The sequence below is a fragment of the Lygodium microphyllum genome, chromosome 21 (genome assembly GCF_053477565.2).
Source record: "Lygodium microphyllum isolate KBCC chromosome 21, Lygodium_microphyllum_v1.1.10, whole genome shotgun sequence".
NCBI classification, from domain to species: Eukaryota; Viridiplantae; Streptophyta; class Polypodiopsida; order Schizaeales; family Lygodiaceae; genus Lygodium; species Lygodium microphyllum.
The window spans coordinates 58,002,968-58,291,325 of record NC_141155.1 but is presented as its reverse complement, the minus strand read 5'-3'; the positions used below and the strand labels follow the sequence as shown (position 1 = coordinate 58,291,325).

The window sequence follows — 288,358 nt, the reverse complement described above, 5'->3', positions numbered from 1 at the left end:
GATTTCTGAAGGCTTTTGGAGGTTGCTCTTGGTCAGACCAAAGACCATCGATTCTCCACCAATGATGGTGCCTCCTTTGCTCTCTTCATAGTAGAGGGAAATACTACAGTACCGCTGCTTCCTTACTCTATGCATACTACAGGGAAATAGTAATCACCGTCAGCGTCGTGAAGCACAAAATCCTAGTAAAAATAGGGGTAACTTATGAACTATAACAGCTCACTAGATTAGAGCCAAGGGGTGGACAAGGAGAATGGTTCTCAGTTGCCATACTCAGAATAATTGCACAAGTTTACGAGGAGCTATGCTCGAATCTCCAACGTCATGCAAACATCGGTACACGTACCTACTACCAGATCGACGATAAAATAAGCCAGAGTGGTAGAGACGGAATTATTTTAGGATCTCCTGCACATCCGGTAGTTGAGGAACCAGTTTCAAACAGAGATTTTTGAGACGCATTATCACGGATTCGCCTTTTTCAGTGCGACCAAATTACCCTCATAAGTTCTGACTGGGCTTCGGGTGGTGGAATCAAGATCGCTTAAAATTGACCCAAATGGTATCATATGAGCAGATTAAGAAATCTGAATAAATGATACAACGGCAAAATGAAGGAAATTTTCACATAGCACCAAATTCATGGAGACAGCATGTTCCCAGGGAAATAATAAATTGATGAACAAATCAGAATAAATTCCCCCAAAATAATGAAACAAGAGAGCCTCACAAACTGTTGAGGCGTTCTGAGGTTCCAGCTCGTTAAAGAATCCTAAGCTTATTACAAAATTGGATATCTACACAAATCGAGCTGGAGAATTAAATCAACTATTCGATGAGTCTGACAATTTATCTGATAGGGCGCTCGGCCAGGCACAATATTCACCCTGTACCTGAAATTTGGATGCAGCAACAGGCATGTGGAATTGTCACCTGAGAATACCGTCATACGCCTGCTTCTGGTATGGCTGATGATGCAGAAGACCAGACTGCACACCTCATTCTTCCGCAGCTTTGGTGAACAGGAACAGGCTGTAGCATCGTGATTGCATCCTCTGGACCATGAAGAGGATTCGTCAGTAGAATGAGTGCACATACAGATCATACGGAGCCCATAAGCTGTCAAGAGGGCAAGCCTGACGGGAGTCCAGCCGCCTCCATGGCTTCCCCTCCCCACTCCAATGAAGAAGACTGACTGGTCCCGGGTGCAGATGACGACAGCTACCTCTCACATTGTCCCCTCCTAGACCATGCTGATTCCATCTATGCTCTACGGGCTCCACTGAGCCCGCAAAGACCAACAAAAACGGCGGCAGCGAGCCCAGCTCGTAAATTCTTCTTTCTTTTTGGACTTCCATCCACTGCTCAATTTTCCGCGTAAAGTTATTCTGACGCCACTGGTTTAGATCAATAATCATAACACCTGTATTGAAATAGCAGGGCGTCCTTCCATCAAAGGTGCTAGAGAGGCTTGCATTCTGCCAAAAGGACGAAGAAAAATACTTGGTAAAATTAGCATGGCAATACTCAGGTGCGCCAACTGTATGTGGCCCTAAACTGATTGCCCATAGCTTTGCAATGTCATCGACCACAACCAGATCAGAGTCGAGGTAGATCACCCTGCCAACACAGGATTCCAATAAATCTGCCATGTAGTTGCGTGCATAATTTAACGGCTGCTCAAGGTCCTGCCGCACAGAAGAAGAGATGCGATCCCTGACAAGCTTCTCGTCGAAATGATAGATTTTGAACTTCAGAAATGGGAATGTAGATCGCATCAATATGCGAAACTCATTGTCATTCTCAGTGACGAAGAAATGGAAAACGACATTTTCGGGGCAGGAAGCATGTTGAAGAATGGAAAAGACAGCAGCCATGGATCCTCTCAGATAAGCTCCGTCCAATGTCATGGCGATGTGCACAGACGCAGGATCGCAGACGAACTCATCTTCAGGAGCATTCCCCGAATAAGTAGGACAGTTCTTTCCGTTGCGGACCTGAGGGGCTTCTTGAAAAGACTGCGGCCCGAAAACACCGTGCGATGATATAGATGAAGCAGGCTTGTATTCCAGACTCAACATGCCCCTTTCAGACCGTAACTGGCCGTTTAAAGGTCTCATTGCTTCTGCTGGTGCCCAGGAGGGGAAAGAAGGGAAGAGGAAGATGAGGACCAAAGCTGCAGAAACAACCCCCCATGCTCTCACTGACCATAGCATTTTCTCTGTTCCACCTTTGCACAGCTGGTTAAATTTCTTGACTCTGATTTCCTTTGAGCCAGAGATGTTGAAAAAGCGAGAGCTGAAAAGAATACATAGCAGAAAAAGAATCTCCCTCACATCGGCCAGGACTTCAGGCCTTTTCCTTGTGCAGTCCGCCACCAGAGAGTCGCTGCCGCCTTCCATGCGACACTCCTCCTCGGACTGAAGCCACAATGTGAACTGGCCTGCCCTCTGCACATCACACAGGTCTGTATCCGGTATGAATGATGCATAATGCGAAAATCTGGCTTCGGCATCGCTCGCACCTTTTCCCATCAGCAGTGCAGCCTGCCTTCGGCATTCGAGGCAACGTCCCCCGTGACGGCAAGAAGACGAATACGACGACTTATCTGCGTGTGACAAAGTCGTGGCGCACTGGAAGCCTGGAGGGACGAGGTTTATTGCTGGCCCGTATCGTAGGAAGAGACCATTGACCAAAAAAATGTACGCAGGGCGAAGTGGCGCAGTTCCCGCAGGGAGATGGAGTAAAGGGAAAGAAGAGGAAAGAATGCAGCTGTCAAGAAAGAAGGCACCGGGTGCGAGTTTGTTGCGGCTTGCAGGGAATGAAGGAGTCCGTGAGTGTAGGGAGGCGGCAGAGGCTGCTGTATAACGTGAGAAAAGGGGGACTAAGAGATGGACAAGGCTTGTGCGAAGCAATGTGAGAGGGGAACTTACGTAGGTGGGCAAGGGGGACGGTTACAGGGAAGAAAGCAAGGTGAAATTACGATGAAACGGAACCCGAAAAGGCATTTGGCAAAATGATCAACGGAAGGCACAATGTAGAGAGAGAGAGAGAGAGAGAGAGAGAGAGGGCTTACTCGAAACGGCTGTTTCGGCAAGGTTGCCGGAAAACTCCAATGGCGACGGCGTGTGCTAAATGGGAGGCTTCGAAGGCCTGGAGAACCGTCAGCAAGGCGCCATTATCTGTTGTGGAAGTACCGAGAGCGGGAACAGGATGTTGAAAAGCTAGTCGAGCAATGGCTATGGCGGGGGGCACGGGAGCCCGATCCGCTCTCGGCGGGGGAGAAAGACGATGGAGGCGCAAGCTAGCGTCGTTTCTCGGCCCAGTCGTGGTCTTCCTCCTCCTCTCTTCCTCGGAGGGGACGGCGATGGCGGAGACAGCAGGAGGCGGGGAGGGGGGAGAGAGAGAGAGAGCACTTGGCTTGCCCTCCTCCTGGCAAAAGCCAGGGAATGATGGGAAAGTAAGGCTGAAGGAAAAGGAGGGAGGTGCTTGATGAGAGAAGGCCCGTTTCTTTGTTCCTTCTTCTTCCAATCTCTTCTTTTGCTTCGATGTCCGTGCCGTGCCCTTGAAGGCCTGTGAGAGGGAGCGAGGGAGAGATTGCTTTGCTGCTTTGTGTCCGAGACTCGAGTGATGGGGAGAAATGTGGACACGGCCAGCGGGGCCTCTTCCGAGTCCACGCGTGTCTATGGTGCGAAAAGAGCTTCCTACCCGCCTGTATGGTCCCCACCCGGTGTCTTGCTCCAGCCTGTCTTCCATCCTGGCATCCTACATGTACACTCGTTAGCGTCTATTCCCACTGCTTGGGGGCCGTAGATTGCATCCGGTATCCACAATATGTTTTGGCTAAATTCCCACTATAATTCCCACATCCAGCATTAGGCCTGGTCATGCCCGCACCTGCAGAATTTCTTCCAATCTCAAACACTAAGAGTAACTCTGCAATCATGCCAAGTAGGAGATTAGGCAACATGCCACATCATGACTAAAAAGTAAATGAGATTATTGGACCTCTTGAGAGGCCACCATCAATGATTGAAAAAACTCATAAAAATGATTGGGCTTGTCATTAGCATGTTCATCCATGCCAATCAAACAAGTTAGCGACATGCACCACTAACACATGCCTAGCATGCTCTTTTGAGGGGATGCTAGCACGGTCACCCAAGGCTTTAGGTAACCCTTGTTGCGGGTTGGAGCTATACCATGGCATTGGAGCAAGAAACACCTATGTAGGGAGTAGTAGTGACTCTGAGCTCTGCTTAGTTTCCACTCTATATGTGATTCCCTATACTAATTGGTGAACCCTTGCATGTGCAGCATCACGAGGGTGTAGTCCTAAGATGTGCCTCAATGTTGTATATTCGATATCATGAATACAATGATCCCTTATTGATATATCTTGTGTGCCATTCCGCTGTGCCTTTTTGTGCCTTGTGACAGGTTATGACTTGAAGTCCCATGAAGGTCCGTAACACTTGGTATCAAAGCAACTCTAACGCGGAGCATCCTAGCTCGAGAGGGAAGCAAGCTCAAAGACACGGAGGACATCCTACCATCACATGTTGCACAATGCGACACAGTGACCCCCCAACACACGACATGACACGATGCGACACAAGATGGAATGACGATCCTTGGGCGTGTTACCTCTACTGAAAATTGGAAGAAAACCTGATGTGCCAACAAAGTTGAGAGGGAGCCGTGGCATGATAGGGACGCACGGCATACCATTCAAAAATATATTGGAGAGAGTTGAGATTGTGGGAGGATACTTTCTTTGAAGAGGAAGATGAGCTATGTCATTGGCTCAAAATCACATACAAGAAGAAAGAGCTACGGCTCGAACTAATTGAGGAGATGAAAAAGACCATCAAGATGCTAAGGAAGACCCAATAAGGAATAGATGTGACGCATAATCTTGAAGAGAGGGCTAAAGACCTGGAGGAGGTTGATTATCAATTGATCATGGTGCGAGAGAAAGCCAAATTGTGGCAAGTGAAGACGGCCAGAGACCTTGACATGGAATTACAAGAGAAAATCATACCGAGGTGGGACTAGGAGACTACCTCTAGAGCTGCAAGAGCCAAAGAGAGGGTTGAACCATACTTGAAGCAGATGTGGGCTGAAAGAGTCCAAGAGCTTGAAGAATGGAGTGAAGCCAACCAAAGAATGACCAAGGAGCCAAGAAAATGAGAAACATGTAAAAGAAAAAGAAGAAATGTGGAAGATGAAGATAAAGATGAAGACCAGGGAGAGGATGAGATCAACCCAGATCTTGAAACACCTCGTCCCCAACAAGGAGCCCACGGCTACTACCCCAACTAGTACCTAGAAGACTACTACCAAGAAGGCTACCCTGAAGACCAATACCTCTACAACGAATTTCCTCCTAAAGGAGATGGATACTACTACCCTGAAGATGTTCCCATCGACTACCACCCAGAAGAAGAATACCTCTACACTGACTACCCCTATCCCAAAGGATGCTAACCTGAAGGAGTTCAAGGAGAAGAAGAAATGATGAAATATTATGTGAAGGGAGAAGGATGGAAAGTGGATGTGAGTTCAAAGGTAGAAAATATTATGATGGAGTTAGGATACAAAAAAGAATATGAAGCAAGGTGGACATGTTAGAAGGATGAACCATTGCACCCCCACAGGTTGTGGACCGGTTGAAAGAAGAACTAGTGTTAGAAGAAGAGAAGGGGGAGGATGAGTTGAATCCTGATCTTGGAACACCTCCACCCATTGATATTGAGGGTGAGGCTAGGTTTGGCGCCCTCTTGTGAGGCACGAGATGTCTTTGATGAGGAAGAAACAAGACAATGTTGTCGAGAGGCAGTGTTTGCTTGGGTGTGACGGGACACTGCCTTCAACAACCTTGGGGTATGGCATCCCTTTAAGGGAATCCGTCAGGACTGGCGATTTTAGCTGGTGAGAGTCCAACACTACCTGGACCCCTGAACCAATGTGCTACCTGGCGATCTTAGCTGGTGAGAGTCCAACACTACCTGGCAATTTTAGCTGGTGAGAGTCCAACACTACATGGACCCCTGAACCAAGGTGCTAGGTGCCTACCCACGCTCCGTCATTTGGGTGGTAAGTGGAGTCTTCCAAGGATCTTGACCTTGAAGGAAGTAGCGAAATCATAAGCTAGTGGCACAGGGTTCTGCCTTTGAGCCTAATTAGGCACTCGACTCAAAAAACAAAAACAAAAATAAATGAGGAAGAAGATGAAGAGATAGAGTTAGAAGGTAAGAATGAAAGGGCAAAAGCACTTGGGGCACAGCATTCACTACATGGAGCCAACACTTCTACTTTAGATGATGATATAGGTGTAGAAAAAGAAAGAAGAGAATAAGGAAGAAAAGGGGAAGGATGTGAGCTCATCCCAAATCTTGGAACACCTCGACCCCAACAACCCCAACCCCAACAATCAACCAAACCCTCATAGTTCAATGATGATAGTCTAGGAAAAGAGTTGAAGGAGAGAATCATGCAAATATGGAATGAGATAGAAGAAGATGATATGAAAGAAGAAGAAAAATATTTATTAGATGGAGCCGTAGAGAAGGTCAAGGAAAAGATGAGACAAGAAAAGAGATAGAAGAGCAAGTAGAGTTAGCTAAGAAGAAACTAGATGAGAAAGAAAAGCCAGATCAAGATATAAGGAAACAAGTAGAAGAAAACATGAAAAAGAAAGTTTGAGCAAGTAGAAAGAGATGGAGATAACAAGTTGAAAGATCAAGTAGGGAGAGCTAGGAAGCCAAAGGAAGAAGATGGGCTCACAAGGAGAGCAAGAAAAGATAGACCTAGGCAAAATAGGCCAAAAAGAAGAAGAAAAGATAGAGAATGAGGAGAATGAGAAGTAGACGAAGAAGAATGCGAAACCAAACACCAAGAAATGGAGGCAGGCCACTAGAGCCAAGATGAGAGATGAGAATGAAGATGCCTCCAAAGCTCCCCAAACTCAACTTGTGGCTAAGGACAAAGCAAACCAAGCTTTTAATCCAAGCCCACATCCCATCCCAACCAACTCAGATCAAAGTAAGAACCAATTGCACTTCAACAATGGAGTCATTGGCTGTGCCTTTAAGCCCAAAGAGGCAAACCCATATGAGCTTGGACAGAATGAGTTAGAGGACAAAGCCTCAAAGAAGGGAGAGCATAAGGGAGTGCTTGCAATATGGTCCAATCAAGGTTACTTAGTGCCATGGAAGGGAACCCTGCTAGTTGAGCCTTGGACAACTCTCCAACTCACTCTTAAGGTGAATGTCTTTGGAATATGGAACCCATTTTTGTTGAGACCATACTCAATGCTGGCAAAGATTGAGATCTCGGCATTCGAGCCGCAAGCAACAATGCAAGGAGTTGTCATCCCGATCCCATGGATCCATGACACACCAAAAAGCACCGCATATGGGCTTCACCCCGAGAACTTTAAGGATACCTCTACCTCCCCAAACCAAAATCCTGTCTAAGTGTGACGACTTAGTCCATTCCCCTCCAAGAACCTCAACTCCAAATGAGGCTAAGAAGAGTCAAAGATGTGCCATACACCAAGAGTGCACCTTCCCTGCAAGAAGACAAGCTAAACCAACCAGTTTGTCTAAGCTCAAAGAAAGCAAGAAAGATCTGACAAGGAGGCCAAGGAAAGTAGCCCAAGTTTTTGACTTGGCGATGAGGGCAAATAGTATTGGCAAACAAACAAAGAGACCCAAGTCCCCAAGGCCCAAGGAGACAACACAAAGAAAGGGAGGAACGGCGCAAGGAGCAACACAATGGACTACCTCCCTTAAGGCGTGGCACAACATGGCTACCATCACGCCACCACGCCTTAACCCCAATAGTGTGACAACTTGGGATCGCAATTACAAAGCTTGGCATGCAAAGCCATAAGTGCCAAGCCACATCAAGTTGGGAATATGAAGCCTCCACTCCTCAAATGTAATTGAGTCAAGGGTGGACTAGAATACGAATGAATAAAAAGAACTAAGTCTAGATGGGTAGACCCTGGCCAGCTTGATAGGATAAGCTATGTTAAGACCCCCAAGTCATAGTGTCGCAGACACTGACCAGCTTAATAGAAAAGGCTACATTAAGACCCCACTAATCAGTGAGTCCTAGACCGGCAGACACTGACTAGCTTGATAACATAAGCTGTGTTAAGGCCCCGGAATGAATCAAGAAACTACCCTTAAATTGTTGAGGACAACAATTCATTAAGTGGGGGTGAGTATAAGGGTATGGGCTTTGTAGCTATACCATGGCATTGGAGCCAAAAACACCTATATAGGGAGTAGTAGTGACTTTGAGCTCTGGTTGGTTTCCACTCTACATGTGATTCCCTATACTCAGCGGTGAACCCTCACATGTGCAGTATCACGAGGGTGTAGTCCTAAGATGTGCCTCAATGTTGTATCTTTGGAATACCCACGGTGCCTTTCCTTGATGTGTCTTACATTAAGGTGAAAAGGATATGATAAAGGCCAACCATTTGATAAAATACTTTATTAAAAAAAGAAAACAATGAGTCGATGGTTTCTCTTAGTAAAGGCAAAGTCATATATTCTTTAAATGAAGAGGATAGCTTGAATATTGGTTTAGGTATTATGCACTTGACATGCACAACAAATTGACTTGTGTGAGCAAGAGCTATAGTGATTCACAATGCTACTTAACTTATCTATTGCCAAACTACTCATATTGGCTCCACTTCGTCAAATTTATGTAGATATGTACATAAATGCATGGATATGCTTTTAAATTGTGAATGAAAATTGCGATTTCAGTTGTCAAAAGTTCTCATTTAAAGCTGGTCCACAAGGCACTCTCAGAACCTTAAGGTTATTATGTAGAGTTGGGGTCTATAAGAGTACTCTCACAGTCCCAAAGATTAATGAAAGTAAATATGTGAAAACATACTTGCAACAAGAAATTTGGCATTGGATCGGTGATCCCCAATAGTGAGAGACCAAGAAGACTATATTGCTAACAAGTAGTAGCCCAATTAGTTGGGAGAGTGTGTGAGGAGTCATAGGTCTATGGCTTAAAACCCACAATTGGGTAGTTCCACATCATCTTATCCTTCACAATGTTCTACCTTTAGGTGAATAAGGTTGGGTGTCTACATATTTTCGCATAAATTTCTAATGCTTAAGCTCATTTATCCTTTGAAATTGATATTTACTCCTTGCAAGCTTGTTTTTCTCTAAATGTTGTTTTTTCTTTTATGGCTACTAGATACACCCTTGTATAATATACCTTATCACTCCATTTATTTACTCTAAGATCACCAAAGTTGATGTGTGGTGGGTTGATACTTAAGCTTGACTCTTAGGTGCACATAGAGACCTAAGTAAAGCAAATGCCAACTTCTTTTTCTATTATGACAAGTGTCCTACACTTGAAAGGTGATCACCATTTGGAGATTAACTAGGTCTCTTCTCCACAATTATTAAGGTACACACTAGTAAGCCAACAAATTAATAGTCTAGTGTCCATTCTTATATTTTGCTAACTAAATATGGACCTATGATCGTTGCATCTAGAAGAAAAAATCGTCCATAGTATTTCATGTCAAGTTATGTACATGTTAAATCTACCTTCTTGGATAGGAAAGCATGCTAATAGTAAGCTTTGCAAAGTGAAAGCCACAAAAATGGTGGGCTATAACCTTCAATAAATTTGGCATAGTAATTTACTTGGAGAGATAGCTTGATTATGTTTATTTATGTTTTCACAATGCTTCTAATGTATGGTCATGATGGTCATTTTCAAAGCTTTAGCAACTCTTTCCTCTCAAGCCACCATTATTGCTTAGTTTTCACCTCCCCCTCATTGAAACAATCATTCTCATCCATGCAAGCCCCTTATTTGAGATTCACATTAACACAAAGGCCTCTAATTCCTTGCCTACTAGAATCCTCCACAACATGTAGACTACCATATCTTCATCTTTTAGGTCCACACCTAGGTGATCATAAGGTAATAAGATAAGGTGCATTTGAGTTTATGGTTCGAATGTAGGTGAAAGTCTAGGGTTAGTTTACCACTTTGAGAATCCAACTTCCACATGGACCTTGCCTAGCTTGAGCATCACTCCAAGGTTAAAAATCTAGCAAAGGACACCTTTCTAAGCTAAAGGCATGAATGTCAATGGTATATACATCCTCCCATGCAAAGGTAAAAGAAAGCCCTAAGTCATCTAGAGTAGGAACATGTAGCCTCCACATGCCTCACCAAGAGACACAACATTGTGCTCAATTCACCAAATGAAGAAAGCCATAGGGAAATGTAGCAATGAGAAAAGCTCTAATGCATAGGCTTTGTGTTGAACAAGGTGATGGTGGTGATGGAAGCTAAAAAAGTATACTTAATACCAAGTTGGAAAAATCCTCAACATAGCCTTTGGGAGTGGGATCAACATCTCTTTTGTAGATAAAACTTGACCAATTCCTTAGATGACACACTCATTTTTGCTACCTCATATTATATTTGGCTCTATCCTCACTCCTCCTTTTAATCTAAGAAATCTTTTTAAGTTTTCACCCCTAATATATACACTAATCTACCTCCTCCAAAAAACCATAAGTGTGTATGCTTACTTATCTCCTCAAATAAATGCCCTCTCTCATGATAGTGTTTAGAGTCATGATGTATATGCTTTTGTACATTCTCCAAACAATTCCACTCTTTACACTCATCATATAGAAGCAACACGAATCCCCTAAAGAAATGAAACCCCTATATATAACAATTCACTCTAGTATAAAGGATGCCATTGATTAATATACCCAATAGGATATATTTATGAAAAGTGGTTGGTGGCTAGATGATTGATGGTCCATTGCCTTAAAGTGCAAGAAACGGATTACTAGTTGTTCAAGCAAAGCTTTGATGTATTGTAGTCAAGAGAGATTTGGCAAGTCAATGCTCTTGCTCCCAAGCTTAGAAAATGTGAAAGAATATAATTAAAGATTGAATAGATTGTTCCATATCAACAAGCTATTCCTTCTATGTAGTCAACCACTTTTTTATGGAAGGGTTTCCCAATCATCTAAATTTCCACCTTAGAAGCTATTCTCCTTAATTACTCTGGAGAAACCTATTCCCCCTCTACTTACCAAAGAGACTAAGGATGTTAAATACATCATCCCTTTTCCTTAATGGAACTTAAGTGTTTTTATCGCAAGCATAAAATTTTTTTGGACTTAAGTGAACTTTCAAATGATTTCATCGTCTAGTTACAAGGATGAGTCACTAGAGGCCTAACTCACTTAGGGACTCCCTCTATAAGTTGCTAACTAGAATTATTACTTCAAGTTTGGGTGATATTCTTGCTCTAGGGCTTGATAAGATGAAGTTTGGCTTTATCAAGAGAACATCAATAGTTGTTGCAAATGTTGAATGTCATTATGATAACCACTAATTATTAGATATCTATAAAGCATCATTCTCATTTAGTGTGGCTTGGAAGAGTCAACTAATGCAATCTATTAGGATGATCTAAGATTAGTTTTGAATCACCTAGAATTGGATCCAAATTTGTGCTAAGTTTGTGGGCTCATGCTCAAACCTCCTATTCAATTGATGGTGAACTTCAATATGGCACTGCATTACATACATTCATATTGAAGCACTTATGTTTTGTTCCAAAATATTGCTAAGTTGGAGAGCACATCCTCAATTTCCTTATTCAATTAATGTTGAACTTCAATATGGCATTGTCTTATGTGCATTTATGGGTGAATGGTGCATCCTAAGTTACTACTTGTACTAGACACATTCCCATCCTTGTTTTTTCTCCAAAAACCTCCTTAGAGAGGAAATCTTTATGCATTCAAGGTAGGAAGATAATTACTAGGAAGAAGATAGAGTAAATGACACTCTCTCCAATGTTTCAAGCCTTTAAGGAAAATCTTAGTGCTATTATGGAAATTGTTTTGAGCCATTTCCTTGTTTTTAAAGTATAAATGAGGTAGAAGAACATTCATGTCAAGTTGTGAGACTCAAAGTGTTTGAGTGGGCTCAAGAGACATTTGGAGACTTTCACACCCTTAATTGTTTGAGTGGTCTCTTAACCCACTCGATCCTCTGAACCTAACTTGAATGTCTTCTTCACCTCTATCTATAAGCCATCATAAGCGACTTGGTTTCTACATAGTCATACTAAGATGGTCTTAAATTTCATCTGCCAAAATTGTCTACGCAATTTCAAAGAGTGACATTATGGCTACACATCCATAATACTAGGTATGGTGCAAATTATGCATGGCCACATGATGGGGCTAAGAAGAACAAAATATTTGTTATCAAGGGATTCACAACCAAAATATCATGTTGTGTTAAAAGGTATTTAAATAACTCCGGATTTGATAGATGCCTCATAAGAGGATATTCCACATACTTGCCAATACAAGAGAATCGCTAGTGGGTCCATAATCTTCAAGGTATGCATAGTCGGTTACACTAGTTAATAAAATCGTGCTTGAATCTATATTACTCTCACCATTACCTTCAAGATACGCATAATTATCTACATAAGTGAGTACAATCTTGCTTGAATCTATATCATACATATGATAAAAATGCAATAGAAGTTACTTTCCTTTATGATAAGAAGGCATTTTATCACTTTTTATAAATACATTGTTCAACATGAAGATGGAGACAAGTCCAACAACTTCCACTCCACTTCTACATATTCACATATTTACAACATACGAAAAATGTTCTCCTTTATTCTTTTATAGGTAGCCCAGGTATAGGCATGTCTTCCATGTAGTGTTCCTTACCCTGGCTAGAATGCCCCCATCTATAATTTTTCCATCTTATGATGTTTGAGCTCATAGACATTGTTTTTTTCCAAAATCTACTCCTAATTTTCATTGAATCTAGATATTGTTCATCTTAAAAGTCAAAAGGAAATTTCTTTTATAATGTATTTGAAGTACATGCATTCTCTTTAGGGTATTATTGGTAGTTAGTCACTCCTTTTTGGCAATTGACTATCTAAGTTGGCAACTTGTGAGATCCTACGTTTGGCAAAAATGGGTAAAACCATCTCTCCAAGAAATATCATTCTAAGAATCATGATCAATATTATTTGACACTATTAAAGACCTCAACAACTCAAGCCTTCCTATGAAGCTCTCATAAAAGTCACCTATGCTTGAGCCTTTTAGACTTCTCATTAGTATGAATCAACCAAGACCCAAGATCCCCATCTTTCTTACAAGCATGTAGTTTCTGCATTGAAATCGAGTGCTAGACAACTCGATGATTGAATGATAGTATAAATTTTGTTCCAAGAAATTCTTAGGAATGAATATGCAATAACAATAGATTGTGGTTGTCTATGTTTAGTAACAACCAATTTGCATGAAAATAATGAATGGACTTTTGCATTTTCTTATCATCTTGTTTGTGACTCTCTCAAATCACCATTCAAATACTTGTACATAGGTAACTCCAATGCCTATAGGAAAGCCTAGATCATTGAGTATTTTCCAAAGTTTACTATGTTTTGAGAATGACATCTTTCATACTCTACATGAGTCTTGAAGCCTTTGTTTTTTAATATGGATATGATTACTATCAAAACTTCAATAGTGTCTTCAAGTAGAGTTTTGGTGTTCTCTCTCTTCACTTCCAAAGTGCTCTAGTTGTCATTAGAAAATAAATTGGCCATTTTCAAAAGTAGTAAACTATTCTGAGTATTTTACACCAACCATTTGACCTTGCTAATTAAAGGGTTCATAATTAAGCTATTACCAATGGAGTTAAAGGTGAGGCCCATATCCTTGCTAACTAAAGGGTTCGTAATTAAGCTATTACCAATGGAGTTAAAGGTGAGGCCCATATTCATATGGAGTTTCAACATTCTCTTTATTCTATTTCAAAGTACTCAATTTGTCAATTGAAAATGGATTTTCCATTTTCAAAAAAAAGGAAACTATTTTGAGTCATTTATACAATCAACTTGCGTAACTAAAGAGTTTGCAATTCTAGCTATTAACAATGGTATACTAGGGGAGCCCCACCTTGTGTATCTTTTAAGTTGAAAGGAAAATACACTTATACCCTTAATAAAGCATTGTCAACACTTTGTCACATGTCTCATCTATATAGGGTAACTAATACATAATTTTAGTAAAGGCTCCATACTAGTATACAAATGTCATTGGACAAAAAGAGAAAATATGAAAGCTTTGTTGTAAAGGCCTTTATTTTGCAAGAACTTAAATATGCACTTTAGAATATGACGAATGTAAAGGTTCATGGCATTTATTATAACCTAAGGAGCTCTCTAATCTACTTTGCACATAGAGCATAAAGAAAGAAGCATAGTTGAATCCACTCAACTACCTAGAGGTGCAAGGGGAAACACATCATAACATGAAGTAATACATACCTTGCCCTTGATGGTCCATACCACCAAAAGATGTAGCTCCACATTTGAACACATCAAGTTCTACCAAGAAGATGACATGCCCATGCTAATCTTGAAACTTATCATATGTGTCTTAAGAGTGAACCACATCTTACTTATATAGTATGGGCAAGGGAGGAGTCCTTCCACCATGCTTATGAGATTGACATCCTTGCTTCCTAGATGGTGTCAACACCTTGGTATTCTTATATTGTATCCAAATGGGGGTTAAGGCTTCCAAGGATGTAATATACTAGGGAAGTTGATGATTTGACTTGGGGTTGCATTGTAAAAATGTGACCCAAACTCTCCTTGTTTCATTACAAGTGTGCATTGTTTTAAGAAATGCCCAAGTCAAATCTTCACTCTCCCTAATTTATTACATCTCAAGAGGCCTAAACTCCCTTCGGGTTTAAGGTAGGTGAACTAAGAGCCATAACATCTAAGAAGCAAAGATGAAAATGCCATAAGCAAGGTGGAAGTGCTCGTCTCTTCCTTATATTATATAGCTAGGTAGTAGCATTTTTACATGAGCTTCATATTGACCCACTTGTGTCATCTTTCTTCTAGGTCTTAATGTTGCTACCATGATGCTTCATCTCTTAGTGATATGGGACTTCAAAGGCAAGGTACCTATTACTTTATAGTACATTATGTCCCCTCTTGGATAGTGGGTGGTCAAGTGTATTGAGATATACATGTTGGACCTCTCTAATACAAATGACCATGCAAAGCATAAATAAGTATGCACAAATCAATCGATCTAACCATCACTAAGCCCACTTATGTATGCCAATGGCAAAGAAGAAAATGCTCAAATATGATCAAATTAACATTGCATCTCAGCTTAGGATTGCCAACATAATAGATATCCATTTGGTCACTTACAATTGACCTTAATTAGATGCTTAAATTTGGTTAACCATACATAATCATACAATACAGGGACAAATCTAAACCTAAGGTGCGTGGATGAAACACTTTAAGTTTAAAACCTCTTCTATGTTAACATCCCATTGCATTATCCACAAAAGCACTCATGACTATGTGCAAAGCCACATTTTCTAATATTTGACTTTAAGGATACAACTTGTTCAATAACATAGGTAATTTCCTTGTAAATGAAGTTGAAACTTTGTAAGAAAATTGACTCTTATAATTGGAAACTTCTATTAGATTTAACATCTTAGACAATTGACCTTTTAATGAGTTGGACTATTTAATGTTTTGGTTTTGAAGAGACAAGATAAGTTGTCTTAAGTAAGTTACATATTCTCTCTATTGGGAAATAGTAAATCAATGCTTAAAATTCTAAGTCATGCTATACCATGAGTTTTTTTGCTAACAAAAAGCACAATTAGTAAGCAGATTTGGGAAATGGCAAGCAAGTCATTCATATAAGGAGAGGTGGTTGAAGATGGAGTGGCAATGAAGGAGGTGGTGGGAGGCTAGCAATGGTGGATTGAGATTACCAAGAGAGGGGTGATTATGGATAGAGATGATGGGAGGTTGGTTGTGTGGAGGGAGGCTAATGGTGTGGAGGGAAGTTGGTGGGAGAGAGGTAGCAATACTAGGAAAGGGGAGAGGGAATAAGATGGTGGGCTAGGGAGATAATGGTTGTGGAAAAGGGGTTGAGGGTTAAGAAAAGATAGATTGGGAAATTGAGGGAGAAAAATAGAGAAGTAGGGGTGGAGTTTTGGGGAGCGAGGAAATGAGGAGACCAAGGGGAAAAGGAGAGAGCTAGGGGTTGGTGTGTGTAGGGGATAAAAAAGACTACAAGTGGAGGCAAAGAGGTTGAGTTAGACTAGACAAGGCTGAGATATTGGAAGGGGCTAGTGAAGGGGTTGGGGCATGTATGAAAGAGGGTTCTTGTTCAATAGGAAAAGGGGATGGAGATATTACTATTGGATAAGGGCATGGACATGGAGGCAGAGGAAAAAAGGTCAAAAAAGGAATAATGATAAAGGCAAGGACATGGAGGCCTTAGGAGGGGTGGATAGAGGAACGAGGAATGGAGGCAAGAGCGATGGGGTATTACTAGGAGGGGATGGGGGGAGAGAGTTGATAAAGGAATGGGTAATTTTTATTTGCATAGGAAGGAAAGGAAGGGGTGGGGGATGTTGAGAAGACTCATTTTAAGGGAGGGTTGCACACTTGTATTTCTCCACAAACTTCATAGTTGATGTGCATGCTCTTGAGGATAAGGGATTTAATTCCCTAGTTTCACTTTTATGTATGTTTGTAGGTGCTTGTGCCCATTTGAGTTACTCGATGTGTGTGCAAGAGAGAGAGAGAGAGAGAGAGAGAGAGAGAGAGAGAGAGAGAGAGAGAGAGAGAGAGAGAGAGAGAGAGAGAGAGAGAGAGAGAGAGAGAGAGGTGGAAGGCACACACTCTTCCTCCAAGTAGCACACTATGACTATGGTGCTTTGGGTTTAATTCTCCCCTCTCTTTCATTAGCCCCCTTTACTCTTTCTTGTTCTCATAATTGAGTGCTTACACTAAGTGCAAACCATGGAGTTATCAACATACAAAACCTGCCAACACGCGCGCGTGCGCACACACACACACACACTCTCTCTCTCTCTCTCTCTCTCTCTCTCTCTCTCTCTCTCTCTCTCTCTCTCTCTCTCTCTCTCTCTCTCTCTCTCTCTCTCTCTCTCTCTCTCTCTCTCTCTTGTGATGCCACATCATAGGAAAATTGATACCACTATTTGAGTGTAGAATTTGACCTTTAAAATCCCAAAAAATGATTTCACAAGGCCCACAAACCCTAGGATTGACTATAAATGTGACCCAATGTCAAATAGCCCAAAAACTCCCCCTCTATCCCTTCACTTGCTCACATATACCCTCTTGTACTTTCTTTAGCCCTTCTAATCCACTTACCCAACCCATCCTCCTTGTTTGCACCCACCCTAACCACCACCCTCCAATTCCTACCCTCCACTAACCACCCTCCATCCTCTCACCATGATCCAACCACCATTGCCGCCCACACCATTGTCACCAACACCCTCTACCCCCCACCTCTCTCTAAGTAGCTAAGTTGCTCGACATTTCTTAAATCTGCTCCTCATAACTACTTGCTCCCTAGATAACTAATCTCCTTCTCATAACTACTTGCCATAAAATTATATTCGATGTTATGGTAGTAGAGTATTTAATTATAATCATGATATCAACTACTTCATCATTTTCTTGCTTATTAGCCTTAAATTCAACCTTGGCCTCCTTTTTGATGGATTGGTTAATTTCGCAAAATCTCCATCATCCTGCATAACAATTGAGCTCTCAATCCAAGAACCACATCAGAACTCTTATCTTGAAAGACTCCATCATTTTGTTTATTCTAAATGCCCTAAAGATAGTTAAGAAGTCTAGAGACAAGAGGGTAGTAGAGTGAGATAGTGATGCTTGGAGTGGAGAGAGATAGAAGTGCACGAATTTGCAAAGAGCACACTCATATTAGCACAAACTGATTGCTTGATACATTGGTCGCCTCCCTTCTTTTTTTAATAGTTGAATAGTGAAGGAGAGCAAAATATCTTTATACGATATTTGGAGACCTTAGAGTGGTGGAGGGGGTTTTCCCTTGACATGTCGCCCAAAAGTCTTTGGGTTGGGCAGCCTTGCAAGTTGGGTTTAGTCCACCTTTCAGAAAGTCTCCAAAAATTTTTGGGGGAAAAATCTTTAGTATGGCAGTTCTTGAGGCATGTCCATTAGGTCTTTAGACAAAGCCTAGTTTGGAGAAAAGTAAAAAAATCTATTTGGAGAAAAATCATGTCACTCAAGTACATTAGTAAAAAGTAACCTACTAAACTACCTTGTACATGATAAAAGATTGTTCCTATGCTATATACAAAGTGAGTATAAATCAAACACTTGTTGCTTTTTTATTCTATACAAAAGAGCTCATGCATGGTGCTCCCATGCAATGTACACTCAGTTTGGTCAAGAGTGTGTGGCTAGCACACATTTGCTTCAACCTTAGACTTTGTGGACCTGACTCTAATTAATCACAAGTACTCCATGAGGTGATTGAAGTTGACATGACATTGTAGCATTTGGGAAATATTTGTAATAAATTGTACATGAATCCTTCTCATCATACATTGAGGAGGCTTTGGACAATTTGAACCAATTTTGCCTCCATTTCCTACAAAGGGCTTCTCTGCGCTTCATTATCTGTGCCCAAGGTTGGACTTCTTGCAAAAAAGGTCCAAATTTTATATAGTGTACTTTTTTCTCTAATATTACTTCACGTGCACCCCCAAAAAAAAGAGTGACTCCACTATGAAGCAAATTTGTTCTTTCCCAAAGTGCGTGACATGGCTACTATAGATTGGTCTTTTGCATAGAGAAGTAGAACTCCACATTCTACATATTAAATGCCACAAAAACTTTTTGTTTGCTTGATAAATGAAGCTAAGTTTTTGCAATTTTCTTCTCTACTAGGTGTTGTTTAGAAATAGAGGCAGCATCAGGGCCATGCCACATGCAAATTTGCTTTGTTTTCTCAAAGTATAGCAAGTAAAGTAAAGTGCACGTGGCACCTTTTTTCAATCCTCATATTACTATAAAAGGGGATTATTTTACTTACAACACATAACACATTAGAAGAGTCTAGTCATTACTTGCATGTGGCAGGACCCTTAGGAGATTCATGGCAAACAACTAGCTTAGCCATGTGTGAAGCTCCTCTTTCAAATTCTATGTGCTCATCCCCCCTGATTTGACTATACATCCACATATTCTTTAGAGTGGGGTCACCCGTAGACTTGCGAGACCTTTTGAATGTCAAATAAGTCACGTTTATGTGATGTGACATGGTTTTTGCTTCCTACTTACTAAATTTATAGTGACCTTTACTTCAAAATGCAAGTAGAGGCTATACGTGTGGCAGCACTCTTACGGGCACGTGGGCAACCAAACTCACGAGTCCACGGGATGAAATGCAAGTGGAGAGAGACTATACGTGTGGCAGCACTCTTACGGGGCACGGGGCAACCGACTCACGAGTCCACGGGATGAAAGTCGAGGAACTTGCGTGTGTCACGGTTCTTAGAGTCTCGTCCACGTGCCAGGTAAGCGGCCCTCGCAAGGTGCCAGGTCACGCTGTTGTCGACCGCCAAGGCGTGGACGAGGACACCTAAAAGAGTCACTGCTCATCAGCGGGGAGTGTGTAAACCGACACGTGTCACGAGCAGAGAATCAAGATTTCGTTTTAATCAAAAGTCACACAGCCTTCTGCCGGACTGTGACTAAACCGGGGATTCTGCATTTTCTGTCAATTTTATTAACGCCGGCGGTGAAAGGCAGTAATTTCTGTAATTTACTGGTTCCCTAAAAATTTGTCCACTCTGGGAGGCTGGAGCCAGAGGCCAGCCTGTCATCTTACATTACCTGCGGGCCCGGGTTTGGGTCCCACGGCGTATAAAGAGACTGGCTGCCCAGATAAAGGCCTCTCCATGATGAGCCTCTGGATCCCTTCTCTTTACACCTGTCACTCCCTTACATTGCTTAATAATTTGAATCATTTGAGCTCGCAGCTGGCCAGTGGCCCTCTCTCTTATTAGCGCTGTGACCACTGATGACCTGTCTTGTCACGTTGAGCGCCTTAAGAGTGGTGGCACACGCTTCGCCCATATAGCCTCAAGCCGCTACTGCGGTTCGCCTCGAGACACCACGCGCAACTAAGAGCCACGCGTAGTCAAGCTTCAAAGTTGTCTTGATGACACTGAGGAGACAGAATGGAACCCCGCATTGCCACAGAGAGAGTTGCCAAATCCAATCACTTGAAGCCACATACGCATTGCTTCAAGAAGTCGACGCAGTACTATACGTCAACTCGGCGAGGTCGCGTCACGCGTGAAGGCAGCCGTGACCAGTGGGCCCAGAGGCTTCATTTTCAAATTTCATGTGTTTCTTGGACTCGCCTAGGTACGCGTGTCCCGGCTCTAAGAGCCCCGCCATGCGCAAGTCAATTGCTTGCATGCCAGGATGGCAAAGAAACAAGGTCACACACAAAGTATAGAGCAATTAGTGGATTCCACATTTAGCTCAACCAACATCATTGAGGAGGAGAGAAAAACCTAGGAGGAGGAGAGGGAGAGCATGGTCATGCCTGAGCAGGTGAGAGAAATATCAAAGGCAAGGTGAGGGACAGGACGAGCATGCCAATAAACTAGTATCCACATGGATTTGCTATGCTCAATCAATGGAGTATGAGGGTGTAGCGGTACTCCATCAACTTAGCAAAGTCCCCCTTTTCAAGGAGTACAAGTCCATAATCATGGAACATGTGCAAGAAAAACCTCACTTTGTGGATCTGTGCATGCAAATTTACTTGCACGCTACCTAAGTCTAAACTTTACTCGTGTGAGTCATCTTTTCCAAGTCAAGGAATGGGTAATGTTCATGAAATACATTTTTGGTAGTGGATGCAGAAGCCTTTGACTCAAAACTTTAGATGCCTAAAGATATTTGTGCATTCGACAAAGTGCAACCTAGGGTTTAAACTCACGTACTTGTAGATCGAAAATCTCACTCAAATCAACTAGGCTATAACCCTAATACTTTGAAGGGATTTTTGAATCAAATTACATGCACTTACCATTTTTATAACTGAAGTGTTTGTAAAGTTTAGGGCTTTGACCGCCTCCTTCGAATTTTGAAGTTTTTAAAGAAATTTTAGCAATTCATTTTACATTGAACCTTGATTTTTTATGCAAGTCATTTTATAATCAAGTTGATGGAAAAATGAAGGTCCAAGGACAACTCTTACAATGCACAAGCACATTACTATTCCTTTTTGTTTGTATACACTCTCACACATTCACAAGGACTTGCACTAACCTAATCTGTAGAAGGGAATGTGGGTAGCCTCCATTTTAATGCAAATTCTAGGTAGTAGAAAAAGAGGCAATAAATTTAGAATGCAAGGGTCAAGCATAGCAAAGGAACAAAAGATAATGGTTAAGTATAAATTTTCAACAAGTGCTTCAAAAAGGGAATCAATGTAGAAAGGTGACAATGCCTTCCATTCACTTTAACCTTGAGTATAAAAAAATTATAAGCATGTAGACCAAAACTTTAGCTTGTGAGATAGAAATAATACTGTGGCTAAATAGGAGCAAATAAGGGACAGTCCTTCAAAACAAAGGATTGTAAGTTGAGAGTTGTTCTTCACTATTTATTTTTCTTTCATTTTGAGCTTGGGACAAAAAGCTTATAGATACACAAAGGAAACCTTAACTATGTCAAGAAAATAACAATACGACTTAATGAAAATTCATCATTGAGAACTATCCTTAAGAGAAACTATCATAAGCCAAAAATACGTTCTTCATTCTCTATTACTCATTGATGCAACATGTACATAGTGGTATGATAAATTGAGGCAACCTACCTCTATAATAGAAGAATAAAGTTTATTAGATAATTGTGTAACCAACAAGGGTGCATAAGAGTGAACTTGAGCATTGCCTCGATGGAACAACTATACATGCACGCATGCATACGTGCATAAAATTGTGAATAATTATTTACACACCTCATGATAATCCTACAAAAATTCACTAACATGAACCAAGTGTGCAACATGAAAGAATACAAGAGATCAAACTAGAAATGTACAAGTGACTAATGTAAGCATATCAATAAATCAAGTGAACAAAATGCACGTAATCAAAATACTCACAAGATTGTGAAGAGTGCCACTATGGGTGCTAGGAATAGTTGAAGGGCTTTCCCCATGCGTACTTGTTACAACTTTGCATGCATTTGTTTAGTGAATGCATGGACAATTTGTTAAAGGCTTATCCCAATCCTCAACATTAGTGAGACATTGATGGATTCAGTGTCCCTTTAAGCCTCATCCACTCAATGGTTTCTTACCTATCCCTCAAGTGCCCCTCATCCCCTCTCCCCTTCCTAGGCTATCAAGCCATGTACTTCCTTTTCCTACACAAAGTATGAAGAAGTCATACTGTCATGAGAGAGTTCACGAACTTTTCAAATTCATGGCTTATAACATTGTAGTCAAGATGATGGGTAGATTTGGTGGGTTTTTGATCCAAGTGTAGCCTCCCTTCAATCTCCAAAGCATTGGATGTTGCTTCCTTGCTTAGAATCCTTCAAAGGCCTCCAAGCTCTCCAATCCCCAAGTTATGGATCCAAGCTTCAATCTCCTATGAGAAAGCAAAGAGAAGAAGAGACAACTTTTCCTCCCTCACCCTTACCCAAGCTCCCTCCTTCATTCCCTCTTGTTCTCTCTCATGCTATGGAAGCAACAAAGAGAGAAGACGAAAATAGAAAATAGTGAAAACCATAAGTTTCACACACACACACAAGAACAAGTCTTCTATACCATTTAATACTTTATATACATTTAGGTTAGCTTAGGTTTTTACATTTAACCCTAAATTTTGTCTTTGATCATTTACAATGCTTGGCATTTAGTCCAGAGACTTTTGCAGCTTGCCACAAGTTTTCTCATTCTTATTATTGATACAAATTGCATGGAAGAGAGTTTGGCACTTGATTTTATAATTGCCTCCATTTTGTAGTGGTGCCTTCTTCGTATATCTAGCTCTTCTTCCATGGGCTTCTTCCTTCCCTTTTATTTTCTAAATATTTTTAAGTGCTTGAGCTCACTTTTGGTTATCTCCTTAGCCATGATGGCACTTGATAGTTTAGTTAATTTCTTTGTGATGTGCCATGGGTTTCTCAACATTTACGAGAGCACTTGTATATTGTAGGTGGTGTGTGTCCATCATTGTCACTTCATTCTTTATTCTTTTAGTGACATTTGAATAAGGGAAGGTTGGTCACATATTGTGTTAGTTGGAGTTCCCACATCTTGTGTCTCTTGCTCCTTCCACCGTAGCTCTTGCTTTCGCTTGCAGGCTTCCACTATCAGCTCACTCCCTTCAATTGATATCAGAGCCATTACATTGGCATTGAGGAGCTCAACTCGTAGCTTGCATTCAAATACCTATAGTAGTAGTTCATAGTTGGTAGCCATAGCTTCAACTTCAAGGAATGAGTTGATCTCCCATTGCTCCACATCACTTACTATGGCCTATCGAGGCTTCTTCAGGGCATCATTGGGCTTGCCTTGAGCCCACTTCAGTGAGCATTTAGCTCAGTAACAGTAGTAGCTACCATCAACAAATCAGCATGATTTGTGCATGTTTATAGGCCCTCCTTCTAGATTAGTCTCGTGCATTTCCTACCTCTCATGTGGTACTTGACACCCCAAGAACTTGGGCAATCTCTTGGACACTTCCCGACATTGGCCACTTGCATATTGGACCTCCCAACCTCCATTACTTGTTGAAATATATAGCAAATCTGCCCGTATGCACATGTATTGATGCCAGATACTTGGGAGATGATATGACATTGATGTGAGATGCTATTGAGATGATCTAAGCTCACTTTTAGCTCATTTTATCAAAGATTTTCATTGTTAGAATATTTCAGGATAGCAAGCATTTAACAGTCAAAGCTTATGCCTATTGCTACTTGATGCTACCAGGGTTATCTATTGGATATACCGATATCTATGATGGAAGCTACATGCTTGGTTGTGCTCATGATATATTAGTGAGATGATTTTGAAGATGGAATATATTGACATTGGTTATCATTGGCTGTTATGGATGCTACTTGGATGCTTCATTGAGTGTTCCTACTCTGAAGATTGCTTGGGTCAGATACTTTCGAATGTGTGCTATATGGATCTTGGATGTGTAGATGCCATTCCCATGATGTTTTGAGCTTTGCTTGCTCATTTGACATTTGACTTCTATTTCAGTGAGATCTATTCGGCTTTATGTATTGAGCCACGTTTAACACTTGGATGTATTAGAGAGCATTTGATTTATGCAGTTGAGCTTGAGCTTGTTATGGTGAGATAGTGGAACTCAATGTGACATGTACATGCTCTCTTTATACTATATGTACATAGTTGATGCGCCTAGTGGGCTGATCTAACTTTTGTTTTGTGCCAGCACCTATCTCTGTCACATTGTTGTCAGTGATGTATTCATCTTACATGGCTATGTATTGAGATTTTGTTGTCATTGCTCAGTCAAATGTGCTCTTACATTATCTGTGAGACCTACTATATGCATGATGGCTATGCCTATGGGATGTATCTTAGTTTGAGATGTTGACCTTTGATAGTTCTTGGTGTTGGTTGCATATTCATTCACTGCTAGTTGCAATTCTTCCTTGGCAATTGCAGTTTACATTTTATCAGTGATATCTCATACTTGGCTTTGATTTCTTACTGTTGTACTCTATTTTCAGCATGCTATAATTGTAGTTTAGTGTATCATTTCTGAGAGCAATCACCTCCTCTTGACAGTCTTTTGCTTACAGTTTGTGGATAACTCATTACTTGGCAATATCTCTCGTCTCTCACTTGATTTGATAATGTTTTTTGGGCTGCTTTGCAAGAAATTAGAGCAGCCTATTTTGCCCTTTTGTGCTTTTGCTTGGTTTCATTCTGGCCAATGGTTCTCATGACAGTGTTATGTTCAATATTGAAAAAGTGGATGGGACCAACTATAGCTATTGGAAAATACGTATATGGTAGGATTTAGTGCAAAAAATGTAGGTTAGACCACTCAAAAATGAGGGTGCCAAACTTGAAAACACTGAGGTCGAGGATTAGGCTAAACTAAATGAGCTATACAAGTCCACAATCATCATATTACTCTCTAAGCAGGTTCACTAAGCTTTGGACACAGATTAAGAATCTTTATGACAAGCATAGTCTTGCATCTCAAATGTATTAGCTGAAACAGTTGATGGACCTTTGCATGAAGGAAGGGACTTTTATGTCTACACATTTGAATGAGTTTTACTCTATCATCAACCATGTAGCTTTGCAAGAGGTTGAGTTCAAGGATCCTTTGCATCCTTTATTTATGCTTGGTACTCTATCTAAGTCATGGGACACTTTCCGTATGGCTCTATGTGTTAAGGATAGGCTAAAATTGGAGGATGTTGAGAGTGCTCTCTTGACAGAAGAGGTGAATAGAAAGAATGCAGATGCTTCTTGTGCATCATATGCATTAATCCTGAGAGGCTGATGGGATGAAAATGACCATGGTAGAGACTCTCAAAGGTCTCAGTCTAGGACACATGGATAGTCTTGCAATAAGTCTTATGGCTGTAAGTCTTGTCTTACTTATCATTATTGTGGGAAAGTAGGTCATATTCAGCCATAGTGCCATAAAATGCATAAAGACAAGCATAAAGAAAAGGGAAAGGGTAAAGTGCAAGACAAGAATAATGATTGCAATATTGTTCTTAGCAAGTCTAGCGTCAAGATTGAGGAGATTAATGTGGTGTAGCTTTATGTGTCTAATGATCTCATATTGGCAGCCTCTCTCTTGGATGTTTCACAGCCAGCTGACTGATACTTTTTCAGGATATACTCAATGTTGGTTGATAGAAAGAATGTAGATGCTTCTTATACATCATATGCATTGATCCTGAGAGGTGGACGGGATGAAAATGGCCATGGTAGAGACTCTCAAAGTTCTCAATCTAGGACACGTGGATAGTCTCGCAATAAGCCTTATGGCCATAAGTTTGGTTTTACTTATCATTATTGTGGGAAAGTAGGTCATATTCACTCTCAAGGTGCCATAACATGCATAAAGACAAACATAAAGAAAAGGGAAAGGGCAAAGTGTAGGACAAGAATAACGATTGCAATATTGTTCCTAGCAAGTCTAGCATCAAGATTGAGGAGATTAATGTGGTGTAGCCTTATGTGTTTGATGATCTTATATTGGTAGCCTCTCTCTTGGATGTTTCACAATTGACTCATACTTTGTCATGATATACTCAATGTTGGTTGATAGAAAGAATGTAGATGCTTCTTCTACATCATATGCATTGATCCTGAGAGGTCGATGGGATGAAAATGGCTGTGGTAGAGACCCTCAAAGGTCTCAGTCTAGGACACATGGATAGTCTCGCAATAAGTCTTATGGCCGTAAGTTTGGTCTTACTTATCATTATTGTGGGAAAGTAGGTCATATTCAGCCACAGTGCCATAAAATGCATAAAGATTAGCATAAAGAAAAGGGAAAGGGTAAAGTGCATGACAAGAATAATGATTGCAATATTGTTCCTAGCAAGCCTAGCATCAAGATTGAGGAGATTAATGTGGTGTAGCCTTATGTGTCTGATGATCTCATATTGGTAGCCTCTCTCTTGGATGTTTCACAGCTGATTGATACTTTGTCAGGATATACTCAATGTTGGTTGATAGAAAGATGCTTCTTGTACATCATATGCATTGATCCTGAGAGGTCGATGGGATGAAAACGGCCATGGTAGAGACCCTCAAAGGTCTTAATCTAGGACATGTGGATAGTCTCACAATAAGTCTTATGGTCGTAAGTTTGGTCTTACTTATCATTATTGTGGGAAAGTAGGTCATATTCAGCCACAGTGTAAAATGCATAAAGACAAGCATAAAGAAAAGGGAAAGGGTAAAGTGCATGACAAGAATAATGATTGCAATATTGTTCCTAGCAAGCCTAGCATCAAGATTGAGGAGATTAATGTGGTGTAGCCTTATGTGTATGATGATCTCATATTGGCAGCCTCTCTCTTAGATGTTTCATAGTTGACTGATACTTTTTCAGGATATACTCAATGTTACTTGATAGATTTAGGGTCTTCCTTTCACGTGACCTCTCATAGAGAGTGGTTTTACTTCTATCATAGTATAATTGGATCCGTCCGTTTGGGTAATGACCTAGCATTGGAGATTGTTGGTATTTGTGATGTCTAGTTACAGTTGGTTCAGGTAGTATGTTCACTCTTCATGATGTATGTCATGTATTGACTCTCACAAAGAGCCTTATCTCTTCTGGCACCTTGGATGATGTAGGTCATATTGTCTCTTTTGGTGATTCCTCATGGAAAATTATCCTTGGGAATCTTGTTATTGCATGTGCTGTGAGTCTAGTAGCCTCTATCCCTTGCTTTTATGTGGGTTAATCGACCATGTTTTGACTGTGCTTGCAGTTCCACATGTATCTATTTGACATTGTTGCCTTGGGTACATGTGAAAATGCTTATAAGGTTGCAGTATCTTTTGCCCCTAGACTATAAGTGTTTTAAGTCTTGTGATCATTGTCTATATGGCAGGTAAACACATAGTACGGATCAAAAGTCTAGCATGAAGTGCATGAGTGGGCATTTAGCTCTTGTTTATTTAGATGTCTATGGTCCCATTCCCTATCAGTCTGCTAGGTGGTGTGAAGTACTTTGTCACCTTCACTGATGATTACTCACATAAGGTCTGGGCTTACCCTATTAAGTAGAAATCAGATGTCATGTATACCTTTTAGTGTTAGCTTACTCTTGTTGAGAACCAGTTTGGTTATAGAATGAAATTCCTAAGGTCAAATAATGGGGATAAGTATGTCTCAAAAGCTTTCGATCAGCTTTGCATTGAGCAGGGTATTAAGAATTAGTTGATCGCCCCCTACACACCTCACAAGAATGGTATTGCCGAATACATGAATAGGATGATTCAGAAGCGAGTCCTCAGTATGCTTAGCTAACCATGCTTACCACATCACTTTTGGGCTAAGGTAGTTACTACTACATTACACTTCTAATAGGTCCCCTTGCAGTGCTATTGATTACTAGGTTGCAAAGGAGGTATGGAAACCTCTATCATATGCTCATTTGCGTGTCTTTGGTTGTGAGGCATTCTACCATGTTCCCAATGACATATGCAATAAGCTAGATCCCAAGTTTGTGAAATGCATCTTTCTTGGTTATGGGGATGTAAGTAAGATGGGCTATTGCCTATGGGATCCATAGGCTCACCGAGTTATCCATAGCCATGATGTAGTTTTCCATGATGAAAAGATGCATAAGCAACCTGAGTAGATAGTTGAGGTATGTAGGGTGACCTTTCAAGAGAAGCCTCTTGCTTCCATATAACCAGCTAGATAGCATGTAGCTATCGATGCTCCCATGGCCCAAGGTCCACTTGTTGTGCACGATCAACCTATTTTGAGATGCTCTACTAGAGCTAGAACTAAGCGCTTTATGCCCTCCATGGATTATGTTATGGTGAGAGATGCAGGTAAGCCTCTCTCTTATGATGAGACCATGCACACAGATGATAGTCACTCATAGGATAGGGCTATATAGTCAAATTTCGACTCCTTATAGACTAACCATACATGGGATTCGGTTCCTTTACCTAGTGGCAACAAGGCATTGCTATGCAAGTGGGTATACAAGTTAAATAGTATCCATGGACACCCCAAGCCCACTTATAAGGCTAGATTGGTAGCTAAGGTTTTGAAGTAGGAACATGATGTTGACTTTGATGAAGTCTTTTCTCTTGTGGACAAAATGATAACCCTATGAATGATACTAGCATTGGTTGCTTAGCTAGATTTGGATCTTTATTAGATGGAAGTCAAAATGACTTTTCTACATGGGGACTCACACAATGAGATTTATATGCAACAGGCTAAGGGCTTTGAGAAAAAAGGCAAGGAACACCTAGTGTACAAGTTGAGAAAGAGCCTTTATGGCCTTAAGTAGACACGTAGAGAATGGTACTATAAGTTTGATGCTTTTATGCATTCATAGGGATATAGCTGTAGTGCTATGGATCCATATTTATTCACGAAGAAGGCTTGTGATGATATCCTTATAATTTTGGTGCTCTATGTGTACGATATGCTTATTGTTAGGAGTGCTCATGATAAGTTGGATGCCTTGAAAACTTAGCTCAAGAAGAGATTTGAGATGAAGGACATGGAACATGCGTCACATATTCTTAGGATGCACATAATGTGTGATTGCTCTAAGGGGCTCCTTTATCTGTCACAAAAGAAGTACATCTAGAAAGTCCTTGAGTGGTTTCATATGAAGGATGGTAAGCCTATTAGCTGCCCTTTTCCTTCTCATGTGAAGGTTAGTCAGGCTATTTGTCTGCATTTTGACAATTAGAAAGCCAAGATGGCCAAGATCCCTTATGTATCTACAGTGGGAAATTTGATGTATGCTATGATAGCCACTAGTCTTGACATCCCATTTGTAGTGGGAGTTGTGGCTCACTATATGGCTACACTTGGTAGCCGACATTGGGATATAATGTAAAGGGGATCATGAGATACTTGAAGGGAACAATATCTATGTGCATATATTATGGTGGCCCCAGGATACAAGAGTTGTGGGGTACACTGACTTTGATTATGTAGGACATGTAGACAGTAGGAAGTATACATCTGGCTATGTATTTACTTTTGTTAGGGGGTGCTATTTCTTGGATGTCCAAGAGGGTACTTAAATGTGTGGCCCACTCTATTGAGGGTAAGTATGTTGCAGTCATTGAGGCTTGCAAGGAGGCTCTTTGGTTAGGTTGTCTCTGGTGAGATAGGCCTTGGTATGATTGATGTGGTCCCTAGACTACATTCAGATTCTGTGAGTGCTATCAAGTTAACCAAGAATCCGGTCTTTCATGTGATGACAAAACACATCGAGGTGAGCTACCAAATCATTAGAGAGGTTGCTGAGGACAAGTCCATTGAGTTTGTCATGATCTCAATTGACCAAAAATCTTGTAGATCTGCTCATGAAAGTCTCTCAGCGGAGTGTTTTGCCTTCCTTAGGAAGTTGATAGGCATTGGATGAGATGACGTCTTTCCCCATCCTGTTGTACTTATATACATTTATACTTTGTCACTTTTTTTTCTCGTTCTCTCCTCACTAGGGCCATATTACCCTTTAAGTGGGAGGTTGTTGGGGGTAAAGGCGGTTGTGCCTAGCCACCTAGGTATTAGTTACATCGATACTACTTGCATACTTGTACATTACAAGTGGTGGGTGCCCATCACTGTCACTTCATTCTTTATTCTTTCAGTGACATTTGAATAAGGGAAGACTAGTCACACATTGTGACTGTTGGAGTTCCCATGTATTGTATCTCTTGCTCTTTTCACCATAGCTCTTGCTTCCACTCCGGGCTCACTTCCTTTAGTTGTCTCTTGATCATTTACGAGTAGAGTGGGTATGGGAGAGGTTGCTTCTTGATTCTGGGTGGGGTGTTGCCAAATTAGTGATACTGAGCTTTTGGGTAGTGACAATCATTGAGGCTAGAATTTAATTACTTATTGGGCCATGGTAGTAGCTTGATCTAGTATTACACAATTGGTGGAGGTAGGGTATATTCTTGCAATCCCTTACCTCTTTCCTTGCTTGGTTGGATTCTATCTAGACAATAGGGTATTTAAGGCTATTTGAGTCATTCTTCATAATCTCTTTACATGTGCTCCTCAATCAAGGCTCTTCTAGCCTTTTCTAGCATCTCTTATTCAAGGTTTTTAAATCTCTTTCTTTGTCAACTATCTTCTTGGACTCTTCTCTTTCCATGTCTTCTCTCTTTAAGGGATTCTTTAGAGGGCTAGAAAATATGTCCTACTATTCTTGAGGGTTCTTTTCAGCCTATACCCTTGCTTGATAATTATTTTCTTGTGTAGGCTCCTTTTGCTTTTGACCAAGCTTTTGACTCTTCTTTTTCTTGTTTCTCCACTTTCATTTGTTACTATGGTCTTCTTGATCTTTGTTCTCCTCTCTTTAGTCGGTGATCTTTATTATTTTATTTAAGGATCTTGGAGTAGCCATTTATATGGTTGTGAGTGATGAGAGTGATGCTAGCCCTACAATTAATGGTTTCTTTTCCTATTAGGTATTTGGTTCTATCATGGACTATCAATAAGGAGTTTTTCCATGAAATTTCCTAAAAGCCTCGTGATCTAGGTGGTTGGCTTCAGTGAAAAGAGTGTGGTATGGAGGAATTGGCTCTTAACTTTCAAATCTTGCTCATAGATGTCATCAAACAAGGCTTCATCTTGGTTTTCCATTGAGAACTCCACAATGGTTTTGAGGCATTACTTGTGTGCTTGGAAGGCATGTGTTAGGGCAGGTAGATGCAAGACTTTCTCTACAATTGCTAGGTTTAGAGCTACTTCAACTTGCTTGTCCCCTTTGTTTCTTTTCAATAGTGACTATGATAATCATGTTATGACATTACTATGTTTTTAGAAATTTGTTGTAGCTCCTAGAGTCCATCAAGGTATTCAATTGTCAACGTAATGCAACAAGGTATTCAATTGTTGTAGCTCCTATATTCCATCAAGATATTCAATTTTCAATGTAATGCAACAAGTTGCATTGGTTGGCAAGGTCTCTAGTGGCTGGATTGTTGGTGAGCATGTTGGATGAGCATCACACAACTTTGTATTTGTGCTACTTGTACATCTTTATTTGTGTTGAGAAATATAGTTGACATTGTTTAGCCTTGTAAAGGCAATTTTCACATTCCCTCAATTACTAATGAATGATATCTAGTAAGCAACATAATTATGATCCTCAATATATTTATATGAACTTAAAAAATGTCAAAATTAATCAAAATTAATTCAACTTTTTTCCGTTTGATGGTTAATGTGATGTCGTAGCATTTAACAATGTGGATAAATAAGGTGTTTTCCAAGATTTTTTGACAACTCCTCTAGTTATTCCAGGTTCCTTCATTTACATTATTAGTGTCAAATGTATGGTTTCAACAAAAGTCGGGGTTATAGCATTCAATTTAGGTACAATCACAAAAGATCTCGTGAAATGCATGTGTTCATAATACTTGATATTCTTAGGGGTGAGTTTGCCTTTGGGTAGCTTGAAGCTCTCCCCCAAGCCACATGCCTAATAGTGTATGTAAGGTGCATGTAATGCCCATCGTGGAGTTCCCATGGTGTTGTTATCCCTCAAGAAAACAATCAATGAATAATGGAAAGGAAAATAAAAGTAGAAAATTTGATTCTAGAGTTCTTTATGTGAGCTAGATTGGTGTTGGCGAGCTCCAAAAACTAAACACAATTGGTTGTAGAAGTCACGCACATGCACACACAATCTATCTACCTACCTACCTACCTACCTACCTACCTACCTACCTACCTATCTATCTCTTTGTAATGTTGTAGGGAGCTCACACTCAACCACTAAGACCCACATATTGCTTATTGTTCAAGTGTTTCAAGTCGAGCACTAATGGCTACCTCTCACATAGCCGACATGCTATCTCTCTCTACGAGTGTAGTGAGCTTACCTCCATGCCCGATTGAGTTGCCTCCTCTTCCGTGCACTTCGGTAGCTCCATGATCTAAGTGCAAGCTTCAAGCAAGCTCGATCCTCAAGCTCCACGCTCCAAGCTCCATTTCTGCAAGTAAGAGAAGAGAAGAGAAGAAGAGAGGAGAAGATGGAGAGCTTCTCCACCACGGTCCCTCACCCTCACACCCTCACACTCCCTCTCTCAAGCACAAGCTCAAGTAAGCAAGCAAGAAGAAGAAGAAGAGGAGACCTACTTTTGGCTATACATAAGAATGAGCTTCTCATTCACTTTTCAACTTTATATACAAAACCCTAAATTCCTTTTGGGCGGTCATCCCCTTATCCCCTTTTTTACATGGCCAATCGTGGCCTAGGCCCTTTTTCCCATTGTCCTCCTATCTTTCTAGCTTCCTTCCTACCGCCCATCTACTTTTACAATTTGCACGGGCTCTTAAAATAAATCATGGTGTGCCTTGTGCTCTTTTACAAAAGTATTGACTTGCGCTTTTTCTTGTGTGCCTTTCTCCTTGATTTAGGACTTTTCTACACTTCTTGTGTTTCCATATTTTTATTGGCGTGTCTTTATCTTTTGTTTCACTTTTGCCTTGGCCTTATCTTCTGCTTTAGATTTTTCGGATTTTCCACCTTATTCATTAGAGGGTTAATATTACCCCCCTCCTAGACAAGTGCCAAAGTCCCATGGCACTCACCATTGTAGGTAGCAAGCTTTGGCATGCACCGAAGAGGTGGGTGGAAGGGACTGCTGTGGTTTGCCTTGGAGGAGTTTTGGTGGTGGTGCGAATGAAGGTGGTTGGTGGCACTTTGTTGGCTTGATTGGTTGGTGATAGGGTTGTTGAAGTTGGTGATAGGGCTGGTTTTTGTTGGGAGTTGCACTCACAGGTTTGCACAGATGTTGATGTTCTGGGGATTCTGTAAGCGACGATTCTTTGGTGGGCTTGCATGATGATAAAGGATAAGAATTCAGAGTTGAGTGTTGATGAAGAGCTGATGGTACTTTCGTTGGAGTCTTTAGTACTTGCAATTGAAAAACCTCTCATATGTGGTCTCTTCCTGGGGGTAGTGCTAGTCTTCTTATTGTGCACAAGACGTAGTTTGATTAGTTTTGGAGACAGGTTGAACTCTAGGTGAGGCGAGCCAAGAGTAATGTCCTGCACTTGAGGACCCTATTTATACATAGTCACAAAACACATTGTTTATTTATATATACGTTTATAAATCCATGTCACTTCATGAGGATAAAAACCAATTGTAGAACTCTGGCACATGCATCGAGTAATCGTGGTAGCCTACTCAATAACAACATATATTTTGCAACATTGAGTAGCATGGTGCCTTGCCCGAGTCCACTGGCAACATGTAGCTCCTCCTCAGTGAGAATTTTATCAACTAGAGAGTTCTCTTGGCTAGTTCTGACTAATTCCATACCCCGAACGACAATCAATACTCAAAAGGAAGTTGGCGCCACATAGGTTGAGTCTCTTTGAGACCACCAATAGGCAGTCACTCCTCTGAGACAGGGCTCTAAGTTCGGCTATTGTAGTGCGGATGTTCAAACCAACATTTTTCAAATTGACTTTGACCCTCTGATTGTCGCTTTAGGTGCTCTATCTCAAAGAGATTTGGTTGGAAAATCACTTCGTTGAATGTCACAGTTAAACATAGTTCGGTCGGCTTCCTGTCAGAGATTAATTGCATGTGTTCATGTAGGAGCTTGTCATAGTGCTCATTAAGATATTATTGCTCTTCCTAGGATAGCGAATATGACAAATATTCCTCAAGCTACTCCCTAGGGAATGTGCCCATGTTTGCAAGGACGTAAGCACATGTGAATAATTTGAGTTTAGTCTCCAACTTAGTCAAGCACTCGGTGACACTTCTATGTTCGATGAGGGCTTTCTCCGTTGCTATATCATGCAAGGTTTTGGGAGTTTCCCTAGGCTTTAGCATAGATGGGGACTCAAGCCTAAGTGAGCAAGATTGGTCACTGCTAGGATTGCTCCTATTTCCAGGTTTTTCATGTTTCTCATGAGGCTTTGTTGCTATTGTGTCATGGTTCTCCTCAGATGTGAAGGGGTATAGGTTTATCAACCTGTTGTGATAGTGTTGTATCCACTCTTGATTGATCAATGTAAGTTCTGTTGTTGTCAGTGGATTGAGTGTTGCAAGAAACCATTGATGGTAATGGTTGCTTTGATTTTTCAAGACACATGGATGTGCATGAGGTTTCACCGCTGTTAGGAGAGATGGAAATGGGTTCATTGGTGGATGGACCCGATGCTTTATTCCTTAGCTCTTCAGTGCTCTTGGTATCAATCTTTTGGGCATCTACAGCCACTTGCGACCACCATTGTTTTCGTTGTTTTCTCCTCTTTTTCTTGGCAATTGAGATGTATCTTTTAAAGACTCATGACCCTAAACTAGGTCAGCCCGCCACCATTGATGTGCTTGGTTAGGCCTCAACCTTCCCTTTCTCTGGTGTGTCCTCATGGGACATAGTTGTAGCCTGTTTAATGGCCTCGCAAGGTTGTGAGGGTACAACTGCCTCTCTTCTTGGAGAGTCTAGCTCTTCAGCTAATTCCCTTGCGTTTAGCCCCTCATCCAATTGCATTGGCGATTTCTCCTAGTCGGGGGTGTTTGCTCTAGACTCTTATCCTTACCCATTGTAACATGCTTCCATTGCTTCTTATTAGTGCGGGTGTTGTGCTTAGAGCTATTTTTCTCTTGCTCAGGAGGTTTGGGTGACTCTAGTGTAGAACCAAGAGACAGTTTAGGATTCTTGTCATGTAAGCTTGAACGAAACTAGTTGAAGAAGTCAGGGTTGTATTGATGGGAAGCATAGAGATCTAGGATTGTAGGGTCTTAAGTGAGGCAGAAGACATATGCGCTAACATCAAGTACCATGCTCCCCACTCCAAGCTTGCTAGCCACATCTAGATCTTCTTCTAGAAGCAATTTATCGTACAAGGGATGTTTTTGGACAGTGTGGCAGAAAGCTGGACCTGATGGACTATTGCTAACACTCTTAATGAGGTTGGGGCAACGTATGTGGGATCATGTATTCCAAAGGGCTTTCCTTTGCTTTGCGAGTGTCATTAGTTGGTGGCCAATTTTGGCTGCCACACTCTAGTTGGAGTGCCATTTCTGCACAAACTTACCTTGTCCTTTCCCTTTTTGTTTGATTGCTTCGAGATTTTCCTTATTTGTCTCACATTGAGCAATATAGAGTGAGGCTATCAAGCACAATTCTCTAGCTATGGCTTTGGGATGTCCTTTATGACTTCCTCAACAACATCTACATAGCGGGAGCAAACATGTTGTTGCTCATCCCAAGTCAGGGGTTCGTCTATGAGCTTTGTGTGCTCTGATGTTGGCTTTCCAATGTCCACATGGACGTATGCACATGTGATGGTTGTTAGCTTGTGATCAAGCTTCATTAGGCACTTCATCTCTGGTTCATTGGTCAAATGCGCTATCTCTTTGGCCAAATATTCGAGAGCTTTCTCCTCAAGCCTAGGCTTTAGGTGCTTTGGAAGTGCTAGAGGTGTCAAGGATGTTGGTTGTGACACCTCTTCCGCATGTGAATTGCTAAGAACACATTCCACAAGGAGCATCGTCATGGTGGCCAATGGCTGTGACTATTGTGATTCTTGATTAGAAGTGGTAGCAGCTAGTTAAGTGGATTGGCTACTGTTGGTAGATTGTGGTGTCAAGTCCTTAAATAGATCAGAAGTGGTCGTGTCTTTTGTTGCCCTTTGTGCATTCACTTGTGCAGATCGAGCATTAGTGAGCTAACGACAGTGGATTGTAGAGGGATATCCTTAGCCTGAGAATTAGGGGTGGCGTCATGTCCCACACCTTGGATATGTGGAATCTCAGATGGAGATAGAGATTGGGATTGAGCAGCTGCACTTGACGACTACTATGGTGCTTCCTGTGTCCATTTAGGTAAAGAGAGTGTAGGAGACTTGGGACTCCTAGTGGACTTGGCACTAGTTGGAAGATTTGCTTGTGGTTGTTAGATGATTCTGCAATTTGCTTTGTTGATCAATTAGCCTTATCATGAGCAACATTGCGCATGTGGTGCTCATTATCCTCTTGGAAAGTCAAAGGCTCCTTAGGCATTAGTGGTCCTTGTGCACACTCGACGGTTACATCTGATATCCGCTGGTTAAGCATGAGGATCTACCTCTCGAATAGTCCTGTTTGGTTTCTTGATTTCAATCATGAGGGGCTCAGTTACTCCAATATTGTTGACTCGAAACTTGGACTTTCTTTTGGATTTCCTGTTTCTCTTCTTCGCTTTTGATACAGTTTGGCCTTCAACTGACAAAGATGGTTTAGCAAGGGGCTTTGGTATCCAAATCCATTGGTTACCTACATAATACCCTTGAGCACATAGCAATGCTTTGGCTATCCATCACGGCATTGTGCTGGCTCTCCATCGATACCTTCGTCTATAAGGCTTGGGCTTCTTTTGTGGTCTTCTATGATATTTGTAAGTCCAAAGCCTATCCTTGGCATTGTCTCCTGACCTTCTTGTTTCAAGCATGGTCTTGCTCACTAGTTCTCTCTGTTCAACATGCGCTTGTATCAACTCTTTCAACAAGTCCTTACCAAGCTTGCCTGGCATGTCAAAATGTTCCTTATCTTTTCCTCGAGGTTTGATGAGGTCACCCTTACTAAAGGTTGTGATTACCCTCACACTCGGTAGTGTCAAGTGTATCCTCTGTGCTACATAATCAGCCTCACACTTTATTGCCCTTTTGAAGGGTCTTCCTAGGAGGGTTTCCTTTCCACAATTAGTACTATTTGAAGGAATGTGGAATAGGATAGGCAAGCTTTTTGTTTCAATAGTTACAAGGATTTTCACTTCTTTATAAGAGCTTGTGGGTGTCCCTCATAAGGACTAAGAGTTGCATTAGTTGGTGTGAGCTCTAGTTGGCCTAGTAGGGTCCATGCTTCATAGGTCAAGATATTAAATTCTTCTCCTTCATCGATGAGAGCATCGAGACTATGCTCTCTTTTTTAGGCGAGTTTGACCCTAAGATAAGCATGCGATACTATGTCTTTATCTTTCGGGTCTTGGCTTATAAATTCAAGCCTTCTGATACATGCCTTTGAGTCCCCAACTACACAACTAGATGTGGATTCTCCACTGATGACTTGGGTCATCTATGCAATGTCGTTCAAGGTACATCTATCATAAGGACTGTCATGTCTAGTCATCCTCGTAGTTGTAGCTGAATGTTCTTGCATTTTGCTTTGACTAGATGTTGTTTTGCAAGTGAGAATCTATGCTTGTGTAGAGCCATTACTACACTAGGATCTAATTTGGAGGACCTGTCATGGCGCACATTTTCTCTCCAATCTACTTGGGGGAGGTGCGGAAGGGGTAGAGCCCCCTCTGCGGGGGTCGGGGGAGGGGGGGGGCAGTCCCCCCTGCTCAGGGCTATTACGATAAACACCATGTGCGATTTGAAGGACCATTCGTAGCTAAGTTTTGAACTACTTGCTCTAGATTTCAGTCTAGTGATAGATCTATGATGTGCTTTTGGCTCTATATGGTCTCTGGGTCGGTTTAGGGTCTATAAGTTAAAATTTTGAAAAAAACCAAATTTGGCCCAATAGGTTTGAGTTGTAGGGGCCGAATGTTCCATTCGACCCATCCAAATGGTCGAGGACCAAATGAGGAAAGGGTTGAATGCAACCGGTTTGAATGTCAAATTCGGCCAATTTGAATGTGGTTGTTTGAGGGCCAAATGGCTAAACAGTAGTGAGCCGAATTGAGTGGGTCGAGGGCCAAGTGGTTTGTCTGAATGGGTTTGGGCCGAACGACTGAGGGCCAAGTCAAGTGGACTGAATGCAAAGTTTGTCCAAATGGTGAATTCAGCTGGGCCAAATATCAGCATGTTCGAGTGGGGTCCGAGGGTTGAATTTTTACGTGTTCGAGTAAGATGGACCGAATGGTTGATTCAGTTAGGTCGAGTCCTAAGCGTCCGAATGGTGGTGGACTAAATGGCTAAACACAAGAGGGCCAAGGGCAGATTTTGGGACTCGACCAATAATCGTCGTCACTTGGACGGCCTGAACGTAGCGCGATCTTGGCCGACACAACAATAAATCGCTCGAATAACACGATTTAGGTCACGACATATCGCACGTACCTCTAGATTAAAGCTATGGATAGAGGGAAAGAGTTGTATATACCTGGAATTGCAAATAAACTCCAAAATGCAAATAGGCAAACAAATCAAACCCTCTTGCCCTATTATGATAGCAAAAACCTTAATGCTTGTTTTTCTTTTTTTTCTTTGTTTTTTCCTACCCTAATGCATCCAAATCACAAAGCAAATACCTACACTACTTCAACATGCTTTTCTAAATTAAAAAACAAAAAACTTACTTGTTAAGGAGATCGAATACCTCTTCAAACTCCCTCGCTTCCCACCTATCTACCTCAAGTACCGGTTCGAGGAAAACCCTACTTCAATGCTCGATTCGAAGTGCGCAAGCACTCAAGGCTTGAATCCATTGGTCCCGGCAATGGAACCAAAATGTAGGGAGATCATGCTCAATTTCCAAGACCCACAGGCCGCTTATTGTTCAAGCGTTTCAAGCTGAGCACTAATGGCTACCTCTCACATAGCCAACACGCTATCTCTCTCTATGAGTGTAGTGAGCTTACCTCCATGCCCGATCGAGTTACCTTCTCTCTTGACGAGCACTCTAGAAGCTCCATGTTCCAAGTGCAAGCTTCAAGAAATCTCGATCCTCAAGCTCCACGTTGCAAGCTCCATTGTCACAAGGAAGAGAAGAGAAGAAGAGAGCAGAAGATGGAGAGTTTCTCTACCACGGTCCCTCACCCTCACACTCTCACACTCCCTCTCTCAAGCACAAGCTCAAGCAAGCAAGAAGAAGAAGAATAAGAAGAAGAAGAAGAGGAGGAGGAGAGCTACTTTTGGCTACACACAAGAATGAGTTTCTCATTCACTTTTCAACTTTATATATAAAACCCTAAATCCCTTTTGGGAACTCATCCCCTTAACCCCTTTTTTACATGGCCTAGGCCCTTTTTCCCATTGTCCTACTATCTTCCTAGCTTCCTTTCTACCGCCCAACTACTTTACGATTTGCACGGGCTCTTCAAATAAATCATAGTGCGTCTTGCACTCTTTTACAAAAGTATTGACTTGCACTTTTTCTTGTGCGCCTTTCTCCTTGATTTAGGACTTTTTGGCACTTCTTGTGTTTCCATATTTTGCTTGGTGCACCTTCATCTTCCATTTCACGTTTACCTTGGCCTTATCTTCTGCTTTAGATTTTCCAGATTTTCCACCTTGTTCATCTGAGGATTAACAAATGTGCCTACCTAAATTGAATGTAGATAGCACGTAATTTTAGTAGCCCATCAAGAGTAATAAAGACTATTACTGTCCCAAAACTTGTTAGAATAACTGGACATTTGTAATCACAAACTACTTGAGTCTACCCTGCAAGGGAAGCTTCACCTCAACCCCACAAGGATTGACATGAAACATAAACCTAACGTTTAACACTAAAAGCCTTGTATTGGCCATCTACCATCGGCTCTAAGGTGGAGCTTCATTATCATCCCCTAGATCGAAGCGAACCATTAATGCACTTGGTTCAAAGAGAGTGAGAAATGAGGGGGAAGGATGCACATCATCCCCTCTACCCGCAGGATAAAGTCTTAGCTCTGGCCCGCTAAAATGAAACTGGTTGGATTCTATAGACAACATGCTAGGACAATTAGCATTTAGCTCTTCCTAATATTGCTGCCTAGATGAATATTTAAATTGTGATGGAAGCCTCTCGGTAAACTGAGACCACCCTACCATTGGCAAGACTCATCAAGAATCTAGCAACTCGCTTCCATGTGGGGTTTTCTTTAGTTTGCTAATTATTCCTAGAATGATTTGGTTTGATACATGATGGCAACCAGCTTCCTTAATTAGCCCATTAAAATGATATTCCTTCACGTAAATTAGGCACTAACACAAATACAATTTCAAATAGTCTTTTGCAAATAGTTGCAAGCAATATATTTATCCGCACCGTGCAATGCCCAACCAACACTTTGTCCCTTACATTGAGACTCATATCCAAGATACCTACATACCCATGCTTATGCACAATCTACCAATCTTCCCTTATCTAGCATTTGGGCCTTTCGAGAAGTCCATCTCAGGCTCACAAGGGTTAGGTCGTTAGTGTGCCCAAGGAATTTATAGACAGAGTCCCCCTAACATCCTTGTTGCCTCCTAGACTAACATCCTCCCTATGGAGAGACCTCTCGCATTCGGGGATGGTCTTACCACCCATTGTGGACAAATCTAACCCCTTGGTAAAGGGCTCTATTACTAGACTTGGGGGAGACTTAGGGTGCATCCAAGAATCCACCCAAGTGGGCACAATATCACTTTTCAAAATCCACAAGCAAAGCAACCGGCTTATTCTCAATTAGGAAACCGTCTCTTTTCAAAGCAATAAGCATATCAAGATTTCATCGAAAATCAAAATAATTTCCTTTGAATATCCCATAAGAGAAGATATAATTCGTGACTTATCTCTTCTAAGGTGCAATTGTAAAAAACAATACATAATAGTCTCTCCAAGTGTTTAGGGTGTGATACTTCTCAACTTCTTTCATAGTTTTCCAAAGTTCATAAGCTTTTCTCCTATAGGATATAATGTGTTAGTGTGCAACACTTTCACTTGCATGAGTAGGCACATATCTTTACTCCTAGTAGTTCTATCATTTAAGGGATAATCATGATTAGTTTCTAATGGTCAATTTACTTTCATATTCTAAGACGTTATAAATTCTAACTCCCTCCTATATGTGTGAAAATTCAGGGATAGTCAAGGACAGTAACTATTCTTTACCCTTCATTATCACAAGTACTAACAATAGCCAACTAGGTAAAACTAATCAGTCAATCATTTTATTACTTTGAATCTATCGGATGGCACTTGAGTAGAAGCTGGTGAGGATGGGACCTCACTCACATACACAACCTCTTGTCCCACTCTAGTCTCCACCATTTTGGGGCCATCATTTTTGTTAGCACTTCCTTGATTCCTTCTTCTTCCCAAACTTGAGCTTCAAACTAGGGGTTCGTGGAAGTAGGGAAACACTTGCAAGGGAAGTGTGAGCAAGGTTTAACATATCATAAAATTTTATTTAGAAGGGGTAGATTGAGTGATGAGGCTACTACGATGTAATCTTTGAAGGATTTCATGAATATTAGATACAATAAGAGCAAGTTGGTGTGATGACATAAGATGGAAAGAATGATAGAGTTAGCCAAATATTACTTTGGAGTGAGTGAAGAAAGTGGTAAGTATTATGTTTAATGAGAGATCTTCTTTGGATTATGGCCTTGTCTATTTGCATGGATCTAGTTCCTCATAAGCTCTTTTTGTATATTCATCATAAAGTTCATCTCCATTCTAAGCTTTGAGGACAAAGCTTCTTTAGGTAGGGTAGGCTTGTAATGAAGTATAGAACTTAGTAGAGAAAGGGGGGTATAAAACTTGTATGAAACACATGTCCATTATCTTTTTGCAATTAATCAAATATTACTCTTGAGGCTTCCTTGTGTGGACCTCCCACCATAGCTAAGGGGTGAGTACCTTGCTCCACCATTGCAAGGGGCGAGTTTTTAACTACCATTATCAATTTCCTTGGTGTATTGCTTTAGATTAATAATCCAATCATAGGCTATGATAGTCTTGATCATGGCTTTCATAATTTATTGAGTCTATTTTACTTAGCTCCTATCTATCACCTGTCATACCCTCCTCTCTCTCTCTCTCTCTCTCTCTCTCTCTCTCTCTCTCTCTCTCTCTCTCTCTCTCTCTCTCTCTCTCTCTCTCTCTCTCTTTGTGACCAACATGATTGCCCTCCTCGTGCACCTTAAACCCGAGGCTTATATAGCCTTTGGATTGGCTGAGCCATCAAGCAAGCTTTATTGCTTCCATGCAAGCTTTACTACTTTGAGGATGATCTCGGTGATGGTGGCGACCTTTGCTGATAGCATGAGGATCAAGTAACTGCATGCTTTGAGGATGATGAGTATGATCTGGATGATGACATTGGGTTAGGGCATATCTGATGTGTGTGTGTGTGTGTGTGTGTGTGTGTGTGTGTGTGTGTGTGTGTGTGTGTGTGTGTGTGCATGCGTGTGTATGCGTGCGTGCATGTATGTGTGCATGCATGCGTGCGTGCGTGCGTGTGTGTGTGTGTGTGTGTGTGTGAGCTGTAGGATAGTACAATTTTCTTTGGGGATTGATTAAGTGAGGAAACAAAAAAATCTCATGGAATGTGCAACTTGGAAAAAGAGTGGACAATGTTATGATTGTGTTTTATGTTTGAGACAATGCATCTTTGGGGCCAAACCCCAGGGTGTAGGAGAGTTACAAGAGCCACAACGGTCAACTGACTACTAGGGATGCTTTGTATGTATGTACAACGAATTGTTGATCACATGTACGTGTGGGATACTCTCTCTGTTGGAGTTGGGATGGGAAAAAAAAAACACGTGATTTATTTAAAGCGATGTGTAGCCTCTAGATGCTCCTAGCCGCCGTGAGGCCATGAGTGAGGATGGCTTGGTGAGCATATGAGCTCGATTAGATCCCTAAAGCCATTGTTGGGCCCATTTTAGGTCTTGACACAAGGTATTTTGAAGCCAATATGGGCAACACATATTCTATTTGCCATGGTAGATGGTGTATCACTAGGCTTTTCATTGAAGCTATTGACCATGTTTTTGGTTCACTAACATTGACACATTTTTTTGTTAAAGGATTCTAGCTAGGGGTTGGTTGGTAGCGTCATAAGTGATTTAAATTCTTAGCAATACTTATTTGGTACATGGTTAGCAATAATCTATCCATAAGATATAGATACCTTCTATATAATCTTTGCTCATCGATACACTCTATGTTGATTGTTATGTTTGCTTATCATTTTTCAAGGAGAGACTATAAGTGCTTGCATGAGGGATAATATTTTATGTCAAAAATAGGGAATGATAAGAGACAAAGAAGGCTTCGATAATGAGTTTAGAGATGCTAAATCCTTTGTGAAATCCTCTTGTCAATACCTAAATATTGTTGAGATATCGAGCTCCACTCGTGATATGCCAGGGTGACCGTTGTGTATTTATGTCACCGACTTGTCAGTTGCAGATGCGGTTGGTACACCGCCCATGAATAATAGCTACATGATAGCTATCCTTATCTACTCTAGTTCGTGGCTCAGTTAGTATGCCACCTTAGTTAGTTGAGTTTGGTTTGAGACCCATATATAGGGTTCTTCTATTTCTTTGTATGAGAGTTCTTTTGGCTTACACAACTAAGAAGAGGAAAACTGTTTTCAGCCTCCACCTCTGTGTGTATTCCCCCATTGTGCAAGCAAGAAAGCTACAAGTGAGACTCCTTCCTTCTCTCCCACAATCATGACATGGTATCAGAGCCTTGTTCGTGGTAAGGAGCTCAAGAAAGCAAGCCAAGCTCGCGGTGTTCTGGTTGAGACGCCCTTCGCGGTGAAGCAAGAGTGCAGTATATGCTGCGGGAGGGGGCTTTAGCCCTTGGCGGCCCTGTTTTTTTGATTTGAGGCCATTTCGGGGCCTGTTTTGGAGGCGGAAGTTTTCTGCACGCACTCAAGAAAACACCCTATTTTATGTTGTGCGACCACTGTTCTACAGGTTAGTAAAAAGTTACTGTAGAAATTGCATCGTATGCTTGTGCGCAGAGACATTGGGAGTTTCAGAATCATCCTTGGTTCCTGTTTATGCAAAATCGTCACTAGGAAGTGACTGTGTGGTCAAATACCACTTTCACCAGTTTTGCAGATTTGCCCTTGTGAGGGTGAAGCTATGTTTTTTGCAATGACATAATTTTTTGCAGTATTCTGTAATGGCATCTGACTCTCTTTCACAGATTGTCACTGAAAAGCTTGACAAGAACAACTTCCAGGCATGGAAGTTTAGAATGACGAATTTCCTTATGGGAAAAGGATATTGGGAATTTGTTGCAGGAAATGAAGAAGAACCAGTTCTTCCTGATGTTCCCAATCAACAGCAAATGCAAGCATTCAAAGCATGGCATGAGAGAGCCAGGAAAGTTATGTACTGGCTGTCTATCAGTATTTCAGACTCTATGATTGTGCATATTCAGGATGCAAGTACGCCAAAGGAGGCATGGGATACTTTGTCAAAAATGTATAGCACAAATACGCAAGCCAGGAAAATGCAGCTCAAGTAAGAGTTGCACAATGTGCAAAGAGAAAGTATGAGCATCAATGACTACCACATGAAGGTGAAGAAGATTGCAGATGCACTTGCTTCCATTGGGTCGCCAGTGGAAGATGATGATTTAGTTTCTGTGACCTTGAATGGTCTAGGAAAGGATTATGCACAGTTTCGGACATCCATTTCAGTTCGTGAAAGATTTCCTAATTTTGAGGAGTTGATTGCTCTTCTAATTTCTGAGGAGCAGAGAAATGGTGGTGCATCTTCTTCAGAGAATATGTAGCAAACTCAAGAAAACTAGTCCTATGGAGGAGGACATGGTAACTCTAGAGGCAGGGGGAGCCAAAGAGGTCGTGGTGGATGGCAAAGAGGCCAAAATGCAAACAGCAATATTGAATGCTACTACTGTGGTAAAATGGGTCATATGGCTAAGGACTGCTATAAAAAGCAGAATGACATCATGAATGGTAAATTGCAACAAGGGAATTATGCATCTTCTAGTAGACAGGGTGATGACAGAAATGAGCATTTGTTTATGGTGCAGCACATGAATAATTCTGTGACAAGTGCAGAAGAAAGCAACGATGTATGGTATGTTGACTCAGGTGCATCAAACCACATGACAGGTCATGCATAATGGATGGAGGATGCAAGGAAAATGGAAAAACCAGGATTTGTGGAGACTGGTGATGATACTGCACATCCTATTGTGCAGATTGGAAAAATTCCCTTGTCTATGCAGGATGGGAAAAAGAAATACCTGTTCGATGTATTTCATGTACCGAATATCACCAAGAATCTGGTTTCTGTTGGTCAAATGGTTGAGCAGGGCTTGCAGGTCAGATTTAATCCTCATGGATGCTTTGTTGAGGATATGAAAAATAAAGGTCGCTTGATAGCAAAAGGAAAGAAGAAGGGCAGAATGTTTACATTGGATGCAGACATGTCTGAATTGAGTGCAGCAATGTTTGCACATGGGACCGGTGTAGTTGCAGATATTGATATCTGGCATAAACGCATTGGTCATGTTAATGTACAGCGACTTAAATCAATATAGGCCCAAAATATTGTTGCAGGATTGCCTAAATTCAAGGTTGCAGAAATGCATAAGGTATGTGAAGCCTGTCAGTTTGGAAAACAGGCAAGGAAACCATTTCCTAGACATGTTCAAGAGAGTAAGAAGCCATTGGAATTAATCCACTCTGATGTGTGGACTACTAAAGCTGCATCTCTTGGAGGCTGTCATTATTTTGTCAGTTTTATTGATGACTATAGCAGAAAAGTTTGGGTGTATTTTATAAAAAAGAAAAGTGAAGTTTTTGGGCATTTCAAAACTCTTAAAGCTATGGTTGAAAAAGAAACAGGCCTGCAGATAAAATGCCTAAGGTCAGATGGAGGGGGAGAGTACCTCTCAAATGAGTTTGCAAGGTTCTTGCAGGAGCATGGCATAAAGCAGCAATATTCATGCAGTCATACCCCACAACAAAATGGAATTGCAGAAAGGAAAAACAGGCATATTGGAGAGATATCTCGTGCCATGCTCAATGAAAAAGACCTGCCAGATTTTTATTGGGCTGAAGCAGTTGCTACAGCAGTCTATATAATGAACAGGACTCCCACTGCAGCAATACATGGGATGACTCCAGAGGAGAGGTATACTGGTAGGAAACCAGATATTTCTCATTTGAAAATTTTTGGTTGCATTGCCTATGTACATGTGCCAGATGAGTTGAGATCCAAGTTGGATCCAAAAGCTGAGAAGTGCATCTTTATTGGTTACTCTCTGCAGCAAAAAGGGTATAGATGCTATAACCCTTCTACTCGTAAGTTTACAGTGAGCAGAGATGTTGTTTTTGATGAGATGAGTAGCTGGTATAAACCAGTAAATGTGATTGATGATGTAGATGCACAAAATGGTAATGCTGCACAGAAATCACAGCAACAGTCACAAAATATTAGTGGACCTGGAGCGTCCTCTAGCAGTGGTTTACATTCTTCGCCATGGACAGGCAGATTGAGATCAAGAGAATCTTCTCAAAGCAATGCAGATAGTGGTATGCAGGTATCACGAAAAGGAAAAGAGAAGGTTGATCAGCCCATGTTTGATGTGAATGCAGGTCACTCTTATGTGGATGGTGAATCCAGTGGCTCAAAACAGAGCATTAATGATGAGTTGGGTATTCCTTCTATTGTTACACCTGGAGTAAGGAAGACCAGGGATGTTTTGAGAGCACCTGGGAGTGAACCTATTTTGCGTAGGTCTATGAGAGCTAGGTATCCTGTGGATAGGCTGAAATATGATGGATTTACAGCCATTCACTATGCATATATGGTCAAAGTGATACAGGAACCAGAACCCACTTCTTTTGAGCAAGCCATGGGAAAAGAAAAATGGGAGAAAGCCATGGATGAAGAAATGGATGCCTTGGAAGCAAATGCTACATGGGAATTGGTACCTTTGCCTAAAGGTAAGAATGCAATTGGCTGTAAGTGGGTTTATAAGGTGAAGCACAATGCAGATGGTTCTGTGAACAGATACAAGGCAAGATTAGTAGTCAAGGGTTATGCACAAACATATGGCATTGACTATGAAGAAACATTCAGTCCGGTTGCAAGGATGGCAACCGTAAGAGCAGTCATTGCTATGGCTGTATCAAAGGGATGGTCTTTACATCAGATGGATGTAAAGAATGCCTTCTTGCATGGTGATTTGCAAGAAGAGGTCTATATGGAGCAGCCACCAGGTTATGTGCATGTTGTTCATCCTGAGTTTGTTTGCAGGTTGAAGAAAGCCTTGTATGGCTTGAAGCAAGCACTTAGAGCATGGTCTGACAAGATAGGACAGTATCTTGTCACTATTGGCTTTCAGATTTCCAAGGCAGATTTCTCACTTTATGTGAGAAAAACAGAGAAAGGTATTATGCTACTTGTCATTTATGTTGATGATTTGATTATGACAGGTGACAGTGATGAAGATATCCTTCATGTGAAAATGCTATTGAAGCAAAAGTTTGAGATGAAGGATTTGGGAGAGCTGCGTTATTTCTTGGGCATTGAGGTGATTAGATCACCAAGTGGGATACAGCTCTTGTAGAGGCAGTATGGATTGGACATGCTGTCCAAATATGGGATGACAAGCTGTAAGCCTATTTCAGTTCCTTTGGAGCAGAACGTGAAGCTGAGCACAGATGCAGGTGAGCTTCTGGAAGACCCTACTATGTACAGATGCATAGTAGGAAGCTTGATTTATATGACTATTACCAGGCCAGATTTGAGCTATGCTGTTGGATTGGTAAGTCAGTTTATGCAGGCTCCAAGGAAACCACATTTGGATGCGGCTAGACGCATACTCAGGTATGTGAAGTCCACATTGCAGTATGGACTATTTTATGAGACAAGGGTTCAAATACAGTTGCATGGATACACTGATGCTGATTGGGCTGGTAGCATTTCTGATAGACGATCTACCAGTGGATATGTGTTCTCTTTTGGGAGTGCTGCAGTCACTTGGAGCAGCAAGAAACAGCCTACAGTTGCCTTGTCGAGCACAGAGGCTGAGTACAGGGATGCAGCAATGGCTGCATGTGAGGTAGCTTGGTTGCATAAGCTACTTTATGATATGCATCAGCCTACAGATGGGCCAGTTGTCATTTATTGTGACAACATGAGCAGTATACACTTGGCAAATAACCCAGTCTATCATGCTAGAACAAAGCACATTGAGGTGCATTATCACTATGTGCGAGAGAGGGTTTTACTAGGTCTTATTGATCTAGTTTATGTCAGCACAGAGGATCAGGTAGCTGACATATTCACGAAGGCATTGGGCGCAGAGAAGCTGCGCAAGTTCAGAGACCTGCTTGGTGTGCAGGAATTGGGATTGAGCTCGAGGGGGAGTGTTGAGATATCGAGCTCCACTCGTGATACGCCAGGGTGACCGTTGTGTATTTATGTCACCAACTTGTCAGTTGCAGACGCGGTTGGTACACCGCCCATGAATAATAGCTACATGATAGCTATCCTTATCTACTCTAGTTCGTGGCTCAGTTAGTATGCCACCTTAGTTAGTTGAGTTTGGTTTGAGACCCATATATAGGGTTCTTCTATTTCTTTGTATGAGAGTTCTTTTGGCTTACACAACTAAGAAGAGGAAAACTGTTTTCAGCCTCCACCTCTGTGTGTATTCCCCCATTGTGCAAGCAAGAAAGCTACAAGTGAGACTCCTTCCTTCTCTCCCACAATCTTGACAAATATTGCCCAATTTGAGTTTGTAACATCAGGGGCCAATTACAATCATAAATAAACACATGGGCACTATACTCTTTTGCAATCTCAATGCACATGGTATGCCTATGTCTTCACAAATGGGTGAATACACTATTAATTGTGGAAAATTTTCCTTATTCCCATAGAGAGGGCCCTAAATGTTAGTGTGCTATTTCAAGTTCCACCAATGACCATTGTTCAATTTCTTGTTGGTGATCCATATTCCACAACAAAAAGTACATACTACAAAGCCTCAAATGCTATAAGTGAATATTAGCACTTATGTGCACTCTGAAGCTTGCCTCCATCTTTAATGTTTTACCCTCAAATTTGAAGGAATTTTCCATTCACCTAATAGTAGGCATTTCCTTAATGCCTATACTCTTCATTGACTTGTGAGATTGCACCTCCCTTAATTCATGCATTTATGGCAAGGGAAGTAGCTACACTATTGCATCATTGCTTCCTTTTGCTTGTTGCAGAAAAGGATACATGATGCACTTTGTGTGCAACAAACAACATGCTTTGCATATAATGATGTGCAAGGCCCTGAGAATACCAAGAGGGAAACATCTATGCTTTTAAAAATCTCACAAAAAAATTGTTTGTCAATAGTGAAAAACCACACCCTCTAAGAAATTGTGATGCCCTTGAAAAAGATGTGTAAGTTGTAATAATTCAAAGTTGAATACTACTATTTTCTATAAGCTAAATGCAAGTTTATTTTTCCTACATTTACATTCAATGAGATATGAGATAAAAGTACATGTGCATAGAAAAAGAAACTACTCTTAAATTTTAGGATGCCAATGCATATACTTGCATTACAGACTTTAGGAAATCAACATTCATAATAGATGGTTCAAGAGACAATGAAGTCAATTTTAGTTATCACATAAGAGGCATGCTAACCACACTTTATGAAGCATTGCAAGGCATTTCCTTATTTGCTTCACAGTTTTTGTGATCAAAGGAAAGCAATTGTGCTTTTGCAAGACCGCATCTCTTTTGATTACACAAAATAAAGGGGGTGTGCTTTCACATGACATGACAATTAATTCTGGTGTGCACCAAAGCTACACCCTTTCATATTCAATGTTTAAACGTAGCAATGAAACTAATTTCAAGTAAAGTATTGATCATATTGTATTCTCTCTCTCTCTCTCTCTCTCTCTCTCTCTCTCTCTCTCTCTCTCTCTCTCTCTCAGCTAAGTCAAGGTGCATAAAAGAGCACTAAAGAGCATTTGTTGCATTCTAATAAGTGTGCTTTGAACCCCTTGCATGCATGGGTCCAAAGTGAAGCTATAGATGTATGAAGATGGACTTCGATTATGCCGAGGTGGTTTTAGCTAGCATCAATGTTGCAAAGGTGGAGAAGCGTCTACACAAAGATTAGGAGGGTTATAACTAGAAGAAAAGAGCTTTTGGTGTGGCTAGAAAGAATGTGTATTGTGCATTTGTCTCCTTTGCTCTAGACTGTGTGCGCCACAGGTATGCTAATACTCCTTGTGTGGAGTGTACCTATTATTCATGGCTAAGCCACACATGGAGAACGAGCTTGCTAGGTGGTTCTAGGCAACTTTTGGCTCTAGGGTGTCACTTAAGCAAAAGGCTTTTTCCTTGCCATTGTTTCTTCAAAGGTTGAGAGGGATTTTGTATTGGAATCTATAGTTGAGTTTAAGGGAAATTTGGTATTTTCTCTGCTATGGAGGGTAGAATTCAACCTAGAGGAGGTCCTCCATACCGAGTGGTTGAAGTTGAAGGTTGTCAATTCTGAGAGCCAAAGAGGTCATGCTACTGAATCCTCAACGAAGGTCACATGTGGTGGCAAGGATAGCCATGATAAAGAGAATTTTACTCTTGATGGGGTGAAAGGAGCTAAGCATAAGAAAAATAGAGACTCTCTCAAGAAATTGGCTTGCAAGCCTCTCTTGGACAAACATGTTAATGCTGTTTTGCATGGTGAGGGAGAAGTGGGTGATGCAATCAAATGTCGTTGATATGGGCTAACACAAACTTACACTTGTGATGTGGAATATTGGGGGATTAGGTGGATTTATCAAGAAATATGCATGTGGTGCTCTACTAAGGAAGTGGAGACATGATGTTCTTGCATTGCAGGAGATAAAGCTGGGTAGTGAAGAGGCTATAGAGTTTGTTTGCATAGGTTATGTCTTGATTGGGGGCTTTTGTAGGCAAGGTAAAAGAGGCACTCTTTTGATTGTGAAAGAATCTTTGAACCCTTCTGCATGCTTTAGAAGGGGTGATGGTAGCTTGGTTGGGGTGTTTATAGAGATGGGTAAGGGAAAATGCTTCATTTTTCTGGTATATGGACCAAATGCTTCTGTTGAAAGGGCATCACTTTGGACCGAGGTTCAAAGCTTTAATTTGGATAACAATGTTATATTCCTAGGGGATTGGAATATGACATTGTAGGAGGGAATAGATCACATGGGACCAACACAATGCTATACTTAGAAAGAGAAAAGTGGCATGATCTTGAAGTGTTGCAGGAACTAGTTGATTTGGCAATTGCTTTTGGTGGTGGTAAGCTCCCTCCTAGATAGGAGAATACTAGAGGGTGGCACACCTTGATAGGATCTATCTAAACACGGGTGCTTGGTGGATCTATGAGCTTTTGGATTGCAAAGTAGTGCTATTTGGAGATCAACACACGCTTGATGAGTAAATGTTGGCCCTTTGGAGGAATATCCTCAGAGCTATTACCATGTAAGATATTTGGAAATTAAGGAATGAATATTTGGAAATTAAGGAATGATAAGTTGTTTGGGAGGTTGAACTGTCCTTTGCTACCTAGAGATAGGTGGTTCAAGTTGAAAGCCAAAATCTTGTTAGTCTTGAGGGGTCTTAAGAGATCTAGGAAGTCTTTGAATGTTTTTTGGAAAGCTTTGTCCAAGAGCTAAGCTTATTGCTTGCCAACTACCTCATTTACTTGTGAGGGCCTTGTAAATACTCCTTTGTTCATAGTATACATTTCATCTCGCGTTTTTAAAAAAAACTAATTTCAAGTAAGCTTATGTGTGAGTTTAATCAACCATATGTTAGGTGATCCTTAAATCATCAATATAGATTATCCTTAAAAATAGGAAGAGCGTGGGGAACATTATAACTTTCTCTATGTAAAGAACTTATCTTTGCTATACTCTCTCTTTCCTCATGGTTACATTAGAGAACCAAAAAAAAATTGCTACCTAGGATTGAGATGAAGTTGCCACTCTAACACCACTAGAGCCACAACAAAAAGCCATATCTTCTTCATCATAATAATATTGAGAGACTTTGAATATATTGTGAATGCGATATAAAAACATGCAATTGTTTTGGGCAATTAAAGATTTTAGGTTTCTAACTTCAAGGTCACTCTTGTTTTTTTCCTCAACAACTAATCATTTATAAGTTTTATAAGGATGTAATAATCTATGTATATTTGTGTGTGCATGTGCACTTATGTGTAAAACTATGTGCAATAGCATATAAGTTCCAACAAATAGATGTCATGGGAAACATGTAGTGGGTGCAAATATAAAGATATGATAGTTTTAGTGGGAGCTATGAGTACATTACTATGATCCATGTTTAAATTATAGTAATAGATTGTATTATCCTCTTGTGCATGCATCCATAGGTACATGCAGTTCTACACACACTTAAAGGGGTATCCATCAAGCTACTAAGGTGGAGATGGTGTAGAATGGAAGCTCTTCTTTACTCTTATTTAAAAAAGCACACAAAAAAGTGATTTGTGCTATATAAGGTTTGGTGGAGGTAGATTGAGAGTTTTGCATGTGTTCACTTTTCCTTGGTAATAAATAATAATAATTTGTCTGACATATATTGTAACATCTATTGTCACTATATGCTTAGATGGGTGTACATAAGTTTTCCCCCATGTGCATGCAACAACACATACATTATTAGGTAGGGGGACTTAGATTAGTCTACATAGGTTGTCCCCATGTGCATGCAACATGACTGACAAAATTCCTTCCCTTGATGTGCAATGTCACACTTTCTTGGACATTGGTTTCTTAAGTGATGCATGCTAAATGTTCCTATATACTTCACACACACACACACACACACACGCACGCACGCACGCACGCACACACACACATACACTCATTCACAAAATTCTTGGCTCTCATATAAGAATTCTCATGATTCCTTGTACGATATTAACGTGTAATGCATAAGAAATTAAGAGAAAATAATCACCATCATATTGACCTATTGATAGAAATGGAGATATGTTCTTGATCAACATGCAATGATGTTAGCTCCAAAGCACATCAAATATTTAAAGAAGATCATCCCTATAAAATTATAAATAGACAATAAGAACCTTTTAAGGTATGTGGAATAGTCACAATAACTTTACATTGGAACAGCTTAACTAAAATAAATTACAACTGGCGTTCCACATGTGCTTCACCCGCACGGAATGCTAGGCCACTTTGCAAGCTCAACAATCCATTTCTTATCTTTCTCTCTCCTCTTTTCCCTCTCTGTTTCTAGTTTTTTTTGTTTACTCTCTCTCTCTCTCTCTCACTCAAATTCCCTATGTCTAATTTTCTCTTTCTCTGTCTTTCTTTACCGTCTATTTTAGTTTATTTTTTCTCCTCTCTTGGTTCTCTCTGTCTCCTTTTTTTTCTCCTCGCTTTTCTTCTCTCTCTCTCTCTCTCCTTTTATTCTCCCCCCTCTCTCCTCTCTTTTCCTTCTCTCTCCCTCTCCTCTTTTTTCCTTTTTTTTTCTTCTTCTCTCTCTCTCTCAAATTCCCTATGTCTAATTTTCTCTCTCTCTGTCTTTGTCTACCGTCAATTTTAGTTTATTTTTTTCTCCTCTCTTAGTTCTCTCTCTCTCTCTCTCTCCTTTTATTCTCCCCCCTCTCTCCTCTCTTTTCCTTCTCTCTCCCTCTCCTCTTTTTTCCTTTTTTCTTCTTCTTCTTCTCTCTCTCTCTCTCTTCATTCTCTTTTTAATTTTTTTTCTCTCTCTCTCCTCTCTTTTCATTCTCTCTTTCTCCTCTATTTTTTATTCTCTCTTTCTCTTTTTAAATTTTATCTTTCCTCTCTCTGCATGTTCCCTCTCTCTCTCTCTCTCTCTCTCTCTCTCTCTCTCTCTCTCTTCTTCTTCTTCTTTCACTTTCTTTCTCACCCCCCCTCAGTCTCTCCTAAAGTATGTAAATTTTATCTTTTTCCTATATATAATTCTCTCTCTTTATGTTTATATTCTTTCTCTTCTTCTTCTCCTCTCTCTCTCTCTCTCTCTCTCTCTCTCTCTCTCTCTCTGTGCCCCCTTTCTTCTCCTCCCCTTTCTCTTAATTTTCATTTTTTCTTCTCTCCCTCTCCCTCTCTCTCTTTTAAATTTTATCGTTTCTCTCTCTCTCTCTCTTCCCCCTCCCTTTCTTTCTCTTTCTCTCTCTCAAAAAAATAAAAATAAAAAAGACTTTTTTCTTTTTCTCTTTTTCCTTATCTCTTCCTCTTTTCCTCTTTCTTCTTATTCTTATTCTTCTCTCTCTCTCTCTCTCTCTTTTGCTTCTCTCTCCTCTTTTTTCCTTTTTCTCTCTTTAAATTTTTTTCTCTTTGTTTTAAATTTTATCTTTCCTCTCTCTATAATTATCTCTCTATGTTCAAACTCTCTCTCTTCGTCTTCTTATTTTCTTCTCTCTATCTCTCTCGCCCATCTCTCCTCTCTTTTCCTTTTTTCTTTTCCTCTCTCTCTCTCTCTCTAATTTTATATTTCTCATCTCTATAATTCTCTTTCTCTTTGTTCCCCCCCCCTCTCTCTCTCTCTCCCTCTCTTCTTTCTTTTTTGCTCTTCATATATTGCTATTGGTTTCTCTCTCTCTCTCTCTCTCTCTCTCTCTCTTCTTATTTTTCTTTTCCTCTCTCTTTCTCTTTCAAGTTTTTTTCTCTTGCTTTCTTTTCAGTCTATATATTTTTTCTTCTCTCTCTATTTTTCTCTTTTCTCTTTTTTTCTTTCTCTCCCCCTATTTTATATTTCTTTCAAATTATATATTTCCTATGTGTCTTTCTCTCTAAGTAAAAAACTATATAAAAAATGGTTTAATGTAAAGATTCTCTTTTCTCTTTCCCTCCTCTCTCTGTCTTTTTCTATTTCTTCTTCTTTTTTCTTTTATCCTTATCCTTCTTCTTTTTTTTCTATCTCCCTCTCAAAGTGTGTGAAAAACTATGTCCAAAAAACTTAAAATTAAAAAACTTTTAAAAATATTGAATTAAAAAGTGTAATCTAAGAGAGAGAGAGAGAGAGAGAGAGAGAGAGTGCCTAGGCCTTACACATGAGAGAGAGGGGGAAAGGGGGAGAAGAAAAATGTTTAATTTAAAAAGGACTATTCTCTTTTCTCTTTTCCCCCCTTCTCTCTCTATCTTCTTCTTCTTCTTCTCTCTCTCTCTCTCTCTCTCTCTCTCTTTTAAAAATGTTTGATTTTAAAAAATTGATTTAATTAACAGAGATAGAGAGAGAGAGAGAGAGAGAACCTAGGCCCTACACATGAGAGAGTGGGGAGAGGGGAGGGAGAAGGAATTTAATTAAAAAGGGGAGGGGAAAAGAAAGAGAGAGATTATAAGCGCGAGAGAGAGGAGGGGGTTTTAATTTAAAAAAGGGAGGTGAGGGAGGCCTTTAATGAAAAAAGAAAGGAGAAAGAGAAAATGAAAGATCGCACATAAGAAAGAGGGGAGGGGAAGGGAGAGGGTGTTGATTGAAAAAGGGAGGTTTGGAAAAAGGGGTAGGTTCGGGGCTTTTTGAATCTACAACGAAAATAATATACATTTTTCTTATATATAATTCTCTCTCTTTATGTTTATATTCTTTCTCTTCTTCTTCTCTTTCTCTCTCTCTCTCTCTCTCTCTCTCTCTCTCTCTCTCTCTGTGCCCCCTTTTCTTCTCCTCCCCTTTCTCCTAATTTTTCTTTTTTCTTCTCTCCCTCTCTCTCTTTTAATTTTCTCTCTCTCTCTCTCTCTCTTTCTCTTCCCCCTTCTCCCTTTCTCTCTCTCTCAAAAAATATTTAAAATTAAAAATAATTTTTCTCTTTTTCTATTTTTTCTTATCTCTCTTCCTCTCTCCCTGCTTTTCTTCTCTCCCCCCTTCTCTCTTTTACTTTTTTTTTCTTCTTCTCTCTTTAAATTTTTTTATTTTCTCTTTAAAAAAATTTATATTTCCTCTCTCTATAATTCTCTCTCTATGTTCAAATTCTCTCTCTTCTTCTTCCCCTTTTCTTCTCTTTGTCTCTCTCCTCTCTTTTCCTTTTTTTTTTCTTCTCTCTCTCATTTTATATTTCCCATCTCTATAATTCTCTTTCTCTCTGTTCCCCCTCTCTCTCTCCCTTCCTCTCCTCTTTTTTTTGCTCTATGTATATTTCTATTGGTTTCTCTCTCTCTCTCTCTCTCTCTCTCTCTCTCTCTCCTTATTTTTCTTTTCCTTTCTCTTTCTCTTTTAAGTTTTTTTCTCTTGCTTTCTTTTTTGTCTATATATTTTTTCTTCTCTCTATTTTTCTCTTTTCTCTCTTTTTCTTTCTCTCCCCTATTTTATCTTTCTTTCAAATGATATATTTTCTATGTGTCTTTCTCTCTAAGTTAAAAACTATTTAAAAAAGTATTTAATTTAAAGATTCTATTTTCTCTTTTCCCCCCTCTCTCTGTCTTTTTCTATTTTTTCTTCTTCTTTCTTTTATTCTTCTCCTTCTCCTTCTTCTTTTATCTCCCTCTCAAAGTATGTGAAAAATTGTCTAAAAATTTAAAATAAAAAAATAAATATTTAATTAAAAAGTTTAATCTAACAGAGAGAGAAAACTTTTTTTACTAAAAAACTTAAAATTAAAAAACTTTTACGAATATTTAATTAAAAAGTTTAATCTGAGAGAGAGAGAGAGAGAGAGAGAGAGAGAGAGAGAGAGAGAGAGAGAGAAAACCTAAGCCCTACACATGAGAAAGAGGGGGGAAGGGGAGAAGAAAAATGTTTAATTTAAAAAGATTTATTCTCTTTTCTCTTTCCCCCTCTCTCTGTCTTCTTCTTCTCTCGCTCGCTTTTAAAAATGTTTGATTTAAAAAAAGTTTGATTTAATTAAAGGGGAGAGAGAGAGAGAAAGAGAGAGAGAGAAAGAGAGGAGGGGGGAGAAATTTAATTAAAAAGCAGAGGGGAAAAGAAAGAGAGAGATTATAAGTGAGAGAGAGGGATGAAGCAGTTACTACAGTAGTCTACATAATGAACAGGACTCCCACTACAGCAATACATGGGATGACTCCAGAGGAGAGGTATACTGGTAGGAAACCAGATATTTCTTATTTGAAAAATTTTGGTTGCATTGCCTATGTTCATGTGCCAGATGAGTTAAGATCCAAGTTGGATTCAAAAGCTGAGAAGTGCATATCTTTATTAGTTACTCTCTGCACAACAGAAAGGGTATAGATGCTATAACCCTTCTACTCGTAAGCCCTCTAGAGGTTCGGGGCTTTCTAAACCTACAGTGAAAATAATATAGTAGTAAGATAAGATTAAAAGCCTCTCCAAATGTAATGTGTATATGGATGGAAGACCTCTTGCTTTGCAATTGACATGCAATGACTTTGCCTCCAAAGCACATCAAATATTTATCTCTATAAATTTATAAGCAGATAATAAATACCTTTTTAGATACGTGGAATACTCACAATAACTTTACATTGGATTTGCTAAACTCAAATAAATTACAAATAAAGGCCCCCTAAATATAATGTGTCTATGGATGGAGGGCCTCTCTCTCTCTCTCTCTCCGTAATGTCCCATGCCTTACATGTGCATTGGGGCTTTGGGATATGTAAAAGAATTCAAAGGAAATCCTTCTAATAAAACCTTAGAATAAAAGCAAAGAAAAATGTTTAATCTAAACGTTGGGACAAGTTATCTTCAGCATTCCCGTCTTCAACCTTGCTCGCTCCGCCTTATCGGGCCATTTTGTGGTCGTTGCATCCTCACACCAATCGTCAACTGCCGTCATGACTAGCCGCCATGTTCTCCTTACAATGTTAAGTTTAGCCTCGACTGCATCTCCCAACGGGTCGGCTTAGAGAGAGAGAGAGATGGAAGTGAGAGAGAAGGAGAAGTCAATCACGAGGAGAGGGAGAAGGGGCAGTTAGCCGTAACCAAACAATCAAGATTAGAGGAGAAAAATAGGCTATATAATACCCTCTCCAACGTCACAATGGGGTTGATCAAACAATTGTTCTTGCAGCACTTGAGAAAGAGAGAGAGAGCGCTCAGATTCCTCCTATCATTCCAATACCCTTTTCAAAGGACTACACTTTGCATAACCCTTTTATCTAGCAAAATTCTACATCCTTGCCTTGTCCTTTTGCCCTACCAATCCTTGGATTCATGAATGCTCGAGTTTTTCAAGACCGATGAAGGCTCAAGGAAGAGCTAGACAAGGGACACGTTAGGAGAGTTTGTACACTTGTGATGGCTCCAAAGTGAAGGAACTAAGAGTCAGGTAAGAAGTGGTGCATGCAAACAATATCCTAGTTGAAGCTGCATGATAGATAAGATACTAAATTATCCTTCTCTAAAGTATACTACATGTTAACTCGGGTTTTCCTGAAGGAAGTTACACTCAAAGAAACACTAGGTTTAATACTCAACCCTTGTTGAGAGGAGAAATGATAAAATAGGAGATAACTAGCTATTCTACATAAGTACGAAAAGGATAGCTAATCTTGGTAAGATTCAACAACCTTGATGTTGTTTTAAAAACCGATCTCATCAAGGCCTCGTCCATAATTGGCTAAGGAAAATAAGTATGTTTAAACTAAGGAGCATCATTCCTTAGAACTAGTAAGCCATCACCCTCACTATGAAGCTTAAAGACAAAGATAAGTTAAGGTAGGTTAGTTTGGAGAGAGCTTAGGATCCTATATACTTAAGAGCGTTTCCTTCTAAGACCCTTTTCCTCACAACTTTTGAACAAGTTGTGTAACAAAAACTCCTATAACATATGAAAGAGGTTATGGTTCAAGAAAACCATATGATCCCTATAAGTCATATGCTTGAAAGTTACAAGGAAATCAATGTGTTAAGGAGAGAGGTTATGGTTCAAGAAAACTCTTATAATGTATAAAAGGTTATGGCTTTACAAAACAATAGGATCCTTGTAAGCCATATTCTTGAAAATTAGGAAGAAATTAAAGTGTCAAGGAGGGAGTTAGAGGCCAAAATAGCTAAGGTTGAGCTTTGGATGATTGTGTATTCCAATTTAAGGTTATACTAACACATGTTAAACTTTTGAAGATCTGTGCTAGACCTCCCCCAAGGTTAACCACGGAGTTCACCAAGGACTTGTTTATCTACTTAGATGCTAAGACTAACATCGGATATGAGAGGTCCCTTAGTAGGGACTAGGTCTTAGCTAAAAGATACCAAGGAGCTAAGGGAGCTCTAGTCGTAATTCTTTGGATGTGCTAGGATTAGTCTAACCCCCTACGAGCCTAGGATAGACCTCTTGGAAGGTCCTAATGCTACTAGTTAAGGGTAGATTTGTGGCTATTGCCTTTGGGTGGGGTCCTTTATATGGACTCGAAATCAATGTAATAAGACAATGATTATCGAACATTGGGACAAATATCATGTTTTTTTTTTTGCTTTTGTGTTTTTGACTAAATTATTTGAGGGAAGCTTGTTTAACAAACTAATTAAGAAAGCTATTTTTACGTGCTAAACTAATGTGATAGGTAATTTGAAAATTTAAAAATTCTTGTTATGAATGGGAAGTGGGGGGAAAATTTCCCAATAGATCCATACTATGGTAGTGTGGTATTAGGTAGTCAAGAGGTTTCCCACAAGGAATACATTAGATTACAAAATTTATAGGAAGAGTTGAATGCTAACTATCTTAGAGAGTTGTCTTAGATCATGATGTAATATCATTTTAGGGGATTAGAGTGAGACTTTACACTACAAGTAGAGGGTTTGACACATTTAGCCCCCCCTTGTTTCTCACTCTCTTTGAATTTAGTGCAACATGGGTTCACTTTAGTTCAAGTTGTCGCGCGTAAGTAGTTGCCTATAATTGATGCTAAAAACTTGTTAGGAGACCTTAGAGTTAATTAGGAACCTTTGTTGTAGATTGATCTCATTGTGAGAATGGGACAAAGCTTCCCCTACAAAAAGACTCAAACAACCCTATGCTACAAAGTTTGGATATTTTGTAGGAGTTTTCAATGGAGTCACCTAAGTATATCTCTTAAAGGACTATTGAAATAGTGCCGTTAAGATTTTGTTAGATAGGTACATCACACCCCTCTTTATAATAACAAAGTATTTATAATCATCATTTGAGTACATTATACACCTTGTTGATAGAACTCTTAATGCTTATAAACCTACATATTCATATGACCTTCATTTCTTGTTTATGTATACCACACATTTCAAAATGCTCCTTTTGATTCCTTATTTTGCTAGTGTGTTGAAAGAGACTGGTTGGAAAGGAAGGGTGGATGGGATGGGAATGTAAAGATGTGCATAACTTGATGAAAACTTAAGAGCGAGATACACATGATGCCTCTCTTGACTCTCTAAAGAGCTATATCGTCTTTTTATCTAGTCTATATACCATATTGTTTCCTAAAGAAGAATGGGTAGATACTTATAAGATGTGCTACCATGGACTAGGCACTCTTCATCATCACCTCTAGCATTTTCTTGCACCTCTCATCACAACAATCACACATGGCAATAATCAAACATAGTCCTATTCGAAATCATTGAATCTCTTGAAAGACATTGCATAGCTTTGAGAGACTTTTCTATTAGCTTTGTGATGATCTAAAATAAAAGGCTTCATAACATATGAAGCTTTCAAATCATGCACTCCTTTGGAGAAGTTTCTTTTGCAAATCAATGAAGTAAAGCATTCTATAACTTATCTTCTTCATGTATAGGTGTAAATGATAAAATGAGGCAAAAACAAAGAGAATTCCACCTTTATCCACTAAAATAAACCCAAAACAAAGAACCAACAACAAATTCCTTGAATTTTTTAAAGAATGTTGATTCTCTATGCTAAGAACTAGATCTCTTTCTTTTTTTTAAAGCTTAATGTATAGTTATATTTGGCAAGAAGTGTTGCAACAATATAAAAAATAGATGGCAACCTAAAGATCAATAGTTTCAAGAACCCAAAGATAGACCTGAAAGCCAACATACATGTTTTGTTGGTTTGGATCAACGATGTCAAGAAAGACTTTGCATATGACATGATACAAATTGAAGTAATGGAAGACTTTGATGTCGATGTAGATGTAGCTATGTATTGTTTTCTTTTACAAAATTTATTGGATTATCTTACATATTTTTTTGGTGATATTCGAGGTCTAAGTCCAATTTGTGTGGTACATTACCATACATTTTTTATGATATAGATGTTGGAGCATCATCAACATGTTCTTGATCGATGCAACTACTCTTTGCCATTGGAGTAGTGATCCACTTATTTAGTCATGGTTCCATGTGTTCATTTTGTATGATATAGTATGGATGTTATTGTACACGATGGGTTCCAAGCCTTGGCATGCTATCTTTGAAATGGTTGGATTAAATTTCTCTTCGGATTAAGAGATATCTAGGTTCATGTCATGGCTACCATGCAGCCATCCATTGAGCTATGCCAGGTATTGAGGTTCAAATTACTATTGTAGGACCTTAGTTTTTATGCTTATCTAGGCTTTAACTAATGTAAAGCAACCCATAAGCTTCAGTAGAAAGGTAGTTATCTTGATGTACTAGTCGTGATGTATTTTTTGGAGATTTTCGATAATGATAATATTTAAGACAATGCTACTCTTGAAATACTTTTTTAATTATTATTTTTCAAGAAATATGTAGATTGCAATGTGGATCTTTTTGTATATTCAAGCAACATTTTGTATTGGTTTATTCTTGTTTATGTTATTATAGAATAGCCAATACAATTGCAAGAAAGTATAACCCCATTTTGTTAAAACTAAGTTGAACTAAATGAAATAATGGCTACCTTGAGATCAATGAGCCACTAGGAAGCCACTTTCTCTACAATCATCAACACCTTGAAATTGTCACACCTTGGGTTGGTTATCATGTATATTGGAAAGCCCTCATGAGCCAAAACTACTATACAATTGAACCTTGCTCCACCTCCCCTCTCCCCCTCCCATTCATGCAATATGTACAAGGGAGAGGAGTGGGGCAGATCCCTTATAAAGAGGGAGAGGAGGCAGATTGATATGTTGCCACTACCCTCCTCATCACCACTATTATTATTACCCTCAAGTTCATTATTATTCTTATCTTTGAGAGAGAGAGAGAGAGAGAGAGAGAGAGAGAGAGAGAGAGAGAGAGAGAGAGAGAGAGAGAGAGATGTGTCTTTTAACAACACCACTACCACCACCATCTTGGTTGCTACCATCATCTCTACCTCATCACCCTCTTGGTTGTCTCTACCCTCTACATTTGAGACTACCATTGTCTTCCAACTCCCATCACCCTCTTGAATAGGCTCGATGTTGCTCACCACCTTCTTAATGCATAGGTTCATTCATACAACTTATCCATCTATGTGGAGATCAAGGAGTTTATAGGATCATGACCTTGGATCTCAAGTGTGTTAAAATTTGATCTCAAGACTCTCTACACTTTTTGGAGATAATCATGGCCACCTTAGACACTCAAAAGTTACAAGATCATTCTCAATCAACAACAACAAGACTTTAATGGGCCTACACCTTACCCAAGAATACTTCTACAAGTTATCATGATTTTAAGGATTGGTAGGATGCAAACAAGTTTTTATAGTGATGCTAAAGAAATAGAAATTATAGAATGCCTTTGAGCTAGAATAGCATGCTTGGCAAGACAAATAGAATACACCATTGAAACCAACTAGAGATTAAAATCTTAGAAACAAGTATTGTAGTCACTCTAAGGCTTTTTTACATAAGTTGATGATTAAACCCAACAACTAGCTACAAACATAGTAGTAATAAACTCGTAGTATTGCATTGCTTGTGCTAATAATAAATGCAAGTAGAAACCAAAGGCTTAGTTAAGGAGGAAGCACGTGACGTGATGAGAGACAACATAGCCATATGTAGTTGCCATTATCTTAGTTGAGAGCCATTTTTGGTTTCAATAACAAAATGTGTGCTTGGGGCACCTATCACCTCTTTTCCTTCTCTTTACAACTAACTCCCCTAGATTGGGTCTAATCACCTTCAATGCCATTGCCTCCATGCTTGTGGATATAAGTATTCCATCGAAGTTAATGGAGGCTGCATTTGCATTAACTTCAATGGTATGCTTTTTATTGTTGGCTAATGCAAGGAGTTTAGGCTAGCCTCCTCATTGAAAATGTAGAAGTCAATTATGGGGAGGTCCATACAATCTTACTCATATTCATGTTGAAGACATTGGACATAGAAAGAAGAAGAAGAAGAAGAAGAAGAAGAAGAAAGCCGGCTTGGATGGAAGCATGATTCCATTTATTGGGTAGTTTCATGCACCACTAGAGTGACATGCTATTAATTATCGTTAGTGAAAACACAAAGAGAGAGAGAGAGAGAGAGAGAGAGAGAGAGAGAGAGAGAGAGAGAGAGAGAGAGAGAGAGAGAGAGAGAGAGAGAGAGAGAGAGAGAGAGAGAGAGAGAGAGAGAGAGAGAGAGAGAGAGAGAGAGAGAGAGAGAGAGAGATCAACTCTTATTAAGAAGTGGGCGCACGCACACGCACACACACACACACACATGCTACTCATTGATACAAATAATTGTTTTTGTGAAAATTTTCAAGCATTAGACTTTTCTTAAGGCATAATATCTAGGAAATGCTATATATATGCCATGTAAGTTTGTGTGTAGATTTGATATTTCTCTAAATTATAACATAGTGTAGATTGCTTGCCCATATGAAAATTGGCATTTAGACAATGCTTTTAACTTTTAACTTCTATGTATCCATTAACTCCATCATAACTACTTTGAGAGAATATCTAATTAGATGTGAAATTAGACTCTAGAGTGAACTCATCACTTTTAAAACATGTACACGTGCATTCCAAGCCAAGGCTCCATCAATGATACTCTCTAGAAGGTTTCAATACAACTCTCATTTCAAAGAACACGTGTCATTCCCTTTTTGTAAACAAACTAGAGATAATGTCTCTCTTTTACTTCAAGGTACCAAAGAATGCTTGCAAAAAAGATGTAGTTATAGTGTAAAGATGCCCATCACTCGCCATGCATGTCATGTTTGAGAAGGACTCCCTACCATCTCTTGTGTGTTACACCCCGCAAGAGCTTGATGTTGAGGAGACTGAAATGACAAAACGAAATGCAAATCGCCTTGATTACTTTGCGCTTAGAATAATTACATTCCTTGATTCAAGCCATAGTTTATTGGCGTACTAGAAACATCACAAACAACCACATATCAATCTCATTAGAGCCACATGCATTACTAAAATGATACACCCTTCACGTGTTGATCCTATACCTTCATGATATTTAATATATGTACAATTATGAAAGATTCTTCATGTTATCTATTCGCTCATGATACTAAGTTTCAACAAATTTGTATTATGTAATTTAGTAACAAAAAAATGCATTAAGTCAACAATTCATTTTATGTAATTTAGTAATAAAAAAATGCATTTGACCTTCCAATTTGTGGGCTACACTTGAACGAACACATTTTACTAGCTCTAGGAATTTAAGAAGATCTTAACACTTATTAGTTCCTTCCTTAATCAATTATTGAACAAGCCTATTATTCTAGAAGGATGATGTTTGATAGGAGCTATATATTAACATGATACAAAGCATTAAATGACTAGGCCAAAGAGGCTTGTTCTTTTTGGCAATTTGATAGAAGCAATACCTTATTACTAGGCCAAATATACATTTTCTATTTTGATCCAGCATTATTATGGCTATTTGATCTACTTGAAATACATTTGACCTATATGATATTCAAGTTCTTGAAAATATTTTGAATGTGTTGTTCACTACCATATAATAGTGCTAGAAAGCTAAGTATAATAAGGGTGCAAAGGGTCCATACATGCCATCCTTTGGGATAAAGGGGAAATGTTAATGACGGCAAAAAGAAGTCACAAACATCCATGTATTCCTATACTTAATTTGATGGTGATGCTTTTACGTTTGTACTTTCATGATTTAAGAAAGTAGTACGTAGAAGAACACAAAGGCTGGCATTCAATGCAACTTCAAGGTGAAACATTTAGAGATGAAGGTAAATGACTTAGTGGAACTTGTTGCTTTTATCATTTTGGTACAATAGCATAAAGGAGGTACTTGAAAGTGTACTTCATTAGAGTAGTTTTGCTTGAGAAGATACTCTAAGAAGTGGAAAACTTAGACAAAGGTGCTCCAGCTAAGCATTTAAGGTGAAAGCTGCTTAGATAGAAGAAACATCTAAAATGGGAAGATAAGTTTAGAAAGCATTATGAAAGAATTCTAGAATGGAAAGTTTGCCAAATTTATGATGCACTTTTAAAACGTGACACCAAATAAATATTATAACCACGACTTTTGCCCACTTATCGTTGGACAACAATGGGAAATCATATTTATTTTAGACCACTTGAATGATTTCCTCACTTTGCTAATACAAATTAAGAAGCACCTCGGGTGATTGGCTAAGGGAGGCTAAATACTTCAATAAACCGTGAAGCTCTCAAGTTGTCATATAATTTTGTTCCCATGCTTTTGATGTAATGTGTGATTATATAAAGCAATAATTTGATGTCTTTCTTGCTTAAGAAACAACATTGCATAGATCTTATTTGTTTTATTTGTAATCAATATTTTATCTATCACGAATCATGCTTATATTATAAGGACATAAACATCATAGCCTAATGACTTAAGGACATGCTAATAATACATATTTCTTCTTTCAAAGTTTGTGACTCTTTAATTTTTAGCAAGCATTTTAAATTCACAAGTGGCATAGAATCTCAAAAGTAGAGGGAAATAGGCAAGACAAATTTTCAAGTGACAAACTAATTGCGAGGTCATATCATCACAACTAAGCACCATGGTAGGGAGAATTGTGTTTTCCTTATTTGTTTTTTTTTTTGGGGGGGGGGGGGGGGCATGTTTCTTTTGCCAAGTGGAGTGTAGGACCTCTTGAAACAATAATAGGTTTGTTGAGCTTGGATACGTCAATATTTTGGTTGCATTTTGGGACGTTTCCTCATCCCAAAACTTATCATGCCTAGTTTAGGAGTACTTAGTGCTTTGATAGATTATAAGAGGATTTGAACGATTTAGAGAAGAAAGAAATTGGGAAAATGAATAACTTTACACATCTAGTGAGTAAGAATTAGGGTCACTATGCCTTTCTTTGTTGTCATTATGTGTAGGATTGAAAGGTTGCATGTGTTGGATGCTGAAGCTTGAAAAATTCATTTACTGGTTTAACTCGAGGTACAAACTAGTTTTCTTGAGGGTTCACTTGGCATTTGGGGAGGGTTGGCTTCAAAAACTTGCACTCAATGGCTTAGATCAACTTGGGGCTCATCCCACATAGACTCGACTACTTGATACTCTCAAAAACCACAAATTAGGCATATGCAAATTGCAAATTGATAACTTGGACTCAATTTATTTTTGCAAATGATTCTAGATTAATCATTTCTATGATCATGATTACTAAAAGAGTGGCTTGTATGTATCATGCATAGTATCAATAACTTGTTTTTCCATTGTTTGAATTTTCTTGGCATAGACTACTTGTAGGTTGACCATCAAGGCAAAACTCTTGGTTTTTACCTTGAGGCATCTTGAGAAACTTTGTTGGGCTCTTTTGGAGTCTTGAACTCAAGGCATTTCCCATTTGGGTTTAGTTCATATGCCACCCTCCCCCTGAGGAAAGTGATAGGGGTGTCACCCAAACCTATCGCCATAAATTACACATCACAACACCCACCTTATCACCAATTGGATCCTCAAGTACAATACATATATCGAGAAGCTATTGCAACTTGCTGACAAACCCATCTCATTGTTGCATTGCACATGTAGTTCACCACTTTACCATTAGGTAGACACACCCTAGGGAGAGGACTTGTGTGGAGGTGAATCAAAGGCAGGGTGTGGGTAGCATCAACACTAGTAGCCATCAATTCTTGATTGGCAATAACCACTCTATATATTTCCCTTCCATCTATCAAGTTCCATGCACTCTCTCTAGTTTAAGACTATTAGACCAAACAAAAGGAGCATGCCATAGGATTGGCACTTGTCTGGTAAAGGGGAAGGTTGTTGATGAAAAGGTGAGCAGAAGCAAGGAAGATGAAGAAGACTAAATGGTATTAATTCATATTTTTTTCAAATTGTGATGAAATTCAAAAGATCTTGATGTGTTAATCTAGGCATCACTCATCCATAAGTGCTGTTGTAATTCCCTAAATTTACTTATAGGTGAAGATATAATTCATCATTGTAAAAATTGAGTGACAACTGGTTGGTTGGGGCTCCAGTCCCATGCAAATTGTAATTACTCATGGAGTTGCATTTAGAAGACCCACAATTGTGAGAAGGTTTAATAAATCTCTATTCATATGTACCCAAAATAGTGTTCACAAAAGCCAAAGTGCATGAAAATTGGACAACTACATGCCACAAGCCTAGTGGAAAAGAGGGTTAAAAAGGGTGGGCTACCCAACTTTAAAAAGGAACCCTTAACCTAACCCTAATGTATATAATGTATAAAATGGAACAGAGAGCTCATTCTTGTGTGTGAAAAACTTTAGAGCATTCACTTTTTTACCTTTTTGTCTACATTTCTTGTGCACCATTTCTTGAGAGTGTGAAAGGGTGAGTGTGAGCTTGTTTGAGGGAGAGATTGTGAGGGAGATGAGGAACTAGTTGGGGAGAAGCTCTTCTCCTTCCTCTTCTTCTCCTTCTCATTCTCTATCTTCTTCTCTTGGCAAGGAGTTACTCGATGCATATGTGAATGATTTGGACATCAACTTAAGGAGCACACTACTTGAATCTTGAGACCACCCATGAGCTTTCAAGCATTGGAACTACATTGCGAGAATGTAAATAGGTAAGTCTACTACAAGAATAACTTTGTTTCTATAGCTTTACTATCTTTTTGTTGACCTTTTTTTATAAACTTTTGTTTTGAATAAAACATATTTTTTACAATTCAAGTATATATTGCAACATTCAGGACATGTAGTCTTTGCTCAAGATGTACACTTTCAATGAATGTCGTAGTGTAATATGTCATTTTGGAAAGAACACGTGTCTATAACAAGCAAGTGTACTATCAACCATATCCTCTAGTCAACCATCACATTAAGACAAAAGTAGTAGCAGTTGGAGATGAAGTTAGGCCATGAGCCATTCTAAAAGAAGAGCAAAGGTAAGCCATCTTTGTGTATGGTGGACTTTTGCTTTAGCAATCTTGCTAATATCTGTAACTAATTATGAGTAATGATGAATGCTAGGTCTAAGAGAGAGTGATAGAATGTAAATCATGCTTGTCCATTTGCCTTCATGATGGTGTAATGCCATTCAAGTTGCATCTTCCAAGCCTCTCAAGGTGTCTTGTTGAGATAAGAGCTTTAATCACCTTGGTGCTTACATGGCTCCTTAATGATAGTGGTATCTTGTTGTTGCTATAGACTTCTGCCTTTGTTGCGGCAGCTAGGATACTAGACTCGTATGTTAAATAGACTCATGTTATGCAAGATATGTAGATAGTAGAAAGTCCATATTTGGCTATGTCTTCACCTTTGTTGGAGGTGTTATTTCTTGGATGTCAAGGGTGCAAAAATGAATTGCCTCGTCTACTATTGAGGTTGGGTGTATTGTACCCCATTGAGGCTTGCAAGGAGGCACTATGGTTAGGTAGCTTGATTGCAGACCTTGTTATCAATGGTATGACTTCTACATTGCATTTAAACTCTATTAAGTGCTATCTAGTTGGGCATATAATCTAGTCTTTCATGCAAAGAGCAAGCATATTGAGTTTCGTTACCACTTTATTAGAGAGATGGTTGAGGACAAGCAAATAGAGCTTGTCAAGGTCTCTATAGATGAGAATCCTATTGATTTGCTCACTAAAAGTCTCCCAATGGAATGTTATGATATACCCAGTGCCAACATGCCTATGCATTGCAGGTGATAGCCACCCATCACTATCATTTTATTATTTATTATCTTTTATGACAATAGAATAGGGGAAGGCAGGGTACACATTGCGATTGTTGGAGTTCCTACATATAGTCTTGCTCTCTCTTATTGCTTCAACCTCTATAGCTCTTGCTTCTTGCTTATGCTTATACTCTCATTCTTGCTCATCCTTTTCACCTTTCAAAAACATATGTACATGTAATAACTAAGTATGAATGTGGTAAGGATAGATGATGTAGCTCAATGAATGTGCCATAACCAAGAGTGAATTACGTGGATATAGTCTATTGTAGAATCACTAGCATATTCTCCATATCAATCACATATGCTAGTGAGTAAAGTCCTACCTTATCACCAATGCATCTAGTGGATGCCAACTCATATGGACTCGACATCTCAACACTTTCCCTTAAGCTCAACATGAGCTCATGTACTCTAAGTATAGCCTTGAAGTAATGGAGCTTCTTAGCTCCCAAAGTCTTGTTAAAAATAGATGTATCCCGATCATTTGTATTGACATAAACTAAGTCACTTTGCTAGAATCTGCTCTCGAATGAAATGATGGTAATGGAGCTTTATGTGTTTGGTCCACATAGAATATACTAGGTTCTTAGCTAGCTTAATGCTACTAAGGTTATCACAATAGATGATAACCTGCTTGTCCATCTATAACCCTAAATCATCAAGTAGCTTGCAAAACCAAGCTACCTCACATGCTACAAGTATAACATCCCTATATTGTGTGTAGACTTGACATAGCACAATGTGTACTACACTACATCCCAATGTGGCTTTCATGGAAGCTATGTAAATTGACTCTCCAATCCAATTGTGTAGCTTAGGTTTGGCCTAGTGATCATTGAATAAATAAGGCTCCCTACAACCTTTCTATACATATAATGCATAGTGACATCGTCAATCACATCACCCTCATGTAGACCAAGTTTATAATTGATATCTAGAGATATTGAGATTGGCTTATAATTAGCCATAGCATATCAAAACATATTGTCTTTGTGACAACCATATACCTTCTAGAGTCTTGATTATCTCTATGCCAAGAAAATAGAATAGCTCTCCCAAATCATTCATTCCAAACCTAGCCTTGAAAAGACTCTTAGGATGGTCAAACTCTATCTCACTATCACCACAATAATCAAGTCATCTACACAAAATGCTTGCATAACTTTCACATACATAAAATTAGTGACCCAACCTATGCTTTGCGGAATCCAATGCTAATAAGGTATTCCATAATCCTATGATGCCATGCCGTGGTTGCTTCCTTTAATCCATACAAGGCCTCATGAAGATTGCATACACAATTAGGATGACTATCATTCACATAAGTAGGTGGTGGTTGCTCGATGTAAACTTCTTCTTGCAACCCATGCAAGAATGTATTCATGAGAAGAAGGATCTTACCTAGTAAAATGTCCCAAATATCTATATACTTTCAAAGTCTATGTTTATGTACTACTCTCATACATAAAATAAATGAAATACTCATAATTGATACATGTTTATTGAATTGTTGCCTTTGAAATTGTATATCTCTAAATATTCTTCATTGCACTATCTTTCACATTTGGGAGCTACTAGTTTTGGAAGTAAGAGTTGTTTCTTCATCAACCTTGAGAAGACTACATTGCGTCATTCCTTAGACACAACTAGTCTAAGGTATAAATTCATTATTGCATATGACTAGAGGTTGCTGAATTGTTGCCCTTGAAGTTGTGTATCTCTAAAGATTCTCTCTTGCACTATCTTTCACATTTGGGAGCCACGAGTTTTGGAAGCAAGAGTTGTTTCTTCATCAACCTTAAGAAGAATACATTGTGTCATTCCTTAGACACAACTAGTTTGAGGTATAAACTCAATTATCCATCCTTCTTGTAGTTTGATAATTCCTTGTATCCTTGTAAGAACTTATATGCTCTTCCTTAGTTTAGATCCATATGGCACTTGAGAAATATTGTGTAGCAAATGTTCTACAAGGAAACCTTAATTTTGGATATAGATTTCCTATATTATACTATGATCAAACCCTTTCTTCTTATGAATGAATAAAGCCTACATGGTTTACGTACAGACTTGCATAAAGCACCCTTAAGGCCTTTACACTCTTGGCACTCTTGTGGCAAAATATGTAGACATCCCCACTTTCTCCACATGCAATTCATAAAATTTTCTTCTCTTGATGCTTACTCTTGGCTAGACTCTTGTCTTGTTGCTTGCCAAATTTTGTCAAAAATTTGGTTGACTTTTATATCTTTAGATCCATAGTGAACTTCCATTATCGTTGTCCACATCCCTTTTGTTTATACTTTTAATTGTCTCAATACTAATATTGTGATAGGATATTTTAATTATCTTTTCTTTGCATTAAAGTTAACACAATTTAATTAATGCTTTACAAAAATGTTAGTTTCCTTTATCATGTGATTCATGCCTTACATAAGTGAGAGGGTTTCATTGCACAAAGTGGATGTTGACTCAAGGAGATGGAGGTCTACCTACAATCAATCTCTCTAAGTGTAGACATGTTTCTATGTAGGCAACTCTTAGATATGCTTAGCAAGTTATCTTGTACTTTGCTCATGTTGTGGACCTTGCTATGTTAATCTTTAGAGCATTCATTCTAAATCTTACTTAATGGAAAGACATGAGGGATCTTGACGAGGTCTTAGATATGTACATAATAGGTTTGTGACAAAGGATGATGGAGCGATGGTTAGAAAGCATTTGACATCGATAGTGTTGGAGAATCAAGAAGAAATGTGGATGCAAACATTATGCTAGACACAAATAATTGCTACCATAACTATGAGAATATCACTCTTCATCTTCCAAGGTCAAGGGAAGGACAAACATATAGATGAATTCCAAAAGAGATTGATGTGGATGTGAAGGAATGAAGTATTTGTTAGATGCCAATATGCCAGTCTACTTGTTGGGGATTGTTGGAGGGGAAAGCAAAGTGATGCAGGGCCTTTGTTCACAATGGCCAAGATGGAAGGGTTAAGGGTGTACCTGCATCACTCTTCAAAGGCCAAAGACAATACAAGGATAAGGAGAGCTAGAAGGTGTTCTAGTTTTTTCCCCTAAGTAACTTCACTTGAAATGATTGATAGGAAGATTTAGAGCTTCTATGGACCATCACCACTTGTGTGGAAAGTAATTAAAGTGACATGTTTAATTGTGGAGTAGACATCCAAACTAGTTTCCTCTTGATTCTTTTTAGAGGATATGGAGCATAAGTGCTGATTGTTTAGACAACTCCTTGCAATGTGCACCCAATAACTAGAGGAGATGGTCATGCTATCAAGTGGAGAGAGAAAATAAGTGAGGCAAAAAATTAGTGCATTGATTGTACTTGTCGTTTGCAATGGAAGTTGTTTGTAAGATTGAAGCCATCTAGGGTGAAAAGGCTACATTACACTATTTTGAGCTTCTTTTATACACGGGAATGAAAAAATGTTTACATGGTTTTGGATAGTGTTTGGATGTAAATTTTTGTCTTTTAAGTGAAAACGCCATATTGTTTTGAGCTTCTCTTATATGTGGGAATGAAAACATTTTCCTTATTTTGAAGGTGGCAATTTTTTTAAAGATATGAATTTTGGCTTGGGCATCTAGCATGATATCCACCTAATTTTGGCCAAAATTTTCATTGGTTAGTATAGTTTTGGTAGGTATACAAGAGTAAATGTACTCTTTTTTATAAAATATGTAGTGTGAAATTAGTCAAACTCCATGTATATGTGCCATCCATTCATTCTGAGTTTGTTGCATCACTTGTTAATCCTTTTTCACCCAAATTTTGATGGAATTCCCCTCTGGTTCTTCAATAGTATCACTTTTCTTCAACTCCTTTTCCAATTTTTGAAAACGAAGCCTCCTTTTTGCATATCCACAAACTCCTCTTTAGTAGGAATTTTGTTTGAGTATTATTGAGCTTTCTAAAGCAAAGCCCAAGAACTCCACTAGCATCCAAGAAATCTATGGTATTGGTGTCTAGAAAGGAAGATTTTTTCATTGGAATCATCCACAATGTCCTTCTCCCCCTTACAACACTCTATAATGGTTTTCATGAAAAAATATTCCTTGAGCCTTATAAATTTCTAAAAATCATTAAACAAAAGGAATCCCTTTCCAAAAATGGGAAAGGAGGGAAGATTTTCTAGAGTGAGGGACTCAAGATCCACTAGCATGCCTTTTTGCTCCTCCTCTTCCATAAGATTTTCCTCTTTGAAGTTTACTATGTCAAGTTCCCTTGAGCCCCCTCCTAAATGGGAAATACCTCATTCATACCCATGTTAGCCTCCTCAACATCTTAGATTCTCTTATAAGTGGCAATTGGTGAAGCTTAGTTAGTCTAGTGGCTCTTTTTGTTAGGCCAAGAACCATGAAAACTCAAGTTAGAATTCATAAAGATCACACTTCTCTTTATGAAATGGATACTTCAATGCTAATTTTGCAATCTTCAAGAAGTTGATGGAGCTTTTTCTTTACAATAACCTTTTAATTGTTTTTCCTTCCTTGAAATGGGTTGTATATAAGTCTTGGGATCTAATGATTTTTTAAATCTCCACCATCTCCTTGGAGCTCCGGGACTCATCATATGAGTACAACATATTGGACAATATGACCTACTTTGTGTTGAATGGTGCATTACTCATTTTCCTAGCATTGCCAAAGTATCAACTCCTCCCAGTTTTGTAAAGGAAGAAAAACAACATCTCTACTAGGGATTCATCCTACATTGATAACTTCTCCTCCAACACAAATGTCCTCTACAATCTCTTGATCTTTTGGACCAACTCATATCTCTTCTCCAATGTCTAGATCTTTTAAGGATTCTACATTAGCAAGATCTTTGGTTTTGTTCTCTTATATGACCTCCATTTACAGTAAAATGAGGGAAACAGTACAAGAATTAGGGGAATGATAAGAAATAGAATCACAAAAATAACTTGATCCTACAATGCAAAGGAGGAAATTTTCCAACATTAGATTTCCTCCCTATGCATCATAGGGTTTGGGTCAAAAGAAGGTTGTTTTGAATAGCTTCATTGAGGCCAATCAACTGTCACAAGTCCTTGTACTTACATTTCTAAGTCTTGCTTGAGAGCCTTTATGCCCACTGCTTGCTTGGAAAAAGGCACCATATTTATGAAATACCCTCTCTATATACATCTTCCCGAAAGAAAAAATTAAGAACTTGGAAAACAAACTCTAAGAACTTTTGAAGCACCACTAGACTAATCTTCATGGGCTTCCTATGGATCAGGATAGGAGCACTTATTTTAAAGGCCATTGATATTGAGAATTATTTCTAATCCATTGCAACCATATATCATATACAACCATCAAGGTATTATATGTTGGAATACCTTGAGGGTAGGCAAGGCACACCCCAATGCCCTATTTTTTAGTGCTAAATTGGAGTTTAACCCCTATGCTTGTTCTTAGTAGTGATGAGTTACTATTGAGAATCAACTGCCTTAGACAAGCATGAAATAAGCACCCCATACACTTCATATTACCCTCCCAAGTTTTTTTTGTAAGGATACATCAAGAGCACACCTTTGAGTTCTTGGACCCTTTTTAATCTAGTAGAGCTTGGAGTTTTTGACAATGCTTATGTCGGGGGCTTTTGAATAGAGAGTATTACCTACTTGTTGGGATGAATAGAGAGTGTTACCTAACTATTGGGATGAATAGGGTACATGCACCTTCCTTAATCCAGTCTAACCACTTCATGTTAGGTTAGACATAAGTTGCACAAAATGATTTTTTTTTGACTCGGACCTGATGGTGTTCCTTTGCATTTTCTTAGCTATTTTAACAAATTCATCATGGAGATGTTAAATTGTAAGTGTGAATTTGGTTTTGCTATCGAAAGTGTTTGCAATATTCTAGAATGGTCTTATTAAATTTACCAATAGGTATTCTAAAAGGGAGTTGCACTAAAGGAGAAGCATTTTCCAACTTAAAAATGATAAATAAATATATCTTTTTATCCTTCAAGTCCATAACTATCTAGACACCTCCTCCTATGGATGGAGAATCAATGCAAATTCCTAGAGGTCCTTGGAGGAAAAATACATGCTTGAAAACAAGAGAATGTAAGTGATCCACCTTCTTGCTTTCACATAAGGAAATTTTCTTTGTCATTTCTAACAATATCCATGCTCTCATTTTTGTAGTTCATAGAAGATAGCTACATGGATGAGTATGCCTAGCTTGTAATAACAAAGGTAATAATGCTTCTTATTCAAAGGCATGCAATCCTACATGCATACTTGAATTTTCTAAAAGTTAAGAAACAAACTGTAGCCAAGAAACCAAATGGGGATAAGAACCAATTGTACTAAGAGATCTAAGATAGAAAACTCCCCCAATAAAGGTAGAGGCAAGAGGACCAAGGGAGAAAGGGAGGTGCAAATGTGAATACAAGTAAAAAGAAGAGAAGAGCTCTAAGGATAGAAGATAAGGGTTAAGAGAGGAAAAAGCAAGTAGAAAACTCTAAAGAGGGAAGCCCCAATGCAAAGCCCAAGGAACACTCCAAAGAAGATTCCTTAAAAGGAGACACAAGCCCAAGTATCCCTTAGAAGGATTCCTAGGAGGGCACCAAGCAAGGAGGTAGAGGCTAGTATATCTCCTAAAATGACCCCAACAAGAGATATTTGAGGAAATTGATATAGAATATGTCCTTTATATACTAAAAACTTTTATATAGCAAAATTCAGTACAATCTCATTTATTTTGGACATTTTACTCATTTGTTCTCTCAAAGATCCTTGTGACTTGTGAGTTTAGTTATGAGAATCTTATATATTTTTCTATTCTACAAGGCAAGTATATACCTTTGATAATTTCAAAGGTCCTAATGAATATTGCAAGTAATGAGAATTTTCTCTCTCTCATAATATAGGAAGTCTTTTTCAAGAAACTCACCACATTTATAAGTTTTGAGTTTAGTCATGTAGAACTTGAAGTGACCCATTCTAAGGCCCAATTAGCAATGAAACTAATTTTAAGTAAGCTTATATGTGAATTTAATTATCCATATGTTAGGCAATGCCTAAATCATCAATATAGATGATCCTCAAAAATGGAAAGAGTGTTTGAGAAAGTTATGTATTTTGCTCTATGTAAAGAAACACACACACACACACACACACTCTCTCTCTCTCTCTCTCTCTCTCTCTCTCTCTCTCTCTCTCTCTCTCTCTCTCTCTCTCTCTCTCTCTCTCTCTCTCTCTCTCTCTCTCTCTCTCTCTCTCTCTCTCAAATTATCTTATTTTCATGAAATATAGTCCTTGGCCATAAAGGGAAGGACTAACAAGGTTGCAAATTCCTTTACGATTACATTAGAGGACACAAATGACATTTTTACTTGGGATTGGGTTGAAACTCCACAACCAAAAGACATATCTTCTTGATCAAGAGGAATATCTAAGACTTTGGATGTGATCTAAAGGTAGGCAATTATTTGGGCATAATATGGTTTTGGGTTTCTAACTATTCAATGACACTCTTGAACCTTTTCCTCAACAACTCACTCATATTTATTATGAGAGTGTATTCATGTGTATATGATAGTTTCAATGGATTGTGTGATTTTTATTCAAATGTATTGTATACTTGCAAGACTTGAGAAGAAATTTCGAGACTGTTCAATCTCCAAGTACATTACACCTACCACTTGCAAGACATAAATTGCATAATCTTGTCCCTTCTCTCTATATATATGCATATGTGTGTGTGTTTGTCTCTCTTTTTCTCCGTCTTCTTGCTTAAATTTATGCGCATGCACTTATACACACGCTTAAATGGGTATATGAGAAACAAGAGGACTTAGAATAGGCTACAAATTTTGTCCCCGTGTGCATGTAACATGACTTCTGTAATTCCTTCCCTTGAAGTGCAATGTTTGGTTTCTTAATCAATGCTAAATGTTTTTATATAACCCCCCCAAAAAAAATAAAAATAAAAATCACATTTAGGATCCTATTAATCTCTTAAAAGATCTTAACCTGTAATGCATATGAAAACTAAGAGAAGATTGTCACCATCATATCAACCTACTCATAGAAATGGAGATCCATATTCGCTTTGTAATTCACATGTAATAGTCCAAAGTATATCAAACATATGGGAATAATATATATGTAGATCTATAAGTAGACAATAGAAATTTGTATAGCTAACCACATTAGTCATAGTAATTTGTCAAGAAGAGGACTAGGGAGGAGAGAGAAGAGTGCATAAGAGAGAGAAAAGAGGAGAGAGAAAGATTGATGAGGAGAGAAAAATACTAGAAAGATAGGAGAGAGGTGAGAGAAGCCATGAAAGCTGAGAGAAGAAGGTGAGATGAAGAGACTATAATTTTGTATTAAATGAATGGTGAAAAAAATACAAGTCTCTACATCTTTTATACCAATGATAGTGTGACATGGTATTATTTAATCACACTCACTAAAATGATGCCTCTTCTTAGTTTCTTACATTCCATCCTTGCCTTGAGGTTTTTTCCCAAAAAACAAAATTGGGAAGTTATTACAATGGCTACCAATAGTCTACTTTGTAGTTGTACAAATGATATGAAATGGATGTGAAAAATGAAATCTTTGACTGCCATGAAGACACATCTAAAAGCCTATGCAATGTATAGCATCCAGATGTCTTCAAGAAAGAGTTTGAGCTAGTAAATCTTCATGCAAATGTACCTACAGTCACAATAGATAACTTGTTGTAATAATAGGCCTTGCTAGACAAAAACTATCTAGTCTTCAAAGAGTACTCCAAACAAGGGTGACACACATCAATATGAAGCTCTCAAAGAGTAATTTTGCCTTATATAAGTGATATTTTATTGAAAATAATATAGAATAAAATCTAGTCTAAAACAAACTACTGTTTAGGTCTGTCTGTAATACATCTGGCCCATCTAGAACTATGCTTCAGCATTAAAGCATCCCGAAGATAAGGAAACTCATCCACAATAGATTTAGGCCTCCAAGAAGCTTCTTCAAGTGGTAATCCTCTCTAGTTAATCAAGTATTCAATGATGGACTTGGAGTAAAGCTTCTTCTCATGCTATCCTACGATCTCCTCAAGGATATACTATATGAGACCTTCTTCATCAATGGGAGGTAGCTCTTCCACTATATCAACTTGGGTGCCAAAGAATGATTTGAGCTAATTGATATGAAACACATTGTGGATCTTAGTAAAAGAGGAAAGTTCCAATCTAGATACCAAGTCCCCTTTGTGCTTTAGAATTCTATATGGCCCCTAAAACCTATGGGCAAGCTTATTACTAGAGCCATCTTTCAAAGTGGAGTAGTGACACTTGGGCACTTTCAGAACTATCACGAATCATGTGATGGGGGGACTTGCTCGATCTGTTGCATTAAACACACCCCATATACACAAGAGGAAGCTCACTCAAGAATATAAGAAGAGAGATGGAGGCCAAACATTTTCTTGCTGGTCTTTTCTTCTTCTTTCTCACATAATACAATGTACCCAAAGTATAGATAAGATACAATATAAAAGAAAATGGCCTATTAAGTCAAACAATACATAATTGACTATACAAATTGACTAGTGCTATAACTATGCTAGCTATAGGTAGGTGCATCAAACTAAATATAATAAGTGATAAGTCACTGGCCATGTAAGGATTATAATGACCAGTGATGTCCTAAGTGTAGATGTGCAGACCAATCTAATTGGGCAATCCATCATCAATGTCCACATGTATTAAGCTTGCTATCTCAACACTCACCCTCAAGCTCAATTGTATCTCTGCAACTCCAAGTAGGCTTTGAAAATTTTGAAGCTCCTCTATACTCAATGCCACCCAATGCCTTAGTGAAAATGTTAGTTATCTGATCCTATGTGCTAAGGTATACTAAGTCATTAATTTAGAGTTTTGAATTCAGAAATGTAGGATAATTTGCATGACATCGCAATGTATTGAATAAATTCTCTCTAATTGCGTATAAACAAAGAGCATAAAGAAATCAATGTTTTTTAAATTTTTTAAAGGAAGGGTCATTAGAAAAATCCACAATAAATTTAGTAAATCATAGGAAGCAAAAAATTGCATTAAGAATATATCTTTAGCTATAGGAAGACTGAAAATTGCATCAATAATATTTATTTAGTATTCCAAATTCATAAATATAGAGAATTATTTTCTTAATATTTATAAATCACATAAACATAAATAAATATATTTTATTGGTATTTATAAATCATATAAAACAAATTAAGATAATTAAAGTAAGTATTTAAAATTATTAATTAGAAGTATCCTCATTCGAGAAAAATCCACCATTATCAATTAAGTCAAAATTACTAAATTATGTACCTAGTTCATTAGAAATTATCAAATCGAGTACATAACTATTAGAACCTAGGATATTCGAACCAATTCATTTGTCCAACATAACAAACTAAAACACGAGTCCTAGGTCATGAAGTGACCAAAGGGATGATATAATTTTGAGACCTTAGTTTACTCAGACCCAAAATTCAGGTCCACTCTTGTGGGAACGGCTAAGACCTTCCATTGCAAAGTTGGCTCGAGAGAGTCTAGGCAGCAAACCTCGTATTTTTGGAAGAGTACTGAGGGGCATCACCTAGAAAATCATCTTAATGGACTACTAAATCGTGTTGTTGAGATTGTCTTAGAATGGGCATGTCACACGTAGTATCAGAGCCAAATGGAATTAATATATATGAAGATTTATTTATAACCTTGTTTAAGGAAACATTTGATGTAAAAATCATTCGCCCTCTAATTGTCGATGCAATCTCTTTTAAAGTAATGAAGATTGACAAATTCTTGGTATTCCGAGCAATGTTTACCTTAATGATGCATTTCCTTGACTTTGATTGGCGGGATCACTTCTCATGAGAATCTTAAAGCGTATCTATAACTCTTCGCCACTATATTGAGAGCGTCAGTGCCTTGAAAAAAACCTTAAAAGAATCAAGTGGATGGAAGACCTTAAGTTGGTCAAGCTATTCATCTTCGAAGAATCATGTCTAAATCCTATTCTCAACATAGGCAAAGAATGGGTTTGCAAGAATTGTTATCTTTATGATGAAGTGCTTCATATTCTCCCAGTTGAGCATGTTGCCATTATAGGGCGTTCATGCTGCCACAAGTATTGTAAAGACCGTTTTCCAAATCTTTTCCAAAAATACAAAGTCCTAAATATATTTGATGAGCTTGCAACCTGTAAAATTATTGGTGTATCTGAATTTCATAATTAGAATTGTTGTAATCCAAAAATCTCTCTAGCTTGATTCTGATTATTTACTTGATATATAATAAAGAAATCTGGTTAGCCCTATTGCGAGGCGTGAATAATAAAAAAGTCTCAAATTTTTGTAAGATTATGTATTTCGTACTAAACTTATGCTATAAATTTAAAATTCATGGATTTAGTATTGAAAACCTTAAAGAGAGGCAAACATTGTAAACCTACAAGATGTGTAACTAATCTTGCAAATGTTAATCAAACCAGGGTATTACACCTTCCATGCCTATGCTTACCTCAATAGAAATGCAAGAGAAGAAATTCCTTCTCAAGCAAATCAAACTACTCGAGTTTGATGGAAAAGGAAAGGACAATGAGTTTGAAGTAGAAATTTGGATCGAATCTATGGAGGATTACTTTGTTGATGGTAGACACTACCCCTCCAAATCAAGCAATGATAGCTAAACTAAAGTAGACATGCGAAGTTTGACTTTGGTGGAAGTAATGGTGCAAGGACCAAGGGGTTGTGGAAGCAATCATTACTTGGGAAAAACTGAAGGAAGGTGTATGTGGGCGATACCTCCCATTGGCATACTACGCACTAAAAATGAATGATTTATTTAGCTTGAAGCAATTTGGATTGAGTTTGGAAGTCTACTATTCTAGATTTGTGTCCCTTCTAAAGTATGCCCTATCCATGAATATCACCCAACATGTGTCAAAGTTTTGTCATGGGGGTTAAACCCTCCATTGGATACTTGTCTCAAAGCAATGCACCCATCTGACTTACAAGACACATTAATTCAAGTCAGATAGATTATCCAATAACTTCAATCAACATCCAAGAGTGGCAGATTTTGGGGACAAACTTCTCCATACAAAGGGCTATGAGGATATGTCAAGAGGATCCAAGGACAATACTAGATCGGTCAAAGGAAGAAGGCTAAGATAAGTGCAGTTAGAAACTTCGTACTTGCAGTTATCAACAAGAGGTACCAAGATGTTTCCATTGCAACGAAGCCGACCACTTCAAAAGGTAATGCTCAAAGTTAGGCCAATTTCATGGCCAAAATTGAACAACTTCAACCACAAAAGGGAAAGTAATTGGAGTAACCTTCAAAGTGAGGAATAAAGGAATAGACAATGATGAAGATCCCACTTTAGAAGTGGATGTAGAAAGAGCAATGGTACATGCTACTCTCAACAAGAAGAAACCTAATCACTAGTTCTCAGTGATCCAGACTCTTATAGCCTATCAAGACAAAACCTTTAAGATTTTGATTGTTTGTGGAAGCACCCACTCATTTATCTCACCAAAATGTGCAAAAAGGCTAGGAATAAACATTGAACATGCATCTAAATTATTAGTAGAATTGGCCGATGAGAAAGAGGAAATTTTTTATCAACAGAATAGAAGAGTGGAATTTAACATAGGAGGCAATCTTTCCAACATGGGGTTTAGAGTCATGAATTTAGGAGCTTACGAGTTCTTTCTAGGAATGGATTGGCTAACCACCAATGATGCTCATATTCATTGCAAGAAGGGCCAAACCATGTTCTTGGATCAAAAAGGAGAGTTAGTAACCACCCAAGGTGAAGCTAGAAATCCTAGATTCCAACTAGCAAAAGCTTCTTAGTGGATAATGAAGGAACTAAGAAAATGATTACTTATCTACCTAATCAAACTTAATAAGGTTGAGCAAGGAAAGGAAGCTTATGAAGAACCATCTTGGTTAAGGGAATATGTAGATGTGTTCCTTGAGTGAAGAGCTAACATAATGTCCTCCACCAAGAGAAGTTGATCATGAGATTAAGCTAGCAGTAGGAGCTACGCCTATAGCAAAGTGACCCTATCGTATGTCCATTCTAAAAGCCATTGAGTTAAAAGAATAACTCAAGCAACTTTTGGACCAAGGATACATTAGATTAAGTAATTCACCACAGAGAGTCTCGATGTTGTTCTAAAAGAAGGACACAACCCTTCGCCTTTGCATTGACTATCATGGGTTAAACCAGGTGTCATGATTAAGAACATATATCCAATCCCAAGGATAGATGAATTACTTGACCATTTTCAAGGTGCAAATATATTCTCAAAGATTGATCTAAGATCAGGTTATTATTGGATAAGGATCAAAGAAGAAGACATTCCAAAAACTACATTTAACACAAGGTATGGCCATTATAAATTCATTGTGATGTCTTTTCGATTAACCAATGCACTTGTAACCTTTAACAAGTTGATGCAAGACATCATTCGGCCCTATCTTGATGACTTTGTTATTGTCTTCTTTGATGATATCTTGACCTACTCAAAGAGGGATGAAGATCATGAATCACAACTTCGAGTTGTTCTTGAAATAATGAGGATGCACAAGCTTTATACCAAGAAGAAGAAATGTGCCTTCTTTAAGAGGCAGATTGAGTACCTTCAATTTATAGTCTCCAAAAAAGGGATTGCGATATACCCTACAAAGGTTAAAGATGTACAAGAATGGGCACCCCTAATGACAATTAAGGAAGTTTGAAGTTTTCTGAGCTTGACAGGATGGTACAAGTTTTTTATCAAGGACTATCCCTTGATTGTTGCACCCTTGATTGATTTACTCAAGAAGCAAACTACCACAGTATGGACTCCCATTAAACAGTCTAGCTTTGAGAATCTTAAACAAAGTCTAATCATAGCTCCTATTCTAAAACTACTTGGCTTGAACCAAGAATTTAAAGTTGTCACTGATGCAAGATCTCTTGCCTTACGCTATGTGATCATGCAAGAAGGCCATCCAATAGCCTATTCTTCTAAGAAGCTGAAGATTTGTGAGAAGAACTATGCTACCCATGATCTGGAGCTACTTATTGCAATTTATGCTCTCAAATTATGGAGACGCTATTTGCTTAGCACCAAGTTTACCTTAGTCATCAACCATAAAAGTCTCGAATGGATCATTATTTAACTAGACTTGAACATGAGGCAATGATGATGGATTGAAGTCTTGCAAAAGTATGACTTCGAGATCAAGTACACGACAATAAGAAAAATGCAGTTGTAGATGCCCTAAGCTATAAAGCATTTCTCAACACCCTTATCTCAGAAGAACACTCCAAGGCAACATCTCTAATAATAATCAATTCAATCATAGAAATGGCAAAGGAGGAACTAGGTAGGGACCCAAGGTATCAACAAATGATAAAAGAAGTCCTATTCAAAGAGATAAACCCTAAGTTCAAGTTCAAGTATTTGAACTTCTCTATAGAAGGAGGACTTTCCTATAAGAGGAGGCTGTGCGTCCCAAGAAGTCAAGACCTCAAAAAGAAAATACTTTAGAAAGCCCATAATTTTCCTTTCTCAGGACATTCGGGCTATGCAAAGACTCTCAATGTTATAAGAAGAAGCTTTCATTGGGAAAAGCTCAAAGGAGATGTACTTAAATATGTCACTGAATGCGTGGCTACGAACGGGTAAAGGCTGAACATGTTAAGATTCCAAGAAAGCTCCAACCACTTGACATCACACAAGTGAAGTGGAAATTTATCGGCATGGATTTTGTAGTTGGATTACCCTGTGTCCAAGGAGGATGAAATTCAATCTTAGTGATTGTGAATATGCTAACTAAGATTGCTCACCTTATGCCAATTAAAACCAACTATAAGGCTTCAAACATTGCAAGGATCTTTGTGAAGGAAATATTTAGGCTACATGAATTGCCTAAAAGAATCATCAATGCTTGTGATTCTCTTTTCACTTCTCATTTTTGAAAGAGTTTATTTGAGGCAATTGGTACCCAACTTTGTTTTAGTTCCACCTATCATCCTTAAACTGAACGAGTCAACCAAATCATCGAAGACATACTCATAGCTTACTACTGTAGGGAATCTAGGTAGTAGATACAATACCTACCTTTGGTGGAGTTTGCTTACAATGCATCCTATCATCAAAGGATCTAGATGACCCCATTCTGAGCTTTTTATGGACAAGAATGCCTAACTCCACTAAATTTTTTTGACGCTATCCTAAAAGTAGAAGCTTCCAAGAAGATGTTGGAATAGATGGATGAACAAGTTAAGGCTATTAGACAAATATCTAGGCCACCAAGGATATGCTAATCTAAAAAGACAAGAAAGGATCCTCAAGGAAGGGGACATGTTCTTTATTTTTGCTCGTTCTACGAAGAGTTCTTTATTCTTAGGAAAATTCAAGAAGCTAAGCCCAAGATATTGTGGACCATACAAAATTCTCAAATATCTAGGACTCAATGCGTATAAGCTACAACTTCCTGAACACTTGAAAGTTCACACATACATTTCATATTAGCCTTCTAAAAGGTTATGTACCCAATCTTGACCATATTCTTGATTATCAACAAAAGTTGTAATGCAAAGCCAATGAGTCCTTGAGCTTCAAACTGATAGAATACTTGATGTAAAAGAACACACCCTCCGAGCCAGAACCCTTAGAGAATCTCATCAAGTGGAAAGGTGTCCTAAAGAGGATGCCACTTGGATGGATGAAGATACCTTGTCCAAGCAACATCCTTAGTTTCTTCCATGATGAGGGACTAGAATCCACCAAAATCTTGAAGATGATTTAGAAAGATCTTCATGAGAAAAGCCCTATACCTGTAATAACAACTACTTTCCAATGACTGTTTTACCTTGCCCTTGTAATCATTACATTGTCTTAAACTTCAATGTTGTATGTAGTAAGATTAGCACAAGATAAGCATGATGGGTCCTAACCTACAAGTCCTACAATCCAACTTATCCTCTAACTATGTGATGAGGACATCTTGATTCCTCTAAGGGAAAGAGGATGTAATATCCTGAGTAAGGCCTCACCATTCAATACACCCATGTGTGGAGGGGGACTTAGAGGAAAATTAATAAGGCTTACAAGCCTTAGATTGAGAGTCCTTGAATGAATTGGCCGATGAAACTGACAATTGTTGTCCCTCCTCAAAATCAAGGTACGTTGAAAGCATCTCAAATTGATCACCGCTTAACTGGTTCTCGAAATCATCACATCATTCACAATTGGGCATCACTTAATCAGCCTCAAGGGCATCACTCTAAGAGGAGGGAAATTTTGTAAAGATATATGAGAGGAAATGTAGGTAAGAGCCTCTATACAAGCAAGCGGTCCTTAGTATGGAGGCCAATAGACTAGCTCGAGTGTTATGAAGCATAAGGATGGTGTTTTTGCCTGGCAGTTACTACGAGATAGAGAGAGAGAGAGAGAGAGAGAGAGAGAGAGAGAGAGAGGTGAAAAAGAGGAGAAGAGAAGAGGTGGAGAAGAAGAAAAGAGATGAAGAGGAGAGATGGAGAAGTAGGGAAGAGAAGGAGAAAAACAAGAGAATAGGAAGAAAAAAGAGGATAAGGGAGGAGAAGAGAAGGGAGGACGAGGTAGATGAAGGGAAGAGGAGAATAGAGATGAAGAGAGTGAAAGAAGGGGAGAGTGAGTGAGAAGAAGAATAACAAGAGGAGGTCATCGTCAACCACTGTGAAAGAGAGCACCACTCCAGCTTGCGGAAGACTCATCAACCCTTCGTGCCTCTAGTACCCATGGAACTGCCCCTTCTCCTCTCTACGAAGTCTCTATCTCGCAAGGAACCCACTTAATTGTTTGGAGTCTTGATCAAGGCCATTGTTTAAAGCTAGCACACATGGACTCCCTACTCCCAATGGCTCTGAAGAGACGGTACTCTATGTAGTAGTGGGGAGCATGGGAGTTATGAATACGATCACGAACAAAGACAACACGTGGTCGCATGCAACACAAAACTAGATTCTTTCGTAGATTAATGATCATCAATAGGAATGTAAATAAAAGAGTTTCAATATCCAATGAAGAAGCTATGGATTAATAAAAATGGGAATCCAACAAAAAGAAATGTTAGAATAAGTAGGGGTTATTAATTTAGAGTTTTAAATTCTAAAAGGTAGGATAAATTACATGACATCACAATGCATTGAATAAATTCTCTCTAAGTGCATATAAACAAAGAGTATCAAGAAATCAATTTTATTTAATTCTTATTTAGGGAGAATCATTGGAAAAATTAACAACAAATTTAGTAAGAATTAGGAAGCAAGAAATTGCATCAATAATATATATTTATTTATAGGAAAAGTGAAAATTTCATCAAGAATATTTCTTTAGCATTTCAAATGTATAAATATAGAGAATTATTTTCTTAGTATTTATAAATCATATAAATATAGAGAAATAGTTTTTTTGGAATTATAAATCATAGGAAGTAGATTAAGATAATTAAAATAAGTGATTAAAATTATTGAATAGAAGTAACCTCTTTAGAGAAAAATTCACAAGTATTAATTAAGTTGAAATTATTAAATTGCATAAATAGTTCATTAGAAATTATTGAATCAAGTATGCAACTATTAGAACCTAGGATTTTCGAACCAATTTGCTTTGCCAACATGATGACAAAGTGAAACATGAGTCCTAGGTCATGAAGTAACCAAAAGTATGATATAATTCTTTTTTGAGAAAAATAAAAGTTTAAAAATTTCTAGGAAAATACTTGCCTCGTTAACTCACATAGCTTCCAAGGTAAAAATCATGATTCTAAGTTCCAACTTAGTTTTCACAAATTAGAACAAATTTTTAACCATTTTCCAACATATAGAAGTTTAAAAAAATAGTTAAGACTTGTAATAAGATCAAGTGATCAACCTTTAACAAGGGTTACAAGCAAGTTTGGAAAAAAGACTAATGATAACCAAGGAAAGATCCAATAAAGGAAGACTAATTGGAATTTAGATCTCCAAAAAGGGCTTAAAAAAGAAAACTCCAAAGAAAAACTAGGAGAAACCCAAGGAGCTCGTTATATGACCAAGTTGGAAAGAATTGCTGCTAAGTTAAGATCTTACCCCAATTGCCTCCCTATTTGTGTAGAGATATTGCTTGAGGATGAATTCCTTGTGCTAGTAACTCTGCATACAAGTTTAGCTTAACGCACTTAGGAATTTGATTGAATTAAATTAAAAATCCTAATGTACTAAGTTTGCAACATGATAAAAAGGAAAAGTGCACTAGATCTCCCCCAAGGCTAGCTACGCATCCCTTTTCTAAGGGGGATTAGCTTTACTGCCTTGGAGAGATCAAACTATCAACCCTGATGGCAAGATATTTCTCTGTAAGAGGGATCCTTGTATAGGAGGAATTGAGGGTGCCATGGAGCCTAGTAAACTCTTAGACTCCTAAGAATCGTCTTAACCCCTACATCACTCAAGATGGACTTCCTAAGGACCCCGATACTAGTTAGGGATGGAAAAACTTGGAAAAATAAAGGCCTTTGAGCCATTCTTCCATATGGGTGAAAGGTGGATTCTCATATAAGATTCTTTATTAAATAAAGAAGTTGTCTTCCAAATGTTTTTTTTCATTATTTATGTATTGTGACTTAAATTACGTGGACAAACATTGTGAGTAAAGGGACTAATTAAGGAAGTTGATTTTATGCGTACAACATAAATGTGTTAGGAAAATTAGAAAACTAAAAAAACCCTCGAGGAAAGAAAGAGGGTGAGATTCCCAATGGATCCATCCTATTGATGTGGGTGGTCTCGATGAGTAGAGAGTTTTCCTTAAGACATTAGATTTAGGAAATGGTTGAATACATGATTTTCTAGTATAGATCTTGATCAAATGCCATTTTAGGGGAACAAAGTCGAGACTATATCCTACGGATAGAGGGATTGACATGTATTTCTCCCCCTCGTTTCTCACTCACTATGAACCAAATGTGGCTTTGATCTACTTTGGCTTGAGTTGACTTGCAAATGCAATGGCTCAAATATCAATGCTAGTTAATCCAAATAGGAGACCTTAGTTTACTTAGAACCCAAAATTCAAGTTGAGTCTCGAGGAAATGGCCAAGACCTTTCATTGTGAATTGGACTCAAGAAAGGCTAGGTAGCAAACATTGTGTTATTCGAAAGAGTACCAAGTAGCATTGCCTAGAAAATAATCTCGACGGACCACTAAATCATGCCACTAAGATTGTCTCAGAGAGAAAGTGTGTCACATTTGTACTATAGAAGCATCCATAAATGTAATGTAGTTCTTAGATATATCTTATGAATCATATTTGAACTTAGGTTGCATGGAGTTTCAAGCTTGTTCACTTAGGTGTGAACAAATCATCCAAACCATCAACTATTTCTAGGCTTGAGAAAAAATATTATTGTATATGTACTCTCCATCTTGGCATCAGTACCTTTTGTAAGCCTCTAATGCATTGAAACTTATGTGATATGTAAGAGTCTTTTAGATATTTATGATGTTATTTGGTCTTATAGATGGTTATGATTTCATAGCATGTAAGCTAGCTTGTCACATTACCAAATCCAATCCCAGATTAAGTAATGCTATTGTGGGTCACTAAGCTATCTAATGATATTAGGCTATAAAAATCACTACTAATAATCTAATACTATAAGGCTATGAAACGACACCAATACATCAACAATTTGGTTGTTTCCTCTCTTAAACATGGAAATATCATCTTTTGTGATTGCTTTAGCTATGCCATGATCCACGCTTGTTTCCTGATCTTTTGTGCTTTAGTGTCATGGCCCCTTCTTAGTCTATTGTTGATTAGTCTTCCTATTATCATCAATCATGCGATGTGATGGCAACAGTAATATTCCATCAAATTAGGGGTGGTTCTAGTATGGTTCTTGGCATGGCAAGAAGAAAGACAATAGGCTACAAGATACCAAATTATCTACCTCATAAACTTTTAGCTTTGGTTTTCTCTTCCTTCTTCTGCCTCTTCTTTCTTTTAATTTCTTGAGATGACTATATCAGTGTGATCACAAGTTCTGGCTAACAAGTGATAAGTCTACATCCTTAGCGTAGGGCTTGCCTACAATAGTAAATATTATTGCTAATGTGAAAAATACTAAAAATATAAAAATATGCAATATACAAGACATGCTACTATTTTTAATGGCTTTTTAAAAATAATTTCTTTAGCGAAAAATTTTCAACCCCAATAATAATCAAATGCTAAAGCCTACCTTGTAGCCCAATAATAGCAATCACTACACTGCTTACTAAAACTACAGTGCATGTAGAGATCAAAGGCTTAAGGAAGGAGGAAGCACAATGGGTGATGAGAGACAACCATAGCCATTAAATGTAGCTTGCTATCATCTCAGTTGAGGGCCATTATTGCATTTGATAAGCACATGTGTGCTTGGGGTATCTATCACCCACTCTTGGGAAAGTAACGTCTCAGCTTGTCGTAGAGCATGTTAGCATTGAGGATTTCCTATTAGACTTAAATTTAGAAGGATGTTATATTGTGAGGAAAACTTGTAAAAAGTACTGTACATTTTCAAAATTGTATGTCCAAAATCCTTGACTTACATACGTAATAAGAGACAAATGGGATTTGTGGATGTTTTGCAATAATATCTCTCCCCGAACTCTATTGTCACCTCCTTTTCTTCTCTAACTTATAACCAACTCCTCTAGATGTGCCTACTCACCTTCAAAGCCACCATTACCTTCTTCAATTAAAGAATCATATCCACAAGCATGGTGGTATTTTGCATTATCATATGCAATTCTAGTGGTAGAATGAAGGTTGTTGTGATTTGGAGGGAGCGAGTGATTGTATTCATCTTCTTTGTTGTACCAGCTCAAGTTGATGATTGATGGTTAAATGAGTCTGTCTATAATGCTTCAACATATTGGTTAACCTAAGGAAGCTAAATCATGTTAGAATTTTAAGGACAACACCCACATTTTAAATTTGATGGCCTCTACTAAAACCTCAATTTCTTTATGAAGAAATAAAAATGATACATAACTATTATTATCCAAAGCATATCCCTATTTTGAAGGAAATTTTCATTTATACCAATGTTGGGAAAGATAAACCCCCCTTTAAAGGGTAATGAAACCTTAAATTTTGAGCCTTGAATCTCAGCTCACACCTCATTGAAAAGGTAGAAGTTGATAATGGTCTAACCCATATTGGTGATAGAGACACTGGCCATAAAAGAAGAAGAAGAAGAAGAAGAAGAAGGACAACTTGAATGGAAGTGGGATTCTCATTATTAGACAATTAATGTTCCACTATTAACCTATTGTTTATTGCTTATGAATACATTAAGAAAGGGGGAAGAAAGACCCACCTAACTTCTATGTGCAGCTGCTACTAAGAATTGGGAGAGAAGAGTATATATATCACATGCCCCCCATGATACACACATGCCAATTGACTTGTGTAAGTCACCATAGTTGCAATTGATGACTTACATGTGTCCTACTAATATCAATTTATAACACCCCATAAAAAAGGGGAATTCCCAATAGTGGATGAAGCACCCCCAAACTTTGTCAACTACATCTAACCCCACCTACGTGGCAATCATATGGACATTAAATCTGTAATCATCATACACCCTTTCTCTCTCCTCTCAAGGTGAAGTCGACCTCATCCTCCCATGTTTATACAACTAGTCACCCTACCGACCCAAACTGGTGCATGGCTATGGTTCTAAAAGTCCATTTTAGCCACGTCATTTTGTGTCAGCTCTTACACTCTTCTTATAGTAAATATGTGGGGGATGTTGTACATGTGTCATGTACGTTTGCAAGTAGGTGTGGGATTTCTCTAAATTATAATGTTCTATAGATTGCCCATATGAAAATTAGCACTTAGAGAATGCTTTTAATTTTTGACTACCACGTAGGTGTTAAATACTTTTAGGCAATCACCATTAATATGTCAAACTAGAATGAATTTATTATTAAAACATATACAATTACATTCCAAGCCAAGGCTCCACTAATGATGCGTAGATGGTTTCAATAGAGCTCCCGTCTTAATCAACAAGTGTCCTTTTTTGTTTTGTAAACAAAATAACCAAGGATAATGTCTCACTTCAATTTCAAGTATCAAAGAATTACTTGCAAATAAATCATATTTATAGTGCAATCAAGTGCATCACTTTCCATGCATGTCATATTTGAGAAGGACTTTCAATAGAGCTCCCACCTTAATCAACAAGTGTCCTTTTTTGTTTTGTAAACAAAATAACTAAGGATATTAGATAATGTCTCACTTCAATCTCAAGTATCAAAGAATTACTTGCAAATAAATCATATTTATAATGCAATCAAGTGCATCACTTTCCATGCATGTCATATTTGAGAAGGACTTGCTACCATCCCTTGTGTGTTACACATCCCAAGGTTTGTTTTAAAAGGACTAAGCATGAAAAAATGAATTGGTAATCATCCTAATTACTTTAGACTTAGAATAATTCCATTCCTTGATGAGAGCCACAATTTTTTGGCCTATTAGAAACATTATTACAAATCAATTTCCTAAGATCGATGTGTGTACTAAATGATACATTCTTAGCATGTTAGTCGCGATATTTTCACAACCTTTAAAGAATGTATAAGTATGAAGGATTCTTCATATGATTAATTTGGCACATGATAAGTGTCAAAAAGTCATAATATCTAAGTCAAAGAGAATAAAATACATTTGACACTTCCAATTTGTAGGTTGTACCTAAATGAACATATTTGACTAGTTTTAAGAATTCAAGAAGATCTTGAAACTCTTCAAGTTCTCTCTTGAATCAATTTTGAACTAGCTTGTTATTCTAGAAGGAGAATATTTGATGGGATGATGCATATGCTATTCTTTTTTGCCATTTGATAGGAGTGATACATTATTATAATGCCAAGGTTTAAAGGACTAGGCCAAATACATGTTTTTTAAAGGGCAAAAATTAGTATGAGCATGTGATCTACTTGAAGGCCATTTTAGTTGTATGATATTCAAGTTCTTAATATCATTATGGATGTGTTGTTCCTTAATTACCACGCAATTGTGCATAATGTTGTTTTGCGATAAACTGGAAAGCTAAGATAGAAAGAAATCAAATGTGTCCATGTATTCCTATATGTAATTTGATGCCAATGCTTTGAAGCTTGCATTTTCATGTAGAAGAATGCAAAGGCTCGCATTCAACACAACTTCAGAGATGGAAAGTTGAGCGGCCACTATAAGAAAATTAGAACATGTTGCTTTTTTATCTATGCGGTATTAAACCATAGAGGAGGTCCTTGAAAGGGTACTTCATTACTATAGTTTTACTTAATAGCATATTGAGAGAAGTGGAACATGGATAGAGGTACTCAAGTTAATCAATTAAGGGGAATTTTACTTAGATTGAGTAAACATACTTCAAAAATGCTAAAAGGATAATGAATTTGGAAAGTGTTATGGAAGAATAATGACAAGCTCACCATAGCTTATGCTTCAATTTTAAAACATGACACCAAAGAAATATTATAACTTGGTTGTTGGCCACTTATGATTGCACAAAGATTAGGAAACCATATTTCTTTTAGGGAACCTAAATGACTATCTCACTTTGTTAATAGAAAGTAAGAAGCATATAGGGTGGGTGCGTAAGGAAGGCTAAAGGGTTTCAATAAATCTAGTGCTCTTGTCACATAATCTTGTCCTTAGAATTTTATGATGTAACGTGTGATTATATAGAGCAATAGTAGGACTTCTTGCTTGTTGAAGTAGCAATATTACATAAATATTATATGTATTCTAGTTGTATCTCAACAACTAGTTTATTTATCATGGTTATCAGTATATGGATAACGACATTCTAGGCTAATGATTAATGACATTATAAGAATATATATCACTTCTTTCAAAATTTCGACTCTTAAAAAGTAAATTTTCAAAAGTGTCATAGAATGTTAGAAGTAGAGAGTGAACTAGGCAAGAGAATCTTTCAACTAATAAACTAATAGTGAGATTTTAACATCATCCCCCCTCCTAATGACTTGGCACACTCATGATTGTATTTTCCTTGTTCAACATATTTGTGTCCCTTTTTATTATGTTTGTTTGCAATAACTTTACCAAGAAGTCACATCAACTATGGACTAATAGGTTTTCCTTGATTCAATTTGTATAAGCTAAAAGTGTGATATGCAAATGGTAGGCTTTAGGTAGTTCCAAATCAAAAGGGAAAAAAGGGAGCTGTTACCCATTTATGGTACATGAAAGCAAAAAATAGAAAAGTGAAGCTGCACTATAATTGAAGAGTACTAGTTAAAGAAATGAAGCTAAGAAAGATAAACTCAAGATACTAGATTTAGTATTTAAATGACTAAAGTAGGTATCAAAAAAATGACACACACTTTGGAAATTATTATAAGCTCCACAATTGTAAAAACATAAAAGTTTTTCTAACATACCTAAGTGGCACATAATGTGAATAAAATATAACATCTAAGAGCTAGGCTCTATCAAGTGCACATTGCAATATCTCATGGGGATATGCACAAAGGCTTAGTCCAAGAGCTAGACATTGTAATTGGTAAACCATTAGGAAAAGGGTTTGAAACTTGGAAGCCTAAAAAGAAACCCTATGTATTTAAGGTTCAAAAATGAAATCCAATCATTCTTGTGAGAAACTTAGGTGGAGCTATATCTCTCCATCTTATTGGTACAAGTACTCCATTGCTTGAGCTATGTATGTATGCACATATGTACACACACATACTCTGTGTGTGTGTGTGTGTGTGTGTGTGTGTGTGTGTGTGTGTGTGTGTGTGTGTGTGTGTGTGTGTGTGTGTGTGTGTGTGTGTGTGTGTGTGTGTGTGTGTGTGTGTGTGTGTGTGTGTGTGTGTGTGTGTGTGTGTGTGTGTGTGTGTGTGTGTGTGTGTGTGTGTGTGTGTGTGTGTGCGCGCGCGCGCCTTTTCTTCTCGATCCTAACAATAAATCATTGGTAAGATACCTAAAATAGGCATCTCCTCTTTTATCTTGAGTTGACTTCTCCCTCTTTTATTCTCTTCTTGAATATAGAAGGCTGATAATTAGCTAAAGTTTTTGGATTGGGAGGAGCTTCAACAATGTGTGCATTTCATAAGACTCATGGAGCATCTTCTAATAGTGGACTACAATGTTGGAGATGGAGGCCACTATGAGTTTTCTCGTTTGCTCTTGATTTCAATCTTTGTGCATCTTGCATTCTTAGTTGGGAGTGGAATAAGCAAGGAGAGAGTGGGAAGTAGAGGAACCTAAGTAAAGGTAAGTTATCCAATGATAGTATAGAAGCTCTTGAAATAGGAATAGATTTGCTAAACCCACTTTGTTGAGCTTGGATGTTTCAATATTTTGGTTCCGTTCTTGGGAAATGATGAAACTCTACAATCTTTAGGCAATTTACAATCCCTACCATTTTGGAGGAATAGGGCTGATGTGATTGCTAGTGTTGCATTGAGTATTGTACTCTCCTTTGTACTAAGCACAGTATCTCAAAGCCTACCATCACAACTAGTTTAGGATCACTTAGTGGTTTGATCAATTAAAAGAGGGTTTCAATGATTTAGAGAACAAACAAATTTAAACAATAATTCTACACACATAGTGAGTAGGATTTAGGATCATTATGTCATATTGTTTTTGTTATATTAGAATCAAAAAGTTGCATAATCCACTTCCTTGCATTTGGAAATGGTTGTCTTCAAGAATATAGTTGTATTTGTTAGAATATCAAGCTCCCATTACTCTTCAGTCAGTCTATCTTTATGTGTGTGACTGACATTAGTTGGATACAACTATACATGTGTGTGACATTCAATAAGTCAGTGTAGTCAGTGACTTAACCACAGTTAGTCTTGGTTAGTCATACCTATGTGTGTAAGTCTCTTTCAGTTTAGTATGATGGATGAATAATGGAAGAATAACAACAATGAGCTAAGACTCATCTTCCGCTCCACTCTGTCTCTCTCCCTCTCTTCCAACATGGTATTAGAGCTTGAACGCTTGAATCCTGACGGCTTGGCAATGGCCATTTGACATCAAGACATCAGATCTGAAGAAAACGTCATCAAAGGAGATTGTGCCTACGGCCCGTTTTTTGGTAGAAGCTATATCTTGCTACAAAAATGATTTTTGGAGAAACGGCCCACTATTCCTAACCATTTCAACATGATCTACAACTTTGCATAAGAAAGCTTTTTCAAATTCCTCACAGATTTTGAGATATTCAGCACAAACCTATGCAAACTGACTGTTTACTGCAGTAAAAGTAGGTGATTCCAGGGCACTAGTAGCTTTCATCCTAACAATGTATATGCCCTTATTATCATGCATTTGAGCATGATATTGGATTGTTAAATGCTCAATTTTGGAGCTTAATTACAGGCTAGAAACAGTGAACTGGTTGTTGTCCTGAATTTGAAAACAATATACCTACAGGGTTAAAGTATCTATGATGCTTATTTGCTAGTGACAAATGCTTGGATCATACCACTTGAGTGGTAGATGCTTTTTGGGATATTGTGAGTGCTGAAAGTCCAAAGTTTGGACTAATTTGTTGCTGGTTATACCAGGGTATTGACTGGCTATTGTCTGTAGGAAGGATACATATCATCTTCACTTGGCATACATGCAATATATTCTGACCGATTGGACATGTATCAACTCCTGCATAGAGTGGCAACTGAATGAGATGTTTTGGGGTTGTTTTGAGGTCTAAATACTCTTTTTTTAACAGACAAAATATTGCTGCTTATAGCAGTGGGTTGGCTGTATTTGGTACTGCTACTTGCATGCAGTACAAACATTAATCCTTGTATGGACATAGCTTGTTGTTGGGATGTTTTGCCACTACCATAGAATGTTTTGAACTAATTTGATCTTGGTTTATGCTCAGTTGATTGTGTTTTTTCATTGTTGGAATACAGTTTATAGCAAGCAGGTTGTCAGGAAAACTATCCTGAATAGTAGGAAACTGGTCCTGAACTGTAGAAAAAGGAGTCAGATACTTACACGTTGTATACATCACTGAAAACCTAAGCTGCAACTATGGCAAATGCTCAAGGCACTGACAATATCACTCAAATTGTGGGAGAAAAGCTAGACAACAAAAATTTTGCTTTATGGAGGGTCCATATGAATAATTTTTTGGTTGGCAAAGGTTATTGGGACTTATATACATGTGATGAGGCTGAACCTGAAATATATGAAAGAAATCCAACAAATGATCAGAAAAGGGCTCATAAGCTATGGACTAAGAGAGCATGCAAGGTGTTACATTGGTTTTCCTTATGTATATCAGATGCTATGGCTATACAGATTACTAGATGCAGTTCTCCAAAAGATGCATGGGACATACTCATGAAGAATTATGGAAATGTAACACATGCAAGCAAGATTCAACTAAAGCAACAGTTCAATAACATGTCTAGGAATGGCAAAAGCATTCAGGCCTACACTACAGAGATCAAGAACCTAGCGGATCAGCTTACCACCATTGGATCTTCAGTGTCTGAGGATGATATGATTGCAGTGACATTGAATGGACTTGGCAAAGAGTATAAAGCATTTGATACGTCTATTTCTGTGAGAGTTGAATCCCTTGATTGGGATGAATTGATTGCTTTGTTGCTGCATAAGGAAGTTAAGCTTGGGTTGAATACAAGTTCTAGTATGTCTCAAAGTAGAGACATTGTTCTTTACTCTAGCTAGTGTGGTAGAGGCGACAGAGGCCGTGGCTCTTTTCGAGGTCAAGAAGACACTCGAAATGCTTATGGACAACATCAGCAAAATGCATGGCATGGCACAAATACACAAGGCCAGAGTGGGTCTAGTGGCTTTAGAGGCAGGGGGAGATTACCCCATGGTAGAGGTGGTGGATTTGGTTCATGGCAATCAAATGGTCAGTCAAATAGAGATAAGGACTGTCACTATTGCGGCAAATATGGACACATTGCAAAGGATTTTTACAAGAAGCAGGGAGATACAAAGGCAAAGGGCAAACAACATGGGAAATATGCATTTTCTAGCGTTGCTCATGATGAGCAAGTTGAAAGGTTGTTTGCCATGCAACATGTGTCTAAGAATGCATCTAGGCATAACAGAGATGAGAGATAGTACATTGATTTAGGGGCTTCAAATCATATGACACCCTATGGAGAATGGTTTGATGAGATGGTTGCAGGCTCACATGGTTATGTGTGTACTGGGGATGACACCCAACATGACATTCAGCACACAAGAATTGTTCCGTTTGTTGATGCCTAATGGCAAGAAAAATAGCCTACATGATGTACTACATGTACCTACAATAACCAATAATCTTTTGTCAGTTGGACAAAACAGAATTTGCAGGTGAGATTTAATAGAGATGGATGCTTTGTTGAAGAATGTGGTAATTGCTACAAATGGATTGCTAGAGGTCGAAGAGATGGCAGAATGTTTACTCTTGATGCATCAATTCCAGAATTGAAAGCAGCCAAGTTTGCACATGATGATGGTGCTATATGGGATGTTGAGATATGGCATAAGCGGATTGGCCATGTGAATGTACAAAAGCTGAAATCTATGCAGTAGAAGGAGATTGTGCTTGGACTGCCTAAGTTCAAGTATCATGACTTTGGACATGTATGTGATGCATGTCAGTTTGGAAAGCAAGCATGGTTTCCATTTATGAGACATGTACGGAATAGCTCACGACCCTTGCAATTGGTACATTCAGATGTATGGGGTCCGTCTCATAATGCTTCATTTGGTGGTGCTCGTTACTATGTATCCTTCATTGATGATTTTAGTAGGTATACTTGGCTTTACATACTGAAACATAAGGATAATGTGTTTGATGCATTTAAGGATTTCAAGAAGCATGTTGAAAATGAGTTTTGTAAAATTTCATGTCTTAGATCAGATGAAGGTGGAGAATATGTCTCTAATTACTTTGATAGGTACCTTGCTAAACATGGGATTAGAAGACAATTAACTTGCAGCTATACACCACAGCAAAATGGTGTAGCAGAAAGGAAAAATAGGGTACTGACAGAATTGGCAAGAGCTATGTTGAATGAGAAGAGTTTGCCAAATAGTCATTGGGCTGAAGGAGTAGTGACTGTTGTCTATGTGCTTAGAACCCCTATAGCAAGGATTCATGATGTAACTCCATATGAGAGGTTGTATGGTCATAAACCTGACATTTCACACTTGAAAGTATTTGGCAGCATTGCATATGTGCATGTTCCTGATGAAAAGAGGAAGAAATTGGATTCTAAAGCTGTCAAGAGTGTGTTCCTTAGTTATGCACAAGACCAGAAAGCTTATGTGTTATGTACCGTCTACACATGAGACATTGATTAGCAGAGATGTTGTTTTTGATGAGCTGACATCATGGTATGGTAATCCAATTGCAGTGGCTACTACTGATGGATCAGTCAGCACTAGTAATGCTAAAAATACACCTACAGTGAGTACATCTATGAGTGGTCCGGTGATGGGTCACCTACGTTAAGTCCTTGGTTAGAACGCTTGTGGAGTCGTACTTCTGCGTCCACTAACACGGATATGTCAGTGAGGGGGAGATTGGATAAGGGAAAAGAAAAGATGCTTGAGGATGTGGCAGGTCCACTTACAACAAGTTATGAGTCATCTAACAGTGACAGTTTGGATAGTGAATCGGGCATTCCGTCTATTATGACGCCTTGAGCAAGGCAGAGTCATTATGTACTGCCTCATGAGAGGCAAGCTCAAAGTGAGCCACATTTACAGAGATCTGAGAGAGTTAGAAAACAAGTTGACAAGTTTACATATACTAGTTATTCAGCCCGCCATTATGCATATATGGCTAGTGTGACAGGTTACAAAGAACCCAAAAAGTTTGATGATATAGTTACAGATGATAACTGGTGTGCTGCCATGGATGAGGAGTATGTAGCCTTGGCTGAAAATGAGACATGGGAATTGGTTGATTTGCCTAAAGGCAAAGTCCCCATTGGCTGCAAATGGGTGTACAAGGTCAAGTGCAAGTTAGATGATTCGTTAGAATGCTATAAGGCCAAGCTGGTTGCAGAAGGGTATGCACAGCAATATGGCCTTGACTATGAGGAGACTTTTAGTCCGGTGGCTAAAATGGCAACAATTAGAACTTTCATTGCTTTGGCAATATGCAAAAGCTAAAAATTATGGCAAATGGACGTCAAGAATGCTTTCTTGAATGGTGATTTGGTTGAGGAAGTATATATGGAGCAACCTAAAGGCTATGTTCACCCAGACTTTCCTACACATGTACGTAAGCTGAAAAAGGCTTTATATGGACTGAAATAGGAACCTAGAGCTGGAATGCTTGGATCAACAGTTATTTACAGATACATGGATTTAGATTGGGTGATGTAGATCACTGTCTGTTCATGAAGAAGACAAATCATGGATATGTGTTTCTAGTGGTTTATGTAGATGATCTTATCATCACTGAAGATGATGAAGAGGGCATTGCTGAAATTAAATCATTTTTACGAGCTGAATTCAAAGTCAAAGACCTTGGTGAACTAAAGTACTTTCTTGGGATTGAGGTAGTCTCTACACCTCAAGGTATATGGCTGCTACACAAGCAGTATGCTCATGACATGTTATAGAAGTATGGTATGGCTAAATGCAAGCCTATGGAGACACCTCTTGATCAGAATGTCAAGCTGCAGATTGATGTTGGGAATGACATAGAGAATGTGACCATGTATCGACATATGGTGGGTAGCTTGATATACTTAACTATTACCCATCTTGACTTATGTTATGCAGTGGGGTTGATTAGTCAATTCATACAGAAACCTCACAAACCACATTTAGATGCAGTCAGGAGGATCATGAGATATGTAAAGGGTACTACAAATTATGGATTGTTTTATGCATATGGAAAATCTCTTGACCTAATAGGGTTTACTGATGCTGATTAGGCTAGTTGTGCCTATGATAGGAGGTCAACTAGTGGTTATGCATTTGGATTGGGCAATAGTATGATCAGTTGGCAGAGCAAGAAACAGCCTATTGTCGCATTGTCTAGTACAAAAGCTGAGTATAGAGGAGCTACCTTAGTGACTTGCGAAGCAGTTTGGTTAATGAAACTACTGAAAGACTTGGGAATATAGTTGGAAAGCAGAGTGAGATTGCATTGTGATAAACTCAACAGTGTTATGTTGGCTAGCAATCCTATCTACCAGGCTAGCTCCAAACATATTGAGGTTCACTACCATTTCATCAGAGAAATGGTTCTTACAGGGTAGATTGACTTGATTCATGTGAAGAGACTGAAGACCACGTAGCATATATATTTACCAAGTCTCTTGGTAAAGAAAAGTTCATATACTTCAGACAACCACTTGGAGTTTATGAGATGGCTTGAGCTTGAGGGGGAGTGTTAGAATATCAAGCTCCCGTTACTCTTCAGTCAGTCTATCTTTATGTGTGTGATCGACATTAGCTAGATACAGTTGTACACATGTGTGACATTCAATAAGTTAATGTAGTCGGTGACTTAACCACAGTTAGTCTTGGTTAGTCATACCTATGTGTGTAAGTCTCTTTCAGTTTAGTATGATGGAAGAATAATGGAAGAACAACAACAATGGGATGAGACTCATCTTTTGCTCCACTCTGTCTCTCTCCCTCTCTTCCAACAGTATTGCATAACAATACTAAACAAAAAGATCAATGTACTATGTAGAGATTTTGAAGATTGTCAAAGAGAACATCCAAAATATAACTAAAGATAAGAACTAAAAAATTTTACCTTGAGAAAATAGGTAAACTCCAGAAGAACTCTCAATTGAAGAATTCTACCGTCAATGTAGTGATAGCTTGGGTATTTTTTATTAGCAATAGCCCATAATCCTATTGCAAGAAGGACTTGAGGGCTTTAAAACTTGAGAGTTCCAAAAAAGCATAAGCAATGTAACACTTGAGTTTGGATTGATTAGAAGAAAGGTAAGACTATCAAAGTTCAATGGTAGACTAACTTAAAGACCATCAAAATATACTCAAGATAAAGATATACAACTTACCTTGATGTAAGAGTTAAAACCATTTTGGACTCTCATTTGAAGGATTCTCCAATCAATCAATGTAGAGGTAGCTTGGGTTTAGCCCATAAACCATCTTACTATTAAAAGAATGACAATGGATTTAAATATGAGAGTTTCAAAAAAGCATTTGTAGGTAAACTTGAGTTTGAATTGATTTTAAATTCCTTTAGAAGGAAGGCCAAGATGAACAAAGTTCAACTATCAGTGCTAATGTCTTTAGTAGAGACCCTACCCATTCAATTGAAAAGATTTGACTGTTAAACACCATTAGCATTAAGAAGATATAACTTTGAGGTAAAAAGGATTAGTCTTACCTTGAGGGTAGTTGATAAACCCTCTATGGAGCCTAATAAGACCTTAAAACCCCCTAACAAGACTCTAGTGCACCAAAATACTTTATAAGACTATGCCAATAACATATAAGTAAAGTTTGTGACTCTTAAGGACCAAAAATCTATCCAGGTTGTCTCAAGGTAATAATAAAATTTTTAAACCTCAATGGTTTGGTTTACATGTTTAGAAGCTATAGAATTAGGTAGATCCTAAGATAAAATTTGAGCCATGTTTGAATATTTGTAAACTCTATGAGTCATACCTATGTAGATCAGGAATCATTTACATTTGTCTAGGACTAACTAGTTGATTATGCAATACCAAGATCTAGTACACCTCTAAACATAGCTATGTAATAGCCCTTCAAGGTTAAATAAACTTTGCTAAATCAAAAAAATATAAGATTGCTAAGCTGAAAATTTTAAGAAATTTTGAGAGGAATTGAGTCATCCAACTAGTTTTCTTTTTCTATTTTTTAAGTAAATGAATGTATGATCTCCTTTTGCATTTGAGCTTGTTGAGACATCAACCATCTCAAAAGGAACACCAAGTCATCAAGACATCGATATGAAATTGATTCTTGACATTGCCATCGTCTTTGTATGGAGCCACAACACAAATTGGGAATGGAACAAGAATAGGAGCAACCATCAAAATGAGAGCAAGAGAGGTAGGGCAAATCCCTGACCATTAGAGATCAAGGAGGTAGCTATAGATACCAAAGCTAGGGTTGATACAAAGTAGATAGAGGGAGGCAAAGAAAGGCACATTATTGAAGTGATGCTCTTGCATAAATGTACCCATATGGTGCCACGTCCAAGGTTTTGAATCCTGATAATGCATGATCATGGCTACCAAATCCTCAATGTAGACACAAGCTTGGATCCTTTATTGCTGCATCAACTTCTCCATGACATAAGTAACCATAGACTACAATGCATGATTTTTCCAATCTAGTGTGTCACATTTGAGCTATAGGTGTGCCAACTTTACTTGAAGCTTTAAATCTTTACATGTCACTTCTTCCAAAGTAGCCTTCTTTTAAAACATGTTGGGAGTATCAGGCATATGGTACTAAAATTCCAAAGAAGGGGATGCTTCTTCATAGGAATTAGGCCTAAAAGATAGAGCTTGAGTGGAAGTACACAAGCAAAAGCAAGAGCTATGGTGGATGGAGCAAGAGAGAGACACCGTATGTGGGAACTCCAACAGTCACAATGTGTGATCATCCTTCCTTTATTCAAACATCACTGAAATAATAAAGAATGAAGTGACAGTGATGGGTGCCCACCATGTGTAGTGTATAGATGTGTAGGTATTGTCAATGTAATAAATACATGAATGGCTAAGCACATGCACCTTTATCCCCAACAACCTCCTACTTAAAGGCAAATGTGTCCCTAGTGAGGAGAGAACAAGAAAAAAGTGACAAAGGAAAACTGTACATAAAGTACATAGGATGAGGAAATACGTCATCTCATCTAACGCCCATCAACTTCCTAAGGCAAAATGCTCCATTGAGAGACTTTTAGTGAGCAAATCTATAGGATTTTGTTCAATTTAGATCTTAACAAGCTTGATGGAACTTTCCTTAATGACCTCTTGAATAAACTGGTAATGCACCTCAATGTACTTTGTTTTCGAATGGAAGATTGTATTCTTAGCCAACTGAATAGCACTCATAAAATTCGAATCTAGGGTATGAACCACATAAAAAATACCAAGGTCTTAGATGGCCTAACCAAAGAACCTCCTTGCAAGCCTCAATGGCTGCAACATACTTCATCTTTGTAGTGGATAAGGCCATGCATTTTTAAATCATGGACATCTAAGAAACAACACCTCCAACAAAGATAAAGACATAACCAAATGTGGATTTCCTACTGTCTACATGTCTTGCATAATTAGAGTCAATATACCCCATGACTCTTGTATCCTAGGCACCATAATATATACTCATATCTACATTGCCCCTAAGATACCCTTTATGACATCCCAATGCCGCCTTCCAAGTGTAGCCATATAGTGTGCCACAACTCCCATTGCAAATACTATGTTAGGACGAGTGGCTATCATCGCATACATCAAACTACCCACTATAAATACATAAGGGATCTTGGCCATCTCAACCTTCTGCTCATCAAACTGAAGACAATTGGCATGACTAACCTTCACATGATAAGGTAAAGGATGGTCAACAGGCCTAACATCCTACATATGAAACTGCTCAAGGACCTTTTGGATGTATTCCTTCTACGACAAGTAAAGGAGCCCCTTAGAGCAATCTCTCATGACGTGCATCCCAAGAATATGTGAGGCATGTACCATGTTCTTCATCTCAAAGCTATTCTTCAGTTGACCTTTCAAGGCATCCAACTCATCACGAGCACTCCCAACAATCAGCATATCATCCACATAGAGTATCAAACTCATAAGGCTACCATCACGAGCCTTTTTTGTGTATAAACATGGATCCATATCACTATGGGTATATCCCTATGAGGTTATGAAGGTATCAAACTTGTCGTACCATTCCCTAGGTGCTTGCTTAAGGCTGTAAATGCTCTTTCTCAACTTGCACGTTAGGTGTTCCCATCATTTTTTCTCAAAGCCCTTAGGTTATTGCATATAAATCTCATCATGTAAGTCTCTATGTAAAATAGCCATATTAACATCCATTTGATAGAGATTTAGATCTAGATACAAAACCAAAGCCAATACCAAGCATTGTCATCTTGATGACAGGAAAGAAGACTTCATCAAAGTCAATGCTATGCTCTTGCTTTAAACCCTTAGTAACCATCTAGCCTTATGGGCTAGCTAGGGGTATACGTGGGTACTTATCAACTTGTACACCCACTTATATAGCAAAGCACACTCTTAACTAGGCAAAGGAACCAAATCCCACATATAATTTTTCAACAGGGAGTCATACTCTAACTACATGGCCATCTCCCAAGAGTGACTATCACCTTTGGACATAGTCTCATCATAGGTAAGAAGCTGACTAACATCTATCACCATAACATAATCCATAGAGGGTGCAAATTGAATAGGAAAATGTCTATCTCTAGTAGACTGCCACAAAACTAGTTGTGGAGCCTCTATATCCTATCCAACATCAGGGTCCTGGGCCATTGGAGTATCAACTATTGCAGGCTATATAGCTAGTTGTACTAGAAGAGGGGACTCCTCCTGAAATATCACCTTGTGTATCTCAATCACATGCTTAGGATGCTTATGTATTTTCTCTGTATGGAAAAGAATATCATGGCTAGGGATGGCCTTTTGAGCCTAGGGATCCCATAGGCAATAGCCCATCTCACATACATCTCTAGAACCAAGAAAGATACATTTCACATACTTAGGATCTAGCTTATTGTACTTGTCCTTTGGGAACATGGCAAAAAGCCTCACAACCAAAGACACACAAATGAGCATATGATGGAGGTTTTCTAGACCATACCTCCTCTATGACTTGATAGTCAAGAGTAGTGCATGGGGATTGATTAATCAAATGTATGGCAGTAGTAATTGCCTCAATCCAAAAGTGATATGGTAATCTTGCCCAGCTAAGCATACTACAAACTCGCTCTTGAATCATCCTATTCATGCACTCAATCATACCATTCTAGGTTGGGGTGGGGTGTGTGGGGAGATCAACTAGCCTTTAATACCCCTCTCATCACAAAATTAATTGTCAATGAAAGTAACAAAATACTTTGCACCACCTAACAACTTATATTGCATAGGTCCACAAATATCAAAATGAACAAGAGTCAGAGGCTTTCCCATGCACGTAATGTCAAAATTCTTATGCGAATTACAAGTTTTCCTAGCATAAAGACAATGATCACAAGAATCAAAACACTCATAGTCAATGGGTGGAATATATTAGGGTAAGCATTTTCATTTGCTTTAATGACATGTGCCCAAGGAAATGATGCCATAACAATACATGTGATATTGCAGCCTATTGCCAAAACATGGTTGATAAACCCAAATACAAGTAAGGGATAAAGGGTGCCATACTTGGCACCCTTTATCCCTTGTGCCAAGGGATAAAGGAATCTTGTCTTGGCACCCTTTATCCCTTGTGCCAAGACAAGATTCCCACAGGTAAGCTTCCATGAGAAATCACCAAAAGAGATAGTATAGCCTACATCATCTAACTGTCTAGCTAAAAATAGACTTTAAGTCAAAGCCAAAACATGGTATATATCATGCAAAGTAAACATACTACCTAAAGGAAACCATAGTTGGACATCTCCAATACTAACAATATCCAATGCCAAGTCATTACCAAATTTGACAAATCTTGTCATGCTACGATAGGAGTGGAACCACTCTCGATGAGGGGTGACATGAAATGAAGCCCCTAAATCAAACAACCAACACTAAGCATGGTTAATTGTGGAACATCAAGAGAATAAGCTGCAATTATGTAGTCACAATCAAAATTAGTCTACATAACATTAATCTCTTCAATCTTGACACTGGACTTACTAGGGACAATGTTGCAATAATCATTCTTTTCTTACACTTTATCTTTTCCCTTTTTCTTGTGCTTGTCATCACACATTTTATGGAGTTGTGGAAAAATATGACCGTACTTTCTACAATAGTGACAAGTCAATGAAGACTTATGGACACAGGAATTATTGCAAGACTATCCACGTGAGTGAGAATGAGACTTTTGAGAGTCTCTCCCATGGCAATCATTACCACACCTACCATTATTTCCTTTGACTTTCAAAGCATGAGAGGTGCGAGAAGCATCTACATTCTTTCTATTAACCTCTTGATTCAAGAGAGCACCCTTTATGTCCTATAATTTTAGCCCATCATAGGCATATTTGCACATATAGCAATGCAAAATGTATCCCATAACTCAAGCAATATAACTAACAAGAACAAGGGAAGAAGATTGTCCTTAAATTCAATTCCATGCAAAGACAAGTGGCTAAAAATAGAATAGAATGAAACTTGTTTAAGAGGGTAGACATGGAAGTCCCCTCCATACGAAGGTCCATGAGTTTCTTCAGCCAAATACATTTGAGAGGCAGGACTCTACTTATCATAGACATTGCAAATCTTATCCCATAACTCCCATGAAGTCTGCCCATCATAAACAACATTATAGTAGACCTAGTTAGAGAGTGAAAAAATAATTGTAGATTTACATAACTCATCCAATTCAGTCCAATCCTCTGTATCAAAGCATTCGAGCTTTACACCCTCATATCTCAATGGCTTAATCTATAATTTTTGCACTAGAACCTGCCAAGTTTGTGCCTTCCAATAGCTGTAATTTGTGCCACCCGACTCCTCAATGTTAAATATAGCACTATCGTTTGACCCACCAACCATAATGCAAGATATGAAAGCACAATACAAGACAAACAAGTTGCTATAAATGATAGCAAAATAGCCCAAAAATCATAACTAAATCAAGGGCTAAGCAAGAGAAACTGCCAAAATGGTGAGCTGTCCACAAACTATACTCAAGTAACTGTCAAATCCAAGTGAGTGCCCTCAAATAGAATGTATAAAGCTAAAATTAAAAGTTGCTATAATAAACTACAAAAATATGCCAACAACCAACTGTGAGTAACAAAGAAAGAAAAACTAGGAACAATTGGCATTGAAAGTTGTCACAACTGCAATGTGTCAATAACCATACATGTAGTAGACATAGGCATTATGCATATAGGAGATCTCAAGGTAAAGAGAAGAGAACAACCAAATACATAACCCACTAAGCAAATCTCAATACATAATCCAGAAGCATATAAATATCACTGACAATACACTGACATGCATAAGTGCCAAGTCCAAAGTAAGTAATCAAATAAACCCATTGTAGGGTAATTGCATCCAATACATATCAAGAGAGCATGTACATGAAGTAACTATCCCACTATCTCAAAGAACCAAGCTCTACCAAGTACAAGTTTCTCCCATTAAAAGAAAATCCAAAATGTAAAGTGAGCAAGAAAAGCTTAAGACATATACATCAAAGCATCTAGGAAACCCAAGCACATCACAAGCACATCACAAATACATCCATGAGCATAAGTGTTAAATAAAGCTTCAATACCCCTAAGTAAACATAATAGCTCAAAGCAACTAAAAAAAGCCCAAGTACATTAAATGTAGCTTCAAATCATAGTGCCAGAGCATGTCATAAGCATATCCGAGCTCATCAATCAATGCTAGACATCACCATAGACATGTGGCATATCTGAAATACCATGTAAGCACAACTCTCCTTATACTAGAGAGGATAAGGGTAGCTAGGTGTAAATGAACTAGAGGACATGGGAGCAAGGGGAAACCCTAACCCTAACTTCTCCAGAGGCTATATAAACTACCTGAAGGTCACTCTCACAATGGAGGAGAGTATCCGAGTTGTACCTTTGAACAACTTACTAAGCAAAATATTCTTCTTGTACTTGAGCTCTCTCTCTCTCTCCCTCTTGTGCACACTCTTGTGCTTCCAACTTTGATTTTCCACAACAACCTCCCACTTAAAGGAAAATTTGCCCCATTGAAGAGTGAAAAGAAAAAGAAAAAAATAGTACAATGTACACATGTACAACAGGATGAGGAAAAAGGCATCTCATCCAATGCCCATCAATCTCCTAAGGAAGGCAAAGCGCTCAATAGTGAAGCTTTTCATGAGCAGATCTGCAAGATTTTTGTCAGTGGAGATCTTGACAAGGTCAGCAGACCTATCCTGATATCTCACCTCAATGTGTTTTGTCTTCGCATGGAAGACCGAATTCTTGGCTAGGATTCTTGGCTAACTGAATAGCACTCATAGAATCCGAATGCAACGTAGGTATAGCATTGATTCCGAGGTCATAAACTAAACAACCCAACCATATGGCCTCCTTACAAGCCTTAGTGGTTGCAACATACTCAGCCTCAGTGGGGTAGAGGGAGTCGTACACTTCTAAACCCTAGACATCCTAGAGATAGCACCTCAAACATAGGTGAATACATAGCCAGAAGTGGACTTCCTACTATCTGCATGTCCTGCATAATCAGAGTCTGTGTACCCCACAACTCCAGTATCCTAACTACCATAGCAAATACACATATTTGTTGTGCCTGTCATGTATCTCATGATACCCTTCACGATATCCCAATGTTTCTTGCCATGTGTAGCCATATAGCATGCCACAACACCAACTGCAAAGGCAATATCTGAACGAGTTGCTATCATGGCATACATCAAACTACCCACAGAAGCATTGGAAGAGATAAAGTCACCAACATATGTTCTAATCAGTTGATTTCAGTGTTTAAATATGTGGCTCCAAATGTGTCATGTACTTTTTATTAAGATTATATTGAGAGAGTAAATACTCATGGGCCTATCAATATCTAGCTACTTGTCATCTTTCAAGAATTTAGTAATAAAAGGATTGTTAATGAAGCATAAATCGTCAATGTATATAAAAGACAATTTGATGGAAGATAACATATCAAATTGGGGAGCACAAATTCATCTTACATCATATTAGAGAGTGGGGATATCCTATTGGGATACCTTTAATTTGTTGTTTTATAGTTTTGTCCAACGTTACCAATGCAGTTACTAAGAACTTCATGATTTAGTTCAATTAATCTTTATTGCCTCATTTGGACATCCTTGGGTTTTTTAACCAATCCTACCAGTCCATTAATAGATTTCATGAGGTGGTCGAGTCCATCAGGAGGGATGGCCTCATAACAAGAAGTGATGTCAAAATGAGTGAATGGAATATATATTTTTTGGTAGATTAATATGGAAAACATACTAATTCTAGATTACCCAATATGCATTGGTTTGAATTTTGGAAAAGGTAAGGATTCTTTTGTGCATCTCTTTAGTATATTATTGAATGACCACATCCAAGGCATACAAAGCCTTAGTTAAGAGAGATGTGACTAATGAGCTCATGCAATTATGAGCATTGGTAATCTATCTGAATGAATTTTTGTGTATTTAATGTATGCCTGTGATTATGGGGATATTAGAAATTAGAGGTACTAGCAAATTTAACTCTTTTAAAGAGTAAGCGAATATATCAATTTCATTAAGGTTTGTTTCAATAAACTCAAGGCTATCAATTCTTTTGAGGGCCACTAATCTATTTAGCTTTTTACACATGAATAGAGGAGTTTGGGTAGCTTTATTAAGGCGTGAGATAAAAATGTGCTTGGTTATGAATTTAAGCTCATCTAGAATCCTACAATCTATAAACCAAGGTTTCTTATTTTGTTTATGTCTAGGGAATGCGTCCCATCCGCCACTGAAGTCGCCCACTGGTCGCCGTCCGTGAGCTCGTGAGCCCTGCTGGTCCATCATCCCTCTGGACAGTGTTGTGTTTGTCATCAGCGCCATGCTGCCACACTACCACGGCTACTCCTTGCTCGACTGGTTGTTGACTATCCACGACTCCATTCAAGTGTGCATCATGCTTCTGCACTAGTCGACTGTCCCTTTTGCTCTTGTCGATTGTCTCCTCTGCTCACGAGCTTGCCTACAACTCCCCTGCACCCGTCAACTGCTGCTCGTCGAGTCCACCTAGGACTCCTACAACACCTAAGTTGTCTCTTGCCTGCTTTGATACAGGTTTGTAGTGACTAGGAGGCATGAAGATCGAGACAGTCAGTGTTCGTTAGCAGCAACGAGATAGAGAGTGAGAGAGAGCAGAGTAGAGAGTGTGCACGATTTGTGGATACAATGACGAGTGTACCACTTTAGGTTTTTAGATATATATATATATATGAAGGTACAAGTGCTAAGGGTGTGTTCACATTCGAGCAAAAACTAAAAGGGATAAGATTTTGTTCAATTTCATAATTTAGTCCTGAGCAATATGTATGCTCAAACGAGAAGTATGACTCAGATATTGATTGAAGTTTATCAAAGTCATAGTCTACAAGTTTGTATCTTTACCCATGGCTAACTAGGACGAGAATGAGTATTGAACATCCAAAAATATTGTGGTAACTTTATTAGGGATAAGAGAAAACATATGGTTAGTTGTCTCAAATAGGCCAGAGATAGTGTCAGCTTAAATCTTATTATAGTACAACAAGGTAAAACAATTAAATACTTTACTTTCAATGCATGCAATAGGGAATAGATAATACCCAATTATTCATGGGGTGGATCTTCCATTGTATGGGGAGAATAATCCCTTGGATGTATCATTCAATTAGGAAACCAGTTATAGTTCTTGAATCCTTCATGAATTGACCAAACTATTTTTAAATAGAGAAAAGAAAGCACAATTTGGAACCTGGCTAGAAGTCAATGCTATAACAAGGGCCATAGCAACAAATTTGCAAATGCGTATTGAGTTTCACCACATGAACAAAAGAGTCAGTCAAAGAAATTGAGAATTGTATCCATTGCCATGATAGCTGCCTATAAATAGTTTGCATCACTAATACCCTATCAAGAAAGTAATAATTGGTGAGGTCAATGTGCAAAATCACGGTGTACATATGTGCAGTGACGGAGGGGGGATAGTGTAATTGTGTATGAACACAAACATCAAATCCCAAAGTGCATCGTATCCAAACCTGACATAGAAGTGCATAAACATAGTAATCACTCATCATTCATAGAACAAAAATACAAAATAAAATAGTAGACAAGAATGAAGAAGACTCCATAATATATGACCCAATGGAATACATTAGAATAAATGACAATCTCTCATAATGTTCTTAGGATGAATAAGCAATGCTCTCAACATGAATACAACAGTATACATCCATATCAAAGAATACATCAATGCCATATATAAATGGACACATCCGAATTGCCAATTGGCATATCTGAATAGTTGTAATCCATGACCCTTGGCTCTTTGATACTCCAACACTTTGTTGTCCGGTCCACTCCTACCTAGTGCCCAACACATGGCACACATGGTATACTCAAACCCACTACTATAATCAATCTTCAATGTCACCTTCATCATTGATAGGGACTTCATCCAAAACCATGACATGTGTAGGAATTGGTGCTAGAACAGGAGCTAGATGAATGACTATAAACTAGGAGAATGGGATATTGTGGAACCATATGGAGGCCACCATGAGGAGGAGGAGGAGGAGGCCAATGCCTAGCAAGCACAGGACTTGGAGGTAGAGGAGGAAGTTGAGGTGGTAGATTGTGGTGCAAGTGATGCTATTGGAGCCAAAGATCTATCCAATGCTAGAGGGTTGGGCAAGAAACATTATAAAAGTACATTTAGCTACCAAAATCTCCAAGTACTACTCCTAGCCAAATCTCCCATTGTAATGTATTACACTCCACTTGAACAATGGCCAGATTCTCCTCCATATGCTTTACATGGGCTTCATGTTTAGATACCATCCCCTCAAGGCCATAAATTTGCACCAAACTCTTACAAGCAAGTATTTTTGCCTAAGACAACCTTGAAGCTATGAAACTTCAACCTTCAACTTGATATTAAAGTCTACCTAGTACTCCTTTTTTAGCTTTGTATCCTTAGCCTTAGAGAGCTTCATCTTGTCATTGGATTTCTCCATAGGCTTACCAGCTGCACCCTCCCCCAAAGCCTTACTAGTCTGAATTTTGGGTCCTTATAATTCAAAAGGCAATGGAGCCAAGGCAGAATAATTTTGAACTACAAGGCAAAGTCATATTTTCTACCTCCTATTCTCTAGCTTTGCCTAAGTTGCAAGTGGAATGTGCTTCCAGAGATACTACATGCTAGTTGTCCACTCCTCCAAGACTTGGCAGATATCATTCTGCAACACATCCACTCTTTCCAAGGCATAATCCCGCTACACCTCAACAACCTTATAGTTCTCCACCAGGAGTAACCATTTGGGGTCTTTTGAACTATTACCCATTGAGAAATCAAAAAAATAAAGCACAGGGGCCTTTAGAGAGGACTCATCATTACTGAGAGGGATAACGTCCTCTTCAACTATTTCCTTGCCCTTCCCCTTTGACTCATGTATTGGTGTTTTGCATGCCACTACCTTGCCATCTACCGCAAAGGAAGGAAAAATTTTGAGTATGTTAGAATAATTTCTGAACTCATCCACATGCCAGAGCTTGGTGGCAACCAACAATGGCAAAAGAAGAGGTGGGAGGGGCCAAACTAGAAGGGAAAATCTACACTAGAATAGAGGATATTTAGAAAGGTTGGGCTAGCTACAGGAAAGGTTGGGCCTACAATTACACATCTAAGGGGAGAGGAGATAGCTAGGAGCAAGGCTCTACTAGAGAAGCTTGAAATCGTTGGGCTACTTCCTCCCCATGGCTCTTGCAACTTTGCTTGAAAAGACTCCTATAGCCCCTATAATATATCTAAAGGAGCAATACTACCAAAGCTCAAGAGAAGAAGTACCTTCTCAAACAAGTCAAACTCCTAGAGTTTGATGGCAAAGGGAAGAACATTAAATCTAAGTAGAGATATGGATAGAGTCCATGGAGAACTAATTTATGACTGCAAGAAGTGCTCCTACCAATCAAGTAATGATTACCAAGTTAAAGCTAATTGGTGATATCTGCTTATGGTGGAAGCAATGGTGCAAATACCAAGTGATTTCTAAAACTACCATCACCTCTAGGAAAAGTTAAAAGAAGCCATGCATGGGAGATATCTGCCACCTGCTTATCGCATATTGAACATGAACAAGTTCTTCAATTTGAAGCACTTGGTGATGAGTCTAGAGCCTATTATTCAAAGTTTTTATCGCTCCTTAAATATGCACCACTAGTGGACATTTCACAAGGGGTGTCCTAGTCTTTTCATGGGTTGAATGCTCCTCTAAATACTTGCCTTGAGTCAATGCACCCAACCAATCTCCAAGATGCAATCTTTAGAGCAGTACCAATTTTCCTAGAGATTTAGTCAGACAAGAAATGGCAAGCCATGGAACCAAAATCACTAGAACAAAGGAGAATCACAAGGCTATGCCAAAAGAGCCCAAGGACAATGCCAATATGGCCAAAGGAAGAGAGCCAAAACTAATGCAACTGGAAACTTTGCTAACATGGGGCAACAAGGAAGCCCTTAGATGTTTCCATTGCAATAAACCTAGCCACTTCAAAAGGAAGTGTCTGAAACTTGACCAAAACTCCCACCAAGGGTAGTTTCATGGGTAACACCAAGCTGATAGAGGGAGAGCTACTAGAGTAACCCTCAAGGAATTAGAAGGAGATGAAGATCTAACCTTGGAAATAGAAGTTGATAGGGCAACAATGCATATTGCCTTCCATAAGAAAGGGTAAATCGCCAATTCTTAGTTATTTAGACCCCAACAACTATCAAGATATAGCTTTTAAGATTCTAATTGACTATGAAAGCACCCATTCATTTATATCATCAAAATGTGCTAGAAGGCTAACAATAGATGCAATACCTACATCAAAGCTGCTTGTGGTATTGACAAATGGGAAAGAAGTCACTTTACGTAGCAAACTACCAAGGTGGTTTAATTTGGGAGGTGCAACCTTTCAAACATAGAATTCAAGGTTATGAACTTAGGAGCCTATGAGTGATTGCTAGAAATATGAGTGATTTATGGAAATAGATCAGTTGATCCCTAATGATACTCATATTCATTACGAGAAGGGCCAATTCACATTCTAAGATTTGAATGGCAAACTAGTAGCCACTCAGGGAGAAGCAAGTAAGCGCTAAATCCAATTGGCAAAATCTTTTCACATAGTGAAAGGTTTAAGAAAGGGATTACTTGTCTACCTAATCAAACTTAACAAAGTTGAACAAGATAGCGAGTTCAAGGAAGTGCCGTCTTGGCTGAAGGAATATGTAGACATGGGATAGACATATTCCAAGAAGAGCTAACTAAGCTTCCTACTCAAAGGAAAATTGATCTTGAAACCAATATTGTGCCAAGAGCCGCCCCGATGGCCAAAAGACCCTACATGATGTCTATCCCTAAAGCTATTGAGTTGAAGGAGTAGCTCAAACAACTCTTGGACCAAGGATACATTTGACCAAGTAATTCACCATGGGGAGCCCCAATGCTATTTCAAAAAAATAAATACGAAACTCTCTGCCTTTGCATTGATTACTGTGAGAGCTAAACCAAGTGACAGTCAAGAACAAATACCCAATTCTAAGGATATATGAGTTAGTTGACTAACATCAAGGGGCAAAGATCTTCTCCAAGATCGATCTCCAATCAAGTTACTACCAAATCAAGATCAAGGATGAAGACATTCAAAAGACTGCTTTCAATACAAGATATTATCATTTCAAATTCATTGCGATGTCTTTTGGATTGGCTAATGCTCTTGCCACCTTTAGTAGGTTAATGCAGGACATATTCAGGCCTTATCTCAAAGATTTTGTTCTTATCTTCTTTGATGACATCTTGATTTACTCTAAGGAGGATAAGAAACATGAACCCCAACTTTGTATTATCCTTTGAAACCATGAGGACACACAAGCTTTATGCAAAGAAGAAAAAATGTGCCTTCTTTAAGAGGTAAATTGAGTATGTGGAGGTCATAGTGTCCATTGAGGAAATCTCAATTGATCCAGCTAAAGTAAAAGATGTACAGGATTGGCCACCTTCAACATCAGTTAAGGAAGTGTGAATCTTGCTAGGCTTAACAAGATGGTATAGAATCTTTATCAAGAATTATGTCTTGATCACTACACCCATCACTGATTTGCTCAAGAAGCAAGTTGCTATTATGTGGATGCCCATTAAGTAAGCTAGTTTTGAAAATCTCAAACACAACTTGGTGACAACACCCATTCTAAAACTTCCTAACCTAAGCAAAGAATTTGAAGTTGTAACATATGTTAGCTCTCTTACATTGGGTTGTGTACTTATATAGGAAGGTCACCCTATAGCTTATTCTTTAAGGAAGTTGAGGACTCATGAGAAGAATTATGCTACTAATGACATGGAGCTACTAGTTGTGATTCATGCCCTCAAGCTATATAGACACTATCTACTTGAGAATAAGTTATCTCTAATCAGTGACCATAAGAGTCTCAAGTGGATTGTTACTCAGTCAGATCTAAACATGAGGTAACATCAATGGATAGAAATCTTGTAAGAATTTAACTTTGAGATCAAGTACAAGCTAGGCAAAGAGAATCTGGTTGCAAATGCTCTCAATTGCAAAGTGTTCCTTAATGCCATCATCCTAGAAGAACCTTTTGATGTAGACTCGTTAGCTATTATGGTGTCAATGCCTAGCAACCCTATCATTGAGATGACCAAAGAAGAAGTAGCTAAGGATCTAATGTATCAATAGATATTAGGGGAGATCCTAGCCAAGGAGACTGCCCCTAAGTTTAAGATAAAGTAGCAAAATTTCTCGAGAGAAGGACTTTTTATTTCAAGATGAGGCTATGCATTACTTCAAGTCAAAATCTCAAGAGAAAGATACTTTGGAAAGCTCATGATTTCCCTTTCTCGGGACATCTTGGCTATGCCAAAACTCTCAATGCTATCTGGAAAATTTATCATTGGGAGAGACTCAAGGGTGATATACTTTAGTATGTCATTGAATGCTTAAGATACTAAAAAGTGAAAGCTAAATGTGCCGAGATGCCACACAAGCTCCAACTACTTGACATTCCTTAAATGAAACGAGAATTCATCGACATGGATTTGGTAGTTGGGTTACCTTTTGTGCAAGAAGGATAAACTCAATCATGTTGATTGTGGATATGCTGACAAAAGTTGCTCATCTTATCCTAGTCAAGACCAGCACAACTTACCATCCCAAGTCATTGAGGACATACATAGAGCTTATTGTTGCAAAGAACCTAAGAGGTGGATATAGTATCTACCCTTGGTAGAGTTTTCCTACAACATATCCTATCATCAGAATAGCTAGATGACTCCATTCAAAGCATTGTATGGGAAAATTTGTCTTATGCCGCTCAACTTCTCTTATCCTACCTTAAGGGTAGAAGATCCTAGGAAAATGTTGAAGAAATGCATGAATAGGTCAAGGCTATCATGCAAGACATTTGATATGCCAAGGATCAATAGAACGCATATGTTGATTGAGAAAGACAAGAATGGATCTTCAAGGATGGAGGCATGGTGCGCAAAGAAGAGTTCCTTGTCTTTGGGAGAATTCAAGAAGCTAACTCCAAGATATTGTGGACCCTACAAGATTCTCAAGTGTTTAGGGCCAAGTGCTTACAAGCTACAATTTCTTGAACACTTGAAGGTTCATAATGTATTTCATGTTAGCTTACTAAAGGCTTATGTAGCAAACCTAGATCATGTCCTTGATGATCAACAAGTTGTAATGCCAAGCCAAGGAGTCCTTGAGCTCTAGCCTGATAGGATACTTGATGTAAGACATAGGATTTTGAGAAGCAAAACCTTTAGAGAATATCTCATCTAGTAGAAGGACTATCGTAAAGAGGATGCTACCTGGATTGATGAAGATGCATTACATAAACAATTTTCCCAATTTCTTTCTAGATGAGGACATCTGGATTCCTTAAAGGAGAAGAGGATGTAATATCTTAAGCCATAGGCCAAAATGAATTTTTTTTCTCTCCTCTCTAACCCTCACATGTGAAATTTTTCCCCTTCTCCCCCTCCCCCCCCCCCCCCACTCCGAGTTTTTCTCCTACCCCATGAGCAAGAGTTAAAGGGTTATTAAAATGGAAAAGAAATTGAAAATGTTTAATAGGTTAAAAGTATATATAAATTTAAACTTACTTGCAATATCACTTCCAACATGTCAACCTTCCTCATTATCATCATCATCAACATCAATATCATCATGGATGTCATCAGTAATCCTAATGAACATGTAAGGGAGGAACGTGGAAGGAGAGGGGGGGAGAAGGTAACCTCCCCCTAGCCTATATAAAGGCTATGTGCGTTGCACCATGAGAGAGAGAGAGAGAGAGAGAGAGAGAGAGAGAGAGAGAGAGAGAGAGAAGAAGCTAAGGAGGAGCCGAAGGAGAACCCAAAAAGGCCATTTTCCCTAGTTCCAAGAGGCCATCCTCCTGTTCATTCATACCACCTTTTCCCCTTCAAGGCCTCTATGCTTCACAAGCCTACTCTCTTCTAATCACCCCCTATCTACACATGGGACCTCCCTTGTCTGAGAAGGCTCGCCATATCCAAGCAAAAGCATATCAAGCTGTTCAAATTTTATCAAAGAACCATGTATTGCCATGCCCAAAAAGACATAGATCTAGCATTGTGAGAGCTGCAACAACTTTAAGTGCATGCGTGAGAGGAGTTGTTGGAACTACCAGCAACACCCCACCTCTGGCCACTTAGACCCAAGTTCTTCACTCTCCCTCATAAAATATTATTGATAAGTCTTTACTTAGGAAAGGATTGTTTTACATTTGTAAGATTACATTGAGGGTCATACACATAGACCGTACATGCATGGGAAAGATTATATGAAGCATGCATCAATGATACATGAAATGATTTTGCATTAAAAGTCTCACATCCATCTTATGAAGGTTTTGCATCAAATAATGGTTAAGAGTAAACCATGAATTGATTACATCTTGTATTCATTGCACAATAATTCAGGAATTATCTCACATTGAAAGATAATCTTACATCACATAAGAGCTTAGAATTGTGACAACTTTGTATTGCATTCATTATCTTAGGAGAAAGAAAGATAAAGTCAAGTTAAAATTCTACATAGTATCACATTAGGGAAAGGTTGAAAGACAAATGCCATTTAGGGGAGGCAAAAATGCTTTTGCATAGATTGATAATTTGCATTGAAATGATAGTTAGCATTCATTCGACATGAGTGGAGAGTCATCTATGACTAGAAAATCAAATACCTACGTAGTTTAGGAGAAATCATGTACACATAAGCTACATGATATGATGGACAAAGGTTAGAGTCTCCTAAGACACATGAAAAGTGTTAAAAAGTTGCATCCATATTAGACACATATGAAAGACTAGTAGGACCATTGCATGCATAGAGAGGAATTGCATTAAAGATTGCAAGTTTCATATCAAGATTGCATATATGGAAAAGTCATATGACTGCAAAGTGTAATTAGATAAGTTGGTATCAACTTAGATAAGGAAATGATATCATCTTAGGGAATCATGCAATCTTGTGTTAGATATATTAAACCAAAGTAAGACATTTGACTTATCTTTGGTCTTAGTTGATATATTTCATTCGAGTGGTTAGATTAGTTTCCTTTAAGTATGAAATAATGGCTAGATAGATAAATTTAGATTCATTCCTAGGTCGATTACTTACTGTCTAGATCCCAATTCACAACATGAAAATTAGGGGAAGATAAAACATCTCCCTTAGTAGTAAAACATATCTCTTAAAGGTATGAAACCTAATCCATCAAGATATAAAGATAAAGAACCTTGAATTCTTAGAATCCTATGCCCAAAGAGACATCAAATCTCTTAGACAAACTTAAGTTGAATAAGCCAATTACTAGTGTATGTAAAACACTAGGAAATGAGACTAAAGTTTATTAATAAATCATGTCAACAAAGGTAACCACGATCAATCAAGATGAATCATTCTTGATCAAAGGATCTCAATCGGATTAATTATTTAGGAATTTAATAAGTCAAGTGCAAGGAGTACAAGAATGTAAACATAGTGGTTCATTCATGGTTGAAACTCTAATGAGAAATCCCAAGGGGAAGAATACCCCTAATTGGGTGAAAGATTACTTTCTAAGGGAATTACACCTTAGATTAAATGGTGATTTGTAAGCTTTCTTGTGCACAAAATAGGGCTTGCCTATGGGCTAAGCTTCCCCCAAGCTAGTCATAGGGACCCTACTCCAAGGGGGTCATATTTACCACTTTAGAGAGCTAAGGATCAGCCATGTTGCAAGATGACACTCAATAGGGAGTTAGTTAGATAGGAGGAGGTGTGGGTGCCAAGGGGGCTTTGGTATCAATTCCCTCTATGTTTCTAGGATCTATCTAACCCCTATGTGACTCAAGATGGTCTCCTAGGGCCCTAATACTAGTCTAAGGGTAGAATCTTGATGTGTGTAGATCATTGACTGAGGCAGTAGTTGATGATTACTTCTTTATATGGAAAGAAGGGAAAAACTTGTAATAAGAAACTTTCAAGATAATAAAGGAACCATTTGACAAAGGATTATTTGATTTTGTCTTTGTCTTTGTGAATTAAATTATGCAAACAAACCCTATGTATAAAAGGACTAATTGAGGGAGCTATTTGTAAGTGTTACACATAACCGTGGTAGGTAATCCATTAATTAAATATGATCTATTTAACCAAGGAAAGTGGGTGGATGTGATGCCCAACAGATCCGTCCCATGTAGGTTGGTCCTTGTTAGCTAGAAGCTTCATTAAGAACTATGCTAACCAAGTTTAGGATTTGATAAAACCCTTGACTCCATGTCATCTTACGGGAAATAGGTGAGACTATGCCTAATAGGCAAAAGGGTCGATGTGCAACACTTCTCTTCATTTCTCACTCTCTTTGAACCAAGTGCAACACAAGTCCACTTTGGGTTGGGTGCTCCTGCAAAAAGTGGGAGACTCAAAGACCGATGCTAGTAAACTTTAGGTGACTCTAGATATTTTTTAGGGATCAGATTTAGGTTGACCCTAGTGGATTCAACTAGATTACTTCTATTGCGATGTGGACTCAGGCAAATCTGTGACAAACCCCAAGACATTCCAACGAGTGTTGTGTGGCGTCACTTGGAGTCCCCTCCTAATGGGCCACAACATCATGACCTGGAAAGAAGCTCTAGGTGGCACATACATCCAAACACTTGACTATGCAAGAAGACAACCTTTGTTTTTGCCCTAGAGTTGGTCCCAAAGAGCATCCACAAAATCCAAGTGGGTTGCCTACTTGGTTGACATGGGCCAAATAGCACTATGCCACTCCTAGATTGAACTCTTCCAAAAACCATGGGCTAGAAGCAGATGTAATTGGAGTCATCTAGGCCAAAGTTTGGGCTACCGTAATGGTAGCCCTAGAAATAGTCCCCGCAAGTGGACTGCCAATCTATGAACTCTTGTATTGCCTGTGTTTCTAACCACCACACCAAAGGACTCCCAAAAAAGCATGGTTGGCTGAGATTTAAAATCCAACTAGCTCCCATTAGATCCAGACCAAGAAGGAGTGCTAGCCAATAGAGACTCATCTAGAAGAAGCTACTAAGTGGAAGCCTAATCCAAAATGTCAACCTTGCCCTAGTCACTACCAACTGGTGGGAGCTCCTCTATTGTTTCTACCACAATGTCCACCACATGAGAAGACTATGCCAAACTAGCTACTTGCGAAGGAAGGGGAGGATAGCAACAATAAGAGGAAACAAAAAGGTAAAATGATACCTACACATAACCCGTATGGATTTGCAGGCAAGTGGCCACTTGCTTGCACTTGATACAAAGGTGCTCCAAGAAGACTCCAATCCAATTGATTGAAGGATGCCTGGGAAGGAAAAACATGGAGCCCACATTGCAAGACATACTAAAGGCCTTCAACTGCAGTTATAAGGCATCAAGTAGAAACTTCAAGGTGTCCCATTGAGGTTTGTAGCTTTCTATTGTGGAGCACATACAATACTCCTTCTTATACATAGCTCCAAAAAATGGCATGCATATCCAAAATAGAAAGCAAAGAGGGAGCCTTCTTAGAACCACTAGTAGGAAGAAAGAGATTCTCTTGGACGCACTAATGAGTCAACAAGTTGTAGGTGTGGCCACCTAGCTCAACTTGTGAACCTACATCCAACTAAAATAAAATGGACTTGGCCTCTAGGTGCACAATTGTGCTCTCCCAAAGCAGGCCAATGAATCCATCCAAGGTCCAAATACTGTATCCAATCGCGGACTTCCTCCATGCATTCAAGAAGAAAGGGTATCACCTTGTCTAAGGTGAGAAGACATGGAACCATGGTTACCAATAGATACATAATGCCAAGTATATAGAGAAGAAGATGAAGAGATCTCGACGAAGGCCAAAGGCAACGATCACTTGTGATAGCATAAGAAGAGAATGCATAAATGACAAGGAGAGAGAGGGAAACTTGATTTTGATGGGCATTAAGTCCATGAACAATAAAAAATTAAATGCCACCAATGCATGGATGCAAAATCATAAGTACTATATGCGTCTCGATGCACCATACCACCGCTGATTATAGCCTTCACCCCAAATAAAAGTGAGAATTTTTTAAGAAGGGACATGTCATAATCACTAATCCAATACAAATCAAATTCAATCTGCACTTTGGCAACCATCAGAGTAGAGGAACCAAACCACGAATTAGGCATATGGGAAGTTGGAAGAACCAATGTTGGGTTGGAAGATGACTCCATCTAAAGAAAGGAGAGCATCAAGCCTACCACATGGTAGTGCCACAATCAAAAACCTATTTACCATATCAGGGAGGAGATTTTCCTAGAGGTCAGTAAGGTAAAAGGCATTAGAGCTAGTGCCTTGAAATACCTAGAATGGACCACTCCAACAATATTTGAGTTTGCCAAGCAATTTTCCCTTTCAAGTCTTGAAAACTAGAATTGACTAGCCCCACTCAAAGTGCCTCTTCTTGGACAAGCGATCTATTTGAGTCTTCTGATGAAGCTATAACTCTGAAAGGAGATAAAAACTCTCTAAATGGTCCTCATCGAGTTCGTATACTTCTACCAAAGCTGTAACTCCTTTGGTAACTCTGAAAGGATATAAGAACTTTCTTTACGGTCCTCATCCAATTTAGCCAAGGCCACCAATTAGAATGGGAGGGAATCCTCCAAAAAGGAGCCAATCTTCCACCGCTATTCGTAGACTGGAAACTGGGAATTTTAGGGATGTCACAATTTCCATACCAAATGCATGTTTGTACAAAGTCAAGCCAATTGCTACCTTAAAGGATGTCCAATATGCCCACAATGCCATTTGGGAGCTTAGTATCCCAATATTTTGGTGTTGCTCAACCAACTTAGTCAGAATTTTGCACAAGGTTTTATTGGTAGACTCTCCCAAACCATTTGCATGTGGATAGTACAAAGAAGACTTCTTGTGGATGAAGATGATGAAAGTAGTTAATTTGATTAACTCACCACATCAATCACTAACAAGCTCTACCAAACTCCCATAGCATGGAAAAATATCCCTGAACAAGCAATGGTCCATTAACTGAGCTAAATTGTCTGGAAGAGCCCATGCCTCGACCCATTTGGTGTAGTAATCTGTTGTAGTGAGAATGTATTAATTCTTGGTGTAAGATGCCACTAGCTTGATAGGACCAACAAAGTCAAGTCCCCACTTGTGAAAGGGCTCCAGAGGTAAAATAGGGTGGAGAGGGAGCAATCTTGGGCTAGAGGATGACCCAACATTTAATAAGGATCGCACAGATGAATGCATTTGCATACATCTTTGTGCATGGTAGGCCATTGCTTGCTAGATTTTTCTAAGAGTGACTTCTGCTAAAAAATGACCACCAGAAATGCCCTAATGAGCTTCCTCCATGACCACATTCTACTCCATCAATAAGACCACCCTCTACAGCACTTTGGACAAAGTTGGATGATACAATTGCCTAAGAATAGGCTCAAATCTATGGCTCCAAAGAGGCAGACGCTTCTGGTGCTCCATTGAAAAGTGATCCAAAACTTCACTTGTCTAAAAAAAAAAAAGAGCTAACATTTCATCATACCATGTCCATGGTGGGTTGGGAAGAGCAAATTTGGTACTATCTACCACCATAATGAAAAGGTGGGTATCCAAAAAGTCATCATCAACTCTGAAAGAAAGTTCACCAGAGTCTAGCTAGGACAAGAAGGCTGCCACCGCATGTTAAACATCGGGTCGATGAACCACTTTGAATTTAAATTCTTGAAGTAGCAAGATCCTTCTTGTTAGATTGACTTGTAACATTCTATTATTTGACCAAATAAACTAGCGTTGAATGATCCACATGGAATAAGAAGGGATGCCCCAACAAGTGGCACCGAAATTTCTTCATAAAATAGATCATTCCCCAGCATTCCCATTCGTTAATAGAATGATTCTTTTCTACTCTAAAAAGGCACTAACTAGCATAGTAGATAGGGCAGAACCAGCCCTTTTCATCCTCTTGCATGAGTACATTGCAAATGATGCAATCTAAGGCATCTACAAATACATGGAATGGTCTGGTCCAATCTAGAGGGATAAGAGTAGGAGCTTTGGATAACACCAAATTGAGGCATTGAAATGCCACATCCATAAAGCCATCCCATTTGAATACCATTTTGGTAACATGAGCTTTATTGAGTGGGATAGTGACATACACCAACAGGTAGAGACATTGGTCACACCATCAAACCCACCTATGGAATCGAAGAACATCAAAGGGGGATGTCAAGATTTTTGCATGCATGATTGTGGCCACCTTCTAGGGGTTCACGATGATTTTGTCACCTGAAATAATGTGACCCAACAACATCCCTCCTTTTACTGCAAACACATTTTTCATAAGATTCATACTAAGACTAATCTCTTGATAGCATTGCTGACACGGCCAAAGATGACAGAGATGGAGCAAGATTGCATCTAACACACACTGAAATCATCCAAGAAGACCCTCATAAAATCCATCAAATAGAGGCCAAAGATCTTCTACATGTCCCGTTGAAAGGAGGCATGAGCATTCTTCAAGCTGAACCACATCAGGGTGCATACAAATACTCCCCAGGTTGTGATGAAGGCGGTCTTAAACTAATCTTTCGGTGCCACTCAGACCTAATTGTAACCACTAAAGCCATCCAAAAAGGAATACATTTCATGATCTACACCTCATCCAAAAGACTTCTAAATAAGGTAAAGAAAATGTATATGAAATAGTGGCCACATTGAGCTTTCGATAATCCACACAGATCCACAATTTCTTGTTCTTCTTTAGCACAATGACAATCAGAGAAATCCATTCTACTCTATCCACTAGAGTGATAAATCTCACTTGGAGCAAACAATCTAGCTCTTCTTTGACCAATTTTTCCATACAAGGATTCATTTTGTACATTTGCATCCGCACAAGCTTCAAAGGAATCTGATGCTAGTAGAAATAGGGATCCAAACCCTTTATATCTGAGTAATCTCAGGTCAAAACATCTTCAAAATCATGCAAAAGGGCAAGCAGCTACTCCATGAACTCAAGTTAAGATTGGCACTAATCTTCATTGGTTTGGTTTCATCTGGACCAAGGTACATTGCAGACAACTCCCTTAGTGACTCTAGTCACCTTTTGCATCTGTGCTTCAAACTCCCTTCCTTGCTTGAGAATGTTTGCCACATTACCTCCAACTAGTGTAGCTGCTTCTGTCTTGTCCACTCCGAACTCTAGACATTCCAATTCTAAAGTAAGCTCTGCATCATTCTAGAGGTTCACTGGATTTTCCAATTGTCAAGATTCCAAATCAAGGCACTCTTGACTAATTTGAAGAACATCCACTAAGCAAAAGGGCTTTAAATCAAATTTGCTACCAAGCCACCACCTGTTCATCATCAAGGCATTCAATCATATTAACAATCTCTCCCACCATTATCTAGAATGTCGATGAGATAGGGGTGTCAAAAATAATAGGTATGCTCTGATACCATGTCAAAAATAAGCGACAATGCAAAGAGATAGTAGGGTTTGCAGGAAGTAACATAGAGTTAGTAGGGTTTGCAAGTATAATATACAAGAGGAGAAGCACTAGCCAAGAGGCCTTGATTCCTTCCTCTCTGGGGCACGTCCAGGTAGTTTTGTTTGCCATGGTTTTGTTGTAGAGGCAATGGAGGATAAGGGGATTGCCCTAGACGGATGATGAGGTCCATGATGAGGCAGGGACTTCTCTATACAATGTTATTATGGAACCATCATTGTCTGCCTTCTTGAACAGTCAACCAGTTCGTCATTAAATGTCATTGCTAAATGTTCACCAAAAATTTCCAAAGGTTTAATGTTTGCCCCCCTCTTGCTATTTGCAACGCCCTCTCATGGAGCTGATTGTCTTTGGCAGGATGGCATTAACTTCATGGAGTCCCCTCTCTCTATTTGTCATTTTACAGGTTGAGAGATACCCAACTCAAGTGCCAAGATCAACGAAGTCCCATTGAGATTATTTCTTATTTGGTTTGCAGTTGGTGGCGGTTTAGGAGGTAAGGCTTTTCTGTGTTTATTTTTTGTTGCATATTCACCCCTTCAACCAACCAACTAGCATTATGGTTGGTTGGTTGAAGTGGGTGGGGGGTTTCCTTGGTGGGCATATTACTTTGGTTATGCTCAAGGTTCGATTCCCCTTAAGCCCAATATACACATATTTTTATTATTTTGTATATATTTTATGACATTAGTTCCTTAACTAGATCATTATTTTTATTATTTTTTGTATATGGCGCTTTGTTTTACATTATGTATATCTTTGACTATTATTATTAGAAGCTTGGTGGAGGGACACATGTCTATTCCAGGGCCTTCGTGACGACCACGTGGCAACCTACGTGTGCAACACTCAACTCCCACCCTCAAGGCGCCCATGTTACAGAGATTGTCGAGAGGAGGAACACTGTGCTTTTACTTTTGTCCCATAGGTAAAGTGGAATGCAGAGCAACTGAGAGAGTAGAGTATAAAAGGAAACCTAGATGCCAAAGCAAGCGAGAGTGAAGAGAAATGTGGTGTTATGACCTGTAGGTCCTTGAAAACCAAACCGAATTAAAGTGGAATGTGAGCTTTGGTGATGTTTACATGCGAGCTCACAGTCATTAGTCAGTGATATATGAGCCATTGATCAAGACAGAAGCGCATAAGAACACATGAGATATATATGTATTACTATATATATATGTATACATATATATATATATATGTATATACATGTATATATGTATATGTATGTATGTATATATACATATATCTACATATTTATAAACAAAATATACCTCTTGCACTCTACCCGGTTGTCCACGCTCCCACAACTCGCCTGCGACTTTCGCTTTGCCTTGAACTGCCTCGAACTGCGCACTGGAACCCCCGACTTTTGCTCTTGATGGTCATCGCAGGTCATGATCAACGGTTGGCTTGGTTGAGCTTGACGACGATGGATTGGGTGGGATGCGTGCTCTTGGTGCAGTACAACGGGCATTAGGAGCAACGGGTCTGGACTCTGTGGGGCTAACCTCCATCATCTTGGCTTGGACGCGGCAGAGGTGGGCCTCCCTAGCCAGGATGTTGGTCGCTAAATTAACATGATACTATTAGAGGTTACTATCAACATGTATGTTTGCAAGATGGTGGCCTCACATTTGTCCTCCAAATACACCCAAATAAGATGTGTATACTACATTAAACATCTTTTACACATTTACAAAAGCAATATCATTTTTTCATAGTGTAAAATGTTGATAGAATATCTACCTTTAGCTGCAATTGTGGCTATAAATTTTATGTATAAATAGATTATAGTAGCAATGGAAAACCATTATAATTTAGAAGGTGTAGGAACACACACATCTAGGACCTTTATACTCATATCACGTGGGGAATATGGACATCAAAGTTCTTTTGTACTCCTTGATGACAATGTTAAACATGACCCTAGTCTATGAGAGAGAGAGAGAGAGAGAGAGAGAGAGAGAGAGAGAGAGAGAGAGAGAGAGAGAGAGAGAGAGAGAGAGAGAGAGAGAGAGAGAGTGTGTGTGTGTGTGTGAGGGGGATTGTGAGGGATGTATCATCAAGGTCATTTGGGCCACTTGGTGTGGTTTGTAACTACGAGTTAATTTGATAGATGATGTTTCGTATAAGAAGATAGAAAATGAAGGACTTAGATTGAGTCCATATTTCTATATATTTCCAATTTGCTTCTTAAAGCAAGCTTGCAACTTGAAATACAAAAGAAGACTAGGTTAGGAACTATATATGTAAAACCTTTCTTCACAAAGAAATAAAATTTACCCTCTTACAATATAGTTTTGTTTACATTGCATGAAAAATAAACATGGTTATGAGCTACTTTGTTAAATATACATTTGCTCTCCTAGATCATAATGTTGCCTTTAATCCCCTCATGCCCACATATAGCTCTCCTAGATCATAGTGTTGCATTGATTAGGAATGCTAGCTCTATAGCTTGGCTTTCATAATCACCTCCTCATATGTTCTTTCTATCATTGCTCCTTAGGCATGCAACCATTATGCCAATAATTGAAAATCTATAATTGAGCTCCTTCACATAACATTAACTTTATTTAACATGTTGAACTTGCTTTGGCATGGTGACTTTCCTTGAGATTGCTTGCAATCTACACTCCCAAGGCAATCTCAATTGTCATCTCCCATTGTGTGTTGCCCATTTCTATAACATGTCTACATGGAGTTTCTATTTCTACTTGGCATGATAATATTTTAGGGTACTATTGCATAATTTGTAGCAAACTTTCTTAGAAGATACAAGCACTTGAAACAAAGACAACTCTATATGACTTGCACCAAAATTTATGAAGCCCATGGTACTCAATGCACAATAATTTAATTGGAACACATTATTAGACCCAAGTGAAGCCAAAATCAAGGAGTACTTATTGGGCAATGTCATGTAAAGAGCACCAAATGCAAGTCACTTTCTATATATATCCAATCTTTTTATAACCTAATGTGTTATCACTTCAACCCCATAACTATTTTGTATGAATGCAATCTTTTTATTAACACACACACACACACGCGCGCGCGCGCACACACACACACACACACACACACACACATGCACATGTATATAAAGTGTTTTTATCATGTGCATACTCTCTCTTTCTATGGAGGTGATAGTGTACAAGTACATAAAACGTGCATTAGGACACAAATCTTGGTGCGAAGCCCCATGAGAAATGTGTTAACCAATAGTAATAGTGGTGCTTCGAAGTTTGGCATGAAGTGCCAAAAACTTAAGTTGGCACATAGCGCCAGCCCAGACGTGAAGCATCGGGAGGAAACTAGGCATGGAGGGCCTAGTTATATTGATAAAATGGCACCATGAGGTTACAACTTATATTAGCTAATTTTTAGATGAAGACTTAGGTCTAGCTACATAGAATAGGAGGTATGCCTGGTCATAAGGTCACAAAAGGAGCTAGATGCCCAAGGGGAATGAGACTCTTGAACCCTAAAATTTATGTTCAACATACATAAAAATTAATAGAACAAGCCTATTCATGTGTGTGAAAACTTCACCTTCTTGTATTCTTGCTACTTTATTGCCTTAACAGTGAGAATGAAAGTGTGTGGAGTAAGGGACATGGTTATGAGAAGCTCTTTGCATCCTTTCTTCATCTTCTCCATCCAATGGAATAAGCAATGTTAATAAATGTAAAACATTAAATATGGTGTATCACCTTGTCATACTATTAGTTAAGGAGAAGTGGGGGGCGGATGCCACGTGGCAGCCCCCCACCTCCCCCACAAAAAAGAAAGAGAACGCAGGGGCGGGTGCCACGCGTCCAGCACCCGCCCGCCCCCCCAAAAAAAATCGCGCTCGCTCTAGGCGCGGAGGGCCTAGTATTATTGTAATAGCATAGCCCTATGAGGCAATGTTAATAAAGGTAACGGCTAGAAGAATAAATCAGTATTCCACTAATAAATCAAAGGCGCATGAGTTTCCTGAAATTGCCTGCGACACAAGCCTGACTGTACACGTACCAGGTAGTTGCAGGAGCCTTGAGGGATGTCGTACCTGTACGAGAAGAGTGCTACATGGAGGTGGATCGTGGCATCTTCCAAGGGCTCCAGGGTCTTCTTCTACACATTCGGAGCTATCTGCTTCGTGATCCCTGCCGGCCTGGGATACGCAGTAATGATGGCCACCAGTTATAACAACGAGGAGCTAGAGAAGCACCTGGCCAAGAATTCCCATCGAGACGCCGAGGTAGGCCTCCTTACACAGGAGTCAAGGTCATGTAAATCTCGAGTCTCTGAAGAGCTAGTATGTTGGAAAAACTCACAGGAAAGCCCTCGAATTTGTATTGTTGATGATTTCTTCCTTCATACCGCGTATATGGTACATTTTTCTCGATTTTGATCACTTATGCCTTTGTTATTACATAGTTATCCTTCATTCCCATGTCGATCATAGTTTTATCCTTCACTATGTATGTAGTCCTTAAAGAAACTTTCCTTCATGATTACCCGAGTCATGTTACTTGGATAGATAAAAGAGATAGGAATAGTTGTATGCTTCAATATGTACGCAGTCTTTCAAACAAACTCTCCTTCAGGACTTCTTTAGTCATGTTGGTATGATAGATAAAAGACTCTATATGGACGAAGAGAAGTACAAACCACCGCAAAAGACAGCATTAGCACAGTCTTGTATCAAACTTACTAAATAGTGTAGCCAAATATCTTGTAACGGAGGTATACTGTATGTATATTGAACAGCAACCTTAGCAACTCAAGCTCCCTTATGCCATAAGCATAATATTAAGTGCAGGCCTGTTAAAATGTTGCTTTTGTATTAAGGTTGCACAAACCTCTCTTGGCATGAAAAGCACCATAATTTTTTGGCTAGTTAAGGCTGATGGTTGGAACAGATATAAAACGATAAAGAAGTGGGAAAAGAGTTGGTCATGTGTAGAAATCATTGCTAGCTTAATCATATTTGACTGCAATTTGCCCTATGACAATGGCCTCTGTGGATGTAACTCACATACTGTAATGAATGTAGCTCAACTAAATTGCAACAATCACATAAAACAAGGTGTCAGATCTTAAGAAGAAACATGCCACCTTTTAGAGCCCATAAAGGATTGCACTACTTGGTTTGAGGTTTGTCAGAACAATGCAAAAGAGAACTTAGAGATGTGCTTGGAAAATAGAATCTATATACCAAACACGAGACAATTGCACACAATAGTGAGTCACTGGTTGCGTGGGCATTGGCATCGGCTCCTTCTCTCCACAGGGCATGCATTGGATTTGCAAATAAGTGATGAATGATTGAATGTGGAGGAGGAGCCCAAATAAATAGGACAAAATAACGCCAATAAAGTGATTCAATTGGCTAGCAAAAAAAATGCAAAAATAATCACCTAAATGACCACTAAAAAAATTCCTAAATAACTTAGTAATGCCTGGCACATCCTAGACTCGTAGTAGACTGCTAATGACCTCTCTCAGATCATGGGTGATTTGATATAATACAATGACAATGACTCAACATTCCGTAAAACAAAGATTACCAGAATAGAACCATGGACACCCAAGTAGTGGGTTATCAAGCAATCACCAAGGTATCTCGGGAGTTGGAGAGAACCTAATTGTCAATCTCGATCGTACCAGAACCTGAAAATAGAGAAGAATCATAGCATCTCTCCGTGTCTGTCTCATTAATGCCTCGCAGTAGCATATATGATTATCTTGTCAAAAATGCCTCTGAGCATATATGAAGATGGATTCCTCGCCTTTCGCCACGTTGCCAAAGTGTCCCCTCATGTGAGCTTGGACTAGGAGCCAATTCCGCTCTCTGTCAACTAACAATCCATCATGAACTTGGAAGCCAATCCTAGCTCCAGGATTTCAAAACTTGCTAGACTTCGGTCGATACATGAAGGAAGTCCCTCTTTGGAACTTGTGCACCTATATACCTGTATAGATGAGGCTCATTGGCCCCACTTCACCACCCTCTCACATTCCCTCTTTGGCACTCCAGAGTCGTGAGGGATGAACGCATCACCTACACTAGAAAGCAGAAGAAGGAGGGGGTGCCAAGCCTTCCCTTGGTTTGAAGAAGAATATTCTTTTTGCGCCTTGTCCTTGGCCTTGGCCGGAGGATCCAAGTTGGAGTTGGAGGAGATGGATGACTCGGTGGAGTGGTGCTTCTTCTCCTTCTTCTTCCTTGAAGCCATTAACTATTTGCAATCCTTGCATAAATGACCCTTCTTCCCATGATAACATTGGGCCTTTGACTTCTTATTCCTGTCACTCCTCTTTGAAGCTGAAAAGGCTTCACTGGAGCCACCATATTGGGATGAAAGCCACCCCTATAATTGTAAAGATGCCTCATGTTCAAGCAGCATCGAAGACATATGTGTAAAACTCATTAGTGTTGATGGCATCTGGGCCCTCAAAGCATTGGTCATATGCGCGAGGAAGAGTAGAATATGCACGGGCATTGTTATTCCATAGGAGCACAACTTCTTCATAGTTTTCCTCGTCAAAATTAGTTGAAAGAGGAGTGGGATACTCAGGATGCTTAAAATCTCTAGAAATAACGTACCATAACCGCTTTTGTACAAACCATGCTTTCATAACAGCACTCCATGTTAGGTAATGAGGGCTTTGAGGTTTGTCATTAGACTGCAGTGATTGGAGTTTACACGTAGTGGAGGACAAGCTGAACACAAAAGCAAATGCTGAAATCAAGGAAATCTGGAAGAAAAACAGCAAACAAAGAGTCAGCCAGCATTGTGCCAACAACAAAACCTGAAAACACAAGGTTTTTGAGGAGTAACCAGCAGTTGCCTGTCAATTAGGAGCCGCCCAAGGGAGTAGAAGCTGATCAAACTAAAAATGTAGATGTTGTTTATTGAAACACAGGCTATAGGGGCATTTAATGCTGAAATGTAGGCAGCATTGGCTGGGAATAGGGCAAATTGTCAGCAAATATAGGTCGCTTGGTCAGTAGAGGCAAGGAGATGATCAACAATTAGTAGTAGAAGACCTGTAATCAGCAGAAAACAGCAATAGGAGCAGAGACCCTAAAATCTAATACCATGTCAGAAGTGGATGTAGCAATGGAAGCATGAAAGAATGCTGAAATAAACTGTTGAACACAAGGCAAAAGAGAGAGGACAGAGAAAGCACAATAATGTTGCAAAAAAGAACTTAGAGATGTGCTTGGGAGATAGAATTCATATACCAAACATGAGACAATTGCATACAACAGTGAGTCACTGGTTGTGTGGGCACTGGCATTGGCTTCCTCTCCACAGTGCATGCGCTAGATCTACAAACAAGTGATGAATGATTGAATGTGGAGGAGCCCGAATAAATAGGATAAAATAGTCCCAATAAAGTGATCAGGTCAGCCAGCATTCAATGTCGATTGGCCAGCAAAAAATCCTAAATTAATCAGCTAAGTGACCACTAAAAAATACCTAAATAATTAAATAATGCTTGGCCCATCCTAGACTCACACATGAGCCGACTAGACTGCTAACAAGGTTATCCATATGTCAAGCTCTAAATAAACTTGAATGTTTTAATTTGATCAAATTTATTCTTTTACACGTACAATTTTGAGTTACAGACTTTTGATTGCGTGATCAACAATAGCTAGTCCCATCCTATTTATTACTATGGATTGGAAGGTCAATATTTAACATTGAATGTTGCTGTTGATTACATGAAGGACATAAACAAGGCCCCACAAGTCATTGCCAAACATCCTTACTTAGTCAATCTAAAATCGGATTTGAAAGTTAAACGACTAGTTGAAAGACTTACTTCAAGGTCTAAAAGAAATGGAGGAAATGTCAGAATAAGTGCTTTATTACAAGAATAGCTTTATTTGCAATGGAAATACTTCTTATGAGTACTTTGTAAAGTTCAAGAAGTATCCATCTTGTGATTGGAAAAATGATTTTGGTGTATGGATGATATTCTCTTGACTAGTAGCTCTACTTAGTAGATTGTTGATTGTAAGACATATTTACACAATTTTTTTGCCATATTGAATATGTCATTGCTGCATCACAATCGCGGCATACAATTTCTTCATTTAGAAATTAGGGCATCATAATTGTGCTGTCCTTCAAGCTTGTGAAGCTGTCCACCATGCTGCTGCTGATGTTTTGCAGGCTGGTGGTGCTGTTAGGGCTGGCCAAGGCATCTATAGGTAGGTGATGGTTGTTGCATGTAGAGCAAAGGCTGATCTGATTCAGGCAATGCTGCACCAAGCTGATTGACGCACTTCTTGAGCTGCTTAAGTGGTTCTGGAACTGTTTTGGTCCTGCAGGGCTTATTGTGTTCTTGTTGTGATTCATGGCATTTAGGAGAGCTTTGTCAAGTTAGGTTTTATCAAAAGCATCTTTGGCAAGATCTTTGAGCAGATTGGTCTTCTTGCACCTTTGTTAAATCATAGCCGTTTTTCTCAGATTTGGTGTTCTTTGTCTTGGCTGGTGACAGTAGCTCATGAGAGTTTCTTGAGCATCGCTGATCCGTAGGCAGTTGCATTGAATTGGCTTGTTGAGGGCCAAGTTTTGAAAGCTTGTGATTGGAGCTATTTGAAAGGTAACAATTGAGTTGGCAATTCAGTACTGATAAAGAATACCATGAGGATGTGAGCCTTGGGGCCAATCTTTCTTTATTGCATTGTGATGCATCCAACTTATGCCCAACAATCATGACATCTACTTCAAAGGTACTTGTCAACCAAGATGAAGCAATCAATTGTTTAAACTAAACTCACATTGATGGTGCTCTGCCCTGTATCAAGAGTGATGACCACCATTGTAAAGCATTCCCCTTCAAGAAAGTGGCTGCCTTTTGGATCTTGGATGACTCGGTGAAGCTTCCTTCAAAATAGGTGGCATCAAATTGTTGAATGAAAGTCAAAGTTTTCAATCTATCTTGCACACCATTAAACACTTCAAACTTCACCCCTTTGGCAGCCTCATTGTAATCTTTTGCTTTGCCCTTCAGTGCCAAATTGTCATAGACCGGTGGTTGCAAAAATGGTACATTGGCTGCATTTCCCCTCATGATCAGCACTATATTGAGCATTTGCATGTCCAAAATTAATACCATGAGCCCCAAACACACTAGGGTTAGTAGATGCATTACCAAAGATGCTATTTTGTATCCTAGGCATGCCTCAACATTATTACATAGGGGATTTTGCATTCCACTTGCTATACCCAAATACATTGGCCATTGCATTCCATGTATTGCTTGCTGCATATCGAAAGGATTCAGGTTGTACATCTACATAGATGGTCGTTGACCAGCCATTAGATGGATAAAAGACCCACCACCAAAGGATCCTGGGTGCCCCACATTAGTATGCATCCCTTGTTTGTTGGAGCGCGCGGGTAGCGGAAGCGTGAAGATTTGCAGCAGAGGAAGTGAACAGGTGAGTGAGAGTCAGAGTAAGAGTGACGAACAGATTTGGGTATACCAACAATGTGTTGGTACACAAAGAATAAAATGTATTTATACTTAGGCGTAAGGGTGCATTCACATGTACAACATAACAATACACGTGTAAAATACACGGAGGTGAATAAAGGACCTTTACAAACCAACAACCCAACAACCTCCCACTTAAAGGTCTGGAGTGAATCTTTAACCAACTCCCACTAGTCGTATGCAATGCTCATGCTGAGCCTTGCCTAGACTTTTAGTGAGAACATCTGCAGGGTTGTCCTGTGTTTTGATCTTGGTCAATGTGATTAGACCATCCTCCAGAATTTGTCTAATAAAGTGATATCGAACATCAATATGCTTTGTGCGTGAATGATACATGGCATTTTTAGCCAGATACACAGCACTCTGGCTATCACATCCCAACACTGGAGTACTCATAGACATACCGAGATCCTCTGCGAGTCTGCTCAACCATATAGCTTCCTTAGAAGCTTCAGTAGCTGATATGTATTCAGCTTCAGTAGTACTCAGTGCGACGATGTTCTGCAACTTGGAGCACCAAGAGACGGCCCCTCCAGCAACTGTAAAGACATACCCGCTAGTGGACCTGCGAGTGTCTAAGTCACCTGCCATGTTTGCATCACAATAACCCTGCAAATTAAGTGCACCCTGCCCATAGCAAATACACTTTCTTTGTGTACCCTTCAGATATCTAAGAATACTCTTGACAGCCTCCCAATGTGGTTTGCAAGGATTTGACATAAACCTGCTAACAACTCCCACTGCATGAGCAATGTCTGGACGAGTAGCCACCATAGCATACATAAGAGAGCCACAAGCTGATGCATAAGGGACTCCCTTCATAGAATTGGCTTCCATGTCATCTTTTGGGCTGTTTGCTTTACTAAGCTTAAGGTATGGAGGTAACGGTACTCCGAGAGGCTTAGCGTCAGCCATGTTAAATCTGTCCAGTACCTTTTCAATGTACTTTTCTTGAGATAAGAATAGCAATTTCTGCGTTCTATCCCTACGAATCCTCCTGCCCAATATATGCTCTGCATTCCCCAAATCTTTCATGAAAAAGCTGATTTCAGCTGATCTTTGAGAGCATCCAAGCTAGTCTTTCTCTTCCCAGCTAACAACATATCATCCACATACAAAACAAGTATGATAGGGCTACTATCTGTATCCTTTTTATATACAAACAATGATCTGCATGGCTGCGTGTAAACCCATGTGAGAGCATAAAAGTGTCAAACTTTTTGTACCAGTGCCGTGGTGCTTGTTTCAGCCCATATAAGCTGCGTTTTAGTTTACACACCAACTGCTCTTTTCCAAGAGCTACAAAACCCTCGGGTTGTTTCATGTAGATCTCCTCATCAATGTCACCATGCAGAAAAGCTGTTTTCACATCCATTTGGTACAGCTCTAAATCCAATACAGCAGTGAGAGCAAAAAGCACACGTAGTGTGGTCATCTTCACGACAGGTGAGAAGACCTCTTGGAAGTCAATCCCTTCCTTCTGTGCATACCCTTTGGCAACCAATCTTGCCTTGTACTTGGGTTTCCCATCAACTGTCTTTACTTTGTAAACCCATTTGTTTGGAAGAGGCTTTCTTCCTTTGGGCAACGACACAAGATCCCAAGTATCATTAGCATACAGAGATTTAATCTCTTCCTGCATAGCTAGCTCCCACTTATTGCTGAATTTGCATGACTTAGCCTCTTTATATGTCAGAGGCTCACCCTTATCAGTAAGCATCACATAATGCAAAGAGGGGTCATACCTATGTGGCTGCCTTCTTAGGCGTGTAGACCTGTGTACCTAATGATCTACATTCTCAGGAATCGGATCTACATTTGGAGGCATGTTATTTTCAGCATTTATTGGCTGCTGTAAGCCATTTTCAGCATGCTGTTCATGCTGTACAGCACCTTCATTTTCATTTCCAGCACCTGCATTTTCATAATCAGCAAGTCTATCTTGCTGTCCATGACCTCCCTGTGCTTCTATTTGCTGTCCATCATCATCTGGCTCAAAGATAACCGGCTGATCATCAGTTTCAGCCTGTGGTACAGCACCATGAGGCTCATCATTTGAAGTAATAGGTGGCTGCAAATTCTGAAATTTGACATTTTTCATGTCTTCATCAGAGACTAAAGTACCTTTCAGCAACTTTGCCTCATTAAACACAACATTACGGCTGCGAACAATTTTCTTGGACTGAGGTAGCCACACTCTATAGCCAAATTCACCCTCATCACCATAGCCCATGAAAATGCATTTGGTGGATTTCGGGTCAAGTTTATTCCTCAGTTCATTTCTAACATGCACAAAAGCATCACAGCCAAATATTCGTAAATGGTCATATGAGGCCGGTTTGCCAGACCAAACCTCCTCAGGAATGCCATTATTTAGGGACCTGTTTGGAGAGCGGTTGCAAATGTGAACCGCGGTTTTGAGTGCCTCTCCCCAAAATTCATGAGGGAGATTAGCAGTGGACAGCATGCACCGCACTCTCTCACATAGAGTCCTATTGTATCTTTTAGCCACACCATTTGAAGAAGGGCTGTAAGGGGCTGTAAGCTCCCTCTTGATCCCATGCAAGTCACAAAAGGACTTAAATTCATTAGACGTGAACTCACCCCCATTATCAGTTCTCAAGCATTTCAACTTTCTACCTGTCTGAGTGGTCACGAATGCATGAAATGTTTTAAAAACAGCAAACACTTCACTTTTCTTTTTCAACAAATAAACCCAAATCTTCCTGGAACAATCATTAATAAAAGAGGCAAAGTATGCAGCACCACCCAATGATTTCAAAGGCATGCTACATACATCAGAATGCACTAAGTCCAATACATTTGACTTACGGGAGACACCAGAGTAAAAGGAAATTTTCATTTGCTTTCCAAACTGACAGTCATTACAAAAATCAAGTTTAGAGCCTTTTCCATCAACCCTCTTCAAAGAGGCAAGAACATCAAGTCCTTTCTGGCTCATATGGCCTAATCTCTTATGCCATAACTCCAAATGACAGCCAATTTCAGCAACTGCAAGAAACTTGCCATTCAAAGCTTTACAGTGCAGACAATACAAAGTGCCCTTCTTGGTTCCTTTAGCAATCAGCATGGAACCCCTTTTTAATTTCCATAAACCACCACCAAACAGTGTGGTGTAACCATGCAAGTCAAGCTGTCCAACAGATAGTAAACTCTTCTTGATGCCAGGCACATATCTGACATCTTTCAACACACACGTCGTCATCGACATCCGGTAGTAGTAGGGATAGCATGTTTATTTTATGAAAGCCTTTGGGATTGGTTGCTTGTCTTCCGTCCATTACTTAATTGATCGCCACTACCCCTTTTTAAAACAATGATTATCAAACAACCACAAAAAAAAAGGTACATTGTGGTTTCATCTGCCTTTGTAGGACTTGGTAGGCCACTGGGTAGCTAATGTTACCCTTGGTAAGATAATCATTGTCTTTGTAGACTTGGTAGGCCATTGGATAGCTAGCATGCACCCTTTGTTTGATGCCTTGGCTACTCTTCTTCAAACGACTATAGATAAGAATATCATCAAGGAAAACAATAAACTTTTCGAGATATGAACGAAAGACACTATCCATAAGTGTTATGAATGTGGCAGGAGCGTTAGGCCAAAGGAAATAACCAAAAACTCATAATAGCCAAAACGCATTCGAAAGGTAGTTTTAAATACATTCTCCGTGCATATTCGCGCTTGATGATACCCTAACCTCAAGTCAATCTTTCTAAAGTATCATGCTTCTTTAAGTTGATCAAACAACTCATCCCCACAAGGAAGTGGATACTTATTTTTTTTTGTGATTGCATTGAGATGACGGTAATCTATGCACATATACATGGACCCATCCTTTTTTCTTCACCAATAATAGCCAAAACTCATAATAGCCAAAACGCATTCGAAAGGTAGTTTTAAATACATTCTTCGTGCATATTCGCGCTTGATGATACCCTGACCTCAAGTCAATCTTTCTAAAGTATCATGCTTCTTTAAGTTGATCAAACAACTCATCCCCACAAGGAAGTGGATACTTATTTTTTTTTGTGATTGCATTGAGATGACGGTAATCTATGCACATATACATGGACCCATCCTTTTTTCTTCACCAATAATATTGGAGAAGCTTATGGAGAAGAACCAAGTTGAATAAATTCTCATTGGAGATAATCAATCAGTTGCTTCTCCACTTCACTAGCTCCACTAGCACTAGGTCGATAAGGTGGTCAACTAATGGGTTTACTTCCTAGTGAGACATCAATACTATACGCTACGTTTAGGGATAAACCTAGAGGCAAATAAAGAGGAAATATATCGTTGCATTTGTTAAGCAGTTGGTGCATCTTATTATGTACATGCGGTAGAGAATGAGAAGAAGAGTTTGTAAAAAAATGTTGCAATGAGAAATTTTCTTTTAAAAAGAAAGAGCATGTACTTTATTTATCATTGGATTTTAGTAAGGAAATATCCTCAACATCATTAATAGAAGACAAAGTCTTGTGCAAAGAAACAAAGGAAAACAACAATACATAACAAAAATAAATATCTTCTATTTCATTATGTTTGGCCAAATAATGAAGTTCATTGTACATATAAGAGGGGATGGCAAAACATTCTCCTCACCCTATAACAAAACATGCACACCATTGTCCTCAAATGCAATATTGTTATGTTGATAACTACATTTTAATGAGTCACCCGAATTGTACAACCATTCTTGGCCCAACACCACATCTGTTCTAGTCATATTCATAACTTGAAATTTTATTTTCATAACATGCCCTTGTACTTCTAATGCAACATCGAGGACTTTGGTACCCCATACATCCTTGTCATCCCCATTCATGAGATAGATATCATAAGTATGAGTACTAGGTACTTGGGGCGAATGTAGCTTCTTAATGAATGTATAGTTAATGAAGCTGTGAGTCCACCCATAATCCACAAGAATACAGACTCGTTGTCCATTGATCATACCATGCATTTGGACCAAGTCGTAGGGACCAAACACAGATTGCCATGATGCAGTAGTCAAGTAGCACTCATGCTCATCAGTTTGATGACTAACTTGTAGATCCGAATATTTAGAATAAGCTTTCAAAGGAAGCATTTGTACCATGTGCATTGCTTTTTCTTTGTTTTTGTTTTTTAATCAAACTCATGCTCATTAGTTTTATGGCTAACTTGTAGAGTTGAATATTTAGAACAAGCTTTCAAACATAGTTGTCAGGTACAAAAGGTACGTTACGGTAAAATACAATACTAAATGGTATCTTATAATTTTATAAGATACGGTACGATACTAATACAGAAAAAACTTGATTTTATATAAAACCGTAAATCATTGAATGATCATTGATAGAACACATGTTTAAAGTGGAAGCCATTTTATTACAAAACAAAATGAATACATGAGAGTGGCCCTTGTAGTCGCTTGTGTTGAACACAACATACAATATTACTAGAGTTTAGTACATACATGGACGATGGATCATACTGGCATGTGGATACAATGTGTAACGAGCCCGTCTATCGGCTGTCCAAGCACGTTTTTAGCGGTCCATCGAGAGACGAGTCCAAGCGACGCTGCCCGGCACTCCCATGGAATGTCAGAGGGTTTGTTGCCTAGGGTTTTTCGAGTCCGCCTCACAACGGAATGTTTGCGGTTGAACCCACTAGGATCGACCTGAAACTTAAGTCCCTAGAGGTCGAGGTCTTTTGACAACATTCTAGCGTCGGGTTCTGGACATTCTACTTTACGCAGAGATACCCTAGCCGAAGTAGACCCATGCCGCACTTGGTTCAAAGAGAATGGGAAACGAGAGGGATGCGGCGCTCCACCTCTTTGCCCATAGGGCATAACCCCATTCCAGTCCCCTAAAACAGCATGAATCGGGGTTCTAACCTAACGATTTCTAAGCATTGTTTGTCAGTAAAACCTAACCTTGTGAGAAGCCTTCCAGTTCTCTGGGACCACCTTGCCGTAGGATAAACCCATTGGGGGTTCCGTCCTCCCGCTTCCCTCACTTGGCGTATTTTAGTTATCTACTTAGCTCTATCACTTCTAGGTGTGACATGTAAAAACAACTTCCTTAATTAGCCTTTTAAAAGGACAAGGTTCATTCACGTAATCTTATGATACTGACACGAAAACAAATTTAAACAGGATCCCTGGAAGTACCTAATTTTATCAATTTATCAGAGATACGAATCTTGTTCAAAAGGGACAATATCTGCAATCCTTAAGGATGCACTTTTATTTCCACCAAGTTTCCGCCTTGCACTAGTAACAAGGGCCTCTCAAAAATCTATTCCGAGTCATGCTGATCGTTTGAGTAGCGCCGGAGGCAAGGAATTTACGGCCAGAGCGCCCCCCCCCCCCCCCCCCCCCCCCCCCCCCCCACGTTCAACCCAATCTGCGGAGAGACCTCTCGTGGCAAGTTCGGTCCACTTTCCCGTCATGGCTATTTAGAACCCCCTTAGCTAGGGTTGGTGGCCAGCTGGGGGTGGTTTGGTGCACCCTCCAAAAGTTCAACCTGATTCACTACGCTCATTTATGAGTTTGGGGTTACACAAGCTCTCTTTTTCTCTTTTTTTTTTTTTTTTTTTTTCAATTTAGTTGAAACAGTGTTCCTTTATTTACAAGCACAAACAAAGGTGCAGGTGAGTGCTCGAGACATCTACTAAGGTGGGGTCCCTCTCTTGACCCTAGTGTTTGTCCTTCTTGCCTTAGCGGTAATTTTCAATATCCTCCGAGGGATAGGGAATTTCTTCATTCAGTCTCTCTATGAAGTAACAATAGATTGGCTTAATTTCTTCAAAACCCTAAATAAGTTGAGTTGAGCCCTATCCTTGCGTGTATAGGGTTCATTAGCCCTATCCTTGCGTGTATAGGATTCATTTTTTATTGAACGGCTCTTGAGCAATTATTAGTATTTCGTATGTGCGGTTTACAATTATCTTCAAGATGAATCCCTAGCAGCGCAAGTGAAACTGATCATGATGCCATGCAATTTAGAGGCGTATCTTTCCTAAGACAATGTTGCAATGCAGGCCTTTGCTTTTGGGAATTCATTCGACGCGCTTATGCAAAACACAAATAGAGACTTGTATTTTTTTTTTCTTTTTGGTGGAGGACGTGAAGTTATCAGGCCTAAGGCAAAAGCGAACCACTCCCCTCTGAAGATTTATAGGGACCTAATAGCTGTTTTAGATTTGCAATGGCCAAGGTATACTTAAACGTCATTGTAGCAATTCAGGAATTTCATGTACTTTAACAACCCATTTTTAAGCATGCTAATGTTAGTGCATAATCTAAAGTATTACGAGCATAATCAATAAGGTCCTGGTTGCTTCTTTTTTCGCGTGCATGAGTGCAAAATCTTCTGTGCAATTTACTCGTTCAAAAACATACCAAAGTGCAAGTAAGCACAATTTCCAATATGATAAAATGATGTAAACTAAATGGTGGTTAGTTATGATAGACTTTTGCCGAATAGCTTTCCCTTCCCAATGAAGTCGGCCTATGTCCTTAAGACCTCCCATTAGGGTAGGGTGTATGGAACGCACCTGATTACTAAGTGACGCAGTTCCTTGACCCGCAGCTCCATCGGGTGAGGTGGGATTCGTGTTTGGTTGGACCTTACTTTGTTTGGGAGGCATTGTATGATTTGGCTTTTGCTTCGCAGCTATGCACCTAGATTACGAGAGAGACGGCTCCTTGCAAAAGGGACTCGTTTGCTAGGACCTTCTCCAAGAGGGGAGAGAAAGAAGATGGCAATCTCCGAGAAGCTCAGAGTTCTTAAGGGAGGAAGAAAAAAAACTATTTCCTTCTCTCTCTCCCTCTCTCTCTCTCTCTTCTCTTACTTTCCTTTCCTCTTACTCTTCCTTCCTCTCTCTCTCTCTCTCTTTGTTTTTTTTTTGTTCTCTCTCTAGCGTGAAGAGTCCTCCCTCCCACGCTTAAGTCCTTTTTATAGAGTCTTGGGGGGGGGGGGAAATAGTAATGGAGGCCCTCCCTCCTCCTCCCACGGCATGCGGCAGCCCTCCCCTGCCACCTCCACACGCGGCAGCCCTCCTGCCCCTTCCAAGTATGCAACAGCCCAGCCCCCCCCCCCCCCCCCCCCCCCCCCCCCCCCCCCCCCCGCGGCACCTCCTTCACCATGCGGCACCCTCCCCTGTTGACGTCAGCTTCCTAGGCATCTTGACATGTTCCGCCTTGATGCGCTGGCACAAGACAAACATTCCGTGATATATTTAAGCACGTCTCCCTTAAGCCTTCCCCAATGGTAGCTCTTTCTGATTGTGTTGAGGGTCTTAACATATCCGGGATGGCCTGAAAAGAGGGAGTCATGTGCTTTCCAAAGCATTCTCTGTTTGAGTTTCCTGCTGGAGGGTATACATAATCTTGTCCTAAAATAGACAAGTCCCTCATTGACGGAGAATTCTTGATATTTCACCTTAAGTTTCGGATTTTGGTCATTTCCCAAAATTTCCTTTATCATCACCATATATTTCGGATCATGGCTAGCTTCTTCCTTGGCTAGTTCAAGGATAGGGTTGCTGGGCATTGTTACCATAGTTGCCAAAGATTCAGCTAATGAGGGTTCTTCCGTGATAAGAGAGTCGAGGAACGCCTTGCGACTTAGAGCGTCAGTGACCACATTTTCCTTGCCGGGTCGATACCTGATCTCAAAATCATACTCCTGTAGAACTTCTATCCAACGACGTTGCCTCATGTTGAGGTCGGTCTGGGTGAAGATCCATTTAAGGCTCTTATGGTCCGTGATCAAAGAAAACTTGTTACCAAGCAAGTAATGTCGCCAAAGTTTGAGGGTGTGGATCACTACTAGCAGTTCCAGGTCATGGGTAGCATAATTCCTCTTATGGGTTTTTAGCTTCCACAAGAAATAAGCTACGGGATGACCTTCTTGCATTAGTACACAACCCAGTGCAAGTGTGCTAGCATCTGTGACAACTTCAAATTCCTTGCTTAAGTCAGGGAGCTTCAGAATTGGTGCTGTCACCAAGCTATGCTTGAGTTGATTAAAACTTGCTTGTTCAGAGGGCGTCCATACTATGGCAACTTGTTTTTTCAGCAAATTTGTGAGGGGTGCTGCGATTAAAGCATAGTCCTTAATGAAGATCCTGTACCAACCTGTTAATCCAAGAAAGCTACGCAGTTCTTTAATAGTAGCCGGGGGAGATCACTCTTGAACGTCCTTAACCTTGGTAGGGTCTACAGAGATCCCTTCATTTGACACAATAAATCTGAGATATTCAATCTGCATTTTTAAAAAGGCACACTTTTTCTTCTTAGCATAGAGCTTATGAGTCCTCATGGTCTCAAGGACGATGCGAACTTGGGACTCATGATCCGCCTTCTTCTTGGAATAAACCAAGGTGTCATCAAAGAAGATGAGTAGGAAATCATCGAGGTGTGGTCTAAAAATGTCCTGCATTAGCCTATTAAAGGTGGCGGGAGCATTAGTCAATCCAAAAGACATTACTGTGAATTCAAAATGACCATATCTGGTATTGAATGCTGTCTTTGGAATATCCTCATCCTTGACGCGAATTTGATAATACCTTGTCCTTAAATCAATCTTGGAGAAGATTTTTGCTTCCTGCAGTCGATCGAGTAACTCATTTATCCTTGGAATGGGGTATTTATTTTTGATGGTTACTTGGTTCAGGCCTCTATAATCAATGCAGAGTCGAAGTGTACCATCCTTTTTCTTTTGGAACAAGACTGGAGCTCCCCAAGGAGAACCGCTAGGGCGTATGTACCCTTGGTCCAGTAGTTGTTTGAGTTGTTCCTTTAACTCAATGGCCTCAGGAATGGACATCTTGTAGGGCCTTTTCACAACTGGAGCAACTCCTGGGATTAGTTTAATCTCATGATCATCTTCCCTAGGCGGTGGTAATTCAGTCAATTCCTCCGGGAACACATCCACATATTCCTTTAGTCATGATGGTTCTTCATTAGTGTCTTTTGCTTGATTGGGTTTGTTTAGCTTGATCAGGTAGACCGGTAATCCCTTCCTCATTCCTTGAACTATTCGAGTTGCCTTAGCTAACTGGAGCTTTGGTTTACCTGCTTCACCTTGTGTTTTAACTAGCTCACTCTTAGGATTCAGAAAGGAGACTTGGCCCTTTCCACAATGAATGTGAGCATCATTGGGGATTAGCCAATCCATCCCAAGTAGACATTCATGGACACCTAGATTCATTACTTTGAACCTAACAATTGTGGGCTCGTTTCCGAGTAGGAATTCTACCTTAGCAGTTTGTCTAGTGCAAGTGATTTCTCGCCCATTTGCTAGTTCGACAAGCAAAGTGGGTGCAGCTACAGTGGCTATCCCTAACCTTCTTGCACACGTCGGTGAGATGAAAGAATGAGTGCTCCCACAGTCAATTAGGGTTTTGAATTCCTTACCCTGGTAGTCCGATGGTGTTTGAATCACCGAGAATTGGTGGTTTGGCCCCTTCTTATGGAGGGCGGCATGAACGGTTGCCCTCTCGATCTCTGCTTCCATGCAGGGATCTTCTTCTTTATCTAATCGTTTAATGATAATATTCAATGCTGCATGACCGTGGCCACGGATAGCCTTGGCTTGGCCTCCGAATTCCCCTTGACGGCAGTCCTTGCCAAGCTGGGGACTTTCCCTTTTGAAGTGCCCAGGTTCATTGCAGTGGAAACAATGCAGGCTTTGATCATTTCTTTGAGTGGGAACAAAGTCATTGATTGCATTTGCTCTTGGCTTCTTTCATTTGCCTTGACCCTGTCCTTGCGCCCTTTTAATTTGAGCTCTCGACATCCCCGAATTTTGGTCTTTGAAAGCCCAATTTCTGGATTTTGGCTGGACTTCTTGGGCAATAGGTCCTGCTCTTATCAATGCATCTTGCAAATCCGAAGGACGCATTGAATCCAACCGAGTGTTTATTGGCGGATTCAACCCATCACAAAACTTCGAGACCTGTTGGGGGATGCTCATTGTCGCGGCGTATTTTAGCAAGGAAACAAATATTGAGTAGTATGCTTCGAGAGACAGGCCCAACTGCCTCAACTTAAAATAATTTGATGCAATTTGCATTAGGCTCCTACCCACTACCCTCATTAACTCTTTACCAGTTGACCAAATGTGCATTGGACTCCTACTCACTACCTTGATTAACTCTTTACTAGGCGAATTAGGCCATTTCATAATCATCTAGTCTACAAGGGTAAACCCCTTCAAATTTTGAAATTGGAAATCCTATCAAAGTTTTATGCATATCATGTCTTTGTCCTCAACTATGGGCTCTAGAACATTGGGTGATGTTATGCTTTCTTACATCCAAACACTTTTGTCAACACTTATCATTATTCAAACACAAGTCTATTTTTAGGTGGCATATACCTTTCCTGCACTGCTTCCTTTAGTTTTTCCCAAGTTATTGTGCTTTCAGTGAGTGCTTGGTCTTTACACCATTGCTTCCACCACAACCTAGCCTCGCCGGTGAGCTTGAGCTTAGCAATCATGACTTGGTTCACAGGTGTTGTTCCGGCTGTACTAAAATGGTCTTCCATGGATTCAATCCATATTTCAGCATCAACTTCAACAGTCTTTCCCTTTCTATCAAATTTTGGTGGTTTAATTTGTTTGAGAAGAAACTTCTTCTCTTGTACCTCTGCTTAGTTCAGTGTGGTAATAGGGTTTTGGATCTATGCTTGAGGATGTATGTGATTACCAATTTAAACTTTCCCGTGTTAGGTTTGCATTTACACACCCCTATACGACTTAAATCAATGCGCACGTATTTTTCCATTGCAACTATGCAACCATTCAAATGAACATAAAAATCTTATTTAACCATAAGGAAACGTAAGCCTCAAGTATAATTATTCGGGAATGAATAGGGTTTGGCTAAGATGATTTTTTTCTTCTCAGGGGTTATATTAACACCAGGTTAATAATTCCCTATTGGAGTTGGCTATAGGGACAGAATAGTAGTATGGATTGGGGGAATGGATTCTTAGGAAGTGATAAGTCATGGGAAGTTCAGGAAATCCCTGTTTTTGATAGCCATGACGTTCATTTCGCCCCATTACTTTAATTCTGTGTGCTGGTAAAATTTTAACAACCTCTTCATAGATGTAGCGGTTCTGATCGACTTGCCGACGTCCGATGTGTAGGGTTAAGTTCACACGAGCCTCATGAAAGAAGAATAACTTGATAATCTTCAAGTCTTCCAACCATTTTAACCTCTTCGGGTGGCGTCTATGTAGCAGTATCTCGCACTCCAAGTCCAATGCCTTTCCACATATAGCGGTGAGGGGTTGTAGAGCCGATCCAGGATTCCCATCATGTCGGACCGTCTGCGATAGCTTGAAGAGGTCATAGCTGTCCTGAACATGATATGAAATACGAGGAATCTACTCCATGCCTCGAAAGTCTGGAAGCGACAGCAATCCACAAGTGAGTAAAAAGGGAAACATTTTCTAATAAACACATTGCCTCACTCTTCCTGATTTTTCTCTCTATTTGTCTTAGTCATAGGTCGGCTCTGATACCAATTGTAACGAGCCTGTCTATCTACTGTCCAAGCATGTTTTTAGCAGTCCATTGAGAGACGAGTCCAAGTGACACCGCCCGGCACTCCCATGGAATGTCACGGGGTTTGTCGCCTAGGGTTTTTCGAGTCTGCCTCGCAACGGAATGTTTGCGGCCGAATCCACTAGGATTGACCTGAAACTTAAGTCCCTAGAGGTCGAGGTCTTCTAACAGCATTCTAGCGTCGAGTTCTGGACATCCTACTTTACGCAGAGATACCCAAGCCGAAGCAGACCCATGCCGCACTTGGTTCAAAGAGAATGGGAAATGAGAGAGATGCGGCGCTCCACCTCTTTGCCCATAGGGCATAACCCCATTCTGGTCCCCTAAAACGGCATGAATCGGGGTTCTAACCTAACAATTTCTAATCATCATTTGTAAGTAAAACCTAACCTTGTGAGAAGCCTCCCAGTTCTTTGGGACCACCTTGCGATAGGACAGACCCGTCGGGGGTTCCGTCCTTCCGCTTCCCTCACTTTGGCGTATTTTAGTTGTCTACTTAGCCCTATCACTTTTAAGCGTGACATGTAAAAATAGTTTCCTTAATTAGCCTTTAAAAAGGACAAGGTTCGTTCACGTAATCTTATGACACTGACACGAAAACAAATTTAAATAGGATCCCTGGAAGTACCTAATATTAGCAATTTATGAGAGATACGAATCTTGTTCAAAAGGGACAATATCCATACTCCTTAAGGATGCACTTTTATTTTAACCAAGTTTCCGCCTTGTACTAGTAATAAGGGCCTCTCAAAAATCTATTACGAGTTAGGCTGATCGTTCGAGTAGGACCCAGAGGCAGGGAATTTACGGCCAGAGCCCCCCCCCCGGCATCCAAGCGTCCTCCTATGTTCAACCCAATCTGCGGAGAGACCTCTCGTGGCAGGTTCGGTCCACGTTCCCGTCACGGCTATTTAGAACCCCCTTGGCTAGGGTTGGCGGCCAGCTGGGGGTGGTTTGGCGCGCCCTCCAAAAGTTCAACCTAATTCACTACGCTCATTTATGAGTTTGGGGTTACACAATCTCTCTTTTCCTCTTTTTTTTTTTTTTCAATTTAGTTGAAACAATGTTCCTAAATTTACAAGCACAAACAAAGGTGCAGGTGAGTGCTCGAGACATCTGCTAAGGTGGGGTCCCTCTCGACCCTAGCATTTGTCCTTCTTGCCTTAGCTGTAATTTCCAATATCCTTCGAGGAATAGGGAATTTCTTCATTCCGTCCCTCTATGAAGTAACAATAGATTGGCTTAATTTCTTCAAAACCCTAAAAAAGTTGAGTTGAGCCCTATCCTTGGGTGTATAGGGTTCATTTTTTATTGAACGGCTCTTGAGCAATTATTAGTATTTCGTATGTGCGGTTTACAGTTATCTTCAAGATGAATCTCTAGCAGCGCAACTGAAACTGATCATGAAGCCACGCAATTTAAAGACGTATCTTTCCTAAGACAATGTTGCAATGCAGGCCTTGGCTTTTGGGAATTCATTTGACACGCTTATGCAAAACACAAATAGAGACTTGCATTTTTTTTTTCTTTTTTGGGTGGACGACGTGAAGTTATCAGGCCTAAGGCAAAAGCGAACCACTCCCCCTGAAGGTTTATAGGGGCCTAATACGTGTTTTAGATTTGCAATGGCCAAGATATACTTAAACGCCATCGTAGCAATTCAGGAATTTCATGTACTTGACTCAAACCGTCACTTCTACCTTTCCAATTTCACAAATTTTGTGATGCAAAGAAAAAAGGTACGATTTCCGCTTAATTGACGAATATGCATAAGTGTTTTAACAACCCATTTTTAAGCATGCTAATGTTAGTGCATAATCTAAAGTATTACGAGCATAATCAATAAGGTCCTGGCTTTTTCTTTTTTTGCGTGCATGAATGTAAAATCTTTCGTGCAATTTACTCGTTTAAAAACATACCAAAGTGCAAGTAAGCACAATTTCCAATATGATAAAATGATGTAAACTAAATGGTGGTTAGTTATGATAGACTTTCACCGAATAGCTTTCCCTTCCCAATGAAGTCGGCCTATGTCCTTAAGACCTCCCATCAGGGTAGGGTGTATGGAACGCACCTGATTACCAAGTGACGCTGTTCCTTGACCCGCAACTCCATCGGTTGAGGCGGGAATCGTGTTCGGTTGGACCTTACTTTGTTTGGAAGGCATAGTCCTTTTTATAGGGTGTTGGGAGGGGGGGGGGGGGGGGGGGAATTAGTAATGAAGACCCTCCCTCCTCCTCCCACGCCACGCGGCCGGCCCCCCCTGCCACGTCGAGGGCACGTGGCAGCCCCCCTGCCCCTTCCAGGCATGCGGCAGCCCCCCCTCGCCACCTCCTTCGCCACGCGGCTTCCTCCCCCATTGACGTCATGACAGCCCCCTCCCCTCACGTCGTATTCCAATTGGTGGCGTAACCGGGGAGGGGGGGTTAATTCTTTTTTTCAAAAAAAAAAATCATTTAGGGGGGGTGGGAGGTCATACGGCGGGAAGGGAGGGGGGGGGGGGAATGTCACACAATGATAGTAGATACACAAAAGAGAGACCTAAGAATCTATGATAAGGCATCATCATCATCAGAACCAGCTGAGTGCTCATCAGAAGAGTCTAAAGATGCCTCCTTGACATCGGATAATGAGACACTCTCATGCTCATCCTCACTGGTGAGGTTGCTATCATCATCAAATGATGGCTCTCTAGGCGCTGATTGTGTAGGTAGGGGGAGGAAGTCATCATGAGGCATGGGATGGGAGCTACAAGAGCTCTGCCTTATATACGCCTGCAAGCCATTTGAACCATCTCTCCTCGATGTTGGAGGGCACCAAATGACCATGCCTTTGCTACCACCTACTCGAACTCCTCACCCATGAGTACGTTGACTATGAGTGTCATGAATATACGCCTACAAGCCACTTGAACCACCTCTCCTTGATGTTGGAGGGCACCGAATGACCATGCCTTTTCTACCACCTACTCGAACTCCTCACCCATGAGTACGTTGATTATGAGTGTTACAAATATCTACTACAATAAGCTCTCTATAGAGCTCCGCAAAGATCATCTCCTCTTCCGCCTCTTGATGTGCACTTGAAAGAGTGTCGCTTGCCAACTTGAATGTATCAACATTCACCTACACAATGCACATAAGATCGTAAATGCTAAAGTCTAAATTGTAAAGTAAAAACTTTAGAGTCAAAACAAAAAGTTTTAAATTTTATGATTGAGTGTTTACTTGCTTTGAACTACCCATGCTCATCAGAGTCTTCATCATCTATACGTTAGTGTGGCAATAGACTAGTTGCTCTAACTATTGTGTGCTAAGCCAATTGCGAATTCGGTTTCTCTCATATGCACCCAAAGAGTAATCCTAAGCAAGGACTCTTATAGGTAAAGGCTGAAGGGTCTCTAGTGCGTATCCAAAGTTTTGCCACGAAAATAGAGGCTTTCCAAGTAACTCTCTCCTCCAACAAGTGGGAGAAGCAAAAGCCACTGCCCTCTCTAATTCACATAGCATTCTAGGTCCTCCAATAGTGCATTGTGATCATCCACAGGGACCACACAAGCCAAATAAATAAGTTGGTCTAAACAGAGCTCTCTATCATTGATGACTATCGGCGACTTGTAGGCTGGATGTACCAATGTTGTAAAACCATTGATGGGCTTATGCATCCATGCCCATCTCCTCTCTATTATCTCTAGAATATGTGCATGCAGTGTCTCTGTGAGCATCGTGCAAGTACGTGCCTCCACCGATGTCGCTTTTAAAAAGTGAACGAAAAGGCCCATGGTGGACCCCTTGCAATCATTCATAAGCACCCTATAAAAGGGAGTCATGAAAATGACAATGGCACAAACTGTCTGCCAAGATTGCTCGTTGAGGCACAAGTGTTGCATGGCTTTGGCCGCCTCTCTCTCATGCTCATTCCACTCATTCCGTAGAGTGGATACCACTATTTGGCACAAGGCGGATTGCACCTCATGAAGGCACTTGAGTAATAACCACATGTAAGCAAAGCGAGCTGCTAGTGTCTACAGCTCGCAAAAAGTAAGTGCCGAGTGGACATGAGACGAGTATGTTGATAGTACCCTGTTTCTTACGATCACCCCATCTATCGGTGAGAATGGAGCAATTATATTTTATCCATGTGGCCCAAATAGGATCAAGGGCTTTATCAATCCTCGTTTCATCAATCTTTTTCGTCCTCGTATCATTGTTTGTGACACCGGTCCATCCTTCATATGAACCCACATTGGCAATGACTTTTACCATCTTCTTTCATTGCTCTTGCTTTAGTACGTGCAATTTCAATGTCCGCAAGTCGTTGCCTTTCTCTAAGAAAGTCAACCGATCCATGCACATGACTGGGAGCTTGAGAGAGAGAGGATTGCCTTTCCGGTGCCTCATGAGCCTCCACACTTTGTCCTTTGTTAAAGCCATATGTGGATGTGGAGCCCCCGCTACCAATGGTGGAGGTCTCACCCACATTGGTTGAAGATGCATCCACATTCAATACTTCCTCATTAGTAGGCATAGATGTTGGTGCGATACGCCACTTCCTCCTCTAGTGGATCCCCCCTCTCATCTTGGCAAGAATCTTGCACACGATGTTTTGAGAGATTTCCTTGAATGGAGCAACTTGCCCCCTCTCATCTTGGAAATATGTTGGAAAAGTCTTGTCACACCACTTGTGTAGCACTTCCCACAACACTTGCACGTCCAATGGTGGGAGTTGGACTTGTTTGTGCCCCTCTCCATGGATGGCATGCAAATTGAAGGCCTCTTCTTACGAGTTATGATGCCGATGGAGAGGGAGAGTCATAAGTGAGAAAGAGGCTTGAGAGAGAGAGACCCAAGGGATAATGAGAGGCTTGAGCCTTGAGAAAGAGAGGGAGAGTGAGAGGCTTGAAAGTTAGAGAGAGAGGGGGTGGAAACTAGAGATAGACTCGAGAGAGGTAGGAATCAAGATAGGCTTGAATCTTAATAGATAGATAGCTTGCTTGAAGAGAGAGAGGTTTGAGCAATGAGAATGCTTGTTGATTTGGTGTGGAAGGATGGAGGGGAGAAGCACCTTTTATAGGCTAGAGAAGAGAGTGGAACAACAGAGGGATCCAAAATGGAAGAAGAGAGAAGGCTCAAGAGTGTGGAAAAGAACATTCAAGGCTAGAGCATGGGATCCAATGGTAATTGGCATCCAATGAGCAATGGGCATCCAATGGCAAGTGGCAACGGGCTGGCAAGTGTGCCAAGCGGGCAGAAAACGAGACAAAAACGTGAGTAGAAATCGTAGAATTGACTTTGATTGGGACGGGAAACACACTAGACGTGGCGGCTAAAAAGTGACAATTTTTATGTACGAGATCGTATGAATTTGTACTACACCATACTATACGGATCATACGGAATGAATAGGTCCGTACTACGTACAAGGGCAACTATGCTTTCAAAGGAAGCATCTACACCACCTACATCGTTCTTTCTTTGTTCTTGTTTCATCATGCTCATTGCCTTTGAGTTTTGGACAATCGTTTTTTTCATGAGTACCTAAGCAATTGAAGCATAACTTCTTACGCGCTCTTGTAAGCTCGTCCCTTGAGAGTGGCCAGTTTTCACCTTGGCCTTGTACTCGTTGTCCAAGCCTCAAATGAATTCTCTAACCTTCTGAAAATCATCTAAGACATCAAGTTTGAGAATGATTTCTCTATATTTGGAGATGTACTAGGTGAATGTCAGACCCTCCATCCAACACTTATCCCAGGCACTCCAATTTCGATTCTTTTATTCTTAAGAAAAAATTCCTTTAGGAATATTTCTTCAAACTTAGTCCATGTCGTAGAACTGAAAGGTGAGAAGGATCGAAGCTTGCACGCGAGCTATGGCGGGAGAGCAAGAGTAAGAAAAGAGAGAGACAAGAAATGGGAACTCCAACAGTCACAATGTGTGACCGGGCCTTCCTTTATTCAAACTGTCACTAAAAGAATAAAGAATAAAGTGACGTGACGGGCGCCCGCCACCTGCAGTGTGCAGTGGCGGGTACTGTCAGTGTAGTAATACACGGGGCGGCACGGCGGAGGCGCCTTTACCCCCAACAACCTCCCACTTAAAGGCGAATCTACCCTAGTGAGAGAGAAAAGAAAAAAGAAAAGACAGTACAAATGTACATAGGTACAAGGGATGAGGAAAGGTGACATCTCATCCAACGCCCATCAACCTCCTGAGGAAGGCAAAGCGCTCAGTAGTGAGGCTCTTCGTGAGCAAATCTGCAGGATTCTCGTCAGTGGAGATCTTGACAAGGTCAACAGACCTGTCCTCCACGACACCACGTATGAAGTGATACCTCACCTCAATGTGTTTCGTCTTCGCATGGAAGACCGGATTCTTAGCCAACTGAATGGCACTCATAGAATCCGAATGCAGTGTAGGTGTAGCATCAATCCCAAGGTCAGCAACTAGACGGCCTAACCATATGGCCTCCTTGCAAGCCTCAGTGGCTGCAACATACTCGGCCTCAGTGGTAGACAAAGCCGTACACTTCTGAACCCTGGACATCCAAGAGATAGCCCCTCCAGCATAGGTGAATACATAGCCAGAAGTGGACTTCCTACTATCTGCATGTCCTGCATAATCGGAGTCAGTGTACCCCACGACCCCTGTATCCTGGCTGCCATAGCAAATACACATATCTGCTGTGCCCTTCAGGTACCTCATGATACCCTTCACGGCATCCCAATGTCTGCTGCCAGGGGTAGCCATATAGCGTGCCACAACACCAACTGCATGTGCAATATCTGGACGAGTGGCTATCATGGCATACATCAAACTGCCCACGGCTGATGCATAAGGGATCTTGGCCATCTCGGCCCTCTGCTCATCTGTCTGCGGACAATCGGCCTGTGATACCTTCACATAAGAAGGTAATGGACAGCCAATAGGCTTTACGTCCTGCATGTGGAAGCGTTCAAGGACTTTATGAATGTACTCCCGCTGTGAGAGATACAAAAGTCCCTGATGCCTATCGCGCTTAATGCGCATCCCAAGTATATGTGAGGCCTGTCCCAAATCCTTCATCTCAAAGCTCTTCTTTAGCTGAGATTTAAGAGCATCTAGCTCATCATGAGCTTTCCCTACTATCAGCATATCATCAACATAGAGTACCAAGATAAGCAAACTGCCATCACGGGCTTTCTTCGTGTAAAGACACAGATCCATAGCACTCCTGCTGTAGCCCTGTGACTGCATAAAGGCATCAAACTTATGATACCATTCCCTAGGTGCCTGCCTCAAGCCATACAAGCTCTTCTTCAACTTGCACACTAGGTGCTTCCTGCCAGGTTCTGCAAAGCCCTTAGGCTGATCCATATAGATCTCATCATGCAAGTCCCCATGTAGAAAAGCCGTCTTGACATCCATCTGATATAGATCTAAGTCAAGCTGTGCAACCAAAGCCAAGACTAAGCGTAGGGTGGTCATCTTAACCACAGGAGAGAAGACCTCATCAAAGTCCACACCATGTTCCTGCTTAAAACCCTTTGCTACCAATCTAGCCTTGTATGCCGGCTTGGGGTGTCCAGGGGTACTTTTCAGCTTGTACACCCACTTGCATGGCAAAGCCTTCTTGCCCTTAGGCAAGGCAACCAAATCCCAAGTCTCATTCTTATGCAAGGAGTCTATCTCAGACTGCATAGCCCTCTCCCAGGAGTGACTGTCACCCCTGCGCATAGCCTCATCATAAGTGAAAGGCTCTCCTGCATCTGTAACCAAAACATAATGCATAGAGGGCTGAAATCTGTCAGATGGACGTCTATCTCTAGCAGACCGTCTCACCGCAGGCTCTGCTGCCTGTCTAACTACTTGTCCAACATCCTGGCCCTGTGGAGGAACTGCTGCAGGCTGTACTACTGGCTGTGCTGGAGCTTTAGGCTCCTCCTGAAAGATCACTCTACGGATCTCAACCACCTTCTCAGGCTGCCTGTGCATCTTGTCTTCATGGAAGACGACATCATGGCTGCGTACTATTTTCCGCGCCTGCGGATCCCATAGGCGATAGCCCATCTCTCCTGACTCACCATAGCCAAGGAATATGCATTTAATGCTCTTTGGATCCAATTTACTCCTCTTGTCCTTGGGCACATGGCAGAATGCCTCACATCCAAAGACACGGAGATGCGCATAAGAGGGTGGCTTACCAGCCCAAACTTCCTCTGCAACCTGGAAATCCAATCCACTGGAAGGCGATCGGTTTATGACATGCACTGACGTACTAACTGCCTCAGCCCAAAAACTCGGGGGTAGGCCTGCATGGCTAAGCATAGAGCGCACACGCTCCTGAATAGTCCTGTTCATGCGCTCAGCCAAACCATTCTGGGGTGGGGTGTAAGGGGCGGTCAACTGACGCTTAATACCCCTGTCATCACAAAACTGCTCAAAAGCATGCGAGACATATTCTCCCCCATTATCTGTCCTAAGGCATTTCAGCCTATACCCAGTCTGGTTCTCAACAAGAGCAAGCCATCTCTGAAAAACTGCCAAGACATCGGACTTCTGCTTTATGGGATAAGCCCACACTTTCCTAGAAAAATCATCAATGAAGGTAACGAAGTACTTCGCGCCACCCATAGACATGCAAGGCATAGGCCCACAAACATCGGAATGCACCAATGCCAAGGGCTCACTCATGCGTGGCCTACCCGATTTCTTATGCGTAGACCTATTCTGCTTACCATAAAGACAATGATCACACGAGTCAAAACATGCATAATCCAAAGGCGGAAGATACTGCAAACCAGATAACATTTTCATTCCTTTCAAAGACATATGCCCCAAACGGGCATGCCAAAGTGATAGATGTGGGATAGAGCCCACTGCCAAAACATGGTCTACAGAAGACCCAGATACAACAAGAGGATAGAGGCTGCCAGCCTTGGCGCCTCTAGCAAGCACAAGTCTGCCTTTGGTAATCTTCCAGGTAGAATCCCCAAAACAGACATGAAATCCTGCATCATCCAACTGTCCTGCAGACATAAGACTACGCGTAAGCGCAGGTACATGACGTACATCCCTGAGCAAAAAGGAACTGCCAGTGGAAAACTGCAACTGAATATCTCCACAGCCCACAATATCAAGAGACCTGTCATCTCCAAGTCTGACTGATCCAGATACAGTACGGTAAGAGTGAAACCACTCACGGTAAGGCGTCACATGGAAGGACGCACCTGAATCCAATAACCAGCACTGCGCATACATACTAGGTGTCTCAGTCAAGTGTGAAGCATCAGAAGAACTAGCTGCAAGTATAAACTCATCACCACCATCGGACTCTTCAGTCTGCGTGACATTAATTTCCTCAATCTTGACGTTGGACTTCGCAGGTACTATGCTGCGATCAGAGGACTTCTCCTGAACTTTATCTTTCCCCTTATCCTTGCGCTTCTCATTGCGCAACTCATGACACTGTGGTCTAATATGGCCCTTTTTCCCACAATGATGACAAGTGACATTTGCATTGCGTCCACGCGACTTACTACGCGACTTGCCACCACGAGATTTAGACCGACCCTTCTGCGAGTCACGGCCTCGGCCATTACCACGGTCATACCTGTCATTCCTGCCTCTAACTGTCAAAGCATGACTACCACGAGAGGCATCCAAGTTTTTGCGATTCACCTCTTCCTGAAGAAGAGCACTCTCAACATCTGCCAATTTTAGAGTAGCACTAGAGGCACAAAGAGCAGTGCGGAATACATCCCATGACTCATTCAGAGTTCCAAGCAAGAAAAGAGGAGTTACTTCCTCTCCAAAGGTGATATCCTGCGAAGTCAGGTTCTTCAGTATAGCATGGAACTGGCTCAAGTGAGCAGACATAGTCGCATTATCCTTCATGCGCAGATCCATAAGCTGCTTCAACCAGTACATCTGACTCGCCGGACTTTTCTTATCATAAAGATTCTTGATCTTATTCCATAGATCCCATGCACTCTGTGCTTCCTCAAATACATTATAATGTACCTGTTCAGTGAGAGACAATACAATCGTGGACTTGCATAGCTCATCAAGTTCAAGCCAGTCGTCAATGTCCATAGTTTCAGGCTGCTCCCCACTCAACCGAAGTGGCTTAATCTGAGATTTCTGCACCAAAACCTGCCATATTTGACTCTTCCAGTAAGAGTAGTTGGTACCATCCAACTTTGTAATGTTAAAGATGGCACTATCATGCGAAGATGACGCCATTATGCAGGCTGGAAATGCCCAAACAGTCCAAAACTGCTTGCTGTTTTACTGCAGAAACTGCCCAAAAATGACCAAAACGGGGTCCAAAGGGTGAGCAAAATGTGCCAAAAGTTGCTGCCCACTTAGTACTAGGTGTGGTACACCAAATCAGGATATTTCAGCATGAAAAGTACACCTCAGTCCACCAATAACTGCTTGCTGTAATAAATTGCAGGTATGCAGTCTAGAGAGCAAACTGTCCCAAAATAGGATCCAATGTCAAGCAAACAATGCTAGGTCCAAAGCCGGCATGAAACGGACATAAGCAAGGCCAATGACAGTGAAAAGAACATGAGCTCAACACCAAGCATGTCAAAATAACATCTGCCAGTGAAAGGCACACCCCCAGACGCTCTAGGCAAAGTGTTCCTGTAACTGCCAAAACCTGACACAAATAGGTATCTGCTCAAAGAGAAAGATCCAAATATGAGACTCAGCTCATAAGCATCCTGTGAACCAAGAGTACATCAATGCATATCCATAAAGATCGGAGTATGATCCCAAAGTCTCAATGTGTATGTAGCGGCTCAAGACATAAACTGCTCCAAATACATGTAAGTGCTCCAATAGCATGCAACTGTCAAAGGTCAAGAAAGCATGTAAAATGCTCCCACTGGCACAAAAGGCGTACAAAGCGAGCTCAGAAGCTCAAATAACCCAAGAGAAAGCACCAGTGATAAGTGACCCTGTCAATGCATCAAGCGCATCCGAGAGAGCATGACATACATGAAGCACCGGTCGTATTAACCATGAAGCAATACATAAGCCCAAATAAGCTCTCGGTCAACTCAATGACATCCAAATAGCAACCAAGATCAGTGATCAAGTAAGCCGGGAATGCTCAAATACATCCAAATCCAAGCTCCAAATGTCGGTATGGCATACACGAACCAAATAGCATATGTCACGAACCAAAGCATGTAATGCAAAAGCCTAACTGTCAAGCAGAGACATGAGGCATAGGTGGTCCACGAGCATGCCGAGTCGGTCCAAATGCCAGTGAAGACGGAGCTAATGCGAAGCTCAAAAGCATCCCATAATCTCATACATATGCTCCAAGTCGTCCCCAAATGTCAGAGATATCATGCCAAAGCTCAAAGCATACATCCGGTATCGGTAGGTAAGTGCCAAAGCATGTAAAGTACCTTCAGCCCACTGTTATTCCAGCATGTATTTACTGTTCTAAACAGTAGATTTCAGCCCCAAATTCAAGCCAAAATCATGGTCAAACCAAATGCATACATCCCCAATACATCCGGGTAGGAAGTAGACCGCATACGGGCATCAAACAAGGTAACCGGAGTAGAGTATAAGCATTAAATGCCAATGCCAAGTGTGGCTGCCCTGTTTCCAGCACTGTATAACAGTAAATAACAGTCCCAAATCAGCCAATATTTCAAGCCAAAATCATGGCATAATCATGTGCATACATTCCCAAGGCACTAGGCATCATGTAGACCGCATACGGGCATCAAATAACACAACCGGAATGGAGTATAAGCAACAAATGCTAATGCCAATGGTGCTGCCCTGTTTTCAGCCTGTTATGACAGTTTATGACAGTCCCAAATCTGAAGAAATCAGCCCCGAAAGATCAAGACCAATGCCCAAAGCTTGAATGACATCAAACATGAAGTCTATAGCCCTCTTGATCAAGGTAGAGAGCAAGAAGCAATGGCCAAGTGTGGAGCTGAAGTAGATGAGTGCTCACAGCCTGGAAAAAATGATGCAATCTGCCCTGTTGGTGCTGAACTTGCTGCTGCTTCACATGGGCTGAAAAGGGGGTAATGGGGGGCTCAAGAAGGGCCTATCAAAGGCCTATGACAAGCCTCTTTGAGCCTTGATAGGTGTAAGGCACAATATGAGGGAAATAAGCTTCAAGAGTTTGAAGCCATGGCTGCCCTTGCTGTTTGCAACCTGTAGACTGAAATAAAACCGTGAAAGAATGATCAAATACCTCAGTATCAATGCCTTGAAGGTGCCTCAATAGGCTGGGAAGGTGCTCGGGAAGCCGGGGAGTGACGGGAGCTCGGGGAGATCGGATATGGCTGCTGGGATGGAGACCCAATGCGTGAAGCGAGTCGATGCGAAGATCGGGAAGCACCGAGTCGAGCTCGAGCAAGAGAATGCCAAGCTCTGATACCAGTTGAAAGGTGAGAAGGATCGAAGCTTGCACGCGAGCTATGGCGGGAGAGCAAGAGTAAGAAAAGAGAGAGACAAGAAATGGGAACTCCAACAGTCACAATGTGTGACCGGGCCTTCCTTTATTCAAACTGTCACTAAAAGAATAAAGAATAAAGTGACGTGACGGGCGCCCGCCACCTGCAGTGTGCAGTGGCGGGTACTGTCAGTGTAGTAATACACGGGGCGGCACGGCGGAGGCGCCTTTACCCCCAACAAGAACAAGTAGTGGCATCAAGACATCCACCACTTGTAGGTCTTACCCACAAGTGTGGGGCTTGCCTCAAGGGCTCTAATAGAATTTGGTCTACAAGGTAACTGATGCAAGTCACTCCACTTTTGTAAAAGAGTGTTGACTCGATCCTTGTTATGATCTCATTTCTCTCCTTGGAACATAGGTGGCTTCATGTTCTTTAACATATTATTAGCCTCATGTACCAAGAGAGGTAGAGGCCTCAACGCCTTGAGGAAGCCCTATTAACAAAGTAGTGACAAGAGCAAGCCCATCTTCAAGAGGCATACTTGGAATGCCCAAAGCTTGTTGTACCGATTGCTTTAACTCTAAAGACTTGTGTTACATTTTCATTGAGAGTAGCAGAATTTTTCTCTAGTGCTGCCGTGTGAGCTAATAAAGCACCAAATTCTCCCCTGTTCATTAGTTCAAATATATGTTAATCATCTAAATCATTTATAGTTTCATCCTCATGCATGTTTACAAGCTCGTCATGTTGTGAATGTGAAGGTGAGGATATGGCGTGATGCTTGAAACTAAGAGAGAAAATTTACCGCTTACTCTTAATGTCTTCACAATGAAATAATTCACAAAACTACAAAAGCAATATGGTAGAACTCAAAAGGTGTTGTATGCCAAGAGGTAGTTGAAAGGTCCTTGAAAAGCTTTTTATCTCCTTCCAAGCAAGCTTTTGAAAACTTTCTTTGTTATTTGAACCAACTCCAAGGCTTAACTTGATGATTAGTTGCCTTGCAATTAAGGGTGCTTGTGTGTAGACAATAATGGGATGGGTGATCTCCCGGGAAGTTTTGTCTTTAAGTAAATGCTTCCACCTTACGCAACCAATAGTGCCAACAAAGCCTTCGTAGCCTCATTGCCAAGGTCTATGCCCTGGTCGTTAAGCTGCATGACTATTGCATGCTTACGACCGGTGCGGATTGCTGTCAAATGGTGTCGCGTATTCCTAGATCTTTTGTTGCAGCCTTGTTTTGATACCAATGTTATGCACACATAGATGCCTTTGTGAAGAAAACTACTAGGGTTTGCACTGAGAACATACAGAGTGTACGACCACGACAGAAACACAAAGAGATAGACACAGACATAGAGGGCAAAACTCAAACCCTAAACACAAAACTCAAAACTCAAACACAAAAACTCAAACACAAACAGAAGAAGGGAGAGAGAGAACACAACTCTGAAGTGAATGAATGCTGTAAATGAATGTAATAGTGTATAGTGTGCTCAAGGGTAGAGCAATGTTGGAGTGTGACATCCACCGGAGATGGATCCCAAGTCTGTGACCACTAGTCGGAGTGTAGGAGTGCTGAATAGTGAATGGCAGCAGGTTGGTTACCAAAAGGCAATAGTCTGGAGGTTGGAAACTGGTAAACTTAGCAGTGGGGAAACTGTGCACAAGTGCTGTAAACAGCAGGGCGACAGTTGGAGAAGGTGTGCTGGAGAGTGTCAGGACCCTGCAATGCTGTAAATGCAGGCTGGCTGACCCTAGAGATGATGGACAGTAGGTTGGGACAGTCTGGAGCAGTTGCCAACAGTTGAGAGCTATTGTCTACAGCAATGGACAGGCTGAAGATGAGGGAGAACAAGCGCACAAACATTGTAACCAACTTTTTCATCTCGCATTGCCTGGGTGTTCCTCCCTCCACCCGGGCCTTGCGCCTATATAACATGAGTATTATTTTTTGCAATCGCAAAACTTTCTTGCAATCTACTTTCTTTCTAAGCAAAGTGCCTTCTTGTAAGCTAAGGTGGGGAAAGACCGCGGGGGATCACGGTGAGAACCGTGGGTGACGAACGCAAAGTGGGAAGTTGCACGCTATACACGCCTTGTGCGTCACACTTGGTATCAGATCTCAACTCACGGGAGGGCTAGTCCTTCAAGAGGCGTGGGGCGATTTTGGAAAGAAAGCAATTTGTGTTTCATCAACATGGGTGGACGCAACAAGAACAAGAGTGGGATTCGAGATGACCGAGGTGAAATCTCGGTGGCCTTGGAATCAGGGCAAGCAGGCCTCAATTGGTGATTGGGAAAGGATATGCATCAGAGCATGAGAATGAGATGGATGCTGCTATGCATGATGAAGAGGAGCCACGGCGCGAGCTCGACCCAATGGATGCCATGTGAGAAATAATGAAGAACTTGCTGGCTACCATGCTACCCAAGGCACTGGGAAAGGCTCAAGCTGAGACGGACAATGATGGGGAGATTCATCGAAGGCGTCGAAGGAAAGAAAAGAAAGAACAAGATGGCTCCTCATTCGATGAAATGGGAAAATACAAGCCTCAAGCACCAGAAAAATACAAAGGTGAGAGGGACTCAGTGAGCTTAAATCGATGGATACGAGAGGTGGATGGCTACATGAAGTTGCTCAAAGTTTCAAGCAAAAGAAGAGGATTGGTGGCGGCACAACTGTTGGAGGGTGGTGCCTTAAAGTGACTGATGTATGAGGAAGATCAATTTGGCAGAAAACTCACATGGGAAGAGCTGCAGAGGAGCATGAAGGCATATTTTGTGCCAAAGAATGAACCATTCAAGGTCAAAGACGAATGGAGAAATCTGAGGCAGAATGCGGGCCGAATGAGAGACTATGCACAAAAGTATAGGTCTCTAATGCTTCAGCTACCTGACATGGATGTAACCACCAAACTGCATGGTTTTTTATATGGGATGCAGCCATGGGCTCGAAGAGAAATAGAAAAGCAAGAGCCAGGAAGTGTGTTGGAGGCCATGACAATGGCCGAAAGGCTCACATATTATGATGGCAGACAAGGAGAGGCGAGCTGTGGGTCCTCGCAAGGAGGCAACACTGCTCAGTCCAACTCAACATGGGGAAATAGACAAAACCAGGGATCATACCAAAACAACACATAGGGAAATAGTGGATGGAGTGGCAAGCAACCCCTCAGACTGGAGTACACAGAGACTTGGTCCGAGACAACCCCAGCCAAGAGTTCTGCTAGTTCCAGGACAACCACTTCAGGGGTCGGCCGAGGGAACAATTCAAACAGAGGAGGATACGGAGGAGGGGGTAGAAGTGGGCAAGGAAGAGGAGACCCATTGGCTTGTCACTCATGCGGAGGACCGCACTTCGCAGGGGATTGCCCGAGAGGCACAGCTTCATCAAGCGGCTCAAGGTTTGCCTATGCTCAAGCGGACGCAGAGGGGTCGAGGTCCACAATCCAAATAACGGAGATAGAAAATGAAGAGAAGGAGCGGGAATCAAAGGCAAAGGCAGGGGCAGTGGGGGCAAAGCCACCAGCCACTATGCCAATCTTCATTCCCAGCATATGCAATATGTTTGTTCAAGCCAACTTGGGGAACCAGCCCCAGACGATGATGGTGGACACAGGGGCCACACACAATTTCATAGCACCTCAAGTAGCAGCCCGGCTAGGTGTGAAGCTAGTGAGGGCAGAAGGGCTGGAGGTATCTTTTGTGCAAGGGAAGTACATGTACTGTGAGTTAGCAAAAGGGGTCCCAATTCAAATTGGAGAGTGGCAGGCGAGCTTGGATTTTATAGTAGTCCCTATGGATGATTTTGAAGGCATCCTAGATATAGATTGGATAGACAACCATGTCGTGCAGATATTGGGCATGAGGAAGAATAAAATATGCTTGCAGGCCCCTCAGTCAGTGGTATGGGTGCCATATTTTCACACCAAATGCAAGGGCCACAACAAGTCACCAGCTGGAAATGCGGTGGATGCTAGATTGGTGGTGACCAAGCTGCACAATGTAAGTATCCAGGAGAAAGATAGCCCCGCAAAGGTATGGGTGCAGAAAGTACCAACAAAGGAGCAACCAGAAGAAGAACAATTTGAAAGAGTAAAGGAGAAGGAAGCAATGGTGGATCAGGCAACCGAAACTACTCAAGAAACACAAGTAGAAGCCCAAGAACCCATGGAGATTACTGCCAAACAACTGGAGAAAGAACTGAAGCACGGGGGTCAGTTGCGGCTTTGCATGATGAGGCTCATTGAAGAGGAACCAGTGATTCAACAGATCATCTTGACAATAGGAGATGACAGGGTTCGAGAGGTCCTGGACAAGTTCCAAGATGTCATGCCCGACAAGCTACCTTTAGGTTTACCGCCTCGCAGGAGTGTTGACCACTGCATCGATCTCTTGCCAGGAGTACAGCCCCCTATAAGGCCAGCATATAGGATGACAGGAATGGAGCTAGTGGAACTAAAGAAACAACTGGGAGAGATGGAGGCCTCGGGTCGCATTCAGCCTAGTAGATCACCTTATGGTGCTCCAGTCCTATTTGTCAAGAAAAAGGATGGGTCTCTTCACCTGTGTACGGATTACAGGGCCCTCAACAAATCTACAGTGAGAAATAGGTACCCAGTTCCGGTGGTAGATGAGTTGTTGGATCGGCTGTAAGGTGCACACTACTTCAATAGAATCGACCTAAGGTCAGGGTATCACCAAATCAGAACAGCAGAAGGAGATGAAGTAAAGACAGCTTTCAGAAGCCAATATGGAAGCTATGAGTGGCTAGTCATGCCAGAAGGACTCACGAATGCACCACCAACTTTTTGTGAGCTCATGGATAATATATTCATTGATTATCTGGATGACTTTGTGATCATTTACATTGATAATGTGCTTATCTACAGCAGAACATTGGAAGAGCATGTGCAGTACCTAGAGAAGGTTTTTTTCTGACTCTAGGCCAATCAGTTATTTGTCAAGCCAGAAAAATGCGAGTTTGCTGTACAAGAGATTGAGTTTTTGGGCTATCTAGTCAAAGAAAATGGTATTGCCATAGATCCTAAGAAAGTACAAGCAGTGAAGAACTGGGAGGCTCCCCGCAAAGTTGGTCAAGTGAGGGAGTTTTTGGGATTTACAGTCTTTTGCCAGAGGTTTATTCACGGATACAACAAAATAATAGCCCCGCTCACAGATCTAACCTCCAACTCAACTACGTTCCAATGGACAGAGCAAGAACAGTAGGCATTTCAGCAGTTGAAGAGCATGATGGTTCAAGCCCCAGTATTGAAGATGGCTGATTTCTCACGCCCGTTCGAGGTCCACACGGATGCATCAAGTTATGCCATAGGTGGTGTGCTAATGCAGGATAAGCATCCTGTGTGCTATGAATCGAAGAAGCTGGACCTAACTGAGAGAAGGTGGGCGACTCACGAGAAAGAGATGTATGCAGTGGTACATTGCTTGAGGAAATGGAGGCATTATGTCCAAGACAAGCCAACCAAAGTGTATACAGACAACATTTCTCTCAAGTACTTGCAAACTCAGCCGAAGTTATCACCGAAGTAGGCCTGATGGCAAGATTTTTTAGCAGAATTTTACATAGAAATCATTCAGAAACCTGGCTCCTCCAACAAGATGCCGGATGCTTTAAGTCGATAAGCAGAACTTCAAGCCATCACAGTAGTCGAAGGCAGATTTGGGGCCCAAGTGCTGGAGAAAATGGATGGAAATGAAAAAGCTCAGCAACTCGTAAAAGAGATTGAAGCAGGTACTACACCACGGGGAATGCATGAAGTGAGGAATAGGCTCATCTACTATCAAGTAGCTTGGTATGTACCAAAGAATGATGAACTAAGGAATCAGATACTATGGGAATGTCATGATAGTCCCATTGGGAGGCATTCTGGTCAGATAAGGACCTTTGATCGCCTAAAGAGATTTTTCTATTGGCCCAAAATGTGGGAGGATGTCACCGAATATGTCCGCACCTGCCCGACTTGTCAAATGGTGAAGGCGCAAAGGATGAAGCCAGCAGGAGAACTTCAACAGATGCTGATTTCATCCCGACCATGGGATGTGGTAAGTATGGATTTCATCACAGATTTGCCTAAGTCTCATGGATGCACGGCGATCTTCGTGGTGGTGGACTACCTCTCCAAGCAGGCCCACTTCATTGCTACCGAGCCGCCTATTACTGCACCAAAAGTGGCCAAGTTATTCTTTTCCACGGTGTTCAAGTATCATGGGCTGCCTCTAGCCATTGTATCCGATCGCGATCCCCGCTTCCTCAGCAACATGTGGCGGGAGCTCTTCAAGTTGATGGATACTCAGCTCCATTTCTCTTTGGCCTTCCATCCTCAGACAGATGGCCAAACAGAGAGACCCAACCAAGGCATTGAAGACTACATCCGCAGTTATGTCAGAGGAGATCAGAAAGATTGGGCGCAGTATCTCGACATCCTGGAGTTTCACTATAATGCCACCTTACATAGCTCCACTGGTTTTACCCCCTTTGAGGTAGCAACAGGTAAAGAAGTAATCACACCCCTGGCCCTAGCAGCAGGTAAACAATATGTGGAAGACCCCGATGCTGAAGAATTCCTGCTCAAATGGAAACAAAGAATGCTGGTGGCCCAAGAAAGTCTCTACAAAAACAAGCTTCTCATAGCAAAGAGATACAATGCCAAAAGAAAAAAGCATGTAGAGTTTTTTCCCGGCGATTTGGTATTGGTCAGCTCCAAGAACATCGACTTACCCAAAAACCTCACCCCCAAATTCAACAACAAGTATTATGGGCCATACAAAGTCATCACCCGGCTCAACGACGTCACTTAGAAGATCCAGCTATCGCCGAATGTATTAATCCATGATGCATTCCATATTCAACTACTCCGGCGATTCCATGTAGATATCCGGTTCGGGCGACAAGGACCACTTTTAACACAACTCGCTCAGCTTCCCTTCGAGCCGGAGATCATTCTGGAGACGTGCTTCATCGGCAAACACCCAGAGTTCCACATCAAATGGAAGAATCGACCTATGAAAGAAGCTTCATGGGTGGCAGAACCACTGGTCATCGAACATGCTCGCGACCTTCTACTCCAATTCTACAACGAGCAAGAAAACTCTGATTTGTATCATCCGCCATTACCCCTAGAGTGATCATGTAAGTGAGAAGTGGGCAGACAAAGTGTTGATTCTCCATCAAAAGTCCTTGGCTCCACATTTGTAATCGAGTTAGTGGGCAATGAAAATTTAGGTCTAGGAATGTCTATTTTGTGTTCAAATAAATAAAGACCTTATCTCACACTTATATTGAGTTCGTGGATAAGGCACTTAGCGGCTGGGTTTAGACACTGATCTACTCACTAGGAGTGGATTAAGACCCCCGAATTTTAAGTCAACAAGTCCCACTCCCGCTCAATGAGGACATTGAGCTTGCTCGTGGGGGGGGGGTGTGTATGAGGGAGAACAAGTGCAGAAACATTGTGACCAACTTTTTCATCTCGCATTGCCTTGGTGTTCCTCCCTCCACCCGGGCCTTGCGCCTACATAACACAAGTATCATTTCTTGCAATCGCAAAGCTTTCTTGCAATCTACTTTCTTTCTAAGCAAAGTGCCTTCGTGTAAGCTAAGGTGGGGAAAGACCGCTGGGGATCACGGTGAGAACCGTGGGTGACGAACGCCAAGTGTGGGAAGTTGCACGCTACGTACGTGCCTAACCTTTCCTCTGTGGGAAGGCATGCGTAGCGGTTGCAAGGAAGCTTTGCGATTGCAAGAAATGATACTCGTGTTATGTAGGCGCAAGGTCCGGGTGGAGGGAGGAACACCAAGGCAATGCGAGATGAAAAAGTTGGTTACAATGTTTGTGCACTTGTCCTCCCTCATACACACCCCCCCACGACGAAGCTCAATGTCCTCATTGAGCGGGAGTGGGACTTGTTGACTCGAAATTCGGGGGTCTTAATCCACTCCTAGTGAGTAGATCAGTGTCTAAACCTGCGGCCTTATCCACGAACTCAATACAAGTATGAGTTAAGGTCTTTATTTATTTGAACAGAAAATAGACATTCCTAGACCTAAATTTGGCTTGCCCACTGACTCGATTACAGATGTGGAGCCAAGGACTTTTGATGGAGATTCAACACTTTGTCTGCCCACTTCTCACTTACATGATCACTCGGGGTAATGACGGATGATACAAATCAAGGTTTTCTCTCTCGTTGTAGAATTGGAGTAGAAGTTCGCGAGCATGTTCGATGACCAGTGGTTCTGCCACCCATGAAGCTTCTTTCATAGGTCGATTCTTCCATTTGATGTGAAACTCTGGGTGTTTGCCGATGAAGTGCGTCTCCAGAATGATCTCCGGCTCGAAGGGAAGTTGAGCGAGTTGTGCTGAAAGTGGTCGTTGTCGCCTGAACCGGGTATCTGCATGGAATCGCCGGAGTAGTTGAACATGGAATGCATCATGGATTAATACATTCGGCGACAGCTGGATCTTCTAAGTGACGTCGTTGAGCCGGGTGATGACTTTGTATGGCCCATAATACCTGTTGTTAAATTTGGGGGTGAGGTTTTTGGGTAAGTCGATGTTCTTGGAGCTGACCAATACCAAATCGCCGGGAAAAAACTCTACATGCTTTTTTCTTTTGGCATTGTATCTCTTTGCTATGAGAAGCTTGTTTTTGTAGAGACTTTCTTGGGCCACCAGCATTCTTTGTTTCCATTTGAGCAGGAATTCTTCAGCATCGGGGTCTTCCACATATTGTTTACCTGCTGCTAGGGCCAGGGGTGTGATTACTTCTTTACCTGTTGCTACCTCAAAGGGGGTGAAACCAGTGGAGCTATGTAGGGTGGCATTATAGTGAAACTCCAGGATGTCGAGATACTGCGCCCAATCTTTCTGATCTCCTCTGACATAACTGCGGATGTAGTCTTCAATGCCTTGGTTGGGTCTCTCTGTTTGGCCATCTGTCTGAGGATGGAAGGCCAAAGAGAAATGGAGCTGAGTATCCATCAACTTGAAGAGCTCCCGCCACATGTTGCTGAGGAAGCGGAGATCGCGATCGGATACAATGGCTAGAGGCAGCCCATGATACTTGAACACCGTGGAAAAGAATAACTTGGCTACTTTTGGTGTAGTAATAGGCGGCTCGGTAGCAATGAAGTGGGCCTGCTTGGAGAGGTGGTCCGCCACCACGAAGATCGCCGTGCATCCATGAGACTTAGGCAAATCTGTGATGAAATCCATACTTACCACATCCCATGGTCGGGATGAAATCGGCATCTGTTGAAGTTCTCCTGCTGGCTTCATCCTTTGCGCCTTCACCATTTGATAAGTCGGGCAGGTGCGGACATATTCGGTGACATCCTCCCGCATTTTGGGCCAATAGAAAAATCTCTTTAGGCGATCAAAGGTCCTTATCTGACCAGAATGCCTCCCAATGGGACTATCATGACATTCCCATAGTATTTGATTCCTTAGTTCATCATTCTTTGGTACATACAAGGCTCCTTGGTAGTAGATGAGCCCATTCCGGACTTCATATCTTCCCCATGGTGTAGTTCTTGCTTCAATCTATTTTAGGAGTTACTGAGCTTTTTCATCTCCATCCATTTTCTCCCGCACTTGGGCCCCAAATCTGCCTTCGGCTACTGTGATGGCTTAAAGTTCTGCTTGTCGACTTAAAGCATCCGGCATCTTGTTGGAGGAGCCGGGTTTGTGAATGATTTCTATGTCAAATTCTGCTAAAAAGTCTTGCCATCGAGCCTGCTTCGGTGATAACTTTGGCTGAGTTTGCAAGTACTTGAGAGAAATGTTGTCTGTATAGACTTTGGTTGGCTTGTCTTGGACATAATGTCTCCACTTTCTCAAGCAATGTACCACTGCATACATCTCTTTCTCGTGAGTCGCCCACCTTCTCTCAGTTAGGTCCAGCTTCTTCGATTCATAGCACACAGGATGCTTATCCTGCATTAGCACACCACCTATGGCATAACTTGATGCATCCGTGTGGACCTCGAACGGGCGTGAGAAATCAGCCATCTTCAATACTGGGGCTTGAACCATCATGCTCTTCAACTGCTGAAATGCCTGCTGTTCTTGGTCCGTCCATTGGAAGGTAGTTGAGTTGGAGGTTAGATCTGTGAGCGGGGCTGTTATTTTGCTGTATCCCTGAATAAACCTTTGGCAAAAGACTGTAAATCCCAAAAACTCCCTCACTTGACCAACTTTGCAGGGAGCCTCCCAGTTCTTCACTGCTTGTACTTTCTTAGGATCTATGGCAATACCATTTTCTTTGACTAGATAGCCCAAAAACTCAATCTCTTGTACAGCAAACTCGCATTTTTCTGGCTTGACAAATAGCTGATTGGCCTAGAGTCAGAAAAAGACCTTCTCTAGGTGCTGCACATGCTCTTCCAATGTTCTGCTGTAGATAAGCACATTATCAATGTAAATGATCACAAAGTCATCCAGATAATCAATGAATATATTATCCATGAGCTCATAAAAAGTTACTGGTGCATTCATGAGCCCTTCTGGCATGACCAGCCACTCATAGCTTCCATATTGGCTTCTGAAAGCTGTCTTTACTTCATCTCCTTCTGCTGTTCTGATTTGGTGATACCCTGACCTTAGGTCGATTCTATTGAAGTAGTGTGCACCTTGCAGCCGATCCAACAACACATCTACCACCGGATCTGGGTACCTATTTCTCACTGTAGATTTGTTGAGGGCCCTGTAATCCGTACACAGGTGAAGAGACCCATCCTTTTTCTTGACAAATAGGACTGGAGCACCATAAGGTGATCTACTAGGCTGAATGCGACCTGAGGCCTCCATCTCTCCCAGTTGTTTCTTTAGTTCCACTAGCTCCATTCTTGTAATCCTATATGCTGGCCTTGTAGGGGGCTGTACTCATGGCAAGAGATCGATGCAGTGGTCAACACTCCTGCGAGGCGGTAAACCTAAAGACAGCTTGTCGGGCATGACATCTTGGAACTTGTCCAGGACCTCTCGAACCCTGTCATCTCCTATTGTCAAGATGATCTGTTGAATCACTGGTTCCTCTTCAATGAGCCTCATCATGCAAAGCCGCAACTGCCCCCCGTGCTTCAGTTCTTTCTCCAGTTGTTTGGCAGTAATCTCCATGGGTCCTTGGGCTTCTACTTGTGTTTCTTGAGTAGTTTCGGTTGCCTGATCCACCATTGCTTCCTTCTCCTTTACTCTTTCAAATTGTTCTTCTTCTGGTTGCTTCTTTGTTGGTGCTTTCTGCACCCATACCTTTGCGGGGCTATCTTTCTCCTAGATGCTTGCATTGTGCACCTTGGTCACCACCAATCTAGCATCCACCGCATTTCTAGCTGGTGACTTGTTGTGGCCCTTGCATTTGGTGTGAAAATATGGCACCCATACCACTGAGTGAGGGGCCTGCAAGTATATTTTATTCTTCCTCATGCCCAATATCTGCATGACATGGTTGTCTATCCAATCCATGCCTAGGCTGCCTTCAAAATCATCCATAGGGACCACTATAAAATCCAAGCTCGCCTGCCACTGTCCAATTTGAATTGGGATCCCTTTTGCTAACTCGCAGTACCTGTACTTCCCTTGCACAAAAGATATCTGCAGCCCTTCTGGCTTCACACCTAGCCAGACTGCTACTTGAGGTGCTATGAAATTGTGTGTGGCCCCTGTGTCCACCATCATCGTCCGGGGTTGGTTCCCCAAGTTGGCTTGAACAAACATATTGCATATGCTGGGAATGAAGATTGGCATAGTGGTTGGTGGCTTTGCCCCCACTGCCCCTGCCTTTGCCTTTGGTTTCCACTCCTTCTCTTCATATTCTATCTGCATTATTTGGATTGTCGACCTCGACCCCTCTGCGTCCGCTTGAGCATAGGCAAACCTTGAGCCACTTGATGAAGCTGTGCCTCTCGGGCAATCCCGTACGAAGTGAGGTGCTCCGCATGAGTGACAAGCCAATGGGCCTCCTCTTCCTCGCCCACTTCTACCCCCTCCTCCGTATCCTCCTCTGTTTGAATTGTTCCCTCGGCTGACCCCTGAAGTGGTTGTCCTGGAACTGGCAGAACTGTTGGCTGGGGTTGTCTCGGACCAAGTCTCTGTGTACTCCAGTCTGAGGGGTTGCTTGCCACTCCGTCCACTATTTCCCTGTGCGTTGTTTTGGTATGATCCCTGGTTTTGTCTATTTCCCCATGTTAAGTTGGACTGAGCATTGTTGCCTCCTTGCGAGGACCCACGACCCGCCCTCCTTGTTTGCCATCATAATCTGTGAGCCTTTCGGCCATTGTCATGGCCTCCAACACACTTCCTGGCTCCTGCTTTTCTATTTCTCTTCGAGCCCATGGCTGCATCACATTTAAAAAACCATGTAGTTTGGTGGTTACATCCATGTCAGGTAGCTGAAGCATTAGAGACCTATACTTTTGTACATAGTCTCTCATTCGGCCCGCATTTTGCCTCAGATTTCTCCATTCATCTCTGACCTTGAATGGTTCATTCTTTGGCACAAAATATTCCTTCATGCTCCTCTACAACTCTTCTGATGTGAGTTTTCTGCCAAATTGATCTTCCTCATACATCAACCACTTTGAGGCATCACCCTCCAGTAGCTGTACCGCCACCAATCCTCTTCTTTTGCTTGAAACTTTGAGTAACTTCATGTAGCCATCCTACTCTCGTATCCATCGGTTTAAGCTCACTGAGTCCCTCTCACCTTTGTATTTTTCTGGTGCTTGAGGCTTGTATTTTCCCATTTCATCGGATGAGGAGCCATCCCGTTCTTTCTTTTCTCTCCTTCGGCGCCTTCGATGAATCTCCCCATCGTTGTTCGTCTCGGCTTGAGGCTTTCCCAGCGCCTTGGATAGCATGGTAGCCAGCAAGTCCTTCATCATTTCTCTCATGGCATCCATTGGGTCGGGCTCGCGCTGTGGCTTCTCTTCATCGTGCATAGCAGCATCCATTGCATTCTCATGCTCTGTTGGATATCCTTCCCCAATCACCAATTGAGGCCTGCTTGCCCCGATTCCGAGGGCCATCGAGATTTCATCTCGGTCATCTCGAATCCCACTCTTGTTCTTGTTGCGTCCACCCATGTTGATGATTCACAACTTGCTTCCTTTCCAAAATCGCCCCACGCCTATTGCTGGACTAGCCCTCGCGTGAGTTGAGCTCTGATACCAAGTGTGATGCACAAGGCGTGCGTAGCGTGCAACTTCCCACTTTGCGTTTGTCACCCACGGTTCTCACCGTGATCCCCCGCGGTCTTTCCCCACCTTAGCTTACAAGAAGACACTTTGCTTAGAAAGAAAGTAGATTGCAAGAAAGCTTTGCGATTGCAAGAAATGATACTCGTGTTATGTTGGCGCAAGGCTCGGGTGGAGGGAGGAACACCCTTAGCACATTGTACTTTCATACATATATCTATCTAAAAACCTAAAGTGGTACACTCGTCATTGTACCGAAAAACGCGCTCACTCTCTACTTTGCTCACTTGCAGTCTCTCTGTCTCTCTCACTGTGCGTAAGGTCTGTCTGCCTCAATGTCCGTGCCTAACCTTTCCCTATAAATTGGTATCAGAGCTAGCAAGAGACAACCAAGGTGCTGCAGGAGTTCGACAGGAGCAACGGGCAGGTTGCAGGCAGGCTCGTGTGTTGCAGGAGTCCGACGAGTAGTAGTTGAGAGCTAGTTGACAGGAACGACAGGCAACATTTGACGTGAGCGATAGTCGTCAAGCCTCGCAGCAGTCGCCAGTCCACGCAGCAGTTGACGAGCAGTAGGAGGCATTAGACAGGCAGCAGCGGGGCTCACGGAGGGGGCCAGTGGACAGCGATTAGAACAGGGAGCAGGCATGGTAATGTGGCAGTGTTGACGACAGACTCTGCACGGTTTAGAGGGCGACGAGTGACCTGTACACGACGACTGCAGCTGCTGACAATGACTGCACGGCGGGCATGGCGACTAGTGCGTAATAGCGAACAGGCGGGCGTCATAGCGCACGACTGACGGGTCCGTTGACCTGTCAGATTTTTTCAAAAATTCAATCTTTTTTTTGAAATTTCTTTCACCCAATGACGGGGTTTCGCGCGCATAAGCACAAGACCTCAGATGTGTGAAAAATCGGCTCAGAAATGTGGGGGTTTTCCCAGATTTGGGAAATTTGATGCAAGACAAGCAAATTTGTCTCAGAAATTGCAGGAATTTGTGACATTTTGTCCCTGACATTTGGGGCTTTTCATATACATGCACAAATTGGGCTGAAATTAACCCAATTTCTTGACATTGAGGCACATTGGACCCCGTGCAATTTGGGGCTTTTGCAATTTGGGCAAAATTTGTGCAGCATTTTGTCATTTCATGTACATGCAGGTTGAATTCCGCGCAATTTGCACATAAACACTTGGTAAAATTTGGGGGTTTATGCATGACAGAGGAAATGCACATGTGTGTTTGACGCTTTGAGCACAAAATTTTGGGGCTTTTGACCGCTCGTGTCGAATTTTATGCCCGTGGGTACATGTACAACAGAAATTGCAGCTGAAATTTTGGGATTTCGCATATAATGTGATGCACATGCCCTTTGGAACAGCCGTAATCAGTTGGATAATGCTGTAGCACTTGGTTTGGTGCTTCTGAAACTTAATTACAGATCTGAAATTTGTACTTCTGCGTGGTCATTTATTGCTGATTGGTACTCGTTTGTACATTGGTCACTTGGGTGATAGTTTGGGCCTGCATTTACTGGTTTTTTGGTTACATTTGGGCTGAAAACCATGGCTGGCAGCAATGACAGCAGTAATTTGATGCATATAAAGAAGCTTGAAGGCGCACATAATTTTGCAGTGTGGCAAAAACAGTGCTACAATATCTTGTTACAAAAGAAGTAGGCAAAGCCGATCAAAACTAAAGGGGCAAAGCCTGCGGACATGGATCAGGACGATTGGGATGAGTTGAATGAGCTTGCACGTCAACCATAGAGCTATTGATTTCTGATGCCTTGCTCTTCAACATTGAAGGTTTGGATTCTGCATATGCTATATGGACTAGATTGGAAGAACTGTATACACAGAAGAGTGCTACAAGTAAAGTGTATTGGCTGAAAAAGCTTATGGATTTGCGTATGAAAGAAGGTACAGCAATGTCTCCTTACTTGAGTGAGTTTAACTCCATTTTCAGCCAGCTGGTTGCCTTGAAGTTCATGATTGATGAGGAATTTAAGGCTACTTTCTTGCTTTGCACTCTACCAGAGAGTTGGGATACATTCAGGATTGCTATGAGCAATTCTAATGTGATCCAGTAAGTCTTTCAGTGCTTTGCATACTAGGGGCAGATCACAGCAAAAGGGCAAATATGATGGCAAGGGACGCAGTAAATCACGTGGCAAAGATGTTGAATGTCATCATTGTGGCAAAAAGGGTCACTTTAAACGTGACTGCTACAAATGGAAGAAAGGAAAAGGCAAGATGACAGATGACTGCAAGGAAGAGAAGAAGGACAGTCAGCCTAAGAAGAGTAGTGTAAAAATTGAAGAGGTGAATGTAGTCACTCATGACAGTGACAGTGGGAGTGATCTACTCTTTCTCTCTTCACATTTTGGTGCACATGCTCTACTTGCAGATACAAATGATGACATGCATACGTGGATTCTTGATTCAGGTGCTTGCTTTCATGTCACCCCTCATCATGAGTGGTTTTCCGCCTATACAGGGGGTCGACATGGTGTTGTTCATCTTGGGGACAACTATGCATGTGAGATTGCAGGTATTGGCAGTGTGCAGTTACAGTTTCAGCATGGCTCTGTCTTTACACTTCAGCATGTACGGCATGTACCTTAGCTCAAGAAGAGCTTGATTAGCACAGGGCAGCTAGATGATGATGGTTTTCATACCACCTTTGGTGATGGAAAATGGAAGATCTGTAAGGGATCTAGGGTTATTGCTAGAGGTTGCAAGAGTGATACACTGTATCCACTTCATGTATCTAGTGTGCATGACGATATTGTTGCCGTGACCGAGCAGCCAAGTATTTCTTTGTGGCATGGCCGGTTGGGACACATGAGTCAAACAGGAATGAAAGTGCTTTCTCGTTTGGGCTACTTGCCTTGTTTTCGTTATGCTGATTTTGAGCACTGTGATCATTGTATTTATGGCAAACATGCAGAGACTTCTCACAAAAAGTCTCTTTCTTTGAAATCTTCTCCTCTAGAGTTAGTACATTTGGATGTATGTCAAATGCCAGGATTATCTTTAGGGGGAAATAAATATTTTGTCACCTTTGTCGATGATGCTACACGGAAAGTATGGGTTTACCCTATTTGTAGCAAGGATGAGGTGCTTGACGAGTTTAAAAAATTCTTGGCATTGGCTGAAAATCAGACAGATAAGACACTTAAGTGTCTTCGCTTTGACAATGGTGGGGAATATGTGTCCAAAGCCTTTTGAGGCATTTTGTGACAGCAAAGGGATAAAGAGGAAGCTCATTGCCCCTCATAATCCATCCCAAAGTGGAGTTGCAGAGCGTATGAATCGGACCATACTGGATAAGGTCCGTACGATGTTGTCTCATGCTGCATCACCCCATGGTTTTTGGGCACAGGCTGTTATGACAGCCGTTTACTTGATTAATCGGTCATCAAATAGGTCTTTGGGGAAAATGCATATAATGAAGGGGAAAATGCAATGCCTACTCTTGAAACATGCTCACATTATGGACAAAAGAAAAGAAAAGAAAAGTGACACCAAGAAGTGTGTCCTTCTAGACCATAGGATATTGGTGACTAGCAAGAAGGAGAAGAATATGATGACCAATTTAAGGCTCGGTTGAGGGCTACAATTGATATCATTGCTCAATTGACTAAGGATCCATAGTTTGAGAAGTTTTTGAATTCTCCTAAGAAGGACACCAAGGGCAATAAGAAGATGTCATTCTCAAAAGGCTTTGGAATAGCAAGAAGCTTCCAAAGGGCAGCCATTGCAACCTCAAGGTTCATCAAAGGTTGGTAATGAGCAAAAGGAATTAGTGCTAATGGGGCTAGATATGCAAATGCAAAGCTATCTTGGTAGTGCCAATCCAATGGTTTTTGGACATCAATAGGAATTTCAACATTTGAGAAGTTGAAAGAAAAGATGACTTTAGATTCTGTGCTTGTGTTGCCTGATCTAAAGAAGTCATTTATTGTTTAGTATGATGCATGTGAAAATAACATAGGGATTGAATTAATGTAGGGTGATTGAGTAATGGCACATGAGAGTTGCGTTCTCCATGGGGTGCAGAGAGAAATTTGTAGGTTTATGAGAAAAAAATGTTTGCTATAATTCATGCACTTTTGACATGGAAACACTAGCTCTTGGGAGTTGACTTTACAATGTAGACAGACTATCATACATTATACTACTTTTTGACACAGACTAAGTTGTTTGAAAAGCACATAAGATGGGCGAATTGCTTATCTATGTTTCACTTTTAGAATGTGCACATAGATGGGAAAAAGAATATAGTGGCTGATGCACTGTCTTGTAAGCCTTAGATTTTAGGTATCAATATGGTATATCACATTGAGTTGGATGCTATGAAAGATCAATGTGTTGTTGATTTGAACTTTTGTAAATGTATATGATTAGCTTTGTAGTGGCTAGAGGTATGAGCACATTGTTCTTAGAGATGATCTTTTGATGATGTATATGCAATTATGTGTCACATAGCAGTTGAGGCCTAAGGTGATGATTGATAATCATGCTCCTTGTGCAGGGCATAGAGGTATTGATACTATAGTTAAGACAGTGAAACACTTCATTTATTGGCATGTTTTGAGGCATGATATAGAGCAATTAGTAAGGATATGAATTGTATGTTAGAAAGTGAAGTACGATAGGCAAAAGATGTCGGGTTTATTGTAGCCCTTGCTTATTTTTGATAGGCCTTGATAGAGTATTGCTAAGGACTTTATTTTTGAGCTTCCTAGGATATCTATAGGGAATGATGGGATATGGACTGTTATTTATAGGTTTTGAAACCGGCTTGCCTTTTTGGATAGGGTGGTAAAATCTAATCAAGCACTTAATTACAACAATTAATAACTGAGCATAAACTGAAAGGCACATATTATCACTTTAATCTTGGACAATGGACACTTGATTAGCCTCAAAACTAGCGCCCCTTGTGGTATTTCTTTATCTTATATTGCAAATGGAAGGAGTACAATCGAGATCCTTTGATCTCCTCTGCTAATCCAAGTGTCTCTTGCTATCAAAATTAACCGGCAATCCTTCAAACCAAATTGTCTAGGGAAAATAAACAAGGACTTGAATCCTAAGTCTGTGCAAATCAACCACTTGAGTATTTAAATATGAAGTCACCTTGGTTTGCTTGGGGATTGGCCTTTACCTGTCTCCTTGAAAGACACATTTAGCCTTGAATCTGATATTGACTGGGTTGGCCTCTTGAATCTCCCTGAAATGCCTTAATTTCAGCTGCTAGAATTCAAGTTCTAGGCCCTCAATTCTAGGCATGCATCTTGAGACGGCTGTCAAAACCTTAATTTCTGTTGTAAATTAGGGTTTATAGCAGAGATTGACTGAAATCTCTTTCTTTGATGGCTCAAACTATTGAAAAATGTTGATATAATGAGAGATGGCTGGGGAATGAGAGAGAATGTTGTAGAGAGAGAAATTTTAGAGTTTTATCATGAGAAACATTGAAAAACTATTGCTACCTTGCTGCCATGGAAGCTGTCATCTACATCTTAGGACCACCAGAAAGACTGCTGCCCCCTCCTATGCGCTATCGTTTGTACCAAAAGGATCTTGGGTTGCTGTCACCTACTCTCAGAGAGCTCCAAACTGTTGTCACATGTTGTAGAATTGATCTTTGGTGACTGCAAATTACATTAGTAGCCTCTCCTTACTCTCTAACCGCCTCTTTCTCTTGCACAATGGCTGAAATAGACTTCCACTAGCCCCTAAAAACTTTTTTCCACTTGTATGGGCAAGTTTTGCTAAGTAGCAGCCTTCTAATTCCATTTTTCAGCATTATCCAGCTTATTATATTCGTTTTTAGAATATTAATTTTGAAGATTAATTTAATAATTATTCCAATTCTTAAAAAAATAATTTCACTAGCCAATAATTAAATTGGCTAAGCCAAATTGTCTTCTAAGTATCTTGAGCACTTATTGACCCTTAGATTGGCATTAATTAATTAATGCTTAGTCTCTAATGTCACCACTGACATTAGTGGCCAATAAATTGGTCTAGATCCAAATCTAACACTGGGTACTAACGAGTACTTGTCAGGCATAACTTATTACAACTTTTGTCTTTAATACCCATTGCATCCTTAGGGTCCTTGACATGTTACCATGAAATAATTGCCATGTGCATCACATATGCTAAACAACCTTGCACATTTGATTAATATCTTAATCAAATATTGTTGGCGAGATTAGAGCATCTAAAAATTTCACGTCCGTGATAGATTTCCCCCTCGAAATCCCTGCAATCACTCTCAATTGCATTGCATTGTGCCAAAGGAAAAACATACTGCACTGGAATTTCCATAAGGCATCACAGTCACAACATTGGCCATTGTTGTCCAACCATGCCATATGCCCTAAACTTGCTGAAAATTTCCAGCCAGCATACACATCAGATAATACTAAGAATTAGCCTAGAATTGCTGCTAGAAACCCATTGGATACATCTATAACTCATGTTTCTCAATAGTTTTGACTTTAGAACACAATGAAGCATATTTTTGCAATGGTTTTTAACATAAACCATGGCTGAAACTCTCAATGGCATTTACTCACATGTTGCTATCCATGGAGATAGCTGTAAACCATGGAAAACTGAGTATAATTTGATCATAAACTGATCACTTGGTGATTTGAGAATTGATCACAAGCTTCTGCAAATGTGATTGCAAAAATTGATCAGTAACTAATGCAAAAATTGATACAAAACTGATCCCAAAAGTGACCATAGACGGTTTTCAAATAGATCGAAAACTAAGCGGAAATTGATAAAAAATTGATCTCTAAATTGAGGCAAAAGCTCATGCCTAGTTGATTATGAATTGATCTCAAATTGATGCAAAAGTATAGTCTCAGAGCCATGGTAATAACCATATGCACTTGCATACATCTCATAGTGACTAGTACACTAAGTAGTGACACTATGTTAGACATACTATTAGCACAATATCTTGGATGCACGTTGAATATATTCGAGATCCACTACATACGAGAGCTATCCATAACTGGAGGAGTGGAAGTGCTACCTCCCCCTTGAGCATTAGGTAATACTCCAAATCCCTGCTTGGTTGAACCTAATTGAGCGGCTCTAAGTGAAAGGCATCTAGGTAAAGCTACAACAACTGAGGATGGTCTGCCAAGTCATCCTCTTTTATCCACTTTGCATCTATTGATGAAACAATATTGAAGGTTGACCAAGAAGCATATGGAAACTTTACCTCTAACTTAACTTGCATCTTAAACCTCCACTAGGTTGTAGGCATTTCTTCTCCTTAAGCATTGTGATGCTTTATAATTTTATATTGCTATAATTCCAACTTAACTAATATGCAACATTGCATCCGGTTGATTAGCCCTCATGTGTACCTGACACGCAAGGAGCACTAGATGCATTAGGAAACATTTTTGTTTGCATATTTTGGACCATTGCAATGTGATTGTGTATGGGAATTTGCATACAATTTCCTCTTATTGCCTTTGTTGCCCTCCTCTAAGGGGTTCAAAAAGCATATGAACTAAAGATCATTTGCCAATTGCATTGACATTTTAGTTGTTGTCCTTAGTTGATCTTTGCATTGGCTATCAAATTCCTCTTCCTCTTGTTGGTCATCAGCTTTAAGAGACCTAGAAGGACCCACCTCTTGTCCAATTTCCTCATTCTCAGCTTGCTGCCCATGCATCGTGCCTTGTCCAAGATAAGACATTGCATTTTATCCAACACTTAGTGAATTTTTAGATTGAGCGGCATCATCTTTGCTTGATCCCATCTCACTATCTGAAACATTCTTGCTGTAATGCTTAGTTGAATACAATTTCAACACTAGAGTAAAGCTTCTAACCTTCAATTAGGTGCCTTAGGCCCACAAATTTGAGAGAATTGATGGTATATCTCGTCAATTGAACCTTGAAACTAGCCTTCCTCCTTGGATAGGGTGGTAAAATCTAATCAAGCACTTAATTACAGTAATTAATAATTGAGCATAAATTGAAATGCACACATTGTCACTTTTATCTTGGACATTGGATACCCAGTTGGCTCCAAAATTGGTGTCCCTTGCGGTATTTCTCTATCTTATATTGCAAATGGAAGGAGTACAATTGAGATTCTCTAATCTTCTCTGCTAATCCAAGTGTCTCTTGCTGTCAAAACTGACTAGCAAGCCAAACCAATTTGCCCCTTGTTTTGCTTGGGGATTGGCCTTCGCCTTGCTCCTTGAAAGACAAATTCAGCTCAAATTTAATATTGGTTAACTAGCCTTTTGAATCTTCTTGAAATTCCTCGATTTTAGCTGCTAGAATTGTTGTAATTGTGTGTCATGGGGATATGAGATTCTGAGATGCTCTAATCTTGCCGATAATATTTGATTAAGATATTAATAAAATGTGCAAGGTTGTTTAGCACATGTGATGCACATGGCAGCTATTTCATGGTAATAGGTCAAGGACCTCGAGGATGCAGTGAGTGTCAAATGCAAAAGTTGTAATGAGTTATGCTTGACAGGTACTGGTTGGTACCCGGTGTCATATTTAGGTCTAGATCAATTTATTGGCCACTAACGTTAGTGGTGACATTAGAGATTAGGCATTAATTAATTAAATTAGCTCGTGAAAATTGTCTTCTAAGTATCCTCAAGCAGTTATTGACCCTTAGATTGGCATTCATTAATTAATTAATGCCTCGTCTCTAATGCCACAACTGATATTAATGGCTAATAAATTGGTCTAGGCTTAGATTTGACATCGAGTACCAACTAATACGCATCAGACATAACTTATTACAACTTTTGCCTTTGATACCCACTGCATTCTCGAGGTCCTTGGTCTGTTACCATGAAATAGCTACCATGTGCATTAGATGTGCTAAACAACCTTGCACATTTGATTAATATCTTTATCAAATGTTAACGCTAAGATTAGAGCATCTCAAAATTTCATGTCCCCATGAGAGGTTCAGTAAGCAATCCCATTCCATTTTGGTGAGAAAGAAGATAAAGGTTGATCATATGGCATGCTTATTTTTGCAGTATGTGTTCACATGTGATGGCGTTATAGAGTTGATCATTAGTGGTCAAGACCCTTGGATGACCAGTTCGTTTGGGAAGGGGCTATTTGAAAATATGGATATTGCATCCATTCATAGATTGAAGGTCAGTCTGAAGAGGTAAACTCCATAGTGCTAGATCTCTTGAGATGCTATGTATTTGGGCATAAGACATAGTTGAAGCAATACTTGTCTTTGGTAGAGTTTGCATATAACAATACAATATGTAGTTCCACTAGCATGGCTACATTTGAGGTTGTGGAGAGTGGCAAGAAAGTGCCCCCAATCTTACACATAAAAGATAAAATCTTTAACATTGATTGTTTTGTGAAGAACATGGATGCAACCTATGAGAAGGATAAGAATGTACTTTGGAGGTTTCAAGAGAAGCAAAAGAGGGCACTTGATTGCAATAGACATGCTTTGCAATTTGTAGAGAGTGATTATATATTGGTATGCTCTTAGAACAAGCAAGGTTGAAGAGGGTGAAAGGTAGAGAGAGATTGTATCCAAAGTTGATGAGTAGGAGATATTATGGGCCCTTCTAGGTGTTGCAGAGGATCGATGATGTTGCTTACAAGCTGAAATTGCCTTCACACTGGTAAATACATAATGCCTTTCATGTGAGCTTGTTGAGGGCTTTTCATGGTTATGTGTTAGAGGATGTATCTGTTGAAATTCAGCCAAAGGTTGAGGAGTTGGATGAGATATTGATGTTGGAGCAAATTTAGCATAAAGAGAGGAAGATTAGAGGTATAGTTTCCAAAAGATGGTTGGTAAAATTTCGAAATTGTTTATTGATGGATGCTAAATAAATGGAAGAGAGTGATTTGGCAGATCACTCTTAGTTGTTGTTGCTTTACCTCGAGGCTTTTCAGTTAGAGTTAACTTTTGATCAGGCTTAATCAGGTTCAGCAAAGTAGGGGTCTAGAGCATTGCCTGATAGCCAAGGGGGAGGTAGCATTTTCACTCCTTTAGTGATGGACAACTCTAGTCTATAGTGGATTTTAGATGTATTTAGCATGCATTCAAGATATTGTGCTAGTAGTATGACTGTATGTTTACCATAAGTTCACTATTCAATGTACTAGTCATTGTAGTTAGTATGCATATGATATGATTTTTCATTTATAGCTTTGCTATTTGCATCAGTTGGTATTAGTGTTTGATCATTAGAGATTGATTTTATTAGTTGCTGGATGGATGGTCATTAGCTCTATGCAAATCATATTCTTGGCATGCGAATACTTAGAGATAGATCAAAAGGCTTACTCTATCTATCTCAGTAGGAGTATATTTCCTAGGTTTTGCAGTGTTTCAATATGGAGGGGGGGGGGGGGGGGAACAATTGGGGTTCCATTGCCTCCATATGTGAAACTTAGTGCAAAGGACAACCCTACATCTGATGATGAGAAGGCTGAAATGGCCAAGATACCATATGCTTCAGCTGTTGGCAATTTGATATATGCTATGGTTGCTACACGTCCTGACATTGCTTTTGCAGTGGGAGTGGTTAGCAGATACATGAAAAAACCCCTGGCAAGAAGCATTGGGATGCAGTGAAAGATATTATGATATACCTCAAAGGCACAAAGGAGTTGTGCATTTGCTTTGGAAAGCAGAAGGCATCTGTTGTTGGCTTTATGGATGCAAACTATACTGGTCATGCGGACTGCAGGAAGTCCACTTTTGGGTATGCGTTTACTTTCACAGGAGGAGCAGTCTCTTGGATCTCCAGGCTACAAAAGTGTGTTGCATTGTCTACTACAGAGGCAGAGTATGTAGCTGCCACTGAGCCATGCAAGGAGGCTTTATGGCTCTCACGTCTGGTGGGAGAGCTTGGCATCACAGAGTTACCTGTTCTCCATTGTGATAGTCAGAGTGCTTTCATGCTAGTATGGAATCCTGTCTTTCATGCAAAGACAAAGCACATACAGGTGAAGTACCACTTCATTAGAGATGTACTTGACAGCAAGAGCATTGAGCTTGTCAAAGTGCATACAGATGATAACCTTGTAGATCTTCTCATGAAAGGTCTTCCAGCAGAGCGGTTTGCTCATTGCCGAGAGATGATGGGAGTTGGATAGAGATATATATTTCAGCTTTGTACATACCTAGGCTTAGCTGATTCTTTTCTCTATTAAGGCACACTGCCTTTAGGTGGGAGGTTGTTGGGAATAAAGGGCCATCATGCCTTTTATATGTGCACAGGTGTAAATACACCCTTAGCACATTGTACTTTCATACATATATCTATCTAAAAACCTAAAGTGGTACACTCGTCATTGTATCGATAAACGTGTTTACTCTCTAGTCTGCTCACTCGCACTCTCTCTGTCTCTTTTACTGCTGCGCGTAAGGTCTGTTTGCCTTGATCTCCATGCCTAACCTTTCCCTACAGAACCATTGTGATGTTTATTTATCCCAAGGCATCCCACCCAAAGCAGCCAAGGCATTGGACAAAGGGTGCACATCGGCTGCCCAACGGCCTACCAAGACTACAGATGTGATGGTTATCTTACCAAGGGAATCCAAGAAGTCACCCTAGAGAGGACAGGGCATCGGACAAAGGGGCCTACCAAGGCCTACAAAGGCGGATGGAACCACATGGAACCTTTTTTTTTTGTTGAATAAGTGAGGTAGCAGTTGATTGAGTAATAGTGACCCAGAAGACGGAAGTAGGGAGGGTACACCCAACACATCACAAAACAGAACAAGCTAACCCAACCACTCAAGGTGTTGATGACGAGGAAAAATAGGTGATGAGGTATCCATGTGATGAAGGAGGATGGTGGTGTGGTGAGAGCTACCATTGGTGGAAACAGCTTAGGATCCGCTCAAGTGGTGCTTTGCATAATGAGATGCAAAGTATGCTACACGTTGAAGAATGCTCATACAGCAGGTGCCACTTGGACAATGTTCCTCATGGGGAAATTGTTCACTTGCCCAAGTGCCCTAGTACAAAGATGATGAAATCATGCAATGCAAAGGGTAAGGTACAACACGGGGGGAGAAGCCGATGTCAAAGACAAAGTGCTGAAGTCTGTAGAATACCAAGAAGGGTAGGAACCCTCTCTCAACCTGGATGTGGATGCTGAAGAAGGAAGAGGAGCCTAATGTCGGTCTTCATGTGGTTTCGAGAACCATAAGGAATGAAAGAAGATGAAGTAGATGAAGCACCACACTAGAAGAGCAAGATAGAAGTCACCGCCATGATAGCATCAAGAGAGATGTTGCACGATCCGCCTCAGAAGGAAAAACCGCCATGTTGGAAGAAGAGCAAGCACTCCTAGGATGATGAAACCATGAAAGGAACGGTGCACATCCCCATGTCTCTAGCCCATGTAGGACCAAAGCAATCTGCAAGTTAGCCCTACACTGAAAGGCAAAACCCTACAAAAGAGATGAGAATCAGCAAACACAGAGATGAGTGGTGAGATGCTCCAAGGAAAAACATAACAAAAAGAAAATCTAACTCAAAATAAATGCAATGAATGTGTATGTGTGTGAGTAAATGCAATGGAAGTCAAAAGAATGGAAAAGCTAAGGACAATGAATCCTATGGGCTCGACTCTAAGAGTGCGAAAAATGAATGCTAGACTGACCTAGGGTATCCAAAAGGACCTAGAGATGTGCTAGTCTAAGAAGGTGGCCACCATCGCGTACGTCCAGTAGCAGGGCTTTGCCAAGGGAACGCTTGACGAGGTGGAGAGGAAGGTGAGATGGATGCATGAAATGCAACGAGATCGGAACTTGCAGACCAATCAGCCAGTCCCTCAAGGGTAGTGAAAGAAATGGGCTGCTGAGGCTGTACACAAGCCACATGTCCAGCAGTGACAAGAGGTGCTAAAGGAGTAGATGAAGCAAGAGCGGAAGGTGTAGCCCAATTGGACTGTACAGTCGCAGTGGTCAACAGAGGCTTTTTAGGTGCAAGACCTTGGGCCTTGGAGTGACACTCCTCGTCCACATGGCCTGCTCTCTGGCAGTGCGTGTAAAACCAGTTTTTCTTAGGGAGTTGTTGCCAGATTGGTCTAGATTCTTTGGTTCCATCTGAGGAAGAGGAGTCACCCTTTGATTGGCTTGCCTTCGCATCTTGCAAGTTCTTGCCGACCACTGGTGGTTTTCCCTCCCGAAGAAGAGGCAACCAACCCCCTCTACTCTGAATAAGGCTGTGATGAGGATTTCTTGTGGACTTGATTATGCAGCCTTGCATAACACAGGAATTGGCACTCAAACTCGTAGAAGGTTGGCAATCGAGGTTGGGAGATGATGTGTTGAATGAAATTGAAGTTTTTTTTTCCAAGAAAATAGAATTCTATTAATAACACCTCGGAGAAAGTCCCCCTAAGGTAAATACAAAGTACAAGAAACTCCGTGAAGAGTAACTAAGTATATCATAGATACAATGGTTGTGTAAACAACCAATCTGGTGGGCTAAAGTGCCAGTCCATTTGAGGGGTAGTGTGAAAGAAGGTGTCTGAATCCCAAATCCACAGGAAAGCCTCTCTTTTCTTCCTCATCCTCTCAGAGCTGCCTTGCAACCTCTCCCATCTCCCACGGAGAGTATGGACTATCTCTGTCCAAATCCTCGATAAAGACTTCCTAGTGGCTATATCCTGAAGATCAATGACCCGGCTACATCTCGCAGTCCATATGTACCAAGCTATAATGCTGGAAATCAGCTCCCATCGAAAATGTCCCTGAGGCCACTGCGTCTGTGAGTAGTCTGGGGTAGGGATCCTGCTCAAATGCTGTCCAATGATGAGAAAAGAAATGCTCCCTTGAGTGTCCTCATAGCCACAAGCTGGACCGCTGTCTGTGACCCAAGGTGCAGCTCCCCATGTCGCCACCATGGACTCTGTTGTACCATGGAATACTATCCTAAGAGCTCTCCTCCAAATCTCTTGGGCTCTAGGATAGTCCCATAAGCAATGTCTGTGAGTCTCCTCTGGCTCACCACATCACGCGCAAGCCTTTAGGTCCCTGCCATATCCAAGCCAAGTGCCAACTGTTAAACTCCTATGGGCTAGAAGCCATAGAAAGAGAGAGAACTTCTTGGGCCTGAAGCTGTCATGTAGTCGCCTCCAAAAGTCGTATCGGAACTCATTTGAGACTCCCTTACTATGCCAATGAGGGATGGCTGCAGGCTGTGCTCTAAACTTGCTCAACTGTATCCTCTGTCCCAATCTAGTAGTGTAGCCAAAGAAGGGGATGTCAAATGGCCTATCAAGGAAGGGATCCCTCCACACCCACTCTCTTGGATTCCATTGAAGTCTCTGTAGAGGCCTCCTCTGGTATGCCCAATACCTCCATCCATCTATAAGACAAGTGGTTGGGTCTAGGTCTATGTGCCATTTTCTTTGAAAGTGTGCCACTACTCTGATTCTCTGCCTGGAGCAGCCACTGAGTGGTGTAAGGTCAAGGTCCTCTCGTTGGAGGCGATCATCCTCCTCAACTGTGAAAGTGAATGTCCTGTCTCTGCTAGATGCAATGACTGCTAGAAGGATATCCCCTCTAGAGAAAAGACCAATTCAGTTTGCCAATCTGGTGGAACCCCTTCCATCACGACCTCAATCATAGCCGTGGCTCCCCTAAGACCATGTAATCTCTGCCTTTGGGTCTTGTGTGGTAACTCCTGAAATGCAAACCACTCCCCCACTGATGTAGCGACTTGCAAAGAGAATCTCCCCTATGATAACTGTGTTCGCTGCCCAATGGTGTGGCCTGACTCTGATTTCAAATAATGATTAAAGAGAAGAGGCTGTCTTCTCTTCTCTTCAATAGTAGTCCGGGGGAGTTGGTGGAGCCCTAGAGATACAGATCTCCAAGCTCTAATAATGGCAGCTGCAAATCTGACCTCGAAGCTCCCTTCTAAATCTCTGGTGCTGATCTCCTGAAATATCCAGTGAATGTTGGGCTGCCATGTCAAAAGATGATGTACCAGCGAGATAGTAGGGTTTGCGAGGAGGAACACGGAGTGAACTCAGCAAACATGGAGAAGAGAAGAGAGAAGAAACTCTGATGAATGGAATGATGAAGTTCCGAATCATGGAGTGAATGTGATACAAGGGAACAAGGGTACCATAGCACAAGGAAGATGATGAAGACAGCCACGAACCACGAACCGCAATGTCCTGGTGAAGGGGTGTGAGGGTAGTGGAGACGCTAGAGAGAAGAGATGACGGACTGAATGAATCAGCCGTGAGGAATGAATGAGAGACTGGCCTATACATAGGCATAGTTAGTCTAGGATAGTGCCCCTTTTTGGGGCTGCAAACCCTAAACGCAAAACGCAGAAATGCAAACTGCAGGTGAAGGGTTTCTCAACACCTCCTCTTAGACCCAAAAAGGGGAACAAGAGAAGAGTGAGGTGGAGATGCAATGCTTATGCAGCAGGTGCCACTTGGATAGTGTCCCTCGTGGGAAAATTGTTCACTTGCCCAAGCGCCCTATTATAAAGATGATGAAAACATGCAATGCATAAGAGGAATGCCAGACTTTGTGTGGTATCGAGAACCATAAGGATATGCCCGTATTGGATCTCGGGAGGTGGCTCTATGCTGACCAAGGGATGAAGGCAAAAAGAAGAGGAGGAAGAAGATGCAGAGGATCCCGAAGATCCAAGATTTCCACCTGAAAGGGAGCCTGCAGTAAAGAACAGGAGACAGAGTGAATTGGAGAAACTGAAACTCAACCTCGGGAGAGAAGCCACTAGCTTCGTGTATCCATGCTGGAAGGAATACGAAGGTCTCGTCACCAAGTCGTGGCTGAACCTTCCAGGTCCCGATCTAGGTGGTACCTAACGATCCTGATTCTCAATAGAAGAGATGACTAGTTGAAGACAGCCACCCCAAGAAAGTAGAGAATGAGTGAAGAACTTCATGTGGAGTAGGTTCCCCCTTTGAGGTGGGAGGTGGAGGGACCCCTGTTGAAGTGGAAGAAGTAGATGCCCCCTCTGAGGACAAAGAAATAATATCCCCCTTTGAAGTAGATAGGGAATCCAAAAACTCATGGATCACGGACTCTGAAATGTCTAATGACGAAGAAATTGCTGCCCGTCATGCCGAAGAAGGTATCTAGTGCGCCGAAGAGCGCCCAGAGGTAGCCTCTCGAACCTGAGTAGTCAAGGGTGGGGCTCAGAATGAGCAAGAGGTGGGCAACAGTCGCTATCTCTCAGTGGAGCGGACTGGGTAGCCAAAGAAGAGGAAGGAGTCGAGCAACCACTGTCTCTCGAAGGAGCAGACTGATGAGGAGACGGTATCAAACAATCACTCTCTCTCGATGGAGCGGACTGCAGATCCGTAGATCATGGAAGCCATTGTACTTGAAAATAAGTGGGAGAAGACTGCCGCTAGCATTGCGATGATCTCCAAGAGGTCGTAGCATCAATCGATCCTCCATGTGCTCGAAAGGACTTTGTGTGTAGCTGATGCGTCTTATTGCCTTGAGCATAGTACTCTGATAGCCAATGCAAAACAATATCTATGCCCAAAAAGGAGAGGTGGCACAAGGAGTGCCTGGTGGAAGACACATGTACTCCGGAGGGTGGGAGCAAAGGTCGAAGTCGGCAACCATCGGTGGTGTGTCCGGTGATGCCACAATAGGAGCACCGAGTAGTTTGGTCATCTGTTGGTAAAAAAGCCATGGATACCAATGTGCCTTGCTGAAGAAGGAAGAGGTCAGCCACCATGAACCACGAACTGCAATGTCCGCCTCAAGGGGTGGGAGGGTAGTGGAAGGATTGGAAGTGAGCTGCCAGTGGGAGAAGGATGTGACCAGCAGTAAGAGACTGCAATTAGTAGAAAAACGAAGGTGAGGAGAGAAAAACTAAAAATGCAGGCAGGACAGCCTGCAGGAGAGAGAGACTAAAAATGCAGGCAACAAGAGAGAGAAAGACTAAAAACGCAAGCAAGAGAGCCTACAGGAGAGAGAAATACTAAAAATGCAGGCATGGCAGCCTGTAGGAGAAAGAAAGACTAAAAACGCAAGCAGCAAGACTGTGATAATGTGGCAGGCTGTACAGCAGCAGATCTGCCAGAAATAGCAGTCGCCTAGCTGGAATCAGCTCCAAATTGCGTGAAGAGGGCTAGAAATCAGGCGGCAATTGATGGAGACAGCAATGGACAGCTTCGGTTGAGATGTCCTCCACAAATGGGGTGTGGGTAGCAAGCTGAAACGCCTGAAATCTGCAAAACGAGATTTTGATGCAGCAGAAGAAGAAGAGAAGGGGATGCCGAACCCACCACCGGTCTTTGCCTTCACCGGAGTGGAGGATCTTTGCCACTATTTGAGCAGATCCAGCTCTAATACCATGTCAAAAGACGACGTACCAGTGAGACAGTAGGGTTTGCAGGGAGGAACACGGAGTGAACTCGGCAAACATGGAGAAGAGAAGACAAGAGAGAAGAGAATGATGAAGTTCTGAATCATGGAGTGAATGTGATACAAGGGAACAAGGGTGCTGTAGCACAAGGAAGATGATGAAGACAGCCACGAACAACGAACTGCAATATCCTCCTGAAGGGGTGTGAGGGTAGTGGAGAGGCTGGAGAGAAGAGGTGACGGACTGAATGAATCAGCCGTGAAGAATGAATGAGAGAGTGGCCTATAAGTAGGCACAGTTAGTCTAGGATGGCGCCCGTTTTTGGGGCTGCAAACCCTAAACGCAAAACGTAGAAACGCAAAAATGCAAATTGCGGGTGAAGGGTGAAGGGTTTCTCAATAAGGGGATCTCATTCTAGTGTCAGGATTCCAGAGCACTTGTTTTATGAGGATGATCTTAGAGAAACAATCACACAATGTTGGAGATCTAGACCCTTCTCTACCTGGACGGGCAGCTAGTGACTTGGATGAGAGCCTACAGGAGATTAGTTCCCTCTTCAGAGAGGAGGCCACAAGGAGGAGACAGAGCCTTTTAGAGAAGGAAAGAGCTGCTAGGGCATGATTGGTTGCCTTACAGAGGGAGGAGGAGAGATGGCCAGGATGCAGATGGATAGTTGAGAGGATGCATACCGCCAGGGCAGAGATTGACTGCATGAAGGAAGCTAGATCAGAGTACATATTTCATGCGAGAGCCTCTTTTTAGACTTAGTCTGGGGACAGGGTTAATAGGGATTTTTTCCACATCACAGGGCCTAAACACTCTAGACAGGGTGTTCGGAGACTCAGGAGAGCTGATGGATCCATTGCATAGGGCCCTCTAGAGGCGAGACAGGTGGCCACACAATACTATACATCCCTACAAGGATCCACCACTAGACCCCCTAGATATGAGAGAGATAGAGAAGCAATTTGGCAAAGCACGCAGAGGGTGGTTACAGATTGGATGAGTAGAAATCTGATGGCCCATTTTACAGAGGAGTTGGAGGAGGCACTTCGGACACTACCCTCAAGCAAGTGTCCGGGGGGGGGGGAGATGGACTAGATAAATCCTTCTTTGTGAGCTACTGGGATCTTATCAAAAAAGGCCTTCACTCAGCCTTTTAGGAGATTATGGCATCAGGGACTATGCCAGAGAGACTCTCTGAGGGGCTGATTCATCTTATCCCGAAAGGAAGTGGAGATAGATTGGAGATCACATAGTGGAGACCGATCACCTTGCTTGGAATTGCCTATAAGATCCTCGCAAAGGCGATTAGTCTCAAGTTGGCACCATTGATGTCATATATTATACACCCCACTTAGACAGGATTCGTTCGAGAGCGCAGCATCTTGGACAACATCCTCACCTTCTGGGAGACCACATCTTTGGCTAGATCCAGGAGGCAAGACCTTATTGTACTCCTTCTCGACTTTGAGAAAGCATATGATCTCGTGGATTGGGAGTTCCTGGAGGGCACAATGCTGAGGTTGGGCTTTCCAAAGCAATGGGTCAAGGGTGTAGCAGCTCTCTATTCTTCAGCACATAGCCAAGTCATGATTGGAGGGGCAAGAGGAGATAGATGCGGCATCCATAGATTAGTTAGACAGGGATGTCCACTTACTCCGTTCTTGTTTCTATTTGTAGCAGAGGTCATAAGTTCCTTCTTGAGAGACAAATCTACAGGTATCAGAGGCATCAGGCTACCCATCCTTGAATTTGAGGAGCTTCTTGATGTGGAGTTTGGTGATGATACAATAGTTTACTTGGATGGGAATGAGGGCAACTTTAGAGCCTTTGTAACAGCCATGGAGACATTTTGCAGAGCATCAGGAGCACTGATTAATTGGCACAAATCCTTTGGATTTTGGATATGTGACACTAGACAACCAGAGTGGCGACCACATGAGTGGGTTCCCCGCGGGACCGCTATGAGATATGTCGGATGCCATGTGAGGATTGACATTACCGTAGAGATGTAGTTGGCACCCCTCCTTTTGAGCATCAGACAGAAGCTTTTGATTGGAGCTCGGCGAGGCTCTCATTGGCAGGAAGAGTAGTGGTTGCCAACCAAGTTCTTCTTGCGACCATGTGGTACATCACTTCTTGTTGGGCATTCTCTAGGTCGTGTATTGGCCAGGTGAAACGCCTCACCAGGAACTTCATTTGGTCAGGAGGAGATGGGAGTCCAGCAAGAGCAAAGGTGGCTTGGGATGTCATCATAGAGCCTAGATCCAGAGGAGGATTGGGGATCATAGACCCAGATAGTCAGAGCAAAGCCTTATTGGTCAAGCTCATTGTTAGGGGTCTGCTTCCAGGTGAGGAGCCCAAGAAGAAACTTCTGATTGGGAGGTTAGAGGACTTGACACCTATACATGGAGGACCATGGCATGTCAAAAGACGACGTACTAGTGAGACAGTAGGGTTTGCGAGAATGAACATGGAGTGAACACGACAAACATGGAGAAGAAAAGAGAAGAGAGAAGAAACTCTGATGAATGGAATGATGAAGTTTTGAATCATGGAGTGAATGTGATACAAGGGAACAAGCGTGCCGTAGCACAAGGAAGATGATGAAGACAGCCACGAACCACGAACCACAATGTCCTCCTGAAGGGGTGTGAGGGTAGTGGAGAGGCTAGAGAGAGGAGGTGATGGACTGAATGAATCAGCCGTGAGGAATGAATGAGAGAGTGGCCTATAAATAGGCACAGTCAGTCTAGGATGGTGCCCCTTTTTGGGGCTGCAAACCCTAAATGCGAAACGTAGAAACGCAAAAACGCAAATTGCGAGTGAAGAGTGAAGGGTTTCTCAACACTCCCTCTCAGGCCCAAAAAGGGGAACAAGAGAAGAGTGAGGTGGAGATGCAATGCTACATGCTAAAGAATGCTCATGCAGCAGGTGCCACTTGGGTAGTGTCCCTCGTGGGGAAATTGTCCACTTGCCCAAGTGCCCTAGTACAAAGATAAAGAAAACATGCAATGCATAGGAGGAATGTTGGACTTTGTGTGGTGCCGAGAACCATAAGGATATGCCCGTACTTGATCTCGGGAGGTGGCTCCATGTTGACCAAGTGACCAAGGCAACAAGATGTAGAGGACCCCTAAGATCCAAGATTTACTGCAAAGGGAACCTGCAGTAAAGACTAGTAGACAAAGTGGACTGGAGAACCCGAAACTCAACCTCGGGAAAGAAGCCACTGGATCCGTGCATCCATGTTGGAAGCAATATGAAGGCCTCTTCACCAAGTCGCTGTTGAACCTTTGAGATCCCGATCTAGGTGGTACCTGAAGATCTTGGGCATTAGTAGAAGAGATGACTGGTCGAAAACAACCACCCCAAGAAAGCAGAGGATAGGTGAAGAACTTCATGTGGAGTAGGTTCCCCCTCTGAGGTGGGAGGTGGAGGGGCCCCCGCTGAAGTCGAAGAAGAAGTAGATGCCCCCTCTGAGGGCAAAGAAATAACATCCCCCTCTGAATCCCCCTCTGAAGCAGATAGGGAATCCAAAAACTCATGGTTCATGGACTCCGAAATGTCTGATGACGAAGGAAGTGCCGCTGATCGTGCTGAAGAAGGTATTTGGATCGCCGAAGGGCTCCAAGAGGTAGCCCCTTGAACCTGAGTAGTCGAGGGTGGGAAAGGATGGGGCTCAGAATGAGCAAGAGGTGGGCAACAATTGCCATCTCTTAGTGGAGCGGACTGGGTAGGTGAAGAAGAGAAAGGTGTCGAGCAACCACTGTCTCTCGAAGGAGCGGATTGACAAGGAGACGGTATCAAACAATCACTGTCTCTCGATGGAGTGGACTGCAGAACCATGGGCCGTGGTAGCCATTGTACCCGAAAATAGGTGGGAGAAGATTGCCACTGGCATTGCGATGATCTCCAGGAGGTCGTATCGCCAATCGATCCTCCATGTGCTTGAAAGGACTTAGTGCGTATCGGATGCGTCTTATTGCCTTGAGCATAGTACTCTGATAGCCAATGTAGAACAATCTCTGTGGGCCAGAAAGGTGAGGTGGCACAAGGAGTGCCTAGTGGAAGACGCATATACTCCAGGGGGGGTGGGGAGCAAAAGTCGAAGTCGGCAAGCATCGGTGGTGTGCCCTTTGATGCCACAGTAGGAGCACCCAGTAGTCTGGTTATCTGTTGGTAAAGAAGCCATGGATACCAGTGTGCCTTGCTAAAGAAGAAAGAGGATAGCCACCATGAACCACGAATCGCAATGTAGGGGTGTGAGGGCAGTGTGAAGCACAAACTGCAATGTCTACCTCAAGGGGTGGGAGGGCAGTGGAAGGGCTGGAAGTGAGCTGCTAGTGGGAGGAGGATGCGACCAACAGTAAGAGGTTGCAACCAGTAGAAAAACGCAAGTGAGGAGAGAGAAAGACTAAAAACGCAGGCAGGACAATCTACAGGAGAGAGAAATACTGAAAACGTAGGCAACAGGTGAGAGAAAGACTAAAAACGCAGGCAGGACAGCCTGCAGGAGAGAGAAATACTAAAACTCAAGGGGTGGGAGGGTTGGAAGTGAGCTACTAGTGAGAGGAGGATGCAACCAATAGTAAGAGGTTGCAACTAGTAGTAAAACGTAGGTGAGGAGAGAGAAAGACTAAAAACGCAAGCAGGACAGCCTACAAGAGAGAGAAAGACTAAAAACACAGGCAGGACAGCCTGCAGGTGAGAGAAAGACTAAAAACGTAGGCAGCAGGTGAGAGAAAGACTAAAAACGCAGGCAGGAAGGACAGCCTATAGGAGAGAGAAATACTAAAAACGTAGGAAAAAAACAGCAGCAGCAGTCAATATGCTAAAATCAGCTCTGAACAGTGTGTGATAGGCTAGAAACAAGCACCAAACTATTCTAGACAGCAATGGCCAGCTTGGACTGCGTTGTCCTCCGCATTTGGGGTGTGGGCAGCAAGCTGAAATACCTGAAATCTGCAAAAACGAGATTGTTTTCTAAATGGAGAGTGATCAGAACCGTCGCTCTGCTGTAAACAGCTGCAAACTGCGGGTGGAAGGCTGGAAACATGCGCTAGACTGTAGATAATAGCAAGGGACAGCTGAGACTGCGATGTCCTCCGGGAAAGGGGTGAAAACACTTGAAACTTGCAAAAATGAGATTTTGATGCAGCCAAAGAATAAGAGAAGTGGATATCGAACCCGCCACTGGTCTTTTTCTTAACTCGAGTGGAGAATCTTTGCCGCTGTTTGAGCAGATCCAGCTTTGATACCATGTCAAAAGATGATGTACCAGTGAGACGGTAGGGTTTGCAGGGAGGAACACAGAGTGAACTCGGCAAACATGGAGAAGAGAAGAGAAGAGAAGAGAGAAGAAACTCTAATGAATGGAATGATGAAGTTCCGAATCATGGAGTGAATGTGATATAAGGGAACAAGGGTGCTGTAGCACAAGGAAGATGATGAAGACAGCCACGAACCACGAACCGCAATGTCCTCCTGAAGGGGTGCAAAGCGGATTGGTGGAAAGGCATCGGCCAAGTGTATGTGGGGGGCTGCACTGGAACCTCTTGGGGATGGTGGAGGACCGGCTGCAATCTCGGGTGATACGCTAGCTCCATGTGTCGATGGTGCGGGTGCTTCTTGGTCTGTTGGCGTAGGGTATAGCTGTTGGTCTGCCTGTTGGGGTTGTGCAGGGGAAGGGGAGATGGATGTTGCTTGTGCAAGGAATCTTACGAAGGCTACAAGGGTGGATGAGGAGGTTGAGGAAGTATCCATGGCTGCGAGGCGAGGAGAGAGTGCGGGCAAAGCAGGTTAAGGCGTGGTAGATTGCTCTGAGCCAAGGAGGCGGTTGTGGTGGGATAGAGGGGGCAGCTGTGATAGGATGCGGAAGGTGAGGCGGCAGTAGGAACAGGGAGTTGGCAGCAGTGGCAGTCGGCCAGCAGGGTAGAAGGGGGGATGTTAGGGTTGATGAGGCAGGGTTGACGACCAATTACCGGTCATGAGAGAGAGAGAGAGAGAGAGAGAGAGAGAGAGAGAACGATGGAGGCTTCCCCTCCTGGTCATGCTCGCACTATTGCTGGCCCTTCCTGGCTGGCGTGTTGCTGCCCTAGCCCATGCCCAGCCTTCATGCTGCTGTCCTTCCTTGCATGCATGTGCAGCGGCTCTGCTCTGTGCACAACTTGTGGAGAGAAGCGTGCTGCCTGCCCGCCCTATTCTGGCATGCGTCTCTTGGACTCCTACCTTGTTCGTGGGGCCAGCAGCCCTGCGCTTGGTGGCCGCCCTGCCTGGAGTGTGATAGTTTGGAGCCTAGCTCGCAGAGGCTGCAGCCCTCTAAATTGAAGTATTTTTCTGGCAGCTTATTCAAGAAGAATGAAACCTGATCATCATCTGACTTTGGAGAGTCAGTAGTGGCGAACTCGGCAAGTAACCGCCTATTTTCAGCCAAGTTGACTTTCAGATCATCCCCTTCCTTAATAGAAAACTCTTGAAGCACAAAGTCAAGATTGATGCGCTGACTACGATCATGAGCCGCATAGCGGTCGAGAAGGTGACTCCAACGCTCTGATGCGAGCGGAAAGTGTTGCAACTGAGAGTGAAACCTAGGAAGCAATCCATGCATCAGCTCAACATTGGCTGTGGCATTGTGGGCTCTTCATTGACGGATGTAGTCAAGGTGAGCTAGTCAAGGGTTCGGCATAGGCTCTAGACCAATGATGAGGTCCCAAAGACCTTGAGACTCAAGCACTTGTTGCATGAAATTAGACAAAGTGGTGAAATTTGACCCGTTAAAACATATCTTATCCGTGATGGCATTCTTGGCTGTTGCAATAGGAGTGGTGGTGCTCGGAGATGGATAGTGTGAAAAAGTGTAGTGTGGGTAGGATGGGGGAGTGGAGTACACTTGGGAATGGGCCCCAGAGTGCCCACCAAGCATGCGGGTAGTGTGCAAGGTGGATCCATAGGTAGGGATGAGTTGACTAGGCATGGGGACAGTAGCCACATGAGGAACCCAAGGAGGTGGGATGGGGACACGAGGAGTAGAAGGTGGGAATCCCTGCGTAGGTGTAACCCAAGGAGAGTGTGAAGACGCACCATAAGTTGAGGATGGAAACCCCTGCGTGTGAGTGGTCATGTGAGATGTGAAGCTGGGGATAGTGAGGGGAATGCCCATCACAGTCAACCCAGGAGTTATGGGTGTGCTCATTTGCTGAAAGGTGAGAGGCACTATGTTAAAGGGTGGCATTTCCCCTAACGAAATACCATGGTGCAAAGAGGTAGAGAATAGGGTGGAGAAGGAAAAGGTGCTAGGAGCAGAGATGGAAGACCCAACCCCTAGGGTGTGTGATGCAGATGTGGAGTGTAATCCAAGGTTTTGGAAAGATGATGAGAGGTAATCAAGGTGTGATATAGAAGAGGGTGGGATGGGAGGGAAGTGAGAAGTGTGTGTGATATGCTCAAATGAAACAGAACCTGTAGAGGTACCTGAATTCCGTCTGCCTCGTGAGCCCTCTCTATTGAAGTTCACATACGCAAAGCCATCTCAATCCCGTACCTCAAAAGAAGAAACAGGCGAGGGTTTTGATTCATGCAACACAAAAGAATTGTGCAAACCTGACATTGGACCTGGCTGAGATAATGAAGATGGATCGCCAGATGTTTCGAATGCCATATGTCCTCCATGATCGGAGAGGTGGCCAGCCTCACCAACTGGTCTAGATGTGGTAACAAAACTGGTAGGAGGGGTGTAAACATCACCGTACTTGTTGCGATAGTACTCCTCAAAGTCCTCCTCTGTCATGTTAGTGATCTAGAATAGGAGTAGAAAAAGGTGAAGGTAAAAGTGGAGTGTCGTCCTCTTCACCGAGCCCATAATGCTGTCTTAGGGCCTCCAATGATGGAGAAGCCTGATAAGACATCATAGGAACTGGAGAAAAAGGTGTCTAGGACATTGTGATTCGGTTACGAGTCGTATTGTGTGCCTCGCACAAAGACTAGCTCTCCACAATATCGCAGGATACTCTTTACAAGAGCGTCGGCTGTGATACCATGTGAAGAAAACGGCTAGGGTTTGCACCGAGGACACATAGATAATAGACACACACAGAGGACAAAACTCAAACCCTAAACGCAAAACTCAAAACTCAAAAACACAACACAAAACTCAAAACTCAAACACAGAAACTCAAACATAAATAGAAGAAGGGAGAGAGAGAACACAACTCTGAAGTGAATGAATGCTGTAAATGAATGTAAGAGTGTAGAGTGTGCTCAAGGGTAGAGCAATGTCGGAGTGTGACACCCACCGGAGACAGATCCCAAGTCTGTCGGAGTGTAGGAGTGCCGAATAGTGAATGGCAACAGACTGGTCACCAAAATGCAGCAGTCTGGCAGCTGGAAATTGGTAAACGCAGTAGTGTACTGCTATTGGAAGCTGGAAACTGTGCACAAGTGCTGTAAACAGCAGGGCGACAGCTAGAGAAGGTGTGTCGGAGAGTGTCAGGACTTGCAATGCTGTAAATGCAGGCTGGTTGACCCTGGAGATGATGGACGGCAGGCTGAACAGCAGTCTGGGACAGTCTGGAGCCGTCGCCAACGACTGAGAGATGTTGCCTATAACAATGGACAGGCTGAAGATAATGTGGCTGCAGTCGATGATGGCTGGACAGCAGATGGAGGCGGGCTGCGGGCTGGAAAGTGGGCGCCAACAGCAGCAGAGGGTGTGTTGGCTGGTGTAACCTTCAAACAAGGATGATAGTTGAATGGTGGGCAGCGTGTCTATTTATAGATGTGGATTGGAGCCTCCTAAATTAGGGTTTCCATTGAACTCTCTCAAACCGCTTTCTGTTTCAGGGTTTCCATTGAACTCTCTCAAACTGCTCCCTGTTTTGGGGTTTTACTCTAAAAGAGCATTTTTTAGTGTGTTTTGGGGCTGTTTAAGAGGCTAATCAGCAAGTAATGCATATTTTAGCTCAACAACCTTGCCTTGAGCGAACATAGAAGTTATGAAAAGCTCGGTTCATCTTTTAGCCACTCAAGACAATAGCCTCTTTTAGCACCACAGTAGTATCTTTAGATTGATCCATGAACTAGTTTTAGACGTAAGTCAATTCACACTAATTGCCTATCCTTTGACCCTTTGGTCCATATACCCTTGTGCCCTAATGTGGACTATCTCTTGACCCCTTAACCCCATCAATGCCTTAGCATATTGGTCCATTACCTACTATTAACACTATGGTCGAGCTATCCTATGGACCATATCCACTCAGGACCTCGTCCTAACATTGCATCTCCAATTACTTGAGAAGTTGATAAGTCTCAACTCTTCCAATCTTTGACTTTTGTAGGCTCCTTGTTCACATACGCTGCCCTTTCCAAGCACAAATTGGGCTAATTTTGGGCTTTTCATTGAATCCACCCAATCTAGGCTCAAAGGGCCTTTTATCAATTTCTAAAATTTCATCATTAGTGAACTATCAAAATTTTGTGATGGATGTTCACAAGATTTGGGGCTTTTCGTCAGACGCCTTAAATTTCTTTCTAATTTTATTGATGTGTTTGGGGCTTTGTCAAATTTGTCTAAATTCATCTAAATTGAAGCCTAATGTCAGGGGGGCCATCGATAGTCCTAATCCCTTATAGTGCTTGTAGCATATTCTTTGTCTTGTGATCACACATGCATATTCTCGATGGGCGTCTTGCCCTAGCCTATACAACTATTGTGCAATCATCTTGTAGGTTTGAGTCTTGATGAGAAGACATGTAAGTCTCACCTTTTCTATTGGGTGTTCAGCTCTTTAAAGCAAATTTAACATCCTACTGGACTAATTGGATCCTAAACAAGTGAGCATCAAGGATATTGTTGTCGATTCCAGTCACTTTTTATCCATTGTTACTACGGACATGTGATCTACCATGTAATGTTGCATTCCCTTGCACACGATCGTAGTAAAATTGAATTCCAACAAAAGTAAAAGCTATAATTTAACATGACATTGAACATCATCCATATAAAAAATTCACAAAAATTCTTAAAATTTATTGGTAAAATTTGGGGCTTTTTATTGTTTGGGCTCAATTTCACCCAAATTCTATCACCAAATTTGGGCTTTTTTGAAAATAAAAAAGGGGTGACATTTGGCACTAATCGAGTAAAAATTTAGGAAAATTCAGGGCTTTTGCTGAATTTCACCATTGTGGCACCCGAAATTTGGGGCTTTTGCCTCAAATCACTACCGTTAATCTCAATGTGCCCAAATATTATATCATTTGGTTTGCTAGTTTTGGTGTCCCCAACATTGAAATAAAGTTCTATTTTTCGAGCGCATTTATCAGGCAAATATTCTCAAATTCTACTGTTGTTTGCATTTTAAGTTCATCAATAGCCATCAACCATTGATTTCAGCATATTGCTAAATAGCATATTTATTAGGTAATATTATTTTCCTTTAAAATTATTATTTTCAACATAATATTTTTCTCTCCTCGGAAGTTAATCAGCAAGAGAAAAATCAGTATTATTCAACTTTTACAAATTGTCCATCAGTGATTTAGCAATTCTTTGTTTTGGGGATTATTTTCTCTCTTCATTTTGGTATAATTTTGTATTGCCGATCATAAAAAATGGCCAGCAATAATAATGACGTTTTGGCCAGACTTGGCACAAACAAGAGGCTCAATGGTACCAATCATCCTTCGTGGGCTTACATGATGTGGCATGCTCTCATCACTAACAATTTGTGAATTATTGTGATTAGTACTGAGTAAAGGTTGGCTTCCCCAAGGTCGATACCATCTCTTGCCTCCATGCTGTGAGATGGCTTTAAACCAACCATCTTGTTCAACAAGGGTAGTAAATAACGAGATTAAGCACACTAGGTATAACAAGCATAAAATTCACAAAAAGTGACAATGCAAATGCTACCACTTAATCTTAGACATTGGACACCCTATTGGTCCCAAAACTGGTACCCTTTGCAGTATTTCTTTAACTTGTATTGTGAAAGGTTGAAGCATACCGAGATTCAACTTGATCTCCTTCAATCTTCAATACATCTTGTTCTCCATAGCAACTAACAAGTCTTCAAATCAATTTTCCCCTTGGTTTGCTTCGGCATTGGCTTTCAATTTGCTCCTTCAAAGACAAATTTTGCCCCAACTTGAAATTCCTTCGAAATCCCCAAATTTCACAAACTTAATGTTGGTTGGTTGGTCTCTTGAAATTCCTTGAAGTCCCCAACTTTCAACTATTGAATTTCAAGTTCTAGGCTTGAAATCTGAGCACTCTTCTCAACGTGAATGGTCAACCCTAATTTCTGCTACACGTTAGGATTTAGCAATAGAAATTCTTAAATTGCATTCTCTTGGGACTAAATTTGGCTGAGATCTCTTGAAGCTATGAATTGGCTAAGAGAATAGAGATGAAGTCAGAGAGAGAAATTTCACAGTTTCATCACCAAAATTGGCTGAAATTTAATGCTACCCTACTATGAATGACTGATTGATTGCAACCCACCATCAATAGGAGCCCCACATGCAATCACCTGCCCTTCTGGACCCCAAAATTGTTGTCACCTGTCTATAGACAGCCTACAAGGGCTATTACATGCCTCCAATGGCCTCTTGATCAAATGGGGACAACTATTTGATAGCCTTCTATAGTTGTTTTAATCACCAATGGCTGGAAAATTGTAGCAGTAACTCTCTTTTCTCCTCTTTTAACTTTCATAATGTTGGAATGGGGCTCCACCAACCTCTAATAACCTTTCCCTCACTTGCATGTGCAAGTTTTATCAAATGGCAGCCTTTTAAATGCATCTTTTAGTAATTTTCAATCCAATTAAATTAAGTTACAAAATATTGATTTTGAAAGTTAATTTACTTATTAATTTTTACTCAATAAAATAAGTTTATCAGCCAACAATTAAATTGGCTAGGCTCCAAGCAATATTGAGCATTTATTAGTCCTTGTGTTGGGGGTAAAGGCGTCTCTGCCTAGCCGCTCGTGTATTACTACATTGACAGTCACCGCCACTGTAGGTGGCGGGCGCCCGTCACCGTCACTTTATTCTTTTAGTGACAGTTTGAATAAAGGAAGGCCCGGTCACACATTGTGACTGTTGGAGTTCCCATTTCTAGTCTCTCCCTTTCTTGCTTTTGCTCTCCCGCCATAGCTCTCCAGTCCAATCTTGGATCTGTCGCTCCCTTTCAACTGGTATCAGAGCTTTGCTTTCCGACTCTTGAGCTTCGTTCATGGCATTCTCAACATCCCATTGACTCCCTACTTGCATGGGGTCTCCTTCCCGACAGCCATATTTGACTCCTTCGAGCTCCCGTCACTCCTCGGCTTCCCGAGCACATTCCCGGCATTGTTGGACACCTTCAGGGCATTGCATCAGAGGTATTTGATCATTTTCTTCAGGGTTTACTTCAGTTCTCAGGTCTCACAGGCTGTAAACAAGATTGGGGCAGCCACCATTGAAGCTTCCTTGCTTCATATCTCACTTGCCTTTGAACAAGACTTGCTGGAGCTTGTTTGAGGCCTTCCTTGGCTTTAACCGGACCCCTCCGAAGCTTGGCCACCATTTTTTGCAGCCCCAGGACCAGTATTTACAGTTGGCGGAATCACGCAGCCCTCCCATATGTGTCTTCAGCATTGACAGTCACAACAGCAGCTCTCCCCCTCCATTGGCACTTGGAAAGGCTCCATTTCGGGCATATGAACATGCTTTGATGCTTGGTTTTGATGGTTGATGTGTTGGCATAGCATTTGGACTGATTTAACACTGTTTTGGGATTGTCATAACAGTCCACAGGCAGTTTATGACAGTGTTACATTGACATTTGATGGTACAGCTTGTTTGGCATTGTCATTTGATGCCCGGTTAGTCCCATTTGATGCCCGGATGTTAGGGGAATGTATGCCTATTGTTTGGCAACCATTTGGAGCTGATTTTGGTGTTGGAAATACACAGTTTATAACAGTAAATGCATGCTGAATACTCTTGGACTGAAGCTATCTTTCATGCTTTGACATATGCCTATTGGTTCCGGATGTATGTCTTGGGTTATGCTATGATGTATTGATCATGGAGGGATGACTTTGAGCTTGTCATTGAATCCGGATGCTTTGGAAGCTTGAGCTTATTTCAGCCCGCACTTATTGACATTGGTATATGCTTTGACAGTGATGCTTCTTGGGTTTATGCACTCAAGCTCAACGTATGCATAGGGTAATCAACCGTGACATGACCATCAAGCCGTAGGCATACCCACCTTGGATGCATTTTGAATTATGTGGAGTAGTCTTGGATGTTACTTGGCTTGTCAGAGTTTGGATTGGGATGTATTTGATGTCTTACATGCTTACGGATGCTCTACTGCCTACATGTTCGGGATGTACTATTGATGTATTGTCTTGGACTTATATCATTGGCACTGTGTCTTGCCTTGGCTTGAGCTCTTGAGCTCGTACATATGACTTTTGTGCCAGTGGGAGCATTCTTGAATGCTTATCAGACATTGAGCAGGCGGTACTTTTATGCATTGAGCGGTTACATGCCATTGAGCAGGTACAGACACTTGAGACTTCTTACCTTTTGGGATGATACATCATATGTCTTGGTTCACTGTATGCTTATGAGCTAAGTCTCAGTTTTGGATCCGTATCTTTGTGAACTGACACCTACTTGTGCCAAGTTTTGGTGAACTGACACCTACTTGTGTCAAGTTTTGGTAGTGGTAGGAACACCTTGCCTCGTTGACTGGGGGGTGCGCCTACTCATTGGCAGATGTTTGTATGACATACTTGGGTGTTGGATTCATGCTTATCGACCGTTATATGCTTATACTATGCCCGCATGATTGTGGCTTTGGTCTTGGCAATATCTGATTGCCTTGGGATCCGATTTTGGCACTGTTAGCTCTCTTTTACTGAAATCTGAAATTTATTACAACAAGCATATATGTATGGACTGACATGGATTTTTCATGTTGAAACACTCTGAAATGATGTACTTTCACTAGTACTTGGTGGGCAGCAACTTTGGTTCCACTTTCCTCGCCATTTTCCCTCGATTTTGGTCATTTTCTGCAGTAAACAGCAAGCAGTTTTGAACTATCTACAGTCTTCCAGCCTGCGTCATCAAGCTGACATGAGACTGCGTATCAAAGCAGGTACATGACATATATCCTGCCTAATATGGCCCTTTTTCCCATAATGGTGACGAGTTTTGTTATGCAGGATGTAAATCATGTACCTGCTTTGACACGTAGTCTCATGTCAGCTGGACAGCTTAATGACGCAAGCTGAAAGACTGTAGACAGTTCAAAACTGCTTGATATTTAGTGCAGAAAATGACCAAAAAATCACCAAAATCGAGGGAAAATGGCAAGGAAAGTGGAATCAAAGCTACTACCCACCAAGTACTAGTGAAACTACATCATTTCAGAGTGTTTCAGCATGAAAAATCCATGTCAGTCCATACATATATGCTTGCTGTAATAAATTTCAGATTTCAGTAAAAGAGAGCTAACAGTGCCAAAATCGGATCCCAAGGCAATCAGATATTGCCAAGACCAAAGCCGCAATCATGCGGGCATAGCATAAGCATACGACGGTCGATAAGCATGAATCCAACACCCAAGTATGTCATACAAACATCTGCCAGTGAGTAGGCACACCCCCCCAGTTAACGGGGCAAAGTGTTCCTGCCACTACCAAAACTTGACACAAGTAGGTGTCGGTTCACAAAGATACGGATCCAAAACTGAGACTTAGCTCATAAGCATACAGTGAACCAAGACATATGATGTATCATCCCAAAAGGTAAGAAGTCTCAAGTGTCTGTACCTGCTCAATGTATAAAAGTACCGCCTACTCAATGTCTGATAAGCATTCAAGAATGCTCCCACTGGCACAAAAGTCATATGTACGAGCTCAAGCCAAGGCAAGACACAGTGCCAATGACATAACTCCAAGACAATACATCAATAGTACATCCCGAACATGTAGGCAGTAGAGCATCCGTAAGCATGTAAGACATCAAATACATCCCAATCCAAACTCTGACAAGCCAAGTAACATCCAAGACTACTCCACATAATCCAAAATGCATCCAAGGTGGAGCTTCAATGAGCACTCAAGCTCAACGTATGCATAGGGTAATCAACCGTGACATGAGCATTAAGCCGTAGGCAACGGGTATGCATACGGTAATCAACAGTGACATGAGCATCAAGCCGTAGGCAACGGGTATGCATAAACCCAAGAAGCATCGCTGTCAAAGCATATACCAATGTCAATAAGTGCGGGCTGAAATAAGCTCAAGCTTCCAAAAGCATCCGGATTCAATGACAAGCTCAAAGTCATCCCTCCATGATCAATACATCATAGCATAACCCAAGACATACATCCGCAACCAATAGGCATATGTCAAAGCATGAAAGATAGCTTCAGTCCAAGAGTATTCAGCATGCATTTACTGTTATAAACTGTGTATTTCCAGCACCAAAATCAGCTCCAAATGGTTGCCAAACAATAGGCATACATTCCCCTAACATCCGGGCATCAAACGGGACTAACCGGGCATCAAATGACAGTGTAACACTGTCATAAACTGCCTGTGGACTGTTATGACAATCCCAAAATAGTGTTAAATCAGTCCAAATGCTATGCCAACACATCAACCATCAAAACCAAGCATCAAAGCATGTTCATATGCCCGAAATGGAGCCTTTCCAAGTGGCAATGGAGGGGGAGAGCTGCTGTTGTGACTGTCAATGCTGAAGACACATATGGGAGGGCTGCGTGATTCCGCCAACTGTAAATACTGGTCCTGGGGCTGCAAAAAATGGTGGCCAAGCTTCGGAGGGGTCCGGTTAAAGCCAAGGAAGGCCTCAAACAAGCTCTAGCAAGTCTTGTTCAAAGGCAAGTGAGATATGAAGCAAGGAAGCTTCAATGGTGGCTGCCTCAATCTTGTTTACAGCCTGTGAGACCTGAGAACTGAAGTAAACCCTGAAGAAAATGATCAAATACCTCTGATGCAATGCCCTGAAGGTGCCCAACAATGCCGGGAATGTGCTCGGGAAGCCGAGGAGTGACGAGAGCTCGAAGGAGTCAAATATGGCTGTCGGGAAGGAGACCCCATGCAAGTAGGGAGTCAATGGGATGTTGAGAATGCCATGAACGAAGCTCAAGAGTCAGAAAGCAAAGCTCTGATACCAGTTGAAAGGGAGCGACAGATCCAAGATTGGACTCAAGAGCTATGGCGGGAGAGCAAGAGCAAGAAAGGGAGAGACTAGAAATGGGAACTCCAACAGTCACAATGTGTGACCGGGCCTTCCTTTATTCAAACTGTCACTAAAAGAATAAAGTGACGGTGACGGGCGCCCGCCACCTACAGTGGCGGTGACTGTCAGTGTAGTAATACACGGGCGGCTAGGCAGAGGCGCCTTTACCCCCAATACAAAGACTAATAAATGCTCAATATTGCTTGGAGCCTAGCCAATTTAATTGTTGGCTGATAAACTTATTTTATTGAGTAAAAATTAATAAGTAAATTAACTTTCAAAATCAATATTTTGTAACTTAATTTAATTGGATTGAAAATTACTAAAAGATGCATTTAAAAGGCTGCCATTTGATAAAACTTGCACATGCAAGTGAGAGAAAGGTTATTAGAGGTTGGTGGAGCCCCATTCTAACATTATGAAAGTTAAAAGAGGAGAAAAGAAAGTTATTGCTACAATTTTCCAGCCATTGGTGATTAAACCAACCATAGAAGGCTATCAAATAGTTGTCCCCATTTGATCAAGAGGCCATTGGAGGCATGTGATAGCCCTTGTAGGCTGTCTATAGGCAGGTGACAACAATTTTGGGATCCACAAGGGCAGGTGATTGCATGTGGGGCTCCTATTGATGGTGGGTTGCAATCAATCAGTCATTCATAGTAGGGTAGCATTAAATTTCAGCCAATTTTGGTGATGAAACTGTGAAATTTCTCTCTCTGACTTCATCTCTATTCTCTTAGCCAATTCATAGCTTCAAGAGATCTCAGCCAAATTCAGTCCCAAGAGAATGTACTTTAAGAATTTCTATTGCTAAATCCTAACGTGTAGCAGAAATTAGGGTTGACCATTCACGTTAAGAAGAGTGCTCAGATTTCAAGCCTAAAACTTGAAATTCAATAGTTGAAAGTTGGGCACTTCAAGGAATTTCAAGAGACCAACCAACCAACATTAAGTTTGCGAAATTTGGGGATTTCGAAGGAATTTCAAGTTTGGGGCAAAATTTGTCTTCGAAGGAGCAAATTGAAAGCCAATGCCCAAGCAAACCAAGGGGAAAATTGGTTTGAAAACTTGTTAGTTGCTATGGAGAACAAGATGTATTGAAGATTGAAGGAGATCAAGTTGAATCTCGGTATGCTTCAACCTTTCACAATACAAGTTAAAGAAATACTGCAAAGGGTACCAGTTTTGGGACCAATAGGGTGTCCAATGTCTAAGATTAAGTGGTAGCATTTGCATTGTCACTTTTTGTGAATTTTATGCTTGTTATACCTAGTGTGCTTAATCTAGTTATTTACTACCCTTGTTGAACAAGATGGTTGGTTTAAAGCCATCTCACAGCATGGAGGCAAGAGGTGGTATCGACCTTGGGGAAGCCAACCTTTGCTCAGTACTAATCACAATAATTCACAAATTGTTAGTGATGAGAGCATGTCACATCATGTAAGCCCACGAAGGATGATTGGTACCATTGAGCCTCTTGTTTGTGCCAAGTCGGCCAAAACGTCATTATTATTGCTGGCCATTTTTTATGATCGGCAATACAAAATTATACCAAAATGAAGAGAGAAAATAATCCCCAAAACAAAGAATTGTTGAATCATTGATGGACAATTTGTAAAAGTTGAATAATACTGATTTTTCTCTTGCTGATTAACTTTCGAGGAGAGAAAAATATTATGCTAAAAATAATCATTTTGAAGGAAAATAATATTACCTAATAAAGATGCTATTTAGCAATATGCTGAAATCAATGGTTGATGGCTATTGATGAACTTAAAATGCAAACAACAGTAGAATTTGAGAATATTTTCCCAATAAATGGGCTCAAAAAATAGAACTTTGTTTCAATGTTGGGGACACCAGAACTAGCAAACCAAATGATATAATATTTGGGCACATTGAGATTAACGGTAGTGATTTGAGGCAGAAGCCCCAAATTTCGGGTGCCACAATGGTGAAATTCAGCAAAAGCCTTGAATTTTCCTAAATTTTTACTCGATTAGTGCCAAATGTCACCCCTTTTTTATTTTCAATAAAGCCTAAAATTGGTGACAAAATTTGGGTAAAATTGAGCCCAAATAGTAAAAAGCCCCAAGTTTTACCAAGAATTTTTGTGAATTTTTTATATGGATGATGTTCAATGTCATGTTAAATTATAGCTTTTACTTTTGTTGGAATTCAATTTTACTACGATCGTGTGCAAGGGAATGCAACATTACATGGTTGATCACATGTCCATAGTGACCGGAATCGACAACAATCTCCTTGATGCTCACTTGTTTAGGATTCAATAAGAGGTTCAGCTCTTTAAAGCAAGTTTAACATCCTATTGGACTAATGATATTATGTATAATTTGGAGAAGGGATTGCTTGAACACCCAATAGAAAAGGTGAGACTTACATGTCTTCTCATCAAGACTCAAACCTACCAGATGATTGCACAATAGTTGTATAGGCTAGGGCAAGACGCCCATTGAGAATATGCATGCATTACTTGCTGATTAGCCTCTTAAACAGCCCCAAAACACACTAAAAAATGCTCTTTTAGAGTAAAACCCTAATACAGGGAGCAGTTTGAGAGAGTTCAGTGGAAACCCTGAAACAAGGAGCAGTTTGACGCAGCTTGATGACGCAGGCTACTATGTAAGAGCTTGCTTACAACCAAGAAAACAAATGTACAATGAAAAAAACGAACTCTCTTCTAGGAAAAAGAGAAGAGCTATTGCAAAAAGGGAAAGTGGAGTAGCACAAGACAAGTGTCTAATCACATGTCATGAGGTGTGATGAGTGGAAGGACACTTGGAAGCTTGTATGACAAGTGTTATGACGAGTCATGAGATATGACAAGTACATTTTGGTTAGGAATGAGGACCTCACAGTCTCGTGAGTGGATTGTGGACAGTGGCGCTTCCTACCACATGACTCTTTCTACAATTGGTATTGCCATATGTGTCCAATGCATAGGCAAATTCTCATTAATGATAGCTCTTCAGCCCCTATCAAAGTCAAAGGTAATATGCTACTCATTCTAGATTGGCAAGGTGGTGCCCACATGTTAGAAGTTCTATATGTGCCAAGTTAGGTTATCATCTTCTTTCAATGAGCAAGATTTGTGCTCTTGGCCTTACGGTCAAGTTCGATAAGGACTCTTTCCAAGTTCTGGATGGAGATTCTCGATAGGTTCTTCGTGTAGGTCATGAAAAAAATGGAGTCTACAAGGTGCAAACTTCATCAACCTTTACTTATTTACTTCTTTCTTCATAGAATCAAACCGAGCTATGGCATGGTTAGTTTGGCCATCTCAACTAGGCATATTTTTGGAAAGCAACTTGTGGTCAGCTTGTGCATGGATTACTAGAGATTGGGGTGAGCCACCAACCATGTGTGTCTTGCATTTGTAGCTGTTAGGAGTCATGATTGCCATGCCTTGTCATCTCTTGCTTGTGAATCTTAGTCTGAGTCAGATGAGGACTTTAGGAGCTTATAATTATTTGTCACTTTGTTTCGATGGAGGAGATAGCTCATTCTAGAGCGGTCATTTCATTGCCTATCTATGCATTTTCTCCTCCAGTCCGGTTCTTGTGTGCATTTCTAGGGTAATTTTTGCATTTATCAGTCTACCATCACCTGTCAGATTTTATCCATCCCTATTGGGATTTTTTTAACCACATCATTATTTGTGACTACATGGTCCGCTTATATTTTGGGTCCTAAGGTGTAGGTCGCCAAATTTTTAGATATTTGGCTATATATAGCCCCTAATTGGCTGGTCCTTGGTATTCTTGTGTCTTCCAATTGGCAGTGTACAATTCAACTTCAATCTTCTCTTCCATCTCTAGTGATGTCGTCATCATCAGCCTGATCTGGTGCCCTCATTGACCTTGTGGACAACGTGCAGGGACTAATTAGTCCTCCTTTTATATTCAACATTTGTTTCTTGTTCAGTGGAGATTTCTTTTCTTCTTTTCTTGTAGATTCTTCTGTGTGCGCGTGCGCGTGCGTGCGCACGTATGTTTCTGTTCCTTCTTCTGTTGCACACTCTCACATGGTACCATTGCCAAGCGAGAGGACAACGTGGAGATTCTTGTGGATATGACCACCCCAAGTTGAAAATGCAAACTTCAGCATTTGTGTTTGCTGCAAATGCAACCTACTCTACATCTACTAACCCATTCTGATTGTTGTTGATGACAACCTCTCTATCCCAAGCGAACAATTTTCTGGCAAGGGACAGCCTAATTTGGCCAAGCGGGGCATCTAAAGAGTATTTGTATCGATTTCGCATGTTTATTGCAAAGTTTGGACCTTGTGGGTGTCTTGCAAGATATCGAAAATGTCTTATCACAAGTTTCACAGCCTTGATAATACAAATGAGGAGTATTCTCATCACTCCTTCGAACAGCTTGAGATTATCACGACGACTATTGCGTAGCTTGTGAAGAATGGAGGTCACTTGGCCCGTTTGTTCAAAATCCCTTTCCCCCACATTCTCTCCATGTTTCATAGAAGGCTTATTCTGGTGACCTCAAAATGCCATCTGTAGCACCCTCTATGCGGGTGCCTATACTCCCTTCTTTGCTCAAAGAAGACAGGCTTGATGGTTCCAACTACTTGCTTTGGTCGTGTAAGGTGGAGTGTATCCATAATACCTTTGATCTTTAGGAGTTTGTTACCCAGCTTGATCCTCGTTCAATGGAGGATCCCACTGTTGGATCATCGATGGATTGTGCAGCTCTATAGGATTGGCTCAACTCTAGAGTCCTATGTTTTCTTTATGAGCTTACAGGATTTTGGCACCTCGTGGAGTCGTATGACTAGAAGCTCCAATATCAACCAGCCAAGGCCTCTCAGAAGATGAGGCAACTACTAAAGAAGGCTCCTCCAACTCAACAATATGAAGGAACATTGACTCATGGATAATGGCAAGAGTAGAGATAGAAGGTTCGGATGTTTTAGCTCCATCCTTCGCTCTTGGACGAAGGTGAGGGTACTTCTTCCAACATTTCTCTTTTGGATGTGTCCCTTTTCCACAAGATGGGCATTTAGGATTTTGCAAGTTAGATTCAAAGTCTGAAGAACTCTCATGTCATTTAGCCTTCGACTTTCCTTTCTTCTTCTTTCCACCTCTCGAACTTGCAACAAAGGCTTTGGTGGAGGTGGATCTACTAGCAACCTCTTTAACACACTTATCATTCTCCAAAACAAGTAGGGTAAGCTCCTCCCATAGAAGCTTTTCATGGATCCTTGATGTAAGAAGGGTGGTGTAGAAGACATTAAACCGAGGAGATAGCAGCTGAGTCAAATGAATCATGGCCATGCCCTCTAAAGAGATCACCTTGCCAAGGGATGCAAGCTCATACCTTGTATCCTCCAACCTGTTGATCTGATCCTTCAACGTGGAAGAGTTGTCGGCAACAAGCATTCGTAATTTCTTCTCAAGAGTAATATAGCGGGCAAATGTCTTTTTACAGTCTAGAGAAGCAAGCTTTGTTCATACCTCTGCTACTTTCCACAACTTGCACACATGCACTAAGTTGTAGGATCTATGCCCTTCAGAGGATTCAATCACTGTTGGTAACATTGTATCAATGCCTATTAGTGGTGTTGGCACTTTACCTTTTGTTTCCCGATCGCACCTTGAGCTCCCTTTCACAGGCCCTTTATGTTTCGTGTAGTGACGGGTTGGGCACGGAGATCGAGATAGACAGTCGTTACGTGCAATGAGAGACAGAGAGAGAGTGAGATAGAGCAGAGTCGGGAGTGAGCCCATTTGTAGGTACAATGACGAGAGAGTACCTTTAGGTTTTTAGATAGATATATATGTGTAAGTACAAGTGCTAAGGGTGTGTTCACACCCGAGCACATTTAAAGGCACGAGGCCTTTATTCCCAACAACCTCCCACCTAAAGGCAATGTGCCTGAAGAGGAGAAAAGAATCAGCTAAGTCTAGGTATGTACAAAGCTAAAATACATATCTCTATCCAACTTCCATCATCTGTCGGCAATGAGCAAACCTCTCTGCTGGAAGACCCTTTGTGAGAAGGTTTGCAGGATTATCATTTGTATGGACTTTGACAAGCTCAATGCTCTTTCTGTCAAGTACATCTCTAATGAAGTGGTACTTCATCTGTATGTGCTTTGTCTTTGCATGAAAGACAGGATTCCGTGCTAGCATGATAGCACTCTTACTATCACAATGGAGAACAGGTAACTCTGTGATGCCAAGCTCTCCCACCAGACGCGAAAGCCATAAAGCCTCCTTGCATGCCTCAGTGGCAGCCATATCCTCTACCTCCATAGTAGACAATGCAACACACTTTTGTAGCCTGGAGATCTAAGAGACTGCTCCTGTTGTGAAAGTAAACACATACCCAGAAGTGAACTTCCTGCAGTCTGCATGACTAGCATAGTCTGCATCCGTAAAGCCAACAACATATGCCTTCTGCTTTCCAAAGCAGATGCACAACTCCTTTGTGCCTTTGAGGTATCTCATAATAATTGTATCCTAATGCTTCTTGCTAGGGGTTGCCATGTATGTGCTAACCACTCCCATTGCAAAGGCAATGTCAGGACGTGTAGCAACCATAGCATATATCAAACTGCCAACAGCTGAAACATATGGTATCTTAGCCATTTCAGCCTTCTCATCATCAATGTAGGGCTGTCCTCTGCACTACGTTTCACATATGGAGGCAATGGAACCCCAATTGTTTTCCCCCCCTCCATATTGAAACGCTGCAGAACTTTGGAGATGTACTCCTGTTGAGATAGATAGAGTAAGCCTGTCAATCTATCTTTGAGTATTCGCATGCCAAGAATGTGATTTGCATCACCAAGATCCTTTATGTCAAAGCTGCCATGAAGACTTTGCTTCAATGAATCCAGGGCATGAGTATCCCTGCCAGCAATCAGCATGTCATCAACATACAAAACCAAGATAATCAGGCTGCCATCTATTGCCTTCTTGGTGTACAAGCAGTGATCCACTTGACTTCTATGAAAGCCTTGGGACTGCATGAAGGTATCAAACTTATGATACCATTCTCTTTGTGCTTGTTTTAGCCCATACAAACTCCTTTCCCTTGGTGCTTGAGTTTACATACCATTTTTTCTTTCCCTTGTTCAACAAACCCTTTAAGCTGCTGCATATAGATGTCTTCATGCAGATCACCATGTAAAAACACAGTCTTTACATCCATCTGTATGAGCTCCATATCCTCAATTGCAACCAAGCCCAAAATGGTTCTCAATGTAGTCATCTTGACTATAGGAGAGAAAATCTCATCAAAGTCAATTCCATGCTCCTGCTTGTATCCCTTTGCAACCAATCTTGCTTTGTACTTTGGGGAGGAACTAGAAGTGACCTTCATCTTCTAAACCCATTTACATGGAAGTGTTTTCTGCCCCTTAGGCAGCTGCACCAAGTCCCAAGTGTCATTTTTCTCAAGAGATTCCATCTTTGACAACATGGCTTTATACCATTTCTTGTTGTCCTGTCTGTCCATTCAACATTGCTTCCTTGAAGCAAGACGGTTCACCACAGTCTGTCAACATGAGATAATCAACCACATTGTTTGCACTAGGAACAAATTTGTCAAGTTGTCTAGTAGCCCTAGACGAACTCTTAACCCAATGGTCATTGTTTACTGGCTGTTCTTGCAAATTTCCATTTTCAGCATGCTGTCCTGGCATTTCAGCTTGCAAATCAGCATTAACAACTTGCTGTCTTGGATGTTCTTGCACATGTAGTGGCTCATTATCATAGGCAATAGCTGGTTGATCATTTCTAGCATCATTTCCTGCATTTACAAGTTCATTTACAGCAGGTATTTGCTGCTGTACAGCGGGTACATTTTGCTGTCTAAAAGGTATTTTTTCCCGGAATACAACCCTACGGACCTCCTCAGTCTTTTCGGGCTGTTTATGCATGCGATCTTCCCAGAAGATAATGTCATTACTGTGTACTACTTTCCTTTTCTCAAGATCCCACAATTTATACCCCACTTCACCCTCGTCACCATATCCTGGGAAAATGCATTTACAGGACTTTGGCTCAAGTTTGCTGCGTTTTTCTTTACGAATGTGCACAAAGGCCTCGCAACCAAACACTTTCAGATGAGCATATGAAGGTGGCGTGCGCGACCACGTATCTTGGGGAATCCCCCCCCCCCCCCAAAAGACCTATTTGGTGACCGATTAATCAAGTGAACGGCTGTCATAACAACCTCTGCCCAAAAACCATGGGGTAATGCAGCATGAGACAGCATCCTACGGACCTTATCTTGTATGGTCCAATTCACACGCTCTGCAACTCGATTTTGGGCGGATTATGAGGGGCAATGAGCTCCCTCTTTATCCCTTTGCTGTCACACAATGTTTGAAAGACCTTGGACACATATTCCCCACCATTATCAGAGCAAAGACACTTAAGTGTCTTATCTGTCTGATTTTCAACCAACGCCAAGAATTTTTTAAACTTGTCAAGCACTTCATCCTTGCTACGAATAGGGTAAACCCATACTTTTTGTGTAGCATCATTGACAAAGGTGACAAAATACTTCTTTTTCCCTAAAGTAATCCTGGCATTTGACATACATCCAAATGTACTAACTCTAGAGGAGAAGATTTCAAAGAAAGAGACTTTTTATGAGATGTCTGTGCATGTTTGCCATAAATACAATGATCATAGTGCTCAAAATCAGCATAACGAAGACAAGGCAAGTAACCCAAACGAGAAAGCACTTTCATTCCTATTTGACTCATGTGTCCCAACCGTCCATGCCACAAAGAAACGCTTGGCTACTCGATCACGGCAACAACATGATTACGCACACTAGATACATGAAGTGGATACAAAGTATCACTCTTGCAACCTTTGGCAATAACCCTAGATACGATGAGGGGTGACATGAAAGGAAGCACTTGAATCGAGAATTTAGGTATGCATGTCATCATCTGTATTTGCAAGTAAAGCATGTGTACCAAAGTGTGAAGAGACGAAGAGTACGTCACTCCCACTGTCACTATCATAAGTGACTACATACCGTACATGCTAAAGTGTAAAGACAGAGCCATGCTGAAACTGTAACTGCAAACTGTCAATGCCTACAATCTCACATGCATAGTTGTCCCCAAGATGGACAACACCATGTTGATCCCCTGTATAGGTGGAGAACCACTCACGATGAGGGGTGACATGAAAGGAAGCACTTGAATCGAGAATTTAGGTATACATGTCATCATCTGTATTTGCAAGTAAAGCATGTGTACCAAAGTGTGAAGAGACGAAGAGTACGTCACTTCCACTGTCACTATCATAAGTGACTACATTCACCTCTTCAATTTTTACACTGCTCTTCTTAGGTTGACTGTCCTTCTTCTCTTCCTTGCTATCATCTGTCTTCTTGCCCTTTCCTTTCTCTTTCTTCCATTTGTAGCAACCACGTTTAAAGTAGCCCTTCTTGCTACAATGATGACATTCAGCATCTTTGCCATGTGATTTACTGTACCCCTTGCTATCATATTTGCCATTTTGTTGTGATCTGTCATATTATGTATTGTTCTGCCGATTCATCTCTTCCATAAGTAGAGCTTTCTCTACATCAACATACAAAAGGATTACATTAGAATTGCTCACAGCAGTCCTGCATGTATCCCAACTCTCTTGTAGAGTGCAAAGCAAGAAAGTAGCCTTAAATTCCTCATCAATCATGAACTTCAAGGCAACCAGTTGGCTGAAAATGGAGTTAAACTCACTCAAGTGAGTAGACATTGATGTACCCTCTTTCATACGCAAATCCAATACACTTTGCTTGCAGCACTCTTCTGTGAATACAGTTCTTCCAGTCTAGTCCATATAGCATATGCAGAATCCAAACCTTCAATGTTCAACAACAAGGCATCAGAAATCGATAGCTCTATGGTTGAGCGTGCAAGCTCGTTTAACTCATCCCAATCATCCTATTCCATGTCTGCGGGCTTTGCCCCTATGGTTTTGATCGGCTTTGCTTGCTTCTTTTGCAACAGGATATTGTAGCACTGCTTTTGCCAAACTGCAAAGTTATGTGTGCTTTCAAGCTTCTTTATGTGCATCAGATTACTACTATCATTGCTGCCAACCATGATTTTCAGCCCAAATGTGACCAAAAACCAGCAAATGCAAGTCCGAAATTGTCACCCAAGTGACCAAGGTACAAACAAATACCGATCAACAATAAATGACCACGTAGAAGCACAGATTTCAGATCTGTAATTAAATTTTCAGAAGCACCAAACCATGTGCTACAAGATTCCACAACTGATTACAGTTGTTCCAAGGGCATATGCATCACATTACATGAGAAATCCCAAAATTTCAGCTGAAATTTCTGTTGTACACGTACCCATGGGCATAACATTTGACACGAACGGTCAAAAGCCCCAAAATTTTTGTGCTCAAAGCATCAACCGCACATCTGCATTTTCTCTGTCGTGCATAGAACATGCCAATTTTGCGAAAATAGAGAAATTTCAGCAAAACCCCCAAAATTTACCAAGTGTTGATATCCAAATTGCGTGGAATTCAACCTGCATGTACATAAAATGACCAAATGTTGCATAGATTTTACCCAAACTGCAAAAGCCCCAAATTGCACGGGGTCTAATGTGCATCAATGTCGAGAAATTGGGTAAATTTCAGCCCAATTTGTGCATGTACATGAAAAGCCCCAAATGTCGGAGGCAAGGTTTCACAAATTCTTGCAATTTCTGAGACAAGTTTGCTTGTCCTGCATCACATTCCCCAAATTTGGGAAAAGCCCCAAATTTTCTGGACCACAGTTGCACAAATCTGGCCTTTTGTGGCTGGCGTGTGAAACCCCGTCAAGGAAGGGGTAGAATTTGATTTTTCCTTCTCTTTTTTTTTTAAAAGAGGAATGTGATGAGTAGGGATCCATTGACCCGTGGGACGGTTCATCGACTAAATGTCGCCTCGTTCGAGGCACGCCGTTGAGTCGTGTCTTCAGCTCTTGCTAGTCCCGCCCCGCTGGTCAACACCCCGCTGACTGCTGCCCGTCACGTTTCTGCACAGGTCAATTGTCTTGCAGACGCCGTCTATCAAGCGCCTGCTGCGACTACTCTTCAACAGCTACTGTCGCGTGTCCAGCCCGCCTGAACCTTTGCCAATCTACGCTTGCCTGATGCCACACGTTTCCTTCTGCCTCAGCCCGATACCTAGGTCGTCAAGAACTCCAGTTGTCTACTGGTCTTGTCAGATCTCGGGAAGCGCACAGAACCTGATGGCTCTAATACTAGTTTGTAGTGACAGGTTGGGCACGGAGATCAAGACAGACAGTCATTACGCGCAATGAGAGACAAAGAGAGTAAGATAGAGCAGAGTCAAGAGTGAGCCCGTTTGTAGGTACAATGACGAGAGAGTACCTTTAGGTTTTTAGATAGATATATATGTGTAAGTACAAGTGCTAAGGGTGTGTTCACACCCAAGCACATTTAAAGGCACGAGGCCTTTATTCCCAACATTCTGGACTTAGGCCTTTCACTCCTCTTAATTTATGGCCTTACTAGGCTTGGCACCTTGGTTGTCTTCACCAAATAGGCCGTTTGTATTGAGGATTCTTCTACAAGAGTTGTTATGGAGAGTAGGCTTTACAGACTCCATTCCCCTTCTCTTATGTAGGGTCCTCCTAGGCAGTTGTCCATTGCTACACCCATTCCCGCTTGTGCACCATTTATTCCACAGGTTCCTTTCCATCCCCCATCCTCTCCTCCAATGGTTCCCTTGTGCCCACCATCCCTTTCAAAGGGAGATGATCTTGATGATGCGGCTGTGGATTTCCTGGCCCCTAGTGTTTTAGAGGGGGTTTCCCAGGATTGTGAGAAGCTTCTTCATCGATGGTTTACATTGATGGACTTCATCGACGTTGGCATTTCTCTTGCCACTCCAAGATCTATTTCTTCTTTGGCCTTCTGCCACATCCAAGATCTAATAGGGTTTTAGCAATCATGATTATCATGCCTTGTCATCTTCTGTTTGTAAGGCTTAGTTTGAGTTAGACAATGACTTTAGGAGCTCTAACTTGTTTGTCACTTGTTTTGATAGAGGAGGTAACTCATTCTACAACAGCCATTTCATTGCTTGTCTATGCATTTTCTCCTCCAGTTGAGTTCTTGCATTTCTCGAGCAGTTCCCACATTTACTAGTTGCCATCACTTACCGGATCTTATCCATCCCTATTGGGATTTTTCTGCCATGTCATCATTTGTGATCACATTTAATGCAGTCGGACCAGCATTGAATGCTGGTCAGCCCATATTTTGGGCCCTTAGGTGTAGGTCAACCTGTTTTTTAGGTGTTTGGTTATATATAGCTCCTAGTTGGCTGGTCCTTGGTATTCTTCTATCTTCCACTTGGCAAGTGCACACTCTGACTTCCATTTTCTCCTCCATCTCCAATGTATTGTCATTATCAGCCTGATTGGGTGCCCTCACTGGCGCTGTGGTTTGCTTGTAGGGACTGACGAGTCCTCTTGGATTTAGCATTTGTTCCTTGTTCTGTGCAGATTTCTTTTCTTCTTTTCCTGTAGATTGTGTGTGTGTGTGTGTGTGTGTGTGTGTGTGTGTGTGTGTGTGTGTGTGTGTGTTTTTTCATATTCCTTCTTCCGTTGCGTACTCTCATAGTGGTAAGTAGCATACATATATGATTCTCAGCAAGGCTTTGTGTAGGGCTAAGGAGCTCTTGGAGCTTGTTTCGACAAACTTATTTGGACCAATGAGGACAAAGTTCTTGAAGGGGATTTTATACTAATTGTTGATAATTTTAGCAGGATCACATGGCTATACTTCTTGCAGCTTAAGTTTGAAGCATTCTCACACATAGGGATTGGTTGATCTTTGAGGAGAACAGGTCTGGTAGGAAACTTAAGACCTTGTGTTTCAACAAAGGAGGGGAGTTTGTCTTCAACGAGCTGGCTAGGTTTTGTGCAGATTGTGGCATTCATGAGGAGTTTGCAAACACAAAGACACCTCAAGAGAATGGCATGTTGGAGCGGAAGAATCGCAGTGTGATCAAGATGGCATGGACTATGATGGAGCATCGGTAGATACCTCAATGTCTATAGGCAAAAGTAGTGGCTACCACTATCCACATCCTTAATCAATCATCTACATTGACTGTGGTTGATATGACATCTTTTGAGGCTTATTTTGGTCAAAAGCCAAATGTATTGGATTTTAGGGTGCTCGAGGATGATACCCATGTTCACATCTAGAAGAAACAAAGGGATAAGTTTGAACCATCTTTCAAAAGACAAGTGTTTATAGGTTATAGCTTGCAATCCCAAGTATATAGACTTTATGATCTCGTTTCACGATAGGTGTACATGAGTCAGAATGTTCAATTTGTGGAGTTTCCAATTCTATAGAGGAGGGTCCTGACCATCTTGTCCTTGGAGATCCATGTGACAATTGGGCACCTGAGCCAGTGCCTTTGGAGTCCATGCCTCTTGAGGCCTCACCACTAAATTCACCCATTGAGTCGGCACCGATGGATGTTCAAGAGACTTCATCAAAGGCAAAGCGGCAAGGGGAGTATCCATCTCCTCCTTGTTAGGCATGCGATACACTTTGTGACACAAGGTTGAAGGATTAAGGGAGTTCCTAAGGAGTGATAGTTACAAGATGGCCTGTGGCAATCTCAGAGGAACCAGGCACATTCCATCAAGCTTGTTTGCACTAACTATTGTTTGATGTCTCGTGTCATATAGGATACGAATCCCACCGTAGTGAAGAAGGCTTTACAATCACAACATTGGAAGAAGGCTATGGAGCAATTGGATGCTATTGAGCAGAATGGCACTTAGGGATGTTATGCCACGGCTCATTCATCAAAAGGCGATTGGAGTCTTTAAGACGAAGTATCATAGTGATGGCACTTTGCATAAGCACAAGGCATAGCTCCCCGCTAAAGGATTTGTGCAACGGCCAAGAGTGGATTTTCATGATACCTTTGCACCAATAGCTTGAATGGCTATAATTAGGGCCGTTCTTGCCTAGCTAGCCATAGGAGATGGTTAGTTTATCAGCTTGATGTGAAGTTAATTGTCCTTAATGGTGATTTGAAAAAGAAGATCTATGCTGAGGAGCCTTGTGGCTTTTCCTCATGAAATGGCAAAGTTTACAAGTTTAAAAAAGTCCTTTATGACCTCAAATAGGCTCCCCATGCTTGGAACAAAAAGATAGACTTGTTACCAAGGAAGCTAGGATATGGGCATTCCTCTACTAATCCCTAGTTGTATATCCACACCTCAGCCAAAGGGCATGGGTTTTTTGTGCTTATGTGGATGGTCTCATTTTGATAGGTGACCATGCCTAGAAGGTCAAGGGGGATTTGTATCTCCCAATAATAGTATGTGCAAGAGATTTTGACTACTTTTGAGATGGAGGGTGTAGGGTGTGAAGATATGCTAGAGGTTGAACAGAGAAAATGCAGAATGTATGAACACGGCTGAAACATGATAACTCAAACAATAACTCAATAAATACAAAACACAAACACAAACAAAGAAGAAAGAGAACTCTAAGGTGAATGAATCAATGCTGTAAATGAATGAGAGAATGTACAGAATGTATAAGGGCAGAGTTGTCCAACAGCCAATGGCTTTCGTGGGAATGGGTTGAGAGAGGTATCAATGTGTGTTGTCCACCGGAGATGGACCTTGAGTGCAATAACCACCAATTGGAGCAAAGGCTGATGAAGAAAAGTGCTGAAAACACAAAAACCACCTGCTGTAGATGCAAACACAAATCAGGCCAATGCTGGAAATGAAAGGGCAATAAGCTGGAAACCAAAATGCAGTAGTCTTTGGGGTTGAAATTGGTAAACACAGCAATGTAACCACCTAAGGATGATGTGGCAGATCATTACCGGCAGCAATGGGAGGTTGGGCAATAGCTATAGACCACATAGCCACAATTGTTCAGGGTTGGACAACTAGTGGAAGAGAGCTGATGGCTAAAACCTACAAGAGAATGATCAAAAACTCGCACAAAAGGGTGGGCTGAATGGTGGGCAGCTTGTCTATTTATAGAAGGATCCTCCCAAATCAGGGTTTTTCTTATGGGATATAAAAACTCTCTAGGACTACATAGCATTTAATGAAACTTTTGGTAATTTACATGTTTTGGGGCTATCATAAAGAACTAATTACTTTGTAATGCATTTTTAGCTCAACAACCCCTCTTAGGCCCAAAACTAGAAAGAAGGGATTGAAAGAAACGCTCAAGTCCATTTTTACCCCAAGGGATTGAAGGCACATCAGCTGTGCCAAGTGGCCTATCAAGACTACAGAGGCAATGGCTATCTTACCAAGGGAGCCCAAGTGATTACCCTAGAGAGACCAAGGCATTAGACAAAGGGTGCTAGGTTGGTTGCCCAATGGCCTACCGAGACCTACGAAGACGGATGGAAGATCACACTGAACTACATCTTCTTCTTCTTTTTCTTCTTCTTCTTGGGTGGAGAAGATATCGTTTATGGCCTATCAACTAATTGTGCCCTAGGGGGAGAATAAAAAGGGATATTTAGATCCAACACATCACAAAACAAACAAGCTATCCCAAGCACTTGAGGGTGTTGATAATAAGAAAAAAGGGAGAAGTATATAGGTGTGGTGGTAAGGTGGTGGTAAGATGTATTGAGAGTCATTTCATGTGGCCATGTTAGCAGTGCCACGTGGCAGCAGTCGGACAATCCAACTGCAATTGGATGCATTTGATGCAGCTGACATGATTATTTCAGGGTATTTTCAGGGTATTATTTTTAGCCTTTAAAAGGCTGAGTTTCCAGCAGTGTTGACACATTGTCTCTAACAGATTTCAGCCTGTTGATTACAGAGATTGCTCTTAGGGCTGACGGAGATCAAGATCTTGGAGATGGAGACATATGCAGATATTTTTTCTACACCCTTGTATAATTCTGCATCCTTATAGCATTCTTCACTGCATATTTTCTCTCTCTCTCTCTCTCTCTCTCTCTCTCTCTCTCTCTCTCTATTCACTCTTTGTCACTGTCATTCGCTTCGGCATTGCTTCACTCTAACATGGTATCAGAGCATTGAAGGACTGACCCAGGGTGGATCTATGTAAAGAGGAGTTTTCAGCGCAACACAAGGTTGGGTTTCTAGTGTTCAAGTGCGAGCAGGTGGGCTGCGCATCAGAACAAGGCTGAGGCGAGCATGGGTATGCGAGAAAAGAGAAGATTTGCTAAAGCTATTGTTGTTTTTGTTGTTAGAGAAGGAAGAAGGATGCGTTTTTGGCCTTCAAGTGCAGATCTTACCTTTTCATCACCCCGGCAAGTTAAGAAGGAATGGGACAAGCGAATCTCAGCTCTAGTAGGTTGTATTTTCACAGTCAGAGAGGGCTACTTTTTGTGTTTTGTGCAGGCATTGTAGGTAAAGATGTCTTTTGAGGCCGAGACAGAGTTTCAGGCGATCATGGACCGCCGGAAAGTGCCTGGTCCTACTAGCTCTTCCTTTAGATCAAAAGCTCGATGGTGAGAACTACCGCATTTGCGGGTTATGATGCTTGCCATATTGGAATCCTATGATTTGGTGGAGCTTATTATGGAGGCTATCAACCGTCCTTCGCGAGATGAGTCCAAACTCTCTTCCAATGAGAAGGCAAAGTTGGCAAAGGCTCATGCACATTGGGATAAACTCAATGCATGCATTTGCTCGTTTTTTTTTCTCTCATGTACTACAATTGTTATCTCTCATATCGAGTAGTTGACAGTGGCTAGGGAGATATAGCTAGAGTTAAATCAGATGTATAATCGGATGACCATCATGAAGTGTGTCTTTGGAAGTGCAAATGAGGACTATGAGTGTCAACAAGTCATCATCCATGCGAGAGCATATCAACAAGTGAAGGTAGCTTCAAATGCAGGTTCAAAACACAGGGAAGGTGATCACTTCCGAAGACATGGCGATAACTCTCCTTTCACAATTACCGCCTCGTTTTAGTGGTTTTTATTCCGCCTTGATTGCTTCAAGGCGGTCTGAGACTCTTTGGTGGGAAGAGTTGGTTCCTATGGTCTTGGATCAAGAGGAGCAACCGAAAGGAACCAATGCTTCGAAATCTAAAGCTTTGGTTGGTCAATCCTCTCAGAAGAAGGGGAAGGACCAAAAGAAGAAGAAGAAGGAAGACAAATCTAAGAAAGACAAAGATAAGGAGTCTACCTGTCACATTTGTGGCAAAACAAGTCATTGGAAGACGGATTGCCGCGACAAGGAGAAGAAGGAGAAATCTTCAAAGGATTCGAGAACGAGGGGTTGCTCCCTTATCAGCCGCTTTCCTCCATTTGGAGATGGTTGAGGATTCAATTATGTCGGCTTCTGATGCTGCGTTGACCGCCTCATTTACTCGGGAGTGGATTGTTGATAGTGGTGCCTCTAGGCACATGACTCCTTCTTCAGCAGGTGTTACTCATTTACGGCCTTCTCATGGTTTGATTCTTATTGGAGATAGTTCGTCTATTCCTATTTAGGGACGGGGCAAATGCATCTTATTCCAGACGGGCGTAGTGGTACCCATGCATCTAAGGTACTTTATGTGCCAACATTGGGGTATCATCTTCTCTCAGTACACAAGATTTGTGCCCTTGGCCTCTTGGTCAAATTTGATGTGAGATTCTTGATCGAGGATCAAGAGCGGTTCTTTCTTCAGGTTATGAAGATAATGGAGTCTACAAGTTGGGGTCTTCTTTTGCCTTGACTTCTCTTCTTCTTACCTCTCAAACACAGTCTGAGCTTTGGCATGCTTGGTTTGATCACCTCAATTATGAATACCTTTGGAAGGCGTCTAAGGACCAGTTTGTTCGAGGTTTGCGAAATATTGTGGTGAGTTAGCAGCCTTGTGTATCTTGCATCCATTGGAAGTAGACTCATGATGTTGCAACCAGTCTATGACTCACGTAAAGCAGTAGTTCCTTCAATTAATATCTGACCTCACTCCCTCGCTCAACACCAGATTGGCCCCGAAGTCTGGCGCCCCTTTCAGTATTTATTTTTCAATTAAAAGATGGAAAATTACAAAAATGAAATGTTCCAAAATACAAAACGTGGGAACAGTTTGCTTTCATCTTTTCTGAGTAAATCTCAGCTGCATAAGGACAATACAGTATATCTAGAACAGCATCCCTTTTAGGAAAACACTTTCTGTGACCATAACTCAATAATTCAAGTGCAAAATTGCAGTCTGCAGAACTCTGTATTTACTGTTTTTTACTGTCCAGCATATCCAGAACAACATCCCAAGTAGAATAACACTTTCTATGACTATAACTCAATGATTCAAGTGCAGATTTGCAATCTGCAGAACTCTATATTTACTGTTTTTTACCTGTTTTTTGACATGTTCTCAGCCTTATTCCATTCCAGATCTGTTCCAAACCAGTTGGGCTACAAACCTTTGACCCTAGCATCATTCCAGCAGTAAAACAGTCCCACAAACAGCATTAAATCAGAGCTGAAAACCTTTTTCCCATGTGGCATGGTCATCACTTTCTTTAGTTCCTGCAATGGAGAAGCAATCAGTTGCTCTTGAACATGGACAGTGAGGCTCTTGCCTCAGCAGAAGTGCAAAGAAAACAGTGAACTGTACATTCGATGGAATCAGCCCATCAGTACAGTTCGATGGAATCAGCCCATCATGCAGAGCATTTCCTCTGAGAATAGAGAGAGAGTTGACCAGAGGGAGCAAGCTCCACCTCCGTACATGAGTCAAAGACGACGAAGTACTCTCCATAGTTGATATACTTGCAGCAATTTGCCCTCAGCTCCTCAAAACTTCACTCTCCCATCTTTCCCTCTTGCTTATTACATTTTTTTTTTAATGCTCTCTCTCTTTTGGGAATTTGTGCTGAAATTGTGACACATGGCATACATGTAACAATTTTCCCGTTTAAACCTTCTGGTCTAAAATTCTTCATGATCAGTGTAAAATTTGACCTCGGCATAGACCAAAGAATTAATCCTCATGCAAAAACAAAGATAATGATGTGAACAGATTCTGGGGTCCAAAAATATCAACTCCCTAAATTTTAGGGATAGTGACCCCTGTATTCCTCAGGTTATTCTAAGCAACTTTTATCATTGCAACCACATCAAAAAGTATAATGTAGCTCAGTCATGGTGACTTTGATTCCGTGAGCATTCTCACATGTGCATCTTCTGTCTTGGCTAGGCTCATTGTCCTGCACCATCTTCAATGGCTAAGCACACAGTCCCAAACCATTGGTATTCTATTCTTGAGCACCCATTCAATATGGAACTGGTCCCAAGGCTCAGACAAACAATTAGTCCAATTTGTCCCAATGGTTGCCTCTTCTGGCCATGCAAAGATCCTAGCTTAATCCAAGAGAACTCTGGGGATAAAAAGCAACAGCAACTAAAGAAAATAAAAATAAAATATTTATATAAGTAAATAAGGAAAGCAACTGCAAAAAGTATCACCACCTGGTGACAAATGTTGTTTCCAGCAAGGCTTCAAGGCGGTCTTCAATACCCTTGAAGCTTGTTTCCACCGATCTTTGTGGACCGATGAGGATGGAATCCCTTCAAGGAAGTTTGTATTTCATGCTCATTGTAAATGATTACAGTAGAATGACATGGACCTATTTTTTGAAGTTGAAGTTGGAGACTTTCTCCAACTTCAAGGATTGGTTGCTTTTTTAGGAAAACTGATCGGGGCAGAATCTGAAGACCTTACGATTGGATAAGGACGGAGAATTTGTTTCTAATGAGTTTACTCTGTTTTGTGCAGATCGTGGCATACACTAGGAGTTTGCCAATACAAACAGCCCTCAGGAGAATGGCATTTTGAAGCAGAAAAATCACAATGTGATCGAGATGGCCTGTATTATGATGGAGCATCATCAAACACCTCAATGTCTATGGGCTAAGGCTATAGCTATGGCTACTTCAGTTCACATCCTTAATCGTTCCCCTACTTCCGCAATTGTTGATATAACTCCTTTTGAGGCATACTTTGGATCCAAGCCCGATGTTTTTTATTTCAAGGTTTTTGGGTGTGATACTTATGTTCACATCGTGAAGACACGGCATGACAAATTTGAAGCGGCTTCTGAAAGACAGGTATTTGTGGGCTATAGCTCGCAATCTCAAGGCTACCTATTGTATGATCCTATTAAGTGGGATGTTTGCACAAGCCGTGATGTTCGGTTCATGGAGATTCCAGCCCCAGAGGGGGGTGAGGATCACCTTGTACTTGGAGATCCTAGTGATAGTTGGGCCCCAGCAACTGTTCCTCTCAAGCCTGTCTCTCTTGAAGACTCTTCTTCAAATGAGGAGCCTACTACCCAGCCATCGGATTTACCGCCTAGTCCTCAGTTGATGGTAGACCTTCCAGAAACTTCAGTAGATAGAGAGCACTGAGGTGAGATTCGGCCTCCTTCTTGTTGGGCCCTTGACACGCTCTGAGATTCAGGGATCAAGGGGGTCCCTAAGGAGTGGCAACCATAGAATGGACCGCGGAGGTCATGGCAGCATCAGGCACATAGTATTGAGCTTGTTTGCTGAAGAGGAGCTACAAGCTCTACCCCGAGACCTACGGACCACTTATTGCTCAAGTGTTTCAAACCGAGCGGCCATGGCTACCTCTCACATAGCTGACGCGCAATGCCTACCTTACGGGTGTAGTGAGCTTACCTTGATGCTCGATCGGGTACCCTCCTCTTTCTTGCATACCGGTAGCTCCACGATCCTTGAGGCAAGCTCAAGCAACCTCAATCCCTCTCCCATGAGCTTCATCCTCCATAGCCACGCGCGAGACAAGAGGAGAAGAGAGGAGAGGAAGATGAAGAGAGAAGATGGAGAGCTTCTTCTCCAAGATCCCTCACTCTCACACAATCACTCCCTCACACTCTCTCAATCCCTCTCTCAAGCACAAGCAAGAAGGCAAGAAACAAGGGAAGAAGAAGAAAAAGCTTTGGCCACACACAAGAATGATCTTCTCATTCACTTTTTGAAGTTTATATACATGCCCTACTTTTCATGGGCGGTCATTCCCTTTTTTACATGGCCGGCCGTTAGCCTAGGCCCATTTCTCATTTCCCACCGTTCTAATCTATCCTATTCCCAACTAATGCATACAATTTGCACAGGAGTGAGCCTGGCGCTCTTTTACAAGGATTCGGGAGCGCTTTCACACTTAATGATGCGCTTTTTACTCTTTTACTTTCCTTAGGCGACTCTAAGACCGTGCTTTTAATTTTTTCAGGGTCTGGTTATCAATTAAGGCGCCTTTTTCTTCCTTTTGTTTTGCACCTTTTTGCTATTTCCTTTTTTTAATTTCCCGCTCCTCTGTGCTACGGTAAACATTACCCCCCTCCTAGCAAGTGCCAGTCCCATGGCACTGTGGTGGGAAGTAGTGGGATAGATGATGCTGTTGCTAGGTGGAACTGGTGGGTAGATGACACTGATGCTTGTGAATGAGAGATGATGGAGTTTGATGACGATGACCAGAAGAGATTCCGGCGTGCTTTAGACTTCATGAAAATGCTCGGGATTTCACACACAGTTGTGGCTCCCATTCTGCGACAGCTGATAGAGGTTCCAATTGGCTGGTGGAAAATAGGTAGCCGGTTATCCTTTGGTCAACAGAAATGCTTGATCAATAAGCAATCCCTTAGGAGAATGGTCTTGGAGGGATTTATCCTGGAGAAACCCCCCGAACGTTGTTTGCCTTGAAAATCCGTGGCCTTGGTTGAAGATCCTTGTCTTTGAGTAGAAGGTCTTCAGTTTTGAGTTGAAGGTCTTCAGGCTTGTGGAATCAATAAGCAATCCGTAGATCTTGAGGCGTTGGGCATGGATCATTGGACGATGAGGTTCCAAGATCTATGCCAATGGCAGATCCATCACTGGGTTTTCCTTCTACTTGATTTGGTTCAGTCATGGCAGCCATCAGTAGGCGGATTATTGGCAACATGAAATCTGCTGAGCCATTTAAACCTTCGCAGCGAAGCTCCTGAAGTTACAGTAATGGAGTCATGTCCGACTCATGGAAAAATTCCTTGTCATTGGCGAATGTAGTGGATGATCTTCTTCAGCCAAGCAGCCAGTTCTTGAAACACGAACATAACTTGCAAGAAAAGTTGTGCACTTCCTAGGGGGTGTGTCTGTCTCACTGTGTAGTGCATGGTGCCCGTGCTAGTGGAACTGGGAGATGGGTCTAACCTTGGGCAAGCCCTTGGTAATGTCCCACACTTGAGGACCCAGTTCGTGCGTCGTTGGAGGCGCGGTGCAAAACTTAGGGTGACAGGTCTGAAAGTCCTGCCCTTGATGTGCCCTAAGTGTGAAGTGGGGAAGAGGCTAGGGAGAACCCTAGATGCAGTGAGTGTGGTGCACAATAACAATGAAGGGAGACTGCAAGCACATATGAAGTGTTCTCCTTGTTAACTTGCTTAGTAGTAGATTCATCTTTCAGCTTTGCTATTTTTTGCTCTTGTCTTTCTCTCCAGTCACCTTGTCTTTGTTTCCTTGTGGCTTTTTCTCTCTTTGCTTTCTTTTCTTTTCTTTTCTTTTTTTTTTTTTTTTGAGAATGAGAGAGGGAGTACAATTGTCAAGGTATATCACACCCATTTAATCACGGGGCGGTCGTAGGCATTGAGATAAGAATGCGTGACTTTGTAGGCATTCTTTAACATCGGCCTTAGCTCTCAGAGGAGTGGTTGACAAGAAAGGGTGATTACACCTTGTGAAGCGGGTGTCACTCATATTTTCTAAGAGCTCTAGACAGAAGGAAGGAAGGAAGGAGAGTAGCCCGCATCATTAACCTAGTCATAGCTCTACTATCTATTCCTAGGTTGATATCAGAGAAGAGTGGGGGGAGATGGGCTTCCTCTGCTGTGGTTTTTTGGAGTAGCAGGAATTTGATAAGTCGGAGGTAATTACAAGTGGTCAAAAACGTTGGATCTGGGCAGGAAGAGAAGTCTGCAAGGAAACGATTTATAGAAGGAAGTATATCTTCTAACCTAAATACTAAGCATTCCTCAGGGCTCCTAGCATATACATTATATATTTTTGGGAAGTCGTAATCCCCATGCAAGTCTCTATCATAGTCCACTCCATGCCTACGGGGGTAGGGCATGTAGATAGGATCATTGCGCTCTTCGGGGAGTGAACTGCAAAAGGCGGTCCATGCATTAAAATTGGTGTCCCAAATCCTCCTCTGCCATTTCGGCTGTGCCTCATAGCCTTGGACGGTTTTGGGAACCAGATTGACCTTATCTTCCCAGTAATCCTGTTGTTCTTGTCGCCACCTAGTTATTATCAGGCTCCTCTCTTCAATCCACCTGTTTGCAAGTTCATTAGCCAGATCCTTAATCTTGGCTAAGACTCCTAGAGACAAGACCTGGTCCAGAGAGCGTGGGAAAGCAAATGAGAGCTCAAACGGCCTTTTATGGAACTCTTGCTGACGCCAGATGACCAACTCCTGGGGCCAATCTACAGGATGTGTATCACCTCTCAGTGGCATGGGCTCTTCGAGAAATTGTCTTGGAATTGTGCGTGCTCGGCATTGGGCCTCCTCAGCTAATTCTTGTCTTCTCCTCCTTGCTGCAACTATACGCTCAGGCAGATGGACATCTGTAGGTTTTTCCTGTGGGAGATCGGGTTGAGACGGACTCAGCATTCTTTGTTGCTCTTCTTCATCACCTTGCTCGAAATCCGGACTCTCTTCGACATGTCGCTCAACCACAGATGGGATGACTGGCGGTGGTAGTGGTGGCTGTTCATGCTTCTCAAAACCTAGCTCCTTGAGCTCAGCAGTGGAAAGGCTCGTACAGCGTAAGTAGTGGAATTGTTGCTCCTTAGTGATCCCTGTACTCGTTGGGAGCTCCCGCTCTTGAAGACCATATCTTAGAGCTCGGGTGGTTAGCTCCAACTTTCTTTTCACCTTTTCCACTGGATCATCGCCCTCAGCTTGTGTGACATGGAGTACCGTGTTGAGGAAGGCCTGCTGCTGTGTTTTAGTAGTTATTTCTGCAACTTCAACCCTGGCTTCTGCAAGCATTCTTTCACATTCTACCACTTTCAAGCATTCAGTCAAGTCCCTCACCCTGTCAAAATTATTTATTTCCCAATCCATAGCTCTTTCTTTCATACTTTTTCTCTCTTCCTCCAGTTAGCTCGCCAAGGTGGTCACTACTTGTTGCTGCTCATTTGTTAAAAACCACCACTGGTTCCTTTCTCTTAACTTCTGAGCCAGCTGCTCTTCAACAATCCCTTTGGCTTGATCTACAATGCTGAGCCTTTGTTGCACCTCGGCCAGTACTTCTGATTTTTCCTGCACCAGCTGCTCTTGGCTTTGGATCTCAGCAAGGAATAGCCTTTTTTGATTGAAAGCCATGGCCATGAGGGCCTCTACATCTTCCTGGGAGATTTCAATGCATCTTGTAATCTTTGCGCTTCATCTTGTAGCCGTTTTGCTTCTGCTGCTGAGACTCCTGGCCCTTCACTCTTCAGAAACTCGATTTCACTTATTAATCTGTTTTGTTCTTCTAGCTCTTGCCACAAATGGAGCTCCATGGTATGTTCTTGTGGTGTACTGGCTTTGCCTTCCTGAACCTCCTGTCTTAGTGTTTCCACTTGAGCAACCTTTTGTTGTAGATCATTGTATTGCTGCTTTAGTAGCTTTAGACTCCTTTGCTCTGCCACCAGGTTCTGCTCTTCGTCTTCCAGTCTTTGTCTAAGGCGGCTTTCGTTGTCCTGGGCTTCCTTTGCTTTTGCTACTAGCTGGTCCTGCAGGGCCTTCATTTCTCTTCGTCGGTCGGCTCCCTACCTTGAGACTTGTAGCCTAAGAGCAGCTTACGTTTCTTTTTCTTTTTCTTGCTCCATCAAGGCCACTTTATTCTCTTCCTTCGCCTTGTCTAGTTGTGCCAATAGCTCAGCCATATATGCGTCATAGTCAGTGTCGGCAGGCATGGGAGTATGGGGTGTGGTGGTTGATGCCTCCAGCCTTTGTCTTTTAGGGTCTTGCCGTGACTCTGTATCTGCGGCAACGGGCCTTTTCAATCTGGTTTCTAGCACGATCTCGGCCACTTTGCTCACTAGCATTTGCATCATGTTCATTAGCTGTGCCGTGTCGAGGGGAGGTGTGGATTGTGTGGTGGTTGTAGTCGTGGTTTCAGTCGTTGCAGGCACAAAAGAGGAAGGAAGTGGATGTAGTAGGGACTTGCCCTTGCCTACAGCCACTGGAGCTGCTTCCACACTTGAACTAGCTTCAGCTTTATGACGGGGGCTCACAGGTTCGAGCTCTCCACCCCCGTGGGTCTCTTCCACAAATCTTCGTGTAGCCTCTGCCAACTCGGCCAGCTCCTTCAGTCTCTGCTCTTCAACTTCTTCTTCCGCCCTTCTTTTCCTGTCCTCTTCTGCCTTCTTTGATTCTTCTCTTATCTTTGCAAGCTCTTCCTCCTCTTTCCTCCTTCTTTCTTCCTCAGCCCTCCTAGACTCTCTTTGAGCCCTCTTGATTTCAGCTCATTCTTCTTTGCTTAATTCATTTTTCCTTTCCTTTCCTTCTGTCTCCTGTCCCCTTTCTTTTGTCCTTCTGGTTTGCTTGCTTGTGTAGGCGGCACCTCTTGTTCTCCCTTGTCACTTATCGTTCTTTCACTTGATTCTTCTCCTTCGTGGTGAGGTGGGCTTTGATGTGCAGCTTGCTCTTCCATGACTCCAGCATCCTTCATTGCTTCATTTATGATGGCTGTCAAAACACCACCATATCTAATTGTGGCCGCCTTTGAGGCAGGTTTCTTCCTTGTGGAGCGTGCTGTTGAGGCAGGGTTTCTCCTCCTACTGGTGCTTCCGCTAGAGTGAGAAGGGCAGCTGAGCTTTGAATGGTTTTCTGCATGAACCCATTCCAGTCTACCTCCTCAAGGACTCCTGCTACGATGCTTTCTAACAACGGGACCCCGATCCTGTTCATCAATGCGTTGTACCTTTGGTCCGAAAAGAGTGTGTGGATCATCTTCGCTTGCACCTTCACTGCTGGATTCGAGATGTCAACCAAGCTGATTCCATCCACTGTGTGCACCTCTTCTTTCTTTACCCCTAGCATGGTGTAAACATCCCTTCTCGGCCGCCTCTCTTTCTTGGGTGCGAGCCCCAAGGCCTTCTCTACGATTGCCGCATTGAGGGGCACTTCAACTCTTCTTTCCTGCTCCCCTGTCGTCACTGTGACAGTGCCACAGTTCCTGCCCTTGTCAAAGTTCCTCAGAAATTCAGCACACATGCCGTAATCCACGGCCTGCCCCGCCTTTTCCACATACTTGTGGAGGTGGCATCTATCCACCAATTCTTTGACTGCAGGTTCCTCCAAGATGGCCTCATCCAGGTTCAGCGTGTGCTTGAAGGTGAATTGACTGAATCCTCATATCTCGACGCTGATGCCGAACTTGGTCATCTCTTCTTCAGAAAATGGGAGTTTATCCCCTTTGTCTTGTCCTGCCATGGTGGTTACCTGTCAACACACCATGCCAACATTAATGCTTAAAAATCGGCTTATTTCTAACAAAACTCAATTTTGAGAGAAAAATGTATGTGTCAAAAATTGGTATACTTGCTTAGAGGCTTGAATTTTAGAGACAGGCTCACAGCAGCAATTGCTATTGTTTTCCCTTTGCAGTATCTTCCATTGAAACTTAATTAATCATAACATTCTGCTAGATAGCATGACTCTCATTTTGCTCTGCTCTTTCTCACATTGCTCCCCCCCGTCTTGGATCTTTCAAGGAATCCTTCCTAGGATTAGCACAGGAAGTACGAGACAAACGTTGTTTTTCGTGTATTGACTTACTTAGCCAATAACCAATCATAGAAGCTTGGATTGTATTCGAGTTGGGCATGACAATCAAGAGCAGATGGTTGGATGGAGACTTGGGAGATGTAGGTCAAGACATCGTGAAAGAGATCTCCAGTATTAAGACGGCTTGCAACATGTAATTCCTCTTCCGTAAGGAATTGGTCAATGTAAGGGTGAGCGAGCACATGGTCGTCTAAATGCTGGTTGCGGGTGATGGCCAAAACCCTAAACGAGATAGGTGCCACATAAGTAGGGTCATATTCGATGGTTTTAATTGCCCTGCGTTGCTCAGCATTGGTCATTATCCAGCAACCTTTTTTCTCCCATTGGATTCTTAGAGCAAACCACTGCTGCAAGAACGTGGAAGGCGAGCTTGCCATCTGCGTGAGCTCTTGCAACTCGTGCTCAGGAACAGAACGAGGAGGCTTACGATATGAAGTGATTAGTTTTCTGAGAGCAGCTTGCTCCTTTGAGATTTCGTCGTTTGCTATTAGTTCAACAGCAATTTTGGAGAATTTACCGGTTATAAGTTCGTATTCTTCCCAAGTGCATGGTAATGCACAAACATCCGAAGCAAGTGTTTTGTCAAGAAGACCTAGGTCTAGCCTCTCATAACTTCTAGCGAATGTAGTGAAAGTTTTGTCCAACATCTTGATGCAGGTTACTAAGTCATCCCCAGAAGTCGCGGCGAGGTCTTTAGCCAAGGAAAGGAAAGGTTGTACCGCGTAGGAAGGTTTAAGACCTGCTAGTGGGAATGGTGCAAATGGACTGGATAGTGGTGACTTCATCATTGGTGTCACAGGTGTGGCTTTGCACTCCGAAGCACTTTGAGGTGCTGTAGGAAGCTCTGGGGGCATGGGAGTTGTGCTGAGTTCTGAGTAAGCAGTCATGGGGGTATTTAAGTTCTCTGGATTAGGTAAGTCTAAGGCTTGTGGCGTTTGCTTTGGTCGATAGATGAGCTGGGGCTTACTAGCCACAGCGGGCAATGGTTTGCTGACTATGCCCTGGGCACCATGTGTGCAAGCCTCCCTTACTGGGGTGAGGTTGCTTGTAGATGAGCTTTTAAACTTGCCATTTTTAGACACCCAAATCCAGGGATTGCCCTCGTAGTATCCTTGTGCTCGCAAGAGATCTTTGGGGATCTATCGCGGCGTGGTTGTGTGTCTACGTCGATAGCGTCTAGACTGTCTCTTAGGCCGTGATGGCTTATTATTTTGGCGTTTAGGGTGGTCTACCCGGATGTGGTCTTTGCCGTTTTAGCACCCATATAAGCTTGGACTCCTTGGCCTTGTGAGCACTGAAGTGAGTGATGCGCTGCGGAGATGCAATGTCCGGCGATGAAATGTCAGGTAAAGAGCAAACACGTGAGCAACAGCAGCGAGTGAGAGCGAGAGATGCAAGATGTTCTTGGGTACAATTGGAGTGTGTACCACTTTAGGTTTTTAGATAGATATATATATGAAAGTACAAGTGTGCTAAGGGTGCGTTCACACCGGTGCACATATAAAAGGCACGATGGCCCTTTATTCCCAACAACCTCCCACCTAAAGGCAATGTGCCTTAAGAGGAGAAAAGAATCAGCTAAGTCTAAGTATGTACAAAGCTGAAATACATATATCTATCCAACTCCCATCATCTGTCGGCAATGAGCAAACCGCTCTGCTGGAAGACCCTTCGTGAGAAGATCTGCAGGATTATCATCTGTATGCACTTTGACAAGCTCAATGCTCTTGCTGTCAAGTACATCTCTGATGAAGTGATACTTCACCTGTATGTGCTTCGTCTTTGCATGAAAGACGGGATTCCGTGCTAGCATGATAGCGAGTGAGAGCGAGAGATGCAAGATGTTCTTGGGTACAATTGGAGTGTGTACCACTTTAGGTTTTTAGATAGATATATATATGAAAGTACAAGTGTGCTAAGGGTGCGTTCACACCGGTGCACATATAAAAGGCACGATGGCCCTTTATTCCCAACAACCTCCCACCTAAAGGCAATGTGCCTTAAGAGGAGAAAAGAATCAGCTAAGTCTAAGTATGTACAAAGCTGAAATACATATATCTATCCAACTCCCATCATCTGTCGGCAATGAGCAAACCGCTCTGCTGGAAGACCCTTCGTGAGAAGATCTGCAGGATTATCATCTGTATGCACTTTGACAAGCTCAATGCTCTTGCTGTCAAGTACATCTCTGATGAAGTGATACTTCACCTGTATGTGCTTCGTCTTTGCATGAAAGACGGGATTCCGTGCTAGCATGATAGCACTCTGACTATCACAATGAAGAACGGGTAACTCTGTAATGCCAAGATCTCCCACCAGACGTGAAAGCCATAAAGCCTCCTTGCATGCCTCAGTAGCAGCCACATACTCTACCTCTGTAGTAGACAATGCAACACACTTCTGTAGCCTGGAGATCCAAGAGACTGCTCCTCCTGTGAAGGTAAACACATACCCAGAAGTGGACTTTCTACAGTCCGCATGACCAGCATAGTCTGCATCCGTAAAGCCAACGACAGATGCCTTCTGCTTTCCAAAGCAGATGCACAAATCACTTGTGCCTTTGAGGTATCTCATAATACCTTTCACTGCTTTCCAATGCTTTTTGCCAGGGTTTGCCATATATCTGCTAACCACTCCCACTGCAAAGGCAATGTCAGGACGTGTAGCAACCATAGCATACATCAAGCTGCCAACAGCTGAAGCATATGGAATCTTGGCCATTTCAGCCTTCTCATCATCAGATGTAGGGCTGTCCTCTGCACTGAGTTTCACATATGGAGGCAATGGAACACCAATTGGTTTCCCCCCCTCCATATTGAAACGCTGCAAAACTTTAGAGACATACTCCTGTTGAGATAGAAAGAGTAATCCTTTGGACCTATCTCTGAGTATTCGCATGCCAAGAATGTGATTTGCATGAAGATCCTTCATGTCAAAGCTGCCATGAAGACTTTGCTTCAACGAATCCAAGGCATGAGTATCCTTGCCAGCAATCAGCATGTCATCAACATACAGAACCAAGATAATTAGGCTGCCATCTGCGACCTTCTTGGTGTACAAGCAGTGATCCACTTGACTTCTTTGAAAACCTTGAGACTGCATAAATGTATCAAACTTATGATACCATTCTCTTGGTGCTTGCTTCAGCCCATACAAACTCCGTTTGAGCTTACATACCATCTTCTCTTTGCCTTTAGCCACAAACCCTTCAGGCTGCTGCATATATATGTCTTCATGCAGATCACCATGTAAAAATGCAGTCTTTACATCCATCTGTATGAGCTCCATATCTTCAGCTGCAACCAAGCCCAAAATGGTTCTCAATGTAGTCATTTTGACTACAGGAGAGAAGATCTCATCAAAATCAACTCCATGTTCCTGCTTGTACCCCTTAGCAACCAATCTGGCTTTGTACTTTGGCGAGGAACCAGAAGTGACCTTCATCTTATAAACCCATTTGCATGGAAGCGTTTTCTGCCCTTTAGGCAACTGCACCAAGTCCCAAGTGCCGTTTTTCTCAAGAGATTCCATCTCTGACAGCATGGCTTTATACCATTTCTTGCTGTCCTGTCTGTCCATTGCTTCCTTGAAGCATGACGCCTCACCACAGTCAGTGATCATGACATAATCAGCCACATTATTTGCACCAGGAACGAATCTGTCGGGCTGTCTAGTAGCCCTAGACGATCTCCTAACCCAATGATCATTGTTTGCTGGCTGTTCAGCCTGCATATTATCATTTACAGCTTGCTGTCCTGGCATTTCAGCCTGCAAATCAACATTAACAGCTTGCTGTCCTGGCTGTTCCTGCACATTTAGTGGCTCATCATTATGGGCAATGGCTGGCTGATCATTTCCAGCATCATTTTCTGCATTCGCAGGTTCATTTACAGCAGGTATTTGCTGCTGTACAGCGGGCACATTTTGCTGTCCAAAAGGTACTTCTTCCCGGAATACAACCCTACGAACCTCCTCAGTCTTTTCGGGCTGTTTATGCATGCGACCTTCCCGGAAGATAACATCATTGCTGCGCACTGTTTTCCTTTTCACGGGATCCCACAATCTATACCCCATTTCACCCTCGTCACCATATCCTAGAAATATGCATTTACAGGACTTTGGCTCAAGTTTGCTGCGGTCTTCCTTACGAATGTGCACAAAAGCCTCGCAGCCAAACACTCGTAAATGAGCATAAGAAGGTGGCTTGCCCGACCACGCTTCCTGAGGGACTCCCCCCCCCAAAGACATGTTTGGTGACTGATTGATCAAGTGAACGGCTGTCATAACAGCCTCTGCCCAAAAACCATGGGGTAATGCAACATGAGACAGCATAGTACGGACTTTATCCTGTATAGTCCTGTTCATTCGCTCTGCAACTCCATTCTGGGGTGGATTATGAGGGGCAGTGAGCTCCCTTTTTATCCCTTTGCTGTCACAAAATGCCTGAAAGGCCTTGGACACATATTCCCCACCATTGTCAGAGCGAAGACACTTAAGTGTCTTATCAGTCTGATTTTCAACCAATGCCAAGAAGTTTTTAAACTTGTCAAGTACTTCATCCTTGCTACGAATGGGGTAAACCCATACCTTCCGTGTAGCATCATCGACAAAGGTGACAAAGTACTTCTTCCCCCCCAAAGACAATCCTGGCATCTGACATACATCTGAATGTACTAACTCTAGAGGTGAAGATTTCAAAGAAAGAGATTTCTTATGAGATGTCTGCGCATGCTTACCATAGACACAATGATCACAATGCTCAAAATCAGCATAACGGAGACAAGGCAAGTAACCCAAACGAGAAAGAACTTTCATTCCTGTTTGACTCATGTGTCCTAACCGGCCATGCCACAAAGAAACACTTGGCTGCTCGGTTACTGCGACAACATGGTCACGCACACTAGATACATGAAGAGGATACAGAGTATCACTCTTTGAACCCCTGGCAATGACTCTAGATCCTGTACTGATCTTCCATTTTCCATCGCCAAATGTGGTATGATAACCATCATCATCTAGCTGCCCAGTACTGATTAAGCTCTTCTTGAGCTCAGGTACATGACGGACATTCTGAAGAGTAAAGACAGAACCATGCTGAAACTGAAGCTGCACACTGCCAATGCCTGCAATATCACATGCTGAGTTGTCCCCGAGATGGACAACACCATGTCGACCGCCTGTATAATCGGAAAACCAATCTCTGTAAGGGGTGACATGAAAGGAGGCACCCGAATCTAAAATCCAGGTATGCATGTCATCAGCCGAATCGGCAACCAATGCATGGGCATCAAAACATGAAGACACGAAGAGTACATCGTTCCCACTGTCACTGTCCTGAGTGACTACATTCACCTCTTCGATCTTGACGCTGCTCTTCTTGGGTTGGCTCTCTTTCTTCTCTTCCTTGCTGTCCTCTGTCTTCTTGCCTTTCCCTTTCTCTTTCTTCCACTTGTAACAGTCACGTTTGAAGTGACCCTTCTTGGCACAGTGGTGGCATTCCACATTCTTGCCGCGAGACATGCTGCGACCCTTGCCATCAGATTTTCCCTTCTGCTGTGATCTGCCCCTGGTATGCAAGGCACTAGACGACTCACTTGATGCATTATTTTGCCTATTCATCTCTTCCATAAGCAAAGAGCTTTCCACGTCAGAATACATAAGCATAGCATTCGAGTTACTCAAGGCAGTCCTGAATGTATCCCAACTCTCTGGTAGAGTGCAAAGCAGAAAGGTAGCTTTAAACTCGTCATCAATGACAAACTTCAAAGCAACCAGCTGGCTGAAAATTGAGTTGAATTCACTCAGATGATTTGACATAGCAGTTCCTTCTTTCATCCACAAATCCATAAGCTTTTTTAGCCAATACACCTTACTAGCTGCACTCTTCTGAGCATACAATTCCTCCAGTCTAGTCCAAATGGCATAGGCAGTGTCCAAACCCTCTATGTTAAACAGCAGAGCATCAAAGACAGATAGCTCAATGGTCGAGCGTGCAAGCTCGTTCAACTCATCCCAGTCATCTTGTTCCACATCTGCGGGCTTTACCCCTTTGGCCTTGATCGGCTTAGCTTGCTTCTTCTGCAACAGGATATTGTAGCATTGCTTTTGCCACACTGCAAAATTATGTGCACCCTCAAGTTTCTTGATGTGCATAAGATGGCTGCTATCGCTGCTGCCAGCCATGATTTTCAGTCCAAAATATGACCACAAATTCAGCAAATGCAGGCCCAAACTGTCAAACAAGTGACCAAGGTACAAACAAGTACCAACCAGCAATAAGTACCAGTTAAAAGCAGAAATTTCAGATCTGCAAATCAATTTTCAGAAGCACCAAATGTTGTGCTACAGCACTCCACAACTGATGACAGCTGTTCCAAGGACAAATACATCACATTACATGAGAAGTCCCAAATTTTAGCTGCAATTTCTGCTGTACATGCACCCACGGGCATAAAATTTGACCCGCACGGTCAAAAGCCCCAAAGTTTTGTGCTCAAAACATCAACCATACATCTGCACTGTCTCTGACATGCATAGAATAGACCAATTTTGCCAAAATGAAGCAATTTCAGCAAAACCCCCAAATTTTTCAAGTGTCGGGCGTCCAAATTGCATGAAATTAAACCCCCATGTACATAAAATGACCAATTTGCGCACAGATTTTGCTCAAACAGCAAAAGCCCCAAATTGCACGGGGTCCAATGTGCATCAATGTCAAGAAATTGGGTCAATTTCAGCCCAATTTTAACATGTACATGAAAAGCCCCAAATTTCGGAGGCAAAATGTCACAAATTCCTGCAATTTCTGAGACAGAATCTCACTGTGTGTCTTGCTCGTGTCAAATCCGGACAAATCCCCAAATTTGTGGCTCAAATCTGCCCAAAACACAGAACTGTGCTTACACGCGCGAACTCCCGTCAGTGGGCAAAGGGGGCAGCTTGCAGTAAACCTTTGAAAATTAAAAAATTTTGCAAGAGAAATTTGACGAAAACTGTCCCGTAACGTGACGACTGCTGCGTTTTGACCTGCCGCCAGCGTTTTGACCTGCCGCCAGCTGCACGTGGCCTGGAAAGTCACGAACTGACCTGGCGTGACCTGCGTGACCAGCGCCTGTGCAAAACACGTCACTTCTGACCTGCGCCTGACCTGCACGCTGCCTGGAACTGCACGCCTGACTGCACACTGTCCAAGAACAGTGACGAGCTGTCCAGAAAATGACTGACTGACCTGCGTGCAACCTGGGAAATGTCGCCTGGCTGAAAAACGTGACCTGTGGACTGCGAGAAGCACGAACACCTTAACCGAAGCTCTGATACCAGTTTGAAGTGAGTGATGCGCTGCGGAGATGCAATGTCCGGCGATGAAATGTCAGGTAAAGAGCAAACACGTGAGCAACAGCAGCGAGTGAGAGCGAGAGATGCAAGATGTTCTTGGGTACAATTGGAGTGTGTACCCCTTTAGGTTTTTAGATAGATATATATATGAAAGTACAAGTGTGCTAAGGGTGCGTTCACACCCGTGCACATATAAAAGGCACGATGGCCCTTTATTCCCAACAAGCACTCTTGGTGGGTTTGGGCCTAGGGTCAAGAGCCTGGCATGAGGCCTTAGTTTTCTTCTGTTTAGACTTGGGCTGAAGCATGGTCGTAGGAGTTTCTACCGGTGGCTTCGTAATGGTGGAGGAGTCAGGACAGCCCTTGCTAAAAGTCGTCACTATACGCACATTGCCTATAGCAAGATTTTGAGCTTGATTTTAGACACATTTAAGCTATAAGAGACATTGCATGTCATTGGGTTTTGCGTGTGGCTTATGCGTTGTTTGTAATCCACATTACAATTCGTTTGCTTCTTGAAAGTACGACCTAATAGTGACATATTAACGGCTCCTTTAGTATCAGGCAACACATGGAAGAAAGCTAGTAAACTTTCAGACTCGATAGAAACGACTACCTTGCACTTCCCTAGGAGTGAATAAGCATTACCCCCAAACGGGGTGAGTTTGGCATTAGTGGGCTGTAGTTTCGGTTGACCAATGCGTGTCCAATGGTCATGCGTCAAGATGTTGTAGTCGGCACCTTCATCAATCAAGGCATTGAAAGAATACGTCGCTCCTGCTGTGACTGTGATTCGTAGATACGCCGGTGCCACTGCTTCTTCGTCCTGATCTGTAAGGTCGGTTATAGTAGCCATGCAGACGTTCATTGAGGGTTTTAGCATGGGTGGCTCATGTAATGGATGGGAAGGAGGATAGTATTTCTTTATGCGGCTGCCATTAAAAAAGCCTATTCCTTCGCCTTCAAGTGTCTCTAACTCAACATTCCCTGTTCGGCCAATCATGCGTACTCTGAAAGGCCCTAGCCCCCGAAACTTCATCTTCTGTTTATGTCCTTTTACAGAGTATAGCAGAACAAGGTCCCCTTATTCAAAGTCTCGCTGTTTGGCATGCTTGTCAAACCACATCTTTCGTCGAGCCTTCTCACAAATCAGAGAGTGAGTGGCGAGGAGTCGGGTCTCCGTTAGGCGCTCTAACTTCACTAAGCGATTGGTCCAAGCCTCTCTTCCCTCCCAACGCTCCTGGACTGCTATCCTTATAGCTAGGGATGAAGAATTCTAAGGGTAAAATGGTTTCAGTTCCGTACGTCAGCCTAAAAGGCGTCTGTCCTACAGCCGTTTTATAAGCTGTGCGATAGGCCCACAAGGCCGCCATTAGCTTGTTGTCCCAGTCACTTCTTGAAGTAGACACTACCTTTGTAAGCACATTGACTAAGATTTTATTCGTGGATTCGGCTTGGCCATTAGCCTGAGGGTAATAGGGAGAGGACTTCTGATAAATTATTAGGAAGGTAGAGAGCAGGTGGGAAATCACCTCATTAATGAAGTGCGTGCCTTGGTTGCTTACAAGTTCGATTGGACAGCCAAACCGTGAAATGACTTGCTCCCACAAGAACTTTGCAGTGGTTCTAGCATCATTCTTCCTCGTGGCTCGTGCCTCTGTCCACTTCGTTAGATAATCGGTTGCCACTATGATGTAGCGAGCTTGGGAATATTGTGCCGCAGGACTGATAGGTCCGATAAAATCGATGCCCCATTTTTCAAAGGGTTGTCGGGCTATGATAGGGGTCAACTCCATCTTGTCTTTCCGCACAGGCACTTTGGTCCTTTGGCACTCATCGCAGTGCTTTACGAATTTAGCTGCATCGCGGAAAAGGGTGGGCCACCATAGTTGGGATTGTAGCACCTTTTGGGCTGTTGTGTCCCCGCTAAAGTGTCCTCCAGCGATTCCGCCATGTGCTTCTTTCAATGCATCGTGCATCTCGTGCTCACATACGCATCTGCGCAATAAACCGTCTTGTCCCAACCTGTAGAGTTGGCCGGCTATCAGTTGGTATAGCTGAATTTTCAGGATAAGTCTTCTCAGCCTGGCCTTCTCAATGGGTCTCTCAGGTAGTCCGCTCTCTAGCACTTGCACTATGTCATCTGCCCAGTACGGCGTCAGATCAGCTTTAAACAATTCTCTCTCGCTAGACAGGTTAAAGAGATGAGCATCCGGTAAATCGTCAGGTATGCCTTGTCGAGCGGCTTCTCCTGTGGGTATGCGGGACATGTGGTCAGCCATATAATGCTGCTTTCCTTTGCGTACAACCACAGAGAAGTCAAACTCCAGTAGAAGGAGTAACCATCTAGCTATGCGTCCCGTAGCGCAAGGCTTGTTCACAAGATATAGCAAGGCTTGATGGTCAACAAAGAAGACAAAGGGAGTGGCCAACAGGTAATGCCTAAATTTCTTTACCGCAAATATCATGGCCAATCCCTCCCTTTCTGTCGTGGAATAGTTCATCTCGGTCTCTGTGAGTTGCCTGCTGGCAAAATTCACCAGGTAATCTAAGTTATGTTCACCAGGCTGGCATAGCACGGTTCCAATAGCGAACTTAGAGGCGTCTATGTGTACATGAAATGTTATGTTCCAGTCAGGGGTTCGTAAGATTGGTACAGTAGTAAGAGCCTTTTTCAACTCCTCATATGCACACTGGCATTCCTCAATCCACTCGAACACTATCAACAACTTGTACAATGGTCTAGCAATTAGTGCGTAATTTAGTACAAAGTGTCGATAATATCCAGTGTGTCCTAAGAAGCACTGAACTCCCTTGTAGTTATCGGGTGGCGGTAAGTCAACAATGACTCTGACTTTAGAAAAGTCAGTGGCAATGCCGTTCCTTGACACTACGTGCCCTAAGATGCATCCGTGTTTCACCCAGAATTGGCACTTTAAGGGATTCAACGAGAGGTGGTACAACCTACACCTTCAAAGACAGCTCTCACTTCCTCTAAGTGTTCGGCCCAACTAGAGTGTACGCATAAGTCGTCTACAAACACTTCCAATTCGCGCCTAAGCATGTCCTTAAAGATAGTGCACATTAGGCGTTGAAAAGTCGCAGGTGCGTTCATCAGCCCAAAAGGCATGAAATGTAGGCGAATACACCCCATTCCGTGGCAAAGGCAGTCTTGTGCCTGTCGTTGGGGTGCACTTGCACTTGATTATAGCCTAAGAAACCATCTAGAAAACTGTAGGCTTCTTTACCTGCTACCCTCTCAAGCATGTGCTCGGTGTAAGGTAAAGGATAGTGATTCCTCTTTGTAGCGGCATTCACTTTCTTGTAGTTCACGCACACTCGAATTTTTTCATTTTTCTTCATGACAATCACGATAGGTGATACCTAGTCCGTGTACTCGATCTCATATATGAATCCTGCCCTCATGAGTTTATCAATCTCCTCTTTTACTGCATGGGCGTGTTTGGGATTCATGGGGTAAGGTCGTCGTTTCGTTGGCATTGCATCAGGGACCATTGGGATATTATGAGTCACAACCCTAGGGTCGATTCCCTTAAGTTCATCCAATGTCCAGGCAAATACGTCAATGTACTCTTGCAAGAGTGCAACAAGTTTGGTCTCCTCATCCTCCGTCAAGTCATCTGCAATGAATACAAGCCTTGGCTTTTCACCTTTCCCAACCAAGTTAACTTCCTTGACTTTGGCGGGTCTCTCGATCGGTTCACTAGTTTGGCCTTGTCTTTTCGCACCTAGCAAAATCACCACTCTATCACCCTTTTTAAATTTTGTAAACTGTTTGGGTAGATCCTGCGGTTTCTTTTGCCTTTCTGCTTCTGAGTCCTTTGCTTGTTTCTTGGCCTCCTCCTTTAGCCTCTTGCGCCTTAGAAGGTTGTGGTATCTCGGGATCACTCTCAGTGCTGACTTCTGACTTTGAGTTAAACTCGCATCCCTCACTTGAGGAAGGTGTTTCCCCAGGGGGTCGTAGTTCAGTAGGTGCATCCGTCTTAAGCACTGGGATTACCCATGGTCGTGCCACTCCGGCTTGCTCGTAATCCACGGCTTCTATGTGTTCTAGCCAGGATCTGGCACACTCCATTCGCATGACTCCTTTTTCGTTCTAACTGGTCCTTCCTTTCCTAGGCCTTGAGTCTGCCCTGATTTGTTCTATCGCTTTTCCTTCCGTGTCGTACTCTATTGTATCTATCTCTTCTTCCTTCTGACTGCTCATTATCACCTAAGCTTTCCTCTCCAGTCTCCTTGTCATCAGTAACTAAAGCCCAATTATATAACAAATTCAGGTCGTAGACCTTGGTCCATTTCCATTCTGGCTTAGCTAATAGATCACGTAGAGGTTTTAAGTTAGCAGCCAAGTTGCCTTCCAGTTTATTGGTCAGATACTCTACGATTTCCTGAAGCTCTAGTTTGTTATTGGGGATATGGAACGAGGCTGGTTTGCCTGGGTTGAGTGAGCTTCCTGGTATCATGCAGAGTGGCACAATTGGCATGGTTGCGGCTTTAGCAGCATGCCGATATAGTTCTTCCTCATCCGAGAATGGTAGGTCAATGGTTGCCAAAACGTGCATCCAATCCCTCTCATCCTCAGGGCAAGGAATATATTTAGTGAGTGATCCATAGGGTTTGGTCGTTTGAGTATCGCCTTTCAGCATAGCTGAGATGGCATCTAGGTCAACAAGGGTCGTATTCCAAGTGTCCATCTCTACCCTTACTGCACTAGTTGTGTTCCTTAGGAAAATCAAACCATTGCCCCAGTCCTCAATGACACGCGCATTCCTCATCCAAGGTCAGCCTAATAGTATGTCGTAATCCACTCCCTTCATGACAATGAAGTTTACGGAAAACTGCACAGCGGCAATCTTTACTGGCCAATTCTTTAAGACCCCGAATGGTCTTACCTTCATTCCATTTGCTAACGTGACGTTAAACCTGGCAGTCTCTACATGAGGGTTTCCCCATGCCTCTAAGACTGCATGGCTTAGTACACTAACACCTGCGCCTGTATCTACAATTCCTTTTCGCGTCATATCTCCTAAGGCTAGGACGGGTAAAACTGCATGCATTTTAGTGCCTTCCCAAAAAGCATTGATGTGCAAAGACTTAGGAGTTGAGTATAGAGTTAGACTTGGGATCTGTGTAACTGCATCATGATCTTGCGGATCAGCACCCGCAAGTCGTGTGTGTCCCTCCATCAAGTCTTTTAACTCCTGCCATAAGGAATGATTCTGCCTAAGCAGGTCTTCTAAGCTTAGAGTTACTGGAGTAGACAACAAGGTTGTGAGGAGGCTACTGGGCTCTTGTCCTCCCCTGAGGCTAGCATTTTTAGGCCATGCGTTCTGTCTGCCCTGGCAAGTTTCCCCTTGGCCTTGCTGCTGAGTTGCCCCCAGTGGTACAGGTATGCTCGCAGCTTGTGGTTTTGAAGGTGAGACTGGTGTGCTCACGCTGGAGAAATTGTCAATAGGATCTTCTAATATGGGTTCAGCATCCTTAAGGTGCTTTTGGGTGTCCTTGACCCACTCCTTGACCTTAGCTATAGCCTCGAGCTGCCTTTTGGAATGGGGATATTCCCCTACCTTGGCACTCCCTAGCTCGGCTGTCTTAGGAGCTGAGGTCTCCACCTCTGCATCTGTGACCCTCTTTCCCGTTACTAACGTAGTCGCTTTCTCGGTTTTAAGAGTTATCTTTGCATCGGTTCTCTTTTTCCGTCTCCTCCGGCTTTTCTTTCCTATTGAGGTTACGTCAAGGTTACTTGGCCCTGGCAAAGAGATACCTGCCTGTTTTGTTTGAGCTCGCGTCATAACATGTAGTGGAATGGGTGTATCCTCACTGTCAAAGGTTTCCACTCCAAAAAGCCCCAAAGGCACCGATGGGATGTTGGCAGAGCTGATTGATGGCTTCCGCCTAGGACAGTCAGGAAACAGATGTGTGATTCCACACTCTGTGCATCGGAGATCTGCTTTGTCCTTGTTAGCTTGTTCTCGTTCTGGGCAGCGTGATGAAATGTGGCTTGGGTGGCCGCAAGTCCAGCATGTGACTGGATCTTGGCTTGGCCCTCCAAAGCCTCTGCCTCTTCCTCTTCCTAAAGCCATCACCAGCACTGGCCGATAGTCCATCAGGACTAGGTTGCCCTCCTTGTCATAGGATATGTACGGGTTGACATATGTTTCTTTCTCATTAGGCTTCTCCACAAAGTGAACAGGAGCATCGCTAGATGGGTGGGTTACAAAAGGCCCTGGTGGTCTAGGTATACCAGTTGGGTTCATCTCCAGCCTAGGTACGGCAGGTCTTGAGTCAGTCGGTGCTGGGAGAGCTAACTGGGCTCCCCTCCCAAAGAAATTGGGTGGCCTATTACCTAAGTATGGAGGGTTGTACTGCAGCGCGTATGGGAATCTCCTCGGCATTCTGCAATGCACTGCATCATGCCCGAATCTACCGCAATTTGAGCACAGCCGAGATCTAGGATCTTGGCACTCAACTAGGAGGTGATTGCCGCCGCAGTATATACATAGTACATGCGATCTCACAGGCTTCCTTACCAGCTCTTGCAACCGTGCAATCTCCATTCTCATTTCTGTCATCCCCTAGTCGTGGTCTACACTCTTTCCCTTATCCTGCACACTAGCAGTTGCTTTTTCCCCCGAAGTAGTTGATCTCTCAGGGTCCCTCTGGCTTGCACTGTCTCGGTTGGTAGTCCTCATGCTGCGTTCCCTGAGTTGATCATCTACGCATATTGCCTCCTCGAAAACTCTAGCTAGCACATCTTGTTGCAAGGTGGAGTTACTGGCCAAAGCCTTGTAGAGCTCCTCACTCCGAATCCCGTTCATGAACACTGTAGACATTGCCCTCTCGGTAGGTCGCTCATTGGCAGGGATTCTCTTGTAGAGGCTACGCACCTGAGTGACGTAATCCCTAACGTCTTCCTTCTCCCTTTGACTGATATTCATCAACCTAACGATGAAGTTATCCGAATACCCTGTCTCCGAAAACCTCTTGATGAAGAGACCCTTAAGGCGAACAAAGTTCGTACGTTCTACGTCACCTAGACTAGAATAACAGGTCCTCCCCTTATCGCCTAAGCACAGGCTGAAATCTTGAGCTCGCTGCGCAGGGTCAGTAAGACCGTTTGCCTCACATACTTGCTCGAACTGCTCCATGAAGCTGTACGGGTCACTGCTAGATTCGTATCTAGCTAGTTGTTTTGCTACGATGGGGATTCTAGCCTGCCCTTTAGCCCCTTGCGTGACTCCCAATCCCGATAGTAGCGCGGTGGCTAGGGCAGTAGCGCTCTGTTCAATGGGCGTATTGTCCAAGAGTCGCTTTGCTACCAGTTCGCTCAATGTCATATCAGCCTCTGTTGCCCGTTCCCTCTCTACATTCGGTCCAGATTTGGCCGCTCCAGCTAGGTCTAGCACTCGTCTAGCCTCGTATATATCTACGTCTTGCTATAGCCTTCTAGCCCTTTGCTCATGGTTGTAGGCAATTATGCCTTCTAGCGCTCTCTTGATTGCTCTTCTCTCTTCTTCCAGGTTTGCTACCACTTCCTCTACAAGTCTGCCCTGGATCACGGTCCTAGTGAGTAGATCGTAGTTGTGGACCAGTTCCTGGATTGAGGTTGGAAATTCTCCTAAGTCTAATTGGTCCTCTCCTCGTTGGCCTCTTGATTCCTACATTGTTTCTGCTTCCAGCTCCACGAGGTTGTCAATAAATCCAAGCAGCTCCGGTAGCGTCCAATCCTCTATATTGTTGCTTTCCGTGTCTTCGTGTCTTCTCCAGGTCCTACTAGTAGGGCACTCAGACACCTGTCTAAGTCTTGGGGTCTTCTCCTACTAGTGGGTTCCTTAATGTTATTAGATATCCTGATGTGTTCCTTGTTATTTGAAAGCTGCTGCAATCCTTATTCACACGTTATGCTTAGTGCTTTCGTAGTGCTTGGTGCGAAAACAGGCTTTTCTCTTTTCTTGCAGTGCAAACTTAGTGGAACACAAGAGTGAAGTGCTGATGTAGAAAGCGTTTAATGCGAACTCCACTCTGTTTCTCTCCACATTCTTAGCCTGATTTGAGTTCTAAGCTCGGTTCTCGGCTATTCTATGGTCTTTCTGAAGGTCTGTGCTGCGTTTTCTATTCTGCTCTAAGTTCGATTGGTCTCTGAGGTTCTAATGGTCAAACTGGGTCTTGGGGGTGTTCAGGGTTGTGTCCTAGGGGTCAGGTCTGTGGCAAGGTCAACTAAAGATCCTTATTTTTCCTTCTGGCAGGATGGTCCGATTCCCAGAATCGGACAGGGCTGGTCCGACTCTAGTAGTCGGACGGCTCGATTCTTGCAATTGGACAGGGCTAATCCGACTCTAGCAATCGGACGGTCCAATTCTTGCAGTCGGACAGAGTGGTCCGACTCCCTCAGTCGGACGGTCCGATTCTTACAATCGAAAAGCGTGGTCCGACTCCCTCAGTCGGACGGTCCGATTCTTGCAGTTGAACAGAGTGGTCCGAGTCCAGCAGTAGGACAGGGCTAGTCCGACTCCCTTAGTCGGACGGTCCGACTATGATGGGCGGTCCGAGTGCCACGTGGCACGTCCGATCGGACTGTCCGATTCTGGGAATCGGACAGGGCTAGTCCGACTCTAGTAGTCAGACGGTCCGATTCTTGGAATCGGACGGTCCGACTCCAGGACTCGGATGGTCCGATTCTGGGAATCGGACCACTGAGACTTGGTCCGACTGCGTCTGGTGGCAGGCGCGATTTCGACGCGTTTCGATTCCACTTGACGCCTGCTACACACAATCACGAGACTTTCCAGATCTGATTAGGGCACTACTAAGAAGCACCAGACTCACCTGGAGCAGCACAAATCGATGGCACCCAAAATCGTGATAGCGCTCCCTCTTCCTGGTAACCAGAAGCTCTCTCTCTCTCTCTCTCACAAAGCTAACCAGTGAAATGAGGTTTGTCCTGGCCTCCCAAGCCTCTTAAGGTCCTTTCCTAGCACTGCAAAACCTTAAAGCCAGTTCTCTTTTCCCTGTTTTACCCAGAAATTTGAATCTGGTCCCCTGTTTCCAGCAGCAACAAAAACCTCTGTTTTCTCTTTTCTTAACCTAATCTAACCTTAATCTAGTGTAGCCAAAATGGAAAACAGAGATGCAGAATGGTAGTCCTACACTAATGCTTCCAACAAACCAAAATACTTGTTTCACGGATTAAAACCTCCTAAATCTCCTAGCTATCTCGAGGACCGGTTCGGGCTGCAAACCCTACTTTATGCTCGATTTGATGCGCGCGGTGCTCAAGGCTCGATTCTGTCGGTCCCGGCAATGGAACCAAATGAAGGGGAGCTACAAGCTCTACCCTGAGACCTACGGACCACTTATTGCTCAAGTGTTTCAAACCGAACGGCCATGGCTACCTCTCACATAGCCGACGCGCAATGCCTACCTTACGGGTGTAGTGAGCTTACCTTGATGCTCGATCGGATACCCTCCTCTTTCTTCCACACCGGTAGCTCCACGATCCTTGAGGCAAGCTCAAGCAACCTCAATCCCTCTCCCATGAGCTTCGTCCTCCATAGCCACGCACGAGACAAGAGAAGAGAAGAGAGAAGAGGAAGATGAAGAGAGAAGATGGAGAGCTTCTTCTCCAAAATCCCTCACTCTCACACAATCACTCCCTCACTCCCTCACACTCTCTCAATCCCTCTCTTAAGCACAAGCAAGAAGGCAAGAAACAAGAGAAGAAGAAGAAGAAGCTTTGGCCACACACAAGAATGATCTTCTCATTTACTTTTTGAACTTTATATACATGCCCTACTTTTCATGGGCGGTCATCCCCTTTTTTACATGGCCGGCCATTAGCCTAGGTCCATTTCTCATTTCCCACCGTTCTAATCTATCCTATTCCCAACTAATGCATACAATTTGCACAGGAGTGAGCCTGGCGCTCTTTTACAAGGATTCGGGAGCACTTTCACACTTAATGGTGCGCTTTTTACTCTTTTACTTTCCTTGGGCGACTCTAAGACTTCCTAAGGGTCGTGCTCATGCTTTTAATTTTTTCAGGGTCTGGTTACCGGTTAAGGCACCTTTTTCTTCCTTTTGTCTTGCGCCTTTTGCTATTTCCTTTTTTCCATTTTCCGCTCCTCTGTGCTGCGATAAACATTTGCTCAACTACTATTTGATGTCCCGTGCTATGTAGGATAGAGAGTCTACATCAGTGAAGGAGGCTTTACATTCTGCTCATTGGCGGAAAGCGATGGAAGTCGAGTTGGAGGCTATTGAGCAGAATGGCACTTGGTTCCTTGTACCTTGTCTCTCTCATAAGAAGGTGATTGGTGTCAAATGGGTGTTCAAGACCAAGTATCATAGTGATGGCTCTTTGGACAAGCACAAGGCTCGCCTTGTTGCTAAAGGTTTTGCACAACACCCAGGTATTGATTTCCATGATACTTTTGCCCCTACCGCTTGCATGGCGACTATTCATGTTGGTCTTGCCTTGGTTGGTCATAGGAGATGGCCTGTCTTTCAGTTGGATGTGAAGTCGGCCTTCTTGAATGGTGATTTGAAGGAGGAGATCTATGTAGAGCAGCCTCTTGGCTTTGGTTCCTCGGATGGAAAGGTTTACAAGTTAAAGAAGGCCTTGTATGGCCTAAAGTAGGCTCCGCATACTTGGAACGAGAAGATTGATTCATTTCTTCAGGCCAAGTTGGGATATTGGCGCTCTAGGACCAATCCGCAACTTTATGTGCACACTTCCAAGGGTGGTTGTGTGTTGTTTGTTTTGTATGTTGATGACTTAATTGTCACAGGTGATCATGCGCAAAAGGTCAAAGAGATGAAGGCAGTCCTACATCAGAAGTTCGAGATGACGGATTTAGGACTTCTCCGTTTCTTTTTGGGCCACGAGATTTATCAGTCTCAGAGGGGGATTTTCATCTCTCGGTAGATATATGTACAAGAGCTCTTGGTGACTTTTGAGATGGAGGATTGTCAATCCATTTCTACTCCTATGGATCCGAACTGGAAGGCCACTTCACATGCAGATTCTCCTTTGGTAGATGCTACCCACTACCGTCAATTGATTGGATCATTGATTTGGCTTCTCAAAACACAGGTTGATCTATGTTTTGCTATAGATCTTTTGGTTGGGTTCATGAGTGCACCTCAGCAGGTGCATTGGCAGGCTGCTCGGAGGATACTTCGGTTTCTGAGGGGGACCTCCAACCTTGGGATTTCCTATCCAGCAGGTACAGGTGCCTCTAATCTTGTTCTTGTAGGTTGGAGTGATTCAGATTGGGCTAGCGATGTGGATTAAAGGCAGTCTACTATGGGGTATTGTTTTGCCTTGGGTGTTGGTGCTATCTCTTGGAGTAGCAAGAAGCAACCCACGGTAACCCTATCTTCAATTGAGGCAGAGTATCAAGCCGCATCTTCTACCACATGTGAGATGTGTGGCTTAGGTAGTTGTCGGAGGAGCTTGGCCGCCCCTAGACTCGTCCTACTATCTTGCAATGCAACAATGAGAGTTGTATTGCCTTGGCACGGAATCTTGTATTCCATGCCCAAACAAAGCACATAGAGATCCAGTATCACTTCATTAGGGAGAAGCTCCTGGATGAAACCATCGATGTGAAAAAGACTAAAGACAATCTTGCATATTTGTTTACGAAGGCACTTCCGCAGGCTTTACTTCACTGACATTCCAGATCCCTCCATCTATTGCCTTGTCCAGGATGTGAGAGGGGGTGTTGAGAGTCATTTCCTGTGGCCACGTCAACAGTGCCACTTGGCAGAAGTCGGACAATCTGCCGATTGCAGTCGGCTGCATTTAATTCAGTTGACCTAATTATTTCAGGGTATTATTTTCAACCTTTAAAAGGCCGAGTTTCCAGCAGTCTTGACACATTGCCTCTGACAGATTTCAGCCTGCTGACTGCAGAGATTGCTCTCGGGGCTGACGGAGATCAAGATCCTCGAGGTGGAGACATACGCAAATATTTTCTCTGCACCTATATATAATTCTGCATCCTTATACAACATTCTTCACTTCAGATTTTTTGCCTCTCTCTCTCTCTCTCTCTCTCTCTCTCTCTCTCTCTCTCTCTCAGTCATTCACTTCTGCATTGCTTCACTCTGACAAGATGATGATCACTTGCCGAAGTGCCTTAGTACAAAGATGACGATAATCATGCAACGCAAAGGGAAATTTACAAGGAAGGGATGCTGATGTCAAGGACAAATATCGAAAACTATAGATATTACTTTACTTTGGAAGCAAGTGCTCCTCTTGGAGTAGTAAGAAACAACCCACAGTTGTCCTATCATCTACGGAGGTGGAGTATAGAGCGGCATCTTTTACCACATGTGAGACCATGTGGCTTCAAAGGTTGTTTGGAGACCTTAGTTGTCCACAAATAGGTCCTACCACCCTTTATGGTGATAATGAGAGTTGCATTGCTTTGGCATGGAATCTTGTATTTCATGCTAGGTCGAAGCACATTGAGATCCAATACTATTTCATTCAGGAGAAGATCTTAGATGAGACTATCAATGTGGTGTATTGCAAGATGATGAACAACTTGCCAAATTTGTTTACAAAGGCTCTTCCTCAAGCCATTCTTCAACAGTACTCCAAATCCCTAAGCCTTATGCCCGTAGAGGATCTAAGATGGGGTGTTAGAGATTTAGTCATCTCCTGGACAGGGATAGGCAATATGTTGTTGTATAGGTAGTACTCTCAGGCATATTTATGCATTTCCCAAATCAGATCAAATGGTTCCATGCAATTGTCGGTTGGTTTTCAACATTTCTGGGCAGTTGGGTAGGCCAGACAGGCTGCTGGGATGCGGTGTGGAAAGAATACTATTTGCACAGCAATTATTATGATTATTTTATTACTGCGACTGATTTATGCAGCAGTCGGCCACTTTTAACTGGATGACTTGGTCATTTTTTGTTGCCTGTTTATAGGCTGGCCAGCCCAATCATTCTCACTTGTTTTTTAGGTGGAGAGAGAGATTATCTAGCAAAGAGACACTTGACAGCCCGTTATACACATCTACTTCCTTCATTTCAATGTTCATTCATTGCAGATTTCTGCATTCTACAATCTTTTTCTCTCTCCCTCTTCTCCCCATGTTCTTTTTTTTTAAATAAAGTCTGGTCATACTCTTCCACATTCGCTGCACTCTAGCACATGCATCATATGTCAGAAAGTAAAGTGTGATAGGCAAAATATGCCGGGTTTGTTGCAACCCTTGCCTATTCCTGATAGGCCTTGTCAAAGCATTGCTATGGACTTTATCTTTGAGCTTTCTAAGACACCTGTAGGGAATGATAGGATATGGACTATTATTTGTTCATTTAGTAAGCAAGCCCATTTTATGGAAGTAACCATAGCATTTGCTTGCAAGCTTAATTCATTCCAACTTGCCAATGTCTTTCAATAAATTCTTTGAGCAATGTACTATGCAATAAGACATTGTAATGTGTGGATATGCATGCTGAACACTATCACCTATAGCCGTATTCGTTGGCTCTCCATCCACAACAAGTTCAATGACCAAATCAAGGCCAACCATCTGAATGCTATAGATCCATTCAATTGCAACTACATGGGCTGACTTACTAGTTTCAATGGCATCAGGAGAGTTAAAGAAAATATATCTCACCATGTGGATATGCAACCACACCATAGATGCATTGCCTTTGAGTGTCCGACCACCCATTTGGAATCAAGATTACCCCATTTGTTTTCCGTAAACTCTTGATGTTTTCAGCTACAATTTCCGCTGCATGTCTCATCTCTAAAAGAGTGGTACACAAAGACTAGAGGACAATGGAACATATAATGGTCCTCCCTAATGCGATTTTTTTACAGATATTCCTAAAGTACTCAGACTGGCTGCATTTAAAGCAATATGATCATGATTTTAAAAATTCTTGCAAATGCGATGTTTACATCCTCCTCTTTCTTGGCATCCACGTGCGCGTCAAGAGTCTTCTACCTAATCGGTCACCGACGAGGTGTCATTGTCAGTGCTGTAGAGCCAAGAATCTCAAAAGAACCACCACCTATGTTGCTAACAGTGGGAGCTGCAGTGGATGATGGCCCAGCTCTCTCAAAAACCGGTGGATGATGGCCTAGCTCTCTCAAAAAGCAATGAGAGGATCAAACCACCTATGTCATTTCCTCTATGCGGAAATGACACAGGTACTAAGAAATTGCTCCTTCTCTTCGCTGAGATTGTCAAAAAAGAGCATCTTATGGCCTAGCCCTCTCAAAAAGCGGGCTCTTGCTTTGTGTACCCCCTTGTTATTTCATAGCCACAACAGGGGCATTTCCAATTATGTGATCCCCCTCCTGATATTGGCCTTTTGGCCTCAACCTCGCACTACCATGACCAGTTACCCTTGCCACCGGTACGAGGGGTAGGAGCCCAAGAAGATGTTGCCAAGGGGACTTGGGAAGATGATCCCATGGCAACCTCGAGAGTTGGATTGTCACAGACAGAGAGAGAGAGAGAGAGAGAGAGAGAGAGAGAGCAGGGCTGGCAGCCTGCTCGTATTCTGGGACAGTCTACACAGTTGCCTCAGAGCCGGGCAAAGAGACTGGGCATTGGTAGATGGTGAGAGAACTGAGTAGAGAGTCGAGACTGCACTCTGCACAGGTCAGAACTGGGCAAGCTGGTTCAGTTGGCAGTGCTGGCATAGTTGCCCCAGGCGGCAGGGACGGGCAGGTGGTGCAGGGTTCATGGCAGTCAAGTTGCAGTGGCAGCTCTGCAGTCACTATCGAAACATGTGCACCAGGGTACAGGGCTCAATAGAGATAAATACATCTCATTGTTAACATGTCCTGCCATGTGGCTCCCAGTTGGCCTGTCCCACGATTTGCTTATGTATCACCCCGTCCCATGATGCATCCTGCTGTGATAGTTGTGTGTGGATCAGGTCCCGCGATTCAGGATGGTGTCCTGGGGCCTGCATCGCCTGTGACTATAAACTATAGGCGACATTGCAACTCTAGCCTAGAGATGGTACACCCCATGCCTAGCACTGAAATGGGAGACCTTGGCACTATGACTTGTAGCCACATCACCATGGCCAAGTGTAGTGAGCACGGGTGACAAATGCATCAACCTTGTAGCTCTCTGAGGCTTGCAGAGAGTTCCATTCAACATCCAGTCTGTAAAGACCTCATAGCTCTCTGAAGCTTGAGCATGGTATTAGTAGGTTTTGCTGTAGCTCCACAAGCCCAACACAATGTCCCCTTGGATTCTCTCTGTGATGAATTTTATGTAGTGGTGTTTGCAAGAGACAATATCATCACCTCCTGATATCTGGACTTCTTATGGTATATTTTGAAGTTTCCAATATAGATATATGTCTATACTCTCAAACTTTTCCATTTGTGCAGGATAAGGTTTCTCTTCTTTCGTGTCATTTTGGAACGAAACATCCTGACTTTTGTTGAAGTATGACAAATTTTACTCCTTGATTACAGGTTATGTCAAGGGTCAATAAAGAGAGGCTTGGTCAGTTTCTTAGTGAGATTAAAAGCAAGGAGAAGACTGATGACAGATACACTGCTGCACTGCGTGGAGAAACACTAACTGGGACTCCAGGATCTCGAGTTCGAGGTGGAGGAGGAACATCGTGGAGACCATTGCCTCAAAATGAAGCAGAAAGTAAAACAAAGGAACCCGCATCGGCATGACAAACATGATATATTTTTAGTGGGGGGCCATTAAAAGGGGGTTATACTTGATATCAGGCTTGGTCATTTACTGAAATCACATCCTTGATATCAGGCATGGACGAGAGGTGGGTGTCATTTGGGTTGGGTCAGCCAAGGACTTGTGGAAGTCGAGCCTGAATTCAGTCTGGATAATATCAAAAAGGTACAGGGATGATTGCGAGCACATTCTATGGCCTTATATTTGTAATTGATAATATGCAAATGGAAACTTGACATGGTAAAATTGAGTTTTGACACTCATGATATTTGGGTCTGGTATTTATTGCCTTGATACATTCAGAGTCAAATACATGATAATACGCATTTGAAGTGGGGTAATGAGAAATTAATACTATGCGGTTGCTTTGAAGCAAAGATAAAATTGATAAAAGTTTGACCTTGCAAGGCAAAACCGTGGCGATTTTGGTCTGGATGGCTGGGAACCCTTTTTACAACAAAATTAATGTCTTGTAATTATATAACCATTGTAACAGGCCTTAGATTTATAACAATAATTAGCCTACACTAGTATACATCTTTTATCTCTATTATATGTGTGGTTGTCATGCAGATTTGTATTGTTGTTATCCATTGTTGCATTGTACCATGCATGCACACACGTATATGGTTTTTATCAAACTTGCTGAAAGGTTGGTTGGTGAAGGACAATTTGATGGTTCTGTTTCAACAACTTAGGATGTTGAATCCTAACTGGACATTTTCCAAGGTGTTCTTGCCTAGTTAAAAAGTGCTCATCTTGCTATATAAAATCCCTCCTAGTACTACTTTTGGCACATTCTTGGTTTCCAATGAGGTTGGAAGTTACTTGAAAGTGTCTTTGCCTAGTCAATATCAGCCTGCCTGCTCCTCCAAAGATCTAATATAAGTTCGTTTTGTTGTCCTTGATATAGACAAGTGTTCAAAACTTCCATTACATATTGACCATCACCTACTCTTGGGTGGTGATGATGTAAGGATGGACTAAAAGTAGTTGGTTGATATTTTGCAGGGTAAAGTGATGGTTCTAACTCAGTGTGTGTTGTGATAATGCTAATTAACATCCTCTTTATTGTATCTTTTTCTGTTTACTCTATTCATTATGCTCTAATTGTTTACCAAGCTTAATAGTTCTAGATTGTTATTATTTGTTATTTGGCTTTACTATACACATGCACGTGTTCGAGAACCAAGGAAGCAAGTTTTCAACCATCTTGTAAGCAACATATGCCCTTAGCATCCCAAATGTGATGACCTAGTGATTAACAAATGGGTCCATGATCTTGAGATCCTAGGTCCAAGTTTTACACAGTACACGGCTTGTTTGGACAAATAATATTACATCTCATGTTTCCACTTGAACACTCCTTGGTAGGGTAACCAAGGAAAAGAGTACCATTGTGATCAAGCTTCACTATTATTTGTCACATAAGCAATCATATTTGTGTATAGGATAAATGCAAACATGGCTCTTGCCAACCATATTGGCTAAGATTTGAAGGGATTATGTGTGCAGTTGTAATGCCGATTTGTATTGTTGTTATCCATTGTTGCATTGGGTCATACATGTACACACATACATAATTTTTCTCATACTTTTGGAAAGGTTGGTTGGTGAAGGATAATTTTATGGTTCTTTTTCAACAATTGAGATTGTTGGATCTTAACTAGACATTGCCCAAGGGGTCCTTGGCAAGTTAAAAGTGCTCATCCTACCATATAGAATCTCTCCTTGTATTGTTTTATGCACCTTCTTGGTTTTCAATGAGATCGGAAGTTAGTTAAAAGAGTTTTTTCCTAGCCAATAATAGCCTACCTTCTCTTTGAAAGATCTAGTATGAGCTCATTCCTCAAACTTCCAGTACATGTTGGCCATCACCTACTCTTCGACGATGATGATCTAAGGATGGACTAAAAGTAGTTAGTATTTTGCATGGTAAAGTTGATGATTCTAACTTAGTGTGTTGGGATAATCCTAATCAACATCCTCTTTATTGTATCTTTTTGTGTTTGCTCCCTTCATTGTGCTCTAATTGTGTACCAAGTTTAATAGTTCTAGATTATTATTATTTGGTATTTAGCTTTACTATACACATGCACACATGTTTGAGAACCAATGAAGCAAGTTTTTGACCATCTTGCAAGCAACATGTATGTCCTTTGCATCCCAAATGTGATGACCTAGCAATTAACAAATGGATCCCATAATCTTGAGATTCTAGGGTCAAGTTCTATAGGGTGCATGGCTTCATTGGACAAATATGTTTTCATGTCGTGTTTTAAGTCCACTTGAGCACTCCTTTGTAGAGTAACTTGGGAGAAGAGTATCATTGTTATCAAGCTTCGCTATTAATTTGTCTTATGAGCAATCATATTTTTGTATAGGAAAAATGCCAACGTGGTTCTTGCCAACTAGCTTAACTAATATTTGGAGGGCAGATGCCCATCACAAATACCCCCCCGCCCCCCCCCCCCCCCCCCCATTTTTCCCCCTTCTTTTTTTTGGCATTTGGGGGTCTCTTTTTAGAGAAAGTCCTTGTCGCTCAAATTTTCTAGGTAAATGTCTAGAAAAACCAAAGTACAATTTGCAAGTCACATATTGGGCTTTCCACTAATTATTTCATAAACCAATGCCTTACGTAGATTTTTATGACATGAAATGTACCAACAAAGCTAATTATTATCAAGGAAATAAAGACAAGCCAATAGTCACTTAAAGGCCTTGCATCTCAAGTTCTTGTCAATTTTTCCTTCTCCTACAATCCCCTCTTTGAAATACAACTAATGGTTAATTTACCATACTATGCTAAAGCCCCATCCCTCGTCTTGGCTATGTACATGGAGAGTGCAAAGAAGGCAACCTCTACCTTGAAGTCAGCGATAGATGGAGAATCCTCTAATGCATGTATCTTCTAGCAAGCCTTGCTTGTGTGTAGATTTTGAGCCACATTAAGTGGTTAGTATAAATGCACCTGAGATGAATAGTTTGGAGTGCACACATGCATGTGAATGAGCGAAAATATATCCCTCAAAACATTACTTGATACACTCTATGTGTGTGCTTGTAAGGAAACACTAACCCAACAATGGGTAGAGAATTGACTAATCTACTTAAGCTACCTTTTTATTTACTAGAACTTCTATATATCGATGATGCTTACAAGTAACTAAGAGCTTCCCAATTTAAGCATGGGGATGTGAACACCTCTTTCCTAATTTGTTTTACCAATGGTACTCCTTTCTATACACACATGATAATGAGAGAGATCTATAGCCCACCTCTACTGGAACTCTCCAAACAATTCAAAGCTAATTTGGATTGTTTTTGTAAAAGATTCACTATAGATCAAACACATTGATTTTTGAAATGGTTTATCTTGTCAAGACTACTTCTTTTACAACTTATTTCAATCAAGTCATCTATAGCTACTAGCACATCTTGAGGTAATTAAATTTTTTTCTTCTAGGATACATCAAGATTAAGTCTTGCGCTTTGCTTAGCTACATGGATCTAACAATAATTGTTTTGTATGGCTTTAGAACTATCACACACACACACAAAGAGACTTGTACAACAAGATTGAACAAAGCCACCTCATTATGCATCTACGAAAGTGTAATGCAAAGTTGGATGTCATTATGAGCAAAGAATACAAATGATAAATGAGGAGGCATAATATCAAGATGAATATGTACATAAATGCTTCAATTCAATAGACCTTACACATAGATGCAATGTAAATCTAATGACCAAGTTAGAACGAATAGATACAAGATGCTAGAAAAGGTATGGCTATATTATAACCAAGCTTGGCTCTCAAAAGGACTACCAAAATCTTTTCTCAATAACTTAGTGATAGGGCTTTCTATGGCATGAGAAAACCATCAATTGATTATGAGAACCATCTATTGATTATGAACACATAACTCAAATGGTGCAAGTAATAAATAATAGAAGGCAATCAAGGGCCCTATTGTTTAAAGAGATTGAAGGGAGTGAGCCCAGAGTGGAAGCACGTGAGCAAAAGCAAGAGCTGCGGTGGAAGGAGCAAGAGCAAGAGAGACACATACAAGATGTGGAAACTCCAACAATCACAATGTGTGATCGGCCTTCCCTTTATTTAAATGTTACTGAAAGAATCAAGAATGAAGTAACAATGATAGATGCCCACCACCTGCAGTGTATATGTGTGCGGGTATTGTCAGTGTAGTAATATACGGGTGGCTAGACACATGTACCTTTACCCCCAACGACCTCCCACTTAAAGGAAAATGTGTCCCTAGTGATGAGGAGAGAACAAGAAAAAAGTGACAAAGTACAAATGTACATAATTACAACAAGATGAGGAAATATATTATTTCATCCAACGCCCATCAACTTCCTAAGGAAGGAAAAACACTCTGTTGAGAGACTTTTCATGAGTAGATTTGCAAAATTTTGGTTAGTTGAGATCTTGAAAAGTTCAACAAACTTGTCCTCAAATACATCTTTGATGAAGTGGTAATGCACCTCAATGTGTTTCATCTTCACATGTGGAAGATGTGATTCTTGGCTAACTAGATAACTCTCAGAATCTGAATGCAGTGTAGAGACCACATTAGTAATACCAAGGTCTACCACCACATGGCCTAACCAAAGAGCCTCCTTGCAATCCTAAGTGGCTACAACATGCCTCAGTAGTAGTAGAGAGTGCCATGTATTTCTGCACCCTAGACATCCAAGAAATAGCACCTCCAGCAAAGATAAAGACAATAGCCAGAGGTAGACTTCCTACTATAAATCTGCATGTTCTACATAGAGTCATTGTACCCCACAACACCTATATCCTGGCCACCATAATATATGCACATCACTATTGTGTCCTTGAGGTACCTCATGAAACCCTTAATAGCATCTCAATGTCGTCTAATAGCAGGTGTAGCCATATAGCATGCCACAACTCCCACTACAAACTATATGTCATGACAAGTGGCTATCATGGCATACATCAAACTGCCCCATGGTGGATGCTACTTAAGGACTCTTGGCCATCTCGGCCTTCTAATCATCAAATTGCAAACAATTGATCTGACTAATCTTCACATGAGAAGGTAGAGAACAGCCAATAGGCTTACGATCCTGTATATGAAACCACTCTAGGACTTTCTGGATATACTCCTATGATACATAAAGGAGTCCCTTAGAGTGATCGTACGTGATATGCATCCCAAGAATGTCCAAGGCATGTTCCATGTCCTTCGTCTCAAAGCTCTTCTTGAGTTGAGTTTTCAAGGCATCCAGCTCATCATGAACTCTCCCAACAATAAGCATATTGTCCACATAGAGAACAAAATCATAAGGTTGCTATCACGAATCTTCTTCATATATAAACATAGATCCATGGCACTACGGCTATATCACTATGAATGCATAAAAGCATCAAATTTTTGGTACCGTTCCTTAGGTGCATGCTTAAGGCCATAAAGGCTCTTTCTCAACTTGCACACTAGGTGTTTCTTGCCTTTTTCTTTGAAGCCTTTAGGTTGTTGCATATAGATCTCATCGTGCAAGTCCCCATGTAAAAAAGTTGTCTTTACATCTATCGAATAAAGGTCCAAGCAACCAATGCTAGTACCAAGCGTAGGGTTGTCTTTTACCACGAGAGAATACTCCATTAAAGTCAACACCATATTCTTACTTGAAAACCTTAGCTACCAATCTAGCCTTATAAACAGGCTTGGGATATCCAAGGATACTTTTTAGCTTGTATATCCACTTACATGGCAATGCCTTCTTGCCACTAGGCAAAGGAACCAGATCCCATGTATGGTTAGTCTCTATGAGGAATCAAACTCCAACTGCATAGCCTTGTCCCATGAGTGACTATCATCTTTGTGCATGTCTTCATCATAATAGAGAGGCTTACCTGCATCTATTATCATAATATAATCTATGGAGAGTATAAAGTACTCAAGCAGACGTCTAGCTCTAGTAGAGTGTCTTAAAGTAGGCTAATCCTGCACAACAAGCAAGTTTGGACCACTAGAGTATTGCATGTCTCGCAGGCTGTCTAGCTAGATGGATAAGAGCAAGAGGCTTCTCTTGAAATATTACCCTACATACCTCAACCACCTGTTTAGGCTACTTATGCATATATTCCTCATGGAAAATGATATCATGGCGACGAATAACCTAACAAGCCTACAAATCCCATACGTGATAGCCCATCTCACCTATATCTCTATAACCAAGAAAGATACATTTCAGAGACTTAAGATCCAACTTATTGTGCTTGTCCTTGGGAACATGGCAGAATGCCTCACAAGCAAAGATGTGCAAATAAGCAAATGATAGAGGTTTTCCAGTCCATACCTCCTCTACAACCTAGCAATCAATAGTAATGCAAGGGAACCTATTAATCAAGTGTGCAGCAGTACTATCTTAGCCTAGAAATATTGGGGTAAGCCTACCTAGCTAAGCATACTACGAAATCTCTCATGAATCATCATGTTCATGTGTTCAACAATACCATTTTGGGGAGGGGTGTAGGGGGCTGTCAACTGACACTTAATACCCCGCTCAATCGCAAAACTGCTCAAAATCTTTTGAGACATACTCACCCCCATTATCTGACCTTAGGCATTTAAGCCTATATCTAGATTGGTTCTCAACAAGAGCAAGCCAACACTCAAAGGTAGACAAGACATCTGATTCCTACTTAATCGGGAAAGCCTGGACCTTATGTGAGTAATCATCAATGAATGTGACAAAGTACCACCTAGCAACTAATAGGGCATGGGACTACATACATTTGAATAAAAGTCAAAGGCTCACCCATGCGCTTCATGCCAAACGTTTTATGTGCACTACATGTCTCCCTACCACCATATAAACAATTATCACAATATTCAAAATAGTCTAGGGGCGAACGATACTCCAAAACTGATAAGCATTTCCATTCCTTTCAAAGACATGTGCTCAAGGTGATGATGCCAAATATATACATGTGGAATTGCAGCCATAACCAAAACATGGTCAATTGACCTAGATATAAGCAAAGGATAGAGGGTACTAGACTTAGCACCACATGCAATAACAAGATTCCCATGGATAATCTTCCATGAGGAATCACCAAAAGAGATAACATAACTTACATAATTCAAGGTGCTAGCAGAGATAAGGCTCCTTGTGTGAGGGTCGGTACATGATGTACATCATGAAGAGTGAATATGTTGTCTGAACCAAAACACAACTGAACATCACTAATACCAACTATCTCTGATGCCAGGTCATTACCCAAACAGACAGATCCAATCATATTGCAATAGAAGTGAAACCACAAGAAGAAGCTACCAACATCATCAAATACATTAGACTGCACCACATTAATCTCCTCAATCTTGGCATAGGCCTTGCTAGGCACAATGCTGCGATCATCATCCTTGTCCTACACTTTACCTTTTTCCTTTTCCTTACACTTGTATTTGCGCATTTTATGGAAGTGTGGCTGAATATGACCTACTTTCCCATAATAATGACAAGACTGGGCTTACGGCCACGAGACTTACTGTGAGTGTCAATGTGTCCTATACCAAGTCCTATTGGAGTTTCTATCACGGCCATTTCCATCCTATTGGCCTCTCAAAGTCAATGCATGTGACATATGGAAAGCATCCACATTCTTTTTGTTTACCTCTTCTATCAAGAGGGCACTCTCAACATCCTGCAATTTCAGCCCATCCTTAGCACATAGAGCTATACAGAAAGTGTCCCACCACTCAGATAGAGTCCCAAGCAAAAATAAAGAATGCAAAGTATCCTTGAACTCAATCTCCTCCAAAGCTAATGATTGATGATGGAGTGAAACTCATTCAAGTGTGTAGACATAGAAGTCACTTCCTTCATGCGAAGGTCCATCAACTGTTTCAGCCAATACATTTGAGATACGAGACTCTGCTTGTCATAAAGATTCTTAATTTGTGTCCAAAGCTCATATGCAGTTTGATTTGCAATCACACCATTGTAGTGAACTTACTTAGAGAGTGATAAAATGATCATGGACTTGTATAACTCATAGTGATTGTTTGTCATTCACTGTAATTGATTCCACTACCTACCGCGATGGCAAAGAGAAAAAAATTATGGTAGGGCAGCAAGCTGCCTTGCCTCATGGAGCACTATATATGTGTTTTATTTGGGCAAAGGGTACTTGAATCCACAAGACTAATACATAAAATAAATACAAGATCGTTTAATGAAAGCGCTCATGGAATCATGGCAAGATACAAAGGATGATAATAACATAATGCATAGAAAATGCCTACATAAATCACACGCCCAAAAAAGAAGAGGATGTGCGCTCCATGGATCCAAGTGCAAGCTATAGATCCTCGCCATCCGAAAGCTCATCTTGCCACAAAAAGGGAGCATCAAATCGACTCTGCAAAACAAGAAACAACTACCCATCAGTCCACCATACAATAATGCATTTTAATTAAAATTAGTAACTACGAATAAGAAGATGAGTGACTTACTAGGCCGCCACGTGCATATAATCTATCGATCAATGCAATGAGACCATGTCTCTTGGCATATCAAGTCTTTAGGCAAGTGGAATTGTGGTTTGTAATGAAGTGTTGCAAAGAAAACAAAATACAACTGTTAGAAACATGATTGTCAATACAAGTGATATTGCAAAAAAATAAGAAAGAAGAACAAAAGAAAAATGTACAAATCCCTCCAGATAAGTCCTTTGGTCGCCACTCCCAAGATGATGAACCACTCCTACCTCTAGTCGTGCCCTCGCTGCCTCATATTACTGTCTCCAACGTCCTAGAGAATCCGTAGTCTCCTCCTTGAGTCTGTGCCAATCATCTGCATCTAGCCACTTGGGCTTTGAGGTCCTACTCTTAAGTGTCTTGCATGCATCCAATCGTCTGTGTGACATGTACGCACGCATGCACTCCATCATCTAGCCTGTGGAAAACCTATCTACTGCGATGGATACTGGAAACTCCTCATGCATAGATGCTACTATGTAGTCCTTGCTCCCCTCCAATATATTCTTCCAATGATCCAAGACATTGTGCTAAAAAACTTGTTGGCACAACTCTCTCATACGAGCCATCGCCCTCCTCCCCTCATCATTCATGATGACAGCTCCTGTCCTATCATCTACAAGGTATCCATACCCCTCTGAGGTATGTCTAAGATGTGTCCTCTCCCACCTACGACTGCGCTCCTAGGCATATCCAAGAGACCTCTGTACATCTAGTGTAACCACGGGGATGGTATCTCTTGGAGTAACACCCATAGAGTAAAACATGGAGTGACTGGAGTAGACGTCCCCACAGGTGTGACAAATCCCACATGTGATGCAACTCTAGCAGAACGATGAGACGAAGACACTACATCGATACCTCCACAACAACTCTTGAGCCACCCTCTCTCGAACCTACATGAGAGCGAGGAGTAGCACCTGTATCTCAAGCCTCCGTCCACGGGCTCACCGCATCCACATCTCCGTAGGATCCCCTAAAACCACTCCCTCCATCCGGCCCAAGTCTAGAGCATCGACCTCATCTAATGGAAACCGAAGCATCAAAGCATGCTGAAGAGATCTGACGGAATGGCCTGATGGTGTCCAAGACAGCTCCTAATCTGCCATATCTCTGAATCAATCCATCTAATCTGGAGAGATATGTGTGAAGATCTTATGTAGCTCCTTATCTCTCGTCCCTCAACTCATTGTGTGGATCCAAATATCCACAAAGGTCACCTATACTGACAAAAATTGATGTTAGCATAATCAATATAAAGATTCAAGCAAAGAACGGTACTATAACTCTTTATAAAATGATATTACTTAAAATGCATATTCTAGAGTACCCTTATAAGCGATTCATCAACGAATTGAGTAGGTGGATGCTCCAAGTATGATATAGCCTATGGTTCCATGTCAATCTCCTAACACAACTCCGCATACACTCGAAGGTTGATAGAAAGGTCACCACAAAAGGATGAGTTCACCTCATTCTCAAAGAATTCTTAGCCTCTTGTCTTTCCATCGTTGTTACCCGATTCTGCCTCCTCTACATGCTCCAAGCTTTGGGCGGCCTCCACCCCTTGCAATATTGACCCCTCTATCTGCATACTGTCCTCATCTATGCTTGGAACATTACTTTCATTATATACTCTCACACTTCAAGGAGATGAAGGTAGAACATACCACCATCGAGGTTGTTGAGGATTTGGATAGAAAATTGCATATTCAAAATCACATACAAGAGAGATTTAACATTTGTGACACATAACATGTCGTAATAAAATTTAAAAAAACATGAGTTCATGCACCTATTCACAATGGACCGGCAATACAAACATGTCGCACAAATCTGACCATCTTTTTTTGGAATCTATTTCGAGAAATCTAGATGGACCTCGTCGAATAGTTGCTCCGGCTCTTCCCAATACCACTTTGAACCATTGCACATCAAATAGGATCATGGAGAAGCTACGGTAATCCATTGTGATAATACTTTGCAAGTTCCCAAAATACTCCATCTCATCTATAATGGTGTTTGGATCCATGGCTCGATGTCGGCTCTCTTGCTCAAACTTTGCCATGATACCACAATCCATTGTGGAACGCATTTTGTCGATACACTCCACACAGAAATGTCATCCGTGCAACCACGCTACACTATATATTTTGTATTGTACATTGAAACGGTTAATTAGTTGTCACATATAAAATCTAGATATGATAGCTTATAAAACATGTGGTCACCTTTGGACTACATCCCCTCAAGAATTCGCACTCCTCAGTTGAGACCTCCATCCCTTCGCGAGAGGCTACGATCAAAGCTCCATATAACCATCACAGTGACATAAACCGTGGCATCTCCTCCATGCCCTTAGCATATTAAATCGGTTGATGGCGTATACTACGTTGAAATTTGGATTGTGCTTCTTCCCAATCTTTCTTGGCTTGCTCATACCTAGCGAGCCACATCTCCATGAAAAAATGGTGTAACATACAAAAACGATTCACTTTCTTCTCCATTGTAGCATCCATCCTTTTTTCTACCACATTTACAACCACCACATCTCCGGTCAATCTACCATCACCCTTCAGCGGCCATAGCATACTCTTGTTTGAATCCACCATTAGTAGCCACTATGAAATATGCACTAATGCCTCTGGCACCAACCAATGTTCAACCATGCTACCTTCTAGCCGAGCTCATTGTCACACAAAGCCTTTCAACTTTTTCATGAAGCACTCCAAGAAGAACATCCATCACGTATGGACAGGTCCAGTAATCTCCACTTCATCTACAAGATGCACCAAGAGGTGGGTTTGTATCGTGAGCATGCTGGCGGGCATGTACTTCTCAAAGAGACAAACCATCTCCACTACTCCCTGCCTTTCAGATTCAATAGAGGATGTCTTGATCTCCTCCTGCGAGGTCCATTGCACTAAATTTAACAACCTGTAAATCGCCCCACGTATTTCTGGAGTAAGGCATCATGTAATCGCGATCGATAGTACAAACTGCCACAAATGAAGAAGCATTACGAATAATGACTACACTCCAAATAGCAAAATATGCAGACTGCTTACAATCTATTCGTAGTACAAACTTGACATATCTTATGCCAATCATGGAATTTTAGCCCTGATAATTTGTCATCTTTAGAAAACGCGGATCTGAGACAACGCATCATACCCATTGGAGTGCAGATAGACCTGATAATTTGCTTCACAAATCACTCTTCTTTAGTGGAAAAAACCCAAGGAGCATGAGGTAGTTTCAAGTAACCATCAGTACTCGATTGTGGCCAAAGCATCTCCATCTTGCCTACCTCCTTCAAATCCATTCGTACCTTTGTAGTGTCTCTCTTTCCTGGGATGTGGTCCCATAGTAAGCTGCCTACATTCTTGAAAATATGCATGGAATCCAACAAGTGGTTGATCTATAAGTGGGTCCAATAGGGCAACTCATAGAAAACTAAGAACCATCGCATTCGTTTGGATGCAACTCCATGTGGACCATTTTCATATTGTACCAACTTTGGGTGTTCATTCATGCTAGAGGTGTTAAAATATCAAGCTCCCGCCGTTACTCTTCAGTCAATCTATCTTTATTAGTGTGACTGACATTAGCTAGATATAGTTGTGTACGTGTGTAACATTCAATAAGTCGGTGTAATCAATGACTTAACCACAATTAGTCTTAGTTAGTCATACCTATGTGTGTAAGTCTCTTTCAGTTAGTATGATGGAAGAATAGTGAAAGAAGAACAACAATGAGCTGAGGCTCATCTTCCGCTCCACTCTGTCTCTCTCCCTCTCTTTCAACATGGTATCAAAGCTTGAATGCCTAAAGCTTGAAGGCTTGGCAGTGGCCTCAGATCTGACGAAAACTTCATCAAAGGAGACTGTACATGCAACCCATTTTTTTGCAGAAGATATATCTTGCTATAGAAATGGTTTTTGGAGAAACGGCCCATCAAACCTGACCGTTTTGACGCGGTCTACATCATACAGGCTCTTTTTTTGTTATTATCCAACTGTTTTGGCAGTATGCAAAGGCTGGAAATTATGGCAAATGAACGTCAAGAATGCTTTCTTGAACGGTGATTTGGTTGAGGAAGTATATATGGAGCAGCTTGAAGGCTATGTTCACCCGGACTTTCCTACACATGTATGTAAATTGAAAAAGGCTTTATATGGACTGAAACATGCACCTAGAGCATAGAATGCTCGGATCATATGTTATTTATAGTAACATGGATTTAGATTGGGTGATGCATATCACAGTCTGTTCACGAAGAAGATAGATCATGGATGTGTTTCTAGTGGTTTATGTAGATGATCTTATCATCACTGGAGTTGATGAAGAGGGCATTGTTGAAATTAAATCATGTTTACAGGCTGAATTCAGATTCAAAGACCTTGGTGAACTAAATTATTTTCTTTGAGGTAGTCTTTACGCCTCAAGGTATATGGCTGCTAGAGAAGCTAGAGCTCCTCTTCGGCACCTCAGTCATTGACATTGGGCAAGCATAGCTTCATCATTTCCTTGTTTCATAGTTGTTGTCATACTTGTGTCTGTGGATAGCAACACCTACCCAATTTTGAGGAGTTGGATCTCTAAATACAAAGCATATCTTCATGAACTCTCTTCTAGACATTTCTTCCCCCACTTATGGAACTCCCTCATGGCCCATAAATCATTGACATTACTACTTTATATCCTCGGCATTACAAAAAATGTCAAAATCTGTCCAAGATTGCACCTGCTGCCATCGTCCACTCTGCATGCCTAAATCCGCCAACAATCTTGATCATCATTATGGGCTCTTATAGAGCATAAATAGCACTTTATTTCCATTTTAAAAAAATTCAAAATGATCCATTGTAGCTCCTACAATCAACAAAAAACCAGGATTGGGTCAAAACCCTAATCCAAGAAGCCATAGCCAAACTTCACTAAAACTCAAAAATCTCATCATTTTCTCTCTCTTGCCACCTAGAGCAACCCACTGCCACTCTAATCTATTATCCCAGTATCAAATCAAAGAGGGGAAGAACCTGGAAAGATTGACGAAAGATCGACAACCCCGAACTAAGAAGATTCGAGTTCGACATCAACTCAGACATAGCCTTTACATAGTGTGTTTTCACACTATCATTACTTGTGTCACTTGACACACTATAATCTGTTCTTCAACTGATAAAATCTGAGAATTCTAAAGTTGATTTTTCTGCTACTCCAGCCATCTAACATGGGCAAAGACTCTCCAACTACTTGCTTCAAAGGAGTCGGGCTTCACACATGGCAAACCCACGTCAAACTCATCCTGATGAAGAAGGGCCTTTGGGCCATTACCACTGGAAAAGAAAAGAAACCTCGTGATGCAGGCCTTGCAATCACTTGGCAAAAGAATGATGATAAGGCTCATGCCATTATCAAACTGGAGCTAGATGACAGTTATATCCACCATGTGGATAACTATGATACCTCATAGGATACATGGAAGAGATTTGACACTTTGTTTGGTGCGCACAGTCTAAGTCATCAAAGTATGGTCTCTTGATTGAGTTTTTCAGGCTTGAAATGAAGTCTAGCACATCACTTGCCACACATCTAAATTACATGAAAGGACTTCTAACCCAACTTATAGGAATCAACATTAAAATGGAAGAAGATTTCTACATTGGTGTTCTACTTAAAAGTTTGCCTGTTGAATATAATAATGTATCAGCAAATATAATCAATATGCAAAACCCTGGGCTTGTTGATATCTAGGCATCACTGTTAGAGGAGGAAAAGAAGCTAAAAACTAAGGAAGAACCAAGCACCTCTAGAGATAAACAATCATTATATGTTGGCAACATGTACAAAGGCAAGAAGGATCAGCTTTTCTGTGACTTCTGCAAACGGACCGGACACACGAGAAGTTTTGCCATGCCAGAAAGAGGTCCCAAAAGGCCTATCTAGCTGCAATCAAAGAAGAAGAAGACCATGGAGCAAAGGAAGAAGAAGAAGAAGAACAAGACCACTAGGAAACCTCATCATTTCTTCTATTCGGATAGACTTTTTTAACTGTATATTGCCTAGCCCTAATGCTTCGGACTTAAACTTATAAACTCCTCATGTAGCCTTGTACTACAACCCTATGTACACTTTATGAGGCCCCTGTTACAGCCTCTGGACGTCCATCATGTTTGTGATACCCACACTGGTGTTTTGCCATGTTTATGGTGTGCCCACACTTTGCAGGAGTTGCTCTCACTAAAGCCTCTACACACTTTTGTACTTCTGGTTGTGATTGAGGAGGGGTGTTGAGAAGTTTGCAATCACACCTACTTCAGTCTCTTTCTAAGGAGCAATGAGGGCTCAGGACAAGAATCCCATATGCACAGTAGGATAAGTGTTACCATTCAGTTTCCTATAAAGCATTGTACTTGCACTCTTTTCTAATGCAATGATAGCACTCTTTTCTTTCCATAAAGTGTCTATGTCACTATCCACACACAAGATCGTGTTTATGAGTCCAAGTTTCAATCTTGGAACCTAATTCACTTGTGTGACGATTTGTCTTGTCAGGATCAATGTCATCATGAGTTTATTCTTCCTCTTTCAACCTCCATAGCTTCCGCATCTGCCATGCTCTAGATCCCACATATTCAACAGGGAAGGGGAGAAGCCCTGACCTATCTTCATAGTTGACGACTTGACTGAGTAGAAGAAGCAAATCTCATTGCACTCCTATGAGAGTACATAGACATTTTTGCTTGGTCCCTCGATGAGCCAAAAGGAGTACATAGACATATTTGCTTGGTCCCTTGATGAGCTGAAAGGAGTAGATCTGAGTGTAGTGACTCCTAATATTCCCATGACATCAAACGCAATGTCGGTCAAGCAGTGACGATGAATCCCAAGCATGGTCATGCACTCAAGGAGGAGATAGACAAGTTGTTAAGAGTTGGATTCATCTATGAAATTGAGCACACGGACTAGGTTTCGCCCATTGTAATTGTCATGAGAAGAATAATGGAAAAATCAAAGTGTGCATCAATTATAAAAAGTCAATGTTGCTATGAAGAGAAACAACTATCCACTACTGTACACTAAATATATGCTCGAGAGAGTGGTTGGCAAAGAAGCCTACAGTTTCCTACATAGTCATGCCCTTTTCAGTGGCTTCTTGAGGAGTCATGGGATAAAGAGGCAATTTACTTGTTGCAGGTATACCCCACAGCAAAATGGTGTTGCAAAAAGAAAAAACATGCATATTGCAGAAGTTATATGGGCATTAATGGCTGAAAAGAATATGCCCAAATATTTTTGGTCTAAGGCTGTCCATACTATTGTTTACATTATGAACAGAACTCCCACAGCTGCAGTTCATGGGATGACTCTTGAAGAATGTTTTACTGGCAAGAAGCCTAATGTATCGCACTTGAAGGTAATTGGTTGTGTTGCATATGTTCATGTGCCAGATGAGCTACGGAAGAAGCTTGATCCAAAGACAGAAAAATGTGTTTTTATTGGATACTCTTTAGAGAAAAAAGGGTATTGTTGTTATAACCCTGTCACAGGTGAGTTCAGAGTGAGCAGGGATGTTATCTTTGATGAGATGGGAAGTTGTTTTACACTTGTTGGTGATGTTTTGGATGATGATAATGATCAGGACAGCTATGTGCAAAAAGATAAAAAAAGAATCACGGAGTCTTAGTGGACCAGAAACATCATCTGGTACTACACCTACAGTGAGCCCTTGGTCTAAGAGACTAAGGAGTAGCCCCACATCTTCAGGTGGATCTATAAGTGTTGCAGGGAAGGACAAAGGAAAGAAGAAAGTGTTGGATGGTAATGATGCATCTACCAGTCATTTGGGATTTGATGGAGATTCTAGTGGTTTGGAGAGTTTGGATGATGAGCTTGGCATTCCTTCAGTCAAGACGCTAGAGGTGTACAGAGAGCTCATAGTAATGTAAAGTCTCCATTGAGTGATCCGGTGGTACGCAAATCTAGCAGGGTCAAATACCCTGCTAAAAGATTTGCTTTTGAAGGTTATACAACTCACCATTATGCTTATATGGTGAAACTAGTTGAGGATATTGAGCCCACTTGTTTTGAGAATGCTGTTGGTCATGCTCATTGGGATGCAACAATGGATGGGGAGATGGTTGCATTAGAAGCTAATAAGACTTGGGATTTGGTACCCTTACCTAAGGGTAATAAAGCTATTGGCTGTAAGTGGGTTTACAAAGTCAAGCATAATGCAGATGGTTCAGTTATCAGTTATAAATCTAGCATGGTTGCAAAAGGCTATGCTCAAACATATGGCATAGATTATGAAGAGACATTCAGTCCAGTTGCTAGGATGGCAACTATTAGATGTGTGATTGCCTTGGCAGCAGCCAAAGGTTGGAGTTTGCAGCAAATGGATGTTAAGAATGCCTTCTTGCATGGTGAATTGCGAGAAGAAGTGTATATGGAGTAGCCAACAGGTTATGAGGATTTAGAGCATCCCACATATGTGTGCAGGTTAAAGAAGGCGCTCTATGGGCTGAAGCAAGCACCTAGAGCATGGTCTGACAAGATTGGAGAGTATCTTGTCAATATTGGATTTTGTATTTCTGATGCTGATCACTCACTTTATGTAAAAAAGGGAGATGCAGAGTTGGTCATCATAGTCATCTATGTGGATGACTTGATTATTACAGGTGACAGTGATAATGGGATTGCTGAAGCTAAGGACTTCTTGAAGAAGAAGTTTGAGATGAAAGATTTGGGTGAGCTGAGATACTTTCTTGGTATTGAGGTGATCAGATGTGATGATGGTATATGGCTATCCCAAAGGCAGTATGGCTTGGATATGATATCCAAGTATGGTATGACAGCATGTAAGCCTCTTTCAGTACCATTGGAGCAAAATGTGAAGTTGAGTGCTGACGTTGGGGATGAGATAGAAGACCCTACTATGTTTAAAAGGATAGTAGGGAGTTTGATTTACATGACTATCACAAGGCCAGACTTGAGCTATGTTGTTGGCCTTGTCAGTTAGTTTTTTATGCAGATTCCTAGAAAGCCTCATTTGGATGCAGTTAGACGTATATTGAGGTACGTGAAATCCACTTTATATTATGGACTTTTTTATGAGGCAGGTAAGAATGTACAGGTCTTTGGATACACAGATGTAGATTGGGCTGGTAGCATGTCAGACAAAAGATCTACAAGTGGATTCATGTTTTCCCTTGGTAGTGCAACAGTTACATGGAGCAGCAAGAAGCAACCTACAATTGCTTTATTGAGTACAAAGGTGCTGCTAATGTGAGGTTGTATGGTCGCAAAAGTTATTAGGTGATTTAGATGTGCAGGGAGATGTTCTAGTTTTCATTCATTGTGACAACATGAGCAGCATATAGTTAGCTAGAAATCCAATGTTCCATGCTAGGACAAAACACATTGAGGTGCACTACCACTTTGTGAGAGAGAAGGTACTTGCAGGAGAGATTAACTTGGTATATGTCAACACACATGATCAGATAACTGACATTTTCACAAAGGCATTGGGTGCAGAGAAGCTTCGAAAGTTCCGAAGCTTACTTAGAGTTGCAGAGATAGAGTTGAGCTTGAGGGGGAGCGTTGAGATGGCAAGCTCAACACATGCAGACATTGATAATGGACCACATAGCTAGATGAGTCCGCACGTCTACACTTAGCATGTTGGTGGTCATTATGATACATACATGGCCACTGACTTATCTCTTATTATATTTATTTTGTTACACCTACCTACAGCTGGCAAAGACATAGCACTAGTCGATTAGTGTAGTCAGTTATGCACTGTTTGACTTAGAAGGCCACTTTCCTTTATGTTGTATCTTATCTATACTTTGTGTACACTGTATAGTGTGTGGAAGAAGAAGAAGAAACTAGCAAAAAAATGTTTTGGCCTCCATCTCTCTTCTTGTGTTCTTGAGTGAGCTTCCTCTTATGTATACAGTGTGTGTTTGGCGCAGCAGCAAGTGCCACTGCAATAGCAACTTCATTGCTTGTAGGATTAGTGGTTACTCATGGCTCCAAGATCCAGTCCAAAATTCCAATAGTTGCAAAGCAGCTAGACAAATACCAGCCAAATGATGACCCATATAGCTTCATAGAGCAGTGTGAGCAAGTCTACGAGGCCAACGGCCTCACCAATCTTACTTTTTGTGCTTGCAAGCTTTCGGTCTGTACTTAGGAGATAAGGGTAGGACTTGGTACAGAAGATGAAGGCATGCCAAGAAGAATCTGGAAATACAAGAAGTGCAAAAAAGTCCTAAATCAAGAAAAAAGGCGCACGAGAAAAAGTGCGAGACTATACTTTTGTAAAAAAGTGCAATGTGCACCATGATTTATTTTAAGAGTGTTAGGCTCTCACCCGTGCAATTTGTAAAGGTGGATGGGGAGTAGGAAGGAAGCTAGAAAGATAGAAGGACAATGGGACAAAGGACCTAGGCAAGGACCGGCCATGTAAAAAAGGGAATAAGGGGATGACCGCCCAAAAGGGATTTAGGATTTTGTATATAAAGTTAAAAAGTCAATGAGAAGCTCATTCTTGTGTGTGGCCAAAAGTGGCTCTTCTTCTTCTTCTTCTTCTTCTTCTTCTTGCTTCAACTTGTGCTTAAGAGAGGGAGTGTGAGAGTGTGAGGGAGTGAGTGTGTGAGGGATCTCTCCATCTTCTCCTCTCTTCTTCTCTTCTCTTATATTCTCTTATCTTCTCTTCTCTTACTCACGGCAATGGAGCTTGGAGCGGGAAGCTTGAGGATGGAGCTCACTTGAAGCTTGCACTTGGATCGTGGAGCTACTGGAGTGCTCGGGAGAGGAGGTAACTCGATCGGACATGGAGATAAGCTCACTACACCCATAGAGATGGATGGTGCATCGGCTATGTGAGAGGTAGCCATTAGTGTTCGACTTGGAACACTTGAAACAATAAGCGGTCCGTGGGTCTTGGCGGTTGAGCAAGAGCTCCTACATTTTGGTTCTGTTGCTAGGACCAATGGATTCAAGCCTTGAGCGCTTGCCCGCTTTGAATCGAGCACTAAAGTAGAGTTTTCCTCGAACCGGTGCTTGAGGTAGATAGGTAGGGGCCAAGAGTGGCAAGGAAGACCACATTTTGCATTGCAAGGTTTCAGGAGAGCTAGAGAGAGGGAGAGAGAGCTTCATTGCATAGACTTGCTTCGATCTAGCCATCGAGGAGTTCTTTGCCCACCACAAGTAATTCCACACATTCCCCGACATGAGTAGCTTGGATCTGGATGTACTCGACCAGTAGGAAGGCCTCAATCACTCGGTGCAACAAATTCTATGGAGTTTGACGAAAAATGTATTGTGCTCAGCCCATTCGAGTGACAACGATTCTAGGTCGAGTCCCAAAATCGGCCCTCGGCCCGCCATCTTGTATTCAGCCCTTGACCCACTTGACTTAGACACCCACCGCTCGGCCCATCCGAATCAATCACTCGGACAAACTTAATATTTGGCCCAACTTAGCACTCGGCTCTCGGCCCTCGGACCATTTAGCCCACTCGGCCCTTGAACCGTGGTGCCGAATTCACCCTTCGAACCGCTTGCATTCGGCCCACCTAACTCAACCCTCAGCCCTCGGAGGGCCGAATCAGGCATTTGGCCCCTACAATTTGGACCTACTAGGTTAATTTTGGATTTGGTCAAATTTTTAACTTGTAGACCTTGAAACCGACCTAGAGACCACATAAAGCCGAAAGCACATCATAGATCTATCATCAGGCTAAAATATAGAGCAAATAGTTCAAAATTTGGCTACATACGGTCCTTCAAATTGCATATGGTATTTAGTGTAACGGCCCTGCAGGTTGAGGGGACCCAAGTAGGTTGGATAGAAAACGTGCACCGTGACAGGTCCTTCAAATTAGATCCTAGTGTAGTAATGGCTCTACACAAGCATGGATTCTCACTTGCAAAAGAGCAACCAAAGGCCCATACCCAAACAAAGACAAACAGAGACCTTATAACCTCAATGGGCCAATCTAGCCAACAAGGGCAAAAAGGCCACACCACAAAAACACATATGTGTTGCGTTCGAGCTGCATCTAGGTTAAATGGAAAGCAACAACATCAAGCTACAACTATGAGGCTGACTAGATATGAGAGTCCTGATGACAGATGCACCTTGAATAGCACTACACAGACGATCCAAGACGTTAGTGGAGAATCCACATCTGGTCTTGCAGTTGGGGACTCAATGGCATTTTTCAGAAGGCTTAAAATTATAAGGCAAGACCCAGAAGATGAAGACATAATACTGCTTGCTTATCTTAGGGTCAAACTCACTGCGAAAAGAGAGCACGCTATCGATGCTCTCATTGATGAAGGAGCTGATTTTAATATCTTGACCTATGAACAATGGACCCTACTAGGCCAACCAGAGCTCACACCAACTGGTGCAACTCTTAGTTCTTATGGGGGACACTCACAAGCACTTATAGGGAAGTGCAAAATCCTTGTAACTATTGAAACGGAAAGCTTGCCTATCTTCTTCCACATTCCTCCAAATAGTGCTAATTGTGGAAAAGAAACCCTCCTAAGAAGACCTTTCAAAAGGGCGACAAAGTGTGAGGCTGATTATGTAGCACAGATGATACACTTGACACTACCAGGTGTAAGGATAGTCACAACCTTTAGCAAGGATGACATCATCAAACCTTGAGGGAAAGGCAAGGAAGGTGCTGACATAACATGCAAGCCTATTAACGAGAGAAAGGATTTGTTGAAAGATTTGATACAAGTGCATGTTGAATAGAGAGAATCAATGAGCGAGGCCATGCTTGAAATAAAAAGGTCAGGAGATAATGCCAAGGATAGGTTTTGGACTTACAAATATCGTAGAAGACCACAAAAGAAGCCCAAGACTTATAGGCAAAGGCATCGATGGAGAGCTAGCACAATGCCATGATGGATATCCAAAGCATTGCTACGTGCTCAAGGGTATTATGCAAGTAACCAATGGATTTGGGTACCAAAGCCCCCTACTAAATCACCTCTATTAGCTGAAGGCCAGATCGCATCAAAAGCAAAGAAGCAAAGGAGGAAATCTAGATGAAAATCCAAGTCTTCACTCAACAAGGTTGGAGTGACTAAGCCTCTCACAAAAATCAAGAAACCAAATGGGACTATTCGAAGGGTAGATCCTCAGCCTAGCATGCTTAACAAGCGAATATCATATGTACCTGTCCGAGTGTGCACAAAAGTCACTAGTGCCCAAGGAGCCTTTGATTTCCCAAGAGGATAATGAGCATCATAGGCACAACATTGCTCATGCTAAGGTTAATTGCTCATCAAAGCAAATGGTAGGATCATCTAACAGCCATGAGCAAATCGTCTAGCCAGTGTCAAAGCCACTTAGGAGTCCTAAGTCTCCTACAACCTCTTTCCCTAAACAGACACAAGAAGCAAAACAGCAGTCGTTAAGTGCAGCTACTCAATCCCAATCTCTATCTCTATCTGAGCTTCCAAATGTCCAAAATGCGGGACATGGCACCACCCTTAGCTCTTAGCCTAAGTATATGCATGTGCAATTCATCGTGACTAGCTCATGCTTGATCTACACATGTGAATGCACAAAAGGCAACAAAAGACACGGCCAATTCATCATAACTAGCTCAACTAATGCTCAATCTGCACATGTGAATGCACAAAAGGCAATAAAAGACACGGTCACTTCTAATCTACTTAAGGACTTGACATTGTAGCCTACCAATAGTGGCCAGTCCACTGAACTAGCCGTTACTACTTCCAATCAGGAATCACAGCAGTCACAACCTTTGGCCGTGATGATACCTCTTACAAAAGTGTCCTTATCCATTCACCAGTGGAAGAGGTGTCACAACCAACATCCTTGATATATCCATCGTTGTCAAAGCACCTAAATCCTAGGCTTGAGGAGGAACCTCTCGAAGATGTGGCCAAGGAGATGGTGCATCTAACCAATGAACCTAGCAAGGCTGTTTAGCAGGTCGCAGCTAAATCCCATAAGAGCACACCAGAGAAAGAGAGTGCTAAGGCCCAACCAAGCACATCAACGGCTAACCTAGTTCAGAGTCTTGAGTCTTTGAGAAAGACTCCTTCATTGGCCACAAACAAGAGGAGAACACAATGGCAATTACAAGTGGTTGTGGACACCAAGAACATTGAGACCAAGAGCACGGAAGAACTTGGGAATAAAGCATCGAGTCCACCCACCACTAAGGAACCCATTTCCATCTCCCCTAATAGCGGTGAAACCTCAGAAACATCCATGTGTTCTGCTAACTCAAAGCGACCATCACCATCAGCGGTTTCTTGAAACACTCAATCCACCGACAAAACAGAACTTGCATTGACCAATCAAGAGTGGATGCAACACTGTCACAACAAGGTGACAAATCTATACCAATCGCATCCAAGGAGAACCATGACGCAATAACAACAAAGCCTTAGGAGAAACATGGAAACCCCAAGGACATAAGCAATCCTAGAGTTGACCAATCTTTCTCATCTATCCCTAAGCCCCCAACCATGCTAAAGCCTAAGGAAACTCCTAGAACCTTGCATAAGATAGCAACCGAGAAAGCCCTCATTGAACATTGAAGTGTCATAGAATACTTAACTGAGTTGGATGCTAAGCTCAAAGTGTTCGCACGTGTCTACGTCCTGGCAGACATGGGCGCATTCCCTAGGGAGCAGCTTGAAGAATACTTGCCATTTCCCCTATCCTGGGAAGACCAAGAACATCTTGACGAGCACTATGACAGGCTACTGCATGAGCACATGTGACTCATCTCTTACGAAAAAGCCAACAAACTACGCTTAACTATGGTATTCAATGATATGCTCTGCCAACCAAATATTTTGGAGATAAAGCAACTAAAGTGATAATCAGAGGATCCAAGTCAAATTTGAAAAATGTTGGTTTGAAAACCGCGTTATAGTGGCCGAACTGGGAGCCCAAATTATGACAGTCTCAGAGGAGCGATTGGCCAAATGGAGGTCTCAAAGAGACCTAACCTATGTGGCGCCAACTTTCTTTCAAGTGTTGACTACCATTCGAGGCATGGACTTAGCCGAAACTAGCTAAGAAAACTCTCTAATTGATAAGGTTCTCACTGAGGAGGAGCTACATGTTGCGAGTAGGCTCGGACAAGGTACCATGCTACTCAATGTTGCAAAATATCTATTGTTATTGAGTAAGCTGCCATGAGTACTGGCAGTGTGCCACACTCCAGTATAATCTTGAGTTCTACAACTGGTTTTTATCCTCAGAAAGTGACATGGATTCATAAATGTGTACATAAATAAACAATGAGTTTTGTGACCATGTATAGATAATACCAACACACACACAAGCAATGTTAGTCAAGTGCAGGGAAAAACGTTAGGGTTTGATAGGCTGAGCTCCTCAGGTCCTTCTCTCACCACACGTTTAGAAGTTGTGTGACTGTTCCCGCCTCCACATGGAAGGCATGCAGCCCTCATTGCCACCATGGGAAGCCCTGACCAACACCTTTGAGGGTGTAGACGGGGCACCGTCCCTTTCTATAGCTTTTCCCCATTTTTTATCTATCCTTCTGGGGACAAAGCCATGCCCCATTCCATCAAAACTAGCCCGTGCAACTTGGGATGAGCAAAGATCTGCTATTGGCTGGAATACGCCCCGTAGTCCAAGCAAAATGAACATCATCACGGGGGTCATCCCTCTACAACAAACACTACATGCCTCACTGCACCCCTCGTCATATGCGCTTGATAACCCAATTTTTAATCCCTTTCATGCGAATAATTCTATACTGCCTCAGGGCCTAACCCTTGGTTTACATTTTGCAGGTTTCCCCACAATAGCCATCATGGAGCACATAGTGCAGCTGGCCTGCAAGGAAGCTCTTCGCCGTCGGAGGGAGTATAAGGCACTAGCCCCTCCACCAGAACACTACATGCCTACTCTAAAGAGATACGTGCCGAAAAGAGGCCCCAAGCGACACTGCCCAGAATTCAGGCCAAAAACTCCCCAAGCCAAGAGGATGAAGGTTCAAGGGAGCACTCGGGGTGTATCGACATCGACTGTGTAGGCCCTGACCAAACGCTCGGGCACTAGGTGCTCAAAAGAGGAGAAGGCAGCTAGAAACAAGAGGGAATTTGATGAATTATTTAAAAGCATTATTGAAACAGCTACGGCCAGGGATTACACCATTCGGGTCCTAGCCGATATCTTCCCTACCTAACCTCATGGGAGCCCCTCACCAGCACATCCCCAATCACCCGACCACCGAACTCACCTCACCTCATACAAATAGAATCGCCCCTATGTTGTATAAGCTACTTAACAAAGTCCATCTTGCCATAGCTTTTTGTCCTTAAATGGTTAAAGGGGCAGGCTCCCCAACTGTGCAAACCTCCCTTACCTACTACTAATACATGTCATGTCTTTAACAAGCGTCTATGATCAGCATCGTAGTCAACACCATAGGATTTTGATCAAGTAATATCTTTTTGTGTTGCATCTCTTCATTATAATTGATGCATGTGACTTGCATATACTCTCACAACGTGTCAAGTGGATGCAGGACAACACATGTCTTTGTACGAAAGTGTTCAATGCCCAAGTCACCGCAAGATCACCAACCTCACAAAGAGCCATGACGAAGCCTCACCACCGAAAGCAAAAATCACCCTTGTCGATCACCCACATTGCATAGCCCAAAGCATGGTCAGTGTGGCCACTCTCTCTTACTGGGTCAAACTCTACACCCAGCACTCACAGCAGTTGTTACCTCAATTATACCAACATCGCATGTTACAAAGAAGTTTTGCAAAATCTCCAGTGTATCTTCCCATCTCAACAATTGTTTCTCTAGCAACGAGGCTAGGACACAATCATCGCTATAATATCCATTTCCTGAGCCTTCGAATCTCGACATTTCCCAACCCATTGAAAGGCTAATAGCCTCAACGTATTGCAATGGTTGTACTCAGGCTAGTCTTTTTTTTTTAAGAAAAGAAAAGAAAAGAAGAGAAAAGAAAAAAGAAAAGAAGAGAAAAGAAAAGAAAAAAAGAAAAAAAAAGCACTCACAATCACAGCACGACACTTAGGGGTCCTCAAATTAGGTACGCCCAGTGACCTTGGTCGGCTGGCTCTATCCCTAGTTCCCTAGCCCTCTACACATCCCCAATAATTGTTTAGGGCACATCAAGGGTAGGATATATCTAGGGAGCTTGTCTCGCCTATGGTTAGACCTGTCACCCTAATCCAATTGCATGATTCCTTTTTGCACTCCGCCTTAGCATCATTGTAATCAATCATGGTAAGCACCGCACGAATGGCCATGAAAAGTACACCGTACTTGTCGAGCAAGCCCAATAGCTACCAGTACTGAAATTTCGGTGTCAATGTGTTCAATTATGCTACATCGTGCTATAACAATACAAAGGATGTCTCATACACCTTCCTGTGTACTTCTCCTCAAAATAGATAACTTTGCTTCATCCACACATTGCTATGAGAAACCAGACCCGTAGTCTTCTAACTACATAATATCTAAGTATGCACGAGCACTCATATAATATCTGCACCAAAATATATGCACAGTTTGGGTCCTCAAGTGCCGGAAAATACTCTTAGCTTGCTTAGAGTTTGACATGTCTCCCAAACTAATCAAACTACGTCTTGTGCACGATAAGGAGACTAGCACTACCCCTAGGGAGAGACCACATATGAGAGGTTTTCAATTGCAGGTATTAAAGACTCCAACAAAAGTTTCATTCGCCCTTCATCAACACTCAACTCTAAATTCTTATCCTTTATCATCATGCAAGCCCACCAAGAATCGTCGGCCACAGAATACCCAAAACACCAACACCTGTGCCAACACAGGAGTGCAACTCCCAACAACAACTAGCCCTATCACCAACTTCACCAACCCTACCACTAGCCAACAACCAACCATATGCCCCAAATGACCTTCATCTGTCCCACCACCAAAACTCCGCCACTGCAAACCATAGTTGTCCCTTCCACCCGTGTCTTCGGTGCATGCCAAAGCCTGCTACTTATGACGATGAGTGCCATGGGACTGGCACTCGTTTAGGAGGGGGGTAATGTTAACCCTTAAACAAACAAGGTGAAAAATCCAAAAAATCTAAAGCAGAAGACAAGGCCAAGGCAAAAGTGAAAACAAAAGACGAAGACTCCCTAAGAAGAATCTGGAAACACAAGAAGTGCAGAAAAGTCCTAAATCAAGGAAAAAGGTGCACGAGAAAAAGCACGAGTCTATACTTTTGTAAAAAAACACAAAGCTAGGAAGATAGAACGATAATGAGACAAAGGGCCTAGGCAACGATCGGCCATGTACAAAAGGGGATAAGGGGATGACCGCCCAAAAGGGATTTAGGGTTTTGTATATAAAGTTGAAAAGTGAATGAGAAGCTCATTCTTGTGTGTGGCCAAAAGTGGCTCTCCTCTTCTTCTTCTTCTTCTTCTTCTTGCTTACTTACTTGAGCTTGTGCTTGAGAGAGGGAGTGTGAGAGTGTAAGGGAGTGAGTGTGTGAGGGTGAGGGACCAGGGAGGAGAAGCTCTCCATCTTCTCTTCTCTTCTCCTCTCTTCTCTTCTCTTCTCTTCTCTTCTCTTCTCTTCTCTTCTCTTCTCTTGCTCACGACAATGGAGCTTGCAGCGAGGAGCTTGAGGATGAAGCTCACTTGAAGCTTGTACTTGGATCGTGGAGCTACTGGAGTGCTCGGGAGAGGAGGTAACTCGATCAGGCATGGAGGTAAGCTCACTACACCCATAGAGATGGATGGCACATCAGCTATGTGAGAGGTAGCCATTAGTGCTCAACTTGGAACGCTTGAAACAATAAGCGGTCCATGGGTCTTGGCAGTTGAGCAAGAGCTCCCACACTTATGTACACCCTTACGTCTCATATGACAAAGAGGACAATGCAGTCCTTATGGACTACTGACTAGTACTAGTGATGGCATTAGGAAGAGGGAGAGGTAGAGGCTTAGGAGGGCAGACCTAAGAGCCAATGGACCTGAACGAAAGCAAGCAAATTGAGACAAGGTTGATTAGAGATGCGCTGAATGCGGAATCACACACCTCTTTGTTGATTGCCCTAGACAAATTCCCCCCTCTAACTTAGCAAATGAGCCCTCAACCCCATTGGGATTGTTTGATGTCGAGACACTCGATGGGGAGGCCATGCCTATCCCATTGCATGTCATGACCAGCGCATAGACAAAGCATGCTAGAATATCATTGCCAGGGCCTGGCAACTTGGATGTAGCCTCAATCGGAAAGAGGAGCCATAGGAGAAGGAGAAAGAAACTTGACGCAAAGTTCATGCTGAAAACAGAGAGTGCCACAATGCTGCCTATGAGAAGGAAAGTGATGGATGCAGAAGCAAAAACAACCCCAAGGACAACTGAGAAGGGAAGTGTGAAGGTCGGCGGGTATCCCAACCCAAAATGCCAACTCAAAGCCATTGAAAAGGTGAAGGAGTGGATGAAAGAAGCCCAAGAACACCTAAAGGACATCGAGCCCATATTGGAGGATGAGATTAATAATTTCTCAAGCATAAGCATGTCGGTGTCACCTCCACGACCAAAATCAAGAGATGCAATTACACCACAAGTAGTGCCACACAAACAAAGCCTAAACGCTATGGGCTAGCAAATTAGCCACCAAGGCCATTGGCCAGGAAGTGTAGGGACAGGAGAGCAGCAAGCAACTAGCAATATTCTCATCTCTCTAATAATCACCCATATGACACTAAGCCTAGGAGATCTGCTTAGGCAATATCTGCCACTGTGGCAAGAGCTGAAACAGTGGGTTGAAGGACCAATGGGGCAAGGTGCTGCTGACTTGCATGGTCACAACGCAAAAATGTAGATATCGAGTCTAACACTATACTCAATGCCAAAATCCTTACACATCAATGCTTTATGGGAGGCCACTGAAATGCATGTTGTCTCTAGGCGACACCATAAGGAAAGGAATTGTGGACATGGGAGCAAGAGTCAGTGTGTTGAGCCATGTAGTGCTTCCAGACCTAGGGTAACCCACCAGTCAAGACGGCCAAGTTTAACGTCACTTTGGCTAATAGAATGAAAGTGAAGCCATTCGGTGTGTTAAAGAATTGGCCAGTAAAAATTGTAGAAGTCCAATTCTCAATTGATTTTATAGTTATGAAAGGAGTGGACCGTGATATCCTGCTAGGCCAACCCTGGATGCATAATGCGAGAGTCACAGAAGACTGGGGCAATGGTCTAATCTTCCTAGGCAATCGAATGGAAGTAATAAGAGTAGAAATGGACACCTGGAAGACCACACGGGTCGACCTAGATGCCATCTCCACTATGCTAAAGGGTGACAGCCAGAATATAAAATCTTACAGGCCACTGACTAAGTATATCCCTTGCCCTGAGGACGAGCAAGAGTGGATGCATGTCCTTACTACAATTGACCTGCCATTCTCGGACAACGAGGAATATGAGCAAGCTATTAAAGCAATTGGCAAGATTCAAGAAGAGCCCTCAGTGGCAACCTGCATGATGGCTAGGAGCGCGCAAAGAGGATCCAACCCGGTCATATTCCAAGTGCCAAACGACAGACGAGAGCTCAATGAGATCTTAGAACACCTGACCGATAAGTTAGCTGGCAATCGTCAGTGAACCTTAAACCACTCGAATATCTCTTAAACGAGCCTAAGTGCCGACGGACCAAAGTGCACGACTTAAACTTGATGTACAATTGGGCCTTAGTCACCGATAAAAACGATGAAACATATCAAGACTTAGGCAATGATGAGCAGTCGGACGAGGATAGCTCTAACCAACGAATATAAGGACTGCTATTTCTTCATTGACGAGAGTGAATGGAAAATTAACACAATAGAATACAACATTGAGGGATAGATGATAGAGCAAATATGAGCAGACTCCAAACCATGCAAGGGAAATGCCTTCAAAATTGAAAGAGTCATATACATGGATTGTGATCGCACCTGGTTGGAGCACGTAGGTGCAATAGACTTTGAGCAAGCAAGCCTAGCCTAACCAAGTGTCATGCCATTGCTTAAGATGGATTCACCATCGGAGCCATGACCACCAGGAGAGACTCCCTCCTCTAGCGAAGATGAAGAGTTTGATTTCGAATCAAAACTAAGCTAAGATAGTGATCTCGGGAGGAAGTAGCCTAAGGACGCACATGTAGAAGAGCAAAGAATGTCGCAAGACCTACCGAGGAGATTCAACAAGTTCAAGAAAGGCGATAGAGTAGTGATCTTGCTGGGAGCCAAACGCCAAGGGGGGCAAGCAAGCAAACCCATAAAAGGACCCGCTAGGGTTAAGGAGGTCAATTTAGCTAGGGAGGGGGAGACACATCGACCTATCTTTATAACCGATTACTTGACTAAGGAAGAGGAAGCAAGTCTCATTGCTCTCTTGCAAGAGTATATAGACGTCTTTGCTTGGTCCCTAGAGGAACTCAAAGAGGTAGATCCAAGTGTAGTGACTCACAATATACCCATGACACCTAACGCAACGCCGATCAAGCAGCGACCATACCCCATGAATCCAAACCATGCCCACGCTATCAAGGAAGAAATTAATAAGCTAATGAGAGCAGGATTCATCTACGAGATTGAGCACACATACTAGGTCTCACCCATAGTCATCATACTAAAGAAGAACGGGAAGATCGGAGTGTGCATCAACTACAAAAAGGTAAACATTACTACGAACAAAGATAATTATCCATTGTCATACACCAAGCACATGCTCAAGAGAATGGCTGATAAAGAGGCCTACAGTTTCTTGGATGGCTTTTCGGGGTACAATCAAGTGCAAGTACACACTGATAATAGACACAAGACCGCCTTTGCCATTGAGTGGGGAGTCTTTGCCTACATAGTCATGCCCTTCGGGCTGACTAACGCACCAGCTACCTTCTAGAGGTTCATGTGTGCTATATTCGAGGATATGATTAGGAAGGAGTTAGAGGTTTTCATTGACAATTTGTGTGCTCACTCCACTTGGAAGGAGCATGTAGACAAACTTTGAGCTATCTTTGAACGGTGTCAACTATATCATCTCTCATTGAACCCCTTAAAGTGCTAGTTTTGGGTGAAGCACAGATGTATCCTAGGGCACATGGTGTCAAAGAATGGCATTGCCACCAACTTCTTAAAAGTCAGGATTATCGTCGATATTCCACCACGAACTAATTACAAGGGAATTCAATGCTTCCTAGGCCATACAAGGTATTATCGACGGTTTGTGTTAAATTATGTATTAATTGCTAAACCTCTATACAAGCTATTGATCATATTCGAGTGGACCGAGGAATGCCAATGCAAGTATGAGCAATTGAAAATGGCTCTAACCACTACACCAATTCTATGAGCCCCAAACTAGCCAATCACTTTTCATGTTCACATTGATGCTTCTAAGTTCACTGTGGGGGTGGTGTTGTGCCAACCTAGTGAACACAACTTAGACTATCCTGTGAGCTTTGCTAGTAGACAACTCACAGATACGGAAATCAATTATTCAACAATGGAGAGAGAAGGTTTGCCCATGGTGTTTGCTATAAAGAAGTTTCAGCATTATCTTTTGGCTATGCCTTTTACCTTTTTTGTTGACCATCAAGCCCTGCTCTACCTTGTTAATAAACCATACACTACAGGACGCATAGCTTGATGGTTACTTTTGCTTTTAGAATTTGACCTCTCCATGGTCGTCTGTAAAGGAAAGCAGCATTATATGGCTGACCACATGTCTTGCATCCCCATGGGAGAAGCCGTTGGACAAGGCATTGTAGATGAACTACCTGGTGCGCATCT

General features: G+C 41.6%; 2 protein-coding genes across 2 annotated transcripts; one reads left to right on the top strand and one right to left on the bottom strand.

Annotated features, from left to right (window-relative positions):
- Window positions 1–673: 673 nt before the first annotated feature.
- LOC148018041 (putative galacturonosyltransferase-like 7) lies at window positions 674–3,611 on the bottom strand. The gene has a single exon (XM_087661285.1). The coding sequence runs from the start codon at window positions 2,532–2,534 to the stop codon at window positions 1,077–1,079; it is 1,458 nt and encodes a 485-aa protein (XP_087517411.1). The 5' UTR covers window positions 2,535–3,611; the 3' UTR covers window positions 674–1,076.
- A 125,917-nt stretch (window positions 3,612–129,528) lies between these two features.
- On the top strand, window positions 129,529–257,501 carry LOC148018040 (centrosomal protein). The gene is made up of 2 exons (XM_087661740.1): window positions 129,529–129,826; window positions 256,730–257,501. The coding sequence occupies exons 1-2, from the start codon at window positions 129,626–129,628 to the stop codon at window positions 256,940–256,942; spliced, it is 414 nt and encodes a 137-aa protein (XP_087517866.1). The 5' UTR covers window positions 129,529–129,625; the 3' UTR covers window positions 256,943–257,501.
- The last annotated feature ends 30,857 nt before the right edge of the window (window positions 257,502–288,358 follow it).

What these genes read in the sequence shown, in the direction of transcription:
- LOC148018040 (XM_087661740.1), top strand. Translation starts at nt 129,626, where the DNA reads ATGTCGTACCTGTACGAGAAGAGTGCTACATGGAGGTGGATCGTGGCA. An exon ending in ATTCCCATCGAGACGCCGAG is followed by an intron (nt 129,827 to 256,729) that starts GTAGGCCTCCTT and finishes CCTTGATTACAG; the next exon opens with GTTATGTCAAGGGTCAATAA.
- LOC148018041 (XM_087661285.1), bottom strand. Translation starts at nt 2,534, where the DNA reads ATGGGAAAAGGTGCGAGCGATGCCGAAGCCAGATTTTCGCATTATGCA.